Raw genomic sequence first — 207,838 nt, forward strand, 5'->3', positions numbered from 1 at the left:
AATATTTTTAGTTCGGGCTGAGGCAGACATAAAGCTATGTTGTTTTTATTTTAAAGTAATGAGTTTCTAATTATTGGAGAGTTCCGTTTGGATGATATAAGATTGGGTGCTTTCCTTTGTACCAGTATTGTTAGTCCGGGCTGAGGCAGGCATAATGCTATGGTGTTTATATTTTAGAGTTATGAGTTTCTAATTATTGGAGAGTTCCGTTTGGGTGATAGAAGATTTGGTGCTTTCCTTTGTACCAATAGTGTTAGTTCGGGCTGAGGCAGGCATAATGCTATGGTGTTTATATTTTATTGTAAAGTTATGAGTTTCTAATTATTGGAAAGTTCCGTTTGTTCGAATATTGTTAGTTCGGGCCAGGGCGGATTGGACCATCGGGCGATCGGGCAATCACCCGAAGGGCCGGTCGGACAAAAAATGAAAAAAATCATTTTGTCCAATTCGTCTAAAAAAAACCTTTTTCTGTTGAACATTATATATGTGTGTGTGTGTGTGTGGGGGGGGGGGGGGGGTATTGGACCGGCCATGATCATGTTGTATGTAGTGTAGTCCCATTTTTTAACCAGTTAAATTCTCTTGACTCTTAACTCTTGGCGATACAATGATAATACGTTAATTAATAATATGACGATATGATAATTTCACAGCTTGATGGTTGTAAATTACTTGCAGGTCGGGGTTTTGGCCTAAATTAATCGATGTATGAGATACATTATTTGACAGAGATTATAATCAGATATGCCACCAAATCCCATATTTGAGGTTCATTTTTCAAAATTTTCCAGGGGGAGAGCCGCTGGACCCCCCCCCCCCCCGTCGGGACTCTGCTGTCAGTAAAAGGGGTCGCTCCGACACGGGAGCCCGGGACGGTTCCCGGCCCAAATCCGCCCCTGGTTCGGGCTGAGGCAGACGAATTACTGTTTATATTTTGTTAGAGTTCTGAGTTCTAATTGATTCTGAGAGTTTTGCTCGGAAGTTATAAGATTTGGTGTCAGCAGACGCCCCATTTCTGGGGGGGGGGGGGATGGCTGAATGGTTAGCGTGCGCGCGCTGTATCATAAAGTCTGTCATTGAGTCGACTGGCGTGGTTTCGAATCCCCGGTTGTACTGACAAGGAGTAGGGTCGCCTGTCCAACCTCGTGGGTTTTCTCCGGGTCCTCCGGTTTCCTCCCACTGCTAAAGACCCCTATGCGCAAGCGAATTATTGAAATAAAATTGTACCATATGTTAGTCCCGAAATGACCTAGTTTGTGTCGAGTGGACGTTAAACCCCATTTCTCCCTCTCCCTCTCCATTTCTGGGTTCTGTAAAGTGCACATAGTTGGCGTCAGGATAGTTGATGCAAACTTGGTGCAAGTCCTTTATTTTTAGCTGGTTTACCACTGGTAAGAAGAAGACGAACCGACTCGGATACGCGTTTCGGTCAATTATTTGTTGTATTTCACGAAATAAAGAATTTGAAACTCTTTTACTTTAATCCACGCAGAAGCCTGACATCCAGAGCCTCGGTTAACATGGTGACTAGGCGGCGCCGCCACCGCGCTCTGGTCAAACTGTGCCGCCTACTGAGCCCAAAAGTTGAAGATTGGGCGGCAACATACATACGTTTTGAAAATCGCTGACAAGGTTTTTCCCATGTGCCAATTAGCATGCCTGAGGCTGATAATCTGTCATGTCCCTGGCTTAAAACCGTACGTAAAATCGTCTTTCTGATTGTTTTATGGGTTATTTCTGTCTGCGGGTCAGCCGCAGCAGTGTTTTGATCTCGATTTTACAGAAATTAACCAATCCATGGTTTAACAAGATGCCAAAACTAATAGTGTATCAAATCTCCGAAACTATATTTTAAGTGCTCAAAAATCGAGTCTAAGGGAGTCAATTTTCAAAATCCCCCGCGCGGGACCACACCTGCTGTGTTCGTGCCGCTCGAACCTACGGTGCTCGCGGGTCGGGCTTCGCCCGACATTGCCGCGCACGACCAAATCCTTAGACGAGGCTCTGCTGACATCCTGTATTCGAACCTGGGAAAAAATGTCAACATCAAAATCTCCAAAATAAAGCTTGTTCCACGAATTCTACCCGAAAAGCCGACGGATTTACATTGGGGATCGAAGTATAGTGTACGGTTTTATATATTCTACTTTCATAATACATGTAACGTTGGATTTTATTGGTTGATAAATATAAATGAGTTTGGGCGATTCTGGTATTTATTCTGAATAGGTTACCAACGAAAAGGTTGCCAGCTTGATCGGTCGAATCTGCCGCTAGGCGAATAGGTTGCCAATTTGTGTTCGGTGCGCATGGTCGAGACCTAGATGAACCATTGTTGAACATTTGGACGAGCCGAATGCGGCCCTGGCAACGCAAAAACAAATTTGTGAGAAGAGGCGATTCTGTTCTTGAGAGGTATGAATAGATTGCGTTTTGCTTGCAAAGAAACTAATAATTATCGACAGTATGAAAAGTGTGAGATTTCAAATTAATATATCTGTAATTTGGCTGCACTGGTACCACCGGAGCCGATACAATTTACGTTAGGCCTACTAAAGTAACTACAGTACGGCCACGGGTAGCTTTTGAGTTTGACATAATGCAAACAAGTTAGCTATCTATTAAAATTTAAAGTAGCTAAGTCTCTAACTAAATATCATCCAAAATCTTCGACACTGAAAACACGAATTATTTGTGGGTTTAAAGGAGCTAATTTAAGTCGCTAATATTTGGAACCTAGAAATTGATACAAATGAGTCGCAACGCACACCATAATGAATGTTATGTAAATTGATTTACATTTACATTCAAACGTTTCTGTTTTTACTGTAATTTTTAATCAATTGGGTTCGGCGAAATACGCCAGTATTCTCAATCGAATTTCAATCTCTAGCGTCTGGTTATTCCTGTCTACGCCCATATTATTTATTGGGCTTGCTCTCCAGATAGGAATATAGCGTCACCGTTTGACATATCATATGACTTGTGGAATATGCCTAGCCTCGTTTTTCGAGTCCCCTATTACAAATAGGGCTGAAACGCATTATGGTACACGATTCGTGTACCAATTGTAAAATGTGTATTTTGTCTTAAATATTGGATATCAGAAGGCCATCTTTTCCCGGTATAGATCACAACATCAATGTTGATTTAAACCGACAAATAAATCGTGTTTTCAATGTCGAAGATTTTTGATTATATTGAGTTAGAGACTTAGCTACTTTAAATCAACATTGATGTTGTGATCTTACCGGGAAAAGATGGCCTTCTGACCCTAACCCTTCAGAATAGTTTTACCAACAATCCACTGTTTTAACAGCTTCAATTTGTATGTTTGACATGTAATTTGTAAACCTAACCCTAACGAAAGATATTTTCCAGATCGTACAAAGATCTAGTATTGTGCTTTCTTAGGAGATATGTTTTTTCGATAGATGCCATTTTGTTTGTTGACTATTTAGACTCAAATAACAAGACACTAAGATTCAAGAAGACAGATTCCGACACATAGCGGTTCCTGTCTATGCTACAGTTCATATTATTAATAGTAATTGTCCCCCACCTATCGAAGAAAGTAGGGGACCATTATTATTATATGAGTCTGTCTGCCTGTCTGCCCATCAAAATTATTTTTGTCACAGAAGTAGAATGTTCAAACTTGGTGTCAGTGTTTATTAGGTGATTCTGAATGACTGAATGCCTCGTCAGAGTTCGAAGATGGGTATATTTATTCTTCCTAGTAGTATAACTTTGTGTATAGTTTCATGGCATCAATTCCTTGACTAAGTTCGATAATGGGCATTTTTGACTCCAGGTAAGCAGAGTGATAAGCAGTTTAATTGGTGGAGACTTTGGAACACAATAACCCTCCTAAGTGTATTAGAATGTTCAAATTTGGTGTAGGCATTTATTTGGTGAATTGATGTAGTTCGAAGATGAGCATTTTCTGCTTTAATAGGGCTTAGGGTAAGCAGAGATAAGCTATTTGATTAAATTGATGCTTTGGGACCCGGTAACTTTGGTTCTAATTAAATCAGTATAGTTTCATCACATGAATACCTGGGCTAAGTTCGATAATAAGCATTTTCTGCTCGAGGTAAGCAGAGCAATAGGCAATTTGATTGGTCGAGACGTTGGAACACAAAAACTCTCCTACTAGTTGAGGTAGAATGTTTAATAGGAGCGTATATTTCGTCTCATAATGTTTGAATAGGGCGACTCATCAGAAAGTGGTCCTGACATGCTTTAAATTAGATATATAAAAATAACTCAAAACACTTATATTTCCAAAAGAACATATTCATTACCATTTTAAAATATCAAAATGTCATTGATGATACACAAATTTCATCAAAAAATTTCATGACGGAACTGGATTACCCAAAATACCTGTTTTTATACGCCCACATTTTCATATCGGACCGTAACTTCCTGAATTATGGCCCCTGATGGTACGAAAAATCACGTTTTTAGCTTGTGGACTCTATAGAGGTCATAATTTTTATCCGATTTAAAAAAACGTATTATTATATCACCGTTACACCCTAAGGACAGCCGAGTTCGAATTTCGTGAAAATCGGCCCAAACTGACAGACAAAATGGCCACCCTTCGTTCTCAAATAGCCTAAAAATATGGTATATAAAGGTTGTGGACCCTATAGAGGTCACAATTTTTATCCGATTTTGTTGAAACTTGAAATGTAAGTTTATAACAGAAAGATCTTGGTTCCTTTCGATATTTTTGCGCATATCGAATTGTAATTTCCTGAATTATGCCCCTTGATTGTAGGAAAAATCACTTTCTCTTTAGCTTGTTCTCTATCCATCTCTCGAAAATGTGGGCATATCCTGCCTGGCAGCCGCTGGTTACCATATTTTATGAAAGATGTCCAGAACACAAATTATCTTTTCCAAACAAACTCAAATGGAGTTATGTGTAAAATTTATTAGGTAAAAAGTACATAAAAGAAAATTATATTTTTATTTTTTTTGTAGATAATTGAAAATTTCATGTCACACGTAAGGATTTGGTAAAACATTTCTTTTTGATGGATCTGATGATTACCAAAAATCTATTTAAGTTTTAATTACAGATTAAACTGACACATTAATTATATTTCTTCAAGATATTCATTTGAGTCTGGGCAATATAATTATAATTGAAAATACAAGTGTTTGATTTGTATTACACAGTAACGTTACGTGTGTGACAAAATTCCAAAAACACAATTTAATGACAAAATTCCAAAAACACAATTTAATATCACTGTTGTATGAAAGTAAAACAAAATATGATTTAAAATTATTCAACATATAAATTAAAATTCATTAACCATGTAAAGTTACTATTTTAAAATATAATTTCAAGGTATTCAACATGTAAATTACAGTTCATAACTACTGGTACAAGAATTCATAGGATGGGTGATACATTATACTTAATAACTATGATATCATAAGCCAGTTAACAACGACTGACACGGTGTGTATTCTTTGTTTGGTGAGTTTTCTCGAAAGCGTGTTATAACTGCACCAAAGGTGTTTTATCAAGGACCAACAGGCTTTATCTGACGCGTAGGTGTTAAATCCAATTTATTCTGCGATTTCTTGTTCGACCGTGTGTTTTACGGCAGATCGGTCTTTGTTAAGTGTAGGTCTTTATACATGGATTTATATGTGCTGTAGTTACATTTGTTTGTTCTTATACGTAATTCATTTCTTGGTGAATACTACGTGTTTTATACTTCGTACCATAGTCGGGCTGCAATTATTTATATATTTGTCTTTATTGTGGATTTAATTTGTTTATATATTATCGTGCGTACCACTGAAGTATAAATGGGTGTTTTTCACAAAATGGAGTCAAAACAGTCAACACAATATTTTGTCACATTTAATGATCTGATGGTAATAAATCTTACACAGAATATGTGAAATATAGTTAGGTTTGGAGGGCACATACTATTTTCATTCTACAACCAATATATGATTTACTTCTGTGGAAAAAACATCCTTAAATGTCCCTACCGACATGACAAAATTTTTATATAGAGAGAGAAAAAACATATTTTCAATATTAAATATGACATTCAAATCAACAAATATTTAAATGGTTTAAAACATGGAGCACTGAGCTTTAATATTAAACATACAATATGTAAAGTTTAACCAAAGGTAAATTTTTATGTGGCATCAAACTTTGAACGTAAAATTTGAAATTCAGTGTCTTTACCGTATACCTATTTTTTAAAGGGAGATAATCCACTAGGTCTTTCCATATAGAGGGTGCTTTTTTAACTTCAAAGTGCTAGTATGTTTTGAGTGTCCCTCTGGCATAAAGCCTTAGCCAGAAGATGTGATGAAATGACAGAACATGAATTTTAAAGTTCTGAAAGCTAAATGTCGCACTTTTGGAGAGTCTTTACCGACATTACAATAACTGTCAAAGTTTGTCATTAATTTAATAAGCATAAATTATTGAGAATATACAGCAAATACATCACTAAACCCAGGGCTTAGACCATACAAATGTGTACTTATAATTATGACATCCAAGCACTAAACTATGTCTTTACCGCCATAACATTCTGTCTTTACCGTCTACAGGTTGGCATTTCAGTAAAGACTTGTCTTTGAAGAATGACAGATTTAAGTGAAATTTAGACTTATTGTTAATGTTATTTGTGGTTATATGACACATATAATAACTAAAAGGTCTTACTGCTTGAATTAGTTACCAATATTAATCATGTAATTGCAACATGTAAGGCTAATAGTCGATGTCTGGTAGCATTAATACAGCCCATGCTATTGCCTTAAATAAAAGAAGTTGGTGACAATGTGTATCGGGACTGTCAGTAGTGAGACCAGGCATGGTACTTCTGCTATGGTCTCGTTTAGATCCAGTATTAAAAATTATGAAATGTCAAAATGTTTACGAAACTTATCTGAATATAAAATATAATCTGCTTTAATATAAAAAAATATATCAATAAATGAAAAGTAATAGTAGAAAAAGAACAAAATCAAACTACAGTATTTAAGGAATAAATCTTATAAGTTAGCATTTTTACATGTGTAAATACATGTAGTCAGTTTTCCATATGTAAGAATATGCATTGCTAGGTTAAAAATTAAAAACATTGAAAGAGAAACTATGTGAAATATTCACAATTTATTTTTTAAGTGGAATCTTTGCTTTTTAAATGTTTAATCTGTCAGTTATTTGAATTTTCAGTCGACTACTTTAAATTTTAATTGTTTTATATTTATTGTCAAATGAATTTTAATATTTAGACTGACATTATATGGACATTTCAATTATTGATGAATTTTAGTAGTTTGATTGTTTTTCTTGACATCAACAATATTTTTATTTCATGGTATGAGGATTACTTGCAGATGATTTCAGATCGTTTGTATAATGATTGTTCAAAACCATAGCACCTTACGTAGCCTTGGCAAAGAATGCGCAAACAGTTCTTGGGAGTAACTTTTTAAGTGGAGAGCCTACAAGCTTACATGTAGATATATATACATGTATTATGAAAAATGTGCAATGAATAATGTTCTGGCTCACCCCAGGGTCGGAGAAGGCTTGCATAGGGCCCATCGCTTAAGGTGTCACTAGGGCCCTTGGCCCTTACATTAACAACTCTCTGTCACACTTACACAAAATGCAATTTGTATGTCAGTCTGTTCCCCTGGTTGCCTTACCATAGCTGTGAAACGTTTATGTCGCACTTGTTAAACTCTGCTGTAACATACATGTATGACACTGATTTATGTTTCAAAATTTAATTTAAAACTAATTGGTGGCACTTACCAGGAAATTAAATGAAACGAGGATTAACGTCTTACTTTTCTGCACCAACCGGGCTAATGAAGATGGACATACACATGTGCTCAATGCAGTGGGCTATGAGGACTATTTTGCCTGGACTGCGGTGCAACAACATACTCTTATTACGAATTCTGTCAGGGTTCTTTTACATGCACGCCAACATGTACACAGAGCCTCAGTATTTCGTCCTATCCAAAAGACTAAACTCTATTCCTTACCAGGGAACCGCAGTTACCGCCGTAGACTCTTAAAACCTTTAGACAAATTTTTAGCCAAATTAAAATTTTATTAGCCAATTCAGAAAGTTTTAGCCAAATATTTTATATCATTCTTATTCATATGTTTGTTAATTAAAAATGAAAATAAATGTTTAATATGTACTTATTTAGTACACAAAAATATTATTTTATCGCCTTGACTGTCCAAAAGTTCACATTATGGAGAGAATGAATGCAAATAACAAAACAATGTTTTTAGGATAAATTACTTCACAGCCACATGATTTAATTCATCCTCAAAACAGAAAAGACACCACAAATCTTTTTAAGACACCACTGATCAAATGCTCTGACAAATTCAAAATTTATCCTTTCCGGTCCATCCATTTTTATAAGCCTCCATTGATATCAGACTAACGAATCTGTTTCGAAAAGCAAGTTTACAAATATAAAATCGAGCAATTGATGAAAAACTATTGGTTTCGTCATTTCTATATTTACTACACGTGTGGGCGTTTTAATGCATGAATGTATTGTTTCTTACCTGGGTTGTAAAAAGGACTATGGCAGATTCTACAGTAATTGACTCATGTCTGATGACGTTAACGTCTTGGAAGCGCTCGTTTCGACGACGCCACACCCTCTTACGTCTGTCCAAAAAATCAACAGTGAACCTTGACTCATCTGAAAACATCACATTGCTCCAGCGTCGATTATCCCAGTGTTGACGATCCCTACACCAATGACGTCTTGCCTGAATGTGATGATCTCTCAAACAAGGGATCACGCGAGGACGTCGGGCGCGAAGGTGACCCCTATGCAGTCGATTCCGAATCGTCTGGCCACTCACTCTCACACCAGTGTCTGTTTGAAGACGAGCGCTGATCTGATTTGCTGTGATGACACGATTTCTCAAGGCCAAGGTACGGATAAATCGATCCTGGGCTTGAGTTGTCGCCCTTGGTCGACCTGAGTGTGGTCTGTCCTGTACAGATTGTGTATCACGGTATCTGGACCATAGCCTGCTTATGACAGACTGAGAAACATTCATCGTCCGCGCCACAACCGCCTGTGTTGTGCCGATCTGTAGCATGCCAAGGGCACGTAATCTTTCATTTTGGGTAAGCCGACGCATATCAAAATTTGTTTTCTGATCACTAAAACAATTAAACTGATGTTTCCACCCTGGAATTCAATGCCACAATGACTGTAACATTCAAAGTCAGAGTCGTGCAAATCTTGGGTTGGACCCCCATGATGATCCCAAGCATCACCTGCATTCCATGCGGTAGCTATTGGTGCGTTTGGGCGTCACATGTAACTGGAAATGTTTCTTCTGTTAGGTTCTATAGTGACTTTTTTCGTAGTCATTTGCATATTTTAGTATTATGCCCCCAAAATCAAATATCCCCTACTTTTTTTGAATAGTATATTAAAACTAAAATTACTTTAGCCTTTCACTAAATTTAAATCCCTTACAACAGATCAAAGAAACACGTAATCATTTTTCGAGACTTGTCTTCTATTCTTACGACTACCTGGTGTTTATACTGCGTACCATATAGTCACGCTACTTATAGATGAAGTTGCATTTAAGAGTGTCGGCGAGAGCACCATGCAGGGGGTGACAATATTAGATTGATTCAGTTCATACCGATCTCAAAAATTGGAAAAATATATTTTAATAGAAAAATAAGCAAAAAAAGGACAATTTTGGAAACAAATTTGGATGATCTGCTATTTGGACAATAATTGATTTGGACAGACAAATTTTTGGACATTAGTAGGACCACACAGGTGCCTCCTACACACAAGAGTTTTAAGTTTCTACTGCTAATGATACCTTGGTACTTAGTCACTTACCGGATACCCAACACTATTTGAAAATTAAATTGAATGAAAACCAAAGTTTGAGATGCTATAGCTCGCTCATTGCAGGGGTTGAAACAATATTTGAATGTTACCCACAACTAGCAACCTTCCTACGAACAAAACAAAAAATAAAAATGACCGCAACAAGCAAAGTAAAAACAGGAGAAATGAATTAAAAACACCAAAAATTGGGATAAAATGTTGCATTTGTCAAATAACATATTGTACAATTTTACTTCAACAGAGAAAATCCATGAGGTTGGACAAACAACACTACACCATATCACCTGCAAGCTGTCACGCCACTTAACTCAAAGACAGACTTTATGATCTCAACTACACAGTTGCAATTTACACAGAATAAATCGTTTTATATGAATATGATATGGTAATGAATGAAATGTTCCTAGAAACAAAACCCCCAACTCCTATTTATTTGCAACAATTATTAGGATTAGTTAAGATTCTATCTGTATAAAACAATGTACAAATTAAAACACAAACACTTATGTTTACTTTTTGAAATCCATTTATAATACACAAAATGTACAAATTACTTTAAATATGCATCCTCATAAACTAAAGTTATGTGATCAAGTTTTGTTTCATTTGGATCCTCATAAAAATTCCCCTACTAAACTCACTTTGTCGTGTTGTTCATAACTCGAGTTTAAAATTCAATATGTAAAAGTCATAAAAAAAATATGAATATAACTTGAAATGTAAGTTTATAACCCAAAGATCTCATTTCCTTTCTATATTCGCGCATATCTGACCATAACTTCCTGAATTATGGCCCCTGATTGTACGAAAAATCAGGTTTTTAGCTTGTGGACCCTATAGAGGTCATAATTTTTATCCGATTTAAAAAAAACGTTTGAATATATCACCATTACACCCTAAGGATAGTTGAGTTTGAATTTTGTAAATATCGGACCAAAGATGACAGACAAAATGGCCGCCCCTCGTACTCAAATAATGTAAAAATATGGTATATCAATGTTGTGGACCGTCTAGAGGTCACAATTTTCTTTTGATTTTTATGAAACTTGAAATGTAAGTTAATAACCCAAAGATCTTGGTTCCTTTCGATATTCGCGCATATCTGACCGTAACTTCCTGAATTATGGCCCCTGATTGTACGAAAAATCACGTTTTTAGCTTGTGGACCCTATAGAGGTCATAATTTTTATCCGATTTAAAAAAACGTTTGAATATATCACCATTACACCCTAAGGATAGTTGAGTTTGAATTTTGTAAATATCGCACCAAAGCTGACAGACAAAATGGCCGCCCCTCGTACTCAAATAATGTAAAAATATGGTATATCGATGTTGTGGACCCTCTAGAGGTCACATTTTTCTTTTGATTTTTATGAAACTTGAAATGTAAGTTAATAACCCAAAGATCTTGGTTCCTTTCGATATTCGGCATATCGGATAGTAACTTCCTGAATTATGGCCCTTGATTGTACGAAAAATCACGTTTTTAGCTTGTGGTCCTTGTAGAGGTCACAATTTTTACCTGATTTAAAAAAAATGTGTAAATATATCTCCATTACACACTAAGATCATGGATCCTTTTGATAATCGCGGATACCTGAACTTAACTTCCTTGATTATGGCCCCTGATTGTTTGAAAAATGGCATTTTTAACTTGCGGATTCTCTAGAGATCACTATTTTTTTTTCGATTTTAAATATTGCACCATTCCACCATAATGAAGGTTGAATGCGAATTTCAGGAAAATGGAAATGAAACTGCCCAACAAAATGCCCGCTTTTTGTTCGCAAATTGTGTAAAAGTATGCAATACGAAGGTTGTCAACCCTCTAGGGGTCACAATTTTTGTCTGATTCTGATGAAACTTAAATCATATCTTTATATCCCAAAGATCTCAGTCCCTTTTGATATTTGCGCATTTCAGACCATAACTTTCTGGATTATTGCCTCTGATTGTACAAAAAATCCTGTTTGTTTTTAGCGTGTTCTCTATCCATCTCTTACAAAATGTGGGCGTATCCTGCTTGGAAGCCGCTGTTTTTTTTTAGAAGAGCCACTGCTTTGGTTTTAAATTGTGCTGATATAAGAGCTTGCCTTGCCAGCCCATACATTTATTCACTTCCGTGCTACCAACTACTGAATATAGATCAGAATAATGTTGTCTGATCCTGCAAAATTATACACCATACGCCCCTTTCCTACGGTGACCGTGAACATGCCATTTTGTCGTCTACAGGCCGCATTTCTTAACGTATCACCTTGAAACTTTGCATACTTATTCTTTGTACCCAAAGGAACATCCCTATCGTTTGGGGTGCATGTCGAACCCCCAGGGGCAGAGCCACACCCATTTTCTTTTTGTGTGTCTCCTGCAGGCCACAATTCTTAATCGATCGTCTTGGATTCACTTGGAAATTTTTCATATGGATTCCTTATACAGTACCCTATAGATGATCCCTATTGTTTTTGGTCCATGCCCCGACCCCCATTGGCAGAGCCACGCCCATTTCTTGTATTTATTTGTTTGTCATCTACAGACCGCATTTCTTAACATATCACCTTGAAACTTTGCATACTTATTCCTTCTATCCTAAAGAACATTCCTATTGTTTGTGGTGAATGCCCAACCCCAAGGCCAGAGCCAGGTCCATTTTCTTTTTGTGTGTCTGTGTGACATCTTAATCGATTGTCTTGAAAACTTTTTTTATACTTACTCCTTATACTATAGCCTAAGGCTGACCTCTATTATTTTTGGTGCATGGGACAGAGCCACACCAAATGTTTGTGTGTCTTGTGTTTCGCCTACGGGCCACAATTCTTAACAGATCCTTTTGAAACTTTCCATACTTATTCCTAATACGCTAAGGATAACCCCTATTGTTTTTTGGTGATTGCCCAACCCCCAGGGGCAGAGCCACGCCAATTTTTATACATCCACATTCATAGTGTGGACGTATATTGCTGTCGCCCCTGTGTATGTATGGGTCTTTGTGTGTCTGTGTGTCGCCTACAGGCCACAATTCTTCAAACTTTACATTCTTATTCCTTATACCCTAAAGATGATCACTTTGGTGTATGCCTGACCCCCAGGGGCAGAGCCACACCCATTTTTTGTATTTCTTTGTCATCTACAGGCTGCATTTCTTAATGTATCATATTGAAACTTTGCATACTTATTCTTTGTACCCTAAGGAACATCCCTATCGTTTGGGGTGCATGCCCATCCCCCAGGGACGGAGGCACACCCATTTTCTTTTTGTGTGTCGCCAAAATTTTGTATGAATTCCTTATACCCTAAGGATGATCCCTATTGTTTTTGGTGCATGCCGACCCCCAGTGACAGAGCCACGCCCATTTCTTGTATTTATTTATTTGTCATCTATAGACCGCATTTCTTAGCGTATCACCTTGAAACTTTGCATACTTATTCCTTTCTATCCTAAGGAACATCCCTATTGTTTGTGGTGAATGCCCAGTCCCCAGGGACAGCCACGCCCATTTTCTTTTTGTGTGTCTGTATGTCACTTACAGCCTACAATCGATCGTCTTGAAAACTTTTTTTTATACTTATTCCTTTTACCCTAAGGCTGACCTCTATTATTTTTGGTGCATGCCCGACCCCCTGGGACAGAGCCACACCCAATGTTTCTCTGCCTTTTGTGTCGCCTACAGGCCACAATTCTTAAAGGACCTAAGTCCGTAACTCAAAATCCTCCAAAATCTTCGACATCGAAAACACGAATTATTGGTCAATTTAAATCAACATTGATGATGTAAACTTACCGGGAAAAGATGAGCTTCTGATATCTGATATTTAAGATAAAATAATTTTTTTTTAACATTGGTACACGAATCGTGTACCATAATGCGCTTCAGCCCCAGTTGTATTGAGAGACTTGAGAGACGAGGCTAGACACATTGCACCAAATCAAATGGAGTTATGTAGACTAGAATAACTAGACGCTAGAAATTTGCACTCAATTGAGATTGCTGACTTATTTCGCCGAACATAACTGATTTGAAATTGGAGTAAAAACGGAAACCATTAAATGTAAATCAGTTTATATACATTCATATTACAGTATTATATGCGTTGCAACCCACTTTTGTGAATTTCTAGGTCCCAAATGTTAGCGATTTAGCTCCTTTAAAAGATCCTTTTGAAACTTTGCATACCTATTCCTTCTACCTTAAGGATGCCCCCTGTTGTTTTTTGGTGATTGCCCAACAGCCATTGGCAGAGCCACACCCATTTTTTCTTTGTGTCTCTGTGAGTTGCCTACAGGCCACGATTCTTAATTGATTGTCTAAGGATATGTATTCCTTATAGCCTGTAGCCTAAGGATGACATCTGCATGTCCCGACCCCCAGGGGCAGAGCCACGCCCAATTTTTGTGTTTATCGTTGACAGGACATAATTTTGAATGGATCAACTTGGTACTTGGCATATGTATTCCTTATAGCCTAAGGGGGTCAACTGTTGATTTTGGTGAATGCCCCGACCCCCAGGGGCAGAGCCACGTCCAATTTTTGCCTTTAGCGCCGAAAGGCCATAATTCTGAATGGATTACCTTGGAACTTGGTATACTTATTCCTTTTACCCTAAGGACGGCAACTATTGATGTTGTCATTTCAATAACAGGATAGTCCCTATTTATATTGTTTCCATATCCAACCCACAAGGGCAGAGCCACACCCATTTTTTGTATTTATCGTCTACAGGCTGCAATTCTGAATGAATCATCTTGGAACTTCGCATATTTATTTCTTATACCGTAAAGACAGCAACTATTTATTTTGATGCTTGCCCCGACCTCCTAGGGCAGTGTCACACCCACTTTTTTTGTTAGTACTTTCTCTGTAAATTTGGCAAAACAAACCAAAAGCTTAGCCTTCTTTGCCTCTGATCATATTTCATTTTTCATTCTCTTCATTTTAAATAGTACCATATTAATCAAAGCTGGAATGCTCTCGTTTCTTTGGGTCTCTGTGTGTTGCCTACAGGCCACAATTCTTAATGGATCGTCTTTGAACTTGGGATATGTATTCCTTATAGCCTAAGGACGAAAACTGCATATCCCTACCCCCAGGGGCAGAGCCATGCCCAATTTTTGTGTTTATTGTTTACAGGTCGCACTTCTGAATGGATCAACTTGGTACTCGGCATATGTATTCCTTATAGCCTAAGGGTGTCAACTATTGATTTTGGTGAATGACCCGACCCCCAGGGGCAGAGCCACGCCCAATTTTTGCTTTAGCGCCCGAAGGCCACACTTCTGAATGGTTTATCTTGGAACTTGGTAAACTTATTCTTTATACCCTAAGGACGGCAGCTATTGGTGTTGGTGCATGCCCCAACACCCTGGGACAGTGTCACACCCACTTTTTTGTTAATGTTTTGTCTGTAAATGTGGCAAAACAAACCCAACGCCTAGCCATTTTATCTTTCCCTCTTGTCATATTACAGCCATTTCATATTTCATTCTCTTCATTTTAAAAAGAACCATATCAATCAAAGCAGGAATGTGGATGTATATTGCAGCGTTAGCGATGCTCTTGTTTATATCTGACGACATTGTATTCACCTTTCCGTACGATAGTCCAAGGCCCATATTTTTATTTCATTAAATGCAAATTTATTTATAAGTAGCGTGGCACTATAAAACATGTACGGGTCTTCTACAAATACAAATGACACATCAGAGAAACTTGCTATATAAAGATCTGTTAAAGACCGGCATAAAACACATGTTCGGATGATAAATCGCACAGTGAAACAGTTTTACTTCCCGGATTTTGATTTGACAGGCACGTCTCCGATAAAGCCTTTTGGTCCTTGATTATACTCCTTTTGGTGCAGTTATTGCAACTAGCGAGAAAACACGCCAATTAAACAATACACACCATTGACATTCATTTTTTTATCGGTCGGTTAATTAACACACCCCTAGCGTTAATTACATCACCTCTCTTGACAGTTTCTCACCTTTGTTACTTAACGCAACTTATTTACAATTTTAACGCGGTAATGCCGAGTAATAATCAAGAAATTAATTCTCTTTCGATAGATGTACAGATTACGCCCCATACATAGTTTTCTATAAGGACCATGCACAGATTCACAGTAGTTCTCGGTGATCCACAACCTTGATATACTATTTGCGTACGAGGGCCTGGCATTTTGTTTGGCAGTTTTGGTCCGATTTTCACGAAATTTGAACTTGACCAACATTTCGATGTAACAGTGATATATTTAAACATTTTTTTAAATAATTGTGACTTCTACTTCTAGAGGGACCACAAGCTAAAAATGTGATTTTTCGTACAATCAGTGGCCATAATTTAGAAAGTTAAGATCCGATATGTGCAAATATCGAAAGGAACCAAGATCTTTTTCATATAAACATGCACTTAAAGTTTCATCAAAATCGGATCAAAATTGTGACCTCTAGAGTGTCCACAAGCTAAAAACGAGATTTTTCGTACAATAACAATCAAGGGCCATAATCCATGAAGTTATGGTCCGATACATGCCAATATCAAAAGGAACCGAGATCTTTGGGTGACCCCCGAATGTCCGGACAGGGGTGACAGCATTAATACGTCCACATGAAAATGTGAGCGTATAAAAAGTTATGGGACTGGGAAAAGTAAGGTTTTTTATGATTTTAAGCAATGTGTAGACGCCTTTTTCTCGAAAAGTCCACCTAATATTTTTTTCGTAAATTTCTTCTATAGAGAGTCTAATCGGTAGTCTTGTGTATGAAACCATTGTACAGAAGTCCAAGATATCAGGAGTAGGAGAAAAAAGGGACGGGATTTTGAAAATTATAATTTTTTTTTACAATTTCAAGCAAGTTTAGACACTTTTTTCTCAAGATTATAACAAATAATCAATATCTAAAGCAAACTCGGAGAAATAAGGGGTACCGGTAAAAAAGAATAATAAACTTAGTAATAACATTTCTAAAATCTTTTTTTACAACTCAACACTGAAATGCATACACAAACTTAGTAAGAAGACTGACATGAGATAAGTAATTAATCTAATATAAAAGTTTTAAAAAATTGACTTTGGATTAGAGTTAATCCAAGCGAAAATTTAAAGAACCCTGAGAACTTTTTGTAGATTTAAATGACACAGGAATAGATAACAGTAAATCTAGAGGATTAACCAGCATACCTGTAGTAAATGATTTTTCTGTTTATATACTATCTTTTAGCTAGACAGTAAACATAAGCTATTGTTATTTATTAAAATAAAGGTATGGATATAATGGATAAAAAATAGCTTTAGGTCGCTAATGGGGGACTATCTGTATATCATTTGACACAAAACACTCATTCTATATTTGTTTACTATAGTGACAACAGTTGCTAGTGGTTATGTCCTTTATATGCCGTCCTTATTCAAGAATACGATTTTAGTGTACTAAAAGCTTTGACATAGGATAAAGCTTTAATTGTATAGTTTGATAGTGAATTTATGACCTTAGACTCAGACAGAGAACAAGAATGTAGCTAAGGTTTTCAGTCTTCAATTAACATTGGATTATTATGTACTTTTAATCACCCAATTAGGTTTATGGATCAAACTAGGTATGATAATCTCTTAACAGTGGCTATTCTGTTACTTTGCTTTTTGTGCTAGATGGTAAATGGAAAAATATAATCTGATTTTTTTACTTTTAGTAGCCAAATTTTAACTAAAACCCCCATACATATTACACCAGTAGAAGTTTGACTTGCATTTATTTTATGAAAACAACATTTTTGCAGCATTTTATTGTCCCTGTCTTTCGAAAAAAGGAGGGGCACTTCAAATGGGTTCATTCATCCGTTTGCAAGTCAAGCCTTTTTTCTCAAAATATCTCTGTGTCTAATTGAGGTAGAATGTTCAAACTTAATGTAAATGTTCATTATGTGAATTTCTTGATTGAGTTTGATAATGAGCATTGTATTGTAGCCTTTTAAAAAAAAAATCTACTGCATGGTCACATTATAGAAAATAACATTCTTATCAGATTAAAGTTCCCAAAGCTAAATAGAATCATATCTTGGATCAGTAACTATTAGTACACTCTTTGCTTTAATAGAAATCAATTAGCTAAAAATAATTACCTTAAAAATGCAATGTGAGCTAAATCTGCCTATTGCAGGTCTTTCCTTAGGTCTTAATAAACTTAAACGTATATTATTAATTAGACATTTATTAACATGACAAGACTAGGATCAACTCTCTAGACTATTGGATACTTTTGATTTCCAATGGATTTAAATATGATTGGCAGTTAATGATTTAAAGTAGCTAAGTCCGTAACTCAATATCATCCAAAATCTTCGACATTGAAAACACAAATTTTTTTGCAATTTAAATCAGCATTGGTGTTGTGGTCTTACCTGGAAAAGATGGGCTTCTGATATCCAATATTTAAGACAAAATAAACATTTTACCATTGCCGTACACGAATCGTGTACCATAATGCGTTTCAGCGCCATTTGAAACAAGGTGTTCAAAGAATGAGGCTAGACATATTCCACAAGTCATGTCAAACGGTGATGCCATATTCTTATTTGGAGAGCATGCACAATATATACTATCGGTGTTGACTGGAATAACCAGACGCTAGAAACTGTCTTTCGGTGGAGACTTCTGGCGTATTTCGCCGAACATAACTGATGACAATTCACAGTAAAATGGAACGATTGAATGTAAAACAGTTTATGAAAATTCATATTCATGTGTTGCGACCCATTTGTGCCAATTTCTAGGCCCAAAATATGAGCGATTTAGCTCATTTAATTAAAGTTACAATTTAATATTTTCTAAGAAAGTCAAAACAATTATTTCTATATCTTTTGCTCAATAGGTTGTCAACTCACTATTGTTACCTCACTCGCACTTAAAAATCTTCACACCGGAAATAATAACCCAATTACCTCCCTTATTTTCCTATTCCCCACCATGGAATAGCTATCTTCAAACGTTTGAATTTGAAGTTGAAAATGATATTTTTGCCAATTTCTCAACTGGCAATAGTGAATTATAGGATTAATAGGATTATTCTTTAACAAGGTAGGACTGTTTATAGATACCATCTATTTTAGGGCTTTATATTATTACATTTTAAAAATATAACTTAAAAATATGAAATTGTAACTTTAAAAAATGGATAATCAAGACTTTGTTTACTATTCTAACAATGGTAGCAATGAAAATCGAGACTGCGCTATTCTCCAAACAGCCCAAACTTTGCTCAGAATGAAGTAATTTGACTGAAATTTTCAACATATTCTCTTTTCATTATGTATAATGAAAAAATAGGTTAAAAAGTTGGTGCTCTCGAGAAAAATTTCATTTCTTTGTCTGATGTCAGCGGATCAATACAGCTAAAGTGTCGTGGGATAGTCACAGTAATGGACTGTCATATGACATCCAAATAATACGAATTCGATGGATAGGAAATAAATTATGGTCCGCCAAAAATCTAGTATTTTCCGTTTTGGAGCCTTTTGAGACGGCTTTTTGTCGAAATCCACACCTACGATTTTTGTAAAACTTTTCTTACTCCGAGTCCTATTGGTGGTCTGAGTGTGTGCATCCAAAAATAAAACCATTGATTGAAATAATATAACTAGTCTTAAAATGACCTCAATCTTAGAAAAAAGTTGAAAAATCGTTAAATTACTGAAAATGCTCTTACATTTTTTTATTTTTTATTTTTTTAAAAACAGCCAGCCCATTCCAATGGATGTTTCTGAAACTTTTTGTACAGGTAGTTAAAGTAGCTAAGTCTCTAACTTAATATCATCCAAAATCTTCAACATTGAAAACACGATTTATTTGTCAAATTAAATCAACATTCATGTTGTGATCTTACCGGGAAAAGATGGGCTTTTGATATCCAATATTTAAGACAAAATAAACATTTTACCATTGGTACACGAATCGTGTACCATAATGCGCTTCAGCCCCAGTTGCATCAAGAGACTCGATGGACGAGTCTAGACACATTGCACCAAATCAAACGGCGTATGTGACTGGAATAACCAGACGCTAGAAATTTGTGCTCGCTTGAGACTGCTGGCTTATTTCGCCGAACATAACAGATTTGAAATTGGAGTAAAAACGGAAACCATTGAATGTAAATCAGTTTATATACATTCATATTACATATTATATGCGTTGCGACCCACTTTTGTCAATTTCTAGGTCCCAAATGTTAGCGATTTAGCTCCTTTAAGTATCCAAATAACCTGTTAAAACTATTCTGACAATGATCCAAAAACCGGAAGTAGTCGAAAAAAAATCTGATATTTTGAAAAAAAAGTAATAAAAAGGAGCTCTTGCAAAAAATGTGATTACTGTGCCAGATTTCATTACATCAAAACAACTAAATTGTCGTTGGATAGCCCAAATAAGGGACAATCTTATGACACCCAAATGATACAAATTCCATGGTTAGGCAATAGATTATGGGATTTATTTTAGAAAAAAATTCAAATTCTATTGGATATTCCGCTGAAACATGTTTCAATTACTCTTAAATTTTTCCTGCAGGTTTCCTGCGTCTGATCAAGTTGTAGATATTGGAAACTGTCAAACAGAAACAAAGTCTATCATTAAGAAAGTATCAAGAAAGAACAAGGACGGAGCTGGATCTGATTCCGATAAAGAAAGTGTTGCCTCTTCACAATTTTTGGAACAACTTTTAGAGTGTGACAGACTAGAAGTTCGACAAAATATAGTTGGCTCACCATTACCAAAATGCTTCACCTCAGTTAGAAATTTTCTTGCTGACAATAACGTTCAGCCACTACCTCACAGTTCAATTCAAAGAAAGACATTTCAAGTGACTCGCCTTGCATTTAAATCTGCTGTTTTAGACAAGAGTCCTCAAATACAAAACTATCATAGAAATAATGACAAAAATCCTCTCATAACGTATTCAATGACAGACTTACCAGACAAATTAACAAAATACAAGATGGATTATTTAGTGTCAAGGGGATATGAAAGAGAAGAACTGAAGCGTATCAATGAACGGTTCAGCACTTACATACAACATGTACGACAGTTAAGTGATATCAGTAATAAAGTTGATTCATCAGCATTTCTAAAATCCATCAAAATTCTAGAGGAAGAAATTAATAGTTTGAAAAATCTTTATGAAAATGAATTAGATAAATTAAGGTAAGATAATTTTATTTCTTGAAAATTTTAAAAGTAATTTAATATTTGCGACCTGTGCTGCAAAATGAGTCGCAATGAAATTTTGAAAATTGAGTTATTGTTATTTCATATTAATCTCAATACCTTCAAAATGATGTATAATTGGTTTGAATTTGGCAATGATTGACTGAGCTGTGTCTGTTTGAAGCTGCCCAAGTCAGGAAAGTAGTTTTGAGAAAAAGCAAGTTAACCTAATCTATATTTTGTATAATAACATTTGTGACCGGTGACAGCCAAATGAGTCGGAAGTCGGATAGGTGCTCATTTAACGCTACGATGTAAAATAGCTACTTGAGCTTAACTTTAAAAAACAAATTTTTGTTTTGTGAAATCTGATGCTTTAACTTGTCTATTATTGGAGTAATCCAGACAAATTTAAATATTTAATTTAGTGTATAAATTGGGTGTTTTGTAAGTAGTGCCATAAAAATCAATGCTAAAAACAAAACAATTTTCGTAAAAATTAGCCAATTTCGTCTGCCAAATTGACGATGTTGCCGTTGGAATGTTCGCTTCCGGCTTTACATTTTATATATGATATATCATTGAAAAGCTTATATAACATGTACTCTCTGAATATATGGATAACTCAAATATTATTTTTTACCCCAAGAGACTCATTTGGCTGTCACCGGTCACATTTATGAGAATAACATCTGTTAATCTCACCAATTAGTTAGCAACTTTTAGTGGTCAGGAGATTAGGGTTGTTTATTGGGTAATCAAGTTTAGTTTCTTGATCATCATAGAAGTCGCCACAGCTATGCATGTGTCCTATAGCCTTCGGCACCTGACTGAATTAAAATAAGTTTTTGCATGTATGCTAGGTCTTTTGTTATTTTCAGGTACTCTAACGGTATACAAATCTGAATCACTGATAGAATGATAGAAATTTCAATTTCATTTCAACTTTAGTGCCTTTTGGCAGCAGTATAATAAAACAAGAATCGTCGCTATTCGACTCATTCATTGACATTGTTCTCATGTTTCCGACCCATGGTGTTAATACAATTTGAAACAATAATATCCAATCAGGCATGCCTGTGTATGTTACATGCCTTATGAAGCCACAGTAAACGGAATTCAACCATCAAAATATGTTTTATTTTTAAAATGAAACGAAATATAAAATAAACATCGGTTGGATTACTTATTTGGAGTAAATAATGACTTGGGGAAGGCTCCATATATCATTGCCAATTAGCCTATCAATCAACGAATCATTAATCCATGACAATTGATTACACAATGACACATTCCAGATTTTCAGCTAGTTGATTTAATTTATAGTATTGATACTTTTATTTTTTTATCGCAAATTGTGAACAACAATGTGAACCCTGGGCGCAGCATGGGTGTGAGTTGGAGATGAAGCTATTTTGAATGTGAAAATAAGTCATTTTAGTATATGTAATAGTTTACCCTCAAATTGATATCATAGGTCTTTTGTCTACATGACATCATACTTCCAGACACCCGTCCACAATTGTTTGTAGACACTATACAGGTCATAATTTTTATACGCCCACATTGAAATGTCGTCGTATATTGTTGTCGCCCCCGTCGGTTTAAGGTCTACTTCAAAGAAACCGCAGTAGGATCAAAGGGTCCGATTTTCTGCCATAAAACAAACAATATTTATACATTCTTCAGTATGAATTGTCTTGTTATTATTACATTTATATGGCGTCTCTCCAGTATGAATTTTATTATATATTACATTGCTATTATAAGGCGTCTCTCCAGTATGAATTTTATTATTACATTGATAACTATTATAAGGCGTCTCTCCAGTATGAATTTTATTATCATATATTGCATTTATAAGGTGTCGTCTCTCTCTAGTATAAAATAATCTTAGATTACATTTTTGTTGATGTTTAAAGGTAATATAAACTATAAAGAACAAGTTATTAATAATTAATATTAATAATTATTTAAAGTTTTACTACATGACTTTGAATTATATTGAATTGTTTATTTTGAATTGATTGGTAATTTTTATTTATGAATAACAATTCGTCCAGCAATTCTGGATCCATTGAGATCTTAGTTTGGTGATTGTCCTACCGGCTGCACTAAAAAATCTTTCACTAGGCACTGACGTCGCAGGTATGGCTAAATATTTCATTGCTAATTTGCTTAATTGCGGTAGCAATTCGGCATTCTTGTGCCACCAGTCCAAAGAGTTGGAAGTGGTCACAGGTGATAGTTTATATTGTCTTATTTCATCATCAATATTAAGTTGGTTTGTTGTGTCGCTTATGTCACCAAATAAATATTCCGCTACGCGGCTCCTTTTTTGTGGGGGCTCTTGATTTGCAGGTGTTTCCTCTACATTTATTACAGTATTTAATAATTCATTTTGTTGTTGTTTAGCATGGAGTATTTTGACTTCATCCCAGACTATTTGTTGCTTTTCGTAAGGTAGAAATTTTAGCGATTTATATTTTGGGTCTAGGGCGGTGGCTATCATCCATGGATGTTTTAACCCTTCTGCTGTTGGGAGGCCTGTATCTGCTATTGGTACTCTCTTTGACAAGCCATGTATTATTATCCCGCACCGAACGAAGTTAGGGAGGGATATTGAAACGGGTTCGTCCGTCCGTCGGTCCATCCGTCCGTCCGGTCTGATTTCGTTTCCGGAGCATATCTCATAAACCATTCAAGATATCTTTCTGAAACTTTGCACACATATCAGCCTATTACAGTAGTTGTGCCTTTTGCTATTTAGGAATTTCTGAAAACACATAAAATCATCAAATCTGAGAAATTCAAAATAAGAGGATGAAGAACTTACATTATGTGCACCTGTAATACCAATTTTTTTTCAGTTATAGTATATGATTCAATCATTATTTACTTTACGAAAGTCTAACATGATCAACATATTGTATTTTGTTAAGTTCACTTTTTTGTATAATTGTTACTTGAATATCTATATTTTGCCGCTTCATTGTTATGCTTTCATAAACCATTTTCTCATCAGTTTCTGGACATTCCTAAAGGAGAAGAGATGTTTGTAGTAAATCATTTACTCATAAAACTCATTTAAATACACATTCAACTATTCATCATTAATTTTAAAAACCTTGCTTGTATACATATGTACATTTATTACTGTTACAGAAAGGAAGAAAAATGAATAAATGTGAGGATTGTACTAAATCATTTACATGCCAGCGTAAATGTCTGCAGTACAATCGTAATGATACATTGCATAAATTATAGGATATATGATTCCTGTTCTAGGTTATTTGGGTATTGGCAATTGTACTATTCTTTCATTGATTGGCTCAAAACTTTGTAACAATACAAACAGCTACATGTATACATTACCAATAGCATAAAGAAGTTATTTTTCCTTATTTCTTCCAAACAAGTGCAAGGGCGTGGGATGTTGATGACTAGTCATCCTGTTACATTTTTAAGTTCTTTTACGACCTGGGTTCGCCATCTTGAGGGTTCAAATCCTTGGAAACAAGATTAGACAATAGTAACAATACGCAGCTCGATGATGGGGTATTCTCCACGGCCAGGATCTCTGTGGCAAGGATCTCCGTTGCGTCAGCTAGTGGGTGTAATACCGGAACAATGTCTTCAACTATTTTCCATGAACTGTCGCGCATATCTAATATTTGTCGATCAGTTGTCTTTGTTATTTTGTCGTCAAATAGTACTGTATATAACGGAATGCGTAGTTCTAATAAGCGTTTAAGCATATAGTAAGACGAATTCCATCTTGTTTGGATATCTTGAATTAGTTTTTTGGCACCGACGCCACCCCCCTGTGCATTTAACAAAGCTTCAGTGCCAATTATTGAGTGGCTAAAATGACTAACTAATCGTCTGGCTGCTCCAAGTGTCCTATCGATGGAGGTGATTTTAAGTCCATCAGATACGGCGAGTTGTAGGGTATTTGCGATACTAGTCCATATATCCGATGTGAGAGAAATTGATTTGTTATTGACGTCATTTGTTACTTGAACTTTAATATCCTCGTAGAGGAGATGCACATATTTTGTTACTGTCTTGCGACACGGCAAAGTGTAATCAGGATTCAGGGCTGACACAAATTCCTTAAAACCTTCCCCATTAATAATATTCACTGGATGTAAATCTAGGGCACACATTAGTGCTAAACGTTTGTTTATTGCATCCGTTTTAATTGGTAGAAGTTTTTGTCGAGCAAAGCTTGTTATTGCAGTTTGACGTTGACTTGTTGAAGGCGTTGTCGTTGGATCGTCTAGCCGGACAGATTTATGCAGGTTTTTAACATGATTCCGCATGTTAAGACGTACTTCCATAATATTTTAGTTGCGTGTTACAAAGTGTGCATTTAGAATATGATTTACATACACTTAGCTCAAAATACTTCCAAATTGTACTAGTTCGTTTGTCGTTGTTAATGTTAGACGCCATGTTGACAATTTACCGTTATATTTTAGGCCTTTAAAAATGACACTGATTGGTTAAAACGACTTAAAACATTATACTTTTGACCAATGTAATTGCGAGAACGTATTGTCTGTGAACTCGAGCATGTTATTATTTCAAAGCCTACTGACCGCTTTTAATGCTTACTTATTGTTAAATAAACAATAATGTATGGAATAAATAAGCTTTACTCATCGATTTTTGTTGATTACCGATCACGGCCGAGATTAGTTCACCGCTGTATATTCGTATTGTTTATTCATATTGTTAGTCAATTTCTGTTATGATTTTAGATTAGTTGACCGATGGTTTTGTAATAAAGTATACTTGTATTGTTTGTTAGTTTATGATATCTAACATCATTTATCTTCTTTATAAAAAGGTGTTTTATAATTACATATTGACAGCTGACTCACTCGCCAAAAATACATCATGGACTCTACGTATTACCAAATAATCAACTAAATTGCGCAGGAGCCCCTTTGAAATAAGACAAATTAGATTGATATTATTTCGAAACCATAATTAATTTTAAAACTGAACGTTGATTTAATTTCTGTGCACGAAATGAAATTAAACATATCCAAATATAAGAAATCCAAATAAGAATTCATTTAGAATACCAAAATGATCGTAACACATTGGGGTCTAAACAGTGTGATAAGTTATAAAATAAATCGTAAATCAATGGAACCTGTTGTAAGGTGGACACTACATGCTTTCTTTTAACGTTGGGTTATTTTAGACGCCAGGTTGTCTGAACATGTAAAGATAACACGTGTCAAAATAGTGGCTACGTGCAATTTTATCCTTTGATCTGTTCTATCAGTGAAACCAACATGCATGCAAATGACTATACAGTGTATTACAAGTGTATGACACCAAGTAAGCTCAGTCTGGGATAAGTCTAGTTGTAGTAGAAACGTAAATGCGCTCTACGATATACGACTTTGCATCTCTCCACTAGATAATTCTTTTTGTGAAAAAAAACCCAAACCGTTACAATGGACATAGTGTTTTATTTATTTCTTGTGATAATAATTAAAAATAACTGGAAACGATGTGGATTTATTTTTTACACGGTAAGCATTTCTTTCGTTGTATTTTATTGACGATAAACATGTAATAAATATATCAACTCTTTACACATGCTGTTTAACTAAATAACTATAATATAATGAAATTACGGTCAATATTCACAAACAACAAACATAGTGGGAATCGTTAAAGATACATTATGGGAGATTTTTTATAGAGAATTGGCCATTCTTGCTATAACAGTTCAAAAGTAGATGATGAAAGAAGAATATATTGAAAATTTCAGTCAAATTACTTTATTCTGAACATAGTTATCATCGTTGTAATATTTGACTAGAAATGGTAGTGAAATGTGCCTTCACCTTGGCCGATCGTTTGATTGACAGGCGTTAACTCCACCTACATATCTCAATTATGAAGTAAAGTTTTCAATGGCATGCGGAAACGCTCTACAGCGGCCTCACTAAGTACACTCTATCATTTAGCCTCGATCTAACTGACATATTCTCATCAGGATGCACCATATTTGAATTAATTAATAAGTGAAATCCTATTTAAATCCGAGCTGTAGCCGAGCCATCCGTGGGTCTACAGAGTTGATTTTGGGCTTGTTGTTTAAATAAAGATCTAATTTATAATTTCTATAACATCTGAAGCCTAAATTAAGACTAGCAATAATCAGATTTTGCTCTTGCATAATGTATGTTTAGGAATGCTAATTATATTTTTTTTTTATCGCCGGAATATCTACGACCGATTACGGAATATACCGTCTCATTATTATTATTGTCGACCATTTATCAATGATGTAGCTTATTGCTTATTCGCACTCATAATTGTCGATCGTTAATACAATACATGTATCTTTTTTTATAAAAAAAACATGCTATAATATTCGGGCGACTGGTTTATATCATGCTGTATTTTTTAGACGACTATCGATTTCCTGAAACTTGAACCGCTTTGTAGGTAAAACCGAACCGACTTCGACTAAACCGACTAATCGTCACACCTCTAGTAATGTGTTCTCCATAATTTTCATGTAACTCATGCTGCACGTGCTGTTCACCGGGACCAGCCCTATAAAATGCACTCCTATACCTGGTTGAATCATTCACACTACGTCATGCACTGGCCAGCCCTTAGTCCGAGACCAAACACAGCCAATGGCATTTATCAATCGTCTGGTCCACTCCATGTAGAGACGCTGCGCTGCTGTTATTGACACTTGTGGTGGACACACCAGATACTGATGTATAGACTGTGTACAGACTCTAAACCTTCTCGTAATGTCTTGGAATTGTGATGAGTTAATCACTAACGTTTCAACATACTGTTCTCAAATAAATTGCTTTAGTCCATTTAGTAAGTCGTTTGGTTAAAGTGCCTTTCTGATTTTGAAATTGTCCTGATGGTTTTTTTTGCTGTTTAGTATATTATCCAATGTTCACCTAATTTGGCATCAAGTATGATCAAGTTTATTGGCATATAATTCCTTGCTTTCTGAGTTGGCTCAAACCTATGGTTCAAAAGCCTTTAAATATTATGATTCCCAATTCCGATTATTGGGGCAACATCAGTTGTTACCGTGGGACCGCATTTCGCAGAGCTATTTCTTCATGCCACAATTTTGTATGGGGCCCACATTAATGCCCTTGGGGAAAGATCTCAACGGGTTGCGAATTCGCCTGTTTCAACCCCCAAGCTCATGTTTGCTCCAAGTGTGGATTTAATCACCCATTGGAGCAGTGTTATGCTAAAACTCGTCGAAACCCATTACCTAATGCTCCATCCCATTCTACATGTATGATGCCATCGCCCAGGAATGTAGCCAATAACCTGCCAACTGCAAATGTGAATTTGTCCTTACCTCAACCTGTTGCTAATCCTCCACCTCCATCTCAAGGTAGGCTGCAGTCTCCTTATTCCTTTCGTAGCAACAGTTCAGGCAACAAACAAAATTCCAACATCAATAATGCCAAGTAGGTTGTGGGAGATATTGGAGGGGTTTGATGTTGTGAAATATGAGTTTTTATACGCCAACATTTTCATGTGGATGTATATTGTCGTCGCCCCTGTTTGTCCTTCCGGACGTCCTTCCACAATTTGTTGTGGACACTATACAGGTCACAATTTTTATCTGATTTCAACGAAACTTGAAATATAGCTTTATCTCCCTATGATCTCGATTTCTTTCGATATTGGCATGTATCGGATTGTAACATCATGGATTATGGCCCCTGATCGTACGAAAAATCACGTATTTAGCTTTTGGACACAATTTTTATCCGATTTTGATGAAACTTGAAATGTAAGTTTATTACCCAAAGATCTCGGTTCCTTTCGATATTCGCGCATATCGGATCGTAACTTCCTGAATTATGGTCCCTGATTGTACGAAAAATCACGTTTTTGCTTGTGCACCCTATAGAGGTCATAATTTTTATCCAATTTAAAAAAAAAAACGTTTTAGTATATCACCGTTACACCCTAAGGATGGCTGAGTTCGAATTTCGTGAAAATCAGACCAAAACTGACAGACAAAATGGCCGCCCCTCGTACTCAAATAGAGTAAAAATATGGTATATCAATGTTCTGGACCCTCTTGAGGTCACAATTTTCTTTTGATTTTGATGAAACTTGAAATGCAAGTTTATAACCCAAAGATCTCGGGTTCCTTTCGATATTCGCGCATATCGGACTGTAACTTCCTGAATTATGGCCCTTGATTGAACAAAAAATCATGTTTTTAGCTTGTGGGCCCTGTAGAGGTCACAATTTTTGTCTGATTTGAAAAAAATGTGTGAATATATCACCATTACACACTAAGATCTTGGATCCATTTGATAATCGCGGATACCCAGACTTAACTTCCTGGATTATGGCCCCTGATTGTTCGAAAAATGGTATTTTTAGCTTGCGGATTCTCTAGAGGTCACAATTTTTAAAAGCCATTTAATTAAAGTAGCTAAGTCTCCTAACTCAATATCATCCAAAATCTTCAACATTGAAAACACGATTTATTTGTCAAATTAATTCAACATTCATGTTGTGATCTTACTGGAAAAAGATGGGCTTTTGATATCCAATATTTAAGACAAAATAAACATTTTACCATTGGTACACGAATCGTGTACCATAATGCGCTTCAGCCCCAGTTGTATCAAGAGACTCGAGGGACGAGGCTAGACACATTGCACCAAATCAAACGGCTTATGTAGACTGGAATAACCAGACGCTAGAAATTTGCACTCGCTTGAGACTGCTGGCTTATTTCGCCGAACATAACTGATTTAAAATTGGAGTAAAAACGGAAACCATTGAATGTAAATCAGTTTATATACATTCATATTACAGTATTATATGTGTTGCTACCCACCTTTGTCAATTTCTAGGTCCCAAATGTTAGCGATTTAGCTCCTTTAAATATTTCACCATTCCACCATAATGAAGGTTGAATTCAAATTTCGGTAAAATCGAAATGAAACTGCCCAACAAAATGGCTGCTCTTTGTATGCAAATTGTGTAAAAGTATGCAATACAAAGGTTGTGGACCCTCTAGAGGTCACAATTTTTATCCAATTTTGATGTAACTTAAAACATATCTTTATATCCCGAAGATCTTAGTCCCTTTTGATAGTTGCGCATTTCAGACCATAACTTTCTGGATTATTGCCCCTGATTGTACAAAAAATCCTGTTTGTTTTTAACTTGTTCTCTATCCATGTCTTGCAAAATGTGGGCGTATCCTGCCTGGCAGCCGCTGGTTAGTTTCTGTTTTTTCTGATGGATTTCGCATTCTCTTTACCGGTCAAAGAATTTTTACTGTAGCTCGTAACTATGATTCGTGTTATAATCATATGGAAATATTAATTGGAAAGATCAACAGTGAATTGGCACATGGTCGTGTTATGGGTCCATAAACTGTATTTGGGAGGAAGAACCCCAAGATATAAAACTCTATTTTTAGAAGCCATGTTTGTCACGTTACTTGATTGAGGGAGGGTCCATTTCAGAATGTATTTGTCATTACTTAATGTCCATTTACCGTACATACTGAAGCCTAAGTAAATTTTTTGATTGTCCTCTGCCAAAATATTTTTCCGCCATTTGATTGCAGGGTCTGTTGTACGTTTAAACCCTGTACGTTTAAACCCCTTAATGTTCCCAAAAACACTTAACTATTCGATTTAGAAATAATAACAGCACACTTCCCAAGTCAATCTGGCAGATAAGTCATCCGGCTGACAGTGAGTAATACCCTGACATCCTTGCCCAGTGCCTACCCCACCCAGTATTTTTCTAATGAGATTGTGCGTCTCTACTTTCCATATATACCAAATTTGCTATACCTTTATTGGAAATAACTACCTGATAAATACTTTCGTGAGAATGTATCTTTCATATCTTAAAAGTTTAAGTTAAAATTTTAAAATGTTAGTAGTTTAAAAGCTCTTTTTAATATCTTAAACGGTTTTATTTTAATAGTAAGTGCAGTGGGACTGCACCACACAAAATTTACACAAAAACAAATACACGGACATTACATCATACTCAGGAAAACACAAAGATACAGAAAATTCCAAAAAAGTGAATGGATCCGGGGGCTAGCTGTAAGCGTCCAGTGCGCTGTACAGTCCCGGGTCTGTAGTGACACAGACTTCACTAAAATTTGAAAACAATTAGGAACACACCCCAAAGAACCCATTGTGTAATGCCAGCATGAGTCATGATCTGCTATATGCTACACGAAATACGAATGTAAGCATATGTAGTAAAATTCAACTATACAAGTAACCACATCGGTGAAATGTATAAAAAAAGTAGTCTAAACTCTTAAATTCAATCAAGAAACGCTTCAGTATTCAATACATATAGGGTACATGTTCTATCGTCACAAAAAAACAAAAACAAAACTGAATACAAAGAAGCAAGTAGGAAATGTAGACTGTCTTGAGGGACAGCCGTCTGCTTACTGGGAATGACGTCATATCTTAGAAAGTGATAAAAAATTACAATAATAAGGGCGATAATCCAGATAAAATAACGTTAAAAGCTTAAAAACCATAAGTTCTAGCGACTAATCGGAGTTATTAAGTTATGTAATTGTACAATATATAATATATTAATATAATACCCCACACAAGAAATACAAAACAGGTATGTTGAAGAAATCGTACTATGTAAGTGTATTTATAAAGGCATAACATTAAGGGAGGTAATTCAGACAGTGTTAGGTAACTGCAGAAAATCTAAAATAAAATTTAAATTGGATCATTATTATCCAGTATGTAGTCGGTTATATACTTACAAGAAATGTCAAACTTGGTATGTTGAAGTAATGGAAGTTTTGAAATTTCTTTTAAAATGCGTAATTGTGTAAGGCCTTTGGCAGTGCATTTAAAGTAAAGAGATTTTATTTGGGAGAGAAATAGTTCTTTGTTACATATTGTCAAAAATCGTAATGCCTGTGAATAGGAAACACTATATAGCGTGGTATCTGGTATGTTACTATAGATTGACAGGTATTTTACTACTTCAAAACCAAATTTGTCCGTTTTGTCGAAAATACCGACATTAAATTTATTGTTAATTATATTGATGTTCAGGTCAAGAACAGATGCATTTATAGTACCGGAATTTTCTTTATTTAATATTAGTTCAGGAGGATATATTTCACTTTTATATTTGAAATTTCCGTTATCATTGATAGATGTTATGTCATCAATGTATCGGAAGGTATAGTTTAGACTTTTAGCTACTTTGTAATCTGTTTTTCTTTTATGGTCTTGAAAGTAGAATTCGTATTTATATAAATGTGCGTTTGCCATAAATGGGGCGGGGTCAGTTCCCATTGGCAAACCAATGGTTTGTTGCATTATCTGATCCCCAACCTCAAATATGGCATTATCAATGAGGAAATGTATGATATTTTGAAATTTTTCTTTATGAAAAACTACAGTGTCGGCATTGCGAAGTTTTATAATCCATTTAGCATCTTCTGCATAAATGGCCATCAAGTTTCTGCCTTTCCCGAAAGCTCCATTAAAGGCTTTATCTACAAACAAATCTAAATTATCTTTAAGATCTGCATGTTGAAAATAGTATACAAAGTAGAAAAGTCGAACGTTTCTATTGTGTTTGCATTAATTTTTTTATTGAGTTTTTCTAAAGTGTCTACTATAGGTTTATTTTTATCAATTATAAAAAAAACTATTAATTCCAGTATAGCTACGAAGTGTTCTGCACCAAATGGCATGTTGGGTTTGGCATAATTTAAGCCCTTTGGTGATAGTCTTAGCTAATGGTTTCGTTTGGCAGATACTGGAGGATATTATATATCTGAATTTTACTGGGTTTTTATGGAATTTAGGTATAGAATAGATGTAAGGTAGTGCATCTATTTTCACATTGTCTTTAATATCATTACTCCTGTTAAATGTATATTGGTTATGTAAAATATCTAGTTTAGTTAAATCCGTAATGCATTTATAAGTGTCATTATGGGTATTGGGCCAAAGTCCAACTTCAGTAAGAATATTTCTAATATAGTATTTTTTACAGATAAAGGCAATATTATTGCTGGCCTTATCGACAGGTGTTAGAACAAATCTATCTTGAAGAGAAGCAAGACATTCAACTGCGGATGTATTATTTAGGACTTCGGGTGGCAGGTGTCTTGGGTTAAGTTTTATATATTTGATGCTTTTTGACAAGAGATCATAAACAGTGTTTTTCCATTCTCCAAAAGATTCTAATGGTGCACAAAATTTATCAGACCAAGCTACTATAAATTTCCTGATTTGAGATTTAAGATTATTATGTAACTTTTTGAAATTAGTTTTACTAGGTTGTTCTCAAAATTGTGGTCCAAAGCGAAAAAGTTTTTTAAGATTTTTATCTTCAACAATATCGAAGTTTCCTGTCAGTATATGGTCATGAAACTTGTCTTTAAAGGGAGAGTTGGCGCATTGACATGTAGTATTATCGTAATTGTTAATAAATTCTTGTACGTTAAGGTTTTCAATAGTTTGATGGTAGTTAAATATTTTATTTTAACTTGAAATTTCCTAATCTCCCCCACCTACATTCGCTGCGCTCTCCCGTCTTCCCTACGTTTCAGTTCACTGTCTCTTGGTTTCATTTATCAAATAATTCCTTGTAATAATATAGAGTTAACTAGAGTTTATAATTTTCTCGTATACCCTCACCCACCACCCCCACACTTTCTTCTACTTCTCCAATCGTTTTCAGACCATTACAAACCGATAATGACGATGATAATGTTAATGGTGAGGCTGATGATGAATTATGTTGCTGCCGCAATGTAAGTTTTGGTATCACATATTGGAGATCCGGATTCCCAGAAATAATTGTCCCATATATTCTATTGTGTGTGAGTCATCGATTGTTCACATACAGATTGTAAGACCTCACTTATACTGGTTTCAAAAATTAGAAGTTTAAACATGCATTATGCAAAAGCAAAATCTGCTTATTACAAGTCTTTCTTTAGGCCTGAAATGTTATCTAAATTATCAATTAGACATTAATTAACTTATCCAGACCATAATAAACTCTCGATGTCAAGGCTAACCTTCGATGTTGGCTGGATTAGATTCCTATATGCCGCTAACTGCCATTGATAATTAAATAAAAAAAACAGCGGCTGCCAGGCAGGATACGCCCACATTTTCGAGAGATGGATAGAGAACAAGCTAACAAGAAAGTGATTTTTCCTACAATCAAGGGCCATAATTCAGGAAATTACAATTCGATATGCGCATATATCGAAAGGAACTGAGATCTTTGTGTTATAAACTTACATTTCAAGTTTCAACAAAATCGGATAAAAATTGTGACCTCTATAGGGTCCACAACCTTGTTATACCATATTTTTACGCTATTTGAGAACGAACGGCGGCCATTTTGTCTGTCAATTTTGGGGCGATTTTCACAAAATTCAAACTCAACTGTCCTTAGGGTGGAAAGGTAATATAATAATACGTTTTTTTAAATCGGATAAAAATTATGACCTCTAATGGGTCCACAAGCTAAAAACATGATTTTTCGTACAATCAGGGGCCATAATTCAGGAAGTTACGGTCCGATATGGGCAAATATTGAAAGGAACCGAGATCTTTGGGTTATAAACTTATATTTCAAGTTTCAACAAAATCGGATAAAAATTGTGACCTCTATGGGGTCCACAACCTTGATATACCATATTTTTACGCTAATTGAGAATGAACGGCGGCCATTTTGTCTGTCAATTTTGGGCCGATTTTCATGAAATTCAAACTCAGTCGTCCTTAGGGTGTAACGGTGATATAATAATAGTTTTTTTTAAATCGGATAAAAATTATGACCTCTATGGGGTCCACAAGCTAAAAACGCGATTTTTCGTACAATCAGGGGCCATAATTCAGGAAATTACAGTCCGATATGCGCGAATATCGAAAAGAACCGAGATCTTTGGGTTATAGACTTACATTTCAAGTTTCAACAAAATCGGATAAAAATTGTGACCTCTATAGGGTCCACAAGCTAAAAACGTGATTTTTCGTACAAACAGGGGCCATAATCCATGAAGTTTCCATCCGATACATGCCAATATCGAAAGCAGCCGAGATCTTTTGGGGATAAACCTATATTTCAAGTTTCGTCGAAATCGGATAAGAATTGTGACCTGTAGAGAGTCCACAAACAATTGTGGACGGACGGACAGGGGCGACGGCATAATACGTCCACATGAAAATGCGGGCGTATAAAAAGTGGATAATCAAGACTATGCTGTTTATATTAAAGATTTAAGTAATGTTGAGCGAGACTATGCAAAAATTTCACCCGCTTTTTTGTCGGCTCATAGTGGATCAATTTGACTGAAATTTTCAGCAAATTACCTTTACACTATCTAGTTTTTAACTATTATAGCGAGAACTGCCATCTCTTTATCTTATCTCCCATAATGTATTTTTAAGTGGATGAATCAATAAAAAAAATATTCTTCCAATGAGCTCCTCCTGTGGTCAAAGGGGCCCTGTTCTTTGATACAGAATGTTGAACCCACCCAATTTATATCATTGATATATAATATAACGTCCTCGGATTTGAGTGTTGGTGTTCACCACACACAAAGTCCCCATCTCTCGATATTAAAACATAATGCGTCCTCGGTTGGTCATATTAATAAAAACTGTTCTATCGCGATATTGCACTGCATATCAATTATAAACGGTTATATTGTCTTTTTTCCCCATGTGTGGTCAAAGGGTGGGGGGAGGGACAAAAACATAGTTATTTACAGGTTACAGACCACAATGAGTGTCAAGTCCACAAGTCCTTGATTGTTCAACAGATTGATTTAGAAGTTTAAAGTGGCTGAATCAATAAAAAAAAAATGTTCTTTCAGTGGGCTGATATACACTTGTAACCATGGATGTCATTAGAAGCCGGCAACCGGCAAATTTCGCCGTTTACATTAGGCCAATTTCCGGCTACTTTTCATCTAAAAATGATCAGCAACTTCATTTTTATAAAATAATTTTGATTAATATTAATTAAAATTAATTGAAACTAATTTAATTCCTAAACGCCAAGCACATAGACGTATCAACTAACCATTTTTTTCTGTGAGACTCACAGATTCACCTTTCTCCTGCACGGAAGGATATTTCTCACGGTAAATGTTCATAATTATGCCAATGCTAGTTTTACTTGCTAAAAGGGAGGTAACCCCCTTACTTCGTTGTATTAATCGATCATATAGGACACAGATCACCAAATATTCCTACGCCGTCACCCACGAAACAAGGACCAAAGCTATTTTTAGTCTTCCTCTCCCTTTTCCTTTTTCCCCCTTTTGCATGGCGATTTTTGTTGACTTTTTGGTGTAGAATTGAGGAAAAGGGTTTGAAAATACATTTTCTGCCAGGTTTTGGTGAATATTCATAATTTTGATGCAGAAGGATACAAGAGTTGAGAGGTTGGTTACGTTGAAATGTAGGGCCTGAAATTGCATGTTTACTTGCCTCTACTTCCAGCTTGTGTATCTCAAGTTTTTCATGAAGAACCTTATACGTGCTTTTGGGCAAGTGTTTGCCACATGTTGCTCCATCTGTGGTAGAAAGCGTTCTACCCAACGAAAATTTGGGAAAAAGTTAGAGCCGGTCTAAGATGCGAGAATTAACATTGGAGTCAATGGGGAAATCTTTAGTGATCTGTGTCCTGTCTGTGTGTGATAAGGCTGTCACTGATATGCCTTAGTTTTGAAAATATGAAGATTAAATTCTCAGAAAATATGAATAAAATAGTTTGGCTACAGAAAAACTAAAAAAAGTTAATTAAAAAAAATAAATCAAAGTTTTGAAGAAAAATTGTGATTTTACTGCAAATTTCTCAATTTTCAATTTTTATTGAATTTTTAACAGTAAGTAAAATATTCTAATGCCCAATGTTGGCTTATTCAGTCTCAGAAAGCACAGATAAAATGAACAGTATTGAAATTTCACCAAATTTTGTCTAAAAATCAGGAATATTCACAAAAAATCTTGAGATTCCCCCCATTTGGATGTAGAAATTAATATTTTCATGACTACTAAAATGAGTCAAAATGTCTAAAAATGCCCATATTTTCTTTGCTAATATAACTTAGATGGGATCTACATGTTTGTCAGGTTTAGACATAGCTCAAGCTTTCCTACAGAAAATTGAAAATTGGTAACACTGAGTTAATAATGTACAGCAGATGGGTTTGTACAAAATGTTCAAAACAGGGGTTGGCTCAATTTTGCCACTATTTTACCCAGAATAAGCATTTTTTTCTTCTTTGAAACATTAAATTCTTGCATTTCCTTCATGTAGGAAGCAATATCCCAGCCTTTCTAGACATTTTTTACTCCATCATTCTGTTTAGAGAGGCAATAAATGCCCCACCCCACCCTTTTCTATTAATGTGTTTTGAGGGATTTAAATGCACCTGTGTTGACATGTAAATGATCTTAATTGGAATTTGTGGTTGAATTACAGCTAAGAATGTTATTTTTCACCCAAAAATATTTTTTTGTGCATTTCAAGGATTTCTAACCCTTATTTGTTCAGAGTCAAACGTAGAACCCTGAGGCATTTCAGGCCAATGAGACCAGACCCAGATATAAAACTGGTGTAGATGTGTAAATGTCAGTTTAATGTTCAATATTTTCTTATCAAAATCCAGCATTTGTGGTGTTTGCTGCATTTATGTTGCCTATAAAACAATAAAATGTTAATTTTTCTCCTTTTCAGGCCTCTTTTTATGTTGTCAAGTCTGTCATGACTACTTTTTTGACTTTATTTTTTCAGGAAATTAATGTAAAGTTCCAGACATCTTGCTTCAGCACAAGGATTGCAATACAAATTTGTAACATGCCTCTGAGGTTTGAGATGTTGGAAACATTGAAATATTCCCAAATTTGTGAAAATTGTGTATTCTGTGACCCTTCTGTTAGAGAGGGGTGATCATAGACCAAATATGGCATTTTTTTCATTCATCAAGGCCTATTTTTAACCATAATTCATATTTATTGCACCTATTTTAGTTTATATGTGCATATGTTAGCCAGGGATGGTAAAACATAGCTGTTAGACAGATTCCTTTGGTAATGTAAGTTCTGCAACCATAGATTAGATTAATTCAATCAGTGGCATGTTCAGGGGGTAGGCATACATGTTTTAGTATAGATCTGTAATATTACAATCATTGCAACTGGTTTGCATTTTTTCTGTTTGCATATTGTCCACAGATTCTAAAAATATATTTCTTGTCCGTCCGGATATTTAAAAAAGTGGAAAATTATTGGTATTTTGAGAGATGCTACATGTAAATTTTGTACATTTTTCATCACATGGCAGTAAAAAATTATATTTTTGAAAAAAATTCCAAATTATGAGTGTTTTCTATGTAGTTTCTTTGTTACTTGTCTAATTTTTTCACAGAACTCAGATACTGCCTTTAATAAGAAAGATTTTTAAATTTTAGCACAAAAGGCCTATGGACCTGAGATGCACCAGTGTACATAAAGCAGCATGTGTACTTAAAGGGCCATCATTTTTACAGTTATTCTTTGATTTTGATTTTCTTTCACCGGCATGTTGCCAGAACACATGGGAAGGAAATAAAAAAGGCCTTTTGGTGATCCCTGAAGTTTCACCCCTATATAGGACACAGATCACCAAATATTCCTACGCCGTCACCCACGAAACAAGGGCCAAAGCTATTTTTAGTCTTCCTCTCCCTTTTCCTTTTTCCCCCTTTTGCATGGCGATTTTTGTTGACTTTTTGGTGTAGAATTGAGGAAAAGGGTTTGAAAATACATTTTCTGCCAGGTTTTGGTGAATATTCATAATTTTGATGCGGAAGGATACAAGAGTTGAGAGGTTGGTTATGTTGAAATGTAGGGCCTGAAATTGCATGTTTACTTGTCTCTACTTCCAGCTTGTGTATCTCAAGTTTTTCATGAAGAACCTCATACGTGCTTTTGGGCAAGTGGTTGCCACATGTTGCTCCATCTGTGGTAGAAAGCGTTCTACCCAACGAAAATTTGGAAAAAAGTTAGAGCCGGTCTAAGATGCGAGAATTAACATTGGAGTCAATGGGGAAATCTTTAGTGATCTGTGTCCTAATGATTGGCTAAATTTGACCGGAAACGTCTTACTCCGGTAGTATGCTTGTGCTATGATTATTAGTGGGATAAATAAAGTAGAGTACATGAGTGTACCTAATAAAATAGAGACCTGTACTGACTGTACAAGGTCTGTTCGATTACTGTCATTTTTCCTCATGGCTAGTAGTAGTAAACGTATGCGATTTTGACAGTTCTCCCGCGATGAGAAAACATTTCTCGCCATGTGACTTTAGCGTGAAATCGGAAGCCATTGGCATTAAGTGGTTGACTGAAATTTAACTGACTTTCAATCTGCGATTTTAGATTACTTTTCTGTTTAAATATATTAATAGCGGATGTATTATAATGCTTTGATATCGATCTCATATATGAAAAAAATCGGACTCAAAAGTTATAGAAATAAAAGCGCTATTACTGTTTATGTGGGAGGCACTTGCAGGGAAAATAAAACTCTTGACGTCATGTTTCCGGGGGATTTCCATTCGCGCGATTACACGCATAATTAGAAAACGGGATTTATCTGTTTTGTAGAGCGAAATGTTTTAATTCCGAATAAATGCAGCCTGCCTTTTATCTGATATCATGAAGATTAAAAATATTTTATATACAGTATTATTCAAATTGTTACGATTTATAAGTTTTATCTAAACTAATATTCACGGATTTCAGTTTTAAAATTGGTAGACGAGCGATTCTATAAGGCTTATCTTGTGACTCAGATATGACTGAAAAGCACTTATTTGGATTATTAAAGTTTTTTGGATAGACACATTTTCACAAAATATTTAAAAAAAACTTTCTGTCATTTAAATTTTGCCCCGAAACGCCATAACACACTCCCCACCCTTCGGTTTGCCAGCAGATTCAGGCCTGCGCGCCCTAAACATTTGCTGCCCCCTACTTTAGCAAAATTTCCTCTTTCTTGAAAAATTAGTGACATCCCTGCTTGTAACGTCCTCGGATGTGAGTGTGTGTGTACTCAATTGTTGGTGTTTACCATCCACAAAGTCCCCAATTGTCGGTATTAAAACAAAATATGTGACCTCGGTTGATCACATTAATAAATGACTGTTCTATCGCTGTATTGTATTTTTTCCCTTGTGTAGTCAAAAGGGGGGACAAAAACGTACTTATTTACAGGTTAAAGACCACAATAAGTGTCAAGTCCACAGTATGGTAGTATAGAGCAAATGAGCTCGTTTGGCGGCGTTCCCAACTTACACCATGCGTGTCCTCCATTAGGCGTAACTAGCAGTAGCATAGGAATTCGGTCGGTCGTATTTCCACAATTATTTGCATTTCTTCAGTAAAAAGTCAAATGCATAAAATATATAAATGGAGGTATAATTTATATCTTTCGATAATCGTTTGATGCATTAGAGTTCAGAAATAAGTGCTTTTCAGCTATGTCAATATTTATCAAGACCTTAATGAGGAACCAGTCAAAGTCCTTAAATTTACACGATATACATATGTGTCTGTGTGTCGCCTACAGGCCACAATTCTTAAGTGATCATCTTAAAACTTTCATACTTATTCCATATACCCTAAGGATGATCCCTATTGTTTTTGGTGCATGCTGACCCCCAGGGGCAAAGCCATGCCCATTTCTTGTATTTGTTTGTCGTCTACAGGCTGTATTTCTTAACGTATCATCTTGAAACTTTGCATACTTATTCTTTGTACCCTAAGGAACATCCATATCGTTTGGGTTGAATGCTCAACCCCCAGGGACAGAGCCACGCACATTTTCTTTTTGTGTGTGTGTCGCCTACAGGCCACAATTCTTAATCGATGGCCTTGAAATATTTTCATATGAATTCCTTATACCCTAAGGATGATCCCCATTGTTTTTGGTGCATGCCCGTCCCCCAGTGGCAGAGCCCTGCCCATATGTTGTATTTATTTGTTTGTCATCTACAGACCGCATTTCTTAACGTATCACCTCGTAACTTTGCATACTTATTCCTTCTATCCTAAGAAACATCCCTATTGTTTGTGGTGAATTCCCAACCCCCAGCGGCAGAGCCACACCATTTTTTCTTTGTGTCTCTGTGTGTTGCCTACAGTCCACAATTCTTAATAGATTGTCTTAGAACTTGGGTTATGTATTCCTTATATAGCTGAAAGGACAACAACTGCATGTCCCAACCCCCAGGGACAGAGCCATGCCCAATTTTTGTGTTTATCATTTACAGACTGCAATTCTGAATGGATTAACTTGGTACTTGGCATATGTATTCCATATAGCCTAAGGGCATCAACTATTGATTTTGGTGAATGCCCCGATCCCCAGAGGCAGAGCCACGCCCAATGTTTGCCTTTACCACCCGAAGGCCACAATTCTGAATGGATTATCTTGGAACTTGGTATACTTATTCCTTATACCCTAAGGATGGCAACTATTGATGTTGGAGCATGACCCCCTCTGCCTTCACCCACCCCCACCCCCACCCCCTCTGCTCTTTCAGTGGTGCCACACCCACTTTTTGTGATATTTTGTCTGTAAATGATATATAGGTTGCAATTATCAACAGATTTGGATCCAAATCTGAATGATCCAGCATAGGGTTGTGTACCTATATATATTGGTCCATGTCCAACCCCCAGGCGCAAAGCCACGCCCATTTCTTGTGTTTTTTGTCTACAGGCTGGAATTCTAAATGGATCATCTTGGAACTTGGCATATTTATTCCTTATACTGTAGGGATAGCAACTATTTTTTGGGGTACATGCACCAACTGCCAGAGGTGTGGTACCACACCCACTTTTTTGTTAGTTTTTATCGGTAAATACTCCACAGGTTGCAATAATTAACAGATTTTGTTCAAATTCGGCATATCAGTCATTTCAATAACATGGTGGTACCTATTTATATTGTTTTATATCCAACCCCCAGGGGCAGAGCCACACCCACTTTTTGTATTTATCGTCTACAGGCTCCAATTCTGAATGGATCATCTTGGAACTTTGCATATTTATTCCTTATACTGTAAAGACAGCAACTACTTATTTTGGTGCATGCCTTGACCTCCTGGGGCAGTGTCACACCCATTTTTTTGTTAATATTTTGTCTGTAAATTTGGCAAAACAAACCCAACGCCTAGCCTTCTTTGCCTTTTGTCATATTACAGCCATTTCATATTTCATTCTCTTCATTTTAAAAAGCACCTTATCAATCAAAGCAGGAATGTGGATGTATATAAATATTGCAGCGTTAGCGATGCTCTTGTTCCAATCTGTTTTCCGGTGGCCTCTACTGTCACAGTTTCAAGTAGCCTAATATTAATAGGATGTGTTAAGCTTTCAGCTCAAAATGGTATATGTTTTTTGTATTTTCAGATCAGAGATAGATGATGTTAATAAAGAAAAGAATTCATGTCAGTTACAATATAGTAAAACTGTACATACAGCTAGTGAACTAGAAGATAGGTAAGTCTTAATCTTCTAAAAAAGAAAAATTATGAAATATAGAATGCTTGGCTGAAATTTATATTATGAATTTACAAATACTTTGTCTCAGTGGAATTACCACTGCAGGCATCTGCTGTCCATAAAACTGGCATAGACAGAAGTGTGAACCTAGTATTGCACAGATTTTAAAGATTGCTTTTGTTAAAGATTGTGGTCCACAGGATATCTTCCCATATCCCATATCCTACAGGCCTTAGGCCGGCTTTCCATACGAACATCCATGTGCGTTTTCGATGGCGAAAAAGTTGGTCTAACGCAAATGTAATTGGATCGTTTCCATTTTTAAGCGTTTCCACAAATGATAACATGTACGCGAAAAAAAAAAAAGATTTTAAGTGATTTTCAGTATACGTGGAAGTACAAAACATTGCCTGCTGAAACGCCAGCGTTTTTCCTGCTGGTGAAAATACGTACATGGAATGTGGACCTTAGATTCAATGGAATAATAAAAACTAGGTTTGTACATAGTATACTGTCACTGCATTAAAAAAAAGTTGTTTAAAATTCTGTTGTTATCGGGGGAAAGTTATACCTGTCTTTTAACCATTGGCCGAATGGTTAGCATGTGCGTGCTGTATCATAAGACCTGTCATTGAGTCAACTGGCGTGGTTTCGAATCCTCCGGTTTCCTCCCACTGCTAAAGATCCCTACGCGCAAGCAAATTATAGAAATAAAATTGAACCATGTGTTAGTCCCGAAATGACCTAGTTTGTGTCGAGTGGACTTTAAACCCCATTTCTCTCTCTCTCTCTCTTTAACCATTGGTGAAACCAACTTTTATGTTAGTCTTGATAAAATATATCCTATAAAAGTTGACCAGATATTATTTTTTTATATTTTTTAGGTTGTCAGTAGAAATGGATAGAAATCGAAAATTGAACGATGAACTGAACAACTATCAGAGACAAATAGCAGGTTTAGAATCGGAAGTAAATGATGCCAAATCAGCAGCTAATCAATCATTGGTCGAAATGGACAAATTACAACGAAATGTAGAAAATTTAACTAGAGAAAATAATACATGGAAACATAGGTAAAGTTTTTGTCTTCTTGTGTAGTGCTTGGATTTCATATTCAATGGAACCTTGGCACATTCTGTGTCAAAATATAATTAAAGATACATTATGAGAGATGCAATAACGAGTTGGCAGTTCTTACTATAATAGTTAAAAACTAGATAATGTAAAGGCAATTTGCTGAAAATTTCATTCAAATTGATCCACTATGAACAGAAAACTAAGCTATTGAAATTTCTGCCTAGCCTCGATCATCATTACTAAAGTCAGTACGCTAAACAGCATAGTCTGGATTATCCATTTAATCGTTAAATAGGAAAGTTATGCAGTAAATCAGCTCATAATCCACTAACGATCGCAGGCTAGCAATGCCATCTAGAGTTGATTATGGTCTGGATAGGTTAATTAATGTCTAATAATTTAGATAACATTTCAGGCCAAAAGAAAGACCTGCAATAGACAGATTTAGCTCTTGCATAATGTATGTTTAATGTTTCAATATACATGTGACATACCAGTATTGAATTGGTATTTAAAAATATATATGTTTATATGAAAATGTATGAGTGACAATATCAACTGAACTGTCTGATATCGGATTGGCCAGTAGACAGCAAGCAGCAGTTTGATAAACTATTAAGACACAAAAATAGTAATAATTTTATCAAGTATTCTTACATGTTGAAATTTTAGAGCCACACTGACTGACATTGTCAAAAAGTGATCCATCACTTGTTTAATGAAATAAAATGAAATGGGGTTAAACGTCTTACTTTTCTGCACCAATGAAAAATGACATTCACATTCTTAGTTTTATTTCCAGCTGCCAATGGTATACACAGAACCTCCGTTTTCTGTCACATTCCGAGCAACTGGAGACTTTTTCTTGCACTACTAAGAAGTGGGGGTAACCAGACTGCAAGATCTGGAGAAACTTTCTTGGCCAACAGCTGGGACCTCCTAGTTAGGGGGCCAGCACCTACTCACGTATACCAAGTCACATTGTATCATTGAAAAATAAGAAATTATAACATAGGAAATCAGAACTTTTAAAGCAGTATTCAATTTTGTTAGGTTCGAACACGAAGAACTAGCAAGACTGGAAGATCAAGAAAAAGTACAACAGCTAATTCAAAAGATTGAATTTAATGATCAGGTTCACACAGAACAAGCTAGAGAACTACAAGAACGATTGGAAAGTTCTGCTGACACCATTCTCAAACTGGAAGCTAAAATCCGAGACCTAGGTAAATCTGATACTAATGTTAGTGAAGTTTTAAAACAAGTCCGAGAGGCCTCTGATGTTGAACTTAGAAAATATCAAGTTGAATCAGAAGAACAACAAACTAGAACTGTAAGTATGTTTTGCCTATGGTAGACATTGAGATTTGAGTTATAATTTGTTAGCTGTGAAGTGTTGTGGAACATGAATTATCCTGTATTTAAGTTACTCTGATCTATTGAATGGATCACAAAATGATGCTACATGTACTTATGGTTATTCTCTTTTTAAACGCCCACATTTAATGTGAATCCAAATAAAAAAAAAAGAGAGAAGAATCCAAAACCATTTGACCATGAATAAGATAAACTTTGGTGAGATCCAATCCGTAATAAACTTGATACAGTGACACCAGTAGAAGGAGAGGTTAAAAACAAAGTTATTAGTTATCACAAAACCAGTGTTGGGATTTCCCAAAAATTTTGTCAGACATTTTTACCAAAAATAAAGGGGCAAAACTCTCGTTAATTAAGCAGGCGGTTTTCGGACCACAATAAAAAAATAAAATGGAGTTTAACGTCCTACTGTTCTGCTCCGAACTGGGCCAACGATGTCCCATCCGAACGACTAGACAGCTGTCCTTGTCAGGCCCTCTGTCCTGCATCACTGACAAGGGGGAATCACACCGGAAAATCTGGATGAACTTTCTCAGCCAATGCAGGGATCGAACACCCGACCTCCAGGCTAGCAAGCCAGTGTCTTACCCACTTAGCCACCGTGACCTCCTTAAAAAAATAATCATGTGTCAACAAAATATTCAAATTCACACGTAATAAAAAGTAGGTGTACCTCATTCATTATTTTTCATATTTAATTCCCGTACCGTATTCAAATTTATGTCAGTAATATTCCTACAAAATTACGTGATATCGTAATACGATAGAATGAAAGCAAGCCGACTTACTGCCGACCCGTGCCTGTTTCAAATTCTTCCAAAATTACCGTATTTTTCGGGTCATAAGTCGATACATTTTTTCAGCAGAAGTCCGGCATTCGTCTTATACTCCGTTTCGACTTATGGAAGGTAAAAAAAAAAATCGCAGTAAACGTCGCTCTACCACAATGAGCGAGTTACACCATCTGCAATCACATTGACTCTAGCATGCGCTATCATCTAAAACAGTCGACATATTCGTCAACATTTCCTAGCGTACTTATTTCTTTATTTAAAACCATAAACCCCATTCAAAATATGATCATAAATCCGAGAATATGCCATCAAAATAGAATCTTTTCTCCGACATTAGATGTGTGAAATTTGTCACGTATTCATTTCATAATTTCATGCGTCTCGCAAGATTTCTACTTCCGTTGCAGTTATTGTACTATAACCGCGTGCGATCAGAAACAGCTTGCATTGTCTAGAATTTTCCGGATATGTGTGTGTGTGAAATAGCTTTATTTAACGCTCACTTCCACCGAAGTAATATCGCAGCGATGTTATCGGATGCAATGTGTATTGATTTGGGATGTTATATACTATTAGAGTATGTGACATATGACTAATTTGTACATGTTGTCGGCCGACAATGTATTGTTGCATTGAGGCATAGTCTGACAAAGGAGAAGCAATGACTTCTGTTCAGGATTGGATTGATGAATTGTCCGATAATGGGTTTAATCAGCCAATCAAGGCAGATTAACTAGTTAATCCAGGCGACATAACACGATATGTACGTTGATCACTTAATTACCTAATCAATCCATCCTAATATCAACGATAAACGGGTTGAGTGATAGATATACACTCAGTACACTATATGAATTTTGAATATAATTCACCATACCTTGATGTCCGATTTGGCATATTACTGGTTGGACAATTTAGGACGTTTTGAAAATAGCGTTGGACATGTCCGGAATATACAGGCCAAATCCCGAAAATTTTTGGGCAGTAACCGTCGGTCCACGATACCGAGCAACTGACATCATCTGCTAAATAATAGCACTTGCACGCGCTATCGTGTAAAAGTTAAAACAATTAACTACTTAAACTATCCAATCGAAACATTTTTTGACATTTCTCCGCTAGTTTATTTCTTATTTATACCCCAACATTTTCATGTGGAAGTATATTGTCGTCGCCCCTGTCCGTGGAATTCTTTATTCAATTTTGACGAAACTTAAAATATAGGTTTATCTCTCAAAGATCTCGGTTTTCTTTACATATTGGCATATATTGGACCATAACTTCATGGATTATGGCCCCTGATTGAACGAAAAATCATGTTTTTAGGTTGTGGCCTCTCTAGAAGTCACAATTTTGATCTAATTTTGATGAAACTTGGTTCCTTTCGATATTCATGCTTATCGGATCATAACTTCCTGAATTATGGCCCTTGATTGTATTAATACCCCAACATTTTCATGTGGATGTATATTGTTGTCGCCCCTGTCCGTGAAAATTTTTATTCAATTTTGACGAAACTTAATTTATTGGCATATATCGGACCATAACTTCATGGATTATGGCCCCTGATTGAACGAAAAATCATGTTTTTAGGTTGTGGCCCCTCTGGAAGTCACAATTTTGATCTGATTTTGATGAAACTTGGTTCCTTTCGATATTCATGCGTATCGGATCATAACTTCCTGAATTATGGCCCTTGATTGTACGAAAAATTGCATTTTCAGCTTGTGGTCACTCTACAGGTAACAATGGCCGTCTGTCGTACGCAAATAGTGTAAAAACATGGTATATCAAGTAGGGGTGTAACGATACATCGAACAATCGATGCATCGCAATAACTTGACTGCCGATAGTCTGTATTGCTAGTAAAAATAAAATAACAATCAATAAAAATTGAGATAGTTAACCAAACTATCAATTGTTTCGATAGTTTGTAATAGCGCAAGTTAAATGGCACAAATTCCTAAATAGTTCTCTCGTATTTATCGAATATTTACTTCCAAAATACTTGTTCGAGATGGTGTTTTTATTAGAGATTAAAAGTCAGTTTGTATTTATGACCCCCCATGGCATACTGAGTCGGAGTGAGGAAATTTTAAAAATTGAGTTATTGTTATTTTCACATTCTCCAACTCATTACCTTCAATTTGGTGTATAGTTTGTTTGAAACAGGCAAAAATTGACTGAGCTCTGTCCATTCGAAGCTACCCAACTCACAAAAGTAAGTTTTGAGAAAAAGCAAGTCAAAGATGTGGTATGTTCCAAAACAAAATCCCATAACAACCAGGCCATTTATTTGCTGTTTTGTCATTGAATATAGCTTTCCATAGGTTTTCAGGGGTGCTGAAGACGAAAATCGTAGTAAAAATTTGATCCGACAAATTCCGCCATTTATTTGCCATTTTGTCGTTTAATATTTTTTTTTATTTAGGATTTTCAAGGGTGCTGATGACGAAAATCGTAGTAAATGCACTCCTTTCATGACGAAACATCCATAACACATGCGGCATATTCACATGATAGTGTTAATTATACTGAAGAATAATCTATATATTAGTAGTCTGTTTTGTATATTACAACGTTGGTGAGATTAACAGTTAAGAGCGTGTCCGCGAGAGCACCATGCAGGGGGTGATAACCCTTGGGTCAGGGATTTGGACCAAATTTTTTCTGTGAGATGGGTTAGTACCCAGATACATCCCCACAAAATATTAGATTGATTCATTTGATACCGACCTGGAAAATTGGAAAAGTATTTTTTAATCGAAAAATAAGCCAAAAATAGGCAATTTTGGATCCAAATTTGAATGACCTGCTATTTGGACAATAATTGATTTGGATAGACAAAATTATGGGCATTAGTAGGACCACTCAGGTTCCTCCTTCACACTGAGTTTGAAGTTTCTACTGCTAATGATACCTTGGTACTGGCCGGATACCCAACTCTCTCTGAAAATTGAATTTAATGAAAACCAATGTTTAAGAGGCTATAGCTCGTTCTTTGCAGGGACTAGGACCAAAGTTGAATGTTACCCACAACTAGCAACCTTCCTACTAACAAAATAAAAAATAAAAATGACCGGAACAGTGATAATAAAAACAGGAGAAATATATTAAAAACACCAAAAATTAGGATAAAATGTCCCATTTATCAATACCCCAGATGAAGTATATGTATGGACATCTTTACAAATTTAATATATTCCATTTAGTCGTTAGCAAGGATGATTTAGACATGAGAGGAACAAAGTAAAATGAGATTTAAAGTCCACTGGACACAAACTAGGTCATTTTGGGACTAGCATAATATGGTGATGCATACTGTATCTATGGACATCATCACAAAGTTAATATATTCGTTAGCAAGGATGATTTTGACTTAAGAGAGGGAAATGGGGTTTAAGGTCCACTCAACACAAACTAGGTCATTTTGGGACTAAATTTTTTATGGTACAATTTTACTTCAATAATACACTTGTGGGAAAAGAGAATATCCATGATGTTGGACAAACAACACCACACCATGTCACCGGCATGCTGTCACACCACTTAACTCAATGACAGACCTTAGGATCTAAAGTCTATGTGTTAAACCAGGGGATTGTAGATGATCCAGTGACAGTAAGTCCTAGTCACACAATCAGCAAGACGACTATACAACACCTTTTCTACCAATGTTCCTTGTGCCAAATAGGTTATTTTGGTCAACCATATTTTAGGAATCAGACCAGCTTATTCCCATCTGTATTTAGGAGCCAATCATTGTATAGAAACATTTGGACGTTTTCATGGAGAGGCATTACAGATCGGGAGGCTATGATAATTCCATATTGAAATCCCTGAAGGAGAAGAGGTCAAAAACAGTACTACAAAATAAAACAGTACTCTGTGGTCCAAAAACCTTGAAGGTCAGAGAGCATTTACACTCGAACATAGGAATCTATGTAAGTGAGCACTTCTGCTCGTCGAACGTAGGTATATGTAGAAGTTTGGCACATGCGGTCAACATTATCCTGGAGTGCCATAAATCCTGTTGTGATCTATCTTTCCCTTCAGAGATTTCAATACCAGACATTAAATGTCCCTACATGAACACTTCTGAATGTTTCTTCTTATGGTTCTTCTTTACATGAGCAGGTGTACAAATTAATAGATATCAAGTTTATGATACTGATAGTCATGTCAGTCAAATTTATACGATGATCTGCTCATGAATACAGATCCTATTAACAGTGGTCTGATCCCTGCAAAATTACACACCACGTATGACTCTTCCCTATGGCTATCAAGCAAGTGTGAAAGTCAGATTTTGTCACAAAAATATTATGATTTTAAACAAAATGATCTATTTGACACGATTCACGTTGAAATTACGAAATATTACAAGTAATGGTGATGATCAGTAGTCATTTGAAGATAATCGTTGGTCATTGCTGAAAAGGTGCTGCTTTGGTTACATTGTGCTAATATAAAAGCTTGTTATGCCAGTCCTTACATTTATGCACTTCCGTGCTACTAACTACTGAATACAGATGAGAATAATCGTTGCCTGATCCTGCAAAATTATACACCAGTTAAGCCCCTTTCCTACGATGACCGCGAACGTCCGATTTTGTCACAAAAACTTCATGATTTTTAACCAAGATAGTATATCTGGCACAAGGAGCGTTCAAGTAACAAAAAATAGTACTAATGTTCATAATCAACGGTCATTTGAACTCTTGAAAATAGTAGTCGGTCATCAGTGAAAAGACGAATTTCGTGGAAAATACCGTTTTTACACATTTTCAGAATATTACAGCACTCTAGTGGGTTGCGTTCCGGTCAGTTTTTTTCTTTTGACATTTACTTTGAGAAATGCCCTTCACAACCACACCAAGCAATTCTATGTCAGACCTGCAAAGAAGCAGCTACATGCATTTTGGGATAGCATAGTTTTAAACATATGTAAAATGACCACTTTATGATCACTCACAGAAAATTCCACACGATTCATTCATTCCCAAACGACTGCAGGATTTTAAGACGACTACTAGGCCTATCATACCTGACCAATATCAAAAATTTAGAGACACAACATTTCGGGTAGGAGCGTTTTGAAATTAGGATAACAAATTGGTCGAAATATGTCAATTTTTGCCCCAAAACAACAATTTCCAGTTATACCGGAAGTTGGCCGTTCAAAATTTTTTCACTTCATCATGTGACTTCTGTCGCCTAGGGGTCCCCATAGACCAAGTATGGTTGAAATTTGCTGACCCCCGGGTTATGGTTTTTTTTCAATTTCTGCATGGTGCTCTCGTGGACACGCTCTTAATCTCATCAATTAATTAGCATCCTAGTGCCAGCTAGTGGTCAGAAGATTAAGATTGTTGATTGGATAATCATCAAAGAAGCCGCCACAGCTGTATGCGTGTTCATTTAACACGTAAATTAAAATAAGATTTTGCGGGTATGATAGGTCTATTATTATTTTCAGGTACCGTAACGGTATCAAAATATGAGTCCCTATAGAAATGTCAATTTCATAGTCAAGAAATACTTACGTTGACTTTCCTGCATTGTGGCTTTGATGTAATTAAAGAATGGCAGATTCGAGAATCGTTGCAATTCGGCTTGTTGGTCGTTCTCATTTTTTCAGCCCATGGTGATAAGAGAATTTTAAACAATAATATCCAAGATGGATTCCTTACTTTGCATGCTGTATGAAGAAGAGAGAGTAAAGTGAATTCATCTATCAATAAAATTCACTTCGAAAAGAAAATTATTGGCCATTTTTTTAATTTCCATTTAAGGCCTATAAATTATTTTTTTAAAGATGATATGAGATATACGATAATAATCACTGCTTGGATTAATTATTCGGAGTAAATAAGGAGTTGTCCACGGCTTTATCATTGACCCGTGAGAGTTGATTAGTATTACTCAATGACCCCCAAATGCATGTCGATTAATTTACATAATCAGCCACGTGGTTTAGATTAACACTCAACGGCAATCTATATATGATCAGAATTAATTTTTTTCTGCCACGTATGAGAGTGAATCGCACGTAGGTACCCAAAACATTATTGCCAAAACCAAATATTTATCGCCCGCTCGAGTCAGCCACGTAACCATAATGCTTTTCACTCGATGTCTGGGCCAATCAGCAAACGAGTTGTGTAGACAGCACAGCAACAAGCGGAGGTGGTTTATATTTTTTAGGGGTTTTAAAACTTGATTGTATCTGTTCAAAATCAATTCATCACCATTAATTTGATCATATTTGTAAACTAGAGATTCTCCACTTTACAACGATGCCAATTATTATGCAAGAGGAATGACCGGTCGCCAAAAGTTATCATCCAATTTTTAAAACATTGATATATGTTGTTTACATTAGTGAGATGAAGAAGCCTATTTAATTTCAATAATTTTCGTTTATTACGTCTAGAGTTATGGCCCATGTTTCATTTTATTGAGCCTTGTGAACGCTGTAATGCCAAAAGTTAATATCCGATCTTTGTTAAATTTATATGCAATATTTAAGTTAGTGAAACGAAGAAGTCTATTGAATTTCAGCAATTTCCGTTGATTACGTCTAGAGTTATGACCCTTGTTTCACTTTATTGACCCTTGTAAACGCTATAACGCCAAAAGTTATCACCCAATCTTTGTGAAATTTATATGCATGATTAAAATTCGTGAAACGAAGAAGCCTATTGAATATCAGCATTTTATGTTTATTACGTCTAGAGTTATCGCCCTTGTTTCACTTTATTGAACCTTGTGAACAGTCTAACTACACCAAAAGTTATAACGTGATCTTTGTGAAATGTATATGCATGATTTAGATTAGTGAACCGAAAAAGCCTATAAAATTTAAGCAATTTCCATTAATTACGTCTAGAGTTATGGCCCTTGTTTTACTTTATTGAACCTTGTGAATGCTCTAAAGCTAAAAGTTATCACCCGATCTTTGTGAAATTTATATGCATGATTTAAATTAGTGAAACGAAGAAGTCTATCAAATTTCATCAATTTCCGTCAATTATTTCTACAGTTATGACCCTTGTTTCACTTTGTTGCACCATGGGAACGCTCTAATGCTCTGCCGATCTGTATGAAATTTACATGTGTCATTTAAATTCGTCAAGAGAAGAATCCTATTGAATTTCAGCAATTTCCGTTTATTACTTCTAGAGTTATCATCTGATATGTATGAAATTTATATGCATCATTTAAATTGTGAAACAGAGGTCTATTGAATTTCAGCAATTTCAGTCAATAATTTCTAGAGTTATGACGATTGTGAACCTTGTGAACGTTTGAATGACAAAAGTGATCATGTGATCTGTATGAAATTTATATGCATTATTTAAATTAGTAAAACGAAAAAGCCTGTCAAATTTCAACAATTTCTGTAGATTACTTCCAGAGTTGAGACCCTTGTTTCAGTTTGTAGACCCTTGTGATCCCTCAAACGACAAAATTTATAATCTGATCTGTATGGAACTGTTTTGTAAAGGCTCCCAATTACCTACAAAGGAATAAATATGCGACAACCCTTGTCGACCGCTCGGACGATTTAGCTGCTGTGGGCGTATTTTTCGTTACCTGGCAACCTATCTTTGTTTAATATTTCTCTCGGTGTTATAATTTAGAACCAAAGAGAATAGTCCATATATTAGTAATGTAGGTCTTGTATATTAAATCTCCGATTCGAGAAAATTAATAAATAATTAATCATTTATTCAGGATACTAATATATACTGAGCGCCATAGAAAACGCATCACTTTTTATTCCCAAATATTTTATTACTAGGTGGTTTTGTATGTATAATATTATGCAATACTATGAACTATTGTTTCACACAATGCTCCCAAAGGCCTTCTTTCAAACATTGGTAAATTCCATGCGACGTAGCTGCATAGCGTGCGTAAGAGCCCGTGGAGGACACACGCGCTACTGACATCTGTGTTGTACTTTTAGTTTTGACCCCTCTGACTTTGTACCGTTGATTACAGATTAAACATCCGTAAGTGTACAAATGTGTTGTTATTGATGTGTTCCCATTTGAATATTGTTCACAATAAGAAGCAAAATAAATAAGATGTTTACAGGATCATTTTGTTATACGAAAAACTAAGTGATGCGTTTTCTATGGAGCTCAGTATATATATAATCACTTTTTTACAGTAACAATACGTACCAGAAATTTATATAGTTAACGATTTCACGCTCTACTGGCGACGGTTCCACTTACTGACGCACATCAAAGATAACTGGCGGTTTCACTCAGATAGTGAGCGGTAGACTAAATAGTGAAGTTTTCTTAATTAGTCACGCTTTTTCCAATTTCTCCCGCACGCGTCTGACTAGTGATATGTTTGGATAAACTCCCGTTTGTTTAATTACCCACGTTATTTTTGCATACTGACATAAGTAAGGAATACTAACCAATTAACTTAAATACTCACCTTATGATTATTACTGACACTCTACAGGTCATAATTTTTATCCGATTTTGACGAAACTTGAAATATAGATCTCTGTTCCTTTCGATATTGGCATGTATCGGAGCATAACTTCATGGATTATGGCCACTGATTGTTCGAAAAATCACGTTTTTAGCTTGTGAGACACTCTAGAGGTCACAATTTTCATCTGATTTTGATGAAACTTGAAATGCATGTTTATAACCCAAAGATCTTGGTTCCTTTTGCGCATTTCGAATTGTAACTTCCTGGATTATGGCCCCTGATTGTACGAAAAATCGCCTTTTTAGCTTGTGGTCATCCGATTTAAAAAAAAATGTTTGAATATATCACTGTTACACCGTAATGATGGATGAGTTTGAATTTCGTGAAAATCGGACCAAAACTGCCGGACAAAATGGCCGCCCCTCGTACAATAATAGTGTAAAAATATGGTATATCAAGGTTGTGAACCCTCTAGAGGTCACAATTTTTATCTGATTTTGATGAATCTTGAAATGAAACAGCCCAATAAAATATTAGGATGGGATGAAACAGCCCGGGGTGAAACGGTTGTGGGATGAACTGACCCGCATCCATTTTTTTTTAATGGATAATGGGTAATAATACTACGGTATCCTTTTGATACGGTTTGAAGCCATTCCTATAGCTTTGTCTGAAAATGAGCGACAGCTTGTATAGAGATCGACTATTTGGCGCCAGTGAAAAAGCCTCACGAGATTATCACAGTCATACGTGTACATTGCCAGGTCTTCTAGCGACGTGTACAGGTGAAAGGCTATGTTCATTCATTTGTGATTTAAAGAAAATACATTACCTGGGATGTGCTTTACCGGTTTCCAATGGTATAATAACATTGGATGTGATTTACCGATTTGTGATGTATTTGTCAATGGTGGAATCTTTTTTTTTTTTAATGGATAATGGAATAATACACTACGGTATCCTTTTGATACGGTTTGAAGCCATTCTTATAGCTTTGTCTGAAAATGAGCGACAGCTTGTATAGAGATCGACTATTTTGCTCCAGTGAAAAAGTCTCACGAGATTATCACAGTGTCACGTGTACATTGCCAGGTCTTCTAGCGACGTGTACAGTTGAAAGGCTATGTTCATTCATTTGTGATTTAAAGAAAATACATTACCTGGGATGTGCTCTACTGGTTTCCAATGGTCTAACATTGGACGTGATTTACCGATTTGTGATGTATTTGTCAATGGTGGAATCATATTTTTTTAATGGATAATGGATAATAATACTACCACCACGGTATGGTGAGCATATATGGGTGTACATTTTTTTTATATTCACCTTTTTAATTCGTACTTCATACGTAAATAATCGTAATCGAAATAAACGATCGGATAAACAACTTGCGGGAAATGAAACGCTTCGTCTAATATTTAAACCCTGTAGATAAATTCATCGGGTGTTAATTTATTTACGCATCTCGGGAAATTAAAGTGCTCGGCTAGTAATTAAACCCATTAGATAAGTAAACGGATCCTCCATTTCTAAACACCTCTCGGAGAAATTGAACGGTGTACCATTAAATTAAGCCATAGTACTAATTAACCGATTTTTGTAATTTTCAAGCGTTATTATCAATTATCAAACGATGTTTTGAAATTAACTTGTATGCATAGTTATTAGTGCTAAAAACCCCATATTAAACGATACCAATCTTATAGTGTATGTTCATAACCCAAAGATCTTGGTTCCTTTCGCTATTCACGCATATCGGCAGCACTCACGCTGTCGATCGCCATTTCTGCCAATTGCGATAAAAATATAATTTTGGCAATAAAATATTTAATCTGGCGGAATTTTGGGCAATAACTTTTTCCTGTACGGCGATTCTTTTTAACCGTGACGATAAAATTTTCTTGCCACAAAGTTTTGATTTCCACGCTGTGCACACACGTTACACTCTATTGCGCTTGGCTTAGTCAGTTATCAATCAATTAGGTAGCAACCCTTTGTCTCTTGATCAAGCTCGGATTAGTCAGTTATCAATCAATTAGGTAGCAATCCTTTATCTCTTGATCAAGCTCGAATTAGTGTTGATTAGTATTTACAGTAAGAGTAGTAATAGCTAATTAAGAGACAAAAGATTTAATTATTTCTCTCCAAATACGAATCGGTGGCTATTTTTGACGGTTTTTATATATTCAAAATGGCGGACACTAGAATAATACTTGTTCGATTTGTTTGGGATTATTGGATTATGACGTCTGTTTTATCTTTTTTCTTACTCCTGTTGCCCGTATAGTTAAAAAATGAAGCCAGGTTTGCTGTTACAGTTTATGTGGAAGTGGACGTTAAACTCCAGAAATGAACGAAAATCAGTTATCATCAAATCGCATGCCATAGGTCGAAAGCGAAAAATTGAACAGCCTTTGTCAACGTCCGATACATGAATCACCCATTCCAAAAAAGGGCGTGTCGCTATTGCATTGTGGGAGATCGGTGAGCAAAGTCACTCGTAGGCCGCCATTACTTTGCATTGAATTTCTCTGACCAAATTTCGAAAAACGCCGATTTTACGTTAATTTTAGTGATGGGGGATATTTCATATGATGTGATAGAGACACAGATGGTTGATGCATGTAAAGAATACCTCAGAAAGCACATTCTTAAGTATACAGATCGCAAAAAGGTAAAATTAAAACTTCAAAACAAACAGCTATCAAAACTTCACCATACAACAAGACTAATAATAGTAATTAATTTTAAAATATATAAATGAATTATACTGAACGTAATAAACATGTTTTTTATTAAGCATTCTTAATGTACCTTGTGCTATTTATTTCTATGCAACACTGTACACTCACAGTTTGAGTATTGACCTGCTAAAAGTGACAGCGATCAGCTGATTGATAGGAAGGTTAAGTTTTGACAGCTGTTTGTTTTGGAGTTTTCATTTTACCTTTTTGCGATCTCCCACAATGCAACAGCGACACGCCCTTTTTTTGGAGTGGGTGATTCATGTATAGAAGAATGTCAGACTTTTTAATATGTTACCACCAAAATGTTGAAGCGATATCAACTTCTACAATAGGCCTGCATGTACTAGGCTACCTCAAAAGTTTGCGAAATAGAAAAATGGGATATGAGAGGTTTGATAAAGAACTGACTATAATAGTTAAAAAAGAAATAGATAACGTAAATAGAATATGCTGACAATTTCAAATTGCTCCACTCTGAACCGAGATATTAGCTTTTGAATTTTAGGCCTGGCCTCAATCATCATAACTAAAGAAAGAGTTAACTCTTGCATAATGTATGTTTAAGTGCATTTGAAAAAGGTAGATCTTTTAAGAATGAATGGGGATTTTCAAATACTTGTGATATCACGATTCCTGTGGCAACTACATGCTGTGAAAGATGGTTTAGTTGACAAAATATTATAAAAAAAACAAGAAATATTCATTATAAACAAATGCACTGTGTAATTTAATGTTACTAAAAGTGGTTACCCCAGATATTGAAAAAGCTTTCAAAAAATGGGCTTCTGCAAAGCAGTAAAGCATTTTGTAAACTGTGATATAATATGTATAAAAATTACTCCAAAAAATCTAAGATATTTGTTCTTTTTTGGCGGAAAATATATATGGCTAATAAATTAAAATAAAAAATTGACGGAAAAAAATGAAACCCAGAGTGAGCACTGCATATCGGACTATATCTTCCTGGATTATGGCCCCTGATTGTACAAAAAATCACATTATTTTTTTAGCTCATTCTCTGTCCATCTCTTGCAAAATGTGGGTGTATCTTGCATGGCAACCGCTTGTTTTTATTTTTTACAGATTTGCAAAAAAAGTTATATATTCAGATATCTGACCTAATTACGATTCTAACTATGTATTGAGTTATTAAAATTTTATTTTCGATATTTTGGCATTTTTGGCACCTTTGAACATACGATTTCTCAGGGAGATTTTATCTGATAAGATATAATATATCATCATAGAGACATGTTACCATTCAAGTGCCAAATTCGGTTGTTAAAACTATCCCGGCAAAGATCCCCATACCGGAAGTAATCAAAAAATTGAAAAGACGAAGAAGCCTTTTGATTTTCAACGATTTCCGATAATTACCGCCAGAGTTATGGCCCTTGATCACTTTGAAAAATCTTGTTGACACTCTACAGACTAAACTTAACATCCAATTGACTTTAAATTTATACAATGTTTAAGGTCATGAGATGAAGAAGCCTATTGCTTTTCAGTGATTTCCAATAATTACTGCCAGAGTTATGGTCCTTGATCACTTTGAAAAATCTTGTGGGCACTCTATTCGATTGACTTTAAATGTATACACAGTGTTTATGGTCATGAGACAAAGAAGCCTATTGATTTTCAACTTTTGTTTAATCCTTTTGTATTGTACAATGATATGTCGATGCAATAAAATAAGTTTAAACTAAACTAACTATTTCTAATAATTACTGCCAGAGTTATGGCCCTTGAGCTCTTTTAAAAATCGTGTGAAAGCTCTAGAGTTTAAAGTTAATAACTGATTGACTTATACCGTGTTAAACCGTATATACACCTACCTTGATTAAAATCTACCTTGATTGACTGACTTTATCCTTTGTCGGACAATTCATCAATCTAATCTTAAACAGAAGCCGTTGTTTTCCCTTTGTCGGACTATTCATCAATCCAATAACTGTGATTATAATTTGAATCTCCGTGCTGACCTCGTGGTTTCTGCATTGTCGGACATTTTAATCGCATTGATGTGAGCCGACAATATGTATAAACTAGTCATAGATGTCACATATTGTAAGAGTATATAATGCCCAGATCAATAGACAGTCATATTTATAATTCGTGGAAGTGAGCATTAAATAAAGCTATTTCACACACACACACACACACACACATATCCGAAAAATACTAGACATTGCTAACTTTGTTTCTGATCGCACGCGGTTACAGCACTCGGCAAACCTCGGCAGATTCCGTTACTCTAGCTTCAGCTGTATGACGGTAAGTAAGTGATATGTACCTACGAACTTGCCGGTTTTAGAAAGAAGTTATCAAAATTGCGTCGTTCGAAGCGTGTTTAGAATTTTCAGAGCAATGTTGTCCTTGTTTGAAGAAAATCTGATTAAACTTGAAAGAAAAACAGCTTCAGACGGTTAAAGTACGATAACTGAACCGGTATTAGAAATCTCGTGAGACGCGTGAAATTATGAAATGAATATGTGACAAAATACACGCGTCTAATCTAATGTCGAAGAAAAGATTCTATTTTGATGGAATTTTCCCGGATTTATGATCATATTTTGAATGGGGTTTATATAAAGAAATAAGTAATCAAGGCAATGTTGACGAATATGTCAATTGGAATAGTGTAAGTTCTTAATTGTTTTAAACGATAGCGCGTGCTAGAGTAGAATGCGATTATTTAGCAGTTCTGGTAGAGCGACGTTTATTGCTCAAAAAATTTCAGGATATCATTTTCTTAACCTCTGTACATAAGTCGTAACGGAGTATAAGACGAATGCTGGACTTCTGCTGAAAAATGTAGCGACTTATGACCCGAAAAATACGGTAATTTGGGAGGAATTTGAAAAGATACGGATCAGCAGTTGTGGGCACGCTTTCATTCTATCGTATTACGACATCACATAATTTTGTAGGAATGTTACTGACATAAATTTGAATACCATACGGGAATTAAACATACATTATGCAAGAGCTAAATCAGATTATTGCAAGTCTTAATTTAGGCTTCAGATGTTATAGAAATTATAAATTAGATCTTTATTTAAACAACAAGCCCCAAATCAACTCTGTAGACCCACGGATGGCTCGGTTACAGCTTGGATTTAAATAGGATTTCACTGATTGATTAAATCATAAATGGCGGCCCATGCGGAGATTATTAACCGTTACGTTGACGTCATCAGTTAGATCGAGGCTAAATGATAGAGTTTACGAAGCGAGGCCGCCGTTGAGCGATGCCGCATGTCAGTCAATTTGATTGAATGTTTGATATATACGGCCTTGATATTATGTTCAGTTGTGGTTAAAATGAGAGTTTGGATGTCGGGATTATACGCTCTTTTGTCACTTGCGTTTACAGAAAAATTATGGAAATTGATAAACATCGCAGCTAACATCACCCAAGTTGAATTGCAGCCCCATTGGATCACTGTAGTGTTTTCTATTTGTCTGCTATGGGAGTCCCGTACGTAGTCACATTACAGTACAAGAGTACACGCAGGCTAACTAGAAGTCGACTATAATTATGCCTTATTGATTTGGTCCATTCCTTTCAAACTTTCGCTTCTTATCTATATAATACAGTAGAATCTGCATTAAGCAGCCACCCAAGGGAATTTTCACAACTGACCGCTTAACGGGAGTGGCCTCTTAATAAAATCTCGTTGCTTTTTGTGCCGACATAAATTAAACATTACGCTTGGATGCATTGGAAGAGGTAAATTTGGCCGTCGCTGAATCTTGCGCCGAACGAAAATTATTTACTCAAATCTCGGACATAACTTCTGTAAACTTGTCATTTTGTACCAACCTTCGATACTACTGTCTACCATTGTGATGCATTCGATAATATTTATCCATTTTTGTGAAGAAAATCGATGAATTCATTTTATTTTATCAAAAAAGCACATGAACAAAAAACATCGCTAATTTTATCTTCTTTTTACAGGGGGTGTAACTCTGTATGTAATATTATAGGAGGCGCTAAGAGAGATACTAGATGATCGTGACAAAACTCGGTACTTTTATTTTATTCAATCAGTATCAAATAATGTGTCGTTACGCGTGAAAACAATGATCAGGTTAGTCGTTTAATAAAACAAAAGATTAATTAACAGATAATCCCGGGTTGATTGTTATGTTTACATTTCTTTTTACCTGATCAGTGGGGGTCCAGTTAATTAACTACTACTCACGGGATTAGCGGGGGTGTTACAAAGAACGACAAGATGGTATCATTCAACAATGGCCGTTGAATGGGCGAAGTTTTGTTGAATTTATTAGTAAAATAGTGACCGCTGGCCGCGTTAGAGGAGTGACCGTTGAATAAAGAGATGAAACAACAGAATTTCTACGGGGGGAATTTATCGTGACCGCTTACAAGGAGATGTCGCTGAATAGGAGTGGCTGCTCATACAGATTCTACTGTAAAAGTCTTATTTTTAATTTGTAGTAAAAATAAATGTGCTACGAATTGAACTGCAACCCCGTCTCAAGCCATTGAAAACGTTACTTGATAATCGAGATTATATAGGTGGAGTTAACGCCTGTCAATCAAACGATCGGCCAAGGTGAAGATACATTTGACTACCATTTCTAGTCAAATATTACAACGATGATAACTTTGTTCAGAATAAAGTAATTTGACTGAAATTTTCAATATATTCTTCTTTCATCGTCTACTTTTGAACTGTTATAGCAAAAATGGCCAACTCTCTATAAAAGTCTCCCATAATGTATCTTTAAATATGAAAAATAACGAGGTGCACCTATTTTTTTTATTACGGACGAATTTGAATATTTTGTTTACACGTGATTTTTGTGTGTGGTCTAAAAACTGCCCTCTTAAATAACAAGAGTTATGTCCCTTTATTTTCGGTAAAAATTGTCCGACAAGAAAATTTTTGAAATCCCATCACTGTTGTGGACTCGTACAATTTACAATTTTTATCCCATTTTGATGAAACTTAAAGTATATGTTTATATACGAACAATCTTGGTTCCTTTCGATATTTGCACATATTGGACCGTAACTTCCTGGATTATGGCCCCTGATTGTACGAAAAATCAAGTTTTTAGTTTGTAGTCCCTCTGAGTCTTGACTTGAGGTCACAATTTTTATCCAATTTAAAAAAACGTTTCATTATATCACCGTTGCACCATAAAGACAGTTGAGACAGACGGAAACTGCCCAACAAAATGCCGCTCCACATATGCAAATAGTGTAAAAGTATGTAATATAATACCAAGATTGTGGACCCTCTAGTTCTAAAGGTCACAATTTTTATCCGATTTGGCTGAAACTTTATATCTTTATAACCCAAATATCTGGGTTCCTTTCGATACTTCAATGTAATTAAACCATAGTTTCCTTGATAATGGCCCTTGATTGTACAAAAAAAAACATTTAGTTTTTAGTTTGTTCCCTGTCCATCTCATGCAAAATGTGGGCCTATCTTGTATGGCAACCGCTTGTTTATAAATATTTGAGGTTTTACGCTATGGTATTGTTCAATTAAGTTAGGTTTCTGAGGTTCTGTTGTATTACCACCTCTCAGTTGTCTCCAGTTTTCCCTCAAGTCGCTTCTCAAGAAGTAAGTTTCTTCAAGTTTCCTCTTTGAAGTTCCTTCCAGTTAGATCTGTTCACTTCCTCCATGTTACATAGGAGTATGTCTAGTTTTTTATACCTTATTATAGATGTCAATATTGAAGAATCATATGGATCAAGACAAAGAGACTATTAACAGATTATCCAGTGATAAGAATCAGCTACAGACTCTTGTAGGAGAATTACAATCTAAAAAAAGATCGTTTGAAGGACAGGTAAATTTAAATATCACATTTGGGATCGAATTCAATCAAAAATGTTAAAATTTGGAAAAATATTGTGAAGTTTCCATTTCAGAAGTGTAGAAATTTTTGTTTTTAAAAGTAATGTCAAGTTATGAAACGTGATCACTATATTTATATTGTGGTTATTTTTCTTAGATATCAGCATTAGAACAACAGAAAGGATCATTAGAAGATTTGGTCAATGAAGAGAGAAGAAGAGCTGTGGATCAAACTAAATTACTAGAAAGTAAACTACAAGATTTAGAAGATGCTTTATTTACTAAAATACAAGAGGCCAACAGTGCCAGAGATGCTAATCTTCCTCTTAAAACAGAAATAGAGACTTTAAAAGTTTTACTGGAAGAAGAGGAACGCAGGTAATTTTTATACGCACACATTTCAGTCACTGAAATTCAATATGGGGTTTATTATGTCGTACTTGTCGGATCAACAATTGGTTTGTCAAATCGATAGAGGGTACAGTTTTCGACGGATGTTTTTGCAAATTGGGTGTGAAGCACTGGGGGTAGTTGGAGGACGAAACCCTATTGATTTTTAGTTTTTTTTCCATAAACCTTGTGAATGTGAAAGTTACAGATTTTTGTCTGACATTTTTTTTTTATAAACAAAGACATGGGTATTACAAAACCATCTTTTATAAATTAGAAAACTTACTTCCTCAGAGAACATACCTACACAAATACTGGTGTCACTGTATCAAGTTTATTATGACTTGGATACCATCAACATTTATGTTATTCCAATGGTTTTGGATTCCTCTTTCTTTACTTTAACATATATTGTCGTCGCCCCTGTCTGTCCTTTCACATTTTGTTTGTGCACACTCTACAGGTCACAATTTTTATCTGATTTTAGTAATTTTAGCGAAACTTCAAATGTATAGATAGAACTCAATGACCATTGAATACCGCTCGGGTTATTCAATGGTTCAAGAGAGCAGGGGCGCAGATCGCCAAAAAATAGTGGTGGGGACAGTCCATGCGCGGGCGACTATTGGTAAAGAGGAGGGGGGGGTCTGGGGTACTCCCCCAAAATTTTTTGAAAACTAGACGCTCTAAAACGCACTCTGTAGGTATTTTCAGCATCATTTGTCTTTAGAAATTTATAAGTGTTCATACAGAGTCAGGCCCATAGGCTGGAAGCAAGGTGGGCGGGTTCGTTTGTGAAAGAGAAGGACCGACTATATAGCCGAACGCCGCTGGCGTGAGGTGCTGGGAGGGGGGGGGGGGTCTTCTAGAATTTTTTGAATTTTTGTTAAAAAATGGTGTCTAAATATGCATTCTCAGCGATTCTGAGGAGTTTTTACCAATAACAAAATAGTTCAGAGAGCACTTTTTTTAATCGAAAAAAAACATTCAATAAAGTGTTTAATAAATATATTTAAAACTAAAGAACAGTATACTTATCTCCACTCTACCCGTTTCTTTTCCCTTCTTTCTGGACGGCCCAGGACAGGTTTTAAAAAATGTCTTTTCCGATAAGATTCCTAAATTTCTAAACCATCTTCAAAAAAATTTCACTAACTTGTAATAATAAGTACACGATTCTTGGCTCAGCTTACTGTACTCCAAAAAAATAGAGCGTTCGAGTCTTAAATTTTAGATTTAATTGCCTATATTCCACAGAGAAAGATAGAAACCAGTCTTTAAAAATACGTTTATTTAGTATGGCAGCAAATCTAGCAATGAAGGGTTCCCCTGATATACAAACTAAATCCTTTAGTTAGGTGATTTATCATCCAGTATACCCGATAAAAACAAAATCTCAGTTATTCCTCAACCCTTTAATACCCAGCGTATCAGATATGCACACCTACATGATATACATATTATTATAATCCCTATGGAATATTTTAATAGTAAGTGCAGGAGGACCGCACTACACGCAAAACAAAAATCTACAAGATAACCCTGCGGACAAGACAGAAAATAGACATTGCACCAAATAAACAAATATCAAATCAAGTGAATCGGTCACCTGGTGCAGCTGTACAACTTTAAGGACCCTGGCCTCAAGTGCCTGGGACCAACTCTACACTTTCTGAAATGTCAATAAAAGCTCTGGAATGATTTCAATTTCAAAAAATAAACAGTAAGCAAAACATCGGAAATAAGTGGTGGGGACACAGTATATCATGTCCCCACCACTAAAAATATTGGTGGGGACGCATCCCGGTGTCCCCACCGTGATCTGCGCCCATGCAAGAGAGTATATCCCTGCGCAAGTATTCTTTCCTTTTAACAAAAATTGTAGATGTCTAGTGGTGACATCATTACAGTTTGACGTAATTCAGAAAGTGACGTCATTCTGGACAAAGGTTGTATGTGTCCAAGACATTGAATACAACTAGAACACCGAATACACCGAGAAACAGTCATTAATGATATATTATGAATCTCCAATGCGGAATATGACATGTGACATTGGTTAGAATTAGGTCAGTAAACCAGTGATGCTAGTTTTAGTTTTTAATAGCGTTTACCGTTATGATTTTTTTCCTTTATACACATGCTGACAGAGGCTTGATTTTTAAAATATTGTCAATATTATTGAAAGCTGTATGGCATAGTCGTATGGAATTTAATTTTAAAGCCATTTCAATTATGGTTGTCACATGATCACTGTGCCGTGTGTCTATCATGGACAAATGAATAAAAACATTTGCAAGTTACGCGATAGAAAAAAAAATCTACAAATTGTGTTATGAAGAAATACCATGGTGCCGTATCAACTTATATCCATTGAAAAAAAAAACGAATACAGTAATTTATTCAGAATATTACTGACATGAATTTCAAGCCGGTACGTGAATTTAATATGGACAGTTTTGCAATCGGTGTACCTGTTTGACGTTATAGGCTATTTGTTGTAATTACATACAGTAGAATACGATATTCCTCGTAACAAATTACCAAGAATTATTTTAAAGGGAATGGAAGCTTAAAATTTTAAAACCCAGTTCGTACCGGGACCTGATTTTACCCAATTCTGGCCGATTCGTTTTAAAATGGATTAAAAACCCTGATTTGCATGTAGTTATAGAATAAATTTTTATATTCCAAAGATCTCGGGTTCCTTCCAATACTGGCATGTATCGGATCCTAGCTTCATGGATCTACCGGGACCTCATTTGACCCAATTCTGGCCGATTCGTTTCAAAATGGATTAAAAACCCTGATTTGCATGTAGTTATAGAATAAATTTTTACATTCCAAAGATCTCGGGTTCCTTCCAATACTGGCATGTATCGGATCCTAAACTTCATGGATTATGGCCCTGATTGTACGACAAATCACGTTTTTAGTTTGTGGACACTCTAGAGGTCACAATTTTTATCTGATTTTGATGAAACTTAAAATCTATGTTTATAATAGGTGTCACAGTGTCGTTTTTTCCCGATTTTTAACCCTTTTTATACGCCCACATTTTCATGTGGACGTATTATGCCGTCGCCCCTGTCCGTCCGGACGTCTGTCCACAATTGTTTGTGGACTCTCTACAGGTCACAATTCTTATCCGATTTTGACGAAACTTGAAATATAGGTTTATCCCCAAAAGATCTCGGCTGCTTTCGATATTGGCATGTACCGGATCGAAACTTCATGGATTATGGCCCCTGATTGTACGAAAAATCACGTTTTTAGCTTGTGGACCCTAAAGAGGTCACAATTTTTATCCGATTTTTTTAAAACTTGAAATGTAAGTTTATAACCCAAAGATCTTGTTCCTTTCGATATTCGCGCATATCGGACCGTAACTTCCTGAATTATGGCCCCTGATTGTACGAAAAATCGCGTTTTTAGCTTGTGGACCCTATAGAGGTCATAATTTTTATCTGATTTAAAAAAATGTATTATTATATCACCATTGCACCCTAAGGAAGGTTGAGTTCGAATTTCGTGAAAATCGGCCCAAAATTGACAGACAAAATGGCCGCTGTTCGTTCTCAAATAGCGTAAAAATATGGTATATCAAGGTTGTGGACCCTATAGAGGTCACAATTTTTATCCGATTTTGTTGAAAATTGAAATGTAAGTTTATAACCCAAAGATCTCGGTTCCTTTCGATATTCGCGCATATCGGACTGTAACTTCCTGAATTATGGTCCCTGATTGTACGAAAAATCACGTTTTTAGCTTGTGGACCCTATAGAGGTCATAATTTTTATCCGATTTAAAAAAATCGTATTATTATATCACCGTTACACACTAAGGAAGGTTGAGATCGAATTTCGTGAAAATCGGCCCAAAATTGACAGACAAAATGGCCGCCGTTCGTTCTCAAATAGCGTAAAAATATGGTATATCAAGGTTGTGGACCCTATAGAGGTCACAATTTTTATCCGATTTTGTTGAAACTTGAAATATAAGTTTACAACACAAAGATCTCAGTTCCTTTCGATATTCGCGCATATTGAATTGTAATTTCCTGAATTATGGCCCTTGATAGTAGGAAAAATCACTTTCTTGTTAGCTTGTTCTCTGTCCATCTCTCGAAAATGTGGGCGTATCCTGCCTGGCAGCCGCTGGTTTTAACTTAACGTCAAATAGTGGCTATTTAATCTTTTGTAACAATTTTTAAATATTTTAGAAGCAGATATCCTGTTCTTTTGTTTGATATATTTTTTATATATTTGTTCATTTTATTAATTTCATAAACGTAAGTTGAAAAACGTCAATTTCCTGTGTTTTGACATTACGCTGAAAATTTTTGTCACGTTTTGAAACGAGGGTACCCCACTTCAAATGCTTGGCGGCGGTTCCTATTTTTAATATTATTTTTTAATTTTAATATTAGAAAGATAATTGAACGATCTTTCGATCGGTCGGGGGTGCTTTGTCCGCATTTCGAAATACCATGCATTTTTTGTAAGTTTTACGCTTCAATTGACGTAATCTAGTTTTGCCTTGTTATGACGCCATTTCTACACAAGAAGAAAAATCCATTCCAAGTTCCTGTGACTCATATTCGCCGTAAATTGGGTCGAAATGCAACTCGATGTTTATTTATGAAGAAATTGTTATGTTATATAAATAAAGGACTTGCCTGAAAATAAATAAGTATAGTAATTCCATTTTATTCACGCTTTGAGCAGGGCCGACTGTGTTTACATCACGTGACGCATATTCGCGCGCTTTTATAACCACGTGACAGGATATAAAATCGAAGGGAAATTTCCTCCCAGCTACCACACGTCTCTACTTATAACACCAAACATTTTTCAAAAATTGGAGTTCCGTAACATTGAAGATTATTTCAATGCTCTGAAATAATAAATTCGCTGTTAGCTGAATAATTCAAGCCCAATTTTAAAGCATTTACTGTGCACACGAATGGAAATAAAACCATAAAATATCCACACAGGTCTCAGAGAGCCATTTGGCATTACGTTACTGACCGCAGATGTGAGGGACGATAGCTACAATTTCTATCCACTTAAAAAGGAATTATACCCGAATAAAGTTCGACCAACAAAAGAATTAACGCTAGCTAAAATAACTTTAAAAAATGGCTCAGTTTCTGAATTTGCTGTTAGTGATTTACAACATTTCGTTTGAATTTGAGATGATGGAAACGACAGTTTTTTTATAGTTTAGAATTAGGTCAGTCATGTCAATGAATGTCGATACGGATACCGTACCCAATTTTCGCAAAATGTTTTATTAAATAATTTAGCATTATATAACAGTTGTCATACTAATTATTATAATTTTAATTCTTTGGTTTTTTTAGGAAAATATATTTAACACCTCGAGTATTAACCCTTAACCGGTCATTGTCGACTATAGTCACCACAACAAATATATTTAACACCTCGAGTATTAACCCTTAACCGGTCATTGTCGACTATAGTCACCACAACGAGAGAGCCATTTGGCATTACGTTACTGACCGCAGATGTGAGGGACGATAGCTACGATTTCTATCCACTTAAAAAGGAATTATACCCGAATAAAGTTCAACCAACAAAAGAATTAACGCTAGCTAAAATAACTTTAAAAAATGGCTCAGTTTCTGAATTTGCTGTTGGTGATTTACAACATTTCGTTTGAATTTGAGATGATGGAAACGACAGTTTTTTTATAGTTTAGAATTAGGTCAGTCATGTCAATGAATGTCGATACGGATACCGTACCCAATTTTCGCAAAATGTTTTATTAAATAATTTAGCATTATATAACAGTTGTCATACTAATTATTATAATTTTAATTCTTTGTTTTTTTTATGAAAATATATTTAACACCTCGAGTATTAACCCTTAACCGGTCATTGTCGACTATAGTCACCACAACAAGAACCTTTTTTATAAGCCGCATTTGAGTATTTAGTTTCGTATTTAATTGATATGGCCACGCATGTGTGTGTCAGACAGGAACTTGTCTAGTCAAGGGCATTGAGAAAAACATGTCTTTGTTCAACATTTTTTTGACGAAAAACGTAATTTAACGATGTGGGGAACGTTAAAGACGCTCGAAGTGGTTGAAATTCTTATGAAATATTCTGACTCGGATTATATCGATGACACCGATTCTGAAAAGAATTTAAAATGATTTGCAAATTATAGATCAACTTATCCCCTTCAACTTTTTTATTGATGTCAAGGGTCTATCACTTACAATTATTTGGCAATAGTCGATTGAAATAGGCATACAAAATATTTCTTGTCAGCCTTTATTTAGCCTGACCACTTGACGCCATGACGTCAAAATGACGTCAACCGGTTAAGGGTTTTAAAATATATTTGTTGGTCAGTTAAAATTGAAAGAATCAACTTTGTATGAAAGGCCTACTTTTACTTTAGGCCTAGTTGCAATGCATGATTTATATTTGCATTGATGAAAATATACAAAATAAAAAGAAAGTTGCTCAATAATAGGCTACATACCAATTTGAAGGAATAATAAAAATATTCAAAAGTGAAGTAAAAACAAAACCATTCTTTTTCAAAATGTAACTTCCAGTCCTTTATAACATGACTACCATAGCCTATCAGTAACTGAGTAGGCCTAACCTATTTTTACACTTTAGAGAATAATTTTTTATTGGTCAATGTTTTTATTTTCTGAGTAGAAAATAATATGCCAAAGCAGAATTCTTCTTTTTTTAACAATAATGTAAGCAACCAATGCTGAGAACATTGATAGTGAAACAACAGTTGTCTTATTTTTAAAGTTATGACATATGAAGTTGCTATGGCATCCACCCAAAGTCCTTAATATTTCAATAAAATTATACAATTCATAATATTTCATATTACATGGGTTGCAAAAATAGGCTAAAATGCTTACTGATACCGTACTTAAAATGTGGTGATCGTTTGGTTTGTCATGGTAAACACCATTGAAAATGGTATAACATTGCCTTTTTGGGTGTTTGTTTTTCGTTTTGGTTGGTATAACAACTAAATATTAAGTAATATACAAGAGTAAAGATAAATAATTTTAATAATTCACAAACATATTTACTTGTAAACAAAATATCTCTTCAAGATCTTAATTCCTTCATATTTTACTTATGTCTTAATAACGGCCAAAATGGACAATTTGCTACTGCAGAATGTTTTTCAAAAGCGAACCCCTTTCCAGGTTTAAGAGAATAGTATAAATATTTTGATTTTATATAATTTTTAAAATCTTGCCCAATAGCTTCTGATTAGGAAATAATACAATTATCAATACGTAGTATTGGAGTCATAATTATTGGAAAATAATGCTTTTTGGAAAAAATTAACTGTGGTTGCTATGGTAACAACCGAAACTCTTCATATTTTTCTCAAACTTACACAATCCATATCATTTGATATTACATGGGTTTCAAATATTTTAAACCTCTTACTTTAAAGTGTGGTGATGACCTTTTGGGTTATCGTAAATAGCGTTGAAAATGGTCAAAAATTGCCTTTTTTTCCATTTTAGTTGCTATGACAACCAAAATTGATAATATATGGCGGATTGGAAATATGTAATTTTAAAAATTCACAAACTTTTTGACATATTCCCATAATTTCACTTGTGTATGTCCATTCCTTCATATTTTGTTAATGTCCCAAAAAGGCCCCAAAAATAGGCAATTGTGTGCCACGGAAAATTGTTCAAAAATGAACATATATTCAGCTCGAGAGACAGCTATTGATATTTTTACTCTTTTTTTTTTCTGTTAATCTTACTTGATGGCTACTGATTTTAAAATGCCTAACAACCAGGTTTAATATTTCAGATATAACATGGACAAGACCATTTTTGATGAAAAAATTGACCAAAATCACTTTAACAAAATGGAATTTTTGAGAAAACCTATGTATTTTGGAGTTACTTTGGAAGTCGGAGTAATTGTTACACAAATGTGAAAATTGAAACATAATTAGCCTTAAAGTTGTATTTCATGAATTTACATCTACATTTTTGGAAATCCACACTAATGAGTGTATGAAGTGTGACATCAATAAACAATTTTCAAATCAGTTCAAGACTTGTTTTCTTGACTTGAATCAAAAGATAAATATATCAGCTTGTGGAAAATAGTAACAGGAAGATAAAATAAAGCACATTTATTGAAAAATATTGTTTTGAAGTCGTGTCCTGAAAATTGCTTGGTTGTGACTTTGACATTTTAAAATCTCATATTTATTCAATAAAATGAATGATCATTTGATACAATTGTTTTTTTTATGTGTATTTGTCCCTATATTTTACATATGTATATATATATATATAATAGAATTGTTTAACAAAAGTAAGATAAACACAAGTTTGACACAGCTGAATGAACATATGATTTCAAGGAAATATAAATTTTTTTCACTGTTTATCTAAGTGGAAAAATGTTTTGTCAAAGCCTTATTTAAAACTAACATGCATCACTAATACGACTTTTAATGACTTCTGTAACAACATTGTAAGCAAAATCAAAATTAATGGAATTTTTATGCTGGACGTGATTGTTGACAAGTTCTTGGATGTGATGAAATGGATGTGATCATTGACAATAATGATGATTATGGGTGTGATTTTTGACAGGGTCATAATTTTTTAATTGTAAATGAAATGAATGTCCTGCTGCCTGACACATGACTACATATTGGTCTACATGGAAACCATAAATAATCATAAAAACGCAAATGTTACAACATCATGTAACACAACAACAGTTTTACAAGTTTTTGTAAGGTTTGTATACATCTTGCCTTAACCCACCTTGCACTCATACTTGCATGCTTTCACTAGATAAATGTACTAATGCAGTTGTGTGTATTAATAGTTTGCTTATATATGTATTCTCTGCATTTCTGGTGGTGGGCTTTATATAATATATTTTTATAAATCATCATTCATTTTATTCATCTTGTTTTAATCACAATTACTCGATTTGGCAGAGGTAATGGAACATGCAAGACAGTCCCAAGTCTGTATATAAAGAGAGAGGGAGGCATGTCTTATTTGTATTGCAAATTGAATGAATAAATATTTTGTTTACAGTTCGTTTGTTTTTTGTTTTTAGTTTTTCGCTGATTTCAACATTATTTCATTCATATCATGGCAGTCACATAATCTACTTACTGTTCCTGGTTAACCAGTACTAATCACTTACCTACAGGAATCAGCGGTTAGGGAATCATGTTCGTAGACAAGATATCACGACTTTAGAAATTTACACTCTTAAGGCAGGTTCAAACCATCGACCTTCTGATTAAGAATTTATTCAACTTGCTATTCATTTTTTAATGGTCTGACTGCAGACAGAAATTGACTTAGGGATCGTTCACAAATGACGTCAGCTCGGAGGGGGGAGTCAGTGAAAAGTTGACGTCCATGTATTTCTGTCTATCCTTGTAATGTTGACAAGGGGGGAGGGGGTTCATTTTTGGCCAAATTTTAGCGGACGTCATTTGTGAACGGTCCCTTACAATCAGAACTTTAAAACCAAATGCACCAATTGAATGTCTTTATTTCAGAATCATCAAGGAACAATGAGGCAATCTTATTAGTTATCAACTGGTATTTAGTAATTAGAATTTTGTTAACATGAACAGTTAAAATGTTTTTATTGAGCACTTCTGTCCTGGATACACTGTATGGGTATTTTTCTCGTGATCACTGGAAAAGTTTATCTGGAAAAAAGAAATGAAAATGCTAACTATCTGCCTGCCTTAAGACAAACAATGTCCCTGGGTTATTTCAATAGGCCAGTGATCATTTATCTATTCCCCTGGTTTCAGAGTATATTATCATGACAGAATCTTGTGATTATTGAGAATGGCATATTCTGTATAAAGCATGTTAAGAACCATTATCATGTGGGACTCACTTTAATGGCAAAAGGTGTGAACACATGTATATTAAACTGCGTAGGCCAGTTGGTTGCAAAATCTAGCTTGATAAAGGTTTGAAGATAATAAATGTCTATTCAGATTGGTGGCGTAACAAAAGACCAAATGATGTTACAGAATGAACTTATAAAAATGCAATGTTAATAATTTAAAATTAAATCCAGAACATGCAATATCAGTATGTTTTTATCTTATTATACACAAGAGTCTGAATATAGTACCTGTAAATTTATAAAGCAGCCTGCTTCCACACATAATGATGTCAGGAGAAACACTCTTTGCCCTAACATCCGTGGCCACTAACGTGTGAGTTGTTTCATTTAGGGACCATAATTTCTTCTTTTTGGTAAAAAGTCGAACCCAAGGCCAGACATCAACCTGAATTAAAGGACAATAATTAAACTTTTATTAATAATATTTTTTACAAGAGAAAGAGTACATATTTAATAACCAATTAAAACATAGTTAATGAACTGCATTAAAACAACATTGAAAAAAAATCGGCCAATTTATAGTATTAATTTAATGTGCCCAGTATTCTTCATGATTGAATGGCCCTAAAAATACTTTCATAATATCAAACACTGTGCAATATACATGGCCGGGCTGGGGCTTGAACCTATGACTCCTGTAATAGTATGAAAGAAATGTATGTACAACAGAAGTTGCAAAAACTTTATGAACTGTGAAAATAAAAAAAAATAAAAATTTATTATAACCTTTGTAAAACAGAACTTTCATGAAAAATAACAGCAAATGTTAGTAACAATTGAAAAAGTAACGCAAATTTTCTTTTAACATCCTTACGACTGCAGGTAACAAAGTAGACCCATGTTGAATTATTATGTATTCCCCAGTATGATATCTAAAGAAATTTCAAGATATATTAAAAGGAGTAAAGATAAAGTTTCAATTGCCATGATTTTCAGATTAGTTATTCATTATAAAATATTTACATCCCACTACATTTTTCTTCAATGAACTATATTAGTTGGCATTAAGTTCATTACCGTATGAAAACAGTCGTTTCAGGTAGCTTTGGCTTTAGTTTATTGAGTTACTTGAATCACGAATATTCATGATAATTTGGCGTATTGCGTCATTGTTTATAATACTTGTCCCCCGCCTTTCGAAGAAAGCAGGGGACTATTAAAATGGGTTCGTCCGTCTGTCTGTCTGTCTGTCCGTCTGTCTGTCCGTCACACTTTTTGGGACACAATAACTCTCTTCCTAATTGAGCTAGAATGTTCAAACTTGGTGTATGTGTTTATTAGGTCAATGCCTTGATGGAGTTCGAAGATGAGCATTTTCCGCTTAGGGTAAGCAGAGATAAGCAATTTGATTGGTTGATGCTTTGGGACACGATAACTCTCTTCCTAATTGGGCTAGAATGTTCAAACTTGGTGTATGTGTTGATTAGGTCAATGCCTTGATGGAGTTCGAAGATGAGCATTTTCCGCTTAGGGTAAGCAGAGATAAGCAATTTGATTGGTTGATGCTTTGGGACACGATAACTTTTAATTGAGCTAGAATGTTCAAACTTGGTGTATGTGTTTATTAGGTCAATGCCTTGATGGAGTTCGAAGATGAGCATTTTCCGCTTAGGGTAAGCAGAGATAAGCAATTTGATTGGTTGATACTTTGGGGCACGATAACTCTCTTCCTAATTGAGCTAGAATGTTCAAACTTGGTGTATGTGTTGATTAGGTCAATGCCTTGATGGAGTTCGAAGATGAGCATTTTCCGCTTAGGGTAAGCAGAGATAAGCAATTTGATTGGTTGATGCTTTGGGACACGATAACTTTAGTTCTAATTAAGTGAGATTGATGAAACTTGGTGTATAGTTTCATTACAGTAATACCTTGTTATCTAAATTATCCCCCTTTGGTGATACAGTTTTTAGCATATAAACTAGATAATAATTATTCGGTTGACACACAATCAACGGCATAGAATACACGATGGCACAAGCTATAATAATTATTGATATAAAATATTATTTTATCGCAATTTAGCTGATATATAACTGGATAGCCCTCATAAATAAGTAGTGGAAGGAGGGAATCGATTTTCATATTCCGTTTTCCTGCAAATGTTATTTAACTTCTTTATTATATAATATTTGTATTTTTGTCCCCCGCCTTTCGAAGAAAGCAGGGGACTATTAAAATCGGTGTGTCTGTCCGTCCGTCACACTTTTTGGGACACAATAACTCTCTCTAACTGAGCCAGAATGTTCAAACTTGGTGTAGGTGTTTATTAGGTCAATGCCTTGATGGAGTTCAAAGATGAGCATTTTCTGCTTAGTGTAAGCAGAGATAAGCAATTTGATTGGTTGATGCTTTGGGACACGATAACTTTAGTTCTAATTAAGTGAGAGTGATGAAACTTGGTGTATAGCTTCATTACATCAATACCTTGACTAAGTTCGATAATGAGCATTTTCTGCTTAGGGTAAGCAGAGCGATAAGCAATTTGATTGGCCGAGACTTTGGAACACAATAACTCCCCTTCTAATTGAGGTAGAATGTTCAAACTTGGTGTAGGTGTTAATTAGGTCAATGTCTTGATGGAGTTCGAACATGAGCATTTTGTGCTTAGGTTAAGCAGAGATAAGCAATTTGATTGGTCAAGATTTTGGAACACAATAACTCTCATTCTAGTTGAGTTAGAATGTTCACACTTGGCGTAGGTGTCTGATAGGTGAATGCCTTGATGGAGATTGAAGATGAGAATTTTCTGCTTAGGGTAAGCAGGGATAAGCAATTTGATTGGTTGATGCTTTGGGACACGATAACTTTAGTTCGAATTAAGTGAGAGTGAGGACACTTGGTGTATAGCTTTATTACATCAATACCTTGACTTAGTTCGATAATGAATATTCTCTGCTGTCATGTCATGGCTGAGTTCAATGATTTACATTAGTCGATGCTTTGGGACAAGATAACTTTGATTCTATCTGATGGAGAGTGCTGAAACTTAGTGTATAGTTTGATTGCTCGATACTTTTGAAAAAAATAAATGTGCGATTAATAAATATGTGTCATCTATTTATTTTTGGATTTCGGCGGGGGACATCAGCCTCACTGTTGGCTTGTTTAACCCATGATGATCACTCCGATATAGACGCGCTTATGCTACATTTTATGCCTTTACTTCTATTCTTTTTGAAAAACAACCATGGTTGGTAGATTAGCCTGGTCCATGGTTGGTAGATTAGCCTGGTCCATGGTTGGTAGATTAGCCTGGTCCATGGTTGGTAGATCAGTCTGGTCCAAGGTTGATAAATTAGCCTGGTCTATGGTTGGTAGATTAGCCTCGTCTATGGTTGATAGATTAGCCTGGTCCATGGTTGGTAGATTAGCCTGGTCTATGGTTGATAGATTAGCCTGGTCTATGGTTGATAAATTAGCCTGGTCTATGGTTGATAAATTAGCCTGGTCTATGGTTGATAGATTAGCCTGGTCTATGGTTGGTATATTAGCCTGGTGTATGGTTGGTAGATTAGCCTGGTCCATGGTTGGTACATTAGCCTGGTCCATGGTTGGTAGATTAGCCTGGTCTATGGTTGATAAATTAGCCTGGTCTATGGTTGATAAATTAGCCTGGTCTATGGTTGGTTGATTAGCCTGGTCTATGGTTGGTTGATTAGCCTGGTGTATGGTTGGTAGATTAGCCTGGTCCATGGTTGGTAGATTAGCCTGGTCCATGGTTGGTAGATTAGCCTGGTCCATGGTTGGTAGATTAGCCTGGTCTATGGTTGATAAATTAGCCTGGTCTATGGTTGGTAGATTAGCCTGGTGTATGGTTGGTAGATTAGCCTTTTCCATGGTTGGTAGATTAGCCTCGTCTATGGTTGATAGATTAGCCTGGTCCATGGTTGGTAGATTAGCCTGGTCCATGGTTGGTAGATCAATTTGGTCCAAGGTTGATAAATTAGCCTGGTCCATGGTTGGTAGATTAGCCTCGTCTATGGTTGGTTGATTAGCCTGGTGTATGGTTGGTAGATTAGCCTGGTCTATGGTTGGTAGATTAGCCTGGTCTATGGTTGGTAGATTAGCCTGGTCTATGGTTGGTAGATCAGTCTGGTCCATGGTTGATAAATTAGCCTGGTCCATGGTTGATAAATTAGCCTGGTCAGTAAAATCGAAATCCAAAATCATAGAGAGGCCCGATAATTCCATAATGTTTCCATCACTGTAATCTATAATGGGGTCGCTCCACTCATCCATCACCTCTACCCCTTCACCAAAGTCCTCCAGCACAGCATCTAGGTCCCTTGGCACTTCCGTATTTGAATCCACAGGAATTTCTGGGACAAAGTGGTTTGGTACCCAGTTTGTCTGATTCATGTCATTTCTTGTTAACTCCACATGATTGTAATGGTAGCTTCTCTTAACTTGTCCCTTGGTAGGATATCTCTGTGTAAACCCAATGTTAGTATCTGAGCTCCTTGTGATGGATATTTGGATACCACTTTACAACCAAGAACAGAGGCAATAGCAAATAACTGCCATATTCCCATAAGTTCTTTTGGTTTTGTTGCTGCAACTGCTTCAGCTTCAAATGTTCTTTGTGATACAGCATTTGTAATTTTATCCCCAGCAATATACTGGTCGGAAAATTGAGTATACAAAGAGACTAGGTTTTCGTTGATTGGCTCAGGAATTCCTCTACACAAGTAATCATTGTTAGTGTACATTTCCACATGACAGGACATCTCTACTGCAATTCTGACCCTTGTTTCCTCATGGTATTCTTCACATCCATAACATGCAACACTCACAGATCGGGGCAAACAATTTCCATCACCAACAACGACTACTGGGTAACCAAAACTGCACTGACCAGGATGAAGAGTAAGGGCCACTTTGTCTACAGTCAGTTTATTTTTCAAAATAGATACCCCACTTTCTACTTCTACTGTATATTTTTGGTATAAATCTAGTTCTTTTAAGTAGATTGCCCTAGCTTGCAAGTTCCCAAAATTTTTGCATTTGGCAAGGTATTCAGTGCACCTTGCGAAAAAGTGTTGTCTAGTTATCTCTGGTTCTATGATGAGCACATCCGTGTTTTCATCCCTAGTCATAAGTTTGTTTTCTGCATTATCTTCCTTCGACTCCTTTTGCATCTGGGCAGTTTTGGGTGCTTTCTCTGTCTCTGCAACTTTCAGGTCTTTTCCAGACTTTTCAATAGCTGATTTTTTCTGTTGTAACAAAGGTTGCAGTGTCCAATTGTCAACATGGCCGGTTGACTCACAAAGTCCACTCTCGTAACCAATGCAGACGTCGCAGTAGCAGCATAGGTTCCTTGTCCACACTGCATCACCAGGTCCTGTCACTGATGCCACACAGTGGAGAGATCGAGTCCCAACAATGGTCATCAAATTTGAATTCTTTCTGTGCGATATGTTTTTCACTAGGAAGAAGGTTCTTTTAGAATGATTACATTGGTCATCCGTCTCATCCCTCGTCATCTTTATCCTGCAGTACCCAAAAGCATCCTCTGCTGATTGGACTATAACTTCTCTTCTCAAGACCGCATTTCGGATGCTGGATTTGACCACCCCAACACAGGCATCACATGGGCCTTTTCCGTGTCTTGAGCCGAAAAAACACCGATCGGTTGAATGGCTTGTGGAATCAGAAATGTCATGAAAGGCTTGCTTGCTCTTGTATTGTGATGCACATCCGTCAGAGAACTGTACCACATGTTCTATCTTTAGATTTCTCTTATCTGTGAGATGATCTTCAGCCTGTCTGATGAAAGCTTTGACAGCACTGGTGTCATGGTTTAGGTCGTCGGACAGCATCACTAGCTCTTCTTTCACAATTTCATGACAATGGGTGTTTTGACAGTTGTAATATGTCACAATTGGATGAACGGTGACCTGATTGTGAAACCAATGAGCGCTTTGTGCTTCGTCCTGATTGATGCATGTGTAATTCTGTCCAAAATCTAAAACCATAACCACCCAACCTTTTGGGAGGGCCTTGGAAGTGAGATTTGTAAACTGGGAGTGTTCCCACTTGGCGTTGTGCAAGTGAAGACTTAGTGCTTCTACTTCTTTCAGGAATTCTGCTGAGAACTGCTCTCCACTTCCACTTTCCGTAACAAGCTCTTTCCTAGTGCCGTTTTCGTGTTTCACAGAGTCCCATAACTGCCAAGATACTGTGTCTTTCTGTTCAACTTGATATAAAAGACTCTTTAGTTTGTGCGTGCCACATTCCTCACATTTCCTCTCCACGCAAACTCTTTTGTTGTAGTCTCCTACTTCTACTGGACACATACTGGCTCTGAGTGTGTATTTATTAGAAAGTCTTTCATCAATCTCAGTTTCTGATATTTTTTTAAGAAATTTAATTTTGAGTTCTATATTGGCACAGTATTCACACAAGCAAGATATATGTTTTGTCTTTGTTTGGGGTTTAATATGTTTAGGTCTTAAGGAATGAAAACTGCTTTGACTTAATAAAACTTCTTTGTTTTCGGATTTAAAAAAATTAAAACTTTCTTTAATTGTATTGTTCAATACACTTGTGCTCCCTTTTTTTGTTACCTTCCTCATATCAGGAAGAGGTGTCGAAATGTTTGTTTTTTTTATAAAACTCCTCAACTTTTTTTTTTGTATCTTCTGAAATTTGGTCTGATCTTTTGGCCCATACATCGTCTTCTTTAACTTTTCTGCACTTTCTTAAGTAGTCATATTTAATATTTGTAGCGCGACTCATCGCATAACAGTTTTTGTATTTCTTCATCATAGTCTTTATGAAGCATCTTCGTTTGATTATGCTCTTACGATCTTTTTGTGTTTTTAGTCTTTTGATTTCCTCAACAACTGGATCACTCGAGTCCCCTTTGGTAAGTTGTTCAAAAGCTTGTCTTTTCCTGGGGGATGCTTTATGGATAACTCTTTCTAAAACACAAGCAAACTTCTGTGGGTTTTTGGGAAGAGATTTTGTAGCCCTACTGGCTGCTTTCCTCACTGCATCAGGTGACAAAACTTTATCTTCAGTGGGTAACCAGACATCAGATACTGTAATTTCTTTGTCCATATTGTCACTATCATCAATATTTTTCCTATTTCTGTCAAACTCTTTGACACGCCGTTTTTTTTGCGAACTTTGTCTTGAACGCGATTATCTTTTTTTTTTCGCCCAATACTCTCTTTTTTTATCAATTTCTGCTCTCGTTCTAGCTTTCTTTGGCGATGAGATGCATGTTTTTCCTGTTGCATCCTTTAGTTTATCCCGATATCTTTGGGAACGGATCCTGCTTTTGGCCCTTTCTTTATCAACATCCTCCTTCGATTTTTCTCGGCCTCTCCATGCCTTTCTTCTCTGTCTATCTTTTTCAAGATGACTGAAAATAAAAAAACAAATTTATATGTTTAGTTAACATCTAAATAATATCAATACCTAATTATCTGTCTCATAAATCAAATTGACACATTTTTTAAACAATGATATGCTGATGGTCGTTTGTGTGAAGTTTCATTATAAAAGGACATCACCTTCACTAAAAACTAACTTGACCAAAAACCTTAACCTGAATGAAATGAACGAACCGACAGACGGACAGACAAACGGAGGTCGTAACCTCAAATTGACACCTATTTTAAACAATGATATGCTGAGGATTATTTGCATGAAGTTTTATCATAATGGACCGGTCATCAGCTTCACTTAAAACTAATTTGACCAAAAAGTTTAGTCCGACGTTATGGACAGACAAACAAACAGGTCTACTGAAAGCCTATATGCCTCTCATACTGCCAGGGCATAAAAATGGCCGAATGGATTTTAACAAAACTTGGTATTAATAGTCAATTAAAAATATCCACACAAAGTAAACTGTTAAAAAACAGTGAAAGACAAAGACATACATAAAATAAACAAAACTAGTTATGTGGACTTTCCATATGGCATGAAAAGTGGTATCAGGTGTTCCGGAGGGGTAAGCATACCCTGCCCTGTGCACAGTACCCGCCACAAAACAATAACTAGCAATGATACACAACCTTTATGTAATAGACAAATGAGTTTAGTAGGGGAGTTATCCCTGCTATCAGGCACATAAAGGCTATGCAAGTTAGACAGAAATAAAACGTACACAAACAAAAAGGGACTTGGATCAATCATTAGCTAAAAGCTATAAAAAATTATCATCACTACCGCAGACAGACATGACATCCCGTTTCAGCTACATGTTACTGATACTAAGCCTTCTTTTCATAACCATTTAATGCCTGGAGCACTAGCAAAGGAGGCAATAATTTGTCAATTTTAAGTCTCATATTGGGCATGACACAGCAGGGAATAGAACGTACAACTTGCGGATCAAAATAGTATTATTAATTCCACTAGGCCATCGCTGCAGCAATGAGGAGATACAGTTGCAATGAATAAACATGATTAATACCTTTGATTAATTATTAAGTTAGTACTTACGCTGCATATTTTGATGGATTTGCCTTAAGTCTTTCCAAGTAGGTTCTATTATAATCTGCCTTGGTTTTTATTGGTTTCTTCTCCTTGACAGGCCTAACACGAAGGGACCACCTGTCAGTAAAAATAGTATACATTTGTGACATTGGTTTTGAAATGTTTATTAGCTCAAATTGTCAAATATTAAGTTTTTTTTATTAAGTTTAGGTATTTGTTTACTTTACGTCTCTAAATTCAAATTCAAAGATATATGCATTTGTCAAAAATCACATCCGTGCAGTTCATATAGCTTTATTTGAATTTGAATACATTTATTTACACTAATTGTTTGTGAAATTCATAAGTCAGAATATGGTGTCAAGACACACTTTGTTTCAACTATGGTAAACCACATAACACTACAAAATATTTAGTTTTTATATCCATTCCTAGGCTGTGACCATTGACCAAGAAATAATATACTGTTTGTCAATAATCACATCCAGATTTTATAATAAAAAATAATTTTGTAGATTTGTTTACGGCAACAAACTTATCATTTGTTAGCATTCTATCACTTCATAATAATTTATTGTGCTGGTAATAATATCTACAAAAACAATAATTTACTGCAAACGGTACATTCTTACATAGGTTCGTGATTTTTGACTCGCAAAACATAATGTGTTTTAAATTGGATGTGATGATGGACAGTTAAGCCACTTCCAAAATGTCAATAATCACAACCAGGTCTCAAACCCAAACTATAGAATTGTATGCGATTTATTTATAAATAAATCAAAATAATAGTTAGTTTATGCTACAAATAACCATCTAAATAAGTGATGCCTGAATCATAAATCAAATTAAAATAAATCCTAATATGGATGTGATTGTTGACCTCAATACAAAACCATACACATGTCCTTGGATGTGATGGAGGACTACACCCTTGATGTCTAAAATCATGTTTCAAACAATTTTTGTAATAAACGATGGAAGTTCTCATTTCAATGTGAAATAATTCATTTCATACATGACTTTCATTAGCTTTCCTTTCAATATTAACACTGGAGTTATGTGGTAATTAATGATAAAAAGCAGGACGTGATTCCTGACAATCAAACTGACAAGTAGGATAGTGGATAGTTGTCTCATAGGTCGGCTAACAACTGAATTTATTTTTTCCTTCAGTAAGCAGCTTCTGAGAGAAACATTCATAATAATTCTTCGTGGTCTGAATTTTTATTACTAATATAATTAATGATGATAATGTATACAGAATATCAAATGATAGTAAAATGCAATAGAGACGTGATTATTGACTTATTTAAACGCGTCCAAAGTGACGTCCGGGAGAAAACTCGAAGTCCAAAATCACGACCACAGAATAAAAATGATTACTTTAATTTTAGTTTCGATGAAAACAAGCAAAACATTGCAGATATGGGGGGATTGTTATAACGAAAACACGTTAAAACGGTTCTTTTTCGTTTGCGTTATACTATTGTTGTGTTTTCACATTATTGTTCTCAATCGTGACGTTTCTCCCGGACGTGATTAGCTATCTTGTTCATTGACGGAAAACACTTACCGTTCATTATCCGCCATGATGGGTTGTCTGCACAGAGCATGCGCAGTAAATCGGATAAGTTGACGATTACTGATTTCAAATACAGAAGAGCGGACCGGAAACTACGGGTTCAATGCATTTTACATCGGTCAGAAAGTTTACTTTTTTCTCGGACGTGACGAAGATTTTTTGACGGAATCCACTACATATTTAATTGACAACATATAATTTCACATACAATATATTTCCTATTGGTTAAGTGGTATTTAAAACACAAACAAATGTATAAAATAAAGAAGGAAACTGCGGAGATTGCTTTTAACAAAATAAAATGAGTTTTTATAATCGACGAGAAATTCACTATAAATTGACGGAATTTCATCACGTACGTGAAACAATTTTTAAAACAGTATTTATTCACCAATTCGAAGATAAAATAGGATAAAACAACCTAAACCTGATAATAATGCAATATAGACACCATTAAAACTTACCTGTATGTTTTTTAGAGCTAAAGTGTCAAATATATACAACAGTCAAGTTGGGTTATAAGGCCATGTCACAAATGGCCGTCATTAAATTGCTTCGTTTTTGTAGGGAATAATTAAAAAATAAACAAAAGAATACATTAAACACGCTGAAATTGTTTTTTATATCTCTTTTATTACTTTTCTTTAGACTAAACTCAGAAGTATAACAAACAAATAATATATGCAATCTTTTTTGGCCATTTAGTTGAGATACACCTTACTACACTCATTAGTGTGGATATGCTCAATTTGATATGGAATGAAATATGGCATCACAAAACACCCCAAAAATGACTTTTTCAAAGTGTTGAAAAACCTTTCTTCCGTCAAAAGTCAAAAATCGCAACTTTGAGCCTCCATAAAAGAAAAAAATTTCATCCGATTTTGAATCGGTAAAAAGTTTTGTGAGAAGAATGATGAGATCTACCCGAAAAGCTAATAAAATCAAATGTATAATCATAATCTCAAAATCACCTTTTCCACCTATGAATAGACCTAAATGTAAAGCGTGTGTTACTGTTGAAACCACCAATCACATTACCAGTATAGACATTAAATATTTTTATATATTAAGGCTAATTGTTTAAATTGCCATAGTTCTAATGTTATATATTGTATACCGTAACTTGTGAGGTTTTTTTATAAGAAACAGAGTTTCCAATAACCGTTATTTTCCGGTTTTATACCGGTAAATTTTAACTGCAACTTTATCTTTCCATTCATAACACATGTCAAAAATCTCGTGCTGACCATGGGTGTCGAAAAGTGGTACTATTTATAGTAACTTGGGTATGATGGTTTCTTCCTGTTTGAAGATCGCTGCTCAATGTCTGCATGATCTTCACAAAATGGTGCCAAAGCAGACAAATCTTTCATCCTTTAACGGAGGGGGTGATACATGTATCAAACGCAAAAGAAATATCGTTATATCTTTGGTAGTTCCCGTGAGGAGTGTACCAGCAGAGGAAAGAAGGGTTTATGTCGGCAAAATTTAATATACGTCTCTGCGTAATCGTTTATCATAGCACCTTAGTTTTTGTCTGTCACCTTTTAGTTTTTATTCATTCGACGATGATAGACAAACGACACAATGATCTCGTGACAACCACAATTGAAATTGCTTTAAAATATTTTTTTGGGTTGACTATGTCATAGTGTTTAATAATATCGACAACATTTATAAAACAAAGCTTCTGTCAGCATGTGTATAAAGTAAAACATCATAACGTTAAACAGTATTTAAAACTAAAGCTAACTTCGCTGATTCATTGACCTAATTCCAGCGATATCACGTGTCATTAGTATTTGGAGATTTTATCGGAAAAATATATTATTAATGACTGTTTCTCGGAATATTCGGTGTTCTATCAGTGGATTATATTCAATGAAGATTTAAATTGAACTAACAACTGGTCTGTGAAACCATCAAATGTATGATCCAATTATTATTTTAATATCTCCCTGGAATTCATATGGAGTGTCAATCAAAGACGCGTGATTCTCGAGATTCACAATACAATCCATGACGAGATCCGCCTGGCTTATTTTCACAATGTGTTCAAATTCTCACATGTTTCAATGAAGTTTATTTATTTGAATACATTTACAAGATTTATTAGCGGTAAAATTTTGTTTTCATCAGACTGGTAAAATTACGAGTGGACCGGTATTTTTGACCCCTACCGGTACGAAGGTAAAATTTTTAAGCTAGCAGAAACACTGACCGTATGTTGGCCAAACTATCACCCCCTTTAGTACCAGACTTATAATAGTCATAGAAGTCATATTAAATTGAAAAAGATTGGAAAATCACCTCACATAGCTTCACACTTTGATACACCTGGTCATGAATCTTACATCTGCACTGTGCTGGATAAAATCCCTCAGAACGATAGAGCCAAACTCAATATTGCTGAATCACTTTGGATCCACAGATTAAACACAGTATGGCCTAGTGGTTTAAATTAAATGCCTGTAAATTAATTCTACAACCCCCTTTTTTTTTAACCATACATCATTTATCTATATATTTAGCCTATATTTTGTCATCAAAGTTATGACGTCATATTAACATTATGACATCACTAGTTTAGACTGGACAACCTGCTCTAAATAGCGTAAAAATATGGTATATCAAGGTTGTGGACCCTATACAGGTCACAATTTTTATCCGATTTTGTTGAAACTTGAAATGTAAGTTTATAACCCAAAGATCTCGGTTCCTTTCGATATTTGCGCATATTGGACCGTAACTTCCTGAATTATGGCCCCTGATTGTACGAAAAAACACGTTTTTAGCTTGTGGACCCTATAGAGGTCATAATTTTTATCCGATTTTAAGGACGGCTGAGTTCGAATTTCGTGAAAATCGGCCCAAAATTGACAGACAAAATGGCCGCCGTTCGTTCTCAAATAGCTTAAAAATATGGTATATCGAGGTTGTGGACCCTATAGAGGTCACAATTTTGTTGAAACTTGAAATGTAAGTTTATAACCCAAAGATCTCGGTTCCTTTCGATATTCGCGCATATCAGACCGTAACCTCCTGAATTATGGCTCCTGATTGTACGAAAAAATCTCGTTTTTAGCTTGTGCACCCTATATAGGGCATAATTTTTATCCGAAATAAAAAACGTATTATTATTATATCACCGTTACACCCTAAGGACGAATGAGTTCGAATTTCATGAAAATCGACCCAAAACTGACAGACAAAATGGCCATCGTTCGTTCTCAAAAAGTGTATAATATGGTATATCAAGGTTGTGGACCCTATAGAGGTCACAATTTTAATCCGATTTTGTTGAAACTTGAAATGTAAGTTTATAACCCAAAGATCTCGGATCCATTTGATATTCGCACATATCGGACCGTAACTTCCTGAATTATGGCCCGATTGTATGAAAAATCGCGTTTTTAGCTTGTGGACCCATTAGAGGTCATAATTTTTATCTGATTTATAAAAGTTCGAATTTCGCGAAAATGTGCTCAAAATTGACAGATAAAATGGCCGCCGTCTGTTCACAATTAGCGTAAAAATATGGTATATCAAGGTTGTGGACCCTATAGAGGTCACAATTTTTATCCGATTTTGTTGAAACTTGAAATGTAAGTTTATAATCCAAAGATCTTGGTTCCTTTCGATATTCGTGCATATCGGACCGTAACTTCCTGAATTATAGCCCCTGATTGTACGAAAAATCGCTTTCTTTTTAGCTTGTTCTCTATCCATCTCTCGAAAATGTGGGCGTATCCCACATTCATCATCTATTTTTGAACTGTTATAGCAAGAATGGCTAACTCCTTATAAAAATCTCCCTTAATGTATCTTTAACAGATTTTGTTAAAATTTAGCATGATCCATCATTTCAATAAAAGGGTTGTAGGAATGTGGACGTTATCATGCAGCTTTAGCGTTGCTCTTGTTTAGGCATTTCAGACGGACGTTCATTTTTAAAGTTAATAATAATAAATACATTTCAAATTTTTCATTTCAGATTACGAATACCCCTAACAAGCCCAATGATTTACACTACAACTGGAACTACAACAACCAATTTTAATACCAATAATTATACTAATGGTTTTACCCATCCTGTCCCACCCCCCCAACCATTTACATCACTTTCTTCTGGTAAATTTCCTGTTAAACCTTACTCTCCCAAACTTCTCTCGCAATCATTTAATGGAAATTTGACATCTACTTTCCCAAATGATATATCTTATCCATATCAGTCATCCTATGAACCTGTGGCCAATGATACCACTCCCTTATTTGATGGGGACTTCGGATCTCCAGAAGTCCTACCCACAGATCAGTATTACTATGAGACCACACCCAGCATGAGTCGCATGCAATGTGGTCAAAACTCTGCCTGTGATGTTAGACCCATTGGACTAGTTCGTGCCAAGTCAGCCCCAGGTAAGACTTTCCTTCGATTATTTTTGATCATGAAAATGTTTGCGTATATAATCATTGCCCCTGTCCATTCCTCCACAATTTGTTTGTGGATACTCTACAAGTCACAATTTTTAACCGATTTTGACGAAATATAGATTTATCTCCAAAAGATTTTAGTTCCTTTCGATATTGGCATTTATCGGACCGTAACTTCATGGATTATAGCCCCTGATTGTTAGAAAAATCACATTTTTAGCTTGTGGGCTCTCAAGAAGTCACAATTTTTGCCCAATTTTGATGAAATATAGGTTTATCTCTAAAAGCTCTTGATTCCTTTCGATATTGGCATGTATCGGACCGTAACTTCATGGATTATGGCCCCAGATTGTACGAAATATCACGTTTTTAGCTTGTAGTCACTGTAGAGTCAAAATTTTGATCTGATTTTGATGAAACTTAACATATATGTTTATATCCCAAAGATCTTGGTTCCTTTCGATATTCGCGCATATCGGACTGTAACATCCTCAATTATCGCCCCTGATTGTACGTCCGGGCAGTCAACAATAGTTGTCGCATATTCTTACTTTTGTCGGTAATGAAACATTTATAATACACTAAAATCTGATTAAGAGAAACAACTCGTTAAGTGATTATCAGAAAATCATTAGAATTTGTTTGGCCCATGCTAACATTTAGTATACAACACATTTAAAGGACAATATTGGTGTCAGTCATTATTACATATGTGATAGAACTGGTTAAATACATTCCAAATATAATTTTAACACAGAGATCATTGCTACAGGAGAGGTGTAACAAGCACGTGAAGAAACGGGAAGTGACGTCAAACATGACAAACACGAGTTGTCCTTCTATATAACTGGCTGAAGTAACGAGCGATAACAGACAAACGATCAAATTTCATTTCACTGATAATTCAGTTGAAGATGAAAAGTTGTTATATGAGACGATGAGAGGATATCTGACAATTAAAAAAAAGAATTGGCTGTCAGTAGATAAAAGATAACGTACAAATTAGAAAAAGTCCGTGCATTACCATGTTTTTATTAAGAACCAGTGTTTCCGCTAAGGGCATGGGCGTTGTCATGTTGGAAAACATTTCCATGACGTGCAAAATGTGGTATGATGTGGGGTCTGAGAGCACTGCTGTGGTGCCGCCTCCTCCCCCTGGACCAAGATTTTGGAACACCACAGGACCCACTCTCTGGTTCAGGCAGATTCAACCCCAAACCATTATGCTTGGACCTCCCCATGAGTCTTGTTCCATGACACATTGGTCAGAATAATGCTGGCCACGTCGACGCCATATTCTGGTCCTGCCATCTGCAGTTGATACGCAATACCGACTCTCATAGAGGTGAACAGAACAGTTCTCCATTGCCTATGTTGCCAGTTCTGGTGTTGTTGAGCAAACTGTAGGCGTTCACATCAATAGCACGTGGTGAGAATTGGTCCACGGTAAGGTCTATGGCAATGGATGTTCTCTCTGGTGAGATGTCGGCGCACTGTATCGGTACTTATGGGTCTTCCGTGTGTTCCCACTGTCTGACGTGCTGTCTCAGATGCCTGTGTGAAGGGATTCTGCACATGCTGTCGCACAACATGGCGGTCTTGTCGCCTTGTGGTAACCCCTGGTCTACCAGTTCGGGGCCGGTCATCTGTGGTGTTGGTGGCCCGAAAGCGTTGCTGAAGCTCGTAGATGGTCCAAACATTGACCTGGAAGTGATTGGCAACGGCTTGGGCAGTATGGCGAGCGTCGAGTCTTCCAAGCGCCTGGTTCCTCTAAGATGCTGCTGCTGACGTTGTAGTGTGAATGATTCAACTAGGTATGCAGGGTGCATTTTATAGGGCTGGTCTCGGTGAACAGCACGTGCAGTATGAGTTACATGAAAATTATGGAGAACACATTACCATCTCAGAAGTCAGTTTGCGTTTTTGAGAACATTTCCTGGGTTGAGTTCTGTGTTTGGGAAGGAGCCTTATTGCTCAGGTAAAGTTGGAGATGTGGTCACACATATATACAATAAAAACATTTGGCAAGTTTTATGCAATGTGTCTATTCAGACTAACATACCAACCTGACGTTTCTTTTGCTGCTTAGTATATGCCACAATAACTTTTTGTCCATCAAAAGTTTGACTGAAATATACATTATATAGCACATAAGAAAACAATTAACTATTTGGTATATCGTTGTCGCCTCCGTCTAGAGACTTAACTCTTAACTGACCCAAGGCGACTTTTGTCGACACCTATAACGTTACCGTTGAGTACCCACCACGACTTTTGTCGACAAAACCGGTTAGACGAATGCAACGTTCCTAGCGTAATGAGAGTTATTTCCCCTATGAACAGACGACTTTATCTCATTTGTTTACTTCCTGTTTGACATTCTGACAGTTAAAAATCTTACAGTTTATAATAAAACGGTGATATGTCTAGACTAGTGTTGAAACTACTATTCGGATATTCGTTAACAGATACAAAATAAGGATTATCTGAATCATTTTACTATCCGTTTACTATTCGTTACAATATATTCTGACATTCCCTATGCTCTCTCTTTAGCCATTTTTACATCTGATTACTTTGAAATTTTCCCGAATGCAATTGATCACGTACCGTACGCAGCTCTGAGCATAAATGTCAACATTATGCGTATTATTTAGTGATAGTAACTAATAAAATTATTAATGCATTAGTCTAAATAAAAGAAATATTCATTCATTCCCTGCGCTTATTTACAGCATACGAGTTTAGAACGTGTTTTGACTACCCGCAATGAAATTTATTCATAACAACCTAGGTCACGTATATTCCCACTCACTGATTGGTTCAATAGTTGTAGATTTTCAGAATGAGGCAAACGACCTTGGCGGAATAAATGGCACATGTTTATATTTTTCTTTTTTCCATTCGTGTTGATTGACCAAAATGATAAGTGGGAGGGCTGCGGATTACAGGAGTAGTTATACTATATACAAATTTCTTCACCTCATTGATTTTTTGGGATATCATAGTCTTAATAATTACGGCTAAAGGTAGGCACGTTTTTTTCTTCGCAGCTCAAACAATTTGCAAATCGAAAGTACGATTTCATACTCGGCATACACAGACACTCATAAACATTGAAACAAGTAAGAAATTATGAGTATATGAACTTTTGATGTAATTTTGTTCAAGAATTTCACGTCTCCAAATTATTGGAATAGTATTCGGATAGCCAACAAAAGTATTCGGATCACAAATCTCGATCCGATTTTCAACACTAGTCTAGACCTATTCACCAACGTTCTCCTAATGACGGATTACCATTCTTATTGAATGGCAGTGATTCAGATTTTATCTGTAGTGTAGATTTTTACAGTTCTGCGTTAGGCCTAGAACGTGATAGAAGTAGGCTTAGTTTATCAACAAATTTCTAGTAAGGAATTACAGTACTTAAATAATCTTAAATTAAGAGATTCACAATGAATAATTTTTAGTTCACAACAGCCGAACAATAAAAATAGAAATAACCATTATATACATGAATTTTGCATGAAATGTCGAAATTAATTTTTTGTATAAATTTATATGAAAATGGCATTAATTATGGGTTCCCAGAAAAGTATTTATCGGGTGGTTATTTCCAATAAGAGTATGGTAATTTTGGTATATATGGAAAGTAGAGATATCCAATCTTACCAGAAAAAATACTGGTTTACCAGAAAAACACTCATGGAGCGTACACAGGACAAAAATGTAAGGGTTTCCCTAATCAACAGCCCGACGATTAGGAATTTCTGCACGCATGATGTCAAAGGTCACACGCAAACATTGAGCGCTTGATGTACAAGTTGATAAAATTTATGAAGAGTTAGACGTACAACACTTTCTGAGATAAAAATGACGGAAAAAGACGCGGGTAGTGGATAATCCAAGAATTTAAGGATTCGATATTTGTAATAAATAGTAAGCAATTAAAGACAACATCGTCTTATGTATGCAATGAATTCTCCTCTGACTTCCAAGACCTGACGTAAACATGACCTGGTTTGATTGAATTTTTATAGCAGGACATTCCTTCGCAATTACAATGTTTGAGACGGATTTGAAGCAAAGTTATGACAAATTAATTAGTTTGAATATGTTTTTAGTCCATATATACCATTAAATCACCCAGTTTGTACGCTGGAACCCATCTTTAAATTTAGATTAATTCATCCATTTACATTAAAGTGCACATAAGATGGGTCTGGAAACTTTGAGATACGTGTGGCCGATGGTTACTATATCCACTTTACGGCAAGTTCACACCAATCTGATTGAAATTAATTCAGCTATCTTCACTCAAAGTCGCAAAAATAGACCTCCCGTAAAAACGACTTTGCCAATTATTGAAAACACTCTTAATCCCCTCAGACGCCAGTGACGTCACAGTGACCGAATGCATATTCGGAATGTTTATTCCTTAATTACCTATATGCAGCTGGCGTGTGTATTCATTAACGCTTGACTGACTCCTTAATTCCCTAATTAAATAAAACAATTGACTGCGGAATAATTTGTTTTGTAATTTATTTTAATTTAAGATCCTATTTAGAATTTGTTTTATAATGTCCCGCCCTCTCTTCTCACGACAGCGATTTTAAAGTGACTTTTTGATAAGAGCCACTCTACCATCGTGTGCAGTCCAAACGATTCGAAATATATTTCCGTCAGAAGAGTATTGTGGTTCTAATTTTCCCGAGTAAAAGAGTACAGAAGTAAAAGATGTGGCCATGCAAAATGAATCATTAAAGTCAAACATGACTGAAACGTGATTTTTAAATGACAATCCGTAGCTCGATTTCCTGTAGTCATCGTACAGCGTCTTTCTTTCTGCATGTGGATTTGACTTCATTACTCTGAAATCGACCGTTAAAATGAAATACGAAAAAATATCTCAATATTATACGTTAGAATTAAGAGATTGAGAACAGTCATCATCTAACTATCTTTGTGTATTGATAAAGTGTACTGTCGTTAATATCTATCATTAATCAATCCGACTAAAATTGCAGACATGGGGCCATAAATTAATTTACATCTCGATGTAGATAATGATTAGCGTTGCACACATATGGGGTTATAAATTTATTTACAAGTAAAGATGTTGGATTAAGAATGCTGATTAGGTTATTATTAGCCCGCCAGATCAAAGACATCACTCTAGGTAGAACGTGTTAAAACTCCACGAACGAACAACACAAGTTACGGGGGAACTTTGCTGCAAACATTTCTCCTACACCACAACTAATCGTTGAATCGTACATTACTCATCAGTTGTTGTCCCCCGCCTTTCGAAGAAAGCAGGGGACTATTAAAATGGGTTCGTCCGTCTGTCTGTCTCTCTGTCTGTCTGTCTGTCCGTCCGTCCGTCCGTCCGTCTGTCTGTCTGTCCGTCTGTCTGTCCGTCTGTCTGTCCGTCACACTTTTTGGGACACAATAACTCTCTTCTTAATTGAGCTAGAATGTTCAAACTTGGTGTATGTGTTTATTAGGTCAATGCCTTGATGGAGTTCGAAGATGAGCATTTTCCGCTTAGGGTAAGCAGAGATAAGCAATTTGATTGGTTGATGCTTTGGGACACGATAACTCTCTTCCTAATTGGGCTAGAACGTTCAAACTTGGTGTATGTGTTGATTAGGTCAATGCCTTGATGGAGTTCGAAGATGAGCATTTTCCGCTTAGGGTAAGCAGAGATAAGCAATTTGATTGGTTGATGCTTTGGGACACGATAACTTTTAATTGAGCTAGAATGTTCAAACTTGGTGTATGTGTTTATTAGGTCAATGCCTTGATGGAGTTCGAAGATGAGCATTTTCCGCTTAGGGTAAGCAGAGATAAGCAATTTGATTGGTTGATACTTTGGGGCACGATAACTCTCTTCCTAATTGAGCTAGAATGTTCAAACTTGGTGTATGTGTTGATTAGGTCAATGCCTTGATGGAGTTCGAAGATGAGCATTTTCCGCTTAGGGTAAGCAGAGATAAGCAATTTGATTGGTTGATGCTTTGGGACACGATAACTTTAGTTCTAATTAAGTGAGATTGATGAAACTTGGTGTATAGATTTATTATATGAATACCTTAACTAAGTTCGATAATGAACATTTTTTGCTGAGGGTAAGCAGAGTGATAAGCAATTTGATTGGTAGAAACTTTGGAACACAATAACTCTCCTTCTAATTGAGGTAGAATGTTCAAACTTGGCATAGGTGTCTATTAGGTGAATGTTTAAACTTGATGTATATGTAGATGTTCATTAGGTGAATGTCTTGACTGAGTTCAATAATTAACATTTCGAGCTGAAGCTAAGCAGAGCTAATCGATTTCATTTGTCGATGGTTTGGGACAAGATAATCTTGATTCTATCTGATAGAGAGTGATGAAACTTAGTGAAAAAAATAAATGTGCGATTAATTAATATGTGTCATCTATTTATTTTGCAATTTCGGCGGGGGACATCAGCCTCACTGTTGGCTTGTTTATAATTAATTTTTACCCAATAATCAATGACGTGTATTTGATATTCATGTCCATGAATCCCATGCAATTGTTGCTCCAAAATTTAACGTCAGTTACTACGGCCGTAGTATGCATGGCACCGTACACGGTAATAAGATTCCCAGCGTTGATTGGCTGAGAAATGAGGGCGATCTATTGTTATGCATAGTCAATGAACAATTAAATATTCGCCATGAATTTCAAATAGAGTTAGGATATAAGTTGTTTGTGTATAGAAATGGTTTAGGGTTTCACACTGCGTGTTTTTGTTAAGATTATTATTCTTCTTATTATTAGGCTATTATTATTATTATTTACCGCGGGAGCCGATTTCTCCATGATCGAAAACAGATATCGATCTGGGGTTCAATTTTCTATCGGGGAAACCATGTGGTGGTTACTTGATAAAGTATTTTTGAAACTTCTGCGCAGACCGGAAGTGGCCGAATTTTGAACGGTAGCAATAAATCAAAAAGCGGCCGTGGTTTCACCAATTCTTTACCTATTTCAAAACAATTCACATTTTTGGAAACCCTGAATCTTTTCCGAGACAATGGCTATCTCACATTTTTCAATTTCGAACATTCATCTATGGCTTTTGTCGTTCGAAATTTGAAAATTTAAATTTTTACAAAAAACTTGTTTATTTATGAATATTTTTTAGTCGTGTTTTACACAAAATTACTGAGTCATCTGACTTGGGCAAAATGTTAATTTTTTTTGTCTCAGTAATTTTTCTTGGCCGCCTTTAGCTAATTCAGTTTTTCAGTCCTAGATTAATTATTTATTGCTCGATTTGTATCAAACAAAGTTCATTTACTCCGTTGTCTCAATTGTCATTTTTTTTGTTACCGATAGAGTTATCTGTCGGCACCGGAAGTGGCGTAATTTTACCAAAAACTACAATTTTGACAGTTAGATACCATTTTTCGAAAGCAAATATTATTTTTTTTAAAAACTGATATAACTAAAAGAGTGTGCCCTTTAAAGGCGCACAAAATGTTGGGCTCATTTTTTTTAATTTCGATTTCATTTTCGAGCAAATTCGATTAAGAGGTTAAAAAAGGTGTAAAATTGATCTATTTACAACCCATTCAGGCTTTTCAGATTTTAAAATATTTCTACGTAACTTTTATAAACTTGTAGCTATAATCCATACGAAGAAAATGTATGTTAAAATTAGGTTGTTAGATAAGCAGTTATCTAGAAATGGGCAATTTTGCATAAGTCACTGGTTTCGTTATTTTGCCTGTAAAATAGTCAATTATTATTGGATTTTCACAAAAGTGACAACATTTGATTCAAAAAGCAAGTTTGCGTCATATCAAATTGATTACAATTTAAAATTGACACCGGAAGTGACGCCATTTTGTCAAAAAATGCATTTTTAACTTTTAAAATCAATATTTTTTTCAACCAAGAATTATTTAATATGTATTAATAATTTTAACTTTTGGTTTACATTCACATATTAATAAAATTCATACGGTCATATAGATTTCACAAAATTGTTTCTAACTTGTTCAGTTGCGGAGAAATAGGCAATTTTCAACAGGTCACTTTTCAAAGTTTTTTGTCCATAAAAGTGTCAATTATTATTCGATTTTCATGAAATTTTCACTGTGTGATACTTAATGCCATTTACGATTTCATACAAGTAATTTAAGATTTTCATTATCACCAGAAGTAACGTCATTTTGGCAAAAACTGTATTTTTAGCCTTCAAAACAGATATTTTATTCAAATGAGTCTGATTTGTAATGTTTTTAAAATTATTATTTTTGATTCCAATCAGCAAATAGATTGAACCCATACGATCATACAGATACCAGAAAATGGTTTCTAACTTGTACGGTTGCAGAGAAATAGACGATTTTCTACAAGTCACTTTTCAAGGTTTTTGGTCTATAAAAGTGGCAATTCTTATTCGATTTACATAAAATTTTCATTGGTACCGGAAGTGACATGTTTAGGGTAACGTGGCACCGGTGAAAATCGTCATTACTGCATCGCAGTTCTAGTTCTTCTTATTATTATTTTTCCATTTGAGCATATCTCAGAAACTACTTGTCGGATCGATTCGATGTCTTCGGTTTTACTGAGAAAGTGGGTTTGACTTAAAGTTTAAAGCTATTTCTAACGTTCTGCGAAAAAAGCGAAATGTCCAAAATCACCAAAGTTGTCGTTTTTCAAAATTTTGCCATAATGTTATTAATAATTGTCGGATTGTAATATTTGATACATTTTGACATAGCTGGAGACAAGGCACATAGCTACAGTTCTGTTCATTTTAGGCACCAAATTTTGAAAATTTAAATTTTTACGAAAAACTTTTTTATTAATGAATATTTTTATGTGGTGTTTTACCTAGGGTGAAAGAGTCATCTGATTTGACCAAAAATGGCAACATTTTTTGTCACCGTATTTTTCCTTGGTCCCCATTGGCTTATTCAGTTTTTCAGTTCTGGATTAATTATTTTTTGTTCGATTTGTATAAAACAAAGTTCATATGCTCCGTGGTCCAAAATGTCATTTATTTTGTTACCGGTACATTTTCCTTTCGGCAACGGAAGTGACGTAAATTTAGCAAAAACTGCAATTTTGACAGTTCGGTACCTATTTTTGAAAGCAAATATTATTTTTTTCAAATCTGGTATGAAAGGGTGTGCCTTGTTAAGGAACAGAAATCATCGCGCTCAGTTTTTTAAATTTTTATTTCGTTTTCGGATCATTTCGATTTAAAGGTGAAAAAAGGTGAAAAAATGAACTATTCACAACCCATTCAGGCTTTTCATATTTGAATATATTTTTTCGCAACTTTCATAAACTAGTAGCAATATTCCATACGAAGAGAATGTATGTGAAAATAAGTTTGTAATATGAGCAGTTGCCGAGAAATGGGCAATTTTGCATGAGTCACCTTTGCCTGTAAAAAAGTCAATTATTATTCGATTTTCATAAAAGTGACACCATATGATGCATAATGTCAATTGTAACTAGGTCAAACCAATTTAACATTTTCAATGTCACTTGAAATGACGTAATCTGGGCAAAAATGGTATTTATAGCCTTCAAAACAAATAATTTATTCAAATGAGTCGTATTTGTTAGTTGTTTAATATTTTGATTTTTGATTCCAATCAACTAATAGAATGAACCCATACGATCATATAAATGTCACAAAATGGTTTCTAACTTGTTCAAATTTTCATAAAATTTTCAGTGTGTGATACCTAAAGCCATTTACGATTTCATACAAGTCATTTAAGATTTTCGTTATCACCGGAAGTAACGTCATTTTGACAAAAACTGTATTTTTAGCCTTCAAAACAGATATTTTATTCAAATGAGTCTGATTTGTATTGTTTTTAAAATTATATTTGATTCCAATCAACAAATAGATTGAACCCACACGATCATACAGATACCGTAACTTGTACGGTTGCAGAGAAATAGACGATTTTCTACAAGTCACTTTTCAAGGTTTTTGGTCTATAAAAGTGGCAATTATTATTTGATTTACATAAAACAGATATTTTATTCAAATGAGTCTGATTTGTATTGTTTTTAAAATTATGGTATTTGATTCCAATCAACAAATAGATTGAACCCATACGATCATACAGATACCGTAACTTGTACGGTTGCAGAGAAATAGATGATTTTCTACAAGTCACTTTTCAAGGTTTTTGGTCTATAAAAGTGGCAATTATTATTCGATTTACATAAAATTTTGACCATGTGATGCCTTATGCCATTTCTGATTGATTCTGCGTCCAATTTATTTTAGTGTGTAATGCTTATGTGGAAACCTGTTTAATGGTTTCATTGGTACCGGAAGTGACAAGGGTAACGTAGCACCGGTGAAACCCGTCATTACTGCATCATATTTCTAGTTATTATTATTTACCGCGGACCCTTATTTCTCAGTCCGTGTAAGAGATACTGATCTTGGATCTAATTTTCTATCAGGAAAGCATGTGGTGGTTACTCCATAAACTATTTTTGAAACGTCTGTGCAGACTGGAAGTGGCCGAATTTGGTATGATACTATGATGCCAAAAAGTTAAAAAAAACAGCCGTTTTGTCAATTCTTTACCTATTTTCAAATAAATGACATTTTCGGAAACCCTGAGTCTTTTCTGGGACGATAGCAGTTGAAAATTTCTAAATTTCGAAACATCGTCGTTGACTTCAATGGCTTGAAATGTTCGCCTGTCTACTTGTTGCCGACAGGTGATTTTTTCGTCTGACAGCGACAGGTAGCAAATAAAACTACCTGTCGCTTGCGACGGATGGACTTAATTTTACTTGATGTTCAGTAAATTGACCACAATACTCACGTCACGTACATTTAATTATTTGTTTCTAAATGCAAGAATTAAGCACGGAAATACCGCGAAAAGCAGCCATTTGCTCTGTTTACATTTTGCTCTGTCGTAGGCTACAGTTACTCACACAGTTTGGAAGTAGACAATTTTATATCAATGAATTTCACACCATCTACGCTTGTTTTCATCTGCTTGACACTAGTTTATAGCATTATGGAGTATTATATCTAAATAAATTAAAACGCACCCCCAAGTCACCTGAAAAAATTCTACCGTAACGACACCACAGTAAATATAGTAGTGGTTGGAATGGAAATGCACATGGCTCGTTGCTTGGTGTATTTAATCATTTAAAAAGTTTTAAACAATTTCCATAAATAAAGGCTATGAATAATTTCTAAGACAATTTGACAAAATCAAAAAATCAGGTCGGAAAAATATTTCATATATAAATATAATTTGCAGCGTAAATATAGTCCGGATATGTGAGAAGGGAATCCCAGGTGGCGTTATCTGTCCTTATTCAATTTATTACGGATATTTTAAAATCTGAATTCTACAACTCAACGGTGAAGTATTCGATTTAGTACGGAAATGTGGTACCATGATACTTTGCGGAATTCACGTGGATACGGATGATAGAATTGTACGAATCTTCGAGTCGCTGAGCCAAAGCAGATTCGCTGACTTTCGAGAACTTTTAGGCAATCCGAAGTCGAAGAAATAAAAAGGTTTCATATTACGATATTTATATAGAGCAATGTACGTCAAAGACCTAACCACGTGCTTGTGTACAAACATGTATGGATATGTGTGATGTGATTAGTCTTTGAGTTTGATAATTGAGAGTGACAGGTTATTTACTGAAGCGACAGGTATGAAGAAAAGCTACCTGTCGCTTGCGACAGGTAGCTTTTTTTAAACATTTCGAGGCCTGACTTCTAGCAATCGAAAAATGAAAAAATGGGTGTTTTGGGGAAAAACTCGATTTCTCCGTCCAATATCAATGGATTAAATAAATTAAGATATCCTTGAGCGGCAGAAGGATTGGACTATCGTATGATTCCCAATTCATACAGATACGATGACCAGCTTTGATAATGCACGCTGAAAATCAAGTATTTTCTGATTTGGAGGGGTTTGGGACGCATTTATCTCGAAAACTACGATTGTTTTTTAAACTTCCTCTATCGAGAGTTCCTTCGGAGGTATTGTGCATGAGGCAGTCCAATAAGACTTTGAAATGTCTGGAATAGGTTAAAAAAGGGATTGAAAATCAAAAAATCGTGTAATTTTGGAAAATGCTCTATTTCTTTATCATTTAAACAGATTTTTACAAAAAGGTTACACATTTGCGTAGCTGACCTAATTACGATTCTAACGATGTATAATATGTATTGAGTTATTGAAATTTAATTTTCGATATTTGACATTTTTGCATTTTTGGCACTTTTGAACATAGGATTTCTCAGAAGCATTTTATCTGATCAGATAACGTAATATATCATTACAGAGCTCTGCAGCTATTTAATTGCCCAAACCGGTTATTAAAACTATCCCGACAATAATCTCCATACCGGAAGTATTCAAATAATGAAAAAGAACTAAAGTGTCGTTGGATAGCCCTGTTATGGACTAATTTATATGACATCTGAATGATATGATTTCGATGGTTAGAAAATAAATTATGGTACGCCGAAAATGTAGTATTTTCTGTTTCGGAGCCTTGAAATAATATAAGTGGTCCAAAAAGAGCCTCAATCTTTGAAAAAAGTAGAAAAGACCTTAAATGACTGAAAATGCTCTTCTATTTTTCTTTGTTTTGAAAACAGCTCAATGGATGTTTCTGAAACTTTTGGTACTGGTACAGAAAGTCAAGTATCTAAACAACTTGTTAAAACTATCCCGACAATGATCCAAAAACCGGAAGTAGTCGAAAATATACATTATTACAATAATGTAATTTGAGCCGACCTCGTGACCGAGGTGGTCTTGCGAGATTTCACTCGGAGCGTACTTGCCAGTGACCACACGTGAACAATAGCTGGAGATTTTAATTGTAGTTTAGTTCTGTTGGGAAGTGTTGTTAAGCCAATTATTGTGATAAGTTAAGTATACTTGGTATTTCTGTCAATTGTATTGACGTATTGCGTACGTGAATTTTTTGTGTCGGCCAGTATCGACATTAGATTAAGTAAATTAAATGACATATTGAAGTACGTTTTGTCAATTTGTTATCAGGTTATTTACATTAATAAATGACATTTTCATCCATTCGACCATGAGTTTGTTTATTTAAGGGGAGGGAGCTCAGGCACAAAAATATCTGATATTTTGAAACCCCCCCAAAAAACGTAAAAAGTAAAAAAAATGGTGATCTTGCGAAAAAAGTGATTACTACGTCAGATATCACCGAATGAGAACATCTAAAGTGACATTGGATATCCCGAACAATGGACGGTCTTGTGACATCCAAATGGTAAAAATTTGTTGTTTATGCAATATATTGCAGGACGCTGAAAATCTAGCATTTTCTTTTTTGGAGCCTATTCAAATTACTCTTATTTCATTTCTTCAACTTCTGTTACTTAGAGCCTTGACATGGTCTAGAGTGTGAATCCAAATTTAAAAGTCTCAATATAGTATAAATGGTCCAAAAAGCGCGACAATCTTTGAAAAAAGTTGAAAAATCATTATATTTCTAAATATGGTTCTAATGGTATAACGGAGGTAACTAGTCCTTAGATGGAGTCCGACTACCAATCATTTGCTAAAATCCATTATTTTGAAAAAAATGTCCCAAAAAAAAAGAATGAAGATTTTTGCCAAAAACGTGATTTCTCCGTTGGATATTACCAAATCAAAAGAGCTAAAGTATCGTGCGATAGCCCAGGGAATGGACTTTCGTGTGCTTTCTTCGGGTCTGTTGCCTGAAAGCCGATTCAGTCCTGCCATGCAGGTCTAGTTGTTATTATTATTATAACCATTGTATTCAATGTAACTGGGTAGAACAATCATTAAATCAGATATGCCCACTATACTATAAGTAACACCTTTTCTGCCCCAAATATTATACAGCTCATTCTTAGGGAGCCGAAAATATTGAAACTAAAGAGGTTTGACTGTACAGTGTTATCCCATGTACAAATATTTTCAGCCCAACCGCATGGTGTTCGGCTTGTTCCAACGAGTTTAGGACAGGGGCAGGATTATTTTGATGAAATGTTTAAAGATCTGGCTCAGGATACACTGCAACCAAAACTACAACCTACGACATGTCCTTTAGACCGCACCTTACCTTCAACATATCATGATTATACTGTAGCTACAGCAAGGTGAGTATTGTCTTATTACCGGTAATAAAAACCTTTTAGATATGTTTCAGAAATGCAACTATTTCTTCTATTTGAAATGGCAGGTATACAGTAAAAATATGTAAATACACTGTAGATAAGACCGATTTCTTTTCAGTCATGTTCTCTGTTTACCTTGCTATTGCTGGTCGACACTGATTATAGTAGTGACAATTAACTTGCAGTATTTGGAAAAAAGCCATTGTGGTATGAGATATGCATGTCAATAAATTTTTAAAAGACAAAAAAAGATTGCTAACAGACGTTTATTTTGCATTAGAAAAATAATCTTCTGAGGCATCCATTCAAATGTCCCATTTTGAACCTTAATTAAGTTAAAAGACAGGCATACAATGGACTTTAATTTTTTATTTTGTCTATGATATTTTATACACTTCTAATATATCACTGTTACGCTGTAATGTTGGTTGAGGTCGAATTGCGTGAAAATCGTACCGAAACTGCTGGACAAAATGGCCGCTCCTCGTACGCAAATATACTAAGCAGCAAAAGAAATGTCAACAAGATGGCGGCATAAGACGGGTTAGTGTGGAAGAGCTCTGAGATCTCAACTAAAATACGATGAAGTATACATCGGAGAACTATATCAGAAGTTCAGGTTGGAGTCACATATATTAGGTTTACTTGATAAATTCATAAAAATCAAAGAAACATTATAATAAACAATTAATAGTACAGTATTCAGCAGGGTGAGCATTTGTTTACATAGTCATCAGTGAACCGTGTTAACGACATAAACACCTGTTTTGTTCAACTGCTTTTAGTAATACAGTAGATCAGCATGTCATCTAAAGCAAGTGATAAAATATACTATTCAAAAAAAGTAGGGGATATTTGATTTTTAAGTGTTATTAAAGTCACCTAATGAAACTGACGAAGAAACAAATGACAAAATGAAATGAAGTTCACATTCATCGATTTATTCCAAATGATCGTTAGACTTAGTAAGGCACAGACTGACCATTATAAGGGTAAAATGATACCCGGGGTCAAACAGCAAAGTTACCACAGCATCACAACCAAGTCAGTAACGGGTAAATCCTCCCCTGTTTGCCAAACAAGCATTGATCCGACGTGGCATACTCCTAATGAGACGTCTAAGGTCATTTTGGTCCAGATTGTCCCATTCCTGTTGCAACGCAGCAGCAAGTTCTTGGACATTGGCAGGACGTTGTTGACGTTGACGTAACCTCTGTCCAAGCATGTCCCAGACATGCTCGATGGGGGAGAGGTCGAGACTCAGTGCTGGCCAAGGTAATGTGGTGATGTTCTGTTGTTGGAGGTAACCTGTAACGATCCTGGCCCTGTGACATCTTGCGTTGTCATCCTGGAAGATGAAACGGCGGCCATGACGTCGTGCGAACGGCACAACATGGACTGCCAAGATGTTGTCCCGGTAGTATTGGCCTGTAACACGCCCTGCAACAACATGTAAAGCCGTTCTTCCAGCAACAGTGATGCCTCCCCACACCATAACAGAACCACCCCCAAATCGATCATGTCTGATGACGTTAACGTCTTGGAAGCGCTCGTTTCGACGACACCACACCCTCCTACGTCTGTCCAAAAAATCAACAGTGAACCTTGACTCATCTGAAAACATCACATTGCTCCAGCGTCGATTATCCCAGTGTTGACGATCCCTACACCAACGACGTCTTGCCTGAATGTGATGATCTCTCAAACAAGGGATCACGCGAGGACGTCGGGCGCGAAGGTGACCCCTATGCAGTCGATTCCGAATCGTCTGGCCACTCACTCTCACACCAGTGTCTGTTTGAAGACGAGCGCTGATCTGATTTGCTGTGATGACACGATTTCTCAAGGCCAAGGTACGGATAAATCGATCCTGGGCTTGAGTTGTCGCCCTTGGTCGACCTGAGCGTGGTCTGTCCTGTACAGATTGTGTATCACGGTATCTGGACCATAGCCTGCTTATGACAGACTGAGAAACATTCATCGTCCGCGCCACAACCGCCTGTGTTGTGCCGATCTGTAGCATGCCAAGGGCACGTAACCTTTCATTTTGGGTAAACCGACGCATATCAAAATTTGTTTTCTGGTCACTAAAACAATTAAACTGATGTTTCCACCCTGGAATTCAATGCCACAATGACTGTAACATTCAAAGTCAGAGTCGTGCAAATCTTGGGTTGGACCCCCATGATGATCCCAAGCATCACCTGCATTCCATGCGGTAGCTATTGGTGCGTTTGGGCGTCACATGTAACTGGAAATGTTTCTTCTGTTAGGTTCTATAGTGACTTTTTTCGTAGTCATTTGCATATTTTAGTATTATGCCCCCAAAATCAAATATCCCCTACTTTTTTTGAATAGTATAGAAAACCCGAAAGGCCCGCTAACAAGAAGTTCCACATCTCAGTCAAAAGCAGATTTTGATAGAAATGAGGGTGCGATAGATATAGCCTGTGTCCTCGAAGCTTTAGAACAATTAAAAACAGAAGTAAAGAATATAGATAAGTAAAGATGATATGAAGAAATTAATGAATGTTATCAGTGAGTGTGTAGTAGTCACAATCAGAAAAGTAGTTGATAAGGATATTAAGATACTAAACGAAAAGATAGTGACACTACAAGAAATTTATGAAGCGGTACTATATTTGTTCTACTCAATGAAATATAGTATAGCCTTCAACATTAAACCCACGCTATCTGCATGATGTTACATACTGTGATTGTTGTTTATGTATGATTTACATTGTCACTTTGTAAAGTGCCCCTGAACATGTTATATGAAAGGGTGCACTATAAATATGCTGTAATAATAATGATGATAATATGTGAACTAGGTTGGTATGTTACTCTGAATAGACACATTGCATAAAACTTTCCAAATATTTTTATTGTATATTTGTGACCACATCTCCAACTTTACCTGAGTAATAAGGCTCCTTCCCAAACACAGAATTGAACCCTGGAAATGTTCTCAAAAACACAACCTGACTTCTGAGATGATAATGTGTTCTTCATGATTTTCATGTAACTCATGCTGCACGTGCTGTACACCGTAACCAGGCCTATAAAATGCACCCCCATACCTGGTTGAGTCATTCACACTATAACGTCAGCAGCATGTCACGACTCACGCAACTCAGAGGAACCAGGCGCTTGGAAGACTCGACGCTGGCCACACTGCCCAATCCATTGATAATCACTTCCAGGTCAATGTACGGACCATCTACGGGCTTCAGCAACACTTTCAGGCTACCAACACCACGGATGACCGGCCCCGAACTGGTAGACCAAGGGTTACCACAAGGCAACAAGACCGCCATGATGTGCGATGTCAGCATGTGCAGAATCCCTTCACACAGCCATCTGAGACAGCACGTCAGACAGTGGGAACACACGGAAGACCCATCAGTACACATACAGTGCGCCGACGTCTCACCAGAGAGAACATCCATTGCCGTAGACCTTACCGTGGACCGATCCTCACCCCCTCACCACCGACGTGAATGTCTACAGTTTGCCCAACAACACTAGAACTAGCGACACAGGCAATAGAGAACTGTTCTGTTCACAGATGAGTCGGTATTGCGTATCAACTGCAGATGGCAGGACCAGAATATGGCGTCAACGTGGCCAGTGTTATTCTGACCAATGTGTCATGGAACAAGACTCACGGGGAGGTCCAAGCATAATGGTTTGGGGTGGAATCGGCCTGAACTAGGAAGTGGATCCAGTGGTGTTCCAAAATCTTGGTCCGGGGAGAGGAGGCGGCATAACAGCAGTGCGCTACATCGATCAAGCTCTTGGAACCGACATCATACCACATTTTGCATGTCATCGAAACGTTTTCCAGCATGACAACGCCTGTGACCACACCGCCAGAATTACTCGGGACTTTCTACAGCAGAATGGTGTCAACGTTATGCACTGACCAGCCCTTAGTCCGGACTTAAACCCGATTGCACATCTTTGGGATGAAATTCAGAGGAGACCTAATAGCATCGTACCGAGATCAAACACAGCCGATGGGTTGCGCCAGGCTTTTCTGAGATTGCCTTTTACAAAATGCGATTTTTGAACACTAAAGATGTTCTTTTCATGAAAATTAAACTTTTAATCAATGAAAGAGGTACTTATGTGGCTTTTAATGAGGAAATGTGAATTTTGAAAATTTTGACCTACTGAACAAGACGATTGATGAACGCCATTGGCACCTGGAACCACACTCTCAGAATGATTTGATTAAAGTGCCTCTCTGATTTTGAAATCGTACTGACAGGTTTTTTTGCAGTTTAGTATCCAAAAAATTGGACCAAAACTGCCGGACAAAATGGCCACCCCTCATATGCAAATAGTGTAAAAATATTTTATATCAAGGTTGTGGACCCTCTAGAGGCCACAATTTTTATATGATTTTGATGAAACTTTAAATTTATGTTTATATTACATAGACCATAGTTCCTTTTGATAATCGTACATATTCAAACGTAACTTCCTGGATTATGGCCCCTAATTGTTCTTAAATCGTATTTTTAGCTTGTGGATTCAAGTTTATCATTTCGTATTTTACCTTCACCTGCGTAATGGAAAAACCCTGTAAGCTTACTCGTGTAGACTTAACCCTGAAAGCGAAAGTAGATCTTATCAAAAAAAAGTGAGGGTAGAAGCCAAAGACAATTGGTTGAAGAATTTGGCATTGGTAAGACCCAAGTACAGACAATTTTGGAAAGAAAGGCAGAAATTCTTGATGGATACAAAGAAAATAGAAACGGCAACAGAAAACGTCATTGATGTGGGCGTGTTTTCAGCCTGTGCATGGTAAAGATGTGTTGATCTCTGGTCCAATGCTTCGTGAAAAAGTTTTGCTATTACCTAAAGAACTAAACATTCCAGAATCTGATTTTAAAGCATCAGATGGTTGGCTCTGCAGATTTAGACAAAGACACAACATTTCATTTTTGAAGATGAGGATGTTGTGAAAGAATGGACTGATAGGTTGCCTGACATTGTCCTTGGTTATGAGGTCCGGGATATCTGATATCTGTTATCAGTAATAAAGTACATGTCTATATAATTTACCTAACACCGTGTCTGGTTTTCTTTTAGATTGCCTTAAGCATGCTCACTCAGTAGTGAGACCACCCCACTATTAAGACCACATCTAGACAGTCATACAGGTGATCTTAATGGAGGGATTTCACTGTATGTATAAAATAATACCTGTATGTAATACATTATAAGAGAGATTAGTGGATATATCTTACTGATATTATCTGTATTAAGAGATTATTAAACATATTACATTGTATAGTTAGTAAACGGTTTAGAGAGTTTACACCTAGAAACCAGTTCATATTTAAACATAGTCAGACTGACTCCAAGTTGACTTCTGCTATTGTGGACAAATGTTTTCTTATCAATTTGATGATATAGAAATCTTGGGATTCCATAAGTGAAATTTTTAAGAAGCTAAACAGAATTCTTATCTTGACCTTCAGTCCTAAAAACATAATGGTGTTTACTTTCAGTTCTACAGGAAATATAAAGATATTGGAAGTACATCAAGATGGCAAGTTTATCCGTCTGGTAAATGAAGGTCCAAAGGTTAGTACTATTTTGAACTCATTAATGAAAGATAAAACGGTTTATCCTAGTCTTTTGCTACTATTGGAAACCCTGATATTTTTTCCATGGAAGAACAGGCCTTCACATAAAGGGAGCGCTCTCACTCTACTCTCCTGGACGCTCCTGGATGTCAGTCAAGGTGCGCTTTCATGTGGACGTATATTGTCATCGCCCCTGTCCGTCTGTCCAAAATTTGTTTGTGGACACTTTACAGGTCACAATTTTTATCCGATTTTGACGAAACTTGAAATATAGATCTATCTCCCAAAGATCACGTTTTTTGGCTGCCTGTGGACAGTCTAGAGGTCACAATTTTTGATCCGATTTTGATGAAACTTGAAATGCATGTTTATAAATCAAATATCTTGTTTATTTTCGATATTCGCGCATATCAGATCGTAACTTCCTGAATTATGGCCCCTGATTGTACGAAAAATCGTGTTGTTAGCTTGTTTTTCCTCTAGAGGTCACTATTTTTATCTGATTTAAAAAAAACGTTGAAGTATATCACCGTTACACCCTAATGATAGTTGAGTTCGAATTTCGTAAAAATTGGACCAAAACTGCTGGACAAAATGGCTACCCCTTGTATGCAAATAGTAGGTGGAAAAGGTGATTTTGAGATTATGACTAGCAACTCCAAACTACATAGGTTTTCTCAAAAATTCTATTTCATCAAAGTGATTTTGGTCAATTTTTTCATCAAAAATAGTCTTGTCCATGTGGGCAATTCCAGCGTTACTCACGTTACATTTAAAGAACTCCATCCATATTGAGATTAAGACTACAAACAACAATCTACATTGATATGTTAAATATTGTGTATGGGCATCCATCAATGATGGAAGGAAATAATAAGATAGAATGTAAACAAAAATTAAATAATTTTTGGGGTGAAGTCTGAAAAACATGGTGTTATTCACGTTACATGAAATGTACACCAAAATTTTGATGTTTTGTTAGCACATAAATATTACTTTCAAGTCTAATCTCTTATTTATATTAAGTATTTATTGCAATAGGTATGGATATTATTAAGTTATTTCTTTGCAATAAAGTATAAATATATGAAAAGGATCTGATTTTTTTAATGAAGCGTGTAGAAAATGTTGTTACTCACGTTACATTCATATTGTAAAATCAAAACTAAAGAATACTTATAAATAAAACTTTATAAGTGATGACATGTTTCAGGATAAGTTCAAATAAATCCAACCACAGATAATACTAATTATTAGTAGTACTTAAGTCACTTATTCAACCAATTGTTGGTAGGTTTACTAAACAGTGCAAAGTTATCTAAAATCTTCGACAAATAAGCTTACAAAAATTTTAATTTCAATTTTTAAAGGGACTATCCCTTATTTGAACAGACTCTAAAAAATAAAAGACTGAGTATGTATGAAATTTAAACGCTAAAATATAGAGGAATGGTGTATTGACCGTATCTCAAAATTTCAGCTCAAAATATTGAGTCATTTGGACGTGACCGTCAAAACTGCTTATCTGGACACGTAACCCTTTTAAGATTTCGGGTCAATTTTTTCGTTGGAGACCTGATAATTGATTCCCGTTCATTGAGAGGTCTATAGTGAATGACCCAAATGCTGTACTTAATACCGAAAGGCAAATTTCACCTACACATTATTTTTATACAAAAAATGTCTGGTTTTATCTAGACACCGCATAATACAGCTTGGGACACTGGTCTCCATTACCAGATGAAGACTGACGGGTTTCAGTTATTTGAAAACTTATCACAAATATTGAGTTAGTTGCTCGAACCATAGGTAGAGGATTTTAAGGGATTTTAAAACAAAATTAAACAGTTTTATTCTCCAAAAAATTATCGGGATTAGCACTTTAAAGTATATGTTCAAGTTCATTTAGAATAATAATAATACAGTGTCCACCACGTGACTTTCCATACAATGAGGGGCCATAATTTGGGAAGTTACGATCCGATATAGTGTGTAACAGTGATATATTCAAACTGTTTTTTATATGGGATAAAAATTCTTAACTGTAGAGGAACTCGATTTTTCATACAATCAAGGGCTCTAATTCAGGAAGTTACAACCCGATATGTGCGAATATCGAAAGGAACCAAGATCTTTGAGTTATAAATATGCGTTTCAAATTTCATCAAAATCAGATGAAAATTGTGACCTCTAGAGTGTGCATAAGCTAAAAACTTGATTTTTCATACAATCAGAGGTCATGATTCGGGAAGTTACAATCCGATATGTGCGAATATCAAAAGGAACCAAGATCTTAGGGTTATAAACATGCATTTCAAGTTTCATCAAAATCAGATGAAAATTGTGACCTCTAGAGTGTCCACAAGCTAAAAACGTGATTTTTCATACAATCAGCGGCCATAATTCGGGAAGTTACAATCCGATATGCGCGAATATCAAAAGGAACTAAGATCTTTGGGTTATAAACATGCAGCTCAAGTTTCATCAAATCAGATGAAAATTGTTACCTGTAGAGTGGAGATGACCTATATTTCAAGTTTCGTTAAAATTGGATAAAAACTGTGACCTGTAGAGTGTCCAGGGACCATGGTATAATACGTCCACATGAAAATGTGGGCGTATAAAAATAATTGTAGCTGAAATATATAGAGGTAATGTGTGTTAATCACATACATCACATATTGTGTTACTCACGTTACATAAATGATTCTGTTATTCAGGTTACAAATTTGTAGGTGCCATTATATGGAGAATAAATGACATTTTATATTGAATCAATTTATTTTTAGTACATGGTCAATAGTAGATATTCTATAGAAAATATGGCTGAGGTAACCATAAAAAAAATTCAACCATCATTGTTTTTCCATTTTTTGTGTTACTCACGTTACGAGTGCCATGTACTTCGTATTATATACTATAAAACTGACTCAGTTGAATATCAACATTTGTTGTTATTATTTTGAATAAGGAGATGATTTATATTTTCTAATTTCAGAAAAAAATTATTTAAAGTAGCTAAGTCTCTAACTCAATATCATCCAAAATCTTCAACATTGAAAAAACAAATTATTTGTCAATTTAAATCAACATTGATGCTGTGATCTTACCGGAAAAAGATAGGCTTCTGATTTCCAATATTTAAGACAAAATAAACATTTTACCATTGGTATACGAATCGTGTACCATAATGCGTTTCAGCCCCAGTTCTAGCAAGAGACTCGAGGAACGAGGCTAGACATATTGCACCAAACCAAACGGCGTATGTAGACTGGAATAACCAGGCGCGAGAAATTTGCATTCAATTGAGACTGCTGGCTTATTTCGCTGAACATAACTGATTTGAAATAAGAGTAAAATCAGAAACCATTGAATGTATATCAGTTTATATACATTCATATTACAGTATTATACGAGTTGCGACCCACTTGTGTCAATTTCTAGGTCCCAAATGTTAGTGATTTAGCTCCTTTAAATTAGTAATTAGGAACTTTTAAATCAAAAACATTATATAGCTACACATACATCAGTTAATGATATTACTATATATGTCAAGGTAAATGATAATGGTGCTATATAAAAAGTTCACTAGAATTTTTATACGCCCACATTTTCATGTGGACGTATATTGTCGTCGCCCCTGTCCGTCCGTCCACAATTGTTTGTGGACACTCTACAGGTCACAATTCATATCCGATTTTGACGAAACTTGAAATATAGGTTTATCTCCAAAAGATCTCGGCTGCTTTCGATATTGGCATGTATCGGATCGAAACTTCATGGATTATGGCCCCTGTTTGTACGAAAAATCACGTTTTTAGCTTGTGGACCCCATAGAGGTCACAATTTTTATCCGATTCAAAAAACCGTATTATTATATTACCGTTACACCCTAAGGACGACTGAGTTTGTATTTCCTGAAAATCGGCCCAAAATTGACAGACAAAATGTCCGCCGTTCGTTCTCAAATAGCGTAAAAATATGGTATATCAAGGTTGTGGACCCTATAGAGGTCACAATTTTTATCTGATTTTGTTGAAACTTGAAATGTAAGTTTATAACCCAAAGATTTCGGTTCCTTTCGATATTTGCGCATATCGAATTATAATTTCCTGAATTATGGCCCTTGATTGTAGGAAAAAATACTTTCTTTTTAGCTTGTTCTCTTATCCATCTCTCCAAAATGTGGGCGTATTCTGCCTGGCAGCCGCTGGTTATCCGATTTTGTTGAAACTTGAAATGTAATTTTATAACCCAAAGATCTCGGTTCCTTTAGATATTCGCGCATATCGGACTGTAACGTCCCGAATTATGGCCCCTGATTGTACGAAAAATCACGTTTTTTGCTTGTGGACCCTGTAGAGGTCATAATTTTTATCCGATTTAAAAAAACGTATTATTATATCACCGTTACACCATAAGGACGGCTGAGTTCGAATTTCGTGAAAATCGGCCCAAAACTGACAGACAAAATGGCCGCCCTTCGTTCTCAAATAGCGTAAAAATAAGGTATATCAAGGTTGTGGATCCTATGGAGGTCACAATTTTTATCCGATTTTTTTGAAACTTGAAATGTAAGTTTATAACACAAAGATCTTGGTTCCTTTCGATATTTGCGCATATCGAATTGTAATTTCCTGAATTATGGCCCTTGATTGTAGGAAAAATCACTTTCTTTTTAGCTTGTTCTCTATCCATCTCTCGAAAATGTGGGCGTATCCTGCCTGGCAGCCGCTGGTTTACTAACCATGTCCACATTTGCATGGAATTGCCCGTGTTATATCTGAAATATTTAACCTGGTTGTTATGCATTTTAAAATCAGTAGCTATCAAGTAAGATTAACCGAAAAAAAAAAAGGTAAAAATTTCTATATGCCTTCTCTTAAGAGCTGAATATATATGTTCATTTTTGAACAATTTTCTGTGGCACACATTTGCCTATTTTTGGGGCGTTTTTGGGACATTAATAAAATATGAAGGAATGGACATATTGCCAGTCCACGATATATTATCAATTTTGGTTGTCAGAGCAACTAAAACGGAAAAAAATGCAATTTTTGACCATTTTCAACGCTATTTACCATAACCTAAAAGGTCATCACCACACTTTAAAGTAAGCAGTTTAAAATATTTGAAACCCATGTAATATCAAATGATATAGATTGTGTAAGTTTGAGAAAAATATGAAGAGTTTGGGTTGTTACCATAGCAACCACAGTTAATTTTTTACAAAAAGCATTATTTTCCAATAATTATGACACCAACGGTATTGATAATTGTATTATTTTAAAATCAGAAGCTATTGGGCAAGATTTTAAAAATTAAATAAAATCAAAATATTTATACGTCGTCTCTTTTAAAGGCCTGGAAAGGGGTTCACTTTTGAAAAACATTCCACAGTACTTAGCAAATTGTCCATTTTGGCCGTAATTAAGACATAAATATTTACAAGCAAATATGTTTGTGATTTATTAAAATTACTTATCTTTACGTATATTACTTATATTTAGTTGTTATAGCAACCAAAACGAAAAACAAAACGGTATCAGTAAGGATTTTAGCATATATTTACAACCCTTGTAATATAAAATATTATGAATTGTATAATTTTAGTGAAATATTAAGGACTTTGGGTGGTTGCCATAGCAACGACATAACTTTAAAAATAAGACAACTGTTGTTTCACTATCAGGACTCAGATTAGCAATTATGTGCCCATTGACTTCAATGTTAAATGGATGTAACATCACAGGCTGTAGCTTTTTGCTCAACATTTCGTTGGTTCCAATCTTTATAGGCACAATGGGGACCACATTTGGCAATCTCATCATAATTTTGTAGGGGGTTGACCGTTTAGATTTTTTGCTACAGGGATTTGAAGTTGACTGGGGTGAAAATCTCACTTCCGACACAATGATTGCGCTGCAGAAAGAAACTTTACACCCCCTATCCCTCCACTGTAATATCATCAGTATTACCCAAAACTGCTATGAAATTGCAAATTTGATCCCTTTTTATACGCCCACATTTTCATGTGGACGTATTATGCCGTCGCCCCTGTCCGTCCGTCCACAATTGTTTGTGGACTCTCTACAGGTCACAATTCTTACCCGATTTCGACGAAACTTGAAATATAGGTTTATCCCCAAAAGATCTCGGCTGCTTTTGATATTGGCATGTATCGGATCGAAACTTCATGGATTATGGCCCCTGTTTGTACGAAAAATCACGTTTTTAGCTTGTGGACCCTATAGAAGTCACAATTTTTATCCGATTTTGTTGAAACTTGAAATGTAAGTTTATAACCCAAAGATCTCGGTTCCTTTCGATATTCGTGCATATCAGACCGTAACTTCCTGAATTATGGCCCCTGATTGTACGAAAAATCATGTTTTTAGCTTGTGGACCCATTAGAGGTCATAATTTTTATCCGATTTAAAAAACCGTATTATATTACCGTTCCACCCTAAGGACAGTTGAGTTTGAATTTTGTGAAAATCGCCCCAAAATTGACAGACAAAATGGCCGCCGTTCGTTCTCAAATAGCGTAAAAATATGGTATATCAACGTTGTGGACCCTATAGAGGTCACAATTTTTATCCGATTTTGTTGAAACTTAAAATGTAAGTTTATAACACAAAGATCTCAGTTCCTTTCGATATATGCGCATATCAAATTGTAATTTCCTGAATTATGGCCCTTGATTGTAGGAAAAATCACTTTCTTGTTAGCTTGTTCTCTATCCATCTCTCGAAAATGTGGGCGTATCCTGCCTGGCAGCCGCTGGTTTCCAATTCTAGATCAAAAAGTCAACCCAAAAATGCAGGAAGAGGGGAGAAAAAAATTAAGGAAAAAATTGTCTATTTATAATTCACACTACATTCGTCCATCATGAAATAAGGCCCGAAATAATTACTAGTCTGAGTCCTATATACCTCACATGTTGCTGCTGTCGGAACAAATCTGTTGTTATCTAATAAACAAACATCTATGCAATGCCCTGGCCAAAGATTATGAAAATCCATGCATTTTCAGATGAGCAGTGCGGCATTCTGCAAACACTATAATACATCAGAAAACTGCAGAATTTCAGACAGAAATTTAAAAGCACATGAATTTTGAATTCCACCCAACAATTTTATTTTTGAACATAAATGCATTCTGTAAAAAGATGAGATAAATTCAATATAAATCAAACACGAAAATACTTTAAAACAGTAATCATGATGCAATATTAGACTTTTTAACACTTTCATCGAAAACCACTCAGTTTTTCTCTGTTAACGTAGTTTCAAGTGCTGTGGTCGGATCTAAGATGTTGAAACATGCAGTGCCTATCAGTTTTAAAATATCTCCTATATAGCTGTATTTCCATAGGATAAGTAAGTTGAAATAATCTGATTATGTAACACTACAACAGCTTTTTCATCCCACCCCCCAGTATGGAATCGGATAATTTAAAATATCGGATATTTTTTTGACTACTTCTGGTTTTTACATCATTGTCGGGATAGTTTTAACAAGTTGTTTGGATATTTAACTTTCTGTACCTAAAGTTTCAGAAACATCCATTGGCCTGTTTTCAAAACAAAGAAAAATAGAAGAGCATTTTCAGTAATTTAAGGATTTTTCAACTTTTTTCCAAGATTGAGGCTCTTTTTGGACCACTTATATTATTTTTGGACTCACGCCATAGTCCACCGATAGGACTCTGAGTAAAAGAAGTTTAAGAAAAATCGCAGTTTTCGTTTTCGAGAAAATGGCGTCTCAAAATGCTCCAAAACGGAAAATACTAGATTTTCAGCGTACCATAATTTATTTTCTAGCCATCTAAATCGTATCTTTCAGATGTCATATGATAGTCCATTAATGGGGCTATCCAGCGATACTTTAGTTCTTTTGTTCTGCTAACATCTGATGGAGAAATCAAGTTTTTCGCAAGACTGCTATTTTTTTCAACCTTTTTTCTTCATTTTTTGCATACTTCCGGTATAGAGATTATTGTCGGGATAATTTTAATAACCGGATTGGCTTATCAAATAGCCACAGGGCTATGTAATGATATATTACATTGTCTGATCAAATAAAATGCCCCTGGGAAATCCTATGTTCAATAGTGCCAAAAATGCAAAAATGTCAATATATCAAAAATTAAATTTAAATATTTCAATACATATTATACATGGTTAGAATCGTAATTAGGTCAGCTATCTGAATGTGTAACTTTTTTGTAAAAATTTGTTTAAATAATAAAGTAATAGAGCATTTTCTAAAATTTCACGATTTTTCAACTTTTTTCGATTTTCAGTACGTTATTTTACCTATTCCAGAAACTTCAATGTCTTATTGGGTGGATTCATGCACACGACTACCGGAGGGTCTCTCGATAGGGAAAGTTTAAGAAAAATCCTTGGAGTAGTTGGACTATAACTTCATTTTCCAGAAATTTCAGAAACGTTGATTCGGCCATAAAACGAAACTGGAATCGGATTGCCTTCAGGTATCCAAAAATGTAGGTCAAATTTGAAAATTTTGAAAAATTACAAAAATTGTCTCCTAAACAACGTATTTTCAAATTTCGAACGACAAAAGCCATAGATGAATGTTCGAAATTGAAAAATGTGAGAGCCATTGTCTCGGAAAAAATTCAGGGTTTCCAAAAATGTGAATTGTTTTAAAATAGGTAAAGAATTGGCGAAACCATGGCCGATTTTTGATTTATTGCTACCGTTCAAAATTCGGCCACTTCCTGTCTGCGCAGAAGTTTCAAAAATACTTTATCAAGTAACCACCACATCGTTTCCCCAGATCGATATCTGTTTTCGATCATGGAGAAATAGGCTCCCGCGGTAAATAATAATAATTTTAGTAATCTCAATAGATTATGCCCGCCGAGCACTTGAAGTGGGGTACCCTCATTTAAAAACGTGACAAGATTTTTCAGCGTAACGTCAAAACACAGGAAATTAACGTTTTTCAACTTACGTTTATGAAATTAATAAAAAGGACACATATATAAAAATTATATCAAACAAAAGAACAGGATATCGGCTTCCAAAATATTTAAAAATTATTACAAAATATAAAATAACCACCGTATGACGTTAAGTTGAAAAAGGGTTACAAATCGGGGAAAAAATGACTTTCTTCCAACGCGGGCAATGAAGCTGTGACACCTATTTAATGTGCATTGTTTGCATTTGATATAATTTCATCTAGAGTGATACGATTCAAAAAATTCCAATATGTTAGGTATAATGTTCAATAAAAAAATTATTTTGCGAAAAATTATCTTTTTTAAAATATATTTTGGAAGAATATGTATCAATCTTCCCGGAGACAGGGATTTTGTAAGAGGAATTGGAATTTCATAATTCAGATGGGATTGGGAACCTATGGTACACTTTAAAAAAAAACATGCCTTGTGTATTCTCTAGAGGTCACAATTTTTTTTTCTGATTTTAGATATATCACCATTCCACCATAATGGAGTTTGAATTGGAATTTCGAGAAAATCAAAATGAAACTACCCGACATAATGGCTTCTATTTGTACGCAAATTGTGTATAAGATTGTAATACAAAGGTTATGGACCTTCTAGAGGTCACAATTTTTATCCAATTTTGATGAAACTTAAAGCATAATTCCAAAAATCTCAGTCCCTTTTGATATTTGCACATTTCAGACTTTTTGTGTTTAACTTGTTCTCTATCCTTCTCTTGCAAAATGTGGGCGTATCCTGCCTGGAAGCCGCTGGTTCTAATTTCGGGATAGCTTTTTTTTGGACTCTCTAGGAATTTATTCAAGTTTAAGGCCTAGAAGCACAAATGTTAAATGCATTATCTGTATCGCTTTACCCTGTGTTAACTCTTAAACGATCCAGAGGTTTGACGTCATAACGTCATAAAAACCCACGTCATAATGGTCAATAGTATGAAAATATAGATATGCATTTTAAAGTCATATCATTAATAAACAACTGTAGATAGACCCTTCATGTAAATGGATGAAATAATCTAAATTTAATGCCATTTTCATAAATATAAATTTATACAAAAAATTAATTTAGACATTTCATGCAAAATTCATGTTTTTTTCAATTTTTTTGTTCGGCTCTTGTGAACTAAAAATTATTCATCATGAATCTCTTTTAATTTAAGCTTATTTAAAGGAGCTAAGTCGCTAATATTTGGGACCTAGAAATTGACATAAGTGGGTCGCAACGCATACAATAATGTAATATGAATGTATATAAATTGATTTACATTCAATCGTTTCTGTTTTTACTGTAATTTCTAATCAGTTAGGTTCGGCGAAAGACGGCAGTATTCTCAATCGAATTTCAATCTCTAGCGACTGGTTATTCCAGCCTACGCCGATAGTATTTATTGGGCATGCTCTCCAGATAAGAATATAGCGTCACCGTTTGACATGACTTGTGGAATATGCCTAGCCTCGTTTTTTCGAGTCCCTTATTACAAATAGCGCTGAAACGTATTATGGTACACGATTCGTGTACCAATTGTAAAATGTGTATTTTGTCTTAAATATTGGATATCAGAAGGCCATCTTTTCCCGGTACGATCACAACATCAATGTTGATTTAAACCGACAAATAAATCGTGTTTTCAATGTCGAAGATTTTGGATGATATTGAGTTAGAGACTTAGCTACTTTAAGTACCTTAATAGAAATTTGTTGATTAACTAAGCCTACTTCTATCACATTCTAGGCCTAACGCAAAACTGTAAAAATCAACACTACATATAAAATCTGAAACACTGTCATTCAATAAGGATGGTAATCCGTCATTAGGAGAACATTGCCGAATAGGTCTAGACATATCACCGTTTTATTATAATTTTTCAAGGAGAAACATTAGACTTTTAACTGTCAAAATGTCAAACAGGAAGTAAACAAATGAGATAAAGTCGTCTGTTCATAAGGGAAATAACTCTCATTACGCTAGGAACGTTGCATTCGGCTAACCGGTTTTGTCGACAAAAGTCGTCGTGGGTACTTAACGGTAACGTTGTAGGTGTCGACAAAAGCCGCCGTGGGTCAGTTAAGAGTTAATAAGAGGTTTTAGAGTTCATTTCCAAATAGTTTAAGCTGATACTTTCTGACAAAGTATAAAATCATGTTTTGGAATTCACTTGCATAGTTAAAGCCAGAGGAGGTTCTTAGGCCAAGTAGTCTTAAGATTGTGAGATCTGTTAAGTCAACTGGTTTCAATCCAGGCTTATACGTGACAAGCAGTAGGGTCGTCTATGTAACCTAGTCTTATTTCTTCTGGTTATCTAGGTTTCCCACCATTTTTATACTTCCACATTTTCATGTGGACATATATGTTGTCACCCCTGTCCGTCTGTTCATCTGTCCGTTCACAATCGGTTTGTGGACACTCTACAAGGCACAATTTTTATCGAATTTTGATGAAACTTGAAATATAGGTTTATTATATCCCACAGATCTTGGTTCCTTATGATATTGGCATGTATCGGACCGTAACTTCATGAATGGATTATGACCCAAGATTGTACAAAAATTCGTGTTTTTAGCTTGTGGACACTCAAGAAGTCACAATTTTTATCTGATTTTGATGAAACTTGAAATGTATGTTTATACTGTAACCCAAAGATATATGTGTAGTAGGCCTACTTAAATCGAATACGTATCAAAGCGTGACTGCAGTGGCAATACTCAGCACTGATGGCAACAGCTTGTTAATGTTATAAGTGTGTTTATAATTATTTTGAAGGATGTAGAATTTGGTGGTTACATGTTACAACAAAATGTTGGAGGTCATCCTATTGCTGTGTATAGATTTCCACCTCGTACCAAGTTTGCTGGTAATACTACAATAACTGTGTGGTCTGGTATGACTGACCCTATTAAACATCAACCACCAACAGATTACGTATGGAAAGAACAACAGAAATGGGGAACAGGTCCAGAATGTACAACTATACTATGTAAACCTAATGGCCAGGTAATCTTTGATGTATTTTTCACTGTCATGGAATCGGAACCAGGGCATGATGCTGAAGGTTTTTATACGCCCACATTTTCATGTTGACATATTATGCTGTCGCTCCTGTCCATCCACAATTTGTTTGTAGACAATCTAGAGGTCACAATTTTCACCCAAAACTGCCGGACAAAATGGCCGCCCTTTGTACGCAAATAATGTAAAATATGGAATATCAAGGTTGTGGACCCTCTAGAGGTCACAATTTTCATGCGATTTTGATGAAACTTGGAGTGCATGTTTATATCTCAAAGATCTTGGTTTCTTTTGATATTCGCGCATATCGGATCGTAACTTCCTGAATTATGGCCCCTGGTTTTACGAAAAATCACGTTTTTAACTTTTGGTCCCTCTACAAGTTAAGATTTTTATCATTATCCGATTTAACCCTTCCTGAGCTAACCACTTCATACCCATAGAGGGCTATGCAAATATTGAGTAAAAATCAAGCTTTAGACCCTGTTGTGAAAAACCATGCATACCTTGAATATGAATGCGACAACAACTGTAAAATTGCAAATGTATATCCATTATATATGACTTGGGAGTTTTGCATATGTTTAGTTTAGATTTTATGGTTACTATGGTTACCAGTGTGTTTCAAAATGGCTGCCATATTATTGTCATAAATGAAATATTGGATATTTTCTTGTCATTAAAAAATTCAAGATGGTCAGCTATATGGATTATTAACATGATAGATATCTCTTTTGTAAGAATAGTATAGGTTTTTGGGGAAAAGTCACTAAATTGTGATAATAATGTTTTTTTCTAAAAATAATAAAATGTAAACGAGCAGTATTGACAATTTTGCGGTAGGCAACACACATATAAAAATCATCAGTAACAAGTTTTTATTAACAATAAAATAAAAATAAATTAAATATTTGGAAAATAACAATAATGTTTACCGAAATATTCACATTAAGGTTGCCATGGTAACCAATTTGACCATATCGTATACGCACAGTGACACGCGAAATTGACGTTTTTGAAACTTAAGTTTATGAAATTAATAAAATGAACACGTATATAAAAATTATATGAAAAAAAAGAACAAGATATCTCCTTCCAAAATATTTTTAGATTATTGCAAAACATTAAATAGCTACTGTGTGACGTTAAGTTGAAAAAAGGTTACAAATGGGCAAAAAATGCCTTTCTTCATTCATGACGTGTACCGTACCAATTTACACTAAAATTAGGAAATATTTTTGATATAGAGATAATACTTCAAACACCATTATTTTTATTTTTCTAATACTTCAAATAAAATGTTCTACAATTTAATTTGCCAAAGGAAAAAGGTTATATTGCGAGCTAACTAACCCGCACCTCTGTGCCACACACAGGCCTACGGTATAGGCCTATCTATAGTATGATTAATAAAATTAGATGTTGCATTTTATTATCAATTACATGGTATATTAGAACAGTTTTAAAAATCTTGTTTATATTCAAATGTGCATTTTTAAAAATAAATTCAGCTTTGTTTGTATACTTTAGTTGATAAAGATGTAAATATCCCTACAAAATTCTTTTCCAATCTAGGCCTCATTAATAATTTTAGATAATAGCCATTTATTTATTGTAAGAATGCAGACCCCCCCCCCCCCCCCAAAAAAAAAAAAAAATACACATACTTTTTTTTTCAGCTTGCACATCTGGAAAAAAGTTTACTTATATAAATCCACCCCAATGTAAGCAATTATTTCATAGTCTTTTTGATCTAGGCTTTGTTGAGAAATTAAATTAGCTTCGGTAGATATAACAATTATATGTAAGGAAAAAGAAAACACTATTAGTATTAAATAAAAAAGGAATTATTGCTTTAGTTATCAATGAAAAGGAATTTTTGTTCTAAAATAGATGCTTCCAGGAATCCTGTACATTAAAAGATTTACAAGAGTTGATAAAGGCAACTTCATCCTTGGTATCTGATATTTCAATGTTGGCCACACCAATTTGATTTCCTGTTCTTCGGGCTTCGATATAAAAATAAATAGCTAATTAAATCATGTGAAAGATGTTTTGTTTAAAAATTTGGAACTATAAGCTTTTGAACAGAACAGCCAAGTACTTTTGGTGTTTAAATAGATGTATGTATTTTTCCAGAAGAACCAAATAAATAAATATAATGAATGCCAAAACTCTGCAAAAATTGTGTTCATAGTGCTTGACAAAACATACCTACACGAAGTCTTTAGCTGTTTGAAACAGATGAGTATTTAAAAATTGTAAGGCACTACATTTATCTCATCATGTTGTTTATATGAATATATGATTACGGTATCCAATATCATTCATGTCATTAACATTTAACTTGTTTGCATACTTGACAAATTAGCCTATAGATCTAGTCAAATTTTTTTACAGAATTACTTCGTGTAACCGGGGTAAAATATTTACATGCAGTAATTAACAAGACTGTTTTGTTAGGGGTTTTTTTTAAAAAAAATAAAATTAAAACATGTCATCCAAGCGAGAACCAAAATATATTTCTTTATGTCCTAAATTAAAATAATACAATAACAATAGACATAAATTTGAAGGGGAATTATGTAAGATTTAGATAAAGAGCTGGTCATTCTTGCTATTAACTATAACATTTCAAAAATAGATAATGCAAATTGAATATATTGAAAATTTACCACCATACCGTTCTAATCTATTTAAAATCTGAGCAATCAGATGGCATCGAGAGTTGATTATGGTCTTTTCATGTTAATAAATGTCTTATTGATAATTTACATAACATTTAAGGCCCAAAGAAAGACCTGCAATAAGCAGATTTAGCTCTTACATAATGCCTGTTTAACATTTAAAAACGCATCTTTAATTAACAATACTTTTATGATAAATTAATAAATGTATTATTAAATAAAGCGATCAGACAATGTTAATGTTATTTAAATTATAATAAATCATAATTATATAATTTATAGGCACCTTATTAGATTGAAATACCAACTCTTTCTTCCTCAACTGATAAGATTAAATTATTTAAATCACAAAATGCAACAGCCAAATATTATTGTTAAGATTAACTTATTTAATTGAAACAAAAATTGTAGGTTATATTTTTAATGATTAATTTAATTACATGGAACAGTAAACCCATATCCTTACATATCGACCGGCAGCTATTTTTAAATATTAATTTTTCTCCAGAACCGTGTTATGTCCTGAAAAGCCATACATCTTAGCATTGTAACAAAACCAACCTTATCAATATCGGAGCAAAATTGACTGAATTCTGTAACACCAACTGACAGATCCCTTTTTCGCGAAAATTGGTCATTTGGCTTCAATTCTCAATCTATTTAACCATCAACATAACCACACAAACACATTACACATAGCTTGAATGGTTTATTTTCTGATGTTTGAAATACATAAAATTAAATAATTCTGCTTAATTCAACTATACAAAATTAAAATCAATAATGATATAATACAATCAAACAATTTAAACCAAATCCCTTGTTGAGTATTAAAATAAAACAAATAAAATAATGAAAATAATAATACCCCCCCCCCCCCCCCAAAAAAAAAAATGAAATAAAAAAAAATAAAAATATAAATAAATAGATACATAAAATAAAATACTTTATCAATATATTAGTGTCTAGTGTCTCAATATTTATATACCCCCCCCCCCCCACACCCACACACACACACACACAATATGAAAAGAAGTAAATAACATAAATAAAACATACAAATATTTATCAGTATCACAATAAATCAACATGAAATATATTTGCTTCACAAGCTGGCACTCCCCTAGGCCCCTAGGTAGCAAACAAAAGACAGGTAAGCTACCAGGCAGTACAGTTCTGCTGAAAATACAAAAGATTTTTAAAAAATTGTGTAATTAAAAGCTTATATATAGCCAGCACAGCAATGTTATTATTCATACCAAACTGTATTTTATGTATTTACGATTTATTAATGATCTGCAAGTATTATTTTACAAATTAATGAATTGAAAACTCTATTTTGCCGATTTTTAAAAGTAGGTCAAAGCTGTCAAACTTTGCCTTAACTGGGCAACACACGTGTCGAGATTTTCATGAAATGTAATACTTATTTATAATACAATATAATATCAAAATTATAAGATATTCATTTTTATTCTTACCTCGAACATTCCTTCTATTTCTCGTTTCCATTTAACCAGATGATGCCACATTTAAACTACAAGAAAGCACTAAATAAAAATATCGCTACTGGGCCTATAGTAAACAAACAGCGAGAACAGAAGACCGGAAGTGATCAACCACCTTTCTCGCCGTTTCATGCGTTTCGCAACATAACGTCGAGAATTCATGAGTCGGCAATCATACGGTATGATCTATGATTCAGCCGAAGTCTTTTTGTTGTGAAGGACGCCATTCCTCGGGATTAGCTCAGGAAGGTTTAAAAAAACATTTTAGTATATCAGTATCACCGTTACACACTAATGATAGTTTGAGTTCGAATTTCGTTAAAATCAAGTCAAAACTATCAGACTAAATGGCCGCCCCTTGTACGCAAATAGTGTAAACTGCTGAACATCTGGTATATCAAAGTTGTGGACCTCCTAGAGGTCACAGTTTTGATCCAATTTTGATGAAATTGAAATGCATGTTTATGGCCCCTGATTGTACGAAAAATTGCGTTTTTAGCTTGTGGACCCTATAGAGGTCATAATTTTTATCCGATTTAAAAAAACGTATTATTATATCACCGTTACACCCTAAAAACAGCTGAGGTCGAATTTCATGAAAATCGGCCCAAAATTGACAGACAAAATGGCCGCCGTTCGTTCTCAAATAGCGTAAAAATATGGTATATCAATGTTGTGGACCCTATAGAGGTCACAATTTTAGTCTGATTTTGTTGAAACTTGAAATGTAATTTTATAACCCAAAGATCTCGGTTCCTTTCGATATTCGCGCATATCGGACCTTAACTTCCTGAATTATGGTCCCTGATTGTACGAAAAATCGCGTTTTTAGCTTGTGGACCCTATAGAGGTCATAATTTTTATCCGATTTAAAAAACCGTAATATTGTATCACCGTTACACCCTAAGGACGGCTGAGTTCGAATTTTGTGAAAATCGTCCCAAAACTGACAGATAAAATGGCCGTCCTTCTTTCTCAAATAGCGTAAAAATATGGTATATCAAGGTTGTGGACCCTATAGAGGTCACAATTTTTATCCGATTTTGTTGAAACTTGAAATACATGTTTATAACCAACAGATCTTGGTTCACTGTTTGAATGGATAATTACTTATTTAAGGAAATTAGTTCAATGCAAAACACAGTGTTACATTTAATGTGTAGCACACAATTATTATTGATGATAACACCTTTTGAAGTAGTGCACTCATAACATTATATAGGACATTTATTAAGCAGTTTCTGTAACTTATTAACATATAAAAATATTTGTATACAGTTGTAGGGCTAGGTATTATAATCACGCAAGAGTCAATCAATGTCCATATCACACATCTAGGGTTATAATCCCATATTAATTAAGTGGTTTCCATCTACGTGTACATTACGATTAGAGGTTTATATTTCTGCATATGGTTTCATTATAAGATCAAAGGTCACTGTTCTCCTAATTTATGGTTTCATTGAATGTTTTGATTGTACATAGTATATATATTTCACTCCTTCTGTCTGTATCAGTATTGTGCTTGATAACGACAAGAGAATCATTGTTGAAACGTAGCTTTAATTAAATATAGTAATTGTTATCCATAGAACTGTTGTGTTTATTTTAGATCTTGGTTCCTTTCGATATTCGCACATATCGCAACCTAACTTCCTGAATTATGGCCCGATTGTACAAAAAATCGAGTTTTTAGCTTGTGGACCCTATAGAGGTCATAATTTTTATCCGATTTAAAAAAAACTATTATTATGTCACAATCACACCCTAAGGACGACTGAGTTCGAATTTCGTGAAAATTGGCCCAAAATTGACAGACAAAATGGCCGCCGTTCTCAAATAGCGTAAAAATATGGTATATCAAGGTTGTGGACCCTATAGAGGTCACAATTTTGATCCGATTTTGATGAAACTTGAAATACATATTTATACCCCAAAGATTTTGGTTCCTTTCAATATTCGCACATATTGGATCATAACTTCGTGAATTATGGCCCTTGATTGTACGAAAAGTCGCGTTTTTAGGATGCGATCCCTCTAGATGTCACAATTTTTATCCAATTTTAACCATTTTGACGCGGATGACGAGATATCTCACAGAAAATTACGTTGCCGACACGTGGATGACGAGATAACTCGCGAAATTAACATATGAAAACACGCCCCTGAAAGCATTTCATTCTGATTGGCCCGAATAACTTGATTGACTTTAGCGTGTTCCCACTTTGTATATTTTTGTTATTACGGGGTTACAGAGTGCATAGATGGCGATAATTGTCGTTTATTGTGGGTTATTTTTAGCAGTCAGCTGACCGCTCGTAATAAACAATGGCGGCGCCCAGAAGAAAACGAGCCCTTACGGAAAACGAAATACAATACTTGTTTGCAACGTCAGGTTCCTCTTCTTCTGATTCTGACGACAGTATTGATGACATTGATGACAATGTTGATGATAATTCGAGTGGAAGTGAGTTTAAATTGGGTGAAATTGGCGACAGTTCAAGTACCGATGGTGATTTTGACATTCACAACACTGACGTGCCTGACAATAACAATTCGTTGAATTTGAATGCTGTGAATGGAAGGCCTAAAGCAAAACGGAATCGAAATTATGTCAATTATGCTTTCTACAATTAGTGGTGCTTTTTATTTGAATACAATACCATAAATAGCCAAATTTTGACAATTAATGTAAAAGGGCCAATTTTTCCAAAAATAATCCCGCGTAGGGGGTCTGGGCATGACAAAAAAATCCCGCTTCGAACTGGTTAAAAAACGTTTGAATATTAGTAGGGGTCGAACTCCCAGATCCGTGACCAATTTCCGGGGAGGAAGGTTTGACGATTGATTCTGGTAGGGGGGACTGTTCTGAGGATTTGTGCAGTTTGCAACCTCTGGAAAGTGTGGGCAACTCTCAGGAGAGGCAAAAATCCAAGATGGTGGCCAAAATAGCACAGATACTTATAGTTGATTGCAAATGTCATCAAACCGTCCTTGTAATATGTCATTTTTATAGTTTTCAGGGTCGCTGAATCCATTAAGAACACTCCCAATTCATTTTGATGCAAAAATGGTGGAAAAAAAACGGAAAATAATGTCATATATTCTGGTATGGCAAATATGGGCTTGTAATATATCGTTTTTAGGGTTTTCATGGATGCTTAGTTCATTTTTGATGGTCTCATGTCAATGAAATCTACATTAGATGTTAAATATGAAACCAAAGTCAGAGCACAGAAGATACAATAATAATTTCTAAACATTCATAGGTATATACCTTTCACGCGAATCTTTCAAGACGACAGCCTTCAATTGTTCAATCAGAGTCCGTGTCAGAAAGTTCTGAATCTAATGCGCTGTCCGACTCAAATGTGTCACTTACAGAGGTAAGTTGAAAAAGAGAATGTGTGTTCCTGTACGGTATATAAACCAGGCCTTGCCATTTAAGTTCAGATCATCGGTAGACATTGATGATGGTGATGATGAGGAAGACAATGATACCTCTGTCAGTGACACATCTGAGTCAGACGGTGCATTAGATTCGGAACTTTCTGACACGGACTCTGATTGAAGGCTGTCGTCTTGAAAGATTCGTGTGAAAGGTATATGCCTATGAATGTTTAGAAATTATGATATTAGTAGGTGCTATATAAATGACGTATTACGTATATAATGATGTTTTCCGTATCTTTGTATCTTCTGTGCGCTGACTTTTGTTTCATATTTAACATCTAATGTAGATTTCATTGACATGAGACCATCAAAAATGAAATCAGCATCCATGAAAACCCTAAAAACGATATATTACAAGCCCATATTTGCCATACCAGAATATATGACATTATTTTCCGTTTTTTTCCACCATTTTTGCATCAAAATGGCTTGGGAGTGTTCTTAATGGATTCAGCGACCCTGAAAACTATGAAAATGACATATTACAAGGACGGTTTGATGACATTTGCACCCAACTATAAGTATCTGTGCCATCTTGGATTTTTGCCTCTCCTGAGAGTTGCCCACACTTTCCAGAGGTTGCAAACTGCACAAATCCTCAGAACAGTCCCCCCTACCAGAATCAATCGTCAAACCTTCCTCCCCGGAAATTGGTCACGCATCTGGGGAGTTCGACCCCTACTATATATCACTGTTAAACCCTTATGATGGTTGAGTCCGAATTTCGTACAAATCGGACCAAAACTGCTGGACAAAATGGCTGCCCCTCGTACGCAAATATTGTAAATATATGGTATATCAAGGTTTTGGACCCTCTAGAGAGTGGACACAATTTTGATCCGATTTTGATGTAACTTGAAATACATGTTTATAACCCAAAGATCTTGGTTCCTTTCAATATTCATGCATATCGGATTGTAACTTCCTGAATTATGGCCCTTGATTGTACGAAAAAATCACTTCTTTTTTTGAGCTTGTTCTCTGTCCATCTCTTGCAAAATGTGGGCGTATCTTGCATGGCAACCGCTTGTTAATAGAGGTAGCCAGTGTATGTTAATAACCTGCCAATTGCCTACACATGAACATAAACAGATACACTGTCTCTCGCAAAGAGATACAACGTCTCTCGCAAAGAGATACACCGTCAAAAGTGAAAATGGACGTTTTTAATTTTTATCTTAATAGTGAGTAATTGCTCCGCCAATCCTCAGACATTCAGCAATTTGTCGTGGCATGCTCCTAATCAACTGTCTACTCATGATTTGGACCAATCTGACCCTCTCCTCTTGCAGTGACACAACCAATTCTTGCAGTGTTGTCGATCAAATTAAACATAACACACTAAAGCAAAGATACGCTAAACAGTAAATCTTATGCAAGAACTGATAGAAAAACATACATGGATAGATAAACAAGCACTCAGCAGTTTTCATCAACCCTTCCTTGAAGTCAAATTTGACAATGAACCCCTCCCACGTGTATGGCACTATTGCGTGTCACATGTGCAGCTCAGTGGTTCTGTTGGGGCGATTAAGTTCTTCATCTGTGAACATACTCTCAAAGCATATCAAATGTCCATGGCTATTTATCATATCGCAACCTGCATAGGTATTTGCATTTGCATTTTTGAGATTCTTCAAATGTCTTTATTATTACCTTTTTTCAGGCTGTTGCATGGACTACCGCAGCTCATAGATTTACACAAAATAATTATGGAAAAGGTAACGGTCAGCAGACGCCAGAACAAGCTGAATCTTTAGGTAGGTTTTATGAAATGTGAAAAAAACATAAAGATATATTTTATGACAGATCTTTATTAAATGTTATTTTTTTATTTATTTAATTTATTTAAAGGAGTCAAGACTTTAACTCATTATCATCGACAGTCTCAAACATTGCAAACATGACTTATTGGTCAATTTAAATGAATATTGATGTTGTTATCTTACGGAGAAAAGTTGGGTTTCTGATATCCAATATTTAAGACAAGATGAATATTTTAAAATTGGCACACGAATCGTGTGCCAGAATGCTTTCGAGAGCCAGTTGTATGAAGAGACTCAATGAACGAGGCTAAACATATCCATAGAGGAGAAAACTACCGTTGTAGACTAAAATAACTAGATGCCAAAGACTTCCATTTAATTCCAATCTGATTAAAATACAGATCTATATTTTGTTTAGTTTTTTTATACTTTCGATGGCCTACTCTACATGAAGATCTGACCAGTTGTACTGGAAGGTTGCATTAGGGGTCGTACAAGCTGCTTTTGACCCTATGACGTCAGACATTGGTTAATCAATCATCGGACTGTAACTTCATGGATTATGTCCCCTGATTGTACGAAAAATCACGTTTTTAGCTTGTGAACACTGTAGAGGTTGCAATTTTTATCTGATTTTTTTAAAACTTGAAATATATGTTTATAACCCACAGACCTGAGTTCCTTTCGATATTTGTGCATATCGGACCATAACTTCCTGAATTATGGCCCCTGATTGTACGAAAAATCGTGTTTTTAGCTTGTGGACCCTATACTATATAGAGGTCACAATTTTTATCTGATTTTAAAAAAAAACGTTTGTATATATCACCGTTTCACCCTAAGGATAGTTGAGTTTAAATTTCGTAAAAATCGGACTGAAACTGACAGACAAAATGGCTGTCCCTCATTCGCAAATAGTGTCAAAATATTGTGTATCAGGGTTGTCGACCCTCTGGAGGTCACAATTTTCATCTGATTTTGATGAAACTTGAAATGCATGTTTATAATCCAAATATCTTGGTTCCTTTTCATTTTCGTACATATTGAATCGTAACTTCCTGAATTATGGCCCCTGATTGTACGTAAAATCGCGTCTTATAGTCCATGTGACAGACAGATTTTCATTACCAATTTGATGAATAAATTTAACCATGATTTTCAGTTAGCCTTAGGTCTAAAGTGTCCAAAATTGGTTGATGGACATCCGGGTCACTTTGCCAAATATGAGTTTGGCAGCCATCTTTAAAAATGGCCGACATTTTTTTATTTGAAATAGTGTAAGTCAGGGAAACCTCCACAACTCCCCAACAGGTTCACCTACGGATATGTAATATGGCTCAAAATGTTCATAATACAATTCTAAATCTGCTGGTATATGATTCATGTTGTTTAATCAATGCTTTCGGTTTCAAAATAAAAGATTAATCTGAAAACAGCAATATTTTCGGTTTTTTTTCATGATGTCTGTTCATAAGTTTACTAAAAAAAATCTTGTTCAGACCCATATAAGCCAAATTATCTATTTGGTCAACTAAAGTGATTTACTAGATATCAGAAACATTGATCATAAAAAAATAATCTCTAATATGAGTGCCCCAAATCCAAGATGGCAGAAATTCAAAATGGCGGCCAAAAGTTGCTCAAATGGCCAATTTGTCAGATAATAGTTATTTCACAGTTTGATATTACATGTAATATCCAATTGAATGGGATTACTGAACTTAAAATGAACCAAAACACAGAGTGTTGAATATTCAAAAAGGCGGCCAGAATTTCCATAAAATGATCGATTTTCTGTTTGATGTAGCTTGTAAATGTCTTTTATAAGCAAATAACACACTATTTATGGATAACAATTACTATAGTTTATTTCACTGCGACGTTTCAACAAGATTTCACAAGTCGTTATCATGTTTTTACTGTTATGGCCTATTGCTCGTGGTTCATTATACCGCTTAAATAATTGTTTGATCTTTTATTCTTGTGCTTATCTATACCAATTACAGTTTATACCTGTCTATGTGCATTTGTTTATCTAACGGCTTGGGACAGTTGCCCATACTAGCTGATTTTGCATCCCATTGGAGGGTCCACACTGCTCTTGTATATATATATATATATATATATAACCATATTCTTTTCATTTTATTGTCCCCCGCCTTTCGAAGAAAGCAGAGGACTATTAAAATGGGTTCATCTGTCCGTCCGTCACACTTTTTGCGACACAATAACTCTCTTTCTAATTGAGCTAGAATGTTCAAACTTGGTGTAGGTGTTTATTAGGCCAATGCCTTGATGGAGTTCGAAGATGAGAATTTTTTGCTTAGGGTAATCAGAGATAAGCAATTTAATTGGTTGATGTTTTGGGACACGATAGTACTTTAGTTCTAATTAAGTGAGAGTGATAAAACTTGGTGTATAGTTTCATTACATCAATACCTTGACTAAGTTTGATAATGAGAATTTTCTGCTCAGGGTAAGCAGAACGATAAGCAATTTGATTGGCCGAGACTTTAGAACTCAATAACTCTCATTCTAATTGAGGTAGAATGTTCAAACTGGGTGTAGGCATTCATTAGGTGAATGTCTTGATGGAGTTCGATGACGAACATTGTCTGTTTAGGGTAAACAGAGATAAGCTATCTCATTGGTTGATGCTTTGGGGCACGATAACTTTGGTTATAATGAAGTCAGGACGATATTAGCTTGACTAAGTTCGATCGTGAGAATTTTCTGCTTAGGCTAAAGAGCGATAAGCAATTTGATTGGTCAAGACTTTGGAACACAATAACTCTGCTTTTAATTGGGGTAGAATGCTGAAACTTGATGTAAATGTTCATTAGGTGAATGTCTTGACTCAGGGCTAAAGCTAAGCAGAGCTAAGCAATTTCATTGATCGATGCTTTGAGACAAGATAACTTTGATTCTATCTGATAGAGAGTGATGAAACTTAGTGTATAGTTGATAATCAGTTTGATTGCTCGATACTTTTGAAAAAAATAAATGTGCGATTAATTAATATTGGTCATCTATTTATTTAGGGATTTGGACGGGGGACATCAGCCTCACTGTTGGCTTGTTTCTTAATGTTATATGCTTGATAAGGACTCGTGAAATCTTGTTGAAACGTCGCAGTGAAATAAACTATAGAAATTGTTATCCGTAAATAGTGTGTTATTTGATTATGCTTCAATTACTAAATGCCTGACCCATGACCCACCTACAATGCCCAACTAGTCTTATGCGGGACATATTGTGATCAATGGCCAACTGAATGCAGGCGCTGATTGGACCATGCGATCGCCCGAAGGGCCGGTTGGACAAAAAATGAAAAAAATAATTTTGTCCAATTCGTCTAAAAAACTGGCCATGGAGCGACGATGATCATGTTGTATGTGGCCGGTGGCCTTAACGGACCGCCACGCCATCACTGGAGTCTGGAATGGGCTGGTATAATAGACTTTCTGGGCCGGGTGTGCTGGGCGTGGGCCGGAATTCAGAATCATGCAATGGGGATTTCGAATCCCATCACAGGAGGAATCAACTAGCGCTCCCGGCAACAAAAATGGGACATTTTGCAATGAAAATATTCCTACTTTACTTATTCAATATTCCTAACTGGTTAATCAAATGGTCAAAATTTTTTCAACTAGTCCCATTTTTTAATCAGTTAAATTCTCTTGACTCCGACGATAAAATGATAATACGTTAATTAATAATATGACGATATGATAATTTCACAGGTTGATGGTTGTAAATTGCTTGTAGATCGGGCTTTTGGCCTAAATTAATCGATTTATAAAATATATTATTTGACAAAGATTATAATCAGATATGCCACAAAATCGCATATTTGGGGTTCAATTCATTTTTCAAATTTTTCCAGCGGGAGAGCCCCCGGAACCCCCGTCCGTGCTCCGCGGTCAGTAAAAGGGGCAGCTCCGACACAGGAGCCCGGGTCAGTTCCCGGCCCCAATCCGCCCCTGACTGAAAGTGTACCACTATATTTATGTCTGATCTTGCTTGACCCATTACCCACCTAAGAGTGTCCATAATTTTAATGCGTAACCTACAGTTCCCCCCATTTTTATGCATGGTCTAGTCTGACCCACCTAGCAATTTTTATGTGTGGCTTAGGTTTTTTTTTGGTAATTAGTGTTGTTTTTTCGTTATTTATTGATTTTTCGATATTTTGGGTTTTTCGAATTTTTTCGGTAATTAGTATCAAAAAGTTTTTTCGGTATTGATCACTTTTTCCGTATTTTGTCTGCATTTTTCGGTACTTTTCAGATTTTTATCTCGGTACTTTTCGCATTTTTTCGTTATATGGTACAACTGGACCGGTTTTTCATCAAAGACTCTATGACTGGCAACTTTTGTGGTATAGTCTAGATATCGTATCGACAGATCCATTTCACAACAAGTTGAAAATTTAAAAAGAATCTTGCGAAGATAATTTGAAATGCATTTACGACTAGGCATCACAAAAATAATGTCGACCAATTTCCTCTTTCGCTTTAGGCAGGCCTATGATATTAAAATGATATCATCATTGTCGCTGCCGAGATCTCCTGTTTCTACTTGTACTTTGGCTAGTGTACATTGCTGAAGAAAAACAGTAGTTGCGATTGTCACAGTAATTCCAATGAGGTGGATGGTTGTGACATTAACAAAGAGGAAATCGTGAGCCATGGCTTTTGGGATACCTAGTCGTAAATGTATTTCAAATTATCTCTGTAATTATCATTTTTAAACTTAGAACTTGTTGTGAAATACACTTTACACTTTCACAATTTACAAATATGAATCCATGATACCATCTGTCTAGATTCTAGATGATACCACAAAAGGTTGTCAGACTCTTCAAAGTAAAAATCTATCACATTACGATTTGTGGACCAGAAATGAAATGCAATGTGGGTTAACGTCCTACTGTTCTAACTTGGTCAATGAAGATGGCTATTTGTCATACAGTGTGAAATGAGGAAAAATTTGCCCAGACACAGGGATCGTATTCCGGACCTTGTTGAGCCTTACCCACTGAGCCACTATTTCGGCCCATTTGTGAACAAACAGAATAGGTAATTCTTAACAACTAGATATATTTGCAAAGATATATTAAAATTCCATACAGCTTTGCTGGAATAATATTAAATCTTGTTTTCTGATTTACGAGATCTAGTATAATTAATTCCATCCTCCCCTAAAAAACTACTACACAATTTTATAATAAGCAAAGCCAATAGAAAGACTGACAATTGTCCCGTTTTGTTCTTAAGCAATCATCTACGATATTAAAAATCTATTTTTGGGGCAATCATCTACCTTATCCAAAATCTATTTTTGAGGTAATATTTAAGTTTAGTGATCCTGAAAACCCCATAAAGGACATATTACAAGCCGTACAAAACAGAAAAATGACAATTATCTGAAAAATCATTCATTTTAGGGAAAATCTTGCCGCCATCTTGGATTTTAGCCATCTTGGATTTTGGAAACCCTTTTTTTAGAGGTTGTATTTATGTTCTGTGACATCGAAACCCCCCTAAGCGGCATATTACAGGGCATATCAAACTGTAAAATAACGATTATCCGAGGCATCGATCAAATTTTGACTGCCATTTTGAATTTTCGCCATCTTGGATTTTGGGAAACTAATTTTATAGATCAATTCAAAGTACAATGACTACGGAAACCCTATATATGATATATCACAAGTCTTGCTCTGCGTGATACTCATCCATCCTAACAAGAAATTCATTTTTTCGTCAAATTTTGGCGGCCATTTTGGAAATCGGACGGATTCAACCGAAAATGACGTCACAGAAGTGACAATATCAAAATCGTCTTCAGTGACAAATTTTTCTTCAGAAACAACCTGTCCCCAAATATCGTTGCGATTGCGACAACCCTAAATAAAAGTTCACATGGTTAGTACCCTAACTCGCCGAGGCTCAACATTTTAAAATTGACAGTCTACTTAAGACTTTTGTTGAGTTTCCGACCACCGCAGCTGTACAGACTGGGTCACTGAGCGTATTTATTTATGCCAAATGAATAACTTAAGAAGACCACACACAAAATTTGGCTAAATTTACCCTGAACATGATTTGGTAGTGAACTTATAAAATAAATCTTGAAAAAAAATACCAAAATGTTGCTTTTTTCAGAATAATCTGTTGATTTGGAAAATATATGATTCATTCACCAACATGTGTCATATCACAGCAGCTGTAGAATGTTATTGCGAACATTTTGAGCCATATTCCATATCAATAGGTCAATCTGTGAAAGAGTTATGAAGGTTTCCTTGACGCGCTCAATTGCAATGAAAAAACGGCGGCCATTTTTAAAGATGGCCGCCAAAATGGCATTTAGCAAAGTGAACCGGAAGTCCATCAACCAAATTTGAACACTTTGGGCACCAGGCTAACTGAAAATCATGGTTGAATTTATTCATCAAATTGGTAATGATACTCCGAAATCCGAGGTCTGTCACATGGACTATTAGAGGTCACAATTATTATTTTGATCTGATTTTGATGAAACTTGAAATGCAAGTTTATAACCCAAAGATCTCGGTTCTTTTCAATATTCGTGCATATAGAATCGTAACTTCCTGAATTATGGCGCCTGATTGTACGAAAAATCGCGTTTTTAGCTTGTTGTCCCTCTAGAAGTCATAGTTATTATCCAAAAACGTTCAAATATATCACCGTTACACTGTAATGTCTGTTGAATTCGAATTTTGTCAAAATCGGGCCAAAACTGCCGGACTAAATGGGTGCCCTTCGTACGCAAATAGTGTAAACATCTGGTGAATCAAGGTTGTGGACCCTCTAGAGGTCACAATTTTGATCTGATTCCGATGAAACTTGAAATACATGTTTATAACCCACAGATATTGGTTCCTTTTGATATTCGAGCATATCGGATCGTAACTTCCTGAATTATGGCCCTTGATTGAACAAACCAACGGCTGCCAGGCAGGATACGCCCACATTTTGCAAGAGATGGATAGAGAACAAGCTGAAAAATAAACGGGATTTTTTGTACAATCAGGGGCAATAATCCAGAAAATTATGGTCTGAAATGCGCATTTATCAAAAGGGACTGAGATATTTGGGATATAAAGATATGATTTAAGTTTCATCGGAATTAGACAAAAATTATGACCTCTAGAGGGTCGACAACCTTCCTATTGCATACTTTTACACAATTTGCGTACAAATAGCGGCCATTTTGTTGGGCAGTTTCATTTCGATTTTCCCGAAATTCGAATTCAACCTTCATTATGGTGGAATGGTGAAATATTTAAACGGTTTTTAAAATCAGAAAAAATGCCATTTTTCGAACAATCAGGGGCCATAATCCAGGAAGTTAAGTTCCGGTATCCGTGATTATCAAAAGGATCCATGATCTTAGTATGTATATGGTGATATATTCACATATTTTTTTTAAATCAGATAAAAATTGTGACCTCTACAAGGACCACAAGCTAAAAACGCGATTTTACGTACAATCAGGGGGCATGATTCAGGAAGTTACTATGCGATATGCCGAATATCGAAAGGAACCAAGATCTTTGGGTTATTAACTTACATTTAAAGTTTCACCAAAATCAAAAGAAAATTATGACCTCTATAGGGTTGACAAGCTAAAAACAGGAATTTTCGTTCAATCAGGGGCCATAATTCAGGAAGTTACGGTCAGATATGAGCGAGTTTGGGTTATAAACTTATATTTCAAGTTTCAACAAAATCGGATAAAAATTGTGACCTGATTGTATGAAAAATCACATTTTTAGCTTGTGGACCCTATAAAGGTCATAATTTTTATCCGATTTAAAAAAACATATTATTATATCACTGTTACACCCTAAGGACGACTGAGTTCGAATTCGTGAAAATTAGCCCAAAACTGACAGACAAAATGGCCGCCCTTCGTTCTCAAATAGCGTAAAAAATATGGTATATCAAGGTTGTGGACCCTATAGAGGTCACAATTTCTATCCGATTTTGTTGAAACTTGAAATGTTAGTTTATAACAAAGATCTCGGCTCCTTTCGATATTCGCTCATATCGGACCGTAACTTCCTGAATTATGGCCCCTGATTGTTCGAAAAACCGCGTTTTTAGCTTGTGGACCCTATAGAGGTCATAATTTTTATCCGATTAAAAAAACGTATTATTATATCACCGTTACTCCCTAAGGATGACTGAGTTCGAATTTCGTGAAAATCGGCCCAAAACAGAGACAAAATGGCCGCCGTTTGTGATATATCAAGGTTGTGGACCCTATAGAGGTCATAATTTTTATCCGATTTTGTTGAAACTTGAAATGTAAGTCTTTACCCAAAGATCTCGGTTCCTTTCGATATTTGCGCATAATAATTGTAATTTCCTGAATTGTGGCGCTTGATTGTAGGAAAAATCACTTTCGTTTTAGCTTGTTTTCTATCCACTCGGCAAACCTCAACAGATTCCAGTACCCTACATCTAATCTCGGCTGTATGACAAAGTCCGCCATTAGAACTACTTTCAAGTTCCCGGATTACAATGGTGTAGTCCATGACGACCAATGACGTCATTGATGACGACGTATTTGAAGAATGTTTTATCTCACAAAATTTTCAAAGTTTGAAGCTGTTTTTCTTTCAAGTTTATCCGATTTTCTTTAGACAAGGACAAATTTGCACTGAAAATTCTACACACTCTTCGAACAAGGCAATTTTGAGAACTTCTTTCTAAACGCGGGCAAATTTCCCCTTATAAGTAAACCGGTGCCGCATCGCAAATGTATAGGCGTAGGTACATATCACTTACTGTCATACAGCCGAGGCTAGATGTAGGATACCGGAATCTGCCGAGGTTTGCCGAGTGGTTTTCTATCCATCTCTCGAAAATGTGGGCGTATCCTGCCTGGCGGCCGCTGGTCTTACTTTATCAACGAGTGTTGATATTTTTTGATATCAAAAAAGACGAGTAGGAGATTTTATTTATCACCCAATCCCTTCTTACATGCACAAATTGATAAATAAAATTCTTTGCTGTAGATTTCACTTTTACTGAACATTAGGGCGTAGTGATACATCATTTATTGACAGCAATTCAACCATTGCAAAGTCCTTTATATTGACCCAGTGTTTCCATCAAGGTCAACTGAATAACAATAGTTCATTTTTAATAAAAAAAAAAAAAGTTACTTTTAATAAGAAATGAACTGTTCTTTGAAAATAAAAAAAAAGTAGTTCCTTTTCAACTGACCAATCAAATTCATGTAAAGCGATATCTCCTGAGCAGTAGATTATGAAATATATCACACAAGTGATATCTACTGTAGAATGTATTATTGGGTGATAAAATATAATAATATATGTACATTTATATAGCGCTAGTACTCCGTGCACAGAGGCATGCTCATGGCGCATACAGGTAATTAATTTGATTAATCATGATAACATGTCTAAAGGAGATGGATTTTAAGTCTTGATTTAAAACAAGAGAGTGGGAGATGATTTAATTGATTTAATATCCTTGTGATCGTCTAGTCCTCTTTTGGCTAGAACTCACATTGTGTATATTCTTCTTACTATCATAGGGTCCTCTAAAAGAACCCAGACAATGTCTAACACAAAGGAATCTTCATGTCTGCAGTGTAGTCTAAAATCTATAGGACCTAAATCAGTCTTATAACATTGACAGTGTCCTCGAGACAGCTCTGTCAATTATTTAATTGGACAAATAATTAATTATGATAATTGGTTACTAAGCCTAATGACGTCAAGAACCACCCTTATATGGACAGTAGAAACTTTCCACCAGAAGTTTCAGACATGTTATTTTGTTATTAAGCCAGACTTAAATGTTTATGAAATTATCACTGTTTTTATATATAAACTTATGACATCTCTACAATACATGTATATGAACCCAATAATTAGAAGATATAAGGCTATTATTAATTTAAAGAGCAAAAATTATATCAATCTTACTATATTCCTCTCTTTCTTAAGATTTTTTGTTCGGTATTAGGTAAAAAATCCCTTGAAACCATAGGTTCCACTTCGGCCGTATATGCCGATTGGGACCAAGGGCTATGGAAAATGACCGTAACTAGATCTGACCCATCGGTCCAGTAAAAATAATAAATCACCTAGAACAAATTGCAACAGAATTTTTCTCAACAGAATCTGGTAGAGGGGTCCCTGAAGATCTCCCAAACAAAAATCGCCCAAAATAAAAAGATGGGTTTTTGAGTAATTAGCATAAATCCAATATGGCCGCCATTGGCACATTAAAAAACCCTCCAATATCTCGGGAATGGTTGAGTTTGGAGGGTGTAAATGTATTACGGGTAGATAGAAAAGTGGTACAGATGACTCAGAAAAACATAGCTAAAAGACAATCCTGTGACGTCATACGACCAATAATTAGCATAAATCCAATATGGCCGCCATTGAAACTTAAAATTCCAATAACTCGGGAATGGCTGAGTTTGGTGCATGTAAATGTATTACGAGTTGATAGGAAAGTGCTACCAAAGAACTAGAAAAACAATGCCAGGTGACATCCTTGTGATGTCATAAGTCATACGACCAAACAATTAGCATTAATCCAATAAGATAGGTTTTCGAGTAATTAATATAAATCCAATATGGCCGCCATTGGCACCTTAAAACTCCAATATCTCGGGAGTGATTGATTTTATAGGGTGTAAATGTATTAGGGGTAGATAATAAAAGTAGTACCAAAGAATAAAAAATGCATAATCCATGACGTCCCTGTGACGTCATAAATGTCATACGTCCAACAATTGGCATAAATCCAATATGGCTGCCATTGGAACCTTAAAACTGCAATATATCGGGAATGGTTGAGTTCAGAGGGTGTAAATGTGTTGCGGGTAGATAGGAAAGTGCTACCAAAGAATCAGAAAAACCTTGCTAAATTACGTCCATGTGATGTCATATCACCTTAGTCCAATCATTGGTATAAATCCAATATGGCTGCCTTTGGAAATCTTAAAACTCTAATATCTTATGTGTTATAGACAGACAATGTGAAAAGACGTAATGATTAAACGAAGAAGTGGGACAATTCTTTGACAATGTTATGATAATTCACGAAAGGGGGATTTGGAATTCGACCAGAAGAGATTTATCAAAACAGCAGCCACGCTAATCTGCAGCAAAATTATAAACAAAATCCATCACACATCCAGAAAAGTATTACCTGGACCAGAAACAATAAAGTTTTTAAGTGCATTGACAAATTTTGCATCAATTTTTCTGAAGAATACACAATCACTTTCAACTGTTTAAACATCCTTTGACATCAACCTGTTTATCCGATTTGATTAAACAATATGTGCCTTCTCTCCTTCCTTACGTTCATCTCATAAAAACCAACTTGTATGTCCAGTACAGAAGTCAAAGTTTGGTGAGAGATCTTTTGCATACGCAGCACCAAACGAATGGAACAAATTGCCTCTGGAAGTCCAAAATAGTCCAAACTTGGCTATTGTTAAACGATGTCTAAAAACCCGTTTTTTACACAAACTTTTGAACTATAATTTAAATGCTTCACTTTCCATTTGTATATTGTAACTTGACTATTCCTTTGTATTCTTTTGTTGTCCCCCGCCTTTCGAAGAAAGCAGGGGACTATTAAAGGGACAATAACACTCTTGCTGTAACTGAATATGTCCAAATCTTCATTCTGGTCAACAAATTGTACTATTATACAATATCCCAATTCATTAGTGGTATATGCATGATCTTATCAACGGTATTTTAAAAAAATGGAAAAATTCCGTTGGGTGGATGGTGTTCTCACCAATTTCACTATGATGAGAGATTGGTAAACACAGTCTACAAAGCGGAAAAGGGGGAATCCCATTGTAGCGCATGCGCAAAGTGTCAAATATACGCCTGGCTCTGTAATGTTTATACATGTAGCTGACAGTTTTAGAGGATATGTGACTTGAACTGCTACGATTCATGCCAAACAATGAATCCATTTTTCCCGGTAAGTTTATATTCATTATTTACTTATGCCCATGGCTTCAAAGTCGGCAACGAACTGTGAATTGAATGATCAGAATTTAGATTGAATGATTGTCATTTGGTAATGGTAGGCCTACTTCGACTAAATTATTATCAGTCACTCGACTCACTGCATGGCTTCACTTGGTTTGGTTACCGGTACCTAATTGATGGATGAAACAGACAGATTATCTTTAAAATTTGATGATTGGGTTCATTCTTAGCTTTGATTAGACCTAAGACCGATATGGCTTCATCCACCTGCATTTTTTTAATTGATAATGAGTAATTATAAAAGCTGATTATTTTGAACTTCTTGAAGTTGCAACATGGTTTCACCCTCAAAATATATAAATAATATCAAATTAAATGAATCACTTGTCTACGATATCACCTTAGGTGGAAGTGGACGTAAAACTGTAGAAACGAACGAACGAAAATGAATCATTTTGTCTACGATATCACCTTAGGTGGAAGTGGACGTAAAACTCCAAAAACGAACGGACGAAATGAATCATTCATCAGATTTATTTCTGCACTTTTGAACTTTATAATTATTATGACTGGCAGTGTCCTATGTGTGTAATAAATTCATTGGTGCCAATTAAGAAGCAGTTACTTGTGATTCCTGTGGTAAATGGACACATAAGACATGTAGAACACGTCCGACAAATTTCTTGTGTGCAATTAGGCTATTAATTAGGTTTATTGCCTCGAATTTTCTATGAGTTATGAAAATCCTTTTTTATTCACTTTGCATTTTGGTTTTACAGGTATTTCGAAAGCTGTCTATTTGAGGTCAGTCAAAACTGGGAGTGATCTACCATTCTTGTGTCGGGCATGCCAGGTGGAATCATTTAATTCATTACCAGATGTTGACACCCCCTTACCAGATGTTGACACCCCCCCCCCCCCCCATCGTCTCTACTTTACCAATTATGCCAGAAGCAACTCATGCTGCCCAACCTTCAACATCAAAAGCATCATCTACATCAAGGACAATTAGATCTTAACGGAAGCTGCAATTACATGTAACGTCATCCGAAACCCCACCGAGACCAAAAAGAGGGAAAAGACAAAAAGGGAAAACTGAGTCAACAAGGGAGAGGGTCAAAAGACTCAAAAAAGAAAAAAACTGAGGGACACAAGGTAAGAAAAAACTCTTTTTTTTAATAGTTGTAAAATATATACACAGAAACAGTAAGCAAGAATATTTATAAAAACAAATTTTTAAGATATAAAGAAATATTTTGTAAGCTCACAATGGATTATTATTCACACACTTTCTTGTAATTATATGACAAATATATATATGATCATTTCTGGTAATAATTATATAAAATATTTACACAGTATATGAGCCCAGAGATAATTATTTACAAATTGCAAACATAATTTTCAAAAAATTTCAGAAACTGGTAAGTGGATGGATGTAGGATACTTTTTTTGTCTGTGGCTAAAAAAATGCCTGCAGTTTTATTTGACATATCTGAAGAACTAAGAAACCAACAGCCAATCCAACCCCCATATCCAACCTCAACTGCACCAGATTGGTGTTCCTATGACAGATGTGGAGATATGCCAACAGATATTGAGAAGTTATGTTGCGGTACCAGACCAGAGAATTGTATTTCATTACGACCAGTAAGTGATTTTTTTCTGTAATAATATCCTTTGATATATTTCATCCACAAAAATTAATGTCATTGGCCTGGGTAGTACCGGCAGCAGGAAGTTCTGCAGCCTTCATTTCAGTCACTTTAAATGGGCTGGTTTACTGAAAATAGATTTTAAAAATAGTTATTATGCAAGAGCTAAATATGCCTATTGTAGGTCTTTCTTTAGGCCTGAAATGTTATACAAACTATTAATTAGACATTAATTAACGTATCCTGACCATAATCAACTCTCGATGTCAACGCTAGCCTGCGATATTTGTTGTATTATGATCCGATTTCCTGCATAACTTTCCTTCTCAATTTAACGATTAAATGGATAATCGAGACTTTAGTAATGATGACCGGGGCTATGCGGAACTTTCGATCACTTATTTCTCGGTTCATAGTGGATCAATTTGACTGAAATTTTCAGCTAATTGCCTTTACATTATCTAGTTTTTAACTATTATAGTGAGAACTGCCAACTCGTTATCTAATCTCGCATAATGTATCTTTAATTTAATTTTTTCAGTATTGTTTAGAGCCACAAGTTCTGGATCTTGCTAATGTATATAGAAACGGTGTACTAGCAATTGATATGGACGAAGACATTAATCGAAGGAGAAGACATGCAGCCTACAGACAATTTGTTATGTGGTGGTACAGGGAATAGAGTAGTAGTACCCTCCATTTGTGTTCTGAAAATATGATTATCGTTTCAAGACAGAAATGGCATGGGTTTTAATCCAAGGCGATTATTATGAAAATACTTACATTAAAATCTGGTTTTCTGTTTCTTGGCTGTCTCTGAAGTTGGTTCTGGCTGGGGTTTTGCAACTGTGCCTGCAATCTTTCGAGGACCATCCTGGTCTAGTGGTCATTTTTGCCTCGTTTTGCCTTTATCATCGAGTCTGGCCCTATAAAGATAGTAAATTCAAGACATCAAAATTGTTCCAGACATTTTTAATTTTTACAACACTTTATTTGATTCTATAGTAAAAAAAATGGCTACTTAACATGCTTCAAATTTTTCCACATTTTAGGGTAAGGGTTCTGGTATTTTTCAGAAAAGAGTATGTCAGAATGAAAATGTGCTTCTTGACAGTGCTCTAATTTATAGAGAGATAAATTAGCCTACGTATTTATGTACTATGTATACTACTGTAAAGTTGTAATTTAACTCATCTATCCAATCAAACTTACTATGGTACTTACTTTTCTTGAGTTATATCGTCTTGAAAGGGGCTAATTCCTACATAGTTCAGCTCTGAACGTAGGTCTCATTACACTCGGCCTCTACGTTCAGGAACTCTCCTATTGAATCCTTGTCGAAATTCCAATGGCTTCCCAGTCAATTTTACTGGGCAACTTTTTACTGCTAAACGGTCGTGTGTCAGTCTCTGTGAACGCCTGAACAATATAAATGAACATCTTAGTGAGAAAATAAGACCTTGCCTACCTCGCTAGAGTCAGTATGAGCGACACAACACACTGTTAAAAAAATACGTCTGTCTTCTAGCCGACTAGGCGGACTTCATTGCAAGGGTAATGCACAAATTTACGAACTCGGTCATATAAGATGAAACGAAATTAGGTAAGCCTAGCTAAATTACAATAATTTACAATCAAATTCTTTCAAAAATCCCAATTTTTTCCCCCAGGCTTAACTAATTCACCCGACGCTAACTTAAAGATTGAAATTCATAGTCAACGATTCGCATGAACCTGAACCAATTGCATACATGATACTACAGTCCCTGCAATCGTCAATAAAGAAGAATTGTTAGCAGAAGAATTGTACAGTCCATAATTGAAATCCAGGTCTATCAGTAACTAAGTAAAATATTCCTGTTAAAACCTTTACAAACTGATGACATGTATATAGATATTCAAGAAATATATGAATTGTTTGACAAGATGATACAAGTAATACATTTTCACCCTCTAAACTCAACCATCCGCGAGAAACTGGATGTTTATGGTTCCAATGGCAGCCATATTGGATTTAGACTAATTATTGGACGTATGACGTTACGACGTCCTGGTGATGTAATATAGCAATGTTTTTTTGATTCTTAGGTAGCACTTTCCTATCTCCCCGTAATACATTTATACCCTCCAAACTCATCCATTCCCGATATAGTGGAGTTTTAAAGTGCCAATGGCGGCCATATTGGATTTATGCTAATTTTTGGCTGTATGACATTATGACGTCACAAGGAGGTCGTCTGACAGTTTTTTTCTAGTTCTTTAGTAGCACTTTCCTATCTACTCGTAATACATTTACACCCTCCAAAGTCAACTTTTTCCGAGATATTGGAGTTTTAAGGTGCCAATGATGGCCATATTGGATTTATGCTAATTACTCGAAAACCTATCTGTTGCAATTTGTTCTAGGTGTCCACTCCATATGGCTTATCTTTACTCGACTATTGTGGGAATTGTAGAAATAAAATCTAGAGATAGTTAACTTGATTACCGAAAAATTAAGAACATTACGTATTCCAGTGCTATTGTTACAAAAATTGTGGGTATATATGGTAACTCTCTTATACACGACGATATTATACAGGTACTAGTGTAGCTAGCTGTGAAGTTAGTTATCCTTTAGTTATTCATTATTAAGATTTACTTCACAATTCTGCGGTCCGTAATGCCTTAAGAGATGGTCTAAAACCAATAAATGGGGGATATATGCTGTCGATAATTATATATTTATCTTCATATCGAAGTTATTGTATCGCAACTCATAATTATCCAGGTCAATGCGTTTTCTATAGAGCATGTGGTAATTACGTGTCAGCCACTGGAATGGTTTTTCTACGGCCAATTCAGCTATTTCGATTATTTAAGTAGCCAAAAGGGAATATTTAATTAATAAATAATTATCATAAGCCTTATTAATATTTCATTTTTAAGTCCAATGTATAATTTTTTGTGTACCCCATGCTGACAAAGTTGTATAGACACGTGAATCCACAATATCCTGAATAAAAAACATGAAATATGAATTTACTTTGCAAAGTTTTCGTGCGTTATCAAAAATGACCAGTAGTGAAAATTTTGAAGTGGAAGCCCTGCTTGAAACCCTTACAATGACCATACCAAAATCTATAGGATTATAAGTATTCATACACTGAGAACTGCTAAGGGGTCAATCTGTGCACAGCCCTTATATAATTCTTTGTCGCATTTGTTATTTGTATGTGTGTCGAAAGAAAATTAATTTTCCGGCTATTACTCGGTATTACCGCGTTAAAATTGTAAATAAGGTATGTTAATTAACAAGGGTGAAAAACTGTCTGAGAGGTGAATTAATTAATGCTAGGGATGAAAAACTGTGCGACGGTGCGTTTTCGGTAGAGGTGTGTTAATTAACCAACCGGTAAAAAATGAATGTCAATGTTGTGTATTGTTTAATTCGCGTGTTTTCTCGCTAGTTGCGATAACCGCACCAAAAGGAGTATAATCAAGGATCAACAGGCTTTATCTGACACGTATGTGTTAAATGAAAATTTGTGAAGTAAAACTGTTTTTTCAGTGCGATTTATCATTCGACCGTGTGTTTTACGCAGGTCTTTGTATAATTAAAGACAGGTCTTTAGATAGGCTTGTGTGCTCGCTACGATCTACGTTTCTCTTATGTGTCTTTTGTATTGTGTACAAAGTTGCATTTAATGAAATGAAAATATGGACCTTAATCCATCGTATATGGAAAGGTGAATGTAATGTCGTCTTTTATAAATACAGAGCAGTCAACACCCAATTTGAATATCCATGGGAAGATAGAGAGTGTATCCAGCAAAAAGAACTGAAATATATTTCTGCTTCATTACTAAAAAGACGCGCACTCACTGTTTCACATTTATTAAATTTATAAAAAGGTGCCACGATGCGTAAATAGTGCATCTTACCTTCAATAGCAATATCCATAAAACAGAAATCTCCATATTGATAAATAATACGGCACAACCAAGCGAACAGTGGTAATTCCCGCACAAATGATATATTTAAACTAAAATTACTTTATAACTTTTCACTAAATTTACATCCCATACAATCCAACGATCCTCATTCCAGAACTTGTAATTTATAATAGCCGTTTTTATGGAATTACAGAATTCTCCCGTGATCTAACATATCAAAGAAACACATACGCCCGATATAATCATTTTTCGAGACTTTGTAGTAATATTGGACTTCCTTGTTGTGTTTTCGTCGTGATCCTAGTATAAAACTACAGGTTAAATGGTTTCTGCAGCCTTATCATTAAGCTGATTGGCCTCGAAGGTCCCTCGATCTCAATAAATGATAGAGGCTCGGAATACCTGGGTAAGCTCTGATCAGTCTCATTCAACACCCTCTTTTATGACCCCCTAATTTCTGCAATTCTTAGATTGACCTTGACATTAATTTCCTTCCAAAAAATGGAATAAACCTCCCCATTTCCCAAGACCAGGGGGGGGGGGGAAATTACCTTATTTGGTCTACCAACCATATGTCATAAACAGGTAGAATTTGATGGGTATTTTATAATCATTTTAGACATTGTTTCATTTGATTAAACGCGCAATTTCACATATTGACCTTTGATTGATGGTTTGATTGAAGGCGCTGTCGATCCTGCTTCACTGTCGAGGGGGAACCACGGACTTGTCTTCTATTCTCAGTGATGTAGCACAAATCTCGCCATCAATATTCTTATATTAGCTCCTTTAAGTTGTAAGTTGGTATTTTATTTTTTTAGGGGAAGAAGAAAATCTGACAGAATTGCCTCTAGAGACAAAACAAGATCCAGTTTATTTAAGAAGGTATGAATCTTTAAAAATGATATAAGGATTTCAGCATTGTGCTACATACTAGAATGTCAAGTTCTTATAATGAAATTCCTGGTGTACTACTAGCTTGCACTTTAGAAATCTTTTTTAAATAGGAAGTGATGCCAGGTGTTCTACTTTGTTGTGGGCACTACAACGTTGCATTTGGGTTTATCTCTAATATTTCCAGAGTTAAGGTTAAATGCCAGGAGCTCATTTATTTAGCTGAAGATAGTCACTAACTCGAGCTGATTGGCTATTTATCAAAAGGATCTATTTGTTCTGCCATATTGACTTTTTATATTCATATTTTATACACAGAGAAAAGCAGCAACCACCTAGTCTGGTGCCACAGAAACATCCACATGGAACCAGTCCTGCTGTACCTACACACCCACATGGCACCAATCCTGTTGTTTTTACACATGATAATGGTGTTAAATCATACACACAGGGTGGTGTAGCTTCATATAGAACACCAACTAGATCACAATCTAGACCTGATGTCATTATGGGTAGTTATTTATATCTATTAATAAGAACAATTTTTATTTAATATCAACTGTTTTGTAATATTCAGTCAAAATTGTTGTTCAGATTAGATATTTCTGCATAGTATATGATTCAAAGTCCATAGATATTTAGGGATGTATAATGAAATATTGGTGAAATATGCAACCAGTAAGATGTAGATGTACTGTAATATCCTCTGAGTATTTCAGAATTTACTTTTGAGTATTCCTGGAGATGACATTAAAGATGTATTTGATCATGTGCAATTGAAGATATTGCTTGATAAACTGCAGTTTCAATGTCATCAGTGTTATTGTATGTAGATAAGAAACATCAGTTGTACTACAAATATTTTGTGATAATCTGAACAATATTATGTGTATAATTTTGTAGACGCCCCAGTGCAGAGAGTGGGAAGTTCTCCTGTTAGAAAATCTGCTTCTCAACAGCAACCTACTTTAAAAGGAAATGGAATATTGAATAACAAACCAGTAAGTAGTTATGTATGAAAAGGCACATTAACCCTTGTCGGTGCATGTTGTGAGAATCACATAACAGGTATCAAGGGGTCCATATGGACCCCAGTATAATTCAAAGTTTTTACGTACAGGTATATTTGAATTAAAAGGCAGCGGTTTAGTTTTTATTTGTATTCATATTTGACAACTGAAAAACAGCTAAATTATTATACAAAAACATTTTAGTGACATTTGGAAAAGAATTAATAATTCTCACAAAATGGCTACTTTGTGTACTATGTGATAAAGAGGTTAAATGGCAATTCGCGCTTGATACAAAAACCATTGAATATTTGGAATTCATCATTTAATTTTTGGTATTTGTAACATGCAGATGTTAAAAGAGAGAATACTCTGGCATACGCAATATGGTATCAGGCAGCAAAACCATTAGCGAAATCCCTACTGTGAGTTGTAAGTTAGGGGTCCGATTGGACCCCTTGTTCCCTTCAAGCGTTGGGCCTGATTTGCATGTAACAGAACTCTGCATGTGGGAAGCAGATGAATACCGAACTCTTCGCTACGTATAAAAATGTATAGTAGACAAAGTCACTAAATTTAAGAAAGCAGTGCCCAGTAGTTATTACAAAACACTATAAAACATGTGCATGGGGTCCACGGAGACCCCACGTGCACCGACAAGGGTTAATTGGTCTAAAGTTTACTCTTTAAACAGCATGCATACATTAAGGACACAGTATTCCAGATTATACCTCCTATTCCTGACTCAAGTTATGGTCAACTAAAGTTCACATTACTTTCTACTGATTACCTGCTGCCATCGTTATTATCAAATGAAGAATAAATTCTTTGTATCCATGAACATTGAGGCCATGATGGCATCATAGCTTTATTTCGTTTTAATGGTTTAAATTATTACATAAAGAAGTAGAACGATGTTTTTAACATATCTACTCAACAACTAGTTATAGTGTCTAGAATTTTGTTAATTGTTTATGGATGATTTCATTAATATAGCTCTCGCTTTTCATGCTTGGTGTGTTTTCATTTATTCAACAATGTCAGATTAAAATTTTGAGAATTTTATGAGCAGTCCTTTTTGCTGGTATATTTTGCCACACATTAATTAAAGCTGCTCTTTGGTAATATATAATTGAAATTAAAGATGGCAAAATAAAACTACATTTTTATGCTAAAATTTTCACCCCGATAGCAGCTCTTCAGGCATTTATTAAACAATAATTCAATTAACAATAGTCTAATGACGTCACAAAAAAACCGATACACATCAATATCTAAATTTTAACTCTTGTCACCCATCTCGTACAAAAGGAAACATCCCATATAACCTAGTGTAACCGGGTCTAATTCAATCAAAAGACGAGGCTGTTTAAATCTTTATTAAAAAACCCTGTAAAAATATACATACATTGAATTAATATCAATGACATTTAATAATTTAATTTATAATACATAAAATACACTTTAAAATACATCAAACATTACACTGTATTATATTATTATACTATATATTTAATTCTATACCGGTACTCATATCTTTACAGAAATAACTTTTATAATATCTCTAATTCTAATTATATAATACCTATATCAGGGATCGAATTTGACGGACGCAAACACGCAAAATGCGTGTTGATTTTGTAGACTGCGTGTTGCAAAATATGTCACACGAAAATAAATGCGTGGAACATTTTTTCGCTTATTGTTACTGAATAACATGATATCTTCTACGCAAAATCAAGACCATAATTATGACAAAAAACGGAAATTCTTTTGATTATTTTCCTTCCTTGCAAATTGTAAATAAAGCGATGTCTATATCTGGCGTTTTGTGACATCTGCGCATGCGTCAAGTATTCAGATTTCTTCATCAGACAGTCAGAATTCTTCAGTTTTTTCCGGAACTGATCGTTTTTATTGTGATAAAAATCTTATATTTTATCGGCTAGGAGTTTTCCTTTTGATGTTATTTACGATATTTTATTGCTTAAAATGATGAATAAATACTGTTATAAACTGCCGATACTGAGCTTTGTTTACGTCACGTGACTTCTCGCTCACTTTTCCACCCGTAGCATTATCAGTTTCTGTTCAATTTCTATTCATCTTGACAAATTGTTTATACCGATACTTTGATTTTCCAAAGGAATCATTGATTTTCAGATTGAAATAAATTTTAATAAAGCAGAAATATAAATAATGCCAACATTGCCAACTATATATTTTGAGAGTTCCGGTAGACTGATTAAGTGATTTAATCACTGATTCTGCGTTGGACGTGTCATGCATAGCTGTCCGTGATCCGAAAAATCGCTATTTGACTAAATCAATGGACACCTTTTGACATTGTACTTACATGTTGTATAGTTTAATTTACTTTCCTTTTATTATATAATGCATTGTCAAGAAGGTATACACTTGAATGAGAAAAAACGAGTTTTCAAGGGTAGCTATAAAAATGTGCACGGCCGAAAGAACACAATCTTTTCTATTATATTTTTTGTGCCTCCGTCATATGTAAATATTTTTGATTTAAATAAAATATTATAATTAATATTTTGAAAATTAAAATTGTAATATAACAACTTTTGCAAGTTTGTTAATTTTGTTTGTAAATTTGGTATTGTGTGCTAAAAATAATATTGACTAGAAATAATAATATTGACTAGAAAGTGTTAAGTGAATAGGCTACTCCAGGGGTATTTCCAACTTTTTATGCATGTTTATTTACATTTAAAAGATGATAAACTGAAGGTATTGACATTTCATAAAATATTGCGATAATTCCAGGAATATCGCCCAGCTCTAGTATTGAGGAAAGTTTTGGGTGTTCATTGTGTTTTATTAGCCATTGCTATTAGCTTTTTAATGAAATTGTAAGGAATATTTGTACACTCCAATGTATAACATAACTTGTACATGTAACCCAAAGATAATAAAAGTATTTTCATTAAAGAAAAAAATTGCCCCTTGAATTTCTTCAAAATCCTATTTTTGCTTGTACATTTGAAATCAACAAGCAAAATTTTGCTTGTGTGTTTTCAAATAAAGTTCTATCCCTGCCTATATATAAAATAACATACTCTGAAAGGGGTTTTAAAGATCTGTGTTGAAACAACACAACCATATAACACTCCAGCAGCTAGAAGGTATCCTATATAAACAAATGGTTCTATGATTATTCTATGCTAAAACTAAACTTAAACCAAACCTAATTACTAAATGATTATACTTATTGCTTAAGAGCTGTAGAATATGTATAAATTTATGAATTTTACTGTGTATGTAAAGAATAATATATGAAATAACTAATTTACACATCTTGCATTCACCACATCCCCAGACAATACCAATGATATTCAAAATCACATACTTTAATTCGATCAATGAAGACTTGACCAAAAATAGCTTCAGTAACTGTATCAACTTACAAACTTTGGCGCAAAATACAAGTTTAAGATTTAGAAGATAATCTTATGCATCTGACACATTCAAAATCCTAAGTTAGACTGATTTTGATTGTTACCCTGTAACCCAGGAAGTTGGGTTTGTTAGGAAAAGTATCCAATGAGGTGATAGTCACTGATGTTGTTACAAAGACCTGTCCAGAAGCTGAATGAACATTCAGTGACTATGAATATAAGGGTTCAAAGATCAGATGAAAGTGAAAGTTTGTTATTGTTTATTAAGCTGCTGTCAGTGTAGTGCAGTGTAGACTAAAACCTATTATATAATTTTAAAAACACCAAAATTCCACACTATCACACTAGCTAGATGAATTTGTACAATTGTGTCCAATCAAGATGTCAAAAGTTCAGAGACTACAGGAACTAAAAGGTTTCTTATTAAAACAAAGATATCCAGGCAAATTAATAGACGATGCTAACCAAAGAGCATTGAGTCTGGATCAAGCGTGTTAAGACAACCTAAAGTTCCTGTAAAGTCTGATAGAAGGAACATTGCTTTAGTTACTATACATTCAATCCGTCACAGGAAAATGGGAAATCTATCATTGAAAATTACATCCATATCCTTAAAAATAGCCAAACGATGGATAAAATATTGAGAAAAACAAATATAATCAATAGTCTACTAAAGCAACCTTCCAATCTAGCTAGGATTATAACATCTAAATATGGTTCAGTCGCTTCAATACCTGCAGTAGTTTAGAAATGTGGTAATTCAAATTGTAAAACCTGTGACATTATCATTGAGGAATCATCCATAAAAATTAATGATGATAATACATTTTATGTCAAACAAGCAACGAATTGCCAATTGAACTATGATGCTTAGGTTGAGAATGAACCTCCATCGACAGCACATACTTCAACCAAAATACAGGATGATTCCGCTCAGTGAGCATCTTAAAGTAGGTGGTGGGGGCAAATTTAGTGTTTTTCCTTTATAAAGACTTAATAGCAAAAACAACCACCTCTTGGAGGCAAAAGAAAGCTATTTTATTGAAAAGTACCACCCGAAACTTAATTCTAAATTCTAAATAAGAGAATAATTAAATAAAATAAAGACAGTTGTGGGATTGAAAAGTACCACCCGAAATACTAAATAAGAGAATAATTAAATTAAATAAAATAAAGAAAGTTGGGGGATTGAATATTTGTAGTCTGTAGGCTACGGAGTAACTACCCTTGCCTGTATAATAATTTTATCTTGTAACTATGACATTGTGACGTCATAGACTATTGTTAATTGAATCATTGTTTAATAAATGCCTGAAGAGTCGCTATCATGATGAAAATTTTAGCATAAAAATGTAGTTTTATTTTGCCATCTTTAATTTCAATATACTAAACAGCAGTGATGGGATTTCAAAAAATTTCTTGTCAGACATTTTTTCTGAAAATAAAGGGGCATAACTCTTATCGCTATTTAAGCAGACGGTTTCAGAACACAATTAAAAAAATCACGTGTCAACAAAATATTCAAACTGAAACGAAAGTAGAAATCTATGAAATGAATACGTGACAAATTTCACGTGTCTAATGTCCAAGAAAAGATGCTATTTTGATGGCATATTCTCGGATTTATATATTTTGAATGTGGTTTGTGTTTTTGAATAAAGAAATAAGTACACTGGGCAATGTTGACGAATATGTCGATTGGAATAGTGTAAGTACTTAATTGTTTTAGACGATAGCGAGTCGAATGCGATTATTTAGCAGAGGGTGTTGCTCGCTCGTTGTGGTAGAGCGACGAAATACAGTAATTTTGGAGGAATTTGAAACAGTACGGATCGGCAGTAGTCTGCACGCTTTCATTCTATCGTATTACGACATCACATAATTTTGTAGGAATATTACTGATATAAATTTGAATACCGTACGGAAATTAAATATGAAAAATAATGAGATGTACGAATTTGAATATTTTGTTGACACGTAATTTTTGTGTGTGGTCTAAAAACTGCCTGCTTAAATAACGATAAGAGTTACGTCCCTTTATTTTCGGTAAAATTTCGAAATCCCATCACTGCATTGACACCTGGAATCACACTCTCAGAAGAGCCTGGCGCAGTCCATCGGCTGTGTTTGGTATCTGTACGATGTTATTAAGTCTCCTCTGAATTTCATCCCAAAGATGTTCAATCGGCACTAAGGGCTGGTCATTGCATAATGTTGACACCGTTCTGCTGTAGAAAGTCCCAAGTAACTCTGGTAGTGTGGGCACGGGCGTTGTCAGACTGGAAAATGTTGTTTCGATGACATGCGAAATGTGGTATGACGCGGGGTCTTGAGAGCTTGATCGAAGTACCGCATTTCTGTGATGCCGCCTCCTCTCCCTGGACCAAGATTTTGGAACACCACAGAACCCACTCTCTGGTTCAGGCCGATTCCACCCCAAACCATTATGCTTGGACCTCCCCATGAGTCTCGTTCCATGACACATTGGTCAGAATAACGCTGGCCATGTCGATGCCATATTCTGGTCCTGCCATCTGCAATTGATATGCAATACCGACTCACGTCTGTGAACAGAGCAGTTCTCCGTTGCCTGTGTCAGCAGTTCTGGTGTTGTTGGGCAAATTGTAGACGTTCACGTCGATAGCAAGGGGTGAGGATCGGTCCACGGTAAGATCTACAGCAATGGATGTTCCCTCTGGTGAGACGTCGGCGCACCGTATCGGTACTGATGGGTCTTCCGTGTGTTCCCACTGTCTGAAGTGCTGTCTAACATGCCTGTGTGAAGGGATTCTGCACGTGCTGTTGCACAACATGGCGGTCTTGTCGCCTTGTGGTAAGCCTTGGTCTACCAGTTCGGGGGTGATCATTCCTGGTGTTGGTGGCCCGAAAGCGTAGCTGAAGCCTATAGATGGTCCGAACATTGACCTGGAAGTGATTGGCAACGGCTTGGGCAGTGTGGCCAGCGTCGAGTCTTCCAAGCACCTGGTTCCTCTGAGGTGTCGTGAGTCATGCCATGCTGTTGACGTTGTAGTGTGAATGATTCAACCAGGTATGGGGGTGCATTTTATAGGGCTGGTCCCGGTGAACAGCATGTGCAGCATGAGCTACATGAAAATCATGGAGAACACATTACCATGGAAGCAGGGATGTGCCCAGAAAAATATTCATGCCAGGCGGTAATCTTCAGCAGAAAATTATCGTGTTTTTTTCGATCGAAAACGCGCAATTTCATGAGTCCAGGGGTCAAAATTCATGACGGCACCGCGCCGTAGTATTTAGCGAAATTACCATAAAAAAATAAAAAAGAACTACAGCGGCATGTTTAGCCGTGGTAATTTATTTCAGAATATGACGACGGCAATTTGCCAATGTTGACACTGAAACCACTGTTGTATACCTGCATAATCCACGGCATAATCGAAAATAGGAATTTATTAATTATTGTTTTGTTTCTTTCCTGAGTTCTCGTGACTGTATTTTTCTATTCAAAACACAAGTCGGCATTCGTTCAGTCGTACCATGGAACGTACGATCCATTGTCATATGCCTACTCAGATGGTTGGAAGTCAGGTAGCACTAGCAACCAATTTTATAACTATTATATATTTCACACTGACCATCTACGCATGTTTTCACCTGTTTGTCACTAGTTTATAGCATTATGATTTATGAAGTATTTATTTCTAAATAAATATTCCCCCAAGTCATCTGACCTAATTCTACCGTAACGTCACATGCTGGTGAATGGAATGGAGATGCACACGGCTCGTTGACTAGTTTATTTAATCATTTAAATAGGTCAAAACAATTTCCAGAAATAACAGCTATGAATAATTTACTGGAAAATATCAAATCAAATAATTAGATCGGGAAAATATATCATATAAATTAATATAATATAATTTTTAGCGTAAATAAAGACGTGACATGAGAAAGGAATTCCAGGGGGCGTTACATGTCCGCCGCACGAAGTTCATGTAATATAATGTCATGCACATGTGTGAAATCGTTTTTTGATAATCAAATTACAGTATTACGGATATTTTATAATCGGAATTCAACACCTCAACGGTGAAGTATTCATTTAAAACGCTAGTTTGGTACCATGATACTTATATTTGGTGGAATTTACGTGGATACGGATTATAGAATTGCGCGAATCTATAAAAATAGTTTAAATAGCAAAAATAGTTGTCTGCTAGTGCTTTTTTTAAACAATAACGGTGCAGTAGGCTAGTTTAACCAGACATGCTAGTTACATCACACTGATGTGACCAGTTAAAAGAGTCTAAATATCAGATAACTCTGTGCGTCAAATAAGAAATATTTCGTCGAAAATGAACGTTATATTTAGATATCTATGATACGAGGCCAGTTTGACGCAAGTCAAAATAATTTATTCAATTTATGAGGTTAAAAGCAACAAATAAAAACGCTTTTACCAATTTAGATTATCTTTATTTACAAGAAAATGGAGGTGGCGTGGGCAGAAATCTGCTTCAAGATATTTTTGCCGGGCGGACAATATTGGTGCCACCCGGTAATTGTAATAGTTGGCACATTCCTGTGGAAGTCGGGTTGCATTTTTTGAAAATATTTCCTGGGTTCAATTCTGTGTTTGGGAAGGAGCCGTATTGCTCATGTAAAGTTGGAGATGTGGTCACTAATATACAATAAAAACATTTGGCAAGTTTTATGCAATGCGTCTATCCAGAGTATTATACAAACCTGACGTTTCTTTTGCTGCTTAGTATATAGATATACTCTTCAAAAAAAGTAGGGGATATTGAAATGCAAATACCTATGCAGGAAGTTGTGATATGACATGCTTTGAGAGTATGTTCACAGATGAAGAACTTATCGCCCCAACAGAACAACTGAGCTGCATGTGTGACACGCAATAGCACCATACACGTGGGAGGGGTTCATTGTCAACCCCTGCCGCTTGCTGGTTTATCCTATCCATGGTTGCTTTCCTATCGGTTCTTGCATAAGATTTACTGTTTAGCGTATCTTTGCTTTAGTGTGTTACGCCAACCGACAACACTGCAAGAATTGGCTGTGGCACTGCAAGAGGAGTGGGTCTGATTGCCCCAAATCGTGATTGGACGGTTGATTAGGAGCATGCCATGACGAATTACTGAATGTCTGAGGATTGGTGGAGCAATTACTCATTATTAAGACAAAAATCAAAAACGTCCATTTTGACAGTGTATCTCTTTGCGAGTGAAATGGGTACATCATATAAGCCGCCCATATGAACTGTTTATGTTCATGTGTAGGCAATTGGCCTGTTATTAACATACAATGGTTACCTCTAATAAAAGCAGCAGTGCATTTCCACATTTTTGTATTGTTTCTGAATATCTCCTACTTTTTTTTGAAAATTATTTATATGGTGAAGGGGATTTTTGATTTATCTGACTCCAGTTATTTCTTGATAGTCTTTATACATAAAACTATTCTTTGTGCCTAACGTTATGTACATCAGCATTTTTAATTAATTCTCCCAAACATATTATTTAATTGCACAACCTTAAATTATTTCATAATGTTTATATGAATATATGATTATCGAGTATCATTTATCAGGGTTGCATACTTGATAATTTAGCCTACGGTACATTTTCGGATTCATTCAGATATGTGTCATTCGGTTCTTAAAGATACATTCCTGCATACAAACTTTGTGATTTGATGATATATTTGGACTAAAAACATATTCAAAGTAACCAATCTATCAAAAATTTGCTTTAATTCCCTCTCAAAACTTTGTATTCGCTGGGAATACCTATAGCTTATAAGCAAGCTGTTTTTAGACGCAATGTCTGTCAACTTAACTTCATTGTGGGAGGGTCCATTTTTCAGAATGTAATTATCATAACTTACTGTACATTTACCATATATATTGAGGCCTAAGTAAATTCTTAATTATTTCTGTCAACTTCTTTTTCTGCCGTTTATTTGCAGAGTCTTTTGTACGTTGACACCCCTTAATGTTCCCAAAACCGCCTAACCATTTGATCAAGAAATAACAACCGCTCCCTCACTTAAAGGTCACCGAAAAGCATCAATTTTTTTTTTTAAATAATGCAAGTAATTATGTCAACATATCCTTTCCATAAGTATAACACGAACCCGAATGTCAATATTACCTGCAACAGGTAAATTTCAACGTTAGCAATTTCCGCCATTCTCCGTGGGTAGTCGTAACTTTCCGTAAATGTGACGTCATTTTAGTCCTTCTGCTCATATTCTAGTCTATATTTCTATGTGCAGAAGGACTAAAATGACGTCACAGATTGCTTATTGACGGAAAGTTCCGACTACCGACGGAGAACGGCGGAAATTACTAATGTTGAAATTTACCTGTTGCAGGTAATATTGACGTTCGGGCTCGGGTTATACTTATGGAAAGGATATGTTGACATAAATACTTGCATTATTTAAAAAAAAAATTGATGCTTTTCCGGTGACCTTTAAGCTGGCACACAATAAGCTGGCAGATAACAGTCGGGTTGCCAGTTAGTGATACCCTGACAATTTTGCCCATTGCTTGCCCCATGGCCGTTTTTCGGGTAATCCAGTATTTTTCTAGTAAGATTGGGTGTCTATACTTTCCACCAAATTTGACATACTTTTATTGGAAAGAACCACCAGATAAATACTTTTCTGGGAAAGTATCTTTAAGTGGGAGTCATGGTGGCTTATTGAGTACGACGTTAGTTCGCTAACCTGGAGGTCCCATGTTCAAACACTGCACTGGCTGAGAAAGTTCATCTGGATTTTCCGACATGGTTCCTCCTTGTCAGTGGTGCAGGAAAGAGGGCCTGGTAAGGGACAATGTATAGTCGTTCGGATGTGATGAAAAACCAAGGTCCCGTGTACACATTGGTGTACACGTAAAAGACCCTTTAACAGAATTCGATATAAGAGTAGCACACCGTATGGCATATGTGACTGGTGATAGCAAAATGAGAGAGATTAAGTTGCACAAGTAGATTTCTAATTATACGCTAATTTGTATCCGAGTGCAAAAATTTTCAAAATTTGTTGTTTGACCATTTTTGAATACTTTATTATGTTAAAATTCAGCCTGGCACACTTTACTAGCAAGAAAACATCGATAAAGGGTAGAAATGGGGGCAATTAGTTAACACTCAGTAGTTTACTCAAAGTAGATGTGTAACAAAGCTATAATTGACCAATTTTGCCACATAATGTAGCCATTTTGTCGAAGGAAGCCCTGCATGTAACCTATACCAAAACAACCGGCGAAGTCCCCTCTTCTATTTATATAGTACACCACTTACTCAATGAAAGACCTTATGATCTAAAGCACAGACATGAGACCACACAACCAACCCCCCAGTTGCTGCATATTAAACCACAGTATTTCCTAAGCACTACATACCTTATGTTCTCTGCATGGTCGACAGATCCTTTTGGAGTACCGGCAGCATATAAAGGACATTAATGTACTCTTAACTGTTAGCCATATAAAAAAAAATCTGGTTTTCAGATACTGCTGCATCACTTAAAAAGAGCTCTGTGACCTACTTTTATTTGTCAATACAGTATTATTAGGCTTTAGAGATAGACTTTACCAAAATTATCTTGAAACTATTTTCAAGTTTACATTTGTACCAATATCTTGCATACCTTGTGCAAATGCTATTGTCACAGGAATACAAATTGCATACCACATTGACTACTAAAAATTAGAGAAAACATTGTTCCACGATTTCTACAACAAGAAACTAGAAAGTATGATTATGTTAAATAGATGAAATGAAAATAGGTTTTGTTGGTTAATAAGGGATCAGCGATATTGGTATGAAACATTTAAATCAATTTATGACAATGGTTGATTAACCTATCATGCACAAATAATAGGTGCAGTGTTTAGGATTACTGTACAATCACAATATTGAGCGGAGACTTTTTATAAAAACATATATTTTGTTTCTATAGGCAGGAAAGATCCGGTTTGGGCCCCCATCACCATTTTTATTACCCCTGCAGCAAGAGTTCACACAGAGTTGTAACGGATCACGAAATACTACACTTGTTCACTTTACGGCTTAGGTACATGTCACTTTTTTTGTTTCATTAGTTAGTTTTAGATGTGTGCATGAATTATTTGTTTTAGTTAGCAGTAATTTGCTTTTTTATATGCCCACATTTTCATGTGATATAAAATAATTAATTTGTTGATTAAGGTTTTAATTAAATTACTTTCTTTGTTTAACTTCTTTGTCCAAGTTACATGTAGTTATTATGTCGAAGGACCGACGATCAAAATGCTGTCGGGCAGTACCTGCACGTTTTACAGATGTATTAGAAGTTTCTGAACCTGATTCGGACGCCGGTGCAGGACAGAGAGAGAATACTTATAATAATGAAAATGGAGACTTGGCATTCACTCGGCTGGCCACGGAATGTCCGCTCTCATACAACACAATGGCGACTTTGGTCCAAATGGGATTTGATTGTATTGAGGCCCTGGCTCTGTTGGAAGTGGAAGATCTCGCCGACGTAGATATCAGTAAAGGCCAAAGAAAACTCTGCTTGTTTGCGGCACGGAAAGCGGCATTGGTTCAGACACAACAAACAGAAGCACAAACCAAATGCCGCGAAAATTCGGCGGGCCCGGATGTAGCACGCGTCAATATGGCGGAGGATGTAAATATGCAGCAGTTAATTGAAAAACTGTCTAACAATATGAGAGGCGGGGGCGAATGTTCCGGTACAGGTTACAGGGGACAGCAGCAATCAAGCCCTCCCCCCTCTCGTCAACGATGTTTCATGGAATGACCCACAGATTTTCCTACGAAAGGCGGCCACGCAAGGTAAGATTTTCCTGGACGTTGTTGATTTTATCCCCCACGGACCATTCTCGAATGTCGAGGACGACAATTTCACTTTGAGCCAAACGACAGCGGGAGGCAATGATCTTGTTATCAAGAGAGCACACCCAAGGAAACCCAAGCTAGAAACCATGACGATCCCTCAATGATGTCTGGTGAACATTGCCATCCAGGTCAATTTTATGGATTCGACCTGTGTGAACATTAAAGACTATCACAGATTTTGGAACTGGATTTTCATTTTATTCTACGATAGGGAATACCGGCAGCTCCAGGCTAACCATGACTTCCGATGGGGTGTCATGGTCACCCACCTACAAACTTTGCAGCCCCAACCAAAGGCTACCGGTAGTAGTCATGCAATGGGAAAATCGGGGAACGGAAAGCGCTCTATAAATGGGCCATCACACAGTGTTTATGCCCCTGCAGGAGAGGTAATTTGTAGAAATTACAACTCCTGGCGGGGATGCAGCCTTTCGGAGTGTAGGTTCAGGCATGTGTGTTTTATACCCGGGTGTTTTCAGTCTCACTCCGCTGCTACACATGCGCCGGCTCGTCCAGGGGCCGTGCGCAGTGTCAAACAACTACGAATAGGGGCTGTGCGGAAAAGTGGCATCCATACTGCAATACATGTGTGGGAGGCCTACCTTCAGGACGATGTAGATGAGGACTTTTTACTGTCTGGTATTTCTGTCGGGTATTTCCCACGGCTTTGATATTATTGACAAAGATGCCACTCCACAGCCCATCGAAAACGACAACCACAAATCTGCAAATATGTCTAGCCAACTGTTTGATCTAGATACAGATGCCATAGGAAAAGAAATAGACAATGGAAACTATATTATAGCGGACACCAAACCACCATAGTGAGTCTGATCGGGGTTATCCCCAAATCCGAAGGCAATGTTTGCTTAATTCGCGACTGCAGCTTACCGCCAGGCGCAGCGGTCAATGATTATGTGTCTGACTTTGATCATCACCGGTTTCAGACCGTTGACTTTGCAGCGGCACTGGTGCAACAAGGTTTTTATATGGCAAAGTGCGACCTGAAATCCGCGTATCGTTCTGTGCATATTAGCCCTGCTAGTAGAAGGATCACCGGCTTTAAATGGTGGATAAACGGGTGTTGGTGCTACTTATATGACACTAATCTCCCTTTCGGGGCCAAATAGAGCCCAGGAATTTTTCATCGACTAACCCAGGCAGTGCGTCTCATAATGTGCCGTCTTGGATATCCAAATATGGTGGTTTACTTAGATTTTTTTGTGTGTTCCCGCTCAAGGGAATCCTGCGTAGAGGCCCTGGCCATCCTCATTACCCTACTTCGCTCTCTTGGCTTAGCGATCAATTGCCAGTGTTTACCATTCCTTGGAATTGAGATAGACTTGGTCGCCATGACCCTGAGACTACCCCCTCAAAAACTAGAGGACCTAAAATTCGTGCTGGACAAGACTTTAGAAAAGAAATGTATCTCAGGAAAATTACATTTTGCAATTTTGCAAGCAGTGTTATATGCGGCGGGCGAGTATTTTGCCGCCGTCTCCTGAACTGCCTGAATAACCTCAAGCACCACCGCACACGCATTACGGGTCAGTTGCTGGCCGATCTACTGCGGTGAAAGCATTGCCATTGCCTTGTTTCCTTTAATGGCAAAACTCTATTGTTATCGCGGTTTCCAGTGACATCCATCGTGACCGATGCCTGTACAGAAGCAGGGGGTGGATTCTATAATGGTGACTGGTTTTTCCTTCATTGGGATAGTGATTTCCCTTAAGTGGCAGATATGCATATAAACTACAAAGAGACAATGACCGTGATTGCTTTCTAATAAACGGGTCACTATTTATACGGACAATACTTTCACAGGCGCATGTGTAAATAAGGGCACTTGTAGATTCAGCCCTCTGGTCATGCATGCTCTTCGCCATCTCTTCGCCATCTCTTTTGGCTGTCCTCAATTTTTAATTTTTTTTTCATATTCCAAGTGTGGAAAATGGGTTGGCCGACAGCATTTCGTGCATGCACGACCACCACCATTTTCACCACCCCTTCTTAGGTGACCTACCCTCCCTGTGTAGCTCACTCCAAAATTTGTCTCCAGCTGCCCTTTATTTTGTTTTACAGGGTCACAATGTAGGTCCGAATTCCTGAGTTGACTAGATGCCCAAGTCGCCTTTTTCAACACGAAAGCCTTTGCTCCAAATACCCAGAAGACTTATCTCAACCAGCTGCATACTTATTGGAACTTTAGCTGTATAGGCGGCTTCTCCCCGCTAATTATTACCTGTAACAACTCACTGCGGTATATAGCTCACCTTAGCAACACCCTTTGTTGTGCCCCGCCTTTCGAAGAAAGCAGGGGACTATTAAAATGGGTTCGTCTGTCTGTCCATCCGTCCGTAACACTTTTTGGGACACAATAACTCTTTCTAATTGAGCTAGAATGTTCAAAACTTGGTGTAGGTGTTTATTAGGTCAATGGCTTGATGGAGTTCGAAGATGAGCATTTTTTGTTTAGGGTAAGCAGAGACAAGCAATTTGATTGGTTGATGCTTTGGGACACGATAACTTTAGTTCTATTTACGTAAGAGTGATGAAACTTGGTGTATAGTTTCATTACATCAATACCTTAACTAAGTTCGATAATGAGAATTTATAACTCAGGATAAGCAGAGCTATAAGCAATTTGATTGGCCGAGACTTTGGAACCACAATAACTCTCCTTCTAATTGAGCTAGAATGTTCAAACTTGGTATAGGTGTTTGTTAGGTCAATGCCTTGATGGAGTTCAAAGATGAGCATTTTCTGCTTAGGGTAAGCATAGATAAGCAATTTGATTGGCTGATGCTTTGGGACACGATAACTTTAGTTCTTATTAAGTGAGAGTGATGAAACTTGGTGTATAGTTTCATTACATCCGATCAATACCTTGACTATATATATAAGTTCGACAATGAGCATTTTCTGCTCAGGGTAAGCAGAGCGATAAGCAATTTGATTGGTCAAGATTTTGAAACACAATAACCCTCCTTTTAATTGATGTAGAATGTTCAAACTTGGTGTAGGCTTTCATTAGGTGAATGCCTTGATGGAGTTCGATGATGAACATTGTATGCTTACGGTAAGCAGAGATAAGCAATTTGATTGGCTGATGCTTTGGGGCACGATAACTTTGGTTATAAGGAAGTGAGAGCGATGAACCTCCGAATATAGATTTATTATATCATTACCTTGACTAAGTTCGATGGTGAGAATTTTCCTCTTAGGCTAAGAAGCGATAAGCAATTTGATTGGTCAAGACTTTGGAACATAACAGCTCTGCTTTTAATTGAGGTAGAATGGTTAGACTTGATGTAGATGTTCATTGGGTGAATTCAATGATTAACATTTTGAGCTTAAGCTAAGCACAGCTAATCAATTTCATTGGTCAATGCTTTGGGACAAGATAATCTTGATTCTATCTGATAGAGAGTGATGAAACTTAGTGTTTAGTTTGATTGGTCGATACTTTTGAAAAAAATAAATTTGCTATTAATTAACATGTCATCTATTTATTTTGGGATTTTGGCGGGGGACATCAGCCTCACTGTTGGCTTGTTTCAATTCAGTTATGGTTTATCTAAATATTGTCCATCTAGTCCATCTACAAGCTGGGTTGCCTAACACCCTAGACTCCTGGCATGTATCGATTTTGCTCCAAGGAGTCCGCAGGCACCTTGGGTAGGCTACAAAACCCAAACTGGGGATTACCCGACATTTTTCGCAAAATATGCAGGTGCCTAATTTTTACGTCGGCCTTGGATCTAACGTTCTGGGCAGCCTGTCTTGTAGCGTTCTTTTCCATATTCCGAAAATCCTGATACTTGTACTTGCGTTAATTGTTTACGCCGCGCTGATTTCCATTTTTATACGCCCAGATTTTCATGTGGACGTATATTGTCGTCGCCCCTGTCCATCCGTCCACAATTGTTTGTGAACACTCTAGAGGTCACAATTTTTATCCAATTTCAACGAAACTTTAAATATAGGTTTATCACCCTAAGATTTCGGTTCCTTTCGATATTGGCATGTATCAGACTGTAACTTCATGGATTATGGCCCTTGATTGTACGAAAAATCACGTTTTTAGCTTGTGAACACTGTAGAGGTCACAATTTGTATCCGATTTGGTTTAAACTTGAAATGTATGCTTATAACCCAAAGATCTCGTTTCCTTTCGATATTCATGCATATTGGAATGTAACTTCCTGAATTATGGCCCCTGATTGTACGAAAAATTGAAATGTATGCTTATAACCCAAAGATCTCGGTGCCTTTCGATATTCGCACATATCAGACCGTAACTTCCTGAATTGTGGCCCCTGATTATATCGCCGTTACAGCCTAAGGATGACTGTGTTCGAATTTCGTGAAATTCAGACTAAAACTGACTTGACAAAATGGCCCGCCCATCGTTCTCAAATAGCGTAAAAATATGGTATATCAAGGTTGTCGACCCTATACAGGTCACAATTTTAATCGATTTTGTTGAAACTTGAAATGTAAGTTTATAACCCAAAGATCTCGGTTCCTTTCGATATTTGCGCATATTGGACCGTAACTTCCTGAATTATGGCCCCTGATTGTACGAAAAATCACGTTTTTAGCTTGTGGACCCTATAGAGGTCATAATTTTATCCGATTTAAAAAAACATATTATTATATCACTGTTACACCCTAAGGACAGCGGAGTTCGAATTTCATGAAAATTGGCCCAAAATTGACAGACAAAATGGCTGCCGTTCGTTCTCAAATAGCGTAAAAATATGGTATATCAAGGTTGTGGACCCTATAGAGGTCTCAATTTTTATCCGATTTTGTTGAAACTTGATATGTAAGTTTATAACCCAAAGATCTTGGTTCCTTACGATATTCGTGCATATCGGACCGTAACTTCCTGAATTATGGCCCCTGATTGTACGAAAAATCGCTTACTTTTTAGCTTTTTCTCTATCCACCTCTCAAAAATGTGGGCGTATCTGCCTGGCAGCCGCTGCTTACAGTGTTTATTAAGTAAGAAAAATTAATTGTTGATTAAGGTTTTAATTAAGTTTAATTTATCGAGCTGTCTGCTCTTTAGCCATGCCTCCTAGATGGTGCTCTACAATTGTCTTACCCCTCTAGAGGGTAATTTGATTCCTGCAACCCCATAGGAAGAATGGTTTCGCGCTTTGGCACAAGGCGCTGCAAGCTCAAGCGAGTGCCAGCTCTCACGTAGCCAGCATACTTTCTTTGCCCACCCTCCCACACCTTTTTTTATGTTCATTAAATCTTTTGTTTATGTTTTTTATTTTAATATAGTTAGTACCATGTAGTTTAGCCTATTATGTATACTTGTAGCTGCATTTCCTATGGAAGGGTATTGCTGCCAATATTAAATGCTCTGCTGCAATGTCTTTTCCATTGATTATATGTAAAAAGTACAATGTACATAGTCCTAATAATACCGGTAATGATAAAGTCAAAATACCTCTGAGGTAATTGTTAAATGACAAATGTTTTGTGGGAAAATGCTTTTTTTGAATTGTCTACATTTTACATTTATCTCATTACATTTTATATTTGCGCTCTGCCACATCCCATTTGTCATTCACACTTTCTACACAGCAACTTTCGCACAGCATCAACTTTCATATGCAAATGTAGGATATCACGTGACGTATTAACATATACGGAAACCTGGCACACTATAATCCAGAACAAGGTTATTCACGACGTTATTACAGGAAATCAGCCTAGCACACAATAAAAATTTACTTACCTTGACACTTTGGATGGTACTTTAGCATGATTATGGGGGTGGGTGTGGGGGCTGTGCAATGTCTAAATACGAAATTCCAGGTATCAGGTTACATATTACTATTAGTGAAAAGCAAGTTCATTTCTGTTTGTAAATATATAAATATTTTTCTAGTACAATCGTATTTTCATAATTCAAATCCAATAAATATCACACTATTTAAGGGGTATTCAAGTAAAAATACTGGTCTAAATACGAAATTCCAGATACCATGTTATGTACCACCGATTGCTCTTTTCAAATATGTAAATAATTTTCTGGCACATTCATATTTGCTTAACTTTACAAAATAAGATTAAAGTTGAAGTGACAGAAGGGTGGATGGGGGACTGAACTAAACTAAAATAAAGATACGGGGCTTAATCAAACATTCTGTATGTCCATACTAAAAAATGTATAGTCATTCCTCTCTTTAAATATATTATTTATTTGTTGGGCACAATGCTTATATATTGTTGTTTTTTTAATGGATCAAAGTTAATTAGGTTATAAATTACTGGAAAGTATATTTTTTGGATGTTTGAATCTATCAATTATTTCCTGGCACATTCATGATTACGCACGGTCGTCTAGATAGTTTCTTATGGTGTCCCAGCTTGATTTACTGTTATCGTGCGGTGAATATACTTATCGTGTGCCGCTTTATAGTGTGCCGGGTTTCCGTATATGTTAATAAGTCACGTGATATCCTACATTTGCATATGAAAGTTGCTATGTAGAAAGCGTGAATGACAAATGGGATGTGGCAGAGCGCAAATGTGAAATGTAATGAGAGAAATGTAAAATGTAGACACGTAAAAAAAAAAAAAGCATTTTCCCACAAAACATTTGTCATTTAACACTTAACATTTGACGTTTTACATTTAACTCTTGCCTTAGAGGTATTTTGACTTTATCATTATCGGTATTAGAGCTTTGTACATTGTACTGTTTATACGCCCACATTTTCATGTGGATGTATATTGTCGTCGCCCCTGTCCGTCCGTCCACAATTGTTATGAACAGTCTACAGGTCACGATTTTTATCTGATTTCAATGAAACTTGAAATATAGGTTTATCACCCTAAGATCTCGGTTCCTTACGATATTGGCATGTATCGGACTGTAACTTCATGGATTATAGCCCCTGATTGTACGAAAAATCACGTTTTTAGCTTGTGAACATTGTACAGGTCACAATTTTTATCCAATTTGGCTTAAACTTGAAATGTATGCTTATAACCCATAGATCTCGGTTCCTTTCGATATTTGTGCATATCGGAACGTAACTTCCTGAATTATGGCCCCTGAATGTACGAAAAATCACGAAAAACTGACAGACAAAATGGCCGCCCTTCGTTCTCAAATAGCATAAAAATATGGTAAATCAAGGTTGTGGACCCTATAGAGGTCACAATTTTTATCCTATTTTGTTGAAACTTAAAATGTAAGTTTATAAGCCAAAGATCTTGGTTCCTGTCGATATTCGCGCATATCGGACCGTAACTTCCTGAATTATGGCCCCCGATTGTTCGAAAAATCTCGTTTTTAGCTTGTGGACCCTATAAAGGTCATAATTTTTATCCGATTTAAAAAAACGTATTATTATATCACCGTTACACCCTAAGGACGGCTGAGTTTGAATTTCGTGAAAATTGGCCCAAAACTGACAGACAAAATGGCTGCCCCTCGAAAGTAGGAAAAATCACTTTCGTTTTAGCTTGTTCTCTATCCATCTCTCGAAAATGTGGGTGTATCCTGCCTGGCAGCCGCTGGTTACATATAATTAATGGAAACGACATTGTCGCAGAGCATTTAATATTGGCAGCAATACCCTTCCATAATTTACTGCCCTGTTCTTGTTGTTTCTTTCCTTTAGAAGAGACTTTGTTGTTCAATTGCTTTTTTTTATAAATGTGAAATATTTCCTTTGGCTGCAGGGAGGTACATGTATCTCCCTTGCATCAATAAAGTTTCTTTGTGCCCAAACCCCTCGTCGTTATTTTTACAGTTTTTATTAAGTAAGAAAAATTAAACATACATTATGCAAGAGCAAAATCTGATTATTGCAAGTCTTAATTTAGGCTTCAGATATTATAGAAATTATAAATTAGATCTTTATTTAAACAACAAGCCCAAAATCAACTCTGTAGACCCATGAACAAGCCCAAAATCAACTCTGTAGACCCATGGATGGCTCGGCTACAGCTCGGATTTAAATAGGATTTCACTTATTGATAAATTCAAATATGGCGCACCCTGATGAGAATACGTCAGTTAGATTGAGGCTAAATAATAGAGTGTACTTAGCGAGGCCGCTGTAGAGCCTTTCCGCATGCCATTGAAAACTTTACTTGATAATTGAGATATGTAGGTGGAGTTAACGTCTGTCAATCAAACGATCGGTCAAGGTGAAGGCACATTTCACTTCCATTTCTAGTCAAATATTACAACGATGATAACTATGTTCAGAATAAAGTAATTTGACTGAGATTATGTAGGTGGAGTTAATGCCTGTCAATCAAACGACCGGCCATTCTCGGAGACGGTGAAGAGAGAGTTGACTCCTTTTTTTAGTCAAAAATTACAATGGTGAACACTTTGGTCAGAATAAAGTCATTTGACTGAAATTTTGAATATATTCTTCTTTCATCATCTACTTTTGAACTGTTATAGCAAGAATGGACAAATCTCTATAAAAATCTCCCATAATGTATCTTTAAAGAATACAATATCAAAAAAAACATTGTTTTATCCAACGTTTCGTCAGTAAAAATACTAACTTCTTCAGTGATGAAGAACTAAAAACAATATGACTGGAAGTAAGTTATAACATCATGGGACGTTATGACATCGTGGGAATGATGACATCATAGACTTAGATACATAACATGAAAGATTAGCTTAACTAAAACTTAGGTCAAATTTTACAAGTAAGGAAAAATTATGCATGATTATGTATCCCCCCCCCCCCTTAGAATGGGAAGGGGGGGGGGGGCGAATAGGTCTCTGTCCCCCCCATGATTTTATCGCCAGGACAGATTTTCAGGTTTATATCCACATGATGGCGAGCTTGTTTCTACGTATCTAGAACTAGAATTGCCATTCTGCAAGCGCCAGTTTTTGGCCAAATCTATTTCACTTGTGCACGAAGAGTTCCTCATTATGTCACCTGAAGTGAGGCAGATGTTCCCTTCTGTCGAAGCTCTTCTCATCTCACACTGCTGAACCCTGCTAGTTCCTGCTCAGCCGAGTGATCCTTCGGCACTCTGCGCCGTATCAAAACTTGGCTGTGCAACTCCATGACGCAAAACCGACTGAGCCACTTGATGGCGTGTGCGGTGCATAATGACCCCCTTCATGTCGCCAAGATATTCAAAGAGAACAGTCCTGATCGTAGAACGTCTTTGGACGATTCACTTAACTTCATGAACAATTAATATTAATGCAGCTTTGAATTTGATGTAGGTAGTCAATTTTTCCATATTGTCATCATATTACTCCTAGTTACAGCCTCTATCGAAATAACACTGCTACAGTAAACTGTTCGTAATTATTTATTTCATTTGGTAATGAAATATTCCGGATTCCAGGCTTCGTCCGTCTCCCCCAAAAGTTATGACAAATCCACGCCCATGCTCGTATGGTATATAAGGTTGTAGCCCCTCTAGAGGACACAATTTTGATCCGAATATGATGAAACTTGAAATACATGTTTATAAACCAAAGATCTTGGTTCCTTTCGATATTCGCGCATATTGGATCATAACATCCTGGATTATGGCCCTTGATAGAGCTGAGTTTGAATTTTGTGAAAATCAGACCAAAACTGCCGGATAGTAAATTCCTGAATTATGGCCCTTGATTGTACGAAAAATCACATTTCTAGCTTGTGCTGCTTCTAAGAGGTCACAATTTTTATCAGATTTAAAAAATTGTGTGAATATATCATCGTTACACCATAATGATGGTTGAGTTCGAATTTCGTGAAAATCAGACCAAAACTGCCAGAGAAAATGGCCACCCCTCTTTTGCAAATAGTGTAAAAATATGTTATATGAAGGTTGTGGACCCTTTGGAGGCCACAATTTTTATCCAAATTTGATGAAACTTTAAATTTAGGGTTATATCACAAAGATCTTGGTTCCTGTCAATATTCGCGCATACCAAATCGTAACTTCCTGAATTATGGCCCTTGATTGTACGAAAAATCGCTTTTTGTTTAGCTTTCTCTATCCATCTCTTGCAAAATGTGGGCGTATCTTGCCTGGTAGCCGCTGGTTGTATATTATAATAATACAAAATTATCCATAACAAATTATCAAGAATTATATTTGTGTGTGCACATTAAATACTTCAAATTAGGCTTGAACAACAGAGAATTAAGTAATTCAGAACATTGAAATACTTGTCTATGTTTGGCAATTTTTTAACGGTTGAAAAATATCTGGTGTTAAACGCAAACGCGTGGTAGCTGAGAGGAAATTTCCCTTCGATAAAAGCGTGCGAATATCAATCACGTGATGTAAACATTGTGGACCCTTGTCGAGAGGCATTAAAATTAACTATCCTTGTGTCTTTTCAGGCAAATCATTTATTCATATAACATAACACTTTCTTCATACATAAACATCGAGTTGTATTTCGATCTAGTTTACAGCAAATATGAGTCTTAGGAACTTGGAATGGATTTTTCTTTTCGTGTAGAAATGACGTCATAACAAGGCAAAACTACGCGATTTATTTTTGACACAATTGCCCATTGTATACAATTTTCAAATGCTCGGCGGCGGTTCTTAAAATGCTCCGATTTTGTTGATTTTAATAGCATTGAAACGACAATAAAACGAACTTTCGATTGGTCAGGGGTGCTATATTGGCAAATCACCTCAAAAAAAAGATTACGTGAATTGTAGCATTCAACTGACAAAAAAGGCATGATATTTCGAAATGCCTACAAAGCACCCCCGACCGATCGAAAGATCGTTCAATTATCTTTCTAATGATATTAAAATGAAAAAATAATATTAGAAATAGGAACCGCCGCCGAGCACTTGAAGTGGGGTACCCTCGTTTCAAAACGTGACAAAAATTTTCAGCGTAACGTCAAAACACGAGAAATTGACGTTTTTCAACTTATGTTTATGAAATTAATAAAATGAACGTGTATATAAAAATTATATCTGCTTCTAAAATATTTAAAAATTATTACAAAAGATTAAATAGCCACTGTTTGACGTTAAGTTAAAAAAGGGTTACAAATCGGGGAAAAAACGACTTTCTTCCAACGCGGGCAAGGGAGCTGTGACACCTATTTTTAGCTTGTGGACCCTATAGACGTTATAATTTTTATCCGATTTCAAAAACTGTTTGAATATTTCACTGTTACACCCTAAGGATGGTTGAATTCGAATTTCGTAAAAATCGGAGCAAAACTGACAGAGAAAATGGCCGCCCCGCGTACTCAAATAGCGTAAAAATAAGGTATATGAATGTTGTGGACCCTCTAGAGGTCACAATTTTTTTCTGATTATAACCCAAAGATCTTGGTTCCTTTCGATATTCGTGCATATCGGATTGTAACTTCCAGTATTATGGCCTCCGATTGTAAGAAAAATGGCGTCTTTAGCTTGAGGTCTCTCTAGAGGTCACAGTTATTATCCGATTTAAAAAAAAGTTTGAATATATCACCTTTACACCCTAAGGATGGTTGAGTTCGAATTTTGTAAAAATCGGACCAGAACTGACAGACAAAATGGCCGCCCCTTGTACTCAAATAGCGTAAAAATATTATGATATATCAAGGTTTTGGACTCTCTAGAGGTCACAATTTTCTTCTGATTTTGATGAAACTTGAAATGTAAGTTTATAACCCAAAAATCTTGGTTCCTTTCCATATTCGCACATATCAGACCCTAACTTCATGAATTATGGCACCTGATTGTACGGAAAATTGCCTTTTTAGCTTGTGGACCCTATAGAGGTCACAATTTTTATCCGTTTCAAAAAGCGTTTAATATATCACCGTTACACCCTAAGGATGGTTGAATTAGAATTTCGTAAAAATTGGACCAAAACTGACAGACAAAATGGCCGCCCCTGGTACTCAAATAGTGTAAAAATATGGTATATCAAGGTTGTGGACCATCTAGGGGTCACAATTTTCTTCTGATTTTGATGAAACTTTAAATGTAAGTTTATAACCAAAAGATCTTGGTTACTGTCGATATTCGCTCATATCAGACCGTAACTTCATGAATTATGGGCCCTGATTGTACGAAAAATCGTGTTTTTAGCGCTTTAGGTCACTCGAGCGGTCACAATTATTATCCAATGTAAAAAAAAAACGTTCAAATATATCACTGTTATACTGTAATTTTGATTAAGTTCGAATTCCGTGAAAATCCGACGAAAATTGCCGGATGGATGGAGAAACAGGGGCGATGGCATAATACGTCCACATGAAAATGTGGTAGGCATATAAAAATATTAAATAATATGGGTCCTAATATTGATCCTTGGGCTACACGGTGATAAATAGGTTTCTCAGATAATATGTCATTAACAGATGTGCACTGACTTCTGTTTTTTTAAGTATGATTCTAGAAAGAGAATTGATTTTCTAGAAAATTTAGAATGTTTACATTTGTCAATGTCGAGCGCTTTTTTAAAGTCAAAGAATATGTGTTAAGGCTGTTTGACAAGAGCTAGACAAACAGAAACCTGATTGATTACTACACTCAAAGCCATTAAAAATGCAATGCCAAATCCAAAGTTTATTTACTGCAACACCTTTTAACAAATGTACATAACAGTTGACAAAATCGAGATAACAAGCATCTGTGGATAATTTCATGAAAGAATTCACTACAAATGCACAAAACCGAAACGTCGGAGAACCATGTAACAAAGCAGGGGTCAGCTGAAATCAATATCTGGTATGTCCACCCTGAGCTCTTAAACATGCCTGAAGTCGCCTTGGCATGGACTGGCACAGATGTCTCACTACACTCTGTGGGATTGTTTGCCAATGATTTTGGCACAAAGTTTGTGGTGGCACGGCTTGAGTTCGAACCCGTCATCCAAGTTAATCCCAAAGGTGTTCAATCGGGTTCATGTCGGGAGACATAGCGGGCCAATCCATAACACGGACAAGAGGATTGTTCAGAAAGTCTCTTGTCAACCTGGCAGTGTGGGGTCGGGCGTTTTCATGCTGGAAAACCATCTGTCGACGGATGCCATGTTGAGCCAGCAATAGAAGCAACACCGGACGAAGGATGGCGTCAACATAATGTTGAGCGTTGAGATTGCCTTGGACCACCACCAACCGGAACCAGAAGTTGACGTTGATAGCGGCACAAACCATGACGCCACATCCCCCGAAACGATCCCTTTCCTGCACGCAGTTACGAGCAAAGCGTTCATGTCGACGTCGGTAGATACGGTGACGTCCATCAGGAAAACTGAGGTTCAATCGGGATTCATCCAAGAAGATGACATTTTGCCATGGTGTGTTGTGCAGATATCCCTGATTTGCGGCTCATTACTGTCTGGCAAGTCGATGACAATGCAAAATGATTTGACCTTGGTAAGGTCGACGGCAGCTGAACCCAAGAGCAGCCAAGCGCCTTTGGACTGTTTGAGGGCTGATCTGATGTTGCCGTGTTCCAACAGTTCCCCTGGCAGTAGCAGTAGCTGACTGGAACCTGTTGCACAGATGCTGTAGTCGGATGTGGCAGTCTTGAGCAGCGGTTGGTACAGGTGGCGCTCCAGGTCGGGGTCGATAGGCAACTCTTCCAGTGGTGTGGAAGTGTTGTCTAAGGCGAGCAATGGTCGTTGGGTGGACATTAAAGTGTCTGGCAATGGCTACCTGTGAAGCCCCCTGATCCAGCATGCCAATAGCTCTGTTTCTGTTTTCTTGTGTAAGGCTCTTGTGTAATGAATGTTGAAATTTTTATCTGTATTTAAAGGGCCAAAGTGCAGGGAATGCACGTGTAAAAGGTTTGACATGGGACTGCTTAAAATCGTGAAAAAAGACAAGTGTTGCGTTTGTACGAACAAAGTTCATTACCGAGACCCATCACAAGTTTCACCAGAAATATTTCACAAATTAGGCATTGCGTTTTTAATGGCTTTGAGTGTATATAAAAGTTGATATTTATTTAAATAACTGTTAAGATGTTTTTGAACATGTCTTTCAAGAATTTTTGATATATTTTGAAGAATTGATATCAGCCTAAAATTATTGGTGTCATCTTTGGTACCTCCTTTATGAAGTGGAATAACTTTAGCTTGTTTAAATAAAATAGGGTACATGTTAGGATTTATTGACAAGTTAAAAATGTGCGTGAGACTAGCAGAAAGTTGAACAGCACCTAAGCAGAGAAAAAGTGGATTTATTGAATCGAGACCAACTGCCTTGGAAACATCTAATTTTTGTAGGGAATTAACCACATCAGTTATTTTCAACAGAATTTTAAAAGAAGGGCCATCAGGTACTTTAGAGTTTACATAGGTTTTTAAATTATCATCAAGCCTTATATTACTAGGGGTATTATCTGTATGGGCATTGAGTATTTTATTGGCTACATTCGAGAAGAAGGCATTAACTATATTGCTGTCCAGTGGTATGTGGGGACTGCTGTTACTTTTGTTAGCTGAGGTCACAACTTTTATCCGATTTTTTTGAAACTTGAAATATAAGTTTATAACCCAAAGATCTCAGTTCCTTTCGATATTCGTGCTTATCGGACCGTAACTACCTGAATTATGGCCCCTGATTGTATGAAAAATCATGTTTTTAGCTTGTTGTCCCTCTGGAGGTCACAATTATTATCCAATTTAAAAAAATTGTTTGAATATATCAACGTTACACCTTAATGAAGACTGAGGTCGAATTTCATGAAAATCGGACCAAAACTGCCAGACAAAATGGCTGCCACTCGTAATCGTATGCAAATAGTGTAAACATCTGGAATATCAAGGACCAATACTGTCGGACAAAATGGCCGCCCCTCGTACACAATTTGTGTAAACATCTGGTATATCAAAGTTGTGGACCCTCTAGAGGTCACAATTTTGATAAAACTTGAAATACATGTTTATAACCAAAGATCTTGACTCCTTTCGATATTCGCGCGTATCGGATTGTAACTTCCTGAATTATGGCCCTTGAATGTATGAAAAATCATGTTTCTAGCTTGTTGTCCCTCTAGAGGTCACAATTATTATCCGATTAAAAAAAACTTTGAATATATGACCGTTACACCTTCATGAAAATTGAGGACGAATTTCATGCAAAATGTGGGCGTATCCTGCCTGGCAAGCGGTGGTTCTTACTTTTATGGAAATCACGCTGTCACATTAAATTCAAAATTTCACTAGTGAGCTATTGAGGTTTGATAGCACTCTGGTTCTGATAGGAGCATGGTGATCAATTATTGGAGTTACAAATTCATAACAAATTTGAAGAGCATCTGTTGGGTTACCGGTATTTATCAGATAAATATTTTCCAGGAACAATGTTTTTTGAATTGGTTTTCTTGAATAGTTTGACGGTTTATGTCGGAATTGAAACAAATAATCCGATGGTAGCTTAAAAACAGCAGTTGGGAGTGGAAATCTCATATCTTGGTAATTTGGTGGAATAAGTGTAAAAGGTCGATATGAGAATGATGATACTTTACTCCTTGAATCATATTTTGGTTTGAAGTTGTAAGTTGATCTAGTATCTTTCTGTGAAAATCTCATATGTTTTGGAAGTTGAAAATGCGGGTATGAGAACGGTAATAAATTATTCCTTGTATCAGCTCTTGGTTTGTAATCGTAAGGTGGTCGAGTATGTCCAAAAAGATTAAGTTGAAATATAGATTTGACAATATAAGCTAACTTGGCTGAACCAATGTCGTTAAGATGGACAGTATCATGATACAGAAGAGGCTTGATAGTGTTGTCCCTGTTCATAAAGCTTTCAGCTGATTCAAGAAATCGAGTTTTTGAAGCTAGACACACCTTGAGTAAATTATTATTCAGTTCTTTTACAGACAGGTTGAAATCTTTGGAGTCTCTGGGTAGCAGTTCCAGGAAAGAAATTAAAGCATTAGGAAACGTATTTCGGCACAATTTTATGAGTTCAGTATACTGCTCAATACAATCATTAGTACAATAGTATCTTAATATATTATTAGACCCAATAAGAAAAGCTATATTCGACAAGTACAGAAAGGGGCCATCTTTTAAGAAAATTAATAGCATCGATAATCTTGCCACCACGGATTGTTCTATTACAAGTATTTCCGTCCCTGTCTAATCTAATAGGTTGCAATTTTTTAGTTAAAAATGATCCTATGAGTACATTTCGCTGTGGTTGAATTAATTTGATTCTTTCATAACGTTCTAAGATACTAGGTGGCTTATCAACAATTCGATTCCATTTTGACTTTAATTTTATGTTATGTTGAGATACTGTATTATTATTTTGCAGTACACTAATTTTTGCTTTAAGTGATTCACTTTCAACAACAAGGTTATGTATTGTGGCCGAAAATTCATTATTTTCCTCAGTTAATGTTGTAATTTCTGTCTTAAGTTGTTCGTTTTCTGTGTTAGATTTAGTCAGTTCACATTTGAGTATAAGTTTCAAACGTGAGATGATATCCTAAGTCCATCTACCTTTTTACTAGATTGGGGAATTTTTGATTTAATGACTGGCGGTTTACTACATGTGCTGTGTAATTTGGAGCTTCGAGTAACAGGCTTGCTGACAGTTTGTTAATGATTTGTTACACAAGCCTTATTGATGAAGATAAACATGACTTTTTAGTCAATGTTGCTTTTGGAGTAATGATAGGTGTTGCATGTCGTGATATACCTGGTGTATGTTCTACTGCTACAGGTGAAGAAGATTTGTTTCACGGTGTTACCTGTGTCAGGTTAGATACTTGGTAGGTATGTTTAACTGCAGGCGACTCGTTGTTGCGAGGTTGATCAATCGTAACTTTATTTTGAAGTGTATCTTTAAGATTGTCGTTGAGAGAAACAGCTGCGTCTACGTTCATGTTCTTCAGTATATCAGGTAAATGATCAGACAGAAAAATGTTTACAATTACGCCGTTCACAAGAGCGCTGGCTGTTGTGTGAAAAAGATTTATAGTGTATCTACAATCTACGTTTTTCTCAGGAGTTTACTCTGATTATAGAAGATTCAACTTGGGATTTAACATCAACTTTCTTAGTTATGCATACGATGATGCGTAGAAAAATTCAAGACTACGTCAAAACTCAAGGTAATGTCCAGAAGCAAAATGTAATCTGGTTCCACCGCCTATTTTGGAGTTTGTGATGTCGTCGCGAAAAGTGGCTTTCAACATTTTTTCGAGGGTTTTTTTGCATGTTAAGTTCATACGTTTGTTGTATAGTACATGTAGGCTGTGAATGGCAAAATGATGTAGATTTCCGATTATAACTGGTAAACGACTTCAATTTGCACAAACTTGAAGCTGAAACAGATGCATCTTCAATGTCCGACTTTAGACTTGAGTCCACTATTTTGTCAGTTTGAATTATAAGAACAGGAACAAGGAAGACAAATAAAACCGTTAAATATCACATCAAGTAAACAATATAGAAAGAAGAGTTTCACATCAGAATCACAAACGTCATGAATTAATCCATAAAAACGAAGGAATATCTGGTAGAATGCAGGTAAACAATCATAATTTTAACGAGAAAATTTAAAAGCTGCCATTTTTGTTGCTATGTGATGTCATTGATCAATTACTGACTGAGCCCTATTAGGCTTAGACTGCTTTATAACAGAGATAATTGGAATAGTTACTTGCTCTGGTTCCCATATAAAATCATTCATGTTTGAGGAGTGCAAAGATTAATATCTTTGTCCAGACAAAAGACAGAGAATTTAAAGTTACTAATTTACTTGTTAACTGTGATAGTCAAAGAAAAAAGAGGTGACAGTTTTTCTAAAAAATTCAACACAATTTCCACATTTCACGTTTTTGGACTCTCTAGAGGTCACAATTTTCATCTGATTTTGACAAAACTTGAAATGCATGTTATATATCCCAAAGATCTTGGTTCCTTTCGAGATTCGCGCATATTGGATCATAACTTCCTGAATTATGGCCTTTGATTGTACGAAGAATTAGCTTGTGGTCCCTCTAGAGGTCATAATTTTTATCTGATTTAAATAAAAAACATTTGAATATATCGCTGAGTTCGAATCTTGTGAAAATCAGACCAAAACTGCGGGACAAAATGGCTGCCCCTCATATGCAAATAGTGTTAATATATGGTAGTCACAATTTTCATCTGATTTTGATGAAACTTGAAATGCATGTTTATAACCCACAGATATTGATTCCTTTCGATATTTGCACATATCGAATTGTAACTTACTGAATTATGGCCCTTGATGGTATGAAAACTCGCGTTTTTAGGTTGTGGTCCCTCTAGAGGTAACAATTTTTATCCGATTTAAAATAACGTTACACCTTAATGAAGACTGAGGTCGAATTTCATGAAAATCGGACCAAAACTGCCAGACAAAATGGCCACCCCTCTTATTCAATGGTTCAAGAGTGTGTATCCCTGCGCAAGTATTCCACAAGCGATAGCGAGTGGAATGCGGCAGGGATACACTCTCTTGAACCATTGAATAACCCGAGCGGTATTCAATGGTCATTGAGTTCTGTATTTATTCTATAACTACATGCATATACAAGCAAATAAGAACAAATTCAATGGTGATTGACTTTTGTTTTATTTTATAACTACTTGAAAACTGTTGATTTCTAAGACCGTATCACACCTTCCTGAAAAATGATCTAATTATAGAACATACACCAATAAAAAATAGTCCCCCAAAGTTTTTAGCAATTTCCCCAAAATACGCAAATTAATGAAAACTATTGTTTTGTAAGACTGTATCACATAGTCCTGAAAAATCATCATCCAATTAAAAATAGTTCCCAAAAGTTTTTAGTAATTTCTACAAAATATGTGTTTATTACATCTATTACAAACGATATTTACCACATAACGATAATTTACCCCTTACAACACCGACTTTAAGACTTCAACAGTCGTTTTGTAAGAGGTCTAAGATGGCATTAAGATCATTGTCCGAAGGGGTGTTCGCCGTTGTGTTGATGTAGCCATTAGATACAACATTGACGTTGAAAGTTCCACCAGAAATCATGGCATGTCCAAAGAGTCCTCCTGCTGCTTTGGTGTGCTGGGCTTGTTTTTGTTTCGGTTGTGTACACTGCGGAGGTTGGTTTTCATCGTTTTGATTTTCAGCAGTATAGTGCAGTTCGCTCTTTGTTGATTTTTAGAAGCGACCGTGTAGTTGTTAATAGAGTTGGTATTTTTGTGTCCTGAATGTTGCGCTATTATTGTTGTTGGCACGCCCGCATCTGAGAGGCGGGATATACTAGTTTCCCGTACGGAATGATTTGTGAATCGGCCATTCAATCCAGCATTTTGCGCCATTCTCGGCATCATTTTCTGCAACATATTAATGCCGACTGATTGGGTAAACCAGACTTTGCATTTGACTTTCTTCAGACTCTTCGGTTGTAGAAATGAAATGAAATGAAATGAAATGAAATGGGGTTTAACGTCCTACTGTTCTGCACCTAACCTGGGCTAATGAAGACGGGCATACGCCATACAGTGTGCTATGAGGGAAATTTTGCCCGGACAGCGGCACTATCGCCTACTCTTATATTGAATTCCAACTGCCAAGGGATCTTTTACGTGCATTCCAATGTATACACAGGACCTCGGTTTTTCATCTCATCCGAAGGACTAGACAGCTGTCCTTGTCAGGCCCTCCGTCCTGCATCACTGACAAGGGGGAACCACGCCGGAAAATCTGGATGAACTTTCTCGGCCAATGCAGGGATCGAACACCCGACCTCCAGGCTAGCGAGCCAGCGCCTTACCCACTTAGCCACGTGATCCCCCTTCGGTTGTAAATAAAACCTTGCATCTTCATGGAACTCGGTTGTTTGGATGTATACAATTTGTATGCTGTGACAGAGCATCTGTCAGGATTCTCCTTGTTACTGTACAAACGAGGAATAAAACCTTTCCTTTTGTCATTCTCACCACTGTGTCTTGTCTACGTACTCTTTTCTCGAAACTGCACATATTCAAGTAGAACAGGATCAGAGAGAAGTTCCAGATCGCTCAACATTAACTGTGAATGTTCGTCATTTCCACGAAAGCAGAATAGCAAACCGTTAAAGTACCAAATTGTATTTAGTAGTGACTGGGGTGAGTGCATGCCAAGTTCTCCTGATTGCCAAAGTAACTCCTCGTCTTCATCAGTTAGCTTCTGCGCTTTTCTGTTCAGGTTTCCTTTCCCTTTCTTTTTGAGTTTACCTCGCATTGTTGCGAGTACTCCCTTGGACACTTCAAACTCTTTCGATGAGACCAAACTTTTGCCGTAGCCTTTATCACGTAGATAGCGATCCAACCCAATATGGTAGCTGGTTAGTGAGTTCGGCTCGTAATCCTCCCCATTGTCTTTCTTGACGGCCATGAGGAAATCTCCAATATATAAATCCAATTCATCGGCAGTAATTTGTTCTGCTTTCCCGGAATCACCTCTTGATTCTAGGTATCTATGGAACCTTCTTTCACAGGTTTCTGTTTTTTTGCTTGTATTTACAGCCCTGTTCTCTTTTATAAAATTCCGCAATGGAGTTTGAGTTTTCATGATTTCCTTTATTGTCTTCTTGCTCCACATGTTCAATTGCCATCAGCATTTCGTCTACTTCGGAAATATCCATAGTTTCCAATTCTTTGATGTCATTTTCTTCAACTGTAGACAGATTATCCAAAAAATCATCCCCAATAACTTCAAAATTGATTATAGGTTCTGCCATTTTTTTTTGTGCAAAATTGGTGGTTGCCAAGTATTGAGGTCATTACAGTTTGACGTCATTCTGGATTTGACGTCATTCTGGAAAAAGTAGTCCCTGTCCAAGCCATTGAATACAACTATAGGTTATTCAATGGCTGTATTCAATGATATTTGCTTGTATTTGTATGTAGTTATAGAATAAACAAACCTAACCAATAGTGGTGTATATCATTCAATAGTCACAGTTTTAACACCTTAGTGACAAAACACCTACTTAATGACTACTGCCTGATTACTAACAATTTTAACTAACTAATACACATTATGTATATAAACTGATGACTTTGATCTATTAGTGTTGTATATTTTCATTTATAACAGTTATTTGTTGCTTAGTCAACAATATCAACGTTACAGTGTATGGTATATCAAGGTTGGGAATGAACCTTCCAGAGGCCACAATTTTGATCCAATTTTGATGAAACTTGACATACATGTTTATAACCCAAAGATCTGGATTCCTTGTGATATTCGCGAGCCCTCGTATGCAAATAGTGTAAATATATGGTATATCAAGGTTGTGGACCATAATGATGGTTGAGTTCGAATTTCGTGAAAATCGAACTGAAAATGACTGCTCCTTGCATGCAAATTGCGTACACGTATGTAATACAAAGGTTGTGGACCCTACATATTCCTGAAGCAATGGCCTGAGAAATCCCTCTCTGGCCATTGCTGGATTGGCTTCTGTTATTTGAGCTTTTGAGGGAATGTGTCTATTCTCCCCGTTAAATCAAATCTATCCCAAGTACAGCAACATGACAGCCCTTTGTTTAATCTGGGGTCTTCCCTAAAACTTTGGACAGTGATTTAAGGTATTAATAACGATGACAGTATTGTTCGTCTCCAATCAGTATTGTTGTCCCCCGCCTTTCGAAGAAAGCAGGGGACTATTAAAATGGGTTCGTCCGTCTGTCTGTCCGTCTGTCTGTCCGTCACACTTTTTGGGACACAATAACTCTCTTCCTAATTGAGCTAGAATGTTCAAACTTGGTGTATGTGTTTATTAGGTCAATGCCTTGATGGAGTTCGAAGATGAGCATTTTCCGCTTAGGGTAAGCAGAGATAAGCAATTTGATTGGTTGATGCTTTGGGACACGATAACTCTCTTCCTAATTGGGCTAGAATGTTCAAACTTGGTGTATGTGTTGATTAGGTCAATGCCTTGATGGAGTTCGAAGATGAGCATTTTCCGCTTAGGGTAAGCAGAGATAAGCAATTTGATTGGTTGATGCTTTGGGACACGATAACTTTTAATTGAGCTAGAATGTTCAAACTTGGTGTATGTGTTTATTAGGTCAATGCCTTGATGGAGTTCGAAGATGAGCATTTTCCGCTTAGGGTAAGCAGAGATAAGCAATTTGATTGGTTGATACTTTGGGGCACGATAACTCTCTTCCTAATTGAGCTAGAATGTTCAAACTTGGTGTATGTGTTGATTAGGTCAATGCCTTGATGGAGTTCGAAGATGAGCATTTTCCTCTTAGGGTAAGCAGAGATAAGCAATTTGATTGGTTGATGCTTTGGGACACGATAACTTTAGTTCTAATTAAGTGAGATTGATGAAACTTGGTGTATAGTTTCATTACAGTAATACCTTGACTAAGTTTGATAATGAGCATTTTCTGCTCAGGGTAAGCAGAGCGATACGCAATTTGATTGGTCGAGACTTTGGAAAACAATAACTCTCCTACTTTGATTGTCCCCCGCCTTTCGAAGAAAGCAGGGAACTATTAAAATGGGTTCGTCCGTCTGTCTGTTTGTCTGTCTGTCCGTTCCGCTTATTTGTGATAAATTTATATGTGTCCTCTAATTATTTTCCTATTTCGGCGGGGGACATCAGCCTCACTGTTGGCTTGTTTACATTGTATTTGTTTTTCTGCAATATTCTGCTATGCACTGGTTAATTGGGCATAATAAAATCGTGAGTCATGACGTAACGTTATGTAAACATATTTGGTCCAATTTGAAGCTCAATTTAAAGCATAATGATATTGTTACACAGTTAGCTATTGGTTGGAACAGAAATTTGCTTCCTTTATAGCAGTGTTAAGTGGGATTAGGTATAGAGGTCACAATTTTTGTTTGATTTTGATAAAGCTTAAAATATATCTTTATATCCCAAAGATCTCAGTCCCTGTAGCCGAAGGTCTATGATGCGGTGGTAGGTCAAAATATCAAAATGGTTTTATGCACAGCTCGACATCTTCTATCGATATAAGAAATAAATTCTCTGTCACCTGACCTAGTTGTCCGATAAAACATTAAAGTTGATACCTTTTATACGCCCACATTTTTATGTGGACATATATTGTCGTCGCCTCTGTCTGTCCAGACGTTTGTCCGTCCACAATTTGTTTGTGGACACTCGACAGGTAACAATTTTGACGAAACTTGAAATATAGGTTTATCTCCAAAAGATCTCGATTCCTTTCGATATTGGCATGTATCGGATCGAAACTTCACGGATTATGGCCCCTGATTGTACGCATAATCCTATTTTTAGCTTGTTTATACGCTAGAGGTCCCAATTTTCATCTGATTTTGATGAAACGTAAAATTCATGTTTATAACCCAAAGATCTTGGTTTCTTTCGATATTTGTGCATATCGGATTGTAAATTCCTGAATTATGGCCCCTGATTGTACAAAAAATCTTGTTTTTAGCATGTGGTCCCTCTAGAGGTCACAATTGTTATCTGATTTAAAAAAACGTTTGAATATATCATTGTTACACTATAATGATGGTTGAGTCCGAATTTTGTGAAAATCAGAGCAAAACTGTCGGACATAATGGCCGCCCCTCGTATGCAAATAGTGTAAACATCTGGTATATCAAGGTTGTGGACCCCCAAGAGGTCACAATTTTATTCCGATTTTGATGAAACTTGAAATACATGTTTATAACCAACAGATCTTGGTTCTTTTCGATATTTGCGCATATCGGATCGTAACTTCCTGAATTATGGCCCTTGATTGAACAAAATTTAGAGGTCACAATTTTTATACGATTGAAAAAAACGTGTGAATATATCACTGTTACACACTAAGATCTTTGTTCCTTTTGATTATCGCGCATATCCGAATATAACTTCCTGGATTATGGCCCCTGATTGTTCAAAAAATCGCATTTTTAGCATGCGGATTCTCTAGAGGTCACAATTTTTTTTTTGCTGAATTATGGCCCTTGATTGTACAAAATTTAGAGGTCACAATTTTTATACGATTGAAAAAAAACGTGTGAATATATCACTGTTACACACTAAGATCTTTGTTCCTTTTGATTATCGCGCATATCCGAATGTAACTTCCTGGATTATGGCCCCTGATTGTTCGAAAAATCGCATTTTTAGCATGCAGATTCTCTAGAGGTCACAATTTTTTTTTTGCACTTTTTAAAAACTGATAAAATATATCACCATTTCACCATAATGAAGTTTGAATTCAAATTTCGGGAAATTTGAAATGAAACTGCCCAACAAAATGGCTGCTCTTTGTATGCAAATTATGTAAAAGTATGTAATACAAAGGTTGTGGACCCTCTAGAGGTCACAATTTTTTATCCGATTTTGATGAAACTTGAAATGTATGTTTATAACCCAAAGATCTCAGTTCCTTTCGATATTCGCGCATATCGGACCATATCTTCCTGGATAATGGCTCCTGATTGTACAAAAAATCACATTATTTTTTTTAGCTCATTCTCTGTCCATTTCATGCAAAATGTGGGCATATCTTGCATGGCAACTGCTGATTTATTTTTTTGAAGATAGATATGAGAGGTGAAAATAGCTCTCTAATCCGGTCTACACAGGTTTTTGAGTGAATCCTGCTCTATTCTTAATGTAACAATGGTGTGCAATGAAATGGAATCAACAAAGTCTAATAAAGTTCAAATGAGCCATAAGCCGTGGGGTGAAAACATAGACTTACAACACATAATTGAAAACGCATCAGGTTTGACTAGGAATAGATAATGAGTGTAATATTGAATCAACTCATTAATAAACTACGTTCACATCATATTATTGTCTAAACAAGTTCAAATGAGCAACAACCCGTGGTATGAAAAACTAAAGACGCCTGAGGTTTGACCTTTAGTCAATAAGGAGTGTAATACCACATAACACAATGTTTACAATTTTAAGTGTATCTAATGAATTGCATCATACACTCACATATATCTTCATACATGTAGTGTAGCAATTTAGGAAAATTCAATAAACACAGAGAAAAAAATCATTATTGACAATGTAACGAAAATAAGAATGGATACGATATGAGAAGTTGTCTAAAAGTTAGTGGTTCCAAAGTCAAGGTGGTTCCAAGTCAAAAACACTGCACCCACAGAGAAAAAAAAATCATTATTGACAATGTAACGAAAATAAGAATGGATGTGATATGAGAAGTTGTCTAAAAGTTAGTGGTGCCAAGTCATGAAGACCGCGCCCACAACAAAACCACTATTATTCTGGAAAGTGGTCAATTTATGGTGAAACCTAACAGAGAAAAGAGAGGTAAAAACAACCAATTTTATGATGCTGATATTTGATGAAAAATATGATGGATACGGATTACTTAAATTTATGATACAGATACCAAAGTCAAATGTGGCTCATGGTACTACCTGCTCAAAAGGGAAAAGGATGCAAAAAGCATCAAACTTTCTAATAATAGATAGTAAGAGAAGAGAGTCTTCATTGATAAAGGTTGAATATAGATGCTATGGGAAAACACCCTAAAAGAACAAATAATGATAATCACTCGTTTACAAGTAGCAGTGCAAATCGTAGGTTTAGTGAAAGCAATAATTAGTTGTTATAGCAGCTTGTCGTGGATATGAGAGATAAGACTAAATGCAAATTATTTCAGACTTTCTTCATTTGACCCATATAGAGAACAGTGTATTGAGTTTAGTTTGCAACTCAGAACACCATTCTCTATTGGGTAAACCAAAAAGCAGTAATTTTCTATAATGTGAACTCTAATATTCTGCTATAAAATCGATAATTTAAAGGTTTCATCCTTTTGGAATATTCCATTTGAGACCCAGGCTGTAGCGTTGGACAGCACATCACCTTTCCATCTAGAATCGAGAAATCAAGATAAAATATTCCACTTCGTAAAGAAATCAGCTCCCATTCGGTTCTCAAACATTTTTTGCTATGTGATGTGCTAAAAGGTGGCCCTTATGGTCTTAGAACACTTTTTCAACTGTATGAAGTCATTTTCTTGCTTATATCTGGGAAATGTACCACATTTTATGGCCATGAATGAAGAAAAAACAAATTTTATGTGGCCATCAAAGAGACTAGTTTTGCTCGAGCGGGTTTACAATTGCTACCAGCAAGTGCAGGCGATTGATTTGGTAGAGAAAGCTGGCTTACCCTGAATGAAAGTACCGTAATTGGACATTTCATAGAGAATCTGCACACCCCCCCCTCCCCCCCCATTGACGACGGCAGCAATTTTTTAACACCGTACTGTATGAAAATATAAGTTTATTGAAATTTAAAGAGTTTTATTAATGCTGTTCGCCTGTTGACGTTGAATATTGTTGTGTTTGCTTTTTAATTTTATCGGCAGCGTTGATAAGAAAAAAAACCTGGTCATTTATTTTATCAAATTTAAAAAAAAAAAAAATATATACTAGCGGAATTTATAAGATTTTTTAAAAATTTGATACATAACACCGCTTATGTTTTATTATTATTATTATTTAATTATTATTATTATTATACCTGAAGAGAATGTCTTATTAGGTGAACTTGGAACATGCCCTTACCGCGAAACAATGGAAGGTAGGCCTACTACAGCGATCGAGAGTGCAGGTAAAATACTTCCGACATGTCGTCATTCGTAAGACTTTTTTATACGCGCATTTAAAACAATTGCTGCATGAGACGTAATTAGAGATTAACAAGTCTATAGACTTTTCATCTGTGAAAGATTTTGCTCTGGAAAACCCCCGACCAACTTTCCTATACTTAAATGGACTGGTTACTCTAATAGTAAATTGATACTGCTAATAAAGCTTGTTAAGAACAACCATAATATGGTATCTGAAGATATTTTGTTCCTCACCTGTGAAGGGAGCATTCCCCATCAACATTTTAAGGACATTTTATGCGATTTTATTGGCGATTTTTAGACCTGTAATTTTGGAATTTACCTTCCGGAAATACGTCAGAATGCACCAAATTGAATCTAATTTATCGAATTTTTCGGAGGGAGGGCCCCCAGTCCCCCCGTTATGTTTAGCGCCTTAGGCTCTTGTGGCGGTGGGCTACGCCAACCGCATTTAGTTAATCAATTATCCAACCTAGACCCCCCCCCTGCACAAAATCCTGGAGCGCCTGTTGTGTGTGTGTTTTTGGTTCACATATAGGCTGCAGTTCTTAACTGATCATCTTAACCCTTTCATTGCGTCTACCTGGTAGTACCGGGTATAATAAAATGTTGTTAAAATGCACGTACCCAGTATTACCGGGTACTCAGTATGGCCCTCGCTAAAATTAGCACCGTAGCTGCAAGTGCCTTCTATTGTATTTTCTATGCACTAGAACAAATTTCCACGTGTTTCAAAGCGGCAAACCGTAAAATGGCGGAGTGCATAGTGACAACGCAGACGATGCAATCTCGGCTATGTCGTCAATGGCATCTTCGCTGACCAAGACAGTGTGGACAATTTCGAGGCGGGTACTGATACACATAATTCGTTTCCAGTTAGTTGATAATAATAGTAGTCAGGACAGTGATTGGTAGTATGAAGTGCGTGATTTGTTGCGCAATCTTCCGCCTATGGCTATGCATGATGAACAAGCCCAGTGTGAACGTAATAGCCCTATGTAGTTTGTCTTTAGTAGATTCTGATAATAATGCTGGCCTGCTGGATCGTATAAAACGAAGGCAATTCCTGAGTCCCGAACGTGTAGATCTATTGACTGACTATATTGATAATGATATTGGACTTGAGGATGAAAGTGAAAGTAAAAACAAGGTATTGCAATCCGCATGTGGTCATGGCAGCGGGAGACGTGTTGTGCGTGTTCGTGGTGGCATTGCTCATGGCTGCTATTGATATTTTTGTTCATTTTATATATCTTTATCAAAATCCAGTGAAAAAAACAATATCCCATAAGTATTTCATGGAGAAAAATTCGTTTTCGTGTTAGCTTTAGTGAGAAATGAAAAATCCAAAATGGCCGCCATGACGTCACATGACTTCATGATTATGCAAATTTCCAAAATTCTATTATTTTCTCTTAGCCCAACATCATGCCCATCCAAACACACAAAAATAATTTTCATAAAAGCTTCCATGAGTACTGTTTGGCATTTAGTTCCAAACCCACTTTTTTCCTCAATGGATTTACGTCTAGCATTGAAAGGGTTAAAACTTTACATACTTATTCCTTTTACCCTAAGTCTAAGGATGATCCCTATTGTTTTTGGTGTATGCCCAACCCCCACGGCCATTTTCTTTTTGTGTGTCTGTGTTTCACCTACAGGCCACAATTCTTAAGTGATCATCTTGAAACTTTACATACTTAATCCTCCTAAGGATGGTCCCTGTTATTTTCGGTGCATGCCTGACCCCCAGGGGCAGAGCAACGTTCATATCTTGTATGTGTTTTTCGTCTACAGCCCGCATTTCTTAACATATCATCTTGCAACTTTGAGTAGTTATTCCTTATGCCCTAAGGAACATCCCTATTGTTTGTGGTGCATGCCCAATCCCCAGGGGCAGAGCCACAGCGATTTTCTTTTGGTGTGTCGCCTACAGGCCACAATTCTTAATCGATTGTCTTGAAAACTTTTCATACTTATTCCTTATGCCCTAAGGATGACCTCTATTATATTTCGTGCATGCCCGACCCCCTGGAATAGATCCTTTCAAGACTTGGCATACCTATTCCTTATGGGGGGTTGGATGGCCAAATGTTAAGCATGTGCGTGCTGTATCATATGGCCTGACATTGAGTCAACTGGCGTGGTTTCGATTACCCAGTTGTACGTGACAAGGAGTAAGGTTCCCTGTCCAACCTCATTGGGTATTCTCCAGTTCCTCCCGTTTCCTCCCACTGCTAAAGACCCCTACGCGCAAGCAAATTATTGAAATAAAATTGAACCATATGTCGAGTGGACGTTAAACCACAATTCTCTCTCACACCTATTCTTTATACCCTATTGTTTTTTGGTGAATGTCTGACCTCCAGGGACAGAGCCACACCCATGTTTTCTTTGTGTGTCTGTGTATTGCCTACAGGCCACAATTTTTAATGTTTCATCTTGGAAATTGGCATATATATTCCTTATTAAGGACGGCAACTTTTGATTTGGGTGCATGTTCCGAACCCCAGGGGAAGGGCCATGTCCTGTGTTTAACGCCCGAAGGCCACAATTCTGAATGGATTATCTTGGAACTTGGTATACACTAAGGACGGCATATATTGATCTTGGTGCATGATTCCCCGCCAACCTTTGGGCGCTGCCACACCCACTTTTTGTTAATAATTTGTCTGTAAATGATATATATATAGGCTGCAATTATTAACAGATTTGGATCCAATTCGAAATAATCCATCATAAGAGTTGTACCACGCCCAATTTTTGTGTTTTATGTGTAAAGGCTGGAATTCAGAATTAATAATCTTAGAACTTGGCATATTTATTTCTATAAGGATAGCAACTATTTATTTTGGTACATGGACCCCCCCCCCCCATGTGTGTGTGGTACCACACCTACTTTTTTGTCTGTAAATACTCTACAGGTTGCAATACTTAACAGATTTTATTCAAATTCAGCATATCAATCATTTCAATAACAGGGTGCTGGTACCTATTTATATTGTTCCAAATCCAACTCCCAGGGGCAGGGCCACACCCAATTTTTGTATTCATCATCTACAAGTTGCAATTCTGAATGGATCATCTGGGAACTTTGCATATTTATTCATTATACCCCAAAGACAGCAACTATTTATTTTGGTGCATGCCCTGACCCCCCGAGGGTGGGGGAGGTCTCACACCCACTTTTTTGTTAATATTTAGTCTCTAAATTTGGCAAAACAAACCCTAGCCTAGCCATCTTTGCCTCTTGTCATATTACAGTGTCATTGCAGCTATTTCATTTTTCATTCTCTTCATTTTAAAAAGTACCATATCAATGAAAGCAGGAATGTGGATGTATATTGCAGCGTTAGTGATGCTGTAGTTAACTATTATTATAGCAAGAACTGTCAGCTCTTTGTATAAACTTTACATATTGCCTCTTTAAGCTTGTTACATGCATGTTAAAATGTGTTTCAATATTTCCAGGTAAACAATGGTGAATGTAAAACAAGCCTACCACCCAGTGCGTTCATGCAGCCTAAAACTCGTTTTTTAACTGGAATAGTCCAGGTTCAATCACAGCACCACTCAGACTTTCTTCCGCCTATGCCACGACCTCCACTGAACTCTGTGTGGTAGAAAATCTCACTAATTTATATACTGATAATTTGAAAACCAAACACATTGTTTGTTAGATTATTTGATGATATCTGTTATTTCTATATACATTCAATTTATTTATATTGTTGAATTTGGTAGTGAATAAAGATTCATGTACTGTATATTCAAATTCTTTTGAAATTTAAGAAATTAAAATAAATTTGTTTTCAAATGTTTGACAACGAACCAGTGAATAAACCTTATTTGTTGTATAAATTTTTCTCATTTGAGGAGTTATTAGTTGTATTTTGTATTTATTATACATAAAATAGACAATTCATAAAATTTGAAATGTCTTTGATGCATTACATCCAAAATAATTAAATTTTGCAATGGTCAACACACGTATTCAACAATTAATGAAATATAATTTTTTGTACATTGGAATTAATGAAATATAATTTAAAACAAGTTTTGAATTATTTTTATGTATATTTTTGTGATTATTTTGTTATATGTCTCTAAACTGTGATATTTTTATTATTATGGTTAAGAACTTTTAATAGTTTATATTTTTTTACATACATTTATAAATTTTGTTTGTGGACAATCCCGCATATCGGACCGTAACTTGAGTTCGAATTTCATGAAAATCTGACCAAAATAGTGTAAAAGTATGTAATACCAAGGTTCTGGACCCTCTAAAGGTCACAATTTTCATCTGATTTTGATGAAACTTGAAATGAATGTTTATATCCCACAGGTTTTGGTTCCTTTCAATATTCGTGCATATCAGATCATACCCTCCTAAAATATGGCCCTTGAATGTACGAAAAATCGCTATTTTTTGTGCCCCACCTTTCGAAGAAAGCGGGGGACTATTAAAATGTGTGTCTGTCCGTCCGTCACATTTTTTGGGACATAATAACGTTCCTTCTAATTGAGCTAGAATGTTCAAACTTGGTGTAGGTGTTTATTTGGTAAATTTCTTGATGGAGTACAAAGGATAAGCAGAGATATTCAATTTGATTTGTTGATGCTTTGTGACACGAGAACTTTAGTTCTAATTAAGTGAAAGTGATGAAGCAATTTGATTGGTTGATGCTTTGGGATACGATAACTTTGGTTCTAATTAGGTGACAGTGATGAGACTTGGTGTATAGTTTCATCACATCAATATCTTAACTAAGTTTGATTATGAGAGCATTTTCAGCTCGGGCAAAGTGATTAACAATATGATTGGTAAAGACTTTAATTCTAATTGAGTGATAGTGGTGAAACTTCGTGTATAGTTTTATTACATCAATACAAGGTTCGATGCTGAGAAATTTCTGCTTAGGCAAAGTAGAGACTTCAATCTGATTGGTCGAGAGTTTGGAACACAATAACTCTCCTTCTAATTGAGGTAGATTGTTCAAAATTGGTGTAGGTGTCTATTACGTGAATGCCTTGACATGTGCATGTGCATTTTCCACTTTATAAGCAGAGATGAACAATTTGATTGGTTGAGACTTTGGAACAGGATAACTTTGGTTCTAATTGGGTGAGAGCGATGAAATTCTGAGTATAGATTCATTATATCAATTCATTGACTAAGTTCGATGATGAGAATTTTCTACTTGGGCTCAGTAGCGAAATGCAATTTGATTGGTCAAGACTTTGGAACATAACAATTGAGGTATAGAGTTCAATGATTAATATTTCCCATTAAAGTATAAAGCTAAGCAGAGCTAAGCTATTTCTTTGGTCGATGCTTTGGGACAAGATAACTTTGATTCCAACTGATGGAAAGTGATGAAACTTAGTGTATAGTTTCACTCACTACCAGGTACTTCAAAACCTGAGTTTGATAGTAAACATTTTATGCTTAGTTAGACTAAGCATAGATAGTCAGTTTGATTACTTGATACTTTTGAAAAAGATAAATGTACAATTAATTAATGTGTCAAATGTTTTTTGTAGGGGATTATGGCGGGGGACATCAGCCTCACTGTTGGCTTGTTTAGCTTGTGGTCCCTATCATATAGAGGTCACATTTTTTATCTAATTTTAAAAATCATTTATATTTCATTGCAGGGTTCGAATTTCTTAAAAATGGCCGCTTTTTGAATGCAAATTGTGTAAAAGTATGTAATACCAAGTTGTGGAACCTCTAGGTCACAATTTTTTGTCCGATTTGGATAAAACTTGAAATGTATGTTTATATCTCAAAGAACTCAGTTCCTTTCAATATTCGCGCATATTAGACCATAACTTCCCGGATTATGGACTCTGTACGTACGAAAAATTACCTTTTTAGCTTGTGGACATTCTAGATGTTACAATTTTTATCCAATTTTATAAAACGTTTAAATATACTGTATCACCGTTACACCACAAAGAAGGTTGCATTCGAATTTCGTAAAAATCGGAGCAGAATTGCCCAACAAAATGTCCGCTCCTTGAATGCAAATTGTGTAAAAGTATTTAATACCAAGTTGTGGAACCTCTAGGTCACAATTTGTCGTCCGATTTGGATGAAACTTGAAATGTATGTTTATATCTCAAAGAACTCAGTTCCTTTTGATATTCGCGCATATTAGACCAAAACTTCCCGAATTATGGATTCTGATTGTACGAAAAATTACCTTTTTAGCTTGTGGACATTCTAGATGTTACAATTTTTATCCAATTTTATAAAACGTTTAAATATACTGTATCACTGTATCACCGTTACACCACAAAGAAGGTTGCATTCGAATTTCGGGAAAATCAAAACGAAACTGCCTGACAAAATAGCCCCTACTTGTATGCAAAAATAGTGTAGTACTATCAGACTTCCTTGTTGTGTTTGTTCTCTTGGTGATTGTAATATGTAACACTACAGGTTAAATGGTTCCTACAACTTTATTGTTAAGCTAAAAATGTGATTTTTCATACAATCACATTAGGGGGTCATAATCCAGGTAGTTATGGTCTGCTGATATGCGGCAAAATTAAAAGGAACCAAGATCTTTGGCATATAAACATATATAGGCTAAAATGTAATTTATGAGGAAAAAAAAAAATAAAACACAACTTATATGTACACATCTTTATGTAAAATCTATATTTTTGTCCTATTTCATACTTATTGGTTAGAATAAATACCTCTCTATAAATTGTTGTCTTTTATGAAGAAATGTAAAGGTCCTGCCTGTATATAATAGAAGTAAAGTCTACAACTAAGCAGTAATAATTGAAAATGCCTCTGCTCTGAGAAAAAAAGCCCCATAAGAATGTATTATAGCTGCAAACATTGATATTTTATTCAAATGAGTCTGATTTTTAATGTTTTTAAAATTATGATATTTGATTCCAATCAAAAAATAGAATTAACCCATGCGAGCATACAGATACCAAAAAATGGTTTCTAACTTGTATGGTTGCAGAGAAGTAGACGATTTTCTCGAAGTTACATTTCAAGGCTTTTGGTCTATAAAAGTGTCAGTTATTATTCGATTTTCATCAAATTTCCACCATGCCATTTATGATTTCATAGAACTAATTTAACATTTTCATTATCACAGGAAGCTATGTCATTTTGGCAAAAACCTTATTTTTAGCCTTCAAAACAAATATGTTTTTGAAGTGAGTTATATTTATTATTCATTTAACATAATGATATTTTGATTCCAATGGACATATAGATTGGATCAATACGATCATATAGATATTCAAAAATTGCTTTTAGCATCTTCCCATGTCGAGAAATAACCAATTTTGTCAGGATCACTTTTTATACACCCACAATCGTCACCCCCTTCGTCCACAATTGCTTGTGGTCGCTCTAGAGGCTAAAGTTAATATCCGATTGACTTTAAATGTATACACAGTGTTAAAGGCCATGGGACGAAGAAGTCTATTGATTTTCAGCGATTTCCGATAATTACTACCCGAGTTATAGCCCTTGATCCCTTCAAAAAGTCTTGTGGACGCTCTAGAGGCTAAAGTTTAAGTAGCTAAGTCTCTAACCCAATATCATCCAATGACCAAAGTCTTACAAGCTGTAATAACAAATTTTGTTAGGATAACTTTTTTTTTTTACATATTATGTAACACATGGTAACAAAAATGGAATTGATATTGCTGGATTTCGATGATTCTGTGTCCATTTTATAACACTCGTGCAATGTTTATGTAGAAATCTATTTAACGGTTTTATTGGTGACATAAGTTCAAGGTTAACGTGGCAACAGAAGTGGCATAAGTTTAAGGTTAATGTGGCACCGGTTCTAGTTAGTTTTTATATTAAGTACATATTCTACAGAATTAAATATATACATTATGCAAGAGCTAAATCTGTCTATTGCAGGTCTTTCTTTAGGCCTGAAATGTTATCTAAATTATTAATTAGACATTAATTAACTTATGCAGACCATAATCAACTGTAGATGGCATGCTAGCCTGCGATCTTAAGTGGATTGTGAGCCGATTTACTGTATAACTTTCCTTCTCGATTTAACGATTAATTGGATAATCGAGACTATGCTGTTTATCGTACTGATGACCGAGGCTTGGCAGAAATTTCATTCGCTTAGTTCTCGGTTCATAGTAGATCAATTTGAATGAAATTTTCAGCAAATTGCCTTTACGTTATCTAGATTTTAACTATTATAGTGAGAACTGCCAACTCGTTATCGAATCTCCCATAATGTATCTTTAAACTCTATATTATCCGAAAGGTATTTGGTTGGAATCGTGAATGAATGTTAGTTTTTATATTAAGTACATATTCTGCAGAATTAAACTCTATATTATCCGAAAGATATTTAGTTGGAATCGTGAATGAATAACTAAAACTTTAAAAATTATAAAAGGAAGTGAGGTCATTGACGAAAATAGACCAATATTAGACATCAAAGGAAACTTTTTTGTTTTTCAACCAATTTGAATGTGGTTTTCACCAATTTGAATGTGGTTTTCACCAATTTGTAGCTGTTCGTATTTCTCAATTTTCATGTTGGGGCATTTTGGCCTCTACGACGCATGCGTATGACCCAATTTTAAGCTCAAAAGTGGAAATTCTGAGCGTAACTTTTCATTTTTGAAGATTTCGACTTGAAACATTCAGAATACATTATAAATGGGTGGATTTAGCCAAAAATGTCAACAAAAAGATGAAGTCAGCTTTTCGACTAATTTAACTTTGCCTTATTTAAAAATATTTGTCAATACGAGTCGTCTATCAACTTTTTAGATGGCAAACAATAAATTGAGTCATTTGATGCACATTCTGAAAGTTTTATAAAAAAAAAACCCCACAAATGTTCTGTGCAACTTTTAAAAAATATTAATGGGATAGATTATGGTGCAGCACCTTTAATATTGGTTATGTTCACTTTAAATGTTTACCAAAATATGTGTTTTGGCTTCTACAGTGAAAATAAGGCATTTGAGTATGTAATTTAACACAACACTGTTCTATGGATAACAATCACTATATTATATACACACGACGTTTCGACAAGAATTCAGTGGTCGTGTACATTGAACAATGATAAGAGAAACCATAAGTTAACAATCATGAAACCCTAGCTTGATTGGGTTATCAAATTAAGTATGTTAAGATTAATTGTGATAGCACATATAGTATAGTAACAGCGGATAAAGGGTAAAGAGGAATTAATGAAAACATTCAGGGTGGTAAAAACAGTTTTAAGATGTTGGATTTCAGCTGCTAAGTTTTCTTCATGACAGATATTAATTGCACGTCTAGTTAGAGTGGAAATAGTAGATGTTTTGTTACTGGTAGGTTGGTTCGATTTGAAATGTATATATTGGTCGGTGTGTGTCGGTTTCTGGAACACGGATGTCTTTAGATTACCACCGTCGTTAGTAATGTTTATATCCAGAAACGGGAGGTTGTGCTTTTCTTCTATTTCCATCGTAAATTGGATTCTTTGATGCTGGCTGTTGAGGTGTTGTAGAAGGACTGCAGGGTCGTCATCTTCATTGATCACAGCGAACGTATCGTCAACTTTTCTGTACCAACATATAGGTTTAATAAGGGATGATTCTAATGCTCATTCTTCGAAAGCTGACATGAAAATTTCACTTTTAAGGGGGATAAGGGGCTTGACATTGTCACAGTACCCCCCAAAATGGAATTCACAGACTTGTAGAACAATCGGAATAAAGTGTTTAGTAACGGTTGTGGCCTCCTCTAGCGTTTCGTACTGCCACACAACGTCTTCTCATGGATCTCAGAACATTAGTAAACACTACCCGAGGAAGACGTCGCCACTGCTCAGCAAGAGTATGTTGAAGGTCCTGCAACGTCAGTGGTGGATTCACTTGCTGACGAACACGTCGGCCCAGTTCGTCCCAGATGTGTTCAGCTTGGACACCGGCATTTCTTAAAAAATTCTGGGTAGCAATTGCTGTATGGGGTCGAGCATTGTCTTGTTGAAACGTTAGTCCAGGCCCATGTTTCTGCATAAACGGAAGAAGAACAATAGGTTGCAAAATCTGATCCCTGTACTGGACAGCATTTAAGTTCCCTTGGACAACAACAAGAGGAGAACGTCCATGTGCACAAAAAGAACCCCAAACCATGACGCTGCCGCCACCAAATCGATCAACTTCTCTGACGCATACTTGAGCGTATCGTTCACCTCGTCTGCGGTACACTCGGACCCTGCCATCGGCAAATCTCAAAGTGAATCGAGATTCGTTACTAAAGACAACCGAATTCCACTGTCTTTGAGTAAATCTTATGTGTCTTGTGGCCCACACAAGTCGGTTACGGCGATGAAGAGGTGTCAATATTGGTCCATTATAGGGCCTCCGAGCTCGAAGACCAGCAGCCTGCAAGCGATTTCGAACAGTTTGTGCAGTTACCCTTCCACCAAACATATCTCTACTTGTGGAGGTTGCAGTGACAAATCTGTTTCTAAGATGACGTAATCGTATTGCTTGATCTTCCTGGAGTGACGTCACACGTGGCGCTCCTGGCCCTTGGGCGGTCGGCAATAGTTCCAGTTTGAAGCACTCTCATTCTAAGATTAATTATTGTCTGGCGTGAACAATTAAAGGCTCTTGCAAGAGTGACCACAGACTGACCAGCATAGAGCCTACCTATAGAACCTAGACGTTCTACATTGAAAGGCGCGACATTTTCTAACAAAGATGAAAATAACAATTTTAATTTGTTTTTCCAGTTCAAGTTACGTGTGCGTGTTCAGTTTAAGCAAACTTGCATCGATTGACCTCACGAGTTTGTGTTTGCACGTGTTTTTCAGGTTTTTCATCTTTATATGCTCAAAAGTCACGTGACTTACCAGAAAAAAAAATTTGTTGAAATTCATCAGTGTCAAGTTTTTAATTTGGCTGAGTATATTAATTAAAATTCTTTGGATGGGAACTATATGCCTATGTTGTTTAATTATAATATGGCAAGGTGTGATTTTCAAGTGTCAATTAGCCATATATACAGATTAAAGACCATGTGCAATATACATGGACATCTCTATACGTTCTTGATTAAGGTGTGAATTCAGGTAGGTGTTAACTCATTTTGTCTGGTTACTACTTGGCATATGTCTGTTCCTTTTTGTTTACTGTCAAACCCTCATCCGTAGGTATATAAAGTCCAGAAATATTGTATCAGTATACGTCATTAGGATTACTCTATGCTGTAAGTTATTATATGTTTTAAACTACTTAGTTAATTTCGTCATCTGAACAACTCAAGTTAGCGGGTGGGCTAATCTTAGTTGTTCACACAAAAAGGCTTCGAACTTTCGATCACTTTTTCGTCTCATTCCCCACTCCCCCACCTTTCATTTTGCAACTATTTTGGTTTTATTGTATTTTATTTGACTTTTATCTTATTTTATTCTATTCTATTTTATTTCTTCTCTCCTTTAATTTATTTACAATTATCATGGCTCTGAATTACGCCAACGTCTTGGTTAACTCACCAAGACAACCCCAACCAGCTCTCGCATCAAGAATGGTGCGAGACTCTAAATATATCGTAATATGTACGCCTAAAGAAGGGAAATCCTACAAAGGCACTAAAGTATCTAAAATCGGCGACGAGATACGTAATAGATGGGAGACAGCAGCTCTCCCTGATATTAGGATACTAGCGAATGGAAACACTAGGCTGGCTTTCCAAAATATGGAAGACGCCCAATTGGCGACTAATATTAAAATGCTAGGGAATTTTAAGGTTGAAATCTCCATGTCGGAGCACAACCAAACTGACAGAGTGATAATTTACAACATCCCAAAGAATTACACCGACGAGGGCATCCTCAATAACCTGAAGCAGGGGGGTTACAACCAGAGGCGTAGCCGTGAAATATATGTTGGGGGGGGGGGGGGCGCAACCCTACCCCTTTTTTAAAACCCCTATAAATATTTGGTTTAGGCGATAATATTTTAGGGTACCTACATGCGATTCACTCTGATAAGTGACAGAAAAAAATTAACAAAATATTACTGACAGGCTAACTAGACGCAATTTTATGGAACACAGTTACTTTTCACTTCACACATGTTTCCAGTTTCCAAGTATATTCAGACCCCCCCCCCCCCCCCAGAAAATCAGTTGGGGGGTCAGACCCCCCCCCCATGTGTGACGCCCATGGTTACAACCCCCTTGACAATTTATCAGTACCCGATAAGACAGGGTAAAACCATTACAACTGTCCAGCTGACTTTCAAAAAAGATGATACCCTGCATGGTATCATTTACATGTTATATGAAAGAAGGCCCGTCCACCTGTACATCCCCAAAGTCAAAAGATGTACAAAATGTCAACGGATAGGTCATTTAGAAAAATTCTGCAGGAGCTCAGCTATTTGCGGCAAATGCGGAAACAACCCTAAAATCAAGGAATGCAGGGCGGCACAGGCTAAGTGCGTCAACTGCAAAGGGAATCACGGAGCTGATTCACCAAAATGCCCCAAATACCAAAACACTAAATCCATCTTGACCATGCAATACAAGCATGGAATAACGCACAAAGAGGGAACAGCACACGTAAATAATAAAACCGTGCCCCAACAAATAAAAGAAGTCACTCCTCCTAGCAGGGAGGAAGTAGGAAAAGAAAACAATAAAACTTTTACCCCCCCCCCCGATTCAAAAACACAGGAGAATTTGTCAGCTTCTGCAGAGACCTGGCAAACTTAGGATCGATAAAAGATGAGGAGGAACGGAACGTGGAAATAGGAAAGACCATACTGTGTTCTGTGACAAACACAACCAAAACGCCAAAAACAACACAAACCCCGAAACACAAAGGGAAACCTTCTCAGGCAGAGGTCCCAGAAATAACTGCCATGCCCCCACCCTCCGCAACGAAACCAAAAGATCAAATAAGAAGCCGAAGCCACTCAAAAAGAACAATCGACTTAGTTGTCACCGAAGATGAGGACAACTCACTCAGGCATGGGGCAAATCCCATGATCATTAAGACAAGCGTAATTGCAGTGTAGGTAATAGGGAAGAGGTATTGTAAACAAGACAATACCCTAAAAACAACAAATCATTAACAATTACAATGGCTAAACCAATCAATATTTTTCAACTAAACATTAATGGGTTGTATTGTATTGTTTTATTGCCGTAAACATAAAGTTTATAAGCTTTCACAATATGTATATATAAATAGATTCAATAAGGAATTAATGCGGTCTCGTTTGATTGAACTTATAAACAATATGTCTATCAAAACCATAAAAAAATACTATGTATACAAGAGACACGGTTAACTCCCAAAAACAATATCAATTTAGACAGTTATACAATGTCGAGACAAGATCGACCGGTACAATCAAATGGGGGTGGTCTTGCCATTTATGTTAAAAACAACATCCCATTCAGCAGATTAACAGTTAATCAAACAAATAAATTAGAGTTAATGGCGATTAACATTGCTATATGAAATAATCAATCTTTAAGCATAATCAACTTTTACAATCGACCAAATATTAAAACAAAAAATAAAGACTACGATGGGATTTTCAAACAAATTCCAGGCAACCTAATCATACGTGGGGACTTCAACTGCCATCACACGGCATGGCGCTCACCAGCGAGCGACACAGATGGGAAGGAACTGTACGAGTACATAGAAGGCAGCAGCCTTCTACTACTCAATGAAAACAATGGCGAGCCAACTTTCGTCGAAAAAAACAGTAAACAAGGAACCTACATAGATCTGACACTAGTATAACCGTGCAGGTTATAGTAGTTATATGTTATAAGTTAAATCTTGAATATTTAAGATAATGTATTATTAATTTTAAAAGTGAAAGCCTTCAAATTGAATTTATTTAAACTCTCGGGACAATAACTATTCTATTCCTTTAAAACATTAATTGTATGTGTGCTATTAAAAGGTGACTAGCCAAGGGTGAAATGTTATGTAATCCTAAAAAATGACATGTTAATTTATTATAATCCCTTATTGTTTATAAAACTGTTATAGATAGAAAGTAACTGACAATATGGCCTGCCTGGTGAACATGCCAATCGTATGATTAATCTATTAATTGTTTTATTTACCATTGTTTTATTTCTTATATTGTACATTATTACATCAATGCTTATTTATGTCAACACTTGATCTAGCCAAGTGATTAGAAGTAATTCCATATAAATATGTGATTGTACTTGATACGTCAGTCATTTAGGTCTATCCGACTTAGTAGCATAAGGTACTAGTCGGTTATCCGCGGTCCTGTAAGTGTATATAGATAATTGTTATTATAAGTTTCCAGTATTAAAGATTTGAAGAACCATTCCAGACTCTTGTAATATCTGACGGACCTAACGGTCACAATTGGTGCAGAAGCCTTGTGTGGTAAGATTCCAGCCTCTTACAAGCCAAAGCGAGTACCCCAAGAATCAAGAAGATGGAACAAATTATACCACGAAAATTGGAAGAAATAATCAAAGTGATGGATTTGAATACAGAGGCACATCAATGGAAAATCGAAAATTGAGGTAACAACATTTCTATAATTCTGACTTGGCGAAATGTCTTTGGTCAAATTAGAGTGAAGAAAACGGCCAGCAGAAGAGCATGAGATGTCGTGCGATCCCAGAAATTTAAAGAAAGGTATGAACTTAACGAAAACGTTCGGATGGGACGAAAAACCGAGGTCCCGTGTACACATTGGCGTGCACGTAAAAGATCCCTTGGCAGTTGGAATTCGATATAAGAGTAGGCCGTAGTGCCGCTGTCCGGGCAAAATTTCCCTCATAGCACACTGTATGGCGTATGCCCGTCTTCATTAGCCTAGGTTAGGAGCAGAACAGTAGGACGTTAAACTCCATTTCATTTCATTTCATTTCTTAACGAAAACACTAAAATTCCGCAAGTTGACACAGTATCTCCTGCAGTTAGTGAAATTGCCAAGGCAGTTACCAAGCCATCAACATTAGATAGTGAATGTCAAACCGTTACAAAATGCTCTCATGACAAAAGCGTTGTAGCCTTTCCGACAGTATACACTAAAAGTTGTCAGACTGTCGAACTGTTAAATTCAGTAACCAAAAATGAATATGCACACTCCAAATCGAACACGGATTCTCAGCACATCAAGGAAGTTGTGCATAAACGACTAAACAAGGGACAGCTAGAATACCAAGTGAAACAAAAGGAATGGATTCATGAAAGAGATTTGGATGAAACGGATATTTCGTATATAGGAATCCATAAAAACAAAATTCCTGGACCCGTACCCGAAGTGGTTAGAAAAGTAGTTCGCGAAAGCTATCCATTATTACCAGAGGAAAAAGATCAAATGGCTTGTAGCGGACTAAGTGACTTTGAAGGTCACCGAGATGGAAAAAGATGGAAATTGTGCGCACGCTACCGTGATCTAAGAACCGATATAGAATATTATCTGTCAGAAAGACGTGTTTTTCTGGGCGATTATAGTCTCCAGTATACGTATCAGTGGGAGTGGATTGATAAAATATTCAAGGTAGACCCAGCATTCTACGACGATTTTATCCCATTTCTTGACGATGTACCCTACAAAAATATGTGGTAATTAAAACTGTACAATAATAGTTCCGTGTTCAAGAATATGTTCCCAAATTTCAGTTTAAAAATCAAATTGCTAATCAATATAATACGAGGACGTATTAGAAATTGGCGAGCGAGGAGAATATATAACCGTGCAGGTTATAGTAGTTATATGTTATAAGTTAAATCTTGAATATTTAAGATAATGTATTATTAATTTTAAAAGTGAAAGCCTTCAAATTGAATTTATTTAAACTCTCGGGACAATAACTATTCTATTCCTTTAAAACATTAATTGTATGTGTGCTATTAAAAGGTGACTAGCCAAGGGTGAAATGTTATGTAATCCTAAAAAATGACATGTTAATTTATTATAATCCCTTATTGTTTATAAAACTGTTATAGATAGAAAGTAACTGACAATATGGCCTGCCTGGTGAACATGCCAATCGTATGATTAATCTATTAATTGTTTTATTTACCATTGTTTTATTTCTTATATTGTACATTATTACATCAATGCTTATTTATGTCAACACTTGATCTAGCCAAGTGATTAGAAGTAATTCCATATAAATATGTGATTGTACTTGATACGTTAGTCATTTAGGTCTATCCGACTTAGTAGCATAAGGTACTAGTCGGTTATCCGCGGTCCTGTAAGTGTATATAGATAATTGTTATTATAAGTTTCCAGTATTAAAGATTTGAAGAACCATTCCAGACTCTTGTAATATCTGACGGACCTAACGGTCACACTAGTCTCTACAAAACTATTCCCTCACTGCAATTGGGGAGTAGGAGACGAAACTTTAGGGAGCGACCACGTAGCAATCCACACCACCATAGCTTACAATGCCAACACAGAAAACACCAAATGTCAGGCTAAATGGAAAATGGATAAAGCAAACTGGGAACTAAACAAAAACTTGTGCAACGGCTGGGATTTTGAGTCAATAAGACATGACAATATCGACACCTTTTCAAACAATCTAACTAAAGCAATAATTGGCTCAGCAGAGCAATCTATTTCCCCGAACAAAAGAAAACCAATAGGAAATCCCCCAAGCCTTAGTGGTCAGATAATCTACAAACTCTAGTCAACACCCGAAAATCGGCGCTACGAAAATTCAAACGTAGGACGAATGAGGAAACTAGAACTGACTACCTAGAGGCTAAACTGTCCGCAAAAATAGAAATCAAACCGGCCAAAGAAGAAAACTGGCACAACTTCTGTAACTCCCTAAATGATCGAACAAGTATAAAAACAGTATGGAACAAAATATCAGGAATCACCAGTAAAAAAGTAAGACAAATATACCTCTATTAACCTATAAAACCGAAACAGCGTTAAATAATACGCACAAAGCAAATTTGTTAGGACAGACTTATGCGGATGGCTCTAGCAACAGCCAGCCCAATGAAACATTCAAGGCCTTAAAAATAAATTCTTAAAAAACCAACCTCCAATAATACACAAAGATACAGATAATGAATCAGATTTAAATAGCCCCATTAATATAGATGAGTTGAAAAAAGCATTACGGACTAAATCCGACAGTGCAGAGGGGCTAGACTGTGTGAAATACACAATGCTGAAAAATCTACCCGAGAAAGCACTGGCATCCTTGATATCTTTAATCTCTCATTTTCTAAAGGAAAAACACCACAAGAATGGAAGACTGCCTCAGTCATTCCCCTACACAAGCACAATAAAGACAAAAACGAAACAACGTCGTATCGCCCAGTCAGTCTCACATCTCTACTTTATGCAAAACACTAGAAACAATAATTACAAACAGACTAAAATTTCACTGTGAAAGCAATAACATCATCACAAATCAGCAAAGTGGCTATCGCTCCGACAGGTCGACAGCAGACCATATCATTAGATTGCAACATGACATCTCCAAAGCCTTCACAGCCAAACAATACCTCTGCGCAATCTTTGTCAACTTAACAAAGGCCTTCGACCTTGTATGGGTGGATGGTCTCTTACACAAACTCCATAACGCAAAAATCAAAGGCCGAATGTACAAGTGGATAGAAGACTTTCTAAACGATAGGCATATAAGAGTACGCGTAGGTAATTGCTTAAGTGACAAATTCAAAATGGAAAATGGAATTCAAAACAGAGGCCAAATTTTAGGAATGACATTCGACTCTAAACTCCCTTGGAAACCACACATCGACAGCATAGTAAGTCGCACATCGAAAACACTACACTTAATGAAATGGGGCGCAAATAGAAGCACTCTTATGCTAATATACAGAGCACTCATCCGCTCGGTAAACGACTACGGATGTCTGGCTTATGCAAATGCAAGTGATATACAACTCAATAAACTGAACATAATACAAGGTAAAGCAACAAGAGCAGCAATAGGAACCAAAACAGTTGCCCTATTACACGAGATGGGAGAACTCCCGCTTGACCTCAGGCGAGAGGAACTGTCACTCAAGTACTGGGGCATGCTAAGAGAAAAATGTCCGACATATAAGTGTCTCCATCAATTCAAACGTATAGGCTATAGGAAAAAGATTCGTCCCATGACATTCGGGCAAATGTCAAACGATATCTTAAATAAGCACAGTTTAAAAGGAACAATCATAGAAACAAAAAATTATCCCGTCACTCCACCCTGGCAACTAAGCGATCCAATCATTAACACGCACCTAATTAACGTCACAAACAAACACGCTAATCCCATAGAGGCTAGAGCACTAACATTAGAAATAATAGACACCAAATGGGCAGATTATCTCAAAATCTACACAGATGGATCGAAAAATAATACACAAGGATCAACAGGGTACGGTATATACATACCCAAGGCAAAGCTAAACATCAGGAAAAGGATACCAGAACATTGTTCTGTGTACACCGCAGAACTGATGGCCATTAAAACTGCAATAGAATGGCTGGCCACGCAAACACACCAAAACCCAACCCTATCTGACTCCCTAAGTAGCATCAAATCTATAGAATCAGATTCCTCCAAAAGTAGACAGGAAATAATCCACCAAATTAGGGATATTAATCAAACAATCAAGAATAACGGAAGAGAGGTGGTCCTTGCATGGATCCCCTCCCACATCAATATTTTCGGCAACGAACAAGCTGACAAACTAACCAAGGAAGGGTTGTCACTAAACGATCTAGAAAATTTAGAATACAGCAGTCAAGAATTCACAAGCATAGCTAAAGACAAAATTAAAAATGCGTGGAAATCCCGTCTAAAACAAGAAAACAGTCATCGCTAGCAAATTGATAGCAATCTTGCAGACAAGGTTTACATCAATCATCCCTCAATCAAAATATGCAAACTCATCACGAGGCTTAAAACAATAAACGTAATTAAGGACTTCACCTTCCTTTACACCAATTAAATGCCTGTGTGGACAAATTGCAACCACGTCACACCTGCTAATCAACTGTTATCAATTAAACAAAGAACATCAATCCGTGATTAAGAAACTAGCAGAGAGGGGAAAAACTATCTGTCTCAAATCTCTCCTTTCCCCACAACCTGACGATAGACACTGGACATCTCAGCTTGTCTGGGATTTTATTGAGAATATAGGCATGACCAAATACATAAAATAATAAAATTAATCAATTAAAACAGTAGGGTGGAGCGTAAAAATGTCCCCTAGAGAGAAACGTAAACCACCCTACACTATTAATAAAACTCTAATAAAATTAATAAATTAAATTCTACCCTGTAAAACGGAGCGAAAAAACGTCCCCTAGAGGGAATCGCCACCCGTCCTACACCACAAATAAAACTCTTAACTAATAAATCAGGGTGTTAACATAAAAATGTCCCCTTAAGGGTAACGTAACACACCCTGAAACTCAACGAAATAATTATTTTTTATTATCTCTTCTCGACTAAATAAGTATTGATTGTAGATCATATTAAGCCACCATACATGTTTTTTTTTGTACTTTATTATCTCCGAATAAATATTAACTGTATATTATATCAATTTACCATTAATATAATTCTTGAGTATTTTTTCCTATTCCATTTATTATTCTTATTATTTATTTATAATTCATTTAGCAATTTCTTTTCTTTTCTTCCGCTTATTATTCCTATTATTAGTTTATAAGACCCCCCCCCCCCCCCCCCCGAAGCCTTACTAGACGAAATAAAAACAAAACCATCGTAAGACCATATACTCTTTTTTCTCTAGCTTTCTCTTTTCAGGTGCTGGATTCTTCCTTCAGAGAACCAACAACAAAGGAATGAACAACAGAAATAATGACGAAATCAACCACCATACCGGACAACAAAACCAAATGGAAGGAAGAATGGTCCAGGCCTTACACTCACCAACAAGCCCCAAGGAAGAGTTGCACCGCCCTGCCATTCAACCGGACAGAACGACCAGACCAATACAAAGGACCCAATAACTATATATATGTACATAATATGTTTAAATGTTCGTCCACATTGTTTGTTCTGTCAAAATGTCCTTGTCTGTCTAAATGTTCGTCCACATTCATGTTTGTTTCGTCACAAATTCGTCTTTTTGTAAACGTCTACGTTCACCTGTTATTCCATGTCTCTTGATGTTATCTATTGTCTTTTGTACATATATATAAAAACCTAATTATCCTTTTTTTTCACTAATCACATTGTAAATTATTGCACCTTGTACACATAACATGTTATTGTCTGCGATAACACCTCGGT

General features: G+C 35.9%; 2 protein-coding genes across 6 annotated transcripts; one reads left to right on the forward strand and one right to left on the reverse strand.

The window, feature by feature from the left end:
* The first annotated feature begins 2,320 nt into the window (after window positions 1-2,320).
* On the forward strand, window positions 2,321-194,258 carry LOC126825380 (non-neuronal cytoplasmic intermediate filament protein). Of its 5 annotated transcripts, XM_050554987.2 has the most exons (17): window positions 2,321-2,415; window positions 20,497-21,129; window positions 42,648-42,737; window positions 43,625-43,813; window positions 44,871-45,150; window positions 62,915-63,040; window positions 63,206-63,426; window positions 87,425-87,849; window positions 101,871-102,048; window positions 107,589-107,664; window positions 119,428-119,658; window positions 128,988-129,081; window positions 147,539-147,602; window positions 147,930-148,123; window positions 148,515-148,612; window positions 160,018-160,131; window positions 191,005-194,258. In XM_050554987.2, exons 1-16 carry the CDS (start codon window positions 2,357-2,359, stop codon window positions 160,129-160,131), a joined length of 3,072 nt encoding a protein of 1,023 aa, XP_050410944.1. In that variant the 5' UTR covers window positions 2,321-2,356; the 3' UTR covers window positions 191,005-194,258. The 5 variants fall into 5 exon arrangements, with proteins under 5 accessions (XP_050410944.1, XP_050410943.1, XP_050410948.1 ...); XM_050554986.2 differs by lacking the exon at window positions 160,018-160,131; XM_050554990.2 differs by lacking the exons at window positions 2,321-2,415; window positions 160,018-160,131 and adding an exon at window positions 3,858-3,966.
* LOC126825397 (uncharacterized) lies at window positions 77,440-79,667 on the reverse strand. Its single transcript, XM_050555048.2, has one exon. The coding sequence runs from the start codon at window positions 79,364-79,366 to the stop codon at window positions 77,762-77,764; it is 1,605 nt and encodes a 534-aa protein (XP_050411005.1). The 5' UTR covers window positions 79,367-79,667; the 3' UTR covers window positions 77,440-77,761.
* Window positions 194,259-207,838: the final 13,580 nt, after the last annotated feature.

Source organism: Patella vulgata, chromosome 6, assembly GCF_932274485.2.
Source record: "Patella vulgata chromosome 6, xgPatVulg1.2, whole genome shotgun sequence".
NCBI classification, from domain to species: Eukaryota; Metazoa; Mollusca; class Gastropoda; family Patellidae; genus Patella; species Patella vulgata.

Coding starts and splice junctions, on each gene's coding strand:
- LOC126825380 (XM_050554986.2), top strand. CDS start 2,357: ATGCGGCCCTGGCAACGCAAAAACAAATTTGTGAGAAGAGGCGATTCT. Junction 87,850..101,870: donor TCGTGCCAAGTCAGCCCCAG/GTAAGACTTTCC, acceptor AAATATTTTCAG/CCCAACCGCATGGTGTTCGG. Junction 147,603..147,929: donor GATCCAGTTTATTTAAGAAG/GTATGAATCTTT, acceptor TTTTATACACAG/AGAAAAGCAGCAACCACCTA.
- LOC126825397 (XM_050555048.2), bottom strand. CDS start 79,366: ATGGTTTTAGATTTTGGACAGAATTACACATGCATCAATCAGGACGAA.